Source organism: Paramacrobiotus metropolitanus, unplaced genomic scaffold (assembly GCF_019649055.1).
Source record: "Paramacrobiotus metropolitanus isolate TYO unplaced genomic scaffold, Prichtersi_v1.0 Parri_scaffold0000074, whole genome shotgun sequence".
Lineage (NCBI taxonomy): Eukaryota > Metazoa > Tardigrada > Eutardigrada > Parachela > Macrobiotidae > Paramacrobiotus > Paramacrobiotus metropolitanus.
Genome location: NW_026570294.1, coordinates 261567 through 507056, shown reverse-complemented (window position 1 = coordinate 507056; position 245490 = coordinate 261567). Strand labels below are relative to the sequence as shown.

The 245490-nt window shown below is 43.1% G+C and overlaps 26 protein-coding genes and 3 long non-coding RNA genes across 41 annotated transcripts; 16 read left to right on the top strand and 13 right to left on the bottom strand.

Annotated features, from left to right (window-relative positions):
- Positions 1–11603: 11603 nt before the first annotated feature.
- On the top strand, positions 11604–12620 carry LOC129595113 (inner centromere protein-like). Its single transcript, XM_055492027.1, has 2 exons — positions 11604–11774; positions 11847–12620. Exons 1-2 carry the CDS (start codon positions 11604–11606, stop codon positions 12618–12620), a joined length of 945 nt encoding a protein of 314 aa, XP_055348002.1.
- Positions 12621–12674: 54 nt separating this feature from the next.
- LOC129595112 (uncharacterized) lies at positions 12675–13767 on the bottom strand. The gene has a single exon (XM_055492025.1). The coding sequence runs from the start codon at positions 13752–13754 to the stop codon at positions 12675–12677; it is 1080 nt and encodes a 359-aa protein (XP_055348000.1). The 5' UTR covers positions 13755–13767.
- Positions 13768–18004: 4237 nt separating this feature from the next.
- On the top strand, positions 18005–22858 carry LOC129595063 (uncharacterized). The gene is made up of 4 exons (XM_055491971.1): positions 18005–19224; positions 19713–20049; positions 20774–21063; positions 22210–22858. Exons 1-4 carry the CDS (start codon positions 18982–18984, stop codon positions 22498–22500), a joined length of 1161 nt encoding a protein of 386 aa, XP_055347946.1. The 5' UTR covers positions 18005–18981; the 3' UTR covers positions 22501–22858.
- A 753-nt stretch (positions 22859–23611) lies between these two features.
- LOC129595068 (uncharacterized) lies at positions 23612–26764 on the top strand. 2 transcript variants are annotated; one of them, XM_055491977.1, is made up of 4 exons: positions 23612–25464; positions 25547–25584; positions 25654–26559; positions 26651–26764. In XM_055491977.1, exon 1 carries the CDS (start codon positions 24275–24277, stop codon positions 25112–25114), a length of 840 nt encoding a protein of 279 aa, XP_055347952.1. In that variant the 5' UTR covers positions 23612–24274; the 3' UTR covers positions 25115–25464; positions 25547–25584; positions 25654–26559; positions 26651–26764. The 2 variants fall into 2 exon arrangements, with proteins under 2 accessions (XP_055347952.1, XP_055347953.1); XM_055491978.1 differs by lacking the exon at positions 26651–26764 and having other exon boundaries at positions 25654–26254; positions 26421–26565.
- Positions 26765–32758: 5994 nt separating this feature from the next.
- LOC129595111 (extracellular matrix organizing protein FRAS1-like) lies at positions 32759–35158 on the bottom strand. Its single transcript, XM_055492024.1, has 3 exons — positions 34956–35158; positions 33883–34486; positions 32759–33568 (listed from the first exon to the last, which is right to left on the bottom strand). The coding sequence occupies exons 2-3, from the start codon at positions 33913–33915 to the stop codon at positions 32759–32761; spliced, it is 843 nt and encodes a 280-aa protein (XP_055347999.1). The 5' UTR covers positions 33916–34486; positions 34956–35158.
- An 18550-nt stretch (positions 35159–53708) lies between these two features.
- LOC129595110 (uncharacterized) lies at positions 53709–55206 on the bottom strand. The gene is made up of 2 exons (XM_055492023.1): positions 54693–55206; positions 53709–54205 (listed from the first exon to the last, which is right to left on the bottom strand). Exons 1-2 carry the CDS (start codon positions 55204–55206, stop codon positions 53709–53711), a joined length of 1011 nt encoding a protein of 336 aa, XP_055347998.1.
- Positions 55207–64763: 9557 nt separating this feature from the next.
- LOC129595078 (thyrotropin-releasing hormone receptor-like) lies at positions 64764–67204 on the top strand. The gene is made up of 2 exons (XM_055491990.1): positions 64764–65829; positions 66915–67204. Exon 1 carries the CDS (start codon positions 64854–64856, stop codon positions 65802–65804), a length of 951 nt encoding a protein of 316 aa, XP_055347965.1. The 5' UTR covers positions 64764–64853; the 3' UTR covers positions 65805–65829; positions 66915–67204.
- LOC129595080 (uncharacterized) lies at positions 64970–68138 on the bottom strand. Of its 2 annotated transcripts, XR_008691268.1 has the most exons (5): positions 67491–68138; positions 66790–66873; positions 66251–66723; positions 65585–65800; positions 64970–65514 (listed from the first exon to the last, which is right to left on the bottom strand). It is a non-coding gene; the product is annotated as an uncharacterized LOC129595080 (long non-coding RNA). The 2 variants fall into 2 exon arrangements; XR_008691267.1 differs by having other exon boundaries at positions 66251–66873.
- Positions 67464–69510, top strand: LOC129595079 (uncharacterized). Of its 2 annotated transcripts, none has more exons than XM_055491992.1 (2): positions 67464–67606; positions 68626–69510. In XM_055491992.1, the coding sequence occupies exon 2, from the start codon at positions 68686–68688 to the stop codon at positions 69445–69447; it is 762 nt and encodes a 253-aa protein (XP_055347967.1). In that variant the 5' UTR covers positions 67464–67606; positions 68626–68685; the 3' UTR covers positions 69448–69510. The 2 variants fall into 2 exon arrangements, with proteins under 2 accessions (XP_055347967.1, XP_055347966.1); XM_055491991.1 differs by having other exon boundaries at positions 67464–67610.
- A 551-nt stretch (positions 69511–70061) lies between these two features.
- LOC129595059 (extracellular matrix organizing protein FRAS1-like) lies at positions 70062–95326 on the bottom strand. The gene is made up of 20 exons (XM_055491963.1): positions 94576–95326; positions 87589–87620; positions 84426–84668; positions 84094–84364; positions 83175–83657; positions 82053–82248; positions 81693–81988; positions 81090–81256; positions 80830–80983; positions 79820–80221; positions 76994–79294; positions 75822–76027; positions 75609–75750; positions 75063–75263; positions 74628–74899; positions 73557–74162; positions 72118–72928; positions 71239–71441; positions 70984–71130; positions 70062–70867 (listed from the first exon to the last, which is right to left on the bottom strand). Exons 1-20 carry the CDS (start codon positions 94703–94705, stop codon positions 70427–70429), a joined length of 7704 nt encoding a protein of 2567 aa, XP_055347938.1. The 5' UTR covers positions 94706–95326; the 3' UTR covers positions 70062–70426.
- A 5907-nt stretch (positions 95327–101233) lies between these two features.
- On the top strand, positions 101234–103601 carry LOC129595109 (olfactory receptor 11A1-like). Its single transcript, XM_055492022.1, has 3 exons — positions 101234–101640; positions 102343–102793; positions 103212–103601. The coding sequence occupies exons 1-3, from the start codon at positions 101234–101236 to the stop codon at positions 103383–103385; spliced, it is 1032 nt and encodes a 343-aa protein (XP_055347997.1). The 3' UTR covers positions 103386–103601.
- An 8063-nt stretch (positions 103602–111664) lies between these two features.
- Positions 111665–115800, bottom strand: LOC129595062 (uncharacterized). Its single transcript, XM_055491970.1, has 6 exons — positions 115381–115800; positions 114517–114891; positions 113152–113851; positions 112566–112831; positions 112344–112501; positions 111665–112038 (listed from the first exon to the last, which is right to left on the bottom strand). The coding sequence occupies exons 1-6, from the start codon at positions 115565–115567 to the stop codon at positions 111865–111867; spliced, it is 1860 nt and encodes a 619-aa protein (XP_055347945.1). The 5' UTR covers positions 115568–115800; the 3' UTR covers positions 111665–111864.
- A 1891-nt stretch (positions 115801–117691) lies between these two features.
- Positions 117692–119271, bottom strand: LOC129595133 (uncharacterized). The gene is made up of 2 exons (XM_055492047.1): positions 118715–119271; positions 117692–118606 (listed from the first exon to the last, which is right to left on the bottom strand). The coding sequence occupies exons 1-2, from the start codon at positions 119037–119039 to the stop codon at positions 117951–117953; spliced, it is 981 nt and encodes a 326-aa protein (XP_055348022.1). The 5' UTR covers positions 119040–119271; the 3' UTR covers positions 117692–117950.
- A 1984-nt stretch (positions 119272–121255) lies between these two features.
- LOC129595108 (uncharacterized) lies at positions 121256–124407 on the bottom strand. The gene is made up of 11 exons (XM_055492021.1): positions 124195–124407; positions 123441–123934; positions 123198–123253; positions 122919–123077; positions 122702–122841; positions 122419–122575; positions 122241–122350; positions 122031–122174; positions 121723–121860; positions 121484–121653; positions 121256–121406 (listed from the first exon to the last, which is right to left on the bottom strand). Exons 1-11 carry the CDS (start codon positions 124405–124407, stop codon positions 121256–121258), a joined length of 1932 nt encoding a protein of 643 aa, XP_055347996.1.
- A 3785-nt stretch (positions 124408–128192) lies between these two features.
- Positions 128193–131733, top strand: LOC129595107 (transmembrane protease serine 9-like). Its single transcript, XM_055492020.1, has 8 exons — positions 128193–128222; positions 128360–128484; positions 128532–128851; positions 129803–130101; positions 130252–130528; positions 131057–131191; positions 131270–131381; positions 131448–131733. The coding sequence occupies exons 1-8, from the start codon at positions 128193–128195 to the stop codon at positions 131731–131733; spliced, it is 1584 nt and encodes a 527-aa protein (XP_055347995.1).
- Positions 131734–136948: 5215 nt separating this feature from the next.
- On the top strand, positions 136949–145406 carry LOC129595143 (anosmin-1-like). Its single transcript, XM_055492058.1, has 6 exons — positions 136949–137279; positions 143035–143304; positions 143392–143560; positions 143849–144274; positions 144498–144724; positions 145103–145406. Exons 1-6 carry the CDS (start codon positions 137151–137153, stop codon positions 145373–145375), a joined length of 1494 nt encoding a protein of 497 aa, XP_055348033.1. The 5' UTR covers positions 136949–137150; the 3' UTR covers positions 145376–145406.
- A 3775-nt stretch (positions 145407–149181) lies between these two features.
- On the top strand, positions 149182–154662 carry LOC129595071 (DNA-directed primase/polymerase protein-like). 5 transcript variants are annotated; one of them, XR_008691265.1, is made up of 6 exons: positions 149182–150428; positions 150511–150633; positions 150753–150825; positions 151329–151400; positions 151463–151562; positions 154120–154662. XR_008691265.1 is itself a non-coding variant. In XM_055491980.1 (6 exons), the coding sequence occupies exons 1-6, from the start codon at positions 149361–149363 to the stop codon at positions 154319–154321; spliced, it is 1605 nt and encodes a 534-aa protein (XP_055347955.1). In that variant the 5' UTR covers positions 149182–149360; the 3' UTR covers positions 154322–154662. The 5 variants fall into 5 exon arrangements, 4 of the variants coding, with proteins under 4 accessions (XP_055347955.1, XP_055347956.1, XP_055347957.1 ...); XM_055491980.1 differs by having other exon boundaries at positions 150753–150794; positions 151331–151400; XM_055491981.1 differs by having other exon boundaries at positions 150753–150796; positions 151336–151400.
- Positions 154663–162266: 7604 nt separating this feature from the next.
- On the bottom strand, positions 162267–165253 carry LOC129595132 (uncharacterized). The gene is made up of 3 exons (XM_055492046.1): positions 163384–165253; positions 163276–163314; positions 162267–163186 (listed from the first exon to the last, which is right to left on the bottom strand). The coding sequence occupies exon 1, from the start codon at positions 165176–165178 to the stop codon at positions 164087–164089; it is 1092 nt and encodes a 363-aa protein (XP_055348021.1). The 5' UTR covers positions 165179–165253; the 3' UTR covers positions 162267–163186; positions 163276–163314; positions 163384–164086.
- A 5739-nt stretch (positions 165254–170992) lies between these two features.
- On the bottom strand, positions 170993–177746 carry LOC129595064 (uncharacterized). The gene is made up of 5 exons (XM_055491972.1): positions 177497–177746; positions 174162–175475; positions 174070–174086; positions 172808–173842; positions 170993–172440 (listed from the first exon to the last, which is right to left on the bottom strand). The coding sequence occupies exons 1-5, from the start codon at positions 177534–177536 to the stop codon at positions 171688–171690; spliced, it is 3159 nt and encodes a 1052-aa protein (XP_055347947.1). The 5' UTR covers positions 177537–177746; the 3' UTR covers positions 170993–171687.
- A 1575-nt stretch (positions 177747–179321) lies between these two features.
- Positions 179322–182719, top strand: LOC129595070 (uncharacterized). The gene is made up of 2 exons (XM_055491979.1): positions 179322–179595; positions 180627–182719. Exon 2 carries the CDS (start codon positions 180637–180639, stop codon positions 182020–182022), a length of 1386 nt encoding a protein of 461 aa, XP_055347954.1. The 5' UTR covers positions 179322–179595; positions 180627–180636; the 3' UTR covers positions 182023–182719.
- Positions 182720–186795: 4076 nt separating this feature from the next.
- Positions 186796–192605, top strand: LOC129595060 (uncharacterized). Of its 5 annotated transcripts, none has more exons than XM_055491967.1 (12): positions 186796–187355; positions 187449–187993; positions 188136–188689; positions 190189–190475; positions 190795–190960; positions 191069–191581; positions 191660–191703; positions 191782–191820; positions 191957–192041; positions 192119–192255; positions 192316–192366; positions 192426–192605. In XM_055491967.1, exons 1-5 carry the CDS (start codon positions 187040–187042, stop codon positions 190914–190916), a joined length of 1824 nt encoding a protein of 607 aa, XP_055347942.1. In that variant the 5' UTR covers positions 186796–187039; the 3' UTR covers positions 190917–190960; positions 191069–191581; positions 191660–191703; positions 191782–191820; positions 191957–192041; positions 192119–192255; positions 192316–192366; positions 192426–192605. The 5 variants fall into 5 exon arrangements, with proteins under 5 accessions (XP_055347942.1, XP_055347941.1, XP_055347940.1 ...); XM_055491966.1 differs by having other exon boundaries at positions 186796–187993; positions 191069–191093; positions 191259–191581; XM_055491965.1 differs by having other exon boundaries at positions 186796–187993.
- On the bottom strand, positions 189706–190089 carry LOC129595061 (uncharacterized). Its single transcript, XR_008691260.1, has 3 exons — positions 190062–190089; positions 189871–189944; positions 189706–189754 (listed from the first exon to the last, which is right to left on the bottom strand). It is a non-coding gene; the product is annotated as an uncharacterized LOC129595061 (long non-coding RNA).
- Positions 192606–199831: 7226 nt separating the features above from the next.
- LOC129595142 (atrial natriuretic peptide receptor 2-like) lies at positions 199832–201593 on the top strand. Its single transcript, XM_055492057.1, has 7 exons — positions 199832–199969; positions 200043–200262; positions 200336–200483; positions 200589–200637; positions 200799–200848; positions 201130–201221; positions 201512–201593. The coding sequence occupies exons 1-7, from the start codon at positions 199920–199922 to the stop codon at positions 201548–201550; spliced, it is 648 nt and encodes a 215-aa protein (XP_055348032.1). The 5' UTR covers positions 199832–199919; the 3' UTR covers positions 201551–201593.
- A 3261-nt stretch (positions 201594–204854) lies between these two features.
- On the bottom strand, positions 204855–206309 carry LOC129595093 (uncharacterized). Of its 2 annotated transcripts, none has more exons than XR_008691270.1 (4): positions 206196–206309; positions 205898–206009; positions 205045–205241; positions 204855–204961 (listed from the first exon to the last, which is right to left on the bottom strand). It is a non-coding gene; the product is annotated as an uncharacterized LOC129595093 (long non-coding RNA). The 2 variants fall into 2 exon arrangements; XR_008691269.1 differs by having other exon boundaries at positions 206132–206290.
- A 595-nt stretch (positions 206310–206904) lies between these two features.
- Positions 206905–213508, top strand: LOC129595092 (atrial natriuretic peptide receptor 1-like). The gene is made up of 19 exons (XM_055492006.1): positions 206905–207125; positions 207225–207268; positions 207337–207375; positions 207659–207736; positions 207857–207994; positions 208058–208108; positions 208168–208251; positions 208453–208594; positions 209069–209144; positions 209220–209469; positions 209543–209734; positions 209800–210121; positions 211478–211781; positions 211875–212094; positions 212167–212314; positions 212388–212436; positions 212614–212663; positions 212955–213046; positions 213335–213508. The coding sequence occupies exons 1-19, from the start codon at positions 207032–207034 to the stop codon at positions 213371–213373; spliced, it is 2412 nt and encodes an 803-aa protein (XP_055347981.1). The 5' UTR covers positions 206905–207031; the 3' UTR covers positions 213374–213508.
- Positions 213509–219252: 5744 nt separating this feature from the next.
- Positions 219253–223118, top strand: LOC129595105 (atrial natriuretic peptide receptor 2-like). Its single transcript, XM_055492018.1, has 8 exons — positions 219253–219310; positions 219383–219694; positions 220030–220333; positions 220395–220614; positions 220690–220837; positions 222245–222293; positions 222466–222515; positions 222820–223118. The coding sequence occupies exons 2-8, from the start codon at positions 219607–219609 to the stop codon at positions 223116–223118; spliced, it is 1158 nt and encodes a 385-aa protein (XP_055347993.1). The 5' UTR covers positions 219253–219310; positions 219383–219606.
- A 3807-nt stretch (positions 223119–226925) lies between these two features.
- LOC129595104 (atrial natriuretic peptide receptor 1-like) lies at positions 226926–230885 on the top strand. Its single transcript, XM_055492017.1, has 14 exons — positions 226926–227454; positions 227787–227828; positions 228153–228177; positions 228352–228671; positions 228803–228846; positions 228914–228952; positions 229204–229281; positions 229374–229511; positions 229568–229618; positions 229673–229846; positions 229949–230090; positions 230219–230297; positions 230367–230616; positions 230691–230885. Exons 1-14 carry the CDS (start codon positions 227106–227108, stop codon positions 230883–230885), a joined length of 1926 nt encoding a protein of 641 aa, XP_055347992.1. The 5' UTR covers positions 226926–227105.
- An 84-nt stretch (positions 230886–230969) lies between these two features.
- On the top strand, positions 230970–233846 carry LOC129595145 (atrial natriuretic peptide receptor 2-like). Its single transcript, XM_055492061.1, has 8 exons — positions 230970–231267; positions 231578–231881; positions 231945–232164; positions 232314–232383; positions 232451–232499; positions 232712–232761; positions 233173–233264; positions 233525–233846. The coding sequence occupies exons 1-8, from the start codon at positions 231009–231011 to the stop codon at positions 233561–233563; spliced, it is 1083 nt and encodes a 360-aa protein (XP_055348036.1). The 5' UTR covers positions 230970–231008; the 3' UTR covers positions 233564–233846.
- Positions 233847–235219: 1373 nt separating this feature from the next.
- LOC129595085 (uncharacterized) lies at positions 235220–237571 on the bottom strand. Its single transcript, XM_055491996.1, has 3 exons — positions 237031–237571; positions 235889–236696; positions 235220–235686 (listed from the first exon to the last, which is right to left on the bottom strand). Exons 1-3 carry the CDS (start codon positions 237328–237330, stop codon positions 235418–235420), a joined length of 1377 nt encoding a protein of 458 aa, XP_055347971.1. The 5' UTR covers positions 237331–237571; the 3' UTR covers positions 235220–235417.
- Positions 237572–245490: the final 7919 nt, after the last annotated feature.

Genomic DNA, 245490 nt, shown 5'->3' with positions numbered 1-245490 from the left:
TAGCCTCCCTGGTTCAAGGTGAGACGATTGCATGAAGCCGGATGCAGTAGTAGCGTGCGCAACTCCCGCGCCAGCATCTCTCCGTCTTCGCTCTGGTCCGGTCGTTCAGTGAATCCTCCGGAGGAAAGCCGGTATACACCAGCGACTGAACGCGTTCCCCGGTGTGCTCGATTGTTCGGCCGGTGTCTTTCAACTGGAACATGCTCGTTACATCGGCACGCAAAGCATCCTTCTTTTCCGTGGACACATGGTCCGCATGGGTTCCCACAAAGAGGAATCTGCGAAAGTTCTCGCCCGTGGGGTATTTCAGCCATTGCAGGATACGCTGGATGTTGGCAACGTACTCCTTTAGCAACCGATCCGTCCGAAACACTACATAGACAGCGTCAATGCACTTGAAATTGGAGCTGACCCGAGTGCGGATCAGATTGATCACCTTATCGTCGTCCCATTCGGTGTCACAAAGCCCGATCGTATCCGCCACCACAATGTTCCGTTCCTCGTAGGTTTTTCTGCAGGGACTGAATACACCTGACCCCGTCCCCGCACAAACACAATCTCCCGACTAACACTATGATGACTGACCGTGGAGTCGCAGACGTTCTGGTTGAAGAAGGCGTTGATCAAATGCGATTTGCCGGCGCCCGTCGGCCCAACGACAAGCCACTAGGACATTGTACGTGTCATCTTCGTAATCCAGGTAGTACTCGATCCGGCTGAATGTATAATTACCCCGAACAAACGAGTAGAGGCATTCCGGTTTCGCCGTAATGACGAGCTGAAGGGAAGGTGTTGACTTACCGACTTACCGCACCGGATCCGTGAAACTAAAACTTTAAAGCAACGGCCCGACACACTACCCCTACATGTTTTTTTCTCAAAAGCAAATCACAAACCCAAAACAACTAGCGCAGCTCTCTCGCAATGGCGCAGGTGACTGCGCGTAATTCTGTCCATGAATCTCTGCAGCCGATCTAAGCTATCGAGAAATCCCAAACGAGGCCCAGCCATTTGTCGCGACGACACAACGTCATACTTAAACGCCTGCGCGGGTTTACAATACGAAATTAAAACGATCAAATTTCAAACACTGAAAACACATCCAAAATCATTACGCAGTAGTCTTTCCTTAGTTGTGAATGAGATGAGAAACTTACACTTTATTTCTGCAGCATCAATACACATGACAATACGCTTGAACAAATTAAAACTAATTTAATTGATTAAATTTTAAACATTTAAAAAAATCCTGGCGGTTTACTAATTAGGAGGGCACCGGCAACCAGGTCTATGTCAATCGGATTGACATAGTCTTCAGATCTAAACGGATGAGCTCATCAATCGCGTCTGGTTACTGCGCCAGAAACTTCGTGAGATGCCCAGTACATCGCCATTCGGGACACGGTTACCACACCTACGATGGACAGTCGGTAGGCCGTGGGCGTACCAGAGAGGAACCTTAGGAAAGGCAAGAACGTTCCGTACGCACCAATTGAGAAGCGCACGAATGCAATTTGGAAGAGCTGCCACGGTGTAATTAATGTGATTTTTTGCAGCTTGGCTAAATGTAAAAAGCCTGATGTTTCTGACTTTGTTCAATATTGCGTTACGTAACTTTAATTGGCAAAAGATTTTCATGCGCCATGAGGCTTTCCGCTATCCATATTCTAACCAGAAGAAACGTGTATTCTGGAAATGCCTCAAATTAGTTTATTGAATCGATAGTGCTATGTACAGGAGTAACGTACTTTGGATAAAGTCAATGCAACCACAGCCAAATGCAAGGAAGATACGGGATGTTATTATTGTGACTTGATTTGAAATTGGCGGTCATAGAAATTGAATGAACAGGTTTGCGGCGCTGCAGAAGAAACAAGACAAAACAAAAATCTTCCAGTATGCAATCTACTCACAAAAAATTGATTAGTAGCATTAAAGAATAATTTTTAATGAGAATAGAACAACCAGTACCAGAACCAGGTAAACTGTATCGCGATGTGCCGGCTTCGATTACCTTACAGAATATTGCAGAGCCCCTTATTCAAGTTGATACGATTGCATAAACCCGGATGTTTCAGCAGAACACGCAGTTCTCGCCAGCACTGCTCCGTTCGTTCTTTTGTTTTATCGTTTAGTGAATCCTCCGGCGGAAAGCCGGTATACACCAGCGACTGTATGCTGTCGCCGGTGGGGAGAATCGTCCGGCTAGTGTCTTTCAATTGGAACATGCCCGTCGCTTCGACCCGTAAGAAATTCTTCTTTTCTGTGGTTAAATAATCCGCATACGTTCCCACAAAGAGGAATCTTAAATAGTTTTCACCTGTCGCATATTGCAGCCATTCCAAAATACGCCGGATATTCGCCACATGTTCTTTCAACAACCGATCCGCACGAAATACCACGTACACAGCGTCAATGTACTTGAAGTTGGAGCTGACACGATTGCGAATCAGACTGATAACCTTTTCATCCTCCCATTCGGTGTCGCATAGACCAATCGTATCCGCCACCACAATGTTTCGCTCCTCGTAAGTTCTTTTCTTTGGATTGTACACCTTACCACGTCCACGAACAAAAACAATCTCTCTGGTAACACTTTGATGGCTTACGTCAGATTCGCAGATGTTCTGATTGAAGAAGACGTTGATCAGATGCGACTTGCCGGCGCCCGTCGGCCCTAACACCAGGACATTGTATGTATCGTCTTCGTAATCCAGGTAGTATTCGATGCGGCTAAATATATAATTATCCAGAATAAAGGAATACATTGACTCGTGTTTAGCTGCACTAGTGACTGGAAAGTGGGATCGAATGGGAACCGGGAATGTGTTGATCAGTCGCTTCCTGTTGTCCATCATATACGAGCGAAAATATTGTATCAATTCACCGTTACCGTGATCGTCCATCTGACTGCTAACCCAGCGGCCACGGAAGACATAGTTGGCCACGTGTTCACAGTTGCGCAGGCACAGCGAATAGTTAGACAGGCCGATCACATGTCGCATACGATTCCGCATATGCTCATTCATCGGACGACAACTCTTGACGTCGTGGATATAGATGGGGTAATTGTAGCGAGGATTCGTATTGATGGTAACCCGGGCATTGTAAATATTGGCATCAATCGACCCAAACTCCAGGAACTGCGTCCCGTTGGTCACAAACCAGTGCTCGAATTCTTTGTTACCCCAACTGCTTCTCATGAAACTAGAAAGATATTCTTGCCGTCCTCAAAGTCGGCAAGATATTTTAAATTGGCCATCCGAACCGGTTCATCGTAAACCAATGTATGCTCTATCCACGTCTTCTTCTCCGCTTCCAGGAACGCATATGCTGCTGAGGCAGTTGCTCCCATTGTAAATAATCCACTTTCCCTTTGTGAGCAATATAAAATATGATACACACGTGTATCAAACGTTTGGCTTTTGCGTGTACAATATTGAATGCCCTCGTATTCGTCCAGTCATGTAAACTGCTATGAATGCAATCATCGACGAAAACACAAAATTGACCAAATGCCGAAATGTAAAATCAGCTGAAGTGGCTGCCACGACGCACCTTTTTAAAATGTAATCAGTACTTCATTTCGCGTATCAACCGGTGCCGCAGCGTGTGTACTGCACAAAATGCACTGCGCGTGTTACGTATGTATATATAGGCTCGCTGCTTATGCTCTATTTGGTCAAAGTAGTTATCTGTATTTCCGACAACCTTTGCAGCAAAACGGTTCTTTGCCTATGATAATTTTGCCGCAATATGGTCGCCAAAGTGCGTAACATGTTCCCATTTCGCCGCACGTTGCAGTAAAACATCTCGTGGCTACTATACCGCATCTTCACCGGCGAATACAAAGAATATGTACAACAAAAATAATTAGTTTCTATTCATAGATCCATGAAGTCACCAACATGGTTTCCCCTGAAGGTGAACTTAAAGGAAACGGCATGTAGAACTAAGCATCCCTAATCTACAATATTTATAATTTGTTTTTTCTTCTCGTATATTGTATACCAAAAATTTTCATTGCTGCTTGCAAGGATGGTTAAAATCCCAAAAACCAATCAGCATCGTCGTCCGCGCCAAATAAAATCAGTTTTTGCACGGAAAAGTGTCCAACTCTGAAATTACTCAATGGCAGATGTAAATATTAAATTATTGACACAATTTAGTGCACTGTAATCTGTAAGCACGTCAAGAGCCAAAACGATAACGTCCCTCTGCGGGCTCTGCGTATCCATAAATTATTACGCATGTTTACTGTCGGGACACGGTGTTTATTACATCGTCAAAGCAAGGTGTGGCGCGATTGATCATTCGCCAGCGCTGTTGCAAGTTTTAGATTACATAATATTTTATATGCAATCAAAACTAAACACGGTTTTATCAGTTGTGAATACGGTAAACAGCCTATTTAGGAACTCGAACGTTAGGTTTTCATACCAGGCCCCGACAGGGCCGGACAGGCAGTCACCAAAGATTGGCGAAGAGTGTCAACAGCATTCCCTGTTTGTCTGTCTCCGCACTTAGATACTTCTGGCAAAACACTGGTCAATGTACAGTATTTGCGGCATCCAAATAAGTTCTAGTCGTGTAGAAATTGTAGAGCAAAGTGATGTGCTCTGCGAATTTTTTAGCCGTATATTTGCTGGTTAAAAGCTTGGGCAAATCATTCACGGAGATAGTAAATACGAGGTAAAACAGGTACCGGTATATAGAATTCTGGGGATCGTACTCTTTACTAGTTTCCATGAAATTAAATTAAATTGGACCAAAAGCTTCCTTAATGCTAAGCATTTTCCTTTATTGTAGCTTCCTTTTGTATTGTTCTTTGTTTGTGCAGTGCAGTGCTTTCATTAATATGGAAGCACATTCTTTTGTGGTAGTCTACAATCTCGAGCAGGGTTGTCCTGATTGTTGTAGACATTAAGCTGAAAGAAACAAACAAACAAATGAAGAGGATTTTGAGACATCTACTGTAATACCTGTCGCAGTAAACCGTTGAGGCATCTGCGAGTTGATTCGAATCAATGCGATCAACAAGTCTCTCCTTAGCCCTTACTCTCTATTTGTGGAATATTGAACAAAAGAGTCTTTGTGTCTTTACTGTAACAGATGGCAACTCGGATTTTGTATGAATATTCTCAGAATCATTCCTAATCAGTTGCAACCAGACTAATCGGTAGCAAACAGTGATTCAGCCGCGGACTTACTGAATTGCAAAGAGCAGCAAAACTGGAGATGGAATGCAGCGCTAGCACAGCAGAAACCTTTGGTTAGCTGGGTTTCCGGGTTAAGAACAGAAAAAGAAATTTCAGTGTTCTGCCCAAAAACGAGTTTTATTTGCAACAGAAGAGACGACGCACTGACAGGGCTAGAAGAAATACTGGGATTTTTCTGTTCTACCGTACGCTTTTAACTTTCCATCGTAAACGTGAGAAATATTGCACTTGGAGAAATCTCAGGGAATTTCAAATGGGCGGCGGGCAAGCAACGCCTTAATCGACGTATTAGCAGACATAGTGTAGTGTATGCACGTATTCGTACATAATATGTTGTACGGTATCTCGTGAATCTGGATGATGTCCTACGGATAATGCGCCCTAGCAAGGTATAGCAATGTCCAGTGTTGTTGTTAATTTTTTAGCATTTAGTTGTCTGGTTGGCTCCGTAGCGAGTAGTCGTGTTAATAAAGAATACACCGCTGCTACAATGATTCGTGGACAAAATAAACGGTGGACAAAATGAATGGTGGACAAATTAATAGAACGCCAATGGAGTTACGCCGATGCAGTATGCAGTTACATTACACGTGTAGATAAAAGTTACGAAAATATGCTTAGTTGCTGCAGTGACAGCTTTCATCAATATTGCTTTCTAATTAGTTCTTTTTACATTTTTCGTGTGGTGCGCCAACATTTAACATTATGCCTTGTGTGGAAAATGTAAAACGATTTCGTCGCTTACTAGGTAATTATAGAATGTAGCAGAATTAGCATAACATTATAGTCTTCGCAATTTTGATCCTTAGTGTAATGCAGGCTGCAATCCGATTTTTAAATAGGTATCACTAACAAAAACCTGTAAATTCTTCGTCTATGAAAGTTTGGCGAAAAGAGTTCCGTTCCCGGTGCACCTTTTGAGCCCACCGATGTGGTCATATAAAGGGCACCAAATACGGAAATCCAATCAGGGATTCGCACAACGGCTGGCAATACCTTGTATCATACTCGTACTTTTAGCACGGCGAACAGCGCAGGTCAAGGATGACAGATGATGCGTCATTTTTTCAAACCATAAAAGTACTGCAGCTGAAGAACTAACCTAACTTTCACCTGTGCTATAGGCTCAATATGAAAATTACATCCAGCTCATCAATTAGTAAGTACTGTACCTTCAACAGCGCACTCTTATCTACAGTGCACACAAACCACCGCAACTTCGCGAATAACGATCTCATGCACAATTACACAATCACCATGATCTGCTGCTGTAGAGAAGCTCATGAGCTGCAAGATGAATATAAACTCACAACACGACAACTGGCGTGAAGGACAGGAACCAGTCTTCGGTATCGCCCCGCACCGTTTGTGACTTATCGTTTTTACCAGCTAAACCACAAGAATTTCGCGAACGGGACAGATAACTGTGTTTTAACAGGGTTCAGTTGTTATAGAAAACTCGTCCTGGTAACCGAGACCTGTTTTAGTCAACAGGAGACACTGATTGAGCAACTGAATTGCAGGAAGTAGAGAAGTTAGGGAAACAGAATAATGGCGCTACCGTACCGGTAGCCTTTACCTCGCTAAAAGACAAGCTACTGAAGTTCACATATACAGTGTACTCGTACCAACATTAATTGTTCCAACCAATACGAGAGCCACGATGAACCGAATAGCACCAAACCAAGAAGACGAGTTTAACAAGCTAGACCAAACAATTTTGCATGCTATAAAGGAGCGTGACACTGAACTTAAATTATAACAAATTAAGAAGACCAGAAGATTACTAATATGCATTTTTGTATTTACAGATCATCGGACGTCCTTCCATCGCCCGGGGCCTATACCACTGCCTGTGTGGTGAGCTGGTGCAAATTGCACTCAAGCGAGCCGTTCCCGCATCAGCCACGTGAGGTGAGCTTGCGCAGTTGCGCTACAGCGAACCTCATGTTATCCCTCCGGCGGGCTCCGTCAGTTCGTCTCCCGTCATCCGGCGAGTCTGCGCAATTGCGCTAAGACAAGCCTTGTCCCGTCATCCTCAAGGTGAGCTTGCACAAATTGTGCTAGATATGGCACACTTCGAACACAACATTTTTTTATGACCACAATTTCAGGTCGTAGTCCAGTAGCCACCGTAGTAATCACGCTAGTTAATTTGTTTTTTGGCCTATTTCGAATTTCACATACTTTATTTTGTAAATGCCGGGTTGGAAAATTTTCCTTTAAACGATGGGATGGAGACAGTAAATGATGGAATAGAGAATTGTCCTTTAACGCGTTTCGGTGCTACTCTGCATTTAACGCGATACGCCGGTCTTTCAGTCGACCGCAAGAAACAGACACTTAATAAAATTTCCTCTACGGTATAATTTACATACGTTACTCTGGATAAAATGGTACAGCGACAGTCCAGGTGCTGGTTGTTAATTGATGTTGCTGTATTTGCCAGCTGTTAAAGAGCGATGGGCGAAAGAGGAACTACAACGTGGACACTGCATATATACTGCATGACATCCGGCAGTTCCTTTACAAAGCTTACCGTTAGCTCCTTGGATAACCAGAAGCCATTTGACGAATACCCAACAGCCGCCACATTTAAGTATCAGATGAACCAACAAAAATCGAAAAGTTAATGACACGAACGTGAGGCCGAACGCGGCACGATGAAGTACTTCCGGCGATACCGATCACAGGTGCACACGCTGAAACTGTGATCTTTGTTTAATTTAAATGGTGACCATTCCTTTTCAAAATCTTTTCACTTCATGCGCTACAGAGCAATTATTGAGCGCACTACCTTGTATACCTAATCACTCCGTTGACACCCAGTCGTTTTTTTCGCCTTTCACGTTCCCCGTAAGCGGATGTGGGAGAAGAGAAAACTTTGCGATTATTCCCGCATCATAATTTTGCCAATTAAGTTAAAACAGATTAAATAATAATATCGTATGTATACTTAAATTCCTGGATCCTACACTGTATGTCTTCAAATTGATTGCGGAGACAATAGATATGGCATTTAATCATGCCCTATTTACTGAAAATGCAAGCTATTTACAGAAATATTACATAATTTACAGATTTTTTTATTTTACGAAGTATTCACAGAACTCGGTTCAAAATAACTGGAGACAAACAGCTCAGTCGAAAATTAAGCTTATAATAAGTATAAATAAATATGTTTCCCAACTGCCGGTAAACTCGACGAATGTAAAGGCACTGCCGGAAAAGGTTGTGCACGGAATGAAAGGTAGTGCGAAAGGTTGTGAACCGAATGAAAGATTGTGAAAAGTTGTGAATGGATTGGTCACCATTTAACAACCATTCAACCATGCAGGACACTATACTTGCTTACTTAATTGAGTTAATTCACATAACTAGCGTTATACATGTTACTGTTAAGAACTTTGTAGTAGAAGAAGCACGATTTTAGTACTTATCGTCATGCCAAGACGAAAACGCGCATTATAATGAACGTACCCGACACATCCGAAGATTCCAGTTCCGGCGGTTGGGAATCCAACGAAATCGTGAGGCTGTGAGCTAAGTTTAACCGTATGTAGTTCTTGGAAAGACGCAATTATATGGTGGCTATGAGTCTTTGACCATACGAAAATTGTTATCCTTTCATACTCCGACAGATTCCTTTGATTTCTAGCGTAATTAGCAATATTAAGCACATCAGTGATCAAACGTTGAAACAGCAGAACGATTGTACGAGTTGCAATATTGTACTTGCAATATTGTATTGTACCAGCTCACTTTTCACCTGCACGTATGCCGAACCGCAGTCCCGACATCCGCAACCGGCACGTTCGCAGCCTGGCAACCTCGACAGCAGTCTCACGACGATTCGAACCTTCAAAGCTGCAAACCCACCTATGCAACTGCAAATAACTACGTAGGGTATGAATTGTATTGTACTAATGCAAACTCAGAATCTGATTATTTTCATAATAAATTCTTACGATTATTACCGTGCAGTGCAGTGCAGTAGTTAAATAGTGCAGTGCAGTTGTTAAATACTACTTAGTACTACATTTTCTACCCGATTAATTCCATGCATTACATTTTGTACTAGGGGCTTGCACAAATTTACTGTATCGTACCGGAGAGTGGCCCGGTTATACATGAAAACAACAAAATAATATTTGTATATAGTATTATTAGTATACACTATCCACAATATTACTGAATTCTTAAGCAAAAATAGTTACTCTGCGGACGTACACAGTACAGTAACATTGTACGAGTACTTACTACTGCTACTTGTATACGACTACGAGTATCTGTTTAACGCGAGGTTCCCAGTGGTTCGGTCCCTTTGCGGTAATTCATATAACACGGTCATAGCAAGACTTTATATCAAACGCACTTGACGATATATCAAGAAAATGATTTTACTACATAATAGCGTTAGCAAAAAGTTTATTTTGCTCACAGTAAGCTAATTATGAAGTTTTAAAGTCAAAAATTTCAGAGTGAAATTTACTGAGTACTGTTCATCCAAAAAAGTTTTGCAAACGCTATTCGGTGCGGAAACAGCGTGAAAGCTTATCACACATTGGAAATTTCAATATCATTGCTATTAAAAATTTAAAGTGCAAAAAACCGATCCAGGGGTGGTGGGGCGGTGCCGCCCCTGAACATTTTCTGCTATAACTCTTAAAGCTTACATGATATCAAAAAACGGTATGTGTAACAAGCTCAGCTGGTAGTGTTCGATTTAATGACACTTTTTGAGTAATTTTTTGATAACGCGTTAATTTGTTGTGAAATTAAGTTTGATTTCTCACGAAACGCGTTTAAAGTCTACCGTGTTTTGTTGCGCTATGTTCAGTACAGAAAATCTACAGCTGGAACGCTGATTGAAGCAAACGAAAGGACAGAAGGGCTGGAGACTTCAGACGCGCACGCCGCATGCAAAGACAATAGCCGTCAGTCAACTAAGTTATCACACCATCCTCTCACTAATTGCTTCGGCTCAGCATTCTTTTGAAACGGCTGATTACTTCACCTGCGCTAACAATAGCTTTGCATCAGAATCCCATCCATCGCTCTTGACCATAAAAGACTGAATTCATAACCCGGATAGCCTAAAAGCAGCGCTAGCCGCTTTTTCTCCGTTGAACAGCGCTTCCCCCTTCGGCACTCATAACGGAAAATCGTTTTTTTAACGTAAACAATTTTTTTATATACATGGTAGCGCCATATTCTGATAGAGGAGACTTTATTCCTCACAATGAGCTATAAACCCCAAAATGAATTTCCACTGGGAACCTCGCGTTAAGTGCGTTTTGTTCAGAAATACTTAATTGTTAATTTCATTGTTGATTCAATCAACTTGATTGTAACAAATTCATTATTAAAACCAAAGCCGAAGAAAATCAGGCATTTATAATGAAAACGTACTAAAAACGATTATTTAATGTTATTCTGACATGCAGGACGTAAAGGCCAAGTACTTAGCGTTTAACTTATACAGTACGAGCACTCGCCAGTCCCAAAGGGCCTTATTTAAGTGGCGGAAGTACGTCACAACTTGGGGGATAATCTACCGGTGTTACTTATATAAATATCAGTTATATGTACAGTTAAATCTTTTCCTCCCATTGATCATTACAGTAATTTTTACTTTCAACACATGATAAAATTGAATGTAACGTATAAAGACATCCTTTAGATTGCATATAAATATGACTCTGATCAGTACAAAATTTAAATTTCGTTTCTGCAGGCGGAAGCTGCAATTACGTAATTTTCTCAGTTAAGGCCACAGTATACGCGTACTTCATGAAATCTAATTCATTTAATGGTGAAATGGTACGTACAGGTCCACTGTGTGACTGCGTCTCATACTGTTTGTTTGATCTACACCCGATATCAATTTTAATAATGAATAATAAAAAAAACAAACAAGTTATTTTGATGTAAAAATGGTGTACACCAGGAAATTGCCAAGGAGTTTTTCGCAAGCGCTCCACTTAACCATAGCCATACACTTAACCATACGCTAAGGTTATGTGCGAGCGTATGGTAAGTGCGGATACCATACAAACTCGTTGTATGGTAGCCAACTTCCAGCGGCTCCCCTTAGATCCTGTACATCCTGATTTCACTGAATACACTTTTTTCGAACACAGAAAACATTTTTAAATGTAAATCTTGATGCTACAAATGGTACCAGTTGTCGAAGCGCAAGAGGAAAAAATAAAATGAAAGGCGGTGAAAACTCAGCTGCGCGCAGCAAATGCAGTTCTTCATGCGCTGCCACCTTGATGGCGGTCGACCACTACGCCAGCAACAAGTGTTTTTCTCAAGAGCGAAGCGCATTTAAAATTTTTAATTTTTCAAAGAATTTAATAATTCTTTAAAATTTCCGAAATGGCGGACGTCAATGATAATCCCCAGTCTCGAACAAAGAACCGAAGGAATCGCTTTACCGCGGAGCTAGATTTGTTGGTTGCGGAGGAGTCGAGCGCACAGAATCCATACGCAGCTCGGAACCCTAGAGAATGTTGGGAAAAGATCGCCGAAAATCTCACCGCTACTAAGGTGAATTTTGACTTGCTTTCATACCCGCTGGGATCCTGTACGAACGCTAATTTTATTTTTGTTTCCATGCAGAAATTTAAGATACCGTTGACTGATCGTGCCTGCCAGGTTCGAGTGGAAAAACTGATCGAGGCATTCGTGAAACAAGATCTTCGAAATCTTGTTCGAACTGGCACGGAGGAAATCTACGGACGTATTGAAGCAGCTTTGCTCTCGTTGTCGGAGAGTAAACGGGATGCCCATGCTTTGAACGACCAGAAAAAGCAGCAAAAGGCAGCGGAGGCTCAGAAGCGGAATGCAGAAACAGCCCTTATTCAGAACGCCGGGGAGTCGACCTTCACTAAAAAGAAGCGTGTGGATGATCTCGCGGACTATCGTCTTCCATCCTCCAGCGCGTCAGGAGCTACTGACGGATCTGACGATGACGAATGGGTGGATTCAGCTGCCGAAGAGGAAGCGGCTATGCAGAAGCCGGATTATGATCCTGTGGCATATGAACGTGAAAAGGCTGCCCGCAGACTACGACAGAAGCGTAGCCGACCAGCAGCAGTGAAATCGACCAAAGCGTCTGCCGAAATGGAGGCTGTCAAAGCTATTGCTGAGGGTGACAAAATGAAATGCAGCATCAAGGAAAAGGAGCTGAAACAGGCGCGAGAATTCGAGGAAAAAAAGATAGAGCAGGAAAGACAGCTGCGAGAGAAACAGATGGAACAAGAGAAAGAGCTAAGAAGTGCAGAAGACGAGCGAAAGTACACCGTTCGCATGCGTGAACTAGATTTACAAGAACGCGAGATCGCCTGTAGAGAGCGTGAAATTGCACTGAAGGAGAAAATGAGTGGCAATTAATTTGCTTTGATTTAATTCCAAAGTGTAATAAAATTGACATAAGAGCACACAACTTTATTCATCAAACGTAACCAAATACTCTTCCAGACTAGGTGGCTCCAAATCAAAGTACTGGCTAGCTTGATTATGGTTTAAACAGTTATGACAGTTGATAAGTATGACAGCCACACGATATAACTTGTTGATGGGATTAACGTACATCCGCATTTGCTTTTTAAAATCAAGAAATGCAAATTTTGAAACAACTTCTTTAAAGCCCCACTCGACAGGCTCTCTAACCCGAGACATAGCTTTATTTAATGCTTTTTTTCGACGGTCATTGAGTACTTCTACTTTAGAAAATGGTTTCTTTACAAGTTCTCCTCTTCCGTATCCCGAATTACCATAAAGACAGAATCTGTCTGGGCCAGCAAACGTAGTAAATTTTTGCTGCAGCGCGTCCAGGACTTTGCTCGAAGTAAGAAGGGTGCTGTCGTGCATGGAGCCTCGGTGTCCGCCATACAAACTCCCGATCATCCCGTTAGGCAGCAACACAGCTTGCCACTTCGAACAATGATGACGCTTGTGGCCACTAAAACACTGGCGCTGAAAAAATTTGGGACGGCTGATTGGTCGTGCAGTCCCATCGATGAACCCAAAACAACCGCGTAAAACACCACCTTTTGCGGCCACGGCGCCAGCAAATATAACAAAATCCTCTTCGGTAAGCCAGGTCTGATTCCACTCTTCCACAAGCCATCTAAACGTTCTGTCGATGTGGTTTAAAACCCACATAAAAATACGGCATAGACTGCCTTCTGACCGGCCGAAAAACATTCGGAGATCTATCCAACGTGAAGGATAAACAAATCGGCGCAACAAAATGCACAGTGCTTCCACACCTGAGGCTCGGTCTCGTTCAGCTGTTACCACAATGTCAGGGATAAGCAGACGCTTACGGAGTTCTTCAATCTGGGACATGGTGAAGCGAAAAAATCGCCAGCTTTCTCGTTCGGTGAAGACGCTGGGATCAAAAGCGAAGGGAATCCAGTCATCTCGCAGTTTTCGCTTTTTCAGTATACAGAGAAGTAAAAGAAACCTGCGTCTGGAAATCATTTTGCGTTTGTATAGAAGAAACAGATAAATAAATTTCATTTTCAGGGCATATTCAACGATGCATATGAAAAATATATGCGATTCAGTGATCCAAAAAAATATGATCCAGTAATAACAAGATCCAGCAATAACATACCGAAAATACGCCAAATGTGACAATCGTGTATGGTGACTATAGAGTAAAGTTAAGCGAGGCGATGCGAAACGGCGGTAAACATAATTTTACCATAGCGTTATTTTATTTGATAAGAGATGGTTAAGGTATGGGTAAGGTGTCTCAGCGAAAAACTTCTATTGTACATTTATGCAGCAGTCGGTAGCGCTCCCAAGCAGCGCAAACAACAAAAGTTACTTACAGTATTATTATACATTTTATTATACGATATCTATGTACTGACAAAGTACTGGTAGCACATAAAGTATATATATATTACGATTTACGAATAATGTCGAATACTATATAGATATGCTATATATATACTATATATATACTATATAGATAGTGACCGAGCTACCACCACCCATAATTCGTAATTCTCGTAATTTGTTGCTGTTTCATATGCGTACCAACAATAGTGCAGTAGACTGTACTTTTGTAGAGCGGCAGGGACTTAGCATAACGATAACGTTCCATAAATTCAAGCCTAACCTTTCCAATGCACACTTGCCCAGCGTGGATCCACGCTGGGCGCGAGCGCGAGCGAGGCTCATTCATACAATCTTACCATCCAAAACGTAATTAATTTTGTTTTCATGGATTCGTCAACGCGTGGTCAGTTTAAGTCAAGCTTGGTCTTAAAAAAATCCATATTTTCCTGCCCAACTTATCCGGAGTTTTGATTTTTTTTTAAAACTTTCTGGTCAAAAAAATGTAGGAGTTGGTGTTAAGTATGGGAAACGCAAGTGCAGTACCAAGTATACTTTAGTATTGTGAAGCACAATACAGCGTGGTAGCGCCAAGTTGAAGACAGCGCATATTTAATTCGCCCCCTCACTTCCCTGTACTTGTTAGTTCTGCTCAATTATTATGGATAAAACTATGGTTCACGGTTCACCTATTTGAAAAAAAATTTTTGCTGTCTTTTGTATAGATCTCATATTATTTATATTTCAATTTCATTTCCGGTGAGTTTTCGACTGACCAGCGTTTTCAGGATATTTTGGATTGAAACTTTTTAACGGTCTTCGTACTTTTCAGTGTTTGTTTTTTTTCTCATGTACTTTTGTCGCCTATTTCAAGAAAAAAATAAGGTGGTTGGCTTTCCTTATCTTCCACAGGAAAGAGGAATGTTTTAAAATATGCTGTTTTCAAAAACCGACCGGGATTTTTTAGGTCGCCGTGGTAAATTCCCTGTACACTTGTAAGGCATTACTCGGCTTCTCCCGGCTCATTTTCGCACAGACACAACTGTTAGGTGTTCTAGTTTTGTGTCTGCTTAGGGGGTAGTCGCTATTAGCTACACTTGTCCAACAAAATCTGGAACCTAGTGTGTCATCCAGGAATCTTCCCTTTGGGAGACCCTGCAGAATCGGAAACCAATCCGAATTTTGAACAATTTTGTTTTGTTCGTTTGCACAAATATCAGCCTTTACGGTGATATAAAGTACGAAAGAGACCCAGACGATCTGGATTTTTTTCGTAATTTTTTTGTTGATCCTCCCCTTTTATTTTACGAAGTGGTCACTGGTCAAATTCCAGTGACCACTTCCGAAAAAAATCCGAAAATTCCAAAAAGAGTTTATATACCAAAACAGAGTTTTTTTCCAGTTCTCCAAACATAGCGTTACTAGTTTTAGCAATAAGAGAGTTAAAAGTACCAAACTCTGAAATTTTAATAATTGGCAACCAACTGTCTTCAACTTGGCGCTACCACGCTGTATGTAAAAAGTACAAACGGTACAGTCGGCACTGTAACCATAGATATGGATCTTAACCCACCAACGCCGGGTACAAGAAGGAGTGGGAATACTGATTGGAAAATTGGTATTCCACGATCAAATAATTCAGTTAAGAAAAATAATTTTTTGTGGCATTTTTGTGACCATAGGTCGAGCAGAGCACCACGATGCCAAAAGGGCACGCATGGGAACTGAGCCAAAAGGCACAGCACAGTTTAATGTTAATAGCAATTTACAGAAAAATCGCATCAAAACTTGGTGTAACTTAAATAAAAGACCTCAAAAAGCGTTATGCAACTGAATGATACGAATGGTCAGCAAGATGACCAGTGGTCAGCACAAATAAAAAATGACCTAAACCACCTATCTGAGCTGGGATACCGTGAACACGACATAAAATGCCGAGCATACTGCCAAAAACCAATTTGACACCCAGGGATCTAGGAAAACAGCATCAGGCACATTATGCAAGCGGTAGAACAAGTTAAGTCGAAGGGAGCACGGACTACAACAAACTTTGTGGTGCTTCAGCCGGTCTGAATGTTACAGAAATGCTTGCAGTACAATGCGCTATTTTCGACTACGACTGCCATAAACTCGGTCGGAAGCTATCGCGAACGTGCAAGAACTGATTAACGTACCCTGCGACTGGCAACCAGGCTACAAACTGGGCAGCACTCAGTACTGTATAGGGACGTGTCCACTGCAAGTAGCAGTTTTGGCAGACTAGATTTACAATTAGGTTTTATTATTATTATTAACCCAGAACAACAATCTGCACACAATCCACTAATATCTGTACTGTGACAGCAAAACCGGTTGCAGAAATTGACAATAATCGTGAACTGACCGGTAGTCTTCGTATATGCGGTGTTGAACGCTTTTGAGTTTTCTGCTAGCGTTTACCTGTTTTGTACACTTCCTGTTCAAACTCTGCAAAGTATGCTCACTATGCAGTACAGATAAAACGCGTCATAATTCAATATCTGCGAGCAACGGACATCATTTAAGCGGTTTAAAAGTTCTGCCTGCCGGTCATGCTCGCGTCATATCCGATACGACATTAGAAACCATCTAAGAAAATTTTGATTTTATATCTTTACTGCACATTTTTGTATATCAAAGCACACACAAGTACGCTGTGCGCTGAAAAATCTAGAAAACAGCTTTTATAAGCAATGTTTCTGTCGAATACAGTATCATTATCAGTATTGATACACCAATACTACTTAATAGTAAGTAATGGGTGACCAGTGGTCACTTCGATGACCACTAAGTCATCATCGTTAAAACGAGCTGATTTAATGTGATTTTTTGATTGTTGGTGCCAATCTTTACCTTACTGCAGAAATTTTATGCAGAATTTTAAAATTTCGGCATACAATAGCATCAAACCCATGCGTGTCAAATCTGGCACAGATTTTTTTAAGGACCGTAGACGGACGGTGTTCACCCATGTATGTATGACTTGCTCATTTCCTGACGAGGTCCTACGCAAACTTGCCGTGTGTTTTTTTGCATAATTTTCTGATGCAAGTGTCTCTAGGCCGGGAGCTGAGACCTCAGCGAACCCTTTCAGCTCGGTTTTGGTGAACTTCAGGTGCCCAATGGTCTCTACCAGTACTGGATTGTTTGGTGTCTAACTTTTTAAAATGTTTCTCAACATCTCTGGTTTACAATAAAATCGTGCAGACGTCTAGTATTGCATGTTCTTCGGCTACAGAAAGTGAAGGTCGCCGCTGTGCCAATTGGCATGCATGGTGTCGACCGGGTTAAGTCCACTTTGGTCAGTACAGTAATTAGTAAAGAGTAAATTTTCAAGTAATTCAGCTTTTAAACTGCCGGACGACTGCCGGAACAGTCCATAAATTCAAACCTGACCTTTCCAGTACACACGTGCCGAGCGCGAATGCGCGAGGCTTACCTTGTATATATTACGATTTACGAACAATGTCGAATACTATATAGATATTATATCGAAAACTAATGTTTATATAGTATTAAGCATATTATATATGTAATATATTTGCATGCGCAGAAAGCAAGAAACACCATAATAATTTTATTTATGAGTACCTAATAGATTTTTGAAATATTCGATAATTATAGCAGCCAGATTCCCACGTTCGGTCGTCACGTTTCGTGTAAACGCGATCCTTGTGGGACATACAACACATACGTAGTACGTACTGTATGTACTCAAATGCATGCGGTATATCTAATTCACTCGATATATTTGTTTGATGTCAGTAATGGAGCCACGCCGCTCCAACAGCCGTTGAGGTAATACCGCTGTTCCCTTGTTACGCGGGACAGCCGGCACGTTATCTGGTTCGCACGTCAATGCTGATGTCAAGATCATCCCCCTCCTGCGTCCCGTAATGCCGCCGCTGCCGGAAGTGATAAATTTGATCGCCAATGCGGTAATTGCCATATGGCATATGCTCGATTAGCCCTGTATGCGGACGTGATCCCGCTCGCCTATTATCTTCTTCCACCACGAAAATCGCAGCGATCTTTTTTGCGGCGCATTTCCGATATTTTAGTTTGTGAAATTCAATAACAATCTTCCAGTTTACTTCGTACATGGTAACATGCATGATACAACACACTGCTTTTTCTGTATAAGGCCACCATCGCACATCAGCTTAATTTTGCAGTGCCCAATTCCGGTGCATATTCTAATGTGGCGGAGTAGGTGACAATCCCGGTAGTCTTATCCGCGTCAATTGCTGCGTGACGATCAGCACCAACAAAACTTTTCTGCGAAATGGGAAAGTGACGGAAAAAGTTGGCTTTATCAGAAATGCAGAGTTTATGAAGTACGAGTATACTTCGTACAGCTGTTCTTCTTTTTGGCGTTTCTCAAGTTTGTTTGATCTGGTTTACATTCATTTGCATGATTGCTTAATTTGCTTTTGCCCAGAATATTTAGAGAGTGTTTTGATTCAACTTGATTGCTTACTTCGCGTTACAGCGTGCTTTACCAGTTAGCTGCATATCCAGGCTTTTACCAAGTTTACTGCATTTTTACGGTTTCCGTTATCAGCCGTTGGTTGCCTGCGTGCCTGGAACAATTTTTGATCCTTGATGATTTTTGCCCGGTCGATCTTTGAATAATATGGTTGTTGTGTTTCTAAAACTTTGTTGAAAACCGTCGTTTTAATCAAAGGCAAAGTGCAACGAAATAATTGTCTTATCCAAGTGTGTGATATGCGCGGATCCCTGTTGTGTCTAATTCGATAGCATTGCGGTGTACAGGGAGTCTCTGCACCACTGTCGGATAGTGGCTCTAATCCGTTTTTTTACTCCACCTGCAGTTATTTTTCTTTTCCTTGGTGACTGTGGAATATGAGATGTATCTTGTATGGAGAACTGCATCATTAGCAGCATGGTGAACCTGACCAGTATACCAGGCAGTCGTCTGCGTGCGTGCGGCGATAGCAGCGCGGGACGACTGGAAGCGCTGGATGATATGGAGATCAGCATACCTGATGTCTCCGCTGCAGCGTCCCCGATTAGCTCCGCCAGCAGGCATCCGGATCTGATGTCCCCGCAGTCCTCTGTTGATAACTGCTTGCACTGGGGTTCCTCCAAGCAGCAGGTTACGGTAAGGAATTTGTTTATTGGGCTAAAGACGATTTTCCTACATTTATTCCGAGGCAGCGAAAAACCAAGAAGACTGGAATTTGCGAATATTTTGGGATTTTTTATTTTGTTTTCTTATTCAACGTTTCCTAATGAAATTTATGTTAAGATTTTTTATGTGCGTTTTCAGATCTGTAACCTGTTTTATTTCTGGTCTACAAATGTTTCGACAGTATAATTTTTACACTATATAATAAACAAGCAAATAAAGCTGAATTTTCTGATGGATATTAGTTTTTTTTTATTTAGAATAACCCGAATACATAACTTTAGTTTTTTCAGAATATGTAATTGCGTTGCCAGATTAGTAGATTACTGCCACAAATAGGATGCTGTCTGTAGAAAAATAAGTTATTTTTGTACTTTCACTTGCTCAGTTGCGCCACTTGCAGTCAATTTCAAAATTAATTTGAAATATCGAATTTAATTCGTGCATTTCTTGCGGTGCAGCCTCACTACGAATCGCAGCTCCTCTCCGCCCTGGGCGTCTACCCGGCCTCCTCGGCCAGCAGTCCCAACGTGCGCTTCTCCCTCGGGGGCGACGGGGCGGCCTCCCCCTACCCGACAGGGCTTCTCTCGGCGGACGGTCGCCGGAATCCGCTGCACCGCAGCCTGCCCAGTCTGGCCTCGGCCAACGGGCCCTTCAGGGAGCCCCAGTCCCCCACGGGGCCCACCCGCAACAGCTCCTGCTCGCTGCATCGCACCCAGCGCCACTTTGTCCTCCAGGATTCCCTGGACCGGCCCGATGACGACGGGATGGATGTGGAGGACGGGAAAACCAATCCGGGTAAGTCTGGCGTATCTGTACTACGAGCGAATAAGTGAGAATTTTGTGAGCGATTACAGTACTACTGTATCTCTGTGCGTAATTATTTTACATACGTCATTAAATCCTAATAATTAGTATTTTAGTTAATTCACTCTCCTGCATTCTGACTAAATAGTGTTGCGTAAGTGTGACTTTCAAGTAGTAGTCAGAATTAAAAACTGTAACAAGCGCATTTATGATTTGCCATGTATTATGTAAATGGCTTAGTTTTGATTTTGATTTCTCTCTTTTGTACGCTGATTTTTGAAGGTTTTTCCTAATAAATCAGTTTTATTCATTCTAATGTTTCTAAATATTTGATTATATTTTTAAATGGTTCGTTTTGATTGTAAATCTTCCCGTTTTATTTTGTGACTGTGAATTGGGCATTGTAAATTGAGCAATTACTACATAAAACCTTTTTTAATTTTTAGTACAAAGCATTGTGCAAAAAACAGTCGACATCAGATCGTAGTACAGTGTACTTGTGCATTGACTCACGAGATCAGCCACCAACGCAGGCAGTAGTATACAAGCAATAATCAGATATGCATAAGTATGCAAGCTTTTAGTTGATTTTCATAAGCGTTTTTTTTAATTTTTAAATCTTTTAGTACGTACGAAAATTTTGATTAAAAAACATGGAGCAAATGTTATCCCGTTGTTCCTATTACTGACGCACAGTCACAAATCTGAATTTCAGTGGGGCGTAAGAAAATACTCGTGCGGAAGGATTTCGGGGAATCCGATGAGGAAACGGAGACGGACGAGTCGACCCACTCCTCCACAGTGTATCCCTCCTGCCGGAAGCGGCCTCTCCGTCCCGGCAGCACGGTGAAACGCATGAAGACCATGGACTGTTCGGCGTTCCGTGGTGATGATGATTCCATATCCTCCGGTGATGAACTGGAGAAGTTCTTCAATTCCATGGGCTTGGATGATCAGCAGATGGGCGGACGGTGCGGCTCGCGCGCACTGAACATTTCCAATCAGGTAGAGTTGCGAATTGATTCGGATTCGAGATGTACGAGTACAGTAACTGCAGCGATAGTTCGTAACTATTGGCAGTATTCATTGTAATTCGTTATGCTTTTGATTTAGTAAAATTTGTTAACGGGATGACACTTCACTGGATTATTGTAAAGCGATAATAACGGAGTAATCAGCAATAACGGATCAGTGATAACGGATTAATCAGTAATTCGATTTATCAAATTTACAAAATAAAGTGAAAGTGGGAAGTGTAAGAAATAATTCAGAAAGGACATAGTTGTAAAACTAGAAAATAAATGCATGGAATTAACCGAAGCGCGAAATGTTCAAAACGCTAGGCACATAAAAGTGGCCTAAAATAAAGAGAGTGTAGTAGTCTATGACCCTGTGCATAGTCCGTGTATAAGATTGCGAAGGCGGGCCTAACAAAATAGAATAATATAAAGTAAGATAATAATAAAAAATTATAATAGTAAAATAAGAGATACGTAATGGAATAATAACAAAATAATAAAAATAATGATAATAAAAATAAATACGTAATAAAGTATAGATAATTGTTTTTCATGTACACTTTGTACAGGTACGTACTATCGTAGTCGTACTTTTGATTGTACGGGTATTTTGCAGATTAAATCGCATAAATTTTAGTGCTGTACAATTTATTTATGGTTGTAGTGTTCTTCGCTTTGGCAACATCCCGTTTACATAACATCAAAGATGCAACGGCATAAAACAGGATTATCGTGTCAGAATGCAAAATATCGTATTCTCATATGTACATTTTCAGCAGGTTTTTATTGATGATACTAAACAAACTGCACAATTTAAGCGTAGTAAAGTAGAGTTTACCAGTACCAATTCAGAATCAAAATACCATTCAAGGCAGTAACAGCAATTAAATTAATTATTTTATTAGTATACAGTATACACCTGTGCAGGCTCGTGTTTATTAGCAGCATTGACAAAATAATTAAGTATTTTGTCTACGTAATTCAATATAAAACATACAGCGCAGGTCTTAATACAGCGCACAACGCGTATAACTTCAAAGTAGATCCAATTCTGCAAAACAAATTAAACAAATTATACTAATAAAAAAATAATGAAAATTAATTGAGTAAACATTAGCTTTTGACTGTGCAGGTATCGGATGACGCGATGGAATCGGAGGAAGAGCAGTTCGAATCGGTGTCCATTGTCGGAGGGGGTGTGCTGCGCGGACGGAAGGACAGCATCGCCCTGATCCCCACGGTGGAGACGGATGACGATGAACCGGAGATGCCCAGCGACGAGGCCGGCTCCAAGGGGGACGGGGAGCGGGGCCCGCGCCCGCCTGCGCTATCCCTCAACGGCCGCAACGAGGAGAACTACAAACTGCGCAACGCCCGCGTCTACAAGTGGCTGGTCACTTGTCGGGCCGCTGGCAAAAAGTGAAACGCGGAGAGATCCATTTTATCCGCGACGGAGACTTTTGTAGAGTCGGCTATTACGCTGAGCATTTGTACTGATCTGGATTCCTGCTTGACTTGTGGTTTCTTTGTAAAGGAAGGAAGTCGTCAACTCGAGATGTATTTAAACATATATTTTATTACGAGTACTACAATATTTCTATTTGATAATGGCGCTTTTGAGAATATTTAGCAGCCTGTACGGAGAGATTTGATGATCTGATAAAGATGATAGTTCGACTTGTACTACTGTAGAAGCATCTAGTAGTTGAGCCTACATTGTGACAAGTTACAACGTTGTCCGGACAGAATTGTACCATTAGTGGTTTTTTGTTTTCTTAAATACATAGAAATCTTGTGTCGTTAACTTTTTCGATAAGTGAGCTTAATGTGACAAAATGTCCGAATATTATTATAGTGTTATTTATAGTCTTTTAACGACGCAACTGCAAGAAAACGATTCAACATTTTTTTTAAAATGTCAAATACTACGTACAGAATATCTATATGCTATGCTGAATTGGGCAAGGGAAAAATTCTGGAGAAAAAAAGATTTGTGGAAGTTGTAACTCATGATGGCCACTTTGAACGACCATCACTACTGTAATTCACGTACTATACTATTTGAATGACCTTACGAGTAGGTATTTAACTTTTTCGCTCCCTTCGTCTTCATAATATCGAGAACAAATGCCGCTCTGCAGGCTATGAAACCGGTTCTGAACAAAATCTCTCCTTAGGGACGAAATAGGGGAGATATGGGACCGTCTCGAGCGGGCCACCTATTCATTTCGATCAACCGTATTGTGTACGAATTAATGTACACTCGTACAATACATGTACTTCGCATGGGGCCTTAAGTTTTCCCCTCATACAGCACGGGAAATTTTGTTTTCCCCCGCACATGTGCCGCTTACACGCTTAAAGCTGACTGCAGTTTAAAGGCTTGTCTGTCTGATTCAAATATCAAAGCCATCCGGCGGACCAACGGTGCAAACTGCAAAGTCAAACATTTGGTTTCCTGGTTTAACGTTTGTAACTGCACACTGATAACCGATAAAACATGTGTATTTCTGTTTGCGTAACAATTTGCTTTGAACGATGGAAACGGATGTATGTCATTCTTTAGAACATGAGCATACTTTCATCATTGTGCAGTCGTTACCGACCAGATACTCGACTCACGTAAACCGGGCTGTTTGCTCTTGATTCTATGAACGAATCGTTGTGTCTTTTATAGCGTGCTGTTCACGGCTGACATTTTAACGGCTTAAAATGGGAACCACTTATTCATTCCTGGAAGCCGAGAAGAAGACATGGATCGAGCACACGTTGGTGTACGACGAGCCGGTTCGAGTAGCCAATCTCAAATATCTGGAAGACTTCAAAGACGGCAGTAATATTTTCCTCAGCTACATGCACAGTGGCTGGGGTAACAAAGAATTCGAGCACTGGTTCGTGACCAACGGGACGCAGTTTCTGGAGTTCGGGTCGGTGGATGTCAATATTTACAACGCCCGGGTGACTATCAACACGCATCCCCGCCAAAACTATCCCATCGACGTCAACGACGTCAAGAGCTGCCGTCCGATGAATGAGAATATGCGGCATCGGATGCGCCACGTGATCGGCCTGTCCAACTATTCCCTGTGCCTGCGCAACTGTGAACACGTCGCGAACTACGTCTTTCGGGGTCGCTGGATTAGTAGTCAGATGGACGACCACGGTGACGGGGTTTGATACAGTATTTCCGCTCCTACATGCTGGATAACCGGAAACGCCTGATCAACACATTCCCCGTTCCCATCCGCTCCCAATTAGCCATCACTGATACATGCGAAAGCCTGTATTCATTTATTGCGGATAACTACACATTCAGCCGGGTTGAGTACTATCTGGATTACGAAGACGATACGTACAATGTCCTGGTTGTCGGGCCGACGGGCGCCGGCAAATCGCATCTGATCAACGTGTTCTTTAACCAAAACATCTGCGAATCCGACGTGAGTCATCGTAGTGTTACGAAAGAAATTGTATTTGTGCGTGGTCGCGGTAAAGTCTACAATCCGGAAAAGGAGATCTACCAGGAACGCAGCATAGTGGTGGCGGATACGATCGGTCTGTGTGACACGGAATGGGAGGACACCAAGGTGATCAATCTGATCCGCAATCGGGTTAGCTCCAACTTGAAGCATATTGACGCTGTTTACGTGGTGTTTCGGGCGGATCGCCTGCTGAAGGAGCACGTGGCCAATATCCAGCATATCCTGAAATGGCTGGGCTACCAAACCGGTTTGAACTGTTTGCGATTCCTCTTTGTGGGGACGTATGCGGACTATATCTCCACGGAGAAGAAGGATGCCTTACGGGCTGAGGCGACGACCATGTTCCAGTTGAAAGACACCAGCCGGAAGATTGCCCCCACCGGGCACAGCATACAGTCGCTGGTGTATACCAGGTTTCCTCCGGAGGATTCACTGAACGAGATGACAAAAGAAAAGACACAGCAGTGCTGGCGGGAACTGCGCGTTCTGCTGAATCATCCGGGTGTATGCGATCGTATCCCCTTGGACCAAGGAAGTTCTTGCGCTATATTGTAAAGCGTACTAGATCATGTATGTACTTGCTGTAATGGTACGAGTAGTAAGTATCTGTAGAAGTATGGGATCACGGTCACTTAGAGTAGTTATGATTCTACATAAAAAAATTACTCGATTATGAATTCATTTAGCGGACAGTTGCCCTCTCAGAATTTTATGGATCAGTCACGTACAGAGTACAGCATGCTCGCCTGCTACACCCCTTGCTCACTTTGCTACACACCTTACTCTGTTCTTGAATGCTCTTGTGAATAAACATGTTGCGAACTTCCGCTGTTACGTTTGACCGCTTGGGATGAGCCGGTAGCATGTCAATTCAAGACACCAGTACCTGATTATTTTTACTTCAGGTACTGCGAAAGTGCACTCCTTTTTGCGGGCACTCTTTACCGAAGCGTAGCAGGACTATAATTACAGTATCATGATTTACAGGAAAGAGTGACTGGTCCCATTGCTTGCCCCGTTTTACTGTAGGTAATCTTCTGTTATTTCTTCGATTATTTCGGACGTTGCGATGTTTTTTACGTGATTCGATCCAGCACGACCACCGTCGGGTTCCAGAAAGAAAGTATTGCCCACAGCTACGCACGTGCCAACCGCTACCTGGCTCTGATCCGGACGGGACCATCGAAGTCGGGGCAGCGCGGGTGATTAAAACGAAAGAGCCTGTCCCGGATTTAGCTTGACACATTACCCTGACGTATCAAAGCCGCTCGTCACCGTCACCCGCCCCCGGAAGCTGGTGTTCAAACCGTTGACTAAAGAGGATCGCTTTAAGTTTCTCCGGCCATTGTCGGCCATCCTGAGTGAAAATGAATGTTCTCAGCCGCCAGCAGAAGCCCGGACTCCGCGAAGACGGATGCTATGAGTCGTATCTTTGCGAATTGTGGTGGCACTGAAGCAAACTTCACTGATCACCAAAAGTGGAGAAATGGAAGAGATCGTTTCGCTGCCACCGTCAACGTTGCATAATACGTTATTAAACAGGAAATGCCATAATTATGGGGATATGGTGCATAATCTGAGGGAACACAACATCAGTTACAACGTACAATATTTTGTGCCTGTAGGCCCTTATCCGAAGGCAATCCTGGCACCGGCCACTCCGTTATTATTGGATATTCTTGAAGCTTTGTTTTGGTACGGCGACACTAAGTAACTTTTTCTAAAATAACGGTTTAGAGAAAAGCAGAAACCTAAATTGCTACTGCATGCATATATACATCCGGCAATGGAGCAACTGAGTAGGTGGCTCCGAGTGGAGATTCATACATGGGTCCAGTCCGTTAAACAAAATACGTTGCAGTTGTGGTTTTCGTCCATTTGAAGATACCTTTGAAGATACCTCTTTGAATCTGACCCACGTCGTTTTCTAAAATTGTGACCTTTGTCGACGCTTCCATGGAATTACCATCCGGATCGAAATCTTGTGTTTGGGCACATAGGTAACTTTTGTGTGCCCTAAAACAAGCAAAATGATTAACAGAAACTGCAATTTATTTTCGTTTGCCGGTATTTATTCTACAATATGTATAGGCACCAATACCGACGCCAGTGAGCTACAAAAACAGCTACACAACTTTTGGCCTTTAAAAAGCGCTTTAACGGATTGCCGTACCTTAACGTGGATTGGAACTGTGAAGCTTGTTCACTACATTCCGACAAAATTTTCAAATACGGCTCATTTGGATCCCTTGGTGTTTAATCCGTTCCCGTCGCTTTTTGTGTGCCATGCAGCGTCATTTCCCTGTATATCAAATTCGGTGGCAGGCATTTTTGATGGCTTCGGGAAATTCGAGAATTAATTCTGTCGCTGCCGATATGTCCGGCACATCCTTCGAACTGGGTGGACTGAACAGTGTTTCGAGCCGGGTGCGCCTCGCGACGCGCTATCGTCCGCAGAATCCGGACTACTGACGAAATTGAGCGGATGTGGAAACGAGTGTACCTTGCGGTATAACTCAAAACTCGATTTACTTGCATCAATACCGTAACGCACACGCTACCTGTAACTTTTATCTCTAATGGTGGGCCCATTTTCCAAAACTGTCCAGGTCTGCTATCTTGCTTAGCCTTACTTCCATCAACAAAATTAATTTAAACCTCAGAGCTGATGATTACAGCAAACTCTGCACACTAATCGAACTGCGTGTACCATTACAGTTGGCACTTACTGGCAAAAATATCGCCAAAATTACAGTTGGCAGTTATTATAATTATAGTAACTGACAGTCAACTTACACTTTCAAGAGTATTCATTGCGGCCTTGAACCGGTATTCAGCCGCGTCACTATCATTTATCTTTGAATACACCATTTTATCATAAAACAATTAATATCACAAGAAGTAAAGCCAATATAACTTAATAATTAACTGCAGTAAAAGTTCACTGATTATTTCCAATAATCACTACGAGACAAGTAAAATCAATCACCCTACCGACTACCATAACCATTACTGAGATTAAGTCGTGACCTAAAGGTTGCCAGGGCGTCTGTATTCTACCCCTACTTTTAATTATTATGTATAAGTGTTTGGTCGCGCTAGCGCGCTCCCAGTGGAGTTTTAGGTATGGAAATTAGATTTTTCGCCTATTTTGTGGAAAAATTTCGTAAATTTAGGTAGAGCAAATTATAGAATTATTGGATCCCTGGACGGGGTCAGCTTTGGAAATAAATCAAAGGGTTCGAAAATTTATGAACTACAAAAAACAGCCAAATAGAATCATTATTGACCTCGAACGTTCTAGAATTGCACAAAAAGTTTTTTTAAATCCCACGCTTTTCAAAACTTTTTCAAAATCACTTTTGGCAGTCGCGCTAGCGCGCAACCAGTTGCGTTTTAGGTATGGAAATATAATCAAGAAATTTGGAATGCCTAAACATGCCGAAATTTTTTGTGAAAATACTGCACTTCCTATTATGAAAAAAGTGGAAATGCTACATTTAGGGTTCAAGTGGTCATAGTTATAGAGGTATCATTTATCAAATTTTATTTTTACCATTTTTTTCAAACGTTGAAATGCCAAACTACAGAGGTATTGGCCCCGCTGCGCGGGGCCAGCTGTGAAAATATGTTTAAATTGCTTGGAATGTTTTAAATTGTAGACATTCCAAATTTTGAAGGTATTTCCATTAACATTTCCAATTAGCTTGTAGTTGTGATGCCTTCCCGATTTATTAAAATTTATCGCGTGCTTTTGATGCTCATAAACACGCATACTAGCTTCAAGTATCTGTCTAATTATTATTAACTTTTGCGTTGCTAAGTACCTTCAACTGCTAACGCAACTAAAAACAAATTTACTGTTAATGTTGACCTTTCTAGTACTTACTTTTTAAAAGATACTACAGTGTCACAGTACTAAATTTCAAAATTTTTTTCTGAATTTTATATCGTTCTAACTTGTTTCAAAACCACTTATGGCCACCCTACATGTCTGAAACTATTTTTTAAAAATATTAATTGCTTTTTAAGTTGAATCTGGAATTAAAGTTAATTGTTTTGGAATAAAAACGTAGCGATTTATAAATCTATAGATGCTAGCTGCATCCGTAACAACCGTGAGGGCCTTTGCTATAAGAAAATTATGTTTGGGCGAACGGGTAGACCGATTTTGACGCGGTCAAGTGCGCCGGAATCGTCACAACGACGCGGATAATGTTGCGCTATTGCTAACCCGAAGCGCCTCACTGGTGGAGCAGATACTCCAAAAAACAAATTGTTGCCATGGGTTTATACATACATCTCTTGGCTTTGGAACTTGCTTTTGTATAACATAAACAAACACACGGGCACACTAACGAGACCAAGACTTGAGGCCTCGTTCCAATTCATCACTTCCTTAACGTAAAAGAGTATAGTACATTCAATAAGAATCCAAAAAATTCGTGAAAGGGTGAAAATTATATCACATTTCCCAGAGAATAATGTGGTTTTCTTAATAAATCGGTCCGCAACTAGCAGCGTCTCATTTGAATAACGAAATAATAGTGACAACTGTATAATATAAATTCAAATGAAAATTGACCAGACAGTCATTACAATCCCGAGTTTCCAACGTTACGCTACAAAAATCGCGAAAGTGATCTCGGTGTCCGCGCTTAGGCGTCTTCGATTCCTTCGGTTCTAAGGGTTTCGAAAATTTACGCTTCAAACCACGTATACGCCCGGAAATTTATTGCGGATGTGGTCCTCCGTAAACTGGTTATATGACTACTATACATCCCTTGCAGGACTTCGGTTTCTACTCTTTGCTACCTACGGATGATCTCAGCTTCTACTCAATCGATTTTTCTGATTCAAATTGCAACAGAATTTACTCAGTGTGGGCGATATCCCCAGATTCTTGACCTTACGCCAGCGAGATTGTGCTAGCCTCAGTGGTCACTCAAAAGCTTGTTACCAAAGTGCCGTAGGCTAACACGGGCTGGTCTGTTGCCCCAGATAAATTTTAACAAGAAAATGCTTTGGCTTCGCCCCTGCGTTTCTTTCGTTGCACTAGCCAAATGGACGAATCACTTCGGTCACTTTTTTGGCTCCAATAGCTTATTAAAATTTGTCGATTTTAGTAATATAAGCAGAGACTTGGCATCCGAGACAGAAACCGAAAAAACTCTAGAGGCAAAAGGTCAACAATCCATAATAGTGATAATACTCACCGCAGACAACCATCCTGAATAGTTGTCTGGCTTTGCCATTCTGACTATGCAGGAAAATAAATAATTCATGAATAGTCATGAATAGTGCATAGTCATAGTCATGATTAGAGAAATTAGATGACTAATCAATTTGCTGTACGGTTTATTACAACAAATGGGCTGTAATACCGGCTGGAACAAATTTCTTGGCTTGGCTTTGCTACAGTACGCTGCCGCTCCGCGCCATACGGTATAACGTTACTGAACAATCTTTACGGGCCAGTTTACTTGTTCTAAATTACATATGTATTATCTGTGCTGCTCACTTGGTAATCGTTGTTCACCGATTCTGGAGGTATCTCCACAAAAGTTATGTGTAAACTATGCCATCAATGGTACAGTTCACATTTTCAGTAGAAACGATTCACTTTAATTTGTGTAAGCAATTTTTCATATATGTACAATGTACGACAAAAAGAAGTTGATGGCTCGGTTTTAAAACATATTGTGCGCACTGGCTGTTTTCCCTGTTCCAAACTGATCTCCGTTTATGCGTGCCCTCGCATTGATTGTCTAGTTACGTTACGCGGGACACTGCGCACGCGGGCGGCCGGGGGTCCGCCGCGCGCTGCCATCTGGTACCCCGGGCGGTAGCCGCCCGTCCGGCTGCCGGACCAGCCTGAGTGCATCCGCGACCGATGCTTTTTTACGACGACGCAGGCCGTGATGGAGGCCGCCACCAGCAGGAGGGAGAGGACGCCGACGGAGGCCCCGATGATGGTGGTCAGGGAGGAGACCTGGCCGGCCGCGGTGCCGCCGGGGAAATCGACGCCGGAAAAGTCGGAGGATTTCAGTTCGACGTGGCGCATGTTGGTCCCGTTGCGGTACTTGGCCGGGATGATGGCCGAACGCCGGATACGACTGCCGTCGTCGGCGGTGGTGATGACGTAGAGGACTTGGAGGTACCACTGCCGACCGGGTCTCAACTACAGCACGGAAACGTTTCTTAGATTTTCTTGGGATTCTCAAATTCCTTTGTTTCTAAATTTCTTGAATATATTGCTTACATTCCGCTAAAACTTATTATTGGATAAATATGCGACAATTCAATAGCAGACTTACTTAGTTATTATATCATACAAGTATCTGCACTTGTGCATACTGTATTTATGCTTAAAACAGTTTCAATAAATAATTTTATAATCATTTTAAGTATTTATTGACAAAGTTGTCAGATTTTTAATTCTGTAAAATCGTTTCGCTTAATACTCGGATAGGGGCTACCAAGTAACTCATAAAGCGGGTCGGTTTTGAAGACAAAACCGTCGGTGCCGGAGCGCCGTTTTAGGCTCTTGAGTTTGGGATGTTTGTCGATGAAATCGGCTTGGAAGTTGGAACTCGATGCCCTGTACTTGCCGGTCAACATGGCTGGGGTCATTACGATCCTGCAAAAATCGGATTACTGATCAATTTGCTGTACGGTTTATTACAAAAAATGTGCTGTAATACCGGCTGAAACAAGAGAAAAACTTGTTGATAAAACTCATCAAGTTTATCTTACCAGTAGCAGATATCGATGCCGGAGATTGCGACTGGGCTGCATGCAGCCGTACTGCGGTTCACCCTGCAGGGTAATGCGGGGATCGTACACCGGCGTGTAGCCGCTCTTGCCGCAGCAGACATATCTGTACAGCCGTTGAATCTCCAGTTTGTAGGCGTCCTTCAGATCCTGCACCGGGCTCCACATTACGCAGCCGTGGATCGTTTCACCTGGAAGCATATCGATGGGAATAATACTAGTTTATTTTAATTGGTTTCCTTTGTGTACAACAGCAATGATTACACACTACGGTTACAAGTTCCAAAAACAACCAAAATCATTCCCTTCCCCAAATTTACTTCTGCCCGGCAAAGTGCCTAAAACTGCGGCAGCGTTTCCCTTCATTATCGCCAAACTGATGCGTTGTTTCAAGAAGGCGGTAGATCGGCTTTCTCCTGTCTTTCCCCGAATTAGGCGTCCAACGAAGCTGACTATATCTGTACCGTACTATCTGGAATAATACTGTACCGTTTAATGATCACGCGTTGGAAGATCTCCAATAACTCTAACGATTTTGGTCAAGTTATTGTACGATGTTTAAATCAGAGTCATTTTAACTGGAGGCCGTTCGCAGCGATTCCGTACAGGCCTCCTTTGTAATTTATATGTTGTACTACTGTGTAGCTGGTCAGCTGGCTTGCGCTGTTGGCGAGTTAAATTAAATACTTTAATGACAATGTACTTTATTTCCATGGCTCGATAACAGTATAAGGCTCGATATCAAGGTCTATTTACGATTAAACAAAACAACATTTTCAACAGTACCATTTACAGAAGCGGCGTTACCCCGTTGAATCGCCAAAGAAATATTCTGCTTTAAATACTCGAGGCTCCGGATTTCACCGGTTTGTAGCGAAATACTTTAATGATTTGGCAAAAGCATAATGATTTGTCAAAACAATAGACAAAATCTGAATTTTAATACGTATTATTAGATTTAGGCATTGTAGAAAATTATACATAGCTTAGGAAAAACTGTATCGTCACAGAAATGCTTCATCTATCCTTGGGACAATGGACGGAGTGGAAAAATTAAATGAAGAAAATGTAATGAATGTGATTTCGTTGTTCATTTTACTATTATGCATGCGGTTTCTTTTAAGAGGCAGATGTTGAAACCTAAATTACACAGCAGCCGTTTTACTACGAAAGCTGGTCAACAATGCAATACTGTACTCTACTCCTAATGAACCAACAAAAACAATTACGGTAAAATAATTTTATTATTATCCAACTTTTATTGCTGCAGAATAATTTATTCTTAACATTTTGAACTAAAACATTGATTCCATTTTTTTTCTAAATCAAAAATGTTAAAAAAAAATGTGCGCGCAAATACTTCCTGTGACAAATTTTGTAATAATCCTGTAATTTCAGAAATAGATTTTGCGAAAGGTTCTCACCTTAGCCGAAGGCTTCATCGGGAATATGCGTCGGTGTCGTCTCCACGACGGCACTGGCATCCGCCTGGAACATCTGATCCCCGTGCGCCAACTGGAAATCCGTGTTGAGCGAGTAAACCAGCGGAGGCGGGCGGTTGCCCTGGTTGAACTGAATTGGGAGGATAAACTGCTTGGGACTCCTCGGCTCACAATTATGGTGATCCACCGAGAACTCCGGCCGGGTGGCCATACACGGGATCATCTCCAGCGTGTAATCCCCGGTGTAATCCCGCAACGAAAGGTCACTCGTCGCCTGCCACGTCTGCATGGGATAATCATACGTCTCCTGCTGCCATTCCAACATTAAATTGAACTTCACCGGGAGATTGCTCGGCGGGATCAAGTAAGACTGCTGCCCCGGGAGGCGGGGATGCGACAGGACGAAGGTCCCGCGGAACTTGGTCTGCGTCTTGATGGTGATGCACAGGTTCCCGGCGTCGGTTAAACGTACGCGCACCACGTTGATCTTGGCGTCGACGTTGTCGTTGGTGGTGCGCACACGGTCGTTGCTCAGCGCCGTGTCGTAGTTAAAGCTGATCTCTAACGTGGTGCGGTGGTCGATGGAGCCCCAGTTGTTCGGGGGCACGGCGTAGATGTAGGAGACGTAGAGCGGTACGGTAACGGTGACGGCGCGCTGGCCGAACTGGTTGCTGCGGGCGTTGGCGTTGGTGTTGACGGTGCCGCCGCAGCGGTCCACCAGGGTCGTCATGTCGTAGTTGGCGTCGAATTTCCATGTGCAGGTCTCCATGTTGAGATGGGTGTACAACTGCACCTGTTGAAAGTATAACTGTGATTTGCCAGTAGATAATGGCCGGCTTTATCCGTTAATATTGTACCATTCGATTAGACTTGGCGCAAAATAAGCGCCAACTAACGACTGTCACATCCTTATAAGTACAGTGTCGGCTTACGCACCCTATTGTTCAATAACGCTCAGAACATTTGTTATACTTCGCCTATGCCACTTCAATGCTTTTATGATATGATTAAAATGTACTTTCTTTAAAGGCTCGCCATTAGCTGCTCATTGCCATCAAAACTCCCTGCCATCCCGGTGGCTATGTAGCCACCTTTATAGTAACATACCGTCATGTTCCCGCGGATCGTGGAGTCCAGCATGCCGGCCTGCGTGGGGAACACCGCGTTCCCGCCACTCCCATCCAGGAAGCCCTTAATCTTCCCGTCCTGATTGGGAACAAAGTTGGAACACACATGCTGCTGCCGGTACCCTTGGTCCGTCAACAACAGCTTTGGGTTGTGGATGTGGAAGGCGGAGATGACCGGGAGGATGCCATCCCGATGCGGGATGGTCACTGTGATATGGACGGTGTTGGCGTAGTGCGCACTGCCCGGCTCGTTGTACTGGATGTCGGTGGACAGGGAGCGCTGGTGACCTTTCGTTTCCGGGGTGGGGGTTGGCGCAGGCGCCCTCGCGGCTGATGGTCACCTCCGAGCTGTAGGCCATCTGGCCGCCGCCCTGGTCGACGGCGCAGCGCAGGATGCAGTTGGGCGCGAAGTAGATGGAGTCGAGGACGGGCGTCTGGGCCGAGGTGAAGGGCGTGGTGTCGGCGATGGTGGAGTAGATGCGGTTGCCGTCGCGGTCCGTGTCGGTGGCCATCTCCCAGCGGTAGGACACGCGGTCCTGGCAGGTGGGCGTCACCTGCGGGCGCGGGTGGCGGGGATCACAGGGCTAAAGCGGCCGTAAATTAGTGCTTATATTTTTAACCATTTTAAGTATTGCCGGCTCTAGCGCGGCTTATCTTTTCTAACTCGGCACTTTCCGGATTAAAATTAAGTTAATAATGAATTGATTTGTATTATATTAATGTTTAAGTCTGACGTTTAGGAATACTAGTCGTTAGGCTTTTCAGTTACATATAAGCGATTATTTAACCTTATAAATTTCATGGAAAAAATCCATACGGACTAACGTACATTATTAACAAATTAAATACTAAAACGTATTTCTTCGTTTCTGATATACAGATGACTTACATCGGAAATAATGAAAATATTAGATGTCATTAATTTGTGATACATATACAGGTAAGGACCTATGAATGTTTTAAAAAAAAACATAAAAGTAATTCTTATTGGTTTTTCAAAGGCAACGCTTTGGCTAATTTATTGGTTGAAAAAGGCTGGTAAAGATTTTTTACCGTTAGACACATGAGCGGATATCCTGGCGGCGGCGGTTGGTTCATGCCGATCTGGACGTTTTCGTAGTAGGTCAAGGAAATGACGATGGGCGGGGACGGAAGAATGGGCATGGGTTCGGGCGGCCGGTCCGTAATGCAGACGGTGGCGATGGACGGCTGCGAAATCTCCGCGTTCACCGGCTGGTCCGGGCCCAAATGCACTGTGAACGTCTCTGTCACCTCGCGCTCATTGTCGTACAGGATCTCCACGGCGAAGCACTTCGTCGTCTCACCTGCACAAAGAGATGAGGAACTCAAAAATCATCGCTTTAAAATTTTAAAAATGTAATGGCTATATCTTTTTTCATACATGTTTTCGTAATTTTCGTTACTAGACACTGGAATTATGTATGAGGTTAACGGAAATTAACCTGCTATTGGGGATAACACCGTACCTGGTCGGAATACGAGCATGGTGCTCTTGGAGTGATAGTCGCGTCCGGCGATAGCCGTGCCGTCGCGCGTGGTCACCCGCACTTCCGACCGCCGGCTCGCGTCACCGCTGCGCAGAACCGTCAGCAGCACGGTGGACATACTGCCGGCACGCTGCGGCTCTTCCACTTCGTAGTTGGTCTGCTCGAAATACACCTTCGGACCTGCAAAAACCTTGACCTCAAAACCGTGCCGGTTTTCACGCCTGCTCACACTTATTCCCGTCGTTGCCATCAGATCCATCTAAACTTAGCGTACGATTTATTTAGTTACACAAAAACAGTCAGCTCTTCTCATCGAAAGGTCACAATTGAAAAAGAATATTTTATTTTCAAAAAAAAAAATTTTAAGGTCCATAAGTTTCCGTATGAATATGAAATCGGTAGCATCAACGTGAGATATGATTCACTTGTTAGTCTATATCGTAACTGCGAATATATTTTCTTGGAATTTGACGATGCTTACAGTCTTCGTGATTGGTCAGCGTAACGACCACTTTATCCCGCGGGCCGATGCGGGAATGCTGCGGACTGCCGAGGACTACGTAGAACTGTTCGTCCGCTTCGTACATGTTGTCCTCAATGATGGTACAGATTTGCCGCTACACAAACATTCATTTTATTTACTGCACAGTCTGCGCAATACTCGTACTGTACTGCACTCGTAGAATGCATATTTTTTATAAAACCACTGTACATGTGCCTGTATTATACACCGTTGTACATGGCGATGTAAAAATTAATCTTCGGAAATTCAACATGCTTCTAACGGTAAGCTGCGTACTATGCGCAAGAGACAAGGGCCGTGGCATCTTTAGCGATTCTTTCTGATAATATTAGGCAAAATGCCAAACAGATGCCTATTATTCTAACGTAAAGCAGAATAGGTATATTTACGAAACGTTCCTACAAAATACTTTTCTGTGCACTTATTAGTTATTACTTACGACGAAGACGATTAAAGCCTACAAGTACTCGTACTTTGTGAAACCAACGAATAAAGAACGATCGACTAACATTAAACAAATATATCTTGGGAAAATCGAAAACACACATTTTGACTAGCGCGTAAAAATATCAGCAAAAGCATAATTATTTCACGGTATACTGTTTTACTGATAGCCGCACAAACGATTTTTAAAGCTATCAAGATACGTACTATTATACTGTAATATAGTATACAAAATGTACAAACTTTATGCAGTCCATCGTGGATTGTGCAGTAGTTTGTGGTGATCTTTCATGACCTTAGCTCTAACCTTTTAGGCAATCTGATGCAAACGCACGCAAACATGTTCTTCTTTATCGCCAGGCAGTAAAGGCGGGGACGGATTCCCCCTTTCCTGCCTGTCGCGATGTTGCATAGCATGTAGAGGCCAGTAGGGCAGCGGTGGGGCACCAAGTGGTATTCCGTTCTGCATCACTGGATTTCCCCAAACGGGGCTATTCCTGGCAGGAAATACCAGCGCCGAATTATTGACATGGGACTTCCACTGCAGTCTGCAGATATGCAGAGCAAGCAAGGCAGCAAAAATGTTGAGCCATAAGGCATCGCTTGTCGTCTTTTTCGGAAGACTACCTTTGGAAACGGATTTCGGCTAAGGCTGCTTAATGCCATAATTTAGGCTGAGAAATACTTCTCCAGAGATACTCTTTCCAAAAAGACGAGTTATGTTCGGGCTTGATCGTGGACGGTGCCGAAGCGTTCGAAAGACCGAAATCCGATTGCAGTATTACTGACGAAAATACATCGTACGCAATTCAACAGGAAACTGCCATTAAATATTATGATGGAGTATCATTACAAACGTTCAAAGTCAGGTGGGAGAGCTTATTTCTGCCGCAAAATCTACGAGTGGGCGATGGCTTTCGTAATATCTGTTTAAATGATGGACTGGCAATTGCAGAGCGACTCATTTTTATCAGCTGCCAAAACGAGCTCTCCCGAAAATTTGACACGAGTAGAGCCCATCGGCCACAGAGTGCGAGTAAAGCGAATTCCAGGAAACACATTTTCACTTCCTTCTGCCATTTTAATAGCAGCAGTGTTAACATTCCCACATTGAATTTTCTCTGAACAACAGCATTGTTAGTAACGTTGAAACAGTGTCCGGATCACAGCGACGTTGCCTGTTGAAATGTCGAAAATGGAAAAAACTGATCATGCAACTATCAGGATTAAGGGTATGGTGCGCATTGATTTACACTTCCTACTTGGACTCGTAAATCACAAGTCGGTGCATACCAAACTGCCAGTCGCAGTTACAATTTATTGCACGGCATCCACACCATAATACTTGCTACGGTATACGGATTACGGATGCTCTTCCTGGGCGGGCTTCCTCATATTTCACTCACACCTGTTAATGTACGTATGGACAAGATGTGAGCCGAACCAGTGCCGCTCCACATTAGCACAGAATAAATTATGATTCCTTGTTTAGCTAAAAAAGGGACGTTCATGCATTCTGTGCTAATGTGGAACGGCATTGGTTAAGTACTCACATAAATTTACGTTCGAAATAAAATTATCTAACCGAGTAGTACCTACCTAAATAAGCCGCAGTTACGCACTTTGCTTCACTGATAAAAATGAAAACAAGAATAATGAATAGTTCAATTAAATGAGAAGAAAGTCGTTGCCCAGGTATACATCAATGACCAGAAACACTACTCTAATTTGCATCGAGCGCGAAGCGCGAGATGCTGCAGTTAAGCCTTCGTCAAGAGCATAAATTTGTCTGACGCCACGAAGATCGTCACGCAACACTTTTCCAATTCCACAAATCCAATACCATTACCCAGTAGTATTAGCTATCGCGCTCGTGCAATGATGTGGTTAGCAACCACCGTCACCGTACGGGTAGTAATCATTAAATGGTAGAAAATGTGAGTAAGCAGTGACAACTTATAATGTGGTATGCATAGTAAGTACTTTATGCCGGGTTTATTTAGTAAGTGGGTAGCAATAAAATTTAAAAGAACTACTTTTATTTAGCAGCCTGTACATAACCGCGAAAATTCTTGAAGTGCGACAACACATCATCATGACCATATACATAGGTGGCAATTCACTATTACGGCCTTCACTTCCTTTTCGACAGTATAGTTTTTATTGTTTAGCAGCGGCACGTCAACGTCGCGGTAATTTCATTGTAGGCTCATAGCAAAAGATTGAGTATTTAACGTTAGAAGTTTTATTTTATTTTTTTAAAATACGATTATGCTTAAACCAAATGACACGCTTCGGCTATCGTTAATTGAGTTGATTGAATTCCGTATTTGCTAATTCGGTTTATGTGCGGATTCGCATTCTCGCAAACGTTATGTACGATTCGAAGAGTCACTTCCAGAAAGCCGTACGAGTGCATGTACTTCTACTTTATTATGGATAATATAAAATTATTTTATATGCAAAATTTTACTACAATATCATTGGCAGACAAAGCGGCACAAAGTTGAATTTGTTTGTGAATTTTGTTTTGTTTAATTTTGTTCTTGCCAATGCGTGATCTTGTTTGCTTTATTTATGTACATATACTACGACCAGGACAAGTTTCTGCACTAGGTGGTATAGAGTACATTGTCGCTCCTGCATTGGTCGCGGTGCAAATGTACAAAAATCAGATTGTGCTCGCGTATAAATACTTTCACTGGGACCATTTATAATTACGAGTACAAAGGACAAAGACACACTGTAGTATACAGAGGGACCGAACTTGCTAGAAAAACAGACGTAACCGAGTACCATGCAGCATTCTACACGGATAATGTTTTAACATGAGTATACTCCACGGGTTCCCAGCAATCCACCCAGCAGCATAACCAGGGATACAGGAGAAATGACGCTACTAAAAACAGACAGGTGCCGCACCAGAAACCTCCACTCGAAGTCCGCACGGCCAGTTTGTGCACATAGCCCTCAATCTCGAAGATGTCCTGGATAGTGTACTCCGTATCGCGATCCTTGTTGGCATTGATGAATGCCTGCTTCTGAGCATTATAGGCTTCCTTGGTCGCCGCATCCGCTAAAACAAAGTTCTTCTGGAAACGGATATGGCAGATGCCGCTAAGTTGGTCGGTTTGGTCGGGTGTTTCGTCCGACCGGGACGAAAACTGGAATTCCTGGGTGCCACTCCAGGTCGAGATGGCATCGTCCCGGGTTTCGGTTCGCGGACCGGCTTCCGGGTCGTTGATAACCCGAGTTTCGATATCGCGATGGAAGCATGTTATGTGCCACGTAAGTTTTGGCGTGCCTAAATTAAAGCAATGTGAGATACATTAGGTGAGGTTTGAGAAAGCGGAATTCGCAGCAACGCCACCGGTTATACATACTGTCACAAGCTGTGCAACACTCTCACTCTGTCCGAGGGGAAGATTGGCTACTTCCTAGTCGGAGGAGCTGCCAGTGCCGCTCTACTAGGGGGGAAGAATGGCTACTTCCTAGCCTAGGAAGCTTACGACCAGCAAAACTACTTGCTGCTACTACACGAAACGAAAGAGCCGCACTTTCCAGATCAAATTTATTAACAAAAGCAAAAGATCAGAAAATGCAACTAACTCCATAACAGAGAATGCCCGGCTTTTATAGGCCGTGAATAATAGCGAGTGATTACGTAACAGCTCCGGCGGCTACGCCGGCCAATAGGAAAACATGCAGGGAATAAATGTGCTACATAATAACTCCCGTAAGGAGTGAACCTGACACATCCCCTCGCTGCGGGAAGGCTGGACCCACAGCCGTTAAAACAAGAGAAGTCTGCTAGCATAGCAGTGTTATTAACAAAAGGTTAATTATACATGGAGTAAATGGATAAAAACACAACAAACTACTGGTTACCCAGAACTGGATGATCCCGAAAAGTTCGGTGCAAAGTCTGGTAGTGGTTAGCGGGAATCGTCGGCATCCATAGTCTCATCTTCTCGTTCGTCTCCCGGTTGGAGGTCCAGTTCGGCCGCTAGCTTTTCCGCTTCTTCAGCCGACAATCCTTCCCACCTCGCCCAGTGTTTGATCTCTTTGCTAGAGTCATACTGCGGGATGCAGACAGGGCAGTCAGCGCATTCGTTCAGCACCGTCCAGTGCTTCTTATCGGGGATGCTCCAGTCGGCAACCAAGATATCCCGTGTGGGCCACGCAGGCATGTTGTTTTCCACTGGAATGTGGTGACGCTGTAGGATGCTGTGGATCGATCTGGTGCCTGGTGGAATAGGCAATTTGAGTGCCAGCTGTACCATTGGGCTGTTCGCCGTGTTGCGAGCCACATGCACGATGCGCTTGGCGAAGCATTCGTAAGCCTGGCGCCGTTTGACTTGATCCGGGTCCATTAAGGCAATGTGTGCCGTTACCCAGTTGCCAATGGTGGAATCCGCTGCTCGTTGCGGCGGTAAGGTCGAGCCGTCTTGCTGTTCCTGCAGCCGCAGTTTAAACGGATAGCCCTCCATAGATGCCTCCATCCACGTACATGGGCCAATGTACCATTGGACGACGGTTGGGAGTATAGCTCCATGTTTAGGAGAGTTGACAAAGTCGATTCGCTGCAGAAGGTCGCGCATCTCCTGTTCGGAGTACAATCCAGCGTATGGCCGGCGATATGTGCCATCTTCGGCAACCCGCATAACGCGGCCGTGCAGGTCCTGCTGTTTCAGTGGATTCTGTGCAGCCTCCACAGCTGGAGAATTCTCCATACATGGAGGTAGCGGTGCCTCGTTGGCCAGCTGCTCCTCGTCGGAGGCTTCGGACTCCAGATATGGAGGGTAATCTGCCATCCCTGGTGGATCGACCAGATCAGGAAAGCGCTTGCCCACGTCCTCCAAGAAGGTTCTGACTTCGTCAGGCTTCGTGAGCCAGGCCTTAAGCCGGTCATATCCGGATTTGATTCCGGAGCCAGCAGCGACAACTGCCCGACGCAGGTCTTCGTCGGGGACGACCCCCATGTCCGCCAAGAAGACATCGTCGAAATCTGCATGAATGCAGGGAATAATCTGGAACTGTCCAGTATTTCGGTAAGCCTGGTTCATCTGGAAACGACAGGCGGCACACGGGTACACTTGAGGATCCATGTTGATGGAGACAGTATAAACCGTGCGGGAAAAACGGTGAAATTTGCGTTTGCACACGTCACTTTAAAATTTAAAGTTAGATGCGAATGCCAGAGATGAAAAATCAGACTGACAGTCTGGCCATTGTCATTGTTCAGGCTGTGCTGTGTTAAGCAGGCTGCTGTCTTAGCAGTCGTACAGCCTCAGTGCCGGTGCTGCAGAATGCAGGTCAAACCAGTGAACTTGTACTACCGTAGGTAGTATTACGTAACGCGTATAATCTGCATAATTGCAGCTGTATGTTAAAAGTTACGCCTGTACGTATACAGTACGACGGTTTAATGAAGTCATTGCTTTTATTGGTGCCCAACTCGCATTAAGCGAGGCTTTTGTGCACTCAACGGAACGTTCTTTGTTCTGGCCTTACGGACAGGATTTCGCCGCAACTTTACCGGGTTTCTTCCGGACCGTTCTCCCAACTGTTATCAGCTGTCTCCTCCTTAGGAGTTACGGAAGCAGTTACATTGGCTTCGTCACCTACTTGACGCTGTATATACGGCTGTATCCGGTCAACATTATATTTGTCCACTAGGCTGCGCCTAGAACCGGGAAATAACCGCTTCAACTCATACACATTATCATTTATTTTGCGAATAACTTCGCACGGATAAGCAAATTTTTCGGAAAGTTTGGTATTTTTACCAACTGTCCGCGTAAGCTGCCGTACCCGTACAAGATCGCCCGGGCTATAAGTAACCACCTTTCGGTGGGCGTCTAGCCGATTAGCATCTCTGCTTTGCTGCAGTTCAATGCGCGATTTCGCTATTTCATATCCGGCTGATAGCCGTGTTAGCAGATCTTGCACATATTCAGGATAACTGTTGCATAACAGACTTTCTCTCACTTTAAATAGAGTATCGAACGGAAAGTTCGGGTGTCTGCCGAAAATCAAATAAAACGGAGAAAATCCGTGGGTGGTTTGTGCTGCGGCGTTATGTGCAAACACAACAGAAGAGACATATAAATCCCAATCTTTCTGCGTCGGTGCAGTAAACATTGCAATGCCTTCCGCAAGCGGGGCCATTTGACGCTCACATAGTGAGTTGCCTTGCGGATGATACGAAGTAGTCATAACCTGCTTAATGCCGCAGAGTTCGGTGATTTTCAGAATTAGTTCATTCCGAAAATGGGTCCCTCTGTCGTGCAACAGTTTAATGGGCGTCCCAAACGTGAAAAATACTTTCTCTACAAGAAAATCTGCCACTAAGGCAGCGGTATCGTTTACCACAGGGGAAGCTACAACAAAGCGGCTTAAATGGTCGATAAGTACTACTATGTACTTATTTCCACGTTCGGTCACTGGGAACGGTCCCAGAATATCAATGGCAACCGTGTGAAACGGAGGTGGTACCGGCATAAACTGCATTGTGCCTGCAGTTTTAGAGTGCGGCACTTTACGCGCTTGGCACTGGTCACACGACTGGACATAGTGCTTTACGTAAGCGTGCATGCCGGGCCACCAAAATCTAGTTACCACTAGATCCCATGTTTTCCGAAAACCCATATGGGCTGTCATGGGTAGGTCATGACAAGCTTTTAAAATATCTTCTCGCATCTGGCGAGGCACTACGAAGCACAGGTGTTTTTCCGTGAGATATCGTCTGTATCGGTACAGTACACTGTTTTTCAAACAGTATTCGGCGTTATACCACTTGTTGTTCGGGGATGTTTCGTCCTTCATGTCCCGTATAATACGAGTAATATTCTGATCTTTTTCCTGTTCTAGACGGAGATATTCTGTGTCTGCGTCGGCAGGTTCGCTTTGGACTATGGTTTCAGCCGCCATTACGGACAACCATGCGCAATTAACTGCGAATGACTGCAGACTGTCCGATTCCTGGGGTAAATCAATTTCCTCGTTTTCAGGCGACTGATCTACCGGAAACCTGCTTAAGCAGTCTACATTGCCGTGAAGGCATGCTTTCCGATACTCGATTTTCATATCGAGAGCACTGAGCATTAGTGACCACCGGACGCACCGGGCGTTTGTACCACGCGCCTTCAAAAGGCTGGTCAAAGCTTGGTGATCTGTTCGAACCACGAAACTGGTAAACTCGACATAATGTCGGAACTTTGATACTGCAAATACTACGGCTAAGCATTCAAGCTCAGTTATCGGGTATTTTTTCTCCTCTTTAGAGAGTGTCCGGCTTGCACATGCGACTATATGTCCCTCTTGTGAGAGTATAGCACCAATGCCATAGCCACACGCATCACACTCAATTACCGTCGCTTTTTCCGGATCAAACCGGGCCAGCAGCGGCGCCGTTGTTAACGCCGTTCTCAAACGGTGGAAGCTACGCTCCTGTTGTTCAGACCACGCTGATTTAACATCAGTATCTTTCTTGGTTAGGGAATACAGTGGTTCAGCTATATGTGCAAAACCGGCAATGAATTTCCGGTAATAACTCGCTAGGCCGAGAAATGATTTAACGTCAGTTGCTGTTTTGGGAACAGGAAAATCTTGGACTGCTCTAATTTTTTCTGGGTCTGTCCGAATACCATTTCGGTCAATTATATGACCCAGAAATTTCATTTCGCGGTAAGCGAAAGTACACTTAGCCGGTTGAATAGTAAGGCCGCCTCGCGGATAGTAGCTAACACCCTATGAAGGCGGTCACAATGCTCATCAAATGTGAGTGCAAAAACGATGATATCGTCGATGTACACTAAGCACATCGTCCACTTGAGTGCACCAAGAATGGTATCCATTGTTAACTGGAATGTCGCCGGGGCGTTACACAGCCCAAACGGCATTCTTAAAAATTCGTACAACCCGTCTTGAGTGACGAATGCCGTTTTGGGCTGATCCGCCTCGGAGACCGGGATTTGCCAAAATCCCGAATAACAGTCAAGACCAGTGTACCATTCGCTGTTACCGACTGCTTCTAGCAGGTCCTCTGGTAACGGAAGTGGATATACGTTCTTTCTCGTTAGAGAATTTAGCATTTTAAAATCAATGCAAAATCGAACACCCCGGTTACCCGGTTTATGTACAATCACCACAGGGGAACTCCAAGGGGAGTTGGACTTCCTAATTATGCCCTTGTCAAGCATTTTCTGCACCTCATCCTGAATGAGTTTTCGCCCCTGCCAGGAAGTACGACGTGGAGTCGATTTAAACGGTTTCGAGTCTCCGGTATCGATGCAGTGCGCACTAAAGTTAGTAAAACCGTACGGCCGGTCTTTCGTAGGAAAGATATCGCGATTATCGCGTAGTATAGCCAATACACGGTTGCGCTGCTCATCGCTGAGTTCGGGATTTATATTAATAGTTTTAAGGATATCTTCTAATTCAGCGTTCTCCTCATCGGAGTATTGTCGTACATTCGTTTCATTCACTTGAATCGGATCGGGTAGTTCCTCATACGGCTCGGCTGTACCGAGGTGTGATCCCTTTCGAATTATCTTCGGATATTTGGAAGGGTTCATTACAAACAAGCTCGTTCGGTTATCGGATACTGTTACTACCGAGTTTGGTATTATCGTTTTACTCCGCTCCAGCGTTTGCCGGTTAGGAAATACCACCATTCTAGCCTGCTTAATTTTAGTACGAGGCTTACACTCGACTACCACAGCACTCATCGGTGGTAAGCGTACGGTTTCCGTACTGTATATAGTAACTCGTTCCCGAGACGTTACAGTATCTGTATACTCTTGAGAATCCAGATCAAACTCCGTTTTGAGTAAATTAACGTCAGCTTGCGCTGGTTCATCTACTGCAAAGGTAACGCGCTTATTATTATGTGCGCGATATCCAGACTGCATATTAGTGTGACTGTTAGGAATAACAGTAGCATCGGTACACATGATAACCGGCAACGTACGCAATGCAGCTACTAATACGTCTGCATCTGCCGTATCCGGTAGTTGGTGCAAGTACACAGCGGCATATGCGCCGTTGCTCACTGGTGGTACTACCGTTACTCCAGAGTTATGGAGATGTTGTACAGATTGTACCTGCTGTACGAATGCCGCTGATGCGGTATCTGTCCACTTAAGTGGTGTTTTCCAGTAAATATCAAAACTAAAAATGTTGCTTTCTAGTTCATTCTGTAGTATTACAGATTTGAGAATATCCAAGGAAGTCGGGTTACGGGATATAAAGTCCCAACCGAGTATCAACTCGTTCTTCATTTCTGTAACGAATACGTCGTGAGACGATTTTAAATTCGAAAGATGTACTGATATACTCGTACACAACGAAAGCGACTTGCAGCTACCAGTAATACCGCGCATTACTACTCTATTAGAATTTACTGGTAATGTACAGTAGCTAATGCTGTGTTCATCACAGAACTCTCGCGAAATGAGAGATGTGTCAGCTGCTGTATCAAGCAAAGCAGAGACAGAGATACCATTTATGGTAACAGGCACTTTAACGCTTTTAATGATCTTGGGTGTTTTCTCACTTAGTGAGTTTCCATCATCTACCACGGTACCTCTCTGTGCTTGTACAGTGGTGTCTCCGCTTTGAACGTTCACATCCGGTGGGGAAATATCCGGTGGTTTTGGAGGGATTTCGGGTGCCGCGGCCGTATGACCTCCATTTACGGGCGGCCAGTGTTTTTTGAACCGTTAGCGCTGGACGAGCGAGATCCGCTTCCACTATCCCGATCCGATGATCTTCGGGGACGGCGTTGGGCCTGAAAATCTTTGACTTCCTGGGGAAGAGTAGCTGGATCCGCTCTGTAATACTGACAATCTGGACTGTAATGGCCTTGCTTGCCGCAAGTAAAACACGTTACATTAAGCGGTGCAGCCGCCCTGGGCGGAGATTTGCTCGCTTCGCTCGGCCGCTTATTCGCTTCGCTCGCATGCTGAGAAATCTCAGTGGTTTCACTGTCATCAGGTCTCCTCTCGGAGAACGAATTCCGTCTGCCACCAGACTGGCGGGGGCCAGGGTTGAATACAGGCACGGCTACGCTGATCCCGTTTTGGGCATCGCTGTTGCGCATTGCCAGTATACGTTGACAATTGCGTGCCTGGATGAGAAAGCTGGCAGGCGTTTGCGGCTGGCTTACACCAACACGATCGAAAAGGTCCGGGACGCGGCGCAAGCCGTTTATCAGGAAATGTACCTGCATCGCCGGTGCCAATGCTGACCCACTGTCAGTAATCAAGTCCATTACAGACTGATAATAGTCTTCAATAGACTCCTTCTTAGGATCGTAATACCGCGAAGTCAATGTCTGTGCTGCCACAGTTTCGCGGTCGTGCTCATAGAACTTCTCCATGAGCCTCAGTTTCCACTGTACCCATGAAAGTTTATCTGGATACTGACGGCGCACATGGTCATAGAAGTCAGCCGCCCTGCTTTTCAGAGCTGACACTAGACCTGCCACCATCAGGGCGTCAGTCCATTGGTAAATGGAAGCTACTTCTTCGTAGCGAGTGATGAAGTTTTCCACTCGCTCATTCTTGTCGCCCTTAAATTCAGGGATTTTTGTTATACATTTAGGCTGCGTTTGCAGTATTCCGTATGGATTATCAACCATTTGGTTGGGTACAAGTCCTGCAGTTGCCGCAGCCCGGACATGGACCCCGTTCGGTTGACGTCGTCCATCCTCCTTCGGTCGTCGACTACAGTCGCGATCTTCATCAGCATCCACCTCTGTGTCAGAGTCATCACGACAGCTTCCGCGTGGAAGGAATGCCGAATTGTTACCGCGACCGGAGTGATCCGGTTGACCTACTGAGGCACAGTACTGCATACTACGAGTATGAGTACCCGAATGCTCGGTTCGACCGAGTAATGCGCCCGTGCGCTGGTACATCCGCTCGTGGGCGGTTGCCTGAGACTGCATCGCGTTGCTATTCCGATCCATACGGGCAACGTGTGGCAATTCAAACGGGTGTTTGCCATACTGCGACGAGCAGTCATATACGTCATCATACTGCGTAGAGCGCAGATTCGATTCTGGCTTGAACTGCCTGCTATTGTCCGCATTAATGCGAAAAGAAACAGCGGGTTGACGTGATTGGCTCTTCTGCTGTGCTGCAGTAAAATTCGAACCAATATTACCACGTAACACATTGTCTCGATCATACGAGTATACTACCGTTTCGCGCGCGTCTACGTCATCACTGCTTGCTGAGCAGAAGGGATTGCGAGCCGTGCGCAGATCTGCCGGCGAGCGGGTTCGATTTTGCTCTGGTTCCCGCTGGAAACCTCCACGATCTTCCCGGTGTCGGCCGCGATTTTCTGACAACGAGGAGTCTCGCCGGGTGGCAAGTAACTCGAGCGCATCGATAATTCTGTCCAGTTTCCGGTTAGTCTCCACATTGCCGCTAATAAAATGATCTAACCGGTCGCTAGTTTTCCAGTTGGCCTGGTTAAGGAGATCCAGCTTTTCAGCGGTTTTACATTCAGTCCTGTTACTATCACGTCTCTGCTTTTGCAGTTCATCGACCAGTTTTAATATAGGATCGTTCCTTGATTGATCATCCTGGCTATCGCCAGAAGCTGGTACCACATTATCGACGTTATTATCGCTACCGTTCGACATGGCGTCGGCGAGAGTATCAGAGTCGTCTTCTGATATTAAATTAAAAACTTCCGTAGGAAGTGAATTTAAGGATTCCGAGCAGTCGGAAGAACGTTCAGGTTGACTTACCACCTCGGGTGGGTGAAAATATTCAGGTGGCAATGGATACACAGCACGGTTGTTCCTCCGTCTGGCAACTTCGGCTTTCTGACGGTTAGTTAGCGGCTGCTGATGTTCCACAGGGTCGCTTGGCTGGTGCATCCAGATAGGCTTGGATGGTAATCAGGGTACTCACACGACGGCAGAATGTCGCTGGATGTCCGATGAACACTGCCGTTGTACCGGTAAAACAATAGGTGGAAGTTCTTTCAAGGAGCGCCACTTGTCACAAGCTGTGCAACACTCTCACTCTGTCCGAGGGGAAGATTGGCTACTTCCTAGTCGGAGGGAGCTGCCAGTGCCGCTCTACTAGGGGGGAAGAATGGCTACTTCCTAGCCTAGGAAGCTTACGACCAGCAAAACTACTTGCTGCTACTACACGAAACGAAAGAGCCGCACTTTCCAGATCAAATTTATTAACAAAAGCAAAAGATCAGAAAATGCAACTAACTCCATAACAGAGAATGCCCGGCTTTTATAGGCCGTGAATAATAGCGAGTGATTACGTAACAGCTCCGGCGGCTACGCCGGCCAATAGGAAAACATGCAGGGAATAAATGTGCTACATAATAACTCCCGTAAGGAGTGAACCTGACAATACAGATACTGCAGCTATGTATCTGTAGCAATTTGAAGTCCGATTGCAGTATTATGGACAAAGATCGTAATCCAATTAGATTGCGTGCATTCACTGCATTGTATAACTTGTATTTTCGTCAGTAATACTGCCGTCAGTCTCACATTGCAATGTGAGATCGCCCTTATACGTACGTAAATAAAACAAAGAGTATTTTATTAAAAAAATTTAAAGATCGATTAGAGATTTCGCCGCAAGATCTAGGGCGGGAGATGCATCTCCACACTCGAAACAGGATTTACGAAAGCCATGTGGCGTTCGTAAATTCTGTTTAGAAAAATCGACTGGGAATTGCAGAGCGACCAATTTTTATCAGCTGCCTAAACGATCTCTCCCGAGAAGTTATGGTTGCTTTTAGTTGACTGGTTGCTCACGTTTATGGTTACCCCTATTTTGGCTTTTTTCAAAAAGGCCAGTTTCTCAAAACTTGCAATCCCACCAACTGAAGTTTGCTCTATCTGGTGGGGAAGAGTGTATAGAAATATAGTAACCGGGAGCCGAGATATGAATTTTTAAAGTATTCGACCCAGAGCAGCCAGTACTGTAATTAATGAGCGGCCCGGCTTACCATTTGTATGCCTGCGTATATGCAAGCGATTAGATTTGGACATGCAGTCAAATGAATGGGGAGCACCTGTTTGCCGTTTGCATCTTTTGTTTTACTGGGTCATAAAACCGTAGCAAAATTGATGCAAACTCTGAAGACAAAAGACTTTGATCACACATGAGTGTAGCTGGCCAGCGCACAATCGGCTGTCTAGTTGGTCTTTCGGGCTATTCCTACGTGGTATGTGTGGTGAACTGAGACTGCCAACATCTTCAAATGAGATTTATCCCTGCATGAACTTTCGAATCCTACAGCCCAAAATGCGGTTAATAGGCTTTGAAAATTAACTAGTCACTAACGGAATAGAGTAGAATTTTGAAATTTTGACAGTGGATGTATGGATATCGTAAAAGTTTAATTGCGAGGGCGATTCTGAAAAAAGTTGATTCTGCTCGAGTTATTGTCGAATCAAGCAACCGACGAAGTGTTTTTTGCAAGTTGCAACTTTAAAATGGACTTTTTTCAAGAAAGCTCTCGCAAGGTGCTGGAGAATCGCGTTTAACATTTTATAGGCGGGTAAAAAAAAATCTCAGTTCAATCTAGTCAGACTAGTTAATTTTTAAGCGGAATTACCAAATGTTGAATTTTAAAGTTTACTGTTGAACCTATGATACTGGTTACGGGGGTTGAATTTTTCCTGATTTTAACTAAGAAACACTTTAGAATGGTCAAGACTGAGTTTTGAGTGGATATCGTAGGATCTCTACATTCGCGAACGGTAAAAGCCAAAATAGGGGTAACCTTATGGTTGCTTTTAGTTGACTGTCACAGCGCCAGGCAGTATCGAGGCTGGCACGAGTTGGGCCCATCGGCCAGAGAGTGCGAGTAAAGAGGATGACAGGAAACACATTTTCACTTCCTTATGTCATTTTAGCACCAGTGTTAACATGGCCAATCTGGTTATTTTTTGAACAACAGCGTTGTTCAGAACGATGAAACAATGTCCGGATCACAGCGACGTTGCCGGTTGAAATTGTCGAACATGGAACATATTGATTATGCAACTATCAGGATTAAGGGCATGGTGCGCAATGCGCATTTTTTTACACTTCCTACTCAGACTCGTAAATCACAAGTCGCTGCATATCAAGTTGCCAGTCGCAAATATAATTTATTGCACGGCATCCACATCAGGATGTTTACTACGGTATACGGATATTCTTCCTGTGCGGGCTTTCTCATATTGCACTAACACCTGCTAATGTATGGACAGGCTGTGAGGCGAATCATTAATGCCGCTCTATATTTGCACATAATATGAGCATTCCTTCTTTACGGGATATACTTGTTTGAAACATGCCAATATTTATGGCTACTTTGAAAATTTTTTTTGTGCCTTGTTTTGGTCCGCTTTAGAAGTGTATAGGCTCATTAGAAAGCTCAAAAATCGCGCTTTTCAACAGATAGATTTTCAAAAGCAGCGCTAAAAGCACAAATGTTAGAAAAATTTTTATGTTGTGTTTGCCCTTAAAAAATCCCATCCAAGCAGTAAATGGAACATCTTCAGGTTTGATGTTTTCAGTTGAAACTTAAAATTATTTTACATACTGGGTTTATTTGAAAAAAACTTTGAATGAAAAGCTAAAAAGATGTGAATTTTTAAACATAGAACTAATTGTTCTTACCGATAAAACCACTGAGCGTTGGAGTTCGAAAGATTCTATCGCAAAACCAAGAAAACCCAGTATGTAGAATAATTTTCTGTTTCCAATGGTACCAAGAACATCCAATTCCATTGCGGCAATGGAATACAAAACGCGTAGAACTGTCCAAACGTTATTCCTAGTAAATTAGGGTCTTCGTGTTTCGAAAATGGTCCGCTGCATCGGTGCACGACTTTGAGGAGACAACCACGCTACCTGCAGGCTGCGCATGGCGTTCATGAAATCGCAGCCTGCGCACGGTTATAGCGCTACGCAGACACGCAGCCCGCGTGCGGTTGGATACATTTTGATTCGAAATGTGGTGGCAGCTACGTGAATCGAATCGTGCTGCTGCACCCGTGCGTCATTTTAGACCCCCGGTACTTTTTGGTGTCAGACAGATTTCTGTTTCTGTTCAGTTTCCATGCTTTTCAAAAGATCTCTCATTTTAAAGAGCATTTTTTTCTATTCTATAAAATGTAGTTACTGTAACTTTTCTAGGAATGAAGCAAAACAAATAGATCGCCTTTAGCTAAAAGAAACGAATGCTCATGCTTTCTGTGCTAATGTGGAGCGGCAGTTGCTTGATTCTCACATACGATTAAGTAGAGATTCTACTGATTTCGACCTCTTTTGACTGTTCTCGCTGGCGCAATGCGTGTCTTTGTGCTGCATGATAACTATGCACTGCACCCAACACTATGATGTTTTCACTACGTATATTAGAAGTCTGAACTCGGTTTGGTTGTTTTAAAGTGTAAAAGTTACTGATTTAAGGTCGTTATTTTGCGGACGCAATAACAACTCAAGCAGATTTTTAATTTTTCATTTAAGAACAGCAGTGTGTTCCGTTAGAATGGCTAAAGTATTGTGGAGCGATTTTTCAAAAAAAAAGTATTGAAAAAAACAAACTTTTTTACACCCAAAGTTACTTTATTTTCTTTTCTAAAGAGTACATAAACTTTTTCCACAAAAACGCTTCACAATTCTTTTTGAAAATGATTTTTCTTTAGTCTTATCAAAGTGTGAAATTTTCTGAAATCGTTGCGAATTGTTATTGATTTTAGAAGTTGTTTTTCAAAAATTGTTCAGGATGGGACGAAGAACCTTCTTTTGTACTGCGCTTTCCTTTGGTCTTACCGATTCTGCGCTTGCAGTGCCGCCGCACTGGTTGTGTGCACACCGATGAGTGGACTTTGGCCACTCTTTCATGTGCACTCACAGGATAGCGCTATGTCTTTCCATTGTCTAGCGCACTTTGTCATGCTTTCTGTGTCCTCAATGTGTAAACATGAATCTTGTCTGTTTCTGTCACACTTGCAATCTGGCATGGTGCATAACAACCACAAGGCATCTTCTCGAAGCAATCTTTCTTTCACTGATTTTGACCACAGGTGGCAGTAGTGTAGAAAAATACCCCAGCCCGCCAAATTGCTCCTGATCGTCAACCAAAAAACTTGAATAACTTTTTTCGTTGCAAGGTAATTTTACTCAACCTCCGCCCAGTAATAGATATAACCCTTCCTATTACAACTGTAGAATTTCGAAAATCTCGTTTTCCATCTTGCGACCATAGTACAAATTCTCCTTAAGTGCAGTACCTAGGAACTACCAAAATAAATTGCAGTTAAGCACTTACAAAACCGATAATAATAGTAATAATATAAATTGCAATTAACTAGTAAAGTGCAATCGCTTTTTGCGGGTACTGCATGGCTGAAGCATAACAGGAATACCTATGTGATGAATCTAAGTTACTGCGGGGGCTAGCGCAGATTAAGCTAATTTGAACGGAGCAGCATTACGCATCTAAGCGGAAATACCAGCACGCATGCAACCGGAAAACCGGCCGCTGCTCCTTAATACGGTGTGCTGGCAGGCAGACGGCTTTGCTGAACTACTCTAAGCATTCTGCAATAATCGTACCAAGTTAAACTAACAATCCCAATGTCATGTTCTTACACGTTGGAAATCAGACACTACTGTTTTCAAGACAGGAAGCATGCGCTATTATTTCGGCAACACTATTTTTCACATGAAAGAATTTTTAGGGCTTTATGGGAATTATCCCTGATTAATTCTCCAATTATGTCAAACTAGTTAGGCAGAGGCGGAGGCGACACTAATCGAAGTATCAGAAAGGTCACCCATTACCATTGGCTTTTTCTACAGGGCTTTCGTGTTAGTGATTTCACCATTCTAGCCAAGAAACTGCATTCTAGCGATCGTGTTGAAGAGAAACAACAAAAATGTCTGCTGGGCGCTGCCGTGTTCCTGCTGCTTCCCTAGACACCGTGCGGCGTGCAGCGTACAATTCCAAACGTATGCCGGCAAAGCTGTCCGCGTATGGGGGAAAACTAATTGTTAAATGATAGAAAACCTCTGTAAGCATTTTTTGCCGCGTTTAAGTAGAAGCAATACAATTTTAAATAATTGTAAATTAACATTTAATGATATGTAACACATTATCAATAACTCTAGTCGAAGATTATCGCAGAAATAAAGCAGTTAAGTAACCATATGTCACCATCCGGGCATAAATATAGCCACTGGCAATAAAGTACAAAGAGGGAATGTAGTAAGTAAACATCGGACCCGAACTCGCCAAAAAGAACAAACATTATAAAAATACCACTGCGCAATATATATGCTACACTGATAATTTTTTAGTAAGAGTGTACTCCACGGGATTCCAGCAACGCGACCAGCAGCATAACCAGGGATACAGGAGGAATGACGCTACCAAGAACAGATACGTGCAGCACCACCATCCTCCACGCGTTGTCCGCACAGTCAGTTTATGCAGATAGCCCTCGATCTCAAAGATGTCCTGGATGGTGTACTCCTTATCGCGGTCTTTGTTGGCATTGATGAATGCCTGCTTCTGAGCATTAAACGCTTCCTTGGTTCCCGCATCCGCTAAGACGAAGTTCTTCTGGAAACGAATATGGCAGATGCCGCTGAGTTGGCCGGTTTGGTCGGGTGTTTCATCTGACCAGGAATTGAACTGGAATTCCCGGGTGCCACTCCAGGTCGTGAAAATTTTGGTCCGGGTTTCGGTTCGTGGGCCGGTTTCCGGGTCGTCAATAACCCGGGTTTTAATATCTCGATGGAAGCATTTTATTTGCCACGTAAGTTTCGGTTTGCCTAAGTTCAAGCAAAATTAGCAACATCTAAAAAGCGGCGCCACTGGCGTTGTGCTAAATGTACATCTGTCATTTTATAATCGGTTATAAGATTAGGAAAGCTTCAAAATTTCTATCTGCGCTACGACGGACAGCGAAATGCTGGACAACATTTAAAGTAGATGACTATGCGCATTAACTGAAAAATTCCAAAAACTGGACCAATAAAAAACCAATATATTTTTCGAAAATTCAACAAAGGGGTTTAAAGACAACACGAATTTTTTTTATGATGCTGCGTTTAAACGAGCGCCTCTAAAACAACTGTTTTCGTTTAGGCTTAGGTTTAACTGTCTCTAGCTTGTTGCAAAGACAAGGAATCGCTGTACGAAATTTACACAGTCCGAGACAATATTCGAAATACTTGGCCTTATTTCGCACAGTTTCGCGAGGGCTCGTTAGCGCAGGTTTGATTCCCTTGACTGTTAAGTATAATTATTGTGTCGTACCTTGTTCAACCTTTTTCAACTGCTGCTCCAAGCGCTTGGGACCGCAGAATATAATTTTCGCACAGTTGGTCGCCATAGCATCAATGAGATAGCCAAGCATACCGATTCCCAGCAGAATCCCACCGACCCCCGTCCGTTGATAAGCCTCCTTGTCCCGGGCCTCAGTTATTTTATCCGGTATGAACTCGTCACTCCCGCGATACCGGCGATAATCGGTGTCCCACGCACATAACCCGACGCCCACAACTATTAATACCACGAAAATCGAGCGAAATGCGCAACACCTCTCCTGATCAGCGGGATCCATGTCACCCGGAGCACCAGGAGGGTCGATCTTTAAGATAACATCGGTACTATCCGTCGACGGCTGGGTTACGATAGGTTCCGGGTGCGCTGTGAGTGGTATCATCTCCTTAGCATCCGCCGGTTGCATCACATCTTTGTATGACGGTGGAGCGTCCGGCTGTCGGCTGGGTCCAGGTTTTCTAACATATGATGACGACAAGGCGTCCATGATGCAATTTACGAGTATTGCTCCAACAGCAAAGTGGACATACGAAAATTCAATGGCGGCAAAAAAGATCCCACATAGACGACGCGATGGTTTCCTTATTTAAGTAAATCACATCCAAATCGCAGCCTTTGCATGAATCTGATTATGATTCCGGATGAAATAATGAACTTCGGTGATGTTAAAAATTACTTAAAGATAATACAGCAAATTGCGATATTACTACTAGTTAAAGATAATACAGCAAACTGCGATATTATTATTCTCAGAATCTACGTAAGCCGTTAATATGCACGGGAACAAAAATATTTCTTTGAAAATGAGCGTTAGAAAGGTCTAATACACAGCGATACATCATGCATTTATGGCTTCGACTTCGGGTACGGAAACCAGGATATACAGGTAGGCCGCATGACGGCATATTGAAGAAAATCGATTGTTTGATGTAATGCCTTCCAAGCACAACGGAAGTGCGCTCCCTGAGAGCAGTAGTACGAGCACGGCGTTCCCAAACTCATTTCACTGCACCCTAGCTGTAAGATCCGTAGATACACTTGTGCAAATAGTTCAGGTGTATATACAGTACATACACCGCACGGTGTACAAAGCGTTGTAAAAAGTAATTCTTGCAAATTCAACACGTGTAAGCTGCATCAGTACCGTACTCAAGACAGTGTAAGTTTAAAAAAAATACTAAAGCTGCGTATTTTACCGCCGTTATTATAAGAATCATGAGATCCTACATATTACATACCGCCGATGATACCAGTACTAAGTACTACATTCCGCAAAACCGCAAACATATTACATACCGGTGCCGGTCCGGTATGTAATATGTATGTGGTATAAGTAACGCAATCCACTAAGATGATAACTGTTATTATTTGCATTGAATTCCTGCTGTTTCTGTTTTGCATATGCTTTCATGGACAATCATCCATTCGTTCATAAATTTTGGTGACATGGTATTTTTTTTTTATTGAACGTACTGAGGTACGATTAAGCTACATCAGCCTACATGTGCTATATATCTGTACAAGTACAACTACAGATGCGACTTCGCGTTGCTTCAATAAAGGGGCCGCCGGTTGTGCGGGGATCTGGTCGCTCTCCTCCACCGACCCTCGGTTGACGGTGAGGTTGAACGTAGATGGGCAACCTCTGTATATCAGATGCACTGAAAACAGATCTCCACAGTATTCAACTTAGACCTTGTAAAATAACATTTTTCATCTACAAACGCGTTACATAATTATTCTTCATTTGCTGCGGCAGTTAGATCAGGCTGATTTCTGAGAAGCACTCCATGCTTTATAATAGGCAGTTAGGCACGAAGTCCTTGAAAGAGCCCAATCCCACATCAAAAAGCATTTTCTGAACTTTATCAACATGCTTTTACATCTCACCAGTCTACGGAGTTGTATGGACGGAGTCAAAGGTGGTGCTCAAAAAGATAATGTAGCGAATGAAAGGTAGCGCAGAAAGGCTGTGATTCGGGCGCCTGTTTCCACTGTTTGTTGATGCTATGCGATGCTTCTCTTTTCTTATGTTTAATCGATAGCGGTATTATTAACGAATAAAATTTAAATAAAGGTGATGTAAATGTACAGATGTGGAGTAAGAGGCAGCGAAAGGTGTACGGAGGGATCACCTTTAAAGTTTAAATATGGTTACTGAGTAACGACGAATCATAAAGGACAAAGTAGGAACTTTGCAACAAATTTAGATTCAACTCGTAATTTATCTGTTAACTGCAATTGATGGAGCAATAACGTCAATTGCACCTAGGGATACTAAACCAAGAAATCCACGATCCACATCGGTCAATAGATCATCCGCGATGAACTGTACGAAGACGAAAACCGCTCTTGATGGTAACAGAATAGAGTTATACCGCTGCCGTCCGGCGGTACGTCATATGTGTTGTATAAGTAACCGAATCCCCCAAATTACTTACTATTAATAATATGCATTTTTACGCTGATGTTTCGGTTTCGTGATTGCTGTAGTGGATGATTACCTAACTGGGCCATTTATTTGAGGCGGCACGGTGTTGTATAAAACTGAAACACATACTATTGCAACACGAGCATGTTGAACGTGCCATACTTCGCTATTCTCATTATTTTATTCAACACCGCTGCAGAAATCATTATATTAATCACACACAACTCAACTTTCCCCGTGTTGGTCTTAGTTAATGCATCGACTTACAATTAGAGCAATACACCAGCTTTTAAAAAAAATGCAAAATTAATCACCGCGGAGCTGCTGGATGCTGTTTTTAATATGCCAGCGGGCTCTGTCGGCGGATTTATGGGAATGAAACCGCAGCATCTCAAAGATATGCTGGAGCGGAGAGATGCCATGGAAGGAGACTTGTGTGTAGCTATGACCAGTTTGTTGGATGTTATTGTCAATGGTAAAGTTCCTGTTGACGTACGTCCCTTTTTGTTTGGTGCAAATTTAGTAGCCCTGAAAAAGCCATCTGGTGGAATTCGTCCAATCTCAGTGGGAGAAGTATTGCGCAGATCAGCATCTAAGATTATCAGTGCAAGATGTCAGGAAGAAATGGGCAGAAAACTTCGACCAGTCCAGTTAGGATATGGTACGAAAGGAGGCGCCGAAGCTGCCGTACATGCAGCGCGAAGTTATCTGGAGACGAAACATGTCGAGGCACGCGTCATGGTGAAACTAGATTTCAAGAATGCTTTTAATACGACCAGCAGGACTGCCGTTTTGGAAGCCGTCCGCTCTGATATACCACAATATTACCCCTACTTCCACCAATCGTATGCTCCAGTTTCTCACCTGGTATGTGGAGAGGACTTATCATAAAAAAAAAAATTTTTTACACGTGAAAGGACCGACGTGATCGCTTCCGAATGGGGAGTTCAGCAAGGAGATAACGCTGGCCCCCTGGGATATTGCCTGGGGACGTTGCCACTGCTGAACGGGCCTCAGAGTGAATTGAAGTTAGGTTTCTTAGATCATGTAACGTTGGCCGGAAAAAGGGAAGCCGTCATGGCAGACATCCAAAAGATTGAAGAAGAGGGAAATAAGATCGGTTTGGTTCTAAACCGTGAAAAGTGCGAAGTACACTTTTCTGGTGGAACAGAAGAAGAACGTGCAGCGGACAAACATCGCTTCCTATGGCAATGGCCAGATTGGGAAGTTCGCGAGAATGAGAATTTGTATTTCCTGGGCGCACCGGTTACCGTTTTTGCAGTTCCGTCTTTCCTACGCTCCAAGATATCTGAAATCGAAAGGTTGGTGGAAAAGCTAAAATTACTACCATCTCAGCAAGCACTGTATTTGTTGCGAAACTGCCTAAGTACACCGAAACTGCTGTACGTTTTAAGAACAAGCCAAACATATACGTGCCCGGATATTTTACGCGAGTTTGACAGTTTGATGAGGAAAGGTACTACTTCAATCGCCAATGCGGATATCAACGAATCTCAGTGGACACAGTAGCCATGCCGGTAGGCCAGTAGGTCGAGGAGGACTGGGTATACGGCGCACGGAGGAGCTAGCACTGTCAGCGTTCATCGCTTTGGCTACCTCGGTACAGTCTATCTTCTCAGATTTGCTCCCTAACTGTCAGTTGTCGGGTCTCAATGAAGCCATAACATTATGGACTGATACTTACCATTTTGAACTGCCAGTGGATCATGCTCGGAAATCTCAGAAAAGCTGGGACTGGCCAGTGGTGGATTTGTCTTACTCGAGATGGATAGTTGAAAACCATGGAAAGCGGAAGCGACAAGGAAATGGCACTCTTGCTGGCTGCTTCAGAAAAGGAATCTGCAGCATGGCTGTATGCATTGCCGGCGGCTAGTTTGGGCACCCTACTTTCCGATGATCAAGTAAGAATCGCCATCGGACTGAGGTTTGACTTACCTGTGGTCGCTAATCACGACTGCCAAGCATGCTCGTTTCCGGTAACCCCGGACGGTCACCATGGTTTGTCTTGTTTGTACAACAAGGGCAGATGGAGCTTACATTCTGAGTTAAACAGCATTTTTCACCGTGGATGTTTTACGGCCGGTATTCCTAGTGAACTAGAGCCCAAGGGAATGTCGGGAGACAATGGCATGCGGCCGGATGGAGTTACTCTGGTACCCGTCCGTGATGGAAAACAGCTGGCATGGGATGCCACTTGCGCAGATACAATGGCACCATCGTACCTTAAAGGAACTGCAAAAGCGGCTGGCGCAGCAGCTCGGCAAGCGGAAAGTCGGAAGCGACAAAAGTACCGTTCCCTCGGAGAACAGTATCTGCTCTATCCATTTGCGGTGGAAACGCTTGGCGTGCTTGGAAAGCCGCGAAAGATACAGTCAGCTTCGTTGGACGCCTAATTCGGGGAAAGACAGGAGAAAGCCGATCGACCGCCTTCTTGAAACAACGCATCAGTCTAGCGATAATGAAGGGAAACGCTGCCGCTATTTTAGGCACTTTGTCGGGCAGAAGTAAATTTGGGGAAGGGAATGATTTTGGTTGTTTCTGGAACTTCTAACCGTAGTGTCTAACCATTGTTGTTGAACACAAAGGAAACCAATAAACTTTGTATGGAAATTAATCACCATTCAAAAATCAAAACCATTAACCAAAATAAATTATGTACACAAAACAAACGATCGGCGACTATAGTCGCGCATCGTTTGCTTTGTGTACAACAAATTAACAGGTCGCAACAACAGCACGACAACTTTGGTCTGAGAAAGTACATAAAAGGAGTTGTCACAGTGTCCATGGTTTCCTGTACTTGCTGTCGTCACACGGGCTGTCTGAAGGTGCGGCTGTACAGTGTACATATTATGGTTCAATCAGGCGCGGTGCATAAGCATCATGTTGAGCCGCAAAATAAAACACCATGCAGCCGGGTGACGGCAGTAAGTACATACAGGGAGTGCTTGCCCTTTTATAATAATGATTAGTCATTAAGAGAAAACTGCTGCGTAACCGTTTCTTGCTGAGAAATTAACAACGCTACATGCCATCGTTGAGAGATTCGCTAAAGATGCGATGGGCCACAATGTGCGAAATGCCGAACTTATGCATACAGCTTAGAACAAAATGGTCGCATATCGCATACCCAACATCTCCACATTCAGTACGAATGCAGCGCAGTGCACTGTACGACTGAGTTCAAAATATCCGTTTCTTACAAGTGCACTGCACCGCTTGCGTACAGAGTTGCTGGGTATGGGGCTATGCGACCATTTAGTCCTACATTGTACTTCTATTTTTCAAAAGAAAAGCAGAAATGGGCTAAGAAATGATTTACGAAACGTTTCTAAAACATTTTACCGTGCACTTATATTAGTAAGTTATGATAAATTTTTTGAAAGCCTATAAAATAATGGTAAAACCAACGAATAAAAAACGACTGATTCACATGAAACAAATATACATGAGAAAACCGAAAACACAAAATTTTGACCAATGAGTAAAATATCAAAGCAATGACATAATTGCATCTCATGCTGTTCTTTACCGATAGCCGCCAAAAAACGGTTTAAAAGTTATCGAGATGCGCACGGTACTATTAATACAGTACAATAAGTGCATACTTTACGTAGTCGTGCATTGTGCAGTAGATAATCTTTCATGTTCTTACCTATCACGTTTTGAGGTAATATAATGAAAGCACGTCACGTGCAAATAAGTTTCTCTCGATGGCCAGACAGCAAAGGGGGAATTCGTCCTCGTGATGTTGCGCAGTGGGTGGGGCACCAAGTGTTATTCCGTTGTACATCACTATATATCACGTTGTATATCTCTGGGGCAGGAGTAGCCCCAGATCTGGAGAAATCCTACGCGGATTCAGCGTTTCATCTGCAGTACAAGCCCAACCACGAAAATTCTGAGACAAGAAATGTCGGAAGCATCCTTATAAGGATGCATTTTGGGAAAAGCTGGTTTGAAAGCGTATTTTCCCGCTAATTAGCCGGAGTACACTTCCACAGATACTCTTCTACAGAGAGAATTATGGTCGGGCTTGATGGTGGACGGTGACGCGATGTCGGAAAGCCCGAAGACCGATTGCAGTATTAGGGATGAAAATACGATGTACGCCGGACGCAATCCAACTGGATTGCTATATTTTCGCATTTTCATCAATGATACTGCCGTCAGTCTCACAGTTCAACGTACGTGAGATCGCCGTTATACGTATATGTATCTATTGGAGTATTATTCTAAGTTCTTTCGTCTAACTTCCTAACAGAAAGATTAGAGATTCTCCCGCCAAATCCCCTAGTGGGAGATGCAATAGTCATCTCCCATGCATCTCCCACTCGATTGTTTAAACAGATTTTACAAAACCATACTTCCAAGCCATACTTCGTATGGCTTTTCGTAAATTCTGTTTAAATAAAATTAATCGACTGGGAATTGCAGAGCGACTCATTTTTACCAGCTGCCAAAACGATCTCTCCCGAGAAGTTTCCGTAAATCGTAAATTTATGGTCATGCTCTTAGTTGACTGGTACAGCGCCAGGCAGTACAGAAACTGGCACGAGTAGAGCCACCGGCCAGAGTGCGAATACAGCGAATGCCGGGTAACAGATTTTCACGTCCTTATTATGCGCTAACGCTGAAACAGAGCTGGGATCACTGCGAAGTTGCCAACGAAAAAATGTGAACATGGAAAAATATTGATTATGCAACTGTTCAGATTAAAAGCATGGTGTGTTGATTTATATTCCGTACACGGACTCGTAAATAACAAGTCGGTGCATGACAAACTGCGAGTCCTGATTATATTTATAATTTATTTCACGGCATCCACATCAGGACACTTACTACGCTACACGGATAATTTCCCTAAACGGGCTTTCTTGTACTGTATATCACTCACACCTGTTAAATTGTTAATGCATGGACAATCTGGGAACCGAATCAATACCGCTTAACATTAGCACAGATGAATTAACATTCCTTCTCTAGCTGCGATACTCGTACAAAGGAATGTTGATGCTTTCTGTGATAATGTGGAGTGATATTGGCTAGGTACTCCCATACGATTAAAAGGTTCAGCTGAATTATTTGCGCACATATCGATATCAGAGCTACAACAATGACGATCACATGGGCCTTGAGAATCTGCAAACATCTCGTTCAAAGCGTTTGCTTTTTCGGAATCTTTAGAAAGAACTGCACCGTCATCCATTTTCAGTACAGGCCATTCCAATCCGGTCATCCGATGACCTAACATGCTGCCAAAATTTACGCGGGTTTTTACGTGCTGCAGTTGCGGCTTCGGTAATCTGATAATTTTCGAAATTACGTAACAACTTTTCCGCATGCTTACACAGATTTTTCCAGTGTACTTTATAATTTTGAGCAAGAATGGGATTATTATTTTTTATTAAATTTCGATATTTTTCAAAAGCAGCATTTCTTTTTCTGATAGCTCTTTTTACGTTACCAGGGTAGATGGTGGCACCCTTACGTTTCGCTTGACCGTAAACAAAATAACGCTTTGCAATGGACAAGAATAAAAGTTAAATGTTTCTACACGTTTATTCGTATCAGCATTTTGAAATTGCTCATTCCAGTTAACTGATCCCAAATCATTGACAAAAGCAGATACTTTGTCTGCAGCAATTTTCCAATTAGGCGGGTTGAAAATAGGAGATTTTTTGCGCTTTATGGATAAAGAGGTGCGAAGCTGAACAAAGTATGTAGGTATGTGCATCGCGATACCATCCAGTAAGGCCGGTTCTCCCGTGCATCTCTACAAACACTTTAAAATATCGTATTCTTCAATTAGGAAAGACAAGGAGCATTTTAAGAAGCAGCAACGCGGCGCCGAATGGGAGTCGGCGGAGAACGAGTTCATCAGCATGGAACATGATGAATTGATGAATTGAAAAGTCGGTGTGGCACCATAATTTCCAAAAACGAATTTGCCGAAAAAGATCCCCACGTAGGATCGGCTCGTTCCAGCCTCCGTGTAGCGCTGCCAGCTAGTTTTGATGTGCGCGACCAGTATACCGACTGTTTGTACTTTGTAGTTAGTTGAATATTGCTTAGCGATTAGTAGAATGCAGGATTACGTGCATCGGCCGACCCGCCAGTACCGAGCAAAACGACAAAATTGCATGGCACTGCCTACGAGTGCCTAGAGTTGACAGTCTTAGTAGAATCTGTAGGCTTTTCTACATTCATTCACTTTCTTCATCAAATTTTCTGTTAATTACTTACTGTAAATGCTACTTGTTAACCTTTAATTGAGCCAGCAGGTGTATTTCATTAAAGAAATACGTAGCCCAGATTCATAAATCTACCGATCCACAGCTTATACTACTACTGCGAATTAAGCCCACAAACATATCAAGGTTCGGTAAGGTTTTGGCGAATTAGGCGGAAGAATCATTCAGGGCGTTTAATAATCATTTAAATTAAGTATAATATCAAACTCGGATGACGTGAACCTGCGTGTTATTCACAAATTCCGTAAGTATTCCGGGAGGGAAATCCTCTAAGTACAATCCCTGCTTGACGTGCACACCATTCACCGTTTACACAATACTCAAGTCGCCATTCATGTAAGTACAGTAATTTACTGCCATGTGCATTTACTGTTCAAAGTCGGCGTAACCGTCTTCAAGATATCCGCAGAGATTTATGTTGACGCACCTCGAGTCTCTGCGTCCAAAGAATTGTAGAACCTCTGCGAAGGTCAAGGACATGTGCTACATTCGGTTATTACAATCGCGCATCACTGTCTTCAGCAAATTGTAAAAAGAGATCCCCTTGGCGCCTTAGCTGAGGGAGCAAGTGATACCGATGTTGTTTGTACGATAATACCGGCAGCTGCTCTGCCTTCCCAGAATCTGCGTAATCACGAGCAAGGATTCTAAGCAGATTAAAAATCCGTCCCACATATCCCTTTGGGACAACGTCAGGCATATAGCAGAGACTCCAGGCGCAGCAGAGATCCATCTTTATCAAAAGATTGTTGTAGTTCTATGTCGATCAAGACGTGGTTCATTATTTCCCAAGATCTTTCAGCCTCTTACATCGCAATAGTAAAAGCATCGGGAACATACCACATCTTACTCTGTTTAAAAAATTGTTTTATTTTGCAGCCCAGTTACTTTTTGACACCCCGCGTAGCGGGCATCATTTCCGCTGCAACCTTCTTAGCTGTCGTTTTGAGTCCGAGGTCAAGATCAGCTAAATTAACCTATGTTACGTCTCTGATACAAAGCGAGTGAAACTATTTCGTCGTACTTGCGCGTATTGCGTGACTATTAGTGAGTCGGCGAAGTTCGCCGTAAACCGTAAAACGGGCACCGCTTTTAATCAAGAGTACAGAGTTAGACAGAGCGTGTGTCTAACGAATTTCTGTCTGCACCCTTGATTAAATTTAATGCGTTTTACGGCGCCCGGTCGCCTGCCCAGGCGGACTTCGCCGACTCACTATTACCCTACGTTACACTGCGTTTACCATTTAGAAATCCAAGATATTTGTTATAAAAAATTTCTTCGTGACCGGCGCTATGGCGCATATGATGTATCTGTACAATTTGTCCCTGAACGGAAATTTCTACGCTAACGAGAGCACTTTGTCCAACGCATCCTTGGTGGCTTCACCAAGAGTTCAGCCCAGTACGCTTTTTGTGGCTTACTTGTATATGGCCTTAGCCATATTTAGTTATATGAGTAACAGTTTTATCGTTCTGGTTTATGCCCGGTCGCCGCAACTCCGAACTCCATTCAACAGCTATCTTTTAACTTTATCTTTATTGGATCTCATTAAGTCGAGCACCAGCAGCGTTAACAATATCAGCAACTATCTAAGATTCCGCTGGGTTTTCGGCGAATTTATGTGCCTGCTCAATTTATACTGCGCACAAATAACAAGCGCTTGCATTGTTACCATACACGTGCTAATCAGCCTTAACCGTCTGTGGGCCGTGACCTTTCCGTTTTCCTACCGAACGCGGCACACGCGTAAACTAGCCGCTGGTTTAATTATCGCGGTGGTCGTTGTCCTTAACGCGCTATCCCTCCCGGTTTTCCTCGATCACGACTGCCGCTCCCGTACTCCCGGACTTGCACATCTTTGCATTTATAACTTAGGCTACGATACACTATATCGTGGCCTGTATGGCTATCTGACTCATCTGATCCCTCAAATGCTTGTCACAATCATCTATCCCATCGTCTTTTGGAAAGTGAAGATTTTACGAAAAACACGGGATGATATGGTTATGCAACCCATCCAAAAGGCCGAACAGTATAACTCGCATTCCGTAACACGGGCCGTGGATATCACTGTTGTGGCAGATAATTCTAAAAAACAACCACATATTCCCGAAGGAAGCGGGTGGCAAAAAAGAAATCGCCATTTTACGGTTCTGACCATCCTTTTTATCAATTCGCTTCTCTTCTGGACTCCGGGGCATGTCATTTATTCCTTCATGATGACCGCAAGCTTTTTGGATGTGAGGACGCTGGCTATTGTCAATTATCTGTTCTCACTGGACTGCACAATGAATCCGTTTTTGTGTATGTTGGCTTCTAAGCCGTGGCGGTGTGAAGCCGTTAACTCGGTCGGTCAAATTCGCCATTTGTACTCCTAAAACAACCCTCAAGAAAGTAGACAAGGTGATATGTGATGGACAAACATCGTGTTAATTTTCGCATAATTCAAGAAAAGGACAAATATCAACATTATCGGAATATTCCTGAAAACTATCTACACTGAACCATATCGGGCGTTTTTAAATGCCGAAAAGTACGTGCAACGCCCAGAATGATCGTGCTATTCCAAAGATTTATGTACAAGAAATAGTTATTACGTTTGTAAGTAGTTCGATGCTCTTTGAATACGCATCGGTCCAAAAATACTAATATCAGCCTAAATTTTGTTTATGTTTCTCGCATATTGTATTGGATAAAATGATCGATTTTTACTGCGCAGTGCAATTCACCAAGGCTAAAAGTTTTAGCCTTACGATAAGCGTTTGAAGATTGTCTTGTTTACTGGCTATTGGACCGACATAGATTATTATATTATTGTACCTACCACCATCCATGTTCTTAAGAAATGGGCCATCGTGGGAATTTTCAGGCACACCTTTTCTCGTTTTCTTCTTCACGAATACTGCAACTTGTGAGGTATCGTATTTGTCGTGGAAATGAAAGATGGAACAGACATATATACAACTGCCGGTATAGGACCAGGAGGTCAGAAGACATAGTAAACATTCGCAGTTAGGTTCGATTTTTGTAGTATGCGCTTTCACCACAAAATGAAAAAGAAGCCATCAAGTCTTGCGATGTATTATTATGTCGTCGAAGCGATACCTTTCCAAACCATAATTAATACGAGTATAAAATCAGTGTGCGTTAAAAATAGATTTTGGTGGCCGGGAAAAAAAGCAGACTTGAGTTACGGCAATGGAACCTGATTTGATATTTGTTGCTGCTTAACAGCGTCAGCAGTCCATCTTTTCAGTTTGGTGTCTTTCAATCGAATCTCCGTAGAAAGGTGCGGCGCTCGAAAACCCGAGTAAAACAGTTAAAGAAAAAGGAACATTGTTAATTGAACGTGACTACACCTACCCGTAGTCAAACGGCCAGATGGTTTCGCTGTTGCCAAGCTGAGTATGTTTTGCCTTGGGTTTTTAATTCTTCGTCGACCCATCGCTGTTTAGCAAGCAAATAATTTAAAATTAACATCTATGTAGCTTCTAGGACGGTGGCTGAAACTTAAACGGACGGACGGTGGTGGACTAATTACCTTTAGGAAAAAGACGCAGTAAACACTGGATTGCTAGGTACGTACACTGCACTTTTTTCTTTATGAAAAAATGGGAAAACAATTTTAGAGCTTATTCAGCCGAATTTAGCAGAAGTTCACAGAACGCCTCGCAGGAGCGTCAAAGGAGCGTAGTACGCTCCTTTGATACGTGACAATAATAATAATAATTGTGAAGTACGTACAACAATACGAGTTGATACAAGTTGTTACAGTAATCTCGAGATTATAATAATATTATAAATAATATTATTATTTATAATAATTATGTCGATTGTTTCCTGCTTAGCAATAAATACTGTTTCTTCTATGAACCTAACAACGTGAATAATTGTCAGTTGAAGAGTTGTCGTCTTGAAGAGAAAGCAAATAAAGTGTAATATTAAGAATACGACAATAATAATAATTATAATAATCATTTATTTGTCGACAACCATCTCCGCCTCTCCATCCTGTTCTTCATATCATCGTAATAATAATCATCATCAAGTTGGATTTCACCTACTGCGTCTGCTAGTTCTGCCACCGGCAGGGGCTCATGCACCAGCCTGAATTGCAGCCTCCACCACCGGAGCCTGCACTGGCGCGCTGCCTCTTTGGGTGGCTCAGGTGGAATGGTTGGTGGGTGAGATTTGCGTCGCAGTATCTCGTTGCCGGCTTCGTAGCAGCGTACCTCTGAATGTGGCCCATCCGGCCACAATGGTAGGTCCGTCGCGGTGGTCGCTGCCGTAAGTAAGAGTGGCTTCTGTTGTTGCCGTTGCCACCGTTGAATGTAACAATGCGAGCGTTTATATGATAAGGGGGCTGCATTAACTGAATCAAATTAATTCCTAGACTGCTATCGAAAATAACTACTATCGAACCTGGTTGCTAAAGAATAACGCAAAATATGCACCGGTTGCTAAACGACTTTACGAAAAACTAATTTAATGACTAAAAGGGGCCAATGCCGTATATGACTGCGTAATATACTCATATACTGTGCTGACGGAAAGTGAAAGTAATAGTTCTTAACTATAACTTTAATCACTCAACAAGCAAGAATAACAATGAGATGGAAGCAACAGGTAATGGTAGACCGATCGCTGGAATGATCGATATCATACACAGCAAAGCAAAACCTTGTATCTCAGTGCAACCGTGTTGCAACAATTCTAGAAAGTTCGGTAACTTTCATGAGGACAATAAACATGAGAAAAATCTCTTAGATTGTCCAGCGTTATGGCCTAAGCCATAACGTGCTCAATGCTCATCCATGCACACACATACGCAGTTAAACAAGCTGTAATAAAACGCATCATGCACAAACACAAGTTTAGCAATAAAGCTCATAAGCAGAGTCGCCTTTCAAATGACCGCTATGCGTATACCGGCGTAACATGACACAACCATTATTATCGCTTTTCTCGCGAGTTTTTCTACTTTTCGCTTTCTTTAATAACTTATCCAGTGGCTTGCGGTTTCGGGTTGACAACGTGGCTCGACCGGTTCAACCGACCGGCTGGTCGGTCACCGGCTCGACCGGTGACCGACCAGTACTAGTCGCTGTAGTCGGATTTGGCTACTTACTTAGTTCTGAGTTGCTGCTGCTGCAAGCTTAAATCAGCAATCTTGCGGTATTTCAAATTCCTGGCTTCTAGTGCTGCCTGGCCGATCGACCGTTTGGCCGACATGTCTGACTGGCGGCCGCCCAGTCAGACATGTCCAGTGAAGCCCGTCTCCGAGGCGTGAGCAGCAAAGAAAACGGGGCATGGCTGGAAGCGCTCCCAGCGGCATCACTGGGGAATTTCCTGAACGATACCACACTTAGAATCGCAGTCGGCCTGCGTCTCGGAGTACCGATCACCACACCACACCGTTGCAACTGCGGTGAATGGGTAGACTCACGAGGATATCATGGTCTCAGTTGCAAAAAAAGCCGGGGCCGGAAGTCCAGACACAGCTGCCTCAATGCCACCTTAAAGCGCGCCTTCGCTTCAGCAGGTATTGAAACGGAACTGGAACCACCCGGTATCTTCCTGGCCAATGGTAAGCGCCCCGACGGAGTGACGTTGGTACCGTGGGAAAGAGGAAAGATGTTGACCTGGGATGCTACATGTGTGTGCACAGTAGCTTTGTCGCACATCGCGGCAACATCGAAACAAGCGGGAGCAGCCGCGGCACGCGCAGAGCAGGATAAAGTGGAGAAGTATCCCGACATCACACCGGATTACCTGTTCCGTGCAGTAGGCGTCGAAACACTCGGACCTTTGGGACCAGACGCCTCTCGCATGGTCACCGAGCTCGGGCAGATGATACGCGAAGAAACGGGCGAGATACGGGCGATTGAGTATCTGCGCCAGCGGTTCAGTATTGAAATTCAACGCGGGAATGCGGCCTCCGTCATGGGAACAGCACCAGCATCGGCTAATTTAGATGAGATGTTCTGTGTAATTAGACCGTCTGTTTCTGTTGTCGGTTGAGGCTGTGGATTAAGTACATCTTTATTATGATAGAAAAATAGTGTGAGTTTTGTATACCGCCAAATAAAATACCCATACCAGTCAATTTGCACATCACTAGTAAGTTTTCCGTATTTGATGCCCTTTATCTGACTACAACGGTGGGCTCAAAAGGTGCATCGGGAACGGAACACTTTCGTCATCCAACCTTTGTCTACAAAATACGAGTAATATTTTTATTGCTTTGTACACTAAACCAGCAAACCAACTTAGTAAACCACGGATCGGATTGCAGCCTGCGTGCAGTATACTGCTCATCAACATCGTAAAGGTTATGGCTTTTAATCCCAGTACTAATATGTAATTATCACGGCCAGTTTCTGTATCAACATGATTACTGAACGACAAGGGTGTTGCAGTTGTATGCATATTTTCTGAATAAGCCACACTGAGAAACGGTTTTTCGCTAACGAATGGTGATTTATAAGAAAATAAACAAAGAACTACAAAGATTGATTATGAAGGAAGAAAGTAATATTGCTTACAAACGCTCTTAACCTTTCTTAATTCGTAACCGAAACGTTATTACGAGTACCGATATTGGACGGCTGATAATATAACCAGGGTTAAGCAGATTATTTTCTTATTTATTTATTCGCAGTATTTTATTAATTACTATCTTAACAAATAGAAATGCGCAAGAAGAAATGCAATGCTATGACAAAAATGCAAATAACCGTCAAAAAACCACTGTAGCATCTCTGCGGTGAAGAACCACTTAGTCTAGGCAATTCCATCACATCACCGAAGTACCCAAAAAACACCTGCGTAAATGCTATCTTGACTAACTGACCGCGTTCCGCGTCAACTACAACTATTTCCCAAGTTAATCAAAGACCACGAGAAACAACATTTGTAAAAAAGCCAGAAAAGCCGCGCACGGAACATCACAAAACAAAAAGGCACAAAAACACGACGTGGATTAGAGAAGTTCGTTCTCTCACACTTCCGTCCCCTTGGCCAGGACGTAACCGCCCCGCTGCGGCGGGACACTGCGCACCCGAGCGGCCGGGGGTCCGCCGCGCGCCGCCATCTGGTACCCGGGGCGGTAGCCGCCCGTCCGGCTGCCGGACCAGCCCGAGCGCATCCGCGACCGGCGTTTCTTGACGACGACGCAGGCCGTGATGGAGGCCGCCACCAGTAGGAGGGAGAGGACGCCGACGGAAGCCCCGATGATGGTGGTCAGGGAGGAGACCTGTCCGGCCGCGGTGCCGCCGGGGAATTCGCCGGAGAAATCGGAGGATTTCAGCTCGACGTGGCGCATGTTGGTCCCGTTGCGGTACTTGGCCGGGATGATGGCCGAGCGCCGGATACGGCTGCCGTCGTCGGCGGTGGTGATGACGTAGAGGACTTGCAGGTACCACTGCCGACCTGGTCCCAACTGTAACACAGGGCGTTTCCCTAAGTTTACTCATTTTTTTCTTATTTTAATTTAAGTTAAACCGATGCATTTATTTGACCTTTACACGACAGAAATTGATAGGCTCTTTCACGTACTTCATAAAGCGGGTCAGTTTTAAAGACGAATCCATCGGTGCCGGAGCGTCGCTTGAGACTCTTGAGCTTCGGATGTTTGTCGATGAAATCGGCTTGGAAATCGATACCCTGTACTTGCCGGTCAACATGACTGGGGTCATTGCGATCCTGCAGAAATTCACCACGTGAAAGAATTGCCGGTAATAAGCCGGCTGCATTACAAGTACAGTGAAGTACTGTCCAGTGTCTGCGGTGTAATTTCCCAGTTTGACTTACCAGTAAAAGATATCGATGGCGGAGATTGCGGCTGGGTTGCATGCAGCCGTACTGCGGCTCCCCCTGCAGCGTGATGCGGGGATCGTACACCGGCGTGTATCCGCTCTTGCCGCAGCAGACATACAGCCGTTGGATCTCCAGTTTGTAAGCGTCCTTCAGATCCTGCACCGGGTTCCACATTACGCAGCCGTGGATCGTTTCACCTGGAAGGGATATCGTAGAGAATGGTATCACTTAACGATTACGGATAACATAAGCAATGCCGGTTAATTTACGAATTTCAAATAATTTAAATCACTTGAATTTGTGTCCATTAACGCAGACACAGCCATATTAATTTATTAATCGTATATGTGCATCAGTGCATGTGCCGGCGAATTAATACAAGTAAAGTACATACATCCTTTAACGATTTATCCAAGCATAGACGACACCTAAACCTACTAATACATAGACAGTGATAGACTTATTCGAAAAAATAACAGAAAGTTCAAAAATTATGATAAATTTTACGCTGGGTTTCGTTGTACGCGTTTCCATGCATTCGATTTCTGATATGCAGAGAGAGAGAATGTATACCGGAACATTAGTCGTTGTACTATGAAAGCTGGTCAACGGGGCCCAGTACTCTGACCACGTCCAAAGCTGAGGCACAACCAAATGAATGATAAAATTCGATAAAATATTTTTATTACCATGGAAAGCTTATTCTTGTTTTAAAATATTATCGTACAACTCAAATATTCATTTCCTTTTTGGCAAAATAAAATGTTTATTAAAATTTATTAAGATTATGGGCGAAAGTATTTCTCGTGATAAATTGTATATATAATAATTATTCCAATAATTTCTGGAAAAGTTTATGCAAACGGTTCTGACCTTTGCCGAAGGCTTCATCGGGAATCTGCGCCGGTGTGGTCTCCACGACGGCACTGGCATCCGCCTGGAACACCTGATCCCCATGCGCCAACTGGAAGTCCGTGTTTAGCGAATACACCAGCGGTGGCGGGCGGTTGCCCTGGTTGAACTGAATCGGGAGGATAAACTGCTTGGGACTCCTCGGCTCACAATTATGGTGGTCCATCGAGAACTCCGGCCGCGTGGCCATACATGGGATCATCTCCAGCGTATAATCCCCGGTGTAATCTCGCAACGAAAGGTCACTCGTCGCCTGCCACGTCTGCATGGGATAATCGTACGTCTCCTGCTGCCATTCCAGCATTAAATTAAACTTCACCGGGAGGTTACTCGGCGGGATCAAGTTAGACTGCTGCCCCGGGAGGCGGGGATGTGACAAGACGAAGGTCCCGCGGAACTTGGTCTGCGTCTTGATGGTGATGCAGAGATTCCCGGCGTCGGTTAAACGGACGCGGACCACGTTGATCTTGGCGTCGACGTTGTCGTTGGTGGTGCGCACGCGGTCGTTGCTCAGCGCCGTGTCGTAGTTGAAGCTGATCTCCAGCGTGGTGCGGTGGTCGATGGAGCCCCAGTTGTTGGGGGGCACGGCGTAGATGTAGGAGACGTAGAGCGGCACGGTGACGGTGACGGCGCGCTGGCCGAACTGGTTGCTGCGGGCGTTGGCGTTGGTGTTGACGGTGCCGCCGCAGCGGTCCACCAGGGTCGTCATGTCGTAGTTGGCGTCGAATTTCCATGTGCAGGTCTCCATGTTAAGATGGGTGTACAACTGCACCTGTTAAAAGTATAACTGTGATTTGCCAGTAGATAATGGCCGGCTTTATCCGTTAATATTGTACCATTCGATTAGACTTGGCGTAATAAGCGCCAGCTAACGACTGTCACATCCTTATAAGTACAGTGTCGGCTTACGCACCCTATTGTTTAATAACGCTCAGAATATTTGTTATACTTCGCTTATGCCACTTCATTGCTTTTATGATATGATTTAACCTAATGTCCGTGATGCTTGATGTTAACCACAGCGCAGCAATGCTGCCTAAAGTGCGCTTTGTTCGCTTGGACTTTCATGTAAGCAAACGTAGTACGATGGCACAGTCAGGCTGAGGCGAGACAGATACATACAATGGTATGTACATATCAAAGCAAACATTGCGCTCAAGCGCTTTAGGCCTTGCAGTTACATTCAAAAAAATTCTGATAACATGTTTTTATTATTTAAAGCTGAGTGTGCCTACTGCCTATATAGTAATCCTAAGTATCACTTTTAAAACTGTTCCGTTAAAATGTACTCTCTTTAAAGGCTCGCCATTAGCTGCAGTTTTGTAACGAGTAGCTGGTCATCTCCATCAAAACTCCCTGACATCCCGGTGGCTATGTAGCCACCTTTTATAGTAACATACCGTCATGTTCCCGCGGATCGTGGAGTCCAGCATCCCAGCCTGCGTGGGGAACACCGCGTTCCCGCCGCTGCCATCCAGGAAGCCCTTAATCTTCCCGTCCTGATTGGGGACAAAGTTGGAACACACATGCTGCTGCCGGTATCCTTGATCCGTCAACAACAGCTTCGGGTTGTGGATGGGGAAGGTGGAGATGACCGGGAGGATACCGTCCCGATGCGGGATGGTCACGGTGATGTGGACAGTGTTGGCGTAGTGCGCACTGCCCGGCTCGTTATACTGAATGTCGGTGGACAGGGAGCGCTGATGACCTTTCGTTTCAGGGGTGCGGGGGTTGGCGCAGGCCCCTTCGCGGCTGATGGTCACCTCGGAGCTGTAGGCCATCTGGCCGCCGCCCTGGTCGACGGCGCAGCGCAGGATGCAGTTGGGCGCGAAGTAGATGGAGTCGAGGACGGGCGTCTGGGCCGAGGTGAAGGGCGTGGTGTCGGCGATGGTGGAGTAGATGCGGTTGCCGTCGCGGTCCGTGTCGGTGGCCATCTCCCAACGGTAGGACACGCGGTCCTGGCACGTGGGGGTCACCTGGGGGCGCGGGTGGCGGGGATCACAGGGCTGGAATGCACCCGCAAATTAGTGATTGGAGTTTCACCCATTTTAAGTTTTGCCGGCTACAGCGCCGCTTTATGTTTTCTGAAGCGGCTTTTCCCAGATTAAAATAAAAGTAATACTGAATTCATGTGTATATTAAATTAATATTAAAGTGTGACCTTTAGTAATTCTGGCGGCTTTTTAACCACACATAAAGTATAACCTTTCTAAATTTCATAAAAAAGTATCCGTACGGTCTGATTTAATACATGAGAAACAAATAACAAAAGTAATTGTTTTTATTTTGGATATACAGATGACTTAAATCAAAAATAGTGAGCATAATTAGATGTCGCTAATTTCTGATTCAAATGCAGTAAGTGGGGATTACGGATTTTTGAAGGAGGTTTATAAAGGTAATTTTTAATGAAATTTCGAAGGTACTGCTTTGGTAAATTTATTGGCTGAAGAAGTCTGGACATTTTTTACCGTTAGACACATAAGCGGATATCCCGGCGGCGGCGGTTGGTTCATGCCGATCTGGACGTTCTCGTAGTAGGTCAGGGAAATCACGATGGGCGGGGACGGGAGGATGGGCATGGGTTCGGGCGGCCGGTCGGTGATGCAGACCGTGGCGATGGACGGCTGCGAAATCTCCGCGTTCACCGGCTGATCCGGGCCCAAGTGCACGGTGAACGTCTCCGTGACCTCGCGCTCATTGTCGTACAGGATCTCCACGGCGAAGCGCTTGGCCGTCTCACCTGCACAAACAGTAGACGGTACTCAAAATCATCGCTATTAAATTTCTAAAAATATATCAGGTTCTATGTTTCTTCCATTTGAAAGAGATATTTTTGTTACTGGACGTTGGAATTGCGTGTGAGGTGTACAGAATTTACGCGGCTAATGGGAATCATTCCGTACCTGGTCGGAAGACAAGCATGGTGCTCTTGGAGTGGTAGTCGCGTCCGGCGATGGCCGTGCCGTCGCGCGTGGTCACCCGCACTTCCGACTGCCGGCTGGCGTCGCCGCTGCGCAGCACGGTCAGCAGCACGGTGGACATGCTGCCGGCGCGCTGTGGCTCTTCCACTTCGTAGTTGGTCTGCTCGAAATACACCTTCGGACCTGCGAAGAAGATTCGGATTACAACCACTTCGCCCTCTTTCTCCGTCAGCGCGTATTTAATTTCTTTTTTTCTTCCAAATATTCTGCACATTTTGACAATTTAGGCAAAAACAATCAGTTGAAAAACTGTTCCTGGAAAGGTCAGATTTGCCTTTAATTAGATAAAAAAACTTCTGATAAGAGTTTCAAAAAAAAGCAAAGCCTCTTTGATATTCAGTACAGCACACGAAACCGGCAGGATTAGTAGGCGACGTATGTGTATATATTTTAATAATTTTAATGCAACTTTTTAAGCTATTAGGGTATTAAATTCTTACATACTTTAACGGAACTAAATATGCTTACAGTCTTCTCGATTGGTCAGCGTAACGACCACTTTATCCTGTGGGCCGATGCGGGAATGCTGCGGACTGCCGAGGACCACGTAGAACTGCTCGTCCGCTTCGTACATGTTGTCTTCGATGATGTACACGGTACAGATTTGCCGCTATACAAACACTCATTTTATTCACTGGATATTCTGCGAAATATATAATAGTTTATGCAATCCCCACGTACTCGTTCGCCGCGGCGGAACACGACGATGGACTGGTCGGTGTTGGGCCGGTCCATGTAGTCGGTGCTGGGCTGGGCGCTGCGCGACATGGTGAAGCAGCGCACCGTCGACTCCACGTCCACGTTGCCGGTGCGGATGATGGGCAGGTCGATACGGCCGGCCGTCTCCTCCACGGTGATCTCGATCCGCTCAAACTGGATGGTCGGCACTAATGCACAAAAGCTCTATCTTACCGGATGGCATTTATCAGCGCGATGCCACGTTATGCATCTCGCTGTACGATATCGTAGTTCGGGCAAACTAATTGAATTATTTCAGATGGACATCACACAAAAATTAATATTTGTTGTACTACTGTAAAGCCGTTCTCTCCGAGTACTGCAGTATGCATACAGGGAGTACTGTACTATAATTATGTGCAATACGTAATGCACCGGAAGTGAACTGCATCCGAAGCATTTTAACTATGATCGATTGTGACGTTTTTCCCCTACGTCTTTCAGAATATGTGTATCAAGTACAAGCTCCCATCTAGTTACGTCTAAAAGTCTATGTATCTGTAAAACCGTGAACTGCGCCATTAATCACTATTTAATGCTTTTTAATTCGGATTTTTATGTCTGCACTCTGCATTTTAGCATCGTTTCTCAACTTTTTCTGAGGACATGTGAGTGGGTTTTCAGGCATGTCAAGCTGTCCGTCAGCATTAGGAAGTATGTATGGGTCTTCCTTTTCTCGTAAGCGGTTAACTGCGGATTTCCTTGTATATATGTATATGTAGAACGTTTATTTAGTTGTTAACGGTTTTGGCTTTTCAGTTCTCGACTGAGTTTTGAATAGGACGGGCACTGAGCATACTAACGTAAACGCTGATTTTCTGTTGCATTTTACTGTCATCGACGCCGCATCTGCCATATACACATGATACATACGCAGTAGCTTGCAAAATTGCCACGATGCACAATTGCCACGATGCACAATCTGTGTTGCCGAATCTTATCTCCTTCCACTCTAACGCAGACAGCGCGGTGCTTCTGCATTATTGTGTCGGCGTTGGATTGAATGGAATTAAGATCACTTCAAGAGTTTCCTGTTTATTTGAACAGTTTCGCGGCCTTGCAGTAGTAATTAATGAATAACTGCTTTTACGCATATGGTCTATGGGATTCCGTACCTTCAGAGTCCGTGTCGAAGATAGTAACGGTCGACTTGGACGGTTGCCCCAGCGTCGCCCCTTGCGGCTGCGACAGCACCAGATGGAACGATTCGTTCCCTTCGAAATACGAATCATCGATTATCTGGACCGAGCACATCGCCCGCCGTTGTCCCGGCGCGAACTGGATCCGCTCGGACGTGTGGACGTAGTCCTCGTTGGGCGTGGCCGACACCGGTACCATCGCCTCGGTACTGCACACCACCGACGCCGGTTGCGATAGGTCCGAACCCTCCCGAATGACCTCGAACTGGTAGCGCCCGGACACCTCCCGCACCAGACAGTGATGCTGGGCGAACCGTACCACGGCCCCGCCGTCGTTCGGGCCCTGGATGATGACCCGGGCCCGGCTCATAACCCCGAGCTGGGTGTTCTCTGAGGGTTGCTGCAGGATGAGCTCGAACTCCTCCTCGTTCTCCTGGATCCCGTCGTCGATGATCTGGACGTCGCAGGTGGCGCGGTCCTGCCCCGGGGCAAAGGTAACGCGGTTAGCCGGCGTCAAGGGGACGAAATCCTGGCGGTCGCGGGCGGTTCCCGGGCGGGTGATGCAGGCCACGGACGCCGCGGTGGAGATGTCTCCGGAGCGAAGCAGCGGCGCCTGGAGCACCCCGACCCGTTCGTTGGTGTAGTACGCCGGCCGGTCGAACCGGATCCCGCCGAGGTCCTCGTCGTCGGTGATGACCACCCGCGCGCGTTTCGGCTCGCGGAGCAGTGCGTAAAGCGGTTTACTCAGGTGGACCGTGAAGTCTTCGGGACCCTCCCGGACCTGGTCGTCGCGGATGGTCACCGTGCACACCTTCTGGTTGACATTCTCCTCGAACTGAATCTGCTCTTCCACCCGTTGGAAGTCACCTCCCGGGGCGTCGGTGGCGGTCCCGGGGGAGGTGGCGCACTGCACCAGGGAGTACTGGTTCAAGTTCCCCTCCTTCCGGATGTTCAGGCGGACCATGCCGGCGTTCTCCTGCACCGTGTACTCCGTCTGCCCGAAGGAGATCCACGCCCACTGGATGTTGAACTTGATCCCGTCGATGACGTTGGGATGCGGCTGGTTGTTGTCCTGGAGCCGGGCGATAAAAAAGTCCGAGGTGTCGGGGGTGTTCAGATCATCGAGGACGTAACGGATGACCCCTCGGTTGAGGTCCTCCTGGGTGAACTCGGAGATGGGCTGGCCGGGACGGTCCCGGGTCTCGACGTGTCCGTGCTTCGGTGAGGTCACGATGATCCATTTCAATTCGTTGGGTCGGGTGTCCGGGTCCGTGGCCTCCAGTTCCTGGTTGGTAATCGGACCAATCGGTTTGTTTTCCCGTTCATCGTGGGTCAGGTACTGCAGTCCGCGGTTCTTGACCGAGGGTGGGGCGTTGGTCGTCGCCCGGATGTTGATGGGGAACTCCTCGGGATCCTCCAGGGGACCGCGTTTCGTGCCGTGCTCGTTGACGAAGAAGAAATTATGCGTCCCGTCGCGCAGGACGAACTTGAAGCTGTCCTGGGTGGAGGGTCCGCCGTCGTGGTCGTAGATGACCCGGTTGCGCCAGATGTCCATCATGGTGAAGGAGCGGGTGGCCGTCTCGTACCCGTTATCCTGCCGCAGCAACAACTGTCCATGGCGCGGCACCTCGGTGATGTCGAACACCAGGAAGCGGTCTTCGGTGTCGGCGTCCTCCCCGCGCAACTGATCCGGGGTGATGGTGCCCTTCTCGCCCTGGTCGACGGTCAGGGACGTGTATGTCGCCACCGGGGCGCTGTCGTTCAACGGGATAATCGTAATCCGGAACCGGTCCTCCGGCTCGTTGGTCCCGTCACTGATCCGGAAGTTGAAGGCGTCCAGGAAGATCTTGGAGTCCGAGGTGTGGTTGTATAATATCGCGCCGTTGTTCAGATCCGCTTGCCGGAACTCGGTGATGGGGATGCCGGGCTGGCCCACCCGCTCCAGGCGGCCCTGGTCCGGACCGCTGGTCACCGTGTATTTCAGGCGCTCCGGCGGGCTGTTGCTGTCGGTGTACTCCAGTTCGTGGTTGGTGATGGGTTCGTGGTGTTTTTCCTTGACGACGAGGCCCTCGTTCTTCAGTTTTTCTGGAGGGATGCGGTCTTCGAGGACGGTGATGCGGAAGTTCTGGTTGTGCAGGGTGTTGCCTTCGGGGTCCGACAGGTCGAAGATGAAGTGGACGACGGAGGCCGGGTCGGCGTAGTTGTGCGAGTAGCGCAGACGGCCGTTGTCCAGGTCGTCCTGGATGAAGAAGTTATTCGGGGTTCCGGCGCGGAGTTCTGGAAAACACATTTACGTTCTGGAAAACACCTTTCACGCACAAAATAGGAAAATGGTTAAAAACTTTGCATTTGCTAAAAGAAACTTCCAGACCAGATTTCTTTTTAGTATTGTACGCAAGACTAATTTATCCAAATTTTTAAAAAAAATGATCAAAAGATTTTAAAATAATTTTAAAAAAAAATTAAAATGAAGAAAGCCGGTAGAATGTGCATATGTCTTAGTTATTCATTAGAATTGGGTATTAAAAATTTATTTCAAATGAATTACATATTACAGTGCTTGGATGGTGTTTACAGTTTCTTTTATGTTATTTAAGAAAGCAATTTATTCTCATTTTTCAATTCCGTAATAATTGATAATTATTTCCTTAAACTTTTCTTGAAAGCGAAAGAAAATTCCAGCGATTCTTGTTTCTTAATAACACACAGCTAATCAATAATCCTTTCAAAAAATCCGTTCAAAAATTATGCAAACCAGCGAATACTGTAGTGCCGGTGACCTTTCGTTATCATATGACGTACCGACAGTTTCGCCGGTAGGTCGGGTCAGCAGCAACCGGCCATGATCGACATCCTCCGTAATGGTGAACTTGAGCGAGGGAATATCGGAGTCGTCATCGGTGGCCTGCAGGACGTTCTTGTCGATAGGCACCGCGGACCCTTTAGGCACCTGCGCCCCGATGTTGACGATGATGCGCGGGGTCAAGGTGCCCTCGGGCTCGATCCGCACCTCGATGGTGGCCGGCACTTCGTGCAGGCCGTCCGTCAGGCGCAGGTCAATGTTGTCTTCCCTCGTCTTGCTGTCGTCGTGGGTGTAGGACAGCAGGCCTTTCAGCACGTCCTGGTAGGTGAACTGGTCGCCCGGGTGGATCGGTTTGCCCTCACCGGGCTTCCTGGCGGGGTCGTCACGAATGAAGATTTGACCTATACGCCGTACAAAACATTGGTTATACCGGATGTTAAAAATACAGAACAGTGAGATAAAATCATACGCCGCCAACAAAATAAGGCCAGTGAGTTATGTAAAACATCAACAAACCGACATCGCTATGTTTTGCAGAAAAAATCAACAATTCTGAAATTATTTTAATATAGTGGAACTCAAACGTACGAAGTCTAAAATTTCAGTTTTTGTTTTAAAATTTGATTTTGCGAATTTTTTTAACTACTTTTTTCCAACCACTAAAAGTTTGTTTATATACATAAACGTAGTGCATAAACTACTCCAGAATTTTAAAAATCAACATTGCTTTATTAAAATTACTTTACCATTTTTAAAATTTATGTCCATTTTTTAAACCAGTGTTTTTGGCCACGACTTACACCGTACCGGAAAATTTAATACTTAAAATTTTAGCGATATCTTATTTTACGTAATTTATTTCGTCAAAAATGAATTAAATATTTTAAAAGGTCAAAGACACATTAAACAAAGGAAGTAATAAACATGCATGCATAAAATTTTGCGAAGACCACTGATGGATTATATGGCGGGTGTTTTTCCCAAGATGCACAGCACCGTGGGAACTCACCGTGCTGCGGCGGCGTGGAGAGCGTGAAGACGAGATCGGGCGGCTGGGTGTCGAGGTCGGTGACATAGAGCGTGCGATTCTTAATGTCCTCACTGCCGCCCTGACGGAGGTACAGCACCTCCGTGGTGACGACGGGCTTCTCGTCGTTAACCGGCTAATAACACCAATAAAACCGTATAAAATCATCCTCCACGTCGTTTATGCTGCCATTAACCTGGATATCATAGTGATACCGCATATTAAACGGGCGATTGACTTACGATGATGGTGATGTTGAAGACATTCATCGGGCTCTCGTTCTTTCCGTCCGTCACGTGGAAGAGGAAACGGTCCTTAGTCGGCTCTTCGTTCTCCTTCGGCGTGTTGATGTAGACAATGTTTCCGGTGTTGAAGTCCTGTACCGGGAATGAGGTCACCGGCTGACCCGCTAAAACCATCAAAAGTTTTAGTTGTAGAAAATTTCTTTCTGTTTATAACTATTTCAGCGTTTTTTATTTATATTATTTTCTATAACATTTTTTATAGCGTTATTGTTTTTCCTTTGCAGTATTTTATTTTTGAGTTTTCTTATTTCTTTATGTTAGTTTATCTTTTTAATATTTCAGAACCGCTTGATCATTAGATATCGATACAATACAAAAAGGTCAAACATTTTCTTAAAAAAGTTATTATAGCGTAACCGATTGTGTTGGATTTTTAAAAAAATTTACCCCTCTTTTGGGATCGCTTATATGTGAATTTCTGCTTTAATAAAGTACCACGTAAATGATTACTGGCGATCTGAAAAAGGTACAATAATTTTTTAACCAATATTATTTTAATATCGAAAGATATCAAATGCTGATTTGTGGGTCATAACTTACGTCGTTTTTGATTCTCCAGAATCCCGAACTCCGGCGGCGAGTCAATGACGAACATGAGCTCATTGACCGGCGTATCGGGATCCGTGACGGTAATCAGCTCGGGCGGGATACGCTCCCGTCCGCCCTCGGTGACCTCCAGGGGCCCGTGCACCTGCACCACCGGCGGCAGATTATTCAGCGGCGTCACCGTGATGGTGACGCTCTGGTCCTGCAGGGTGTTGTTGTTCCCGTCCGCCACGTCGAACACCACCAGGAAGGGCTTGGGCCGGACGCCTATCTCGTCGGGGGCCTGGTACCTGTAAAGGTCACAATGAAGTTTATCGAGGGAATCGTCGGGAAGAAGGAGGAGGTGATAGTTACGTGATGAAGCCGTTGTTGACGTCGGACTGGCAGAACTCCATGCCCGGCTTCAGGATCTGCTTGATGTCCTCGTTGGGGGCACCGCGGAAGAGGATGCCCTCTTCCGGGACCTGTTTCAGCCGGAAGCAGATGTTCTCGGCGGTGGAATTGTTGTCTTTGTACTTGATGATGCGCTCCGTTACCGGCTCGGTGGTTCCTGTAATCGGATACTTATAGTGAGATGCAGACAGTAGTGCGTTTGTATTGCAAAGAATTCGTTGTTAAAGATGTGTACGTTAACTAGCTTTCTTTCGGGCTTTTCTATTATTCCGCAGTTGTTCGAACTTTTCAATTTTGCGTTCTTAATCCACACGAGCGCCGAGAGCGCCATGAAAGCGACTAAAAAAGATCATGCATAAAAAGAAAACATTATAGACAAAATTAAAATTGTTTTTGTTGCCGCAAAATTTTAGAAAAATCAGCAACCCATTTAACGCAGTAACAAATTTGAAAAGCTCATAAATTTAACCATGAAGTGCGAGATTCAAATGTACGTAAACCAATGTTTAAAAATTTATTTGACTCTCCTTTCTTCTGAAATTCAACACTAAACAATTTGTGGAAAAACAAACGTTTTTAACATAATTTAATCTAGCAGAGAATTCTGTTCTTTTCATAGTAGGAACTAGGAAGCTGACTGTCAAAGCCGGGAAATTTCAGCCGTTGCTCTACGGTCAATCCCACTTCTCTGAATATATAGTGCGGTATCGCTCCGCATACAAAAGACAAAAACGTGCATGCATTTTACGACAACGGACTTGTAGAAAACATTTTTTTACGTTATGCGGTAGAACTTGTAGCGTAAATGCTCATAAATTGTTCTTAAATGCTCAAATGCTCATACACAATATGTTCAGTGTATGTGTATAGGAGCATTTGAGCATTTATGAACAATATATATGGGCATTTACGCTACAAGTTGTGCCGCATAACGTAAAAAAAATTTTTGGTACTCGTATAATATACTAAACACTCATCGAAAATTTGCCAGTAACGGAAATACATAGTAACGGAAATACATAGGAAATTTGCCAGTAACGGAAATACATAGGAAGTACAAATTGTATATAAACGGTAACTTACCTTCGGGTAATTCCATATTCATCGTGCCGCCATCCAGCTCCGGCGCATTCATATCCACCTCCAGCACCTTGATGTTAATCCGCACCTTCCCGAACTGCTTGCCGTCGGACGCCTGGAACTCGGCCCAGTCGTCGTCGATATTGGCGCCGTGGTGCTGGTAGCGGTAGGCTTTACTGCGGAAGTTATCGTGCGGCTCATCCACCCCCTCCTGCACCACCACCGGCAATCCCTCGCTGATGCTGATCAGCTGGCCCTCGTGCGGCGCCACCGTCATGCGGTACTTGATGTCGCGCAGGTCCGTGTCGGGATCCATGACCTGCAGGTATTCCGGGGGGATGGGCGCGCTCTGGCCGCGGTGCACCGTGATGTTGACGATCTTCTCGTGGTGCACGAAGTAGGGCGGCGCCAGGTTGGAAGACAACACGCGGATGTAGAATTTCTGGTCGGGGGAGGTGTCGCCGCGCTGGCTTTGCTGGTCGATCACTGAATACACCAAAATTCCAGACATTAAAAAATTGCAGTATTGTTTAAAGTAAAATTGGCGAAAATTTCATGCGAACATTAATTTAATGCTGAGAAAAACTTTTTTCTTGCTTTTTGATTCCCACGGCGCGACACAGTAACCAGACGAATTTGATTAAGTTTTGTGGACAACAAATTTTCCGTCATTGATACTCATCATAAGGAGTGCTATCTCGAAATGTTGTGAGCTGGCAATACTCGTGAAATAATTAAAAAAAATAAATATAATAAAATATAAAATATAGTACTATAAAAAATATATAGTCTAATATTGATAATTTTGTAAAATTAACGAAATAATTGAACCGAATAAAAGATTTAACCGAAAATGGTGATCATCCGAATATTACCACAGCTCGATGGAAGATGTATGTATCGTGAACTGGGGACTATTTACCTTGAAAGGCGAAGCTGAAGATGACCCCATTGGCATCCATAATCGTCCCGATGGCCTTCTCCATGGGCGCCGTGTAGGTGATGCGCTTGGCATTGAGATCATCCAGCGTGAACGTCTGCACCGTCTCCCCGAGACGGTCCGTCCGCTCCAGTTTGCCCTGGCCCTCGGGCAAGGGCTCCGTGATCTTGAAGAGAATCTTCCGCTCGGCCACGTTGGCACCGCGCAGCAAAAAGTCCGCCGGTGAGAGGGTGACCTTTTCATCTTGGGTAACCTACACCCGAAAACTACTAAACACTTTCTCGAATTGGTGAAACACTGTCGGTGACCTTTACCGTTATGCCGGTCTCGCGGACCATGGGGATGTTGACGGAGTCGGAGCGCGAGGGGAGGAAGTTGAAGGTGAAGGGGCCCTGGTCGGCCTGCATCTCGCCGGTGGTGTGGCGCGGGTCCATGCCGTCGGGGAGGAAACTCTGGCGGACGCATTCTCCCAGGGCCGTGCATTTCACTTCCTGTTTGAGCTTCGCCGCCGGGCAGACGCACACCGTACAGTCGTCTATCGATAGCACCGTCTCGGACTATAAACACAAAGGTTACTGGTAATAAAAAAACGGTACCGAACGGACAATACTTAGTTAACGAAACAAGATAAACTGGATCAATCTATACCGAAGACAAAAATTTCCTGAGAAACTGTAGTTAACTGGCTGCAAGTTCGGCAAGCAAATATAAAACTAGCGTGTCTGTTCCCAGTTACAGGTGAAAAATTTTCAGATAAATTCAGGCATCTTTATCTAAAATATGTGACGTAATCAGTTTTTTTATAACTATAATGGTTAAGAACCATATTTGAATGTTAAAAAAATCTGAATATTTTACTGTTTATTTAAATAGCTGGAGCGTAAACGGTGACTGTAGCAGTAAACGAAAATCACGAAACTGGAACAAGCTATATGTACACGCAACCCTGACGGAGAATGATGGATGTTTTTAGTTGCAGGAATGCCGGTATAATTTTCGATGATTTCTTCTAGTTGACACCAGTTTTGTAGCGTTTTTGTTACGGTCGAGCCTTCCGATGGCTACGAACACTGGATAAACGTGTAATCCATCGATCAACCGGTGTGGCTCGATGTCATTCATCAAGCGCCCAGCACGCCGCTGACCAGTGTAGCCGGGGTAGTAGTGCCACGCCGGCAGAAATATTTAATGAACAATTATTAATGCACCTTCAAGGGTGTCGCTGCTGTACCGGTCCAACACGGACCAGGCCGGCACTATACGACTAATGGACCATGGCGCAACTTGTTTTTCCCGCAACAACAGTGCCGGCTACATGATACGCTAAGGTCACTCTCGAAAAATTATTTTTTATATTTAATTTGGCAGATTTTTAACAAAGTAATATAAAAGAATTTGCAAAAATAAAATTTGAAAAATAAATGAAAAATAAATTATGAATAAATTATGAATTACTACAACATCGCAAAAATAAAAATAAACACGGTACAAGTAAGTTTAAAATAAATAAAAAATATTTATGAACATAATTTATTACAAGAAAACTGGAAAGTAAATACAATCACGGCTACGAACTTATAAATTACTGTTCCGGCTATTTTTATTTATTTGTTTATAAATTATTTTTAAATTTTGTTGCTCATCTTTATGACATATTTTAAATATTAAAAATTTTAGCGATATATCTCTAAATCCGGTAATAAAGCGTCCCGGTAGATTGTGGGTCATTCAGGCTTCGAAATTAAATAAATTATCCTGGACAGCGTGACCGGTTATATTCTGTCAGTCCCGCTGAAAAGACTGTTTATCAAAATAAAACAGGACAGATTTGGCATCACGGGGCGTTATTGTGCCGTCAGCGCGCGGCTGTTCCGGCGGATTGAGCCCAAGTACTGACATAAAGCCGTGTTGAGTAAACACGGCTCGACCAGCAGCTGCCGGTTAATTAAAAGTTCTAACCGTTAAAAATCTAATCCCGTTTTACGACACATACAGATACAGTTTCTGTACGCGCGCATGTGCGCCGGTGTGGACATTTTATTATCCGCTTGTAAATGGGCTTTTTATGTAAACGACTGTTCTCGTTTCCAGTGAACCTGCACTGATGTATTATCGGCCATTTATCTTTATTGAAAGCTAAATATTACGAAATGGCCACGGATTATCACTGTTTATGGCGCATAAACAGACGTGCCGAACGCATTCCAACCCATATCTTCCTCAAATACATCAGATATAAAACATCTATAGTTTTTTTAACATTTTTAAAAAAAGACATTTTTTAATAACTAAAGTAATCGTAATTCATTCTTCACATAAATTTTTTTAAATAAAATTTTTAATAGGTTGGCACTTTTTATATTGCTTGAACAAATATTTTCTGTTCTTTTCTTCTTTCATTTTTTTTAAAAAGAAGTTTTGCAACAGAATACAACCAAGATTGTGTATAAAAACATTTGCCAAAATTCAGCGCAACAGGTACTACAAAATTTCAAGATTTCGTTGGTGCATTTACGATTAATAATAACGAAAACACATGTACATGTATGCTGTATGCATTTTTAATTTTTATATTAGTAATACACCCACACAGCAAGAAATTTTACGTCGTCTATGCATTACAAAAATTCGGTATTTTCTCTAAAATTGTAAACGAATTTTCTGTAACTGAAGCGAATTAGCAGAAATTTCGAAACTGGCACATGCGATCTCAACACATTAGAAATTTCATTCATCATGAAAAATGTGCACAGTAGCATTCTTAAAAGCCAAATTTATTATCGGGAAGGCAAGAATTTATTGGCCGTTAAGAGAAAAATGATCAGCAAGAAATGGCCCAAATGGCCGCAGCCCAAAGTGCTATACTAGCTTTTTCTTGTTGACCATTAAGAAAAGAATAATTTTCCACTGCACTGCCGGCGTTGGGTGAGCGCACGCGTCGAGTGGCCAAAGTATGTATTTGGTGTACTGCGTATTGATATGTAAGTAGCCGGTATTAGTGCAGCATCCATCAAACGCCCCTGACAATCGCGCATTCGTATACGGAGGAATTTTTCATTTCTCATCATAATCGAAACGATATATAGCTGCCTCTTTCACTGACATAATCGGCTTTTATGCAACCCAACAATCGCCTCGATAAACGCACATAAAACCCCGAACAATGCCCGCCACTCGGCTCAATTATCCGCCATCAATAGGCCAGCTTGACACATTTCGGATACATCATCGTCACCAACACAAATACCAACAAACAATCAACACTCATTCACCTGAAAACGTGACCTTTTGCGTGCTGCCTGTCATTCACTTTCTAACGGAGTAATTTTGAGTGAATTATTCAAAATTGTTCTTTATAGCGCAAATCGAAACTGCCTTGGATCAAACTATCCCAGAAATATTAAAAAATTTATATTTATAAACCTTTTAAATTTTAATTTAAATAGTAAATATTTTGCGTTGATTTAGGTCACTTACCCGTATCCTTTGGCCTTTGTACATACAATCACCTGAAAAAAAAAACAAAATTAAAATAATGTACGACTATAAAAGAGGCTTAAGTGGAATACTAATTTTTTAATGTCTTTCGCTCTTTATTGTCTTGCGCCCTCATTTTTCATAAAACGAAAACCAAAAACACCGAAATGAATGAATCATAGAAGACCCTGTCGGTGCACGTAAAATCGGCTATTTATCATTACTGCTTTTTTTTTTGTTTTTCGAATGCCAGCGGAATTCGTACTTTAATTTTTTGACGGAACTAATATTTGCTTGTTCGTACTAATATTTCGTACAAACATGCGCGTAAAACATTATTTACGACGCAATACATCTTTGTAGAAACCGATGGACCACATAGATAAGACAACCGGCGTTTCCGGTGCTACATTTCGCGCATTTTACAGCAGCCGAGGGAAATTGCGTTTTTCTCTGTACGGAATTCATGTCGCGAGGAGGTGGACATAAATTAAAACTATGTCGATGAATAATTAAAACAGAAAGCGTTGCTGTGTGATCGGCACACACCGCGAATGGTCAATCAGCGGCGAGGTCAGCAGGCGCATTTGATTAAGTCCGTGACATTTGTAATGGACAATTCGCACCATTAATATTAGCGCCATGCAGCCAGCGACATGTATCACAAGATTCACAACCCGACTGACTGCCAAAGACAATGCGTAACCGTTTAAAATACACGACTTGTAATTGAGATTTTTCGCCAACATATGGCTGCCGGGAACCCCGTGTGACAGTCTCTCAATTGTCACCGACACCGGCCACTCTGCTCAAATACGCGCTATTGTTAAGACGGCGCGAGAAGACCTTAATTAACACCGCTATAAATCACAGCGAAAAAGATCCCAAAAATCATTGAGGAAAATTAATAAAAAAAATGCAGCATGAAAATAAATGTATTTCGAATTTTTTTTTAATTTGCGTACCAAAAACTAAATCAATATTTTGGCAATGACCATATAGTTAAAGAAAATTGTGTAAAATAAATTTTAAAATTTTTATGTTTACGTTCTCGCATTTTCGAACTGGTCTAAACATTAACAATTATCTTTAGAAATTTACGTTTATCCATTCAAATTATTTTGCATTTTTTCGTTCATAAAAGGTACATTTATTATGTACATTACGTAGCTGCCCCTCGATGGCGAACACCCTACTCGCTCAAATCAATCCGCTTACCCGCCCAAAACAGTATTTACTGCAGTAAAAGCACTACTCGGAATTCTCAACAGCTGTGATTCGTGAATTATGCTTCATCGTCACAGCTTGTTGATTTTTCCCGGCGATTAACCGATCTGACGATGATCATTACTTATAGCCAGTTGATTACAGAGTGCCGTGGCATAACAGCCAATTAAGTGTTTTTTGACGACAGATCTTCAGCGCTGCACGAGTAGTGTGCAAAGTGGAGAGATTTTTCCGCCGCCTGATTCAGGCCGGCCCGTCATTTAATTAGCCGGGTGCCGGCAGTCGGAATGCCGAATGGACGAAATCGTCCATTCCAACGCCGCATTGCGCAACCACGAATGTTGTTCTGTCAGTTACAGATTTTCTTGCGTCAATAAAAATACTTAGCGAAACTCTTGTCAAAAACACTTGTGCCAAACGTCTCCACACTTCTTTTCTAAATATTATTTTTAAAAAAATTACTGTAAATGAAAAAGACCTTTTGTGAGCATATATAAAAATGTATATAAGCCACTTACAGTATATATAATATAAAATATTTTTAGAAATATTTTCTTTATAAAATAATTCTAATTTTTTAACAAAGAATTTTTCTTAGTCAACATGATTCATGCTTTTCTCTACCTTGCCAATGTTTTTGTAATAATAATCTTGTATTTAATTTATTATTTTTATACAACGTGGTACTTTATTTTGATAAATGCATTTTTAACGTGATGTCAGCATAAAAGCCGAAACTTTCCGAATACTCCTTAGCTAGCAAAAAGAACATGAATAATAAATCAGACAGCTTCCGTGCATTAAGAATGTTCAGCGAGGCGCACGGACAACACAACTGATTCATGGGCGAATAATTCCCGCCTGACCAGTACCATTCTAATACCGCGCGCGGTGATTATCGCGCGTCTGACAAAATAGCCCCGTACGGTCCTTTCCTGCCGCTGCTTGCCGAGAGAAGAAAACCGCCAACTCGTTTCACCTGTTTTCCACGGCACATTTCTCGCGATATGCTGTCAGTAGCGGAGAATGTGGCAAGTGAACCAGTTACGGAAGGCGTTCAGATGGACAAATTGCGCATTTTGTTGAGCAAACTCACGACGGCGCAAGAGCCCACATAATGGCGCTTTACAGCTTTTACTAACACCATAACAAATCGAACCATTTTACGCTACCCTAATAAATTCTACCGAAATTGCCGGCTACCACTCGCGCAATTGCCCAAATGGCCTATTATTAACAGTAAAAAACACTGCTAAAATTTGTCAATAAAAGACCCAATGAAGTAGAAAACAAATCACTAGCTCAACACTCGATCGGCTAAAAACAAATTTCGACCAAAAGGTAATTAAATTCCGAATAAATTCAACGAAAAACATAGCAAAGACAGAAAAATAAGCTGCAGACCTCTGACCAACCGTCCGTGGGAAGCGCTCACGATATTTTATAAATTTTTGTTGTGACCACATTTAAATTTTGTCAGTTTATTTTTGTGGTTCGGTTTCAGGCAGCCCGAGAAATGCAAAGATTTTTATGGTTCTTAAAACTTTGCAATGCGAGCAGGTGAAGCCGGACCGGAGTCCCGGTGCGCCCGCCCTGTTGCCTTTCGGCCGCGTCATGACAAATTTCCCGTTTCCTCCCCTGACCACCTCCCGCTGGCAGCATGCCGTGCCATCCGCATCTGCACGGTGCATAATTAGCCCCCATCAAAGGATCATCTTTCACACACCCACAATTCACACAGACACACACACAGACCCATAAACATGTCAGAACGTGCAACGCGCCGGTGCCTGGACTGTTTGTCTCTGTAAATAACCATTTAAACCGGCGCGCAACAATTGCTCATCAGCAATTCTGATGCGCTCGCGCCCCGGCGCTAAATTGGGAATGCACATTACCGGCGGGTGTGTTTTTAAACGGCGACACTGCACGTCTTAATCACTCGTTAATCATGGAGGCTAAATGGGCCCCGCCATTCAAATATTGACGCAACAAACAATTACGGTTTTTCTGAATTGCAAAACACGGATGATTCATGAGCGTCAGCGAAACGCGGCGCAAGGCATCGTGGCGCTGTACGCAGACCAGTAGCCAAATGGAGCAGCTCATTACGGGAAAGTTAATTATAGCAAAACGGCCAATAAATCCATCACGCCATTGTCAGCGTGCTCCGGCAGTTCATTCCCCATTTTGCCCGCCGGACAAAGGAGTGAAGAGGTCATTCGGTGCCAGCTATTGTTTACCGGGCAGATCACTTTCCGCGATAATAAGCAATCGGATTAACTCGCCGATTGAGCGATTAGTGTACATACGGGCCTTTCTCTCTGTAGCCGTCATCCTCTCTCTGCGCTCTGACTGACCAACGGGCATTCTTCTCTGTCGCTCTCTTCTACCAGCTCTCTCTCTGCACTGTGGCTGGCCACTCGGTACGTCTCGGCTATTTGTGGTCACTCAGCACGGTGTGAGACTGTGAGTCACTGTGAGCAGCCTTGCGGTGCACCACTCATTCTACCTGAATACGTACAATCCTGTGTGCACTGTGCTGCGCAGTTGAAAAGGTAATTCTTGACATTTTTTCCATCCCGCAATCGAGATCGCACAGAATGAGCATCATTGTAAAGCTTTGGAATGAGTTGGCGAGTGTGTTTGCCCAGCGTTTTGTCGTTGAGCGAAGAGCGCTACTTTATAAAACTACCGGCTCACTTTCCTTTTGATTACTTATTCATTTTTGTGGCCAACGGGAACACACAAAACGCGCAATCTGATCAATCACAGCCTCAGTGCAACCGGTTCCGAGTGAAATATATGCCTGCGCGTTGCTCAATAGACCGACTGCGTTAAATGACTAAAAGGCCCCACTCGGTAGCCGAAATAAATTGAAGAAAAGCCGACAAGTAATCTGGCCGGCAAATAATCGTTTCAACAATATATTTTTATGTCCGTGTTTTATGTCGGACGTCGTATAAAGTGCCAAGTGTAATCGGCCCACCAACAATCACTTCGCTAAATTACTGCAAAATCCCTCGGCAAACACTTAAACTCTGTGGTACACCGAGAATCAGGGGAAAACCATTGCGCGTTGAAATACCACTACTTGCGTCGCTTTTTTACTAAATCAGTTCTTTATAACAGGAACAAATTCTCCTGTCACGACTGTCTACCGTCCATCAAATAACCTCCCGAGGAATGCTCGACACGCCGGTGCATAGTTTGCCCGGTTGCGTAATTTGACACGTTGTCGGTGGTGGACTGTCCAATTAATCCGGAACGTGACCCTCTTTACAAGCAGTCCCTGATCCATAAATGGCCACGTCGGCATCGCGACAGCACCGTGCTTGTTGTGTTTGCGCAGCATGTAATCGCGTCGTTCGTGTAAAAAAAGAACCCGGCATCACGTGTACAGACGCTGAGTTAACACAACATAAACACGGCCGAAAATAAATCCCTGTTTTGGCCAGTTCGGCGCGCCACCGCGGTTTGGTGCTGCAGCGCAATCAGAGCACTAATGAATTATGGGCATTTTGTCGATGTGCAACAGTGGACAAAACCGCAACAGACGTCGTCATTTGCTCCGTATCACCCTGCATGGAAATCACCAGCCGCAGCGCGCTGGATCGCAAATGTTACATGTGTATTTGGGGAACGCGGCAGAGGTGGGGTATTTTTAGGTTTTGCGGCACACCGATGCGTGTCTGTGTGGACAAATGACAACAGAAATCATCGTCGCGCGGGAAGGATCAACTTATAAGCCAGCAGAGCCCGTTCATCTCACTTTACGAGACAGATAAAAATTTCTTCCCGTATCCGCGCCGATCGACGTCCGTCTCGCGCTGAAAGATAATCCGCCGGACGCGAGACGCTGGCCGGCGGAAATGCGCGCGCGGGGGCTGCCTGTGCTGGTGCACTGGCAGATCAAAGTTGCGCGGGAGAATGACATGGCTGTGGATATACTAATGCGAAAAAACATAGAATTTGACTGCCTCGTTAATCCGCGTGTCAAGAAAAATTTCAAGAAATATTCCAAAAAATTTACACAGCGATCAAAAATGGAGGCCATAATCCTGATCTCGCTAGCCGAAAACTCGAAAGTCCGCCAAAAGGACCGCTTCAAAAAATTCATCAGTACTAAATTTTTTCTGTTACTGCCTTGCGCCAAAAATTGTATCCGACGAAAACTTCCCGAAAGAAAAATATGAAATTTAAAAAGCAAACTATTTCTGCTCCAGCTGTTTACAACTGTCATCGAATTAAGCAAAAACCATTAAAAACAGATGATGGAAATTAGGAATACCCACCCACGTATTCTCATTTTAATCCAACGCGAAATTAGTAAACGTCGTTGAATTAATTCCGCATTATGCAAACACATCCGAAAGCCGAGAAGAATTTGGGGAAACAGAGTTATTTGCAAAATACCTGTCCCACTTAAAATTCTCTTCTATGACAGGCCGGCAATTCGGTGTGTCAAAAGATTATGGCACCTCTATTCTCTTAAACATTTCTGCAAAGAGGAATGGAAAATATTTGACCGTTATCAGGACAGCATTTCCTGACAGGTGAAATACTGCGCGGCGCATGTTTACTCCGCCGTGGCTGGCAAAAGCCCGACGCGAGAAGGTCAAAAGGCGCTCGGCGCAGAGGTTGTAGCGGTGCGGATGGATACAACAACAAACACTCCATCTCCCCACTCCAAGTGCACAGCGTGCCCAATGAATGGATCAGAGTGCAGAGCGGTGTATCCAGTGTTCCGGGGTTAAGTATACATGTGGCCCTCGGTCTCTACTGTGGTGAAGAACGTATTCAAGAGAAAGTGACGGGCCTCAATTAACGTCCAGTCTAGGTAGGTCACCAGCGAGCCGGCTATTAAATCTGCCGGTATCGAATGGAGGGGTATCATTAATTCTTCAAGCAGGCCCTATTCAGTGGCTGATTGTCTCCTGTGACAATGGAGCCAACTGTCAGATAAACTGTCCCTAGTGTGCAGAAGAAATCTCGCGCGCCGCTAAACTACACTCAATCATAAGTGGCATTGTCGGAAGAAAAACATTAGGAAAACAATCAGAACATCCCTGGCAAAAATGCCGGTTAGAGGCGGTAATAAACTGTCAATTTGCAGTGCATCTAAATCGTATCGGCAAAAGAAACCGTCACGTTTCTACTAAATAAAAAGTCTATTAAAAATGCAAGCTACATAATTAAGAAAATACCTTCTTGTAAGCAAATAATTATAGTAATTACTTCTTTCCAGCGAGAAATTTCAGCATTCGATTATTCGTTTTTTTGAAAAAAATTCCAAAAAATATGTTATGATTTTTTCGGCACCGGTTTCGTCGCTGCTGTCCGACGTACACAGAGGCGCACGGAAAATAAACAGTATCGTTTCGGGTATTTTATACACTGGATATCAATAGTCGGTTGCGATGACATACTGCTGTGCAGCAAATGTGAAAGAGGGGCCATTTATACATGTTTGTTATTATTGTTGCGCGCACTACTGCAGCCGCAGACATACGGCGCATGCAGCATTTTTATTTCGGGCCATAAAAGTCCATGTAAGAACCGGTATTAATCATTTTGCCAAAAGTTCAACGGTTCATTGTGTGCTGCTGGCCGTCTGACCACTGCGGCGGAAAAACCGTGACCACGGGAATTTAATCTGCATCCCACGCGCACTGTCCACTTTGTAATTCTCACAGCGATTAAACTGAGCAAAAGCTTGAACTACGGTAGTGAAAAATTTCCGGCATATTTTTCTCTCACCTGTTGCGGTGGGGATGAGGAAAGCACAGAGCAGTACAAAATACACACAACAGCTATAATCCATCGTAATCCTCTGGATAACTGGCACGTCGCAGCACACCGGCACCTCCCTGTCCCTTCTTTTACGCATTTTTTGGCAATATAAATTGTGATCACGGGTTTCTATCTAATCCGGCAACAAATGGCACACATATCACCGCGACGGAAAAAAACAGTCACCTCCAAATAAATTAAACAGAGCGATGCGCGATGAATAAAACAAGCGATCGCTAGGAGAAAAAAAACGGCAACTTAAATTTAGCGTGGCGATTAGTCAGGTAGGAAGGTGCAGCGTGATGACATTATTGTGTGTTGTGGACAGAAGAGATTTGAACAATATTGCCCCGGCCGCGGATGGGATGTTTTCTTTTTAATCACGCCGCAGTAGTCTCTGATTCAGCGCGCGCTGGAAATAAATAAGCTGCTGCGAATATAGATGCGGCAACCGCGAACGCGCAAGCGCCTATAATACAGATCGCTTAAAAAAGAATATCCACCATCCACATAACACGCAGATTCGGATGCGAGTATATATGCCTACACAGTGCAGGATTCAAGCTGGCATGACAGGAATCAGCTGAGCGGAAAAACAAACATCCAGCGCCAGATGTGTGGCCGCTGCACTGTACAGTGTACGCTGATTAAATGGGACAAAATGGATATTAGCGGGAATATGCGCCTTGAACGAGCGGTATGATGATGAGTGTGTAAGAATATTATGGTGGCTACAGTTACATATTTTTCCACTCTCGTAGACGGTGGCGATTTTACCTGGGCTGCGATTCCGCTGGCGACGGTTGTACGCTGCGCTGCGCGGATGAATCAGAGTGGAGCTGTACGTACAAGTGCGCGCAGGTGAGTCGTACGTGTGCACTCTGCGTTGTACAGCTGCGGCAACTTGTTGGTTAGCGAAATCTCGCCGGAAACTGATACATTATACTCCATTACTTTCAATTTAGATTTTTCGTAGCTGCCAAGGTTTTTAAAATTGAAAAACCTTGTATGAAACATTTTTGGCTACTTTACACAAGCGATATGTTTTTGCCTAGCCGGTTTTCCGCTTTTTTTTAGTCTGTTTGTTTGTCATTAAGATTTTTTATCACATTTTGAAATAAATTTTTATATTTTAAATTAAGCTGTTAAAGAGTAACTTATTTTAAAAAATAGTCTAAGAAAACTAAGAAAATTGAACTAAGAGCCTCAGAGTTTAACTTTCGCGCAATTTATACCGAAACTTGACCCGTACTTTGCACAAAAACCGCAGCTCTTGCTAATCAAGTACTTCGGCAACACGGTTTACCGAATATATTCACTCACTAACCGGGCGGTTGGCATGTATATGCGTCGGGATGTTTGTCCACTCCTAACGCGCCCCCGGGTGTAGTAGCACCATTCAGCCAGTGGCCTTGAATACCCGGTACAAGGCATCGATGTGTATAATATAAAGTGGGCCCATGTGGCGCAGGTCGCGCACCATTACCCAATCGAACAGGATCACTCGCACCGGCACAATCAAATATTAATTTCACGCCGCGCTGCACTGATTCGGAGGGACAACAGCGCGCCACGGCGTGGTGGTTACTGGTTGTGCGGTGCTAATAAGGCGGTTGACCTCCGCCTATAACGGGCATTCCCACCAACGTATTTATGTTTAGGGGTTGCGTAATCCGTGGAAAAGCTTCACTGGGTCAATAGGTTTTTTTATATTTCTTGAGTTTCTTATCTTTCGCATTCTTTAACAGCGAACACGTCAGAATTTAAATTTATTTTTTTTTGTTATTTAAAAGAAGGCGGGTTAAGTTAAATTTTTTTATTTTAAAAGTACTGAAACTCGAACAGAATAAACGAAAAAATGGCTTTTGTTTTTCGGGGCGCGATTAATTGCAGCATTGGTTAAAACCGTACATGATTGATTGGGAAAGCGCGTTTTTCGCGTTTTTGAAGTGTTATCACAAGAATTCACAGGCCATTTGTAATCCATACCGACATGGATATTTTTGGGGTTGAACAAGCAATTTGCTTTAAACCGGCGTGGAAATGTTTGATGGTTAGTACAAATTATTTAGGCGTCGCGGTGTGTTACGATTCTCTCGTTCTCACCCTTCAACGTTTAACCGCGGTGTCAGTGCGGGCAAATGCACTACTAACTGCTCTGGTCATTTTTGCCGGCCGCATCTATATAATATGCAATTCTTGACGCGTTAGCACAGGCTGACCAGTTAAGCGCCAAAATAACTTATAATTAGCTCTGACAAACTCGCCACACAACGCCGCGCGGAGCTGCCTGCTTTTTCCGACTGCGAATGGAAATGTTTCCTAATCAGCACTGAAAACCACCAGGCATCAACGCAGCCAGTTTTACGCATTTTTCACACATCAACAACGCTGCTCGCTGGTTTCACAATTTCACCCGGTATTTTCTGGATTTTTTAGAAAAATACGCTAACCGATGAAAACTCATGGAACGTTTTTCTGGACGTTTTACAAAGCGATGAAAACCCCCGGACATCTTTTAACGGCCGTTTTGACCGCATCTGTTTTTCCTTTGTGGATTCAACTCAATTTTTATTCATCGTATAACAAATCCATGCTGAAAAAAATTATTGACACAATTGTCCAATTATTTGCCTTAGCACAGGAAAAAATCCGCTTAATCCAAATACATATACAATCGGCCGCAGAATTTTTTTGAAAACCCGGTAAATATGGCTCGTATTTGATTAAGCCATTTAACCGGCGCGCAACTTCCGTTTGGACTGTCCAGCGCCGAGTGAGCGGATGACTGGCCAGTGTTGACCGATGGTAAACGCGCCACTTCCCTGATCTGTTTTCCGATATGCATATATATGCGAAAAAAGCATGTGCAGCCGGCATATTTCAGCGGTACGGGAGCAACAGCGGCAGCCGGCGCAGTGACTAACGGCAGCAGCCTTCTGACAGCCGGCCTGTCGCTGGAATAACGCTAATCAATCATTCATCCACTACGGCTCAACAGATTGCCAGAGAACGGTTTTTTGGTCAACAAGCAAACACAGTTGGAAGTAGGCCACTGTTGCCGCCGCGCTGATCTGTACGCTAACAACTTTCACCTTCGCTGCGATTTCTATTTTCGCTGCTTCGTTAACGCGCATCTTTTTTAAGATCATCCTTGATATTTACGTGCTGGGAAAGTGCCTTCTAATTTTTTAACGAATTTCCCGGTATTAAAAGCTAAATAATTTATGCAATCGATAGTCGACTGAACCACAATTTACTGCGTATGTTATGAACACGAAATTTGAACCCGAAGACGATTTTTGTATTTTTATTTTAAAATTCGTTATCTGAATTTTTATTTTTGCAAATTGGTGATATTTTTTGGTTCGATTGCACTTTTTTCAAATCAATTCTTTTTTTAAATTAAACTTTTTATTTCATATTTTACCACTTTTCTATAACAATTTTTTATGTTTTATTCTGTACATGTCTTTATATTTTATTCTTTCTATATTTTATTCTAGAGGTATTTTTTTTCTGTAAGCTACAAATTGCCGGCCGTTTTCAACGCTTAGGGGTTTCTAAAAAAACTGCAATTCGGTTTATTAGAAATTTTGCAGTTGTATCGATCGCAAAAGTGCGCACTTAGACGTGGTACCGCGGCACCATTTTGTTTAGCCCGAACTCATCGAAAAACCGGCGCACCGGCATCGGCGCATACAGTTGTAGCGGCGCATTTCCGGCCATTTGGCAGTGACTCTTGGGGCCCATTGAGATGGAGTGCGCCACTTAGTGTTTACCTCAACAAAAATCACCGCGCTCAACCGGCCCCGGCGCGCTGCGTGAGCGTGGAGCCAGCGGAGGCGGATTTTCGTATTGCGCTCTCTTGCGGTGGGTCCGGACCACTTGGAGATACATTTATTGCTGCTGAAACAAATGTCTAACAGTTGCTCAATGGAAAAATTATGCACGGACTGTAAAGTGGAATCAAGTGAGCGCAGTGGCGCCCCGCGTCTCCAAGAGTGTGGCGGAGGCCAGAGGTTACCGCAAAGGTCACGCGCCTTAGAGAAAAAACAGCAATTTTCTCCGTAATAAAAACAGCTTTTTCATATTTCCTTGCTACTCTTTCGAAACTTTCGCATTCTTTCGAGTATTAAATGAGGAAATATTCATAATACTTGTATTTGCAGATATTTTCCAAATGAAGAAGTATTCAAAATTTATAATAACATAAATAATAGTATTTAAATAACAACAATATTTAAGGTAAAAAATTTGATATTTTTGCCGTAATGTCCTTTTTTGCTTTTATCAGTATTGAAGCAAATTCACAAAACTGCTGAACCGAATGAATCATGCCGGTTAAATTTATTCCGACTTTGTTTATTAATCATCATTGTGTTTTTCAGTGACAGTATCGCAGTCTGATTCAATCGGCGTCGCATAATTAGAGCAAACAAACGAATTACTGTGGGAAAGCACCGTTACGCCGACGTGCACCACACACACTCGCATATATACACGGCACGGAAAATGTGTCTGGCGATACCTGCAAGAAACGCATCTTAAAATTTAATGGAAGCCGGCGTTATGTAGCGTTTCCGGCGGCAGAGATTAATAATATTATGAGTGTATGCCGCGGCGTTGGTTGTAGCCGTGTGTACAACAGCCAAGTGATACACTTGGCAAGTGTAACATGTACCGCGCACTTTGCTCTCTGCACTTTCCTAATATGGTGTGGTGCGGCGACATGTACTCGTACGATGAGTCAAGAGTCAAGACGGTGCAGATTGAATAAATGTTGCAAAATACAGTGCAATATTATTAAAGGAAACCGTTGCCGATGGGCCGTACACTTTGACCGGGTGGGTCGTGGTGGTCGGTAATGGGGCGGAACAGTGCAGGAAACCGTAGCGCCGCTGTACTTCATTCAGTTCCGTTCAATTCATGTTACAACGAAAACTTTTGTGCATAACTTCCTACGTTAGTTATTACTAGCTATTATACTGTTGTTTTTACACAGGAATTGACATTTTTTCTAAAGAAACTTATTACATAATGCAATTTTAAAAAAAAATCAAAACGCAAACCGGCTCGATAGAAAGCGCCATCTTATAGCACAAAAAAATTTTTCATTCAAGCACTGAAGAAAGCAATGAAAGATGTACAACATCTACTCTATGGCGTACAGAGAATGAAAAGCGGTACATGACCGCACAAATACGAATGCACCGTTATTTTCTTTAATATAGGTATTTCTTTAGACAACAGGTAGATACTACAGTATACTATCTATCACTCTGCTGCCTAGGATGACGATCTATCATGGGAACTCCAACCTGACGCAGGGTACCAGTAGATAACACTAAAGTTAGTCAAATTTACAGGTATGTACTTAGAGCCAGTAATGTAGCTTGACTGATTTAGCAGTCAGTATTTAAGCAGCAGTCTAAATCAACATAAAGCAGGGGAAAAGTCGAAATTAAAACTACAAATTTACATAATTTTTACATGACAAATTACAATGTATTTATCGCGTATAATGCGAGCTCGAAGATCTTCACATTTTACATAATACAGAAACTACTTTACCATTAGCCTCATCGGCAGAGCGCAAGAAAGTCAATAATCTAACAATTTAATTTAGAGTAAGATGTACAAATGTTAAGACTAATAGAACATGTATTACTCTACAGATATCAAAACATCGTTTTAATCTGATTTGCTGTACGTTTTTCAACTTTGTTGCGAAAGGACAACTTTATTGCGAAAGGAATGAGAAGAACGCCTTCTAATTATAAGATGTTATTCTCGGCGCCGGTCAGATACAATTGACCTGTTCTTGCCGCGTTCCTGTTTCTATTCTTGTAGATATACGTAGGTACCTGAATGTCTTCTGAATATTTCAAAATTTGAATTGTATTGTTGTATTTATTACACCTAATGGGCGCGCAGAGCTTTCGCCGGCGCGTACGTAAGAAATCTGTGTGCAGGATGTATGTTTTCCAATAATTACCAGCCTTCCCAAATCTAGAGAATATCATGGTGTTCTTGAAATCGATGACATATATAGCTAATTGATGAAATCGAGAAGCAACACGGGAAATCGTGCGAAACATCTTTTGGATAATCAGCTATATAAACCCGATACAACGGTTTTACTATGAATATTTCCCCACGGGATACCATGCTCCTCTTTTCCGTGACACTTATCCAGGCATAATCAAGCTGATCTACTCCGAAGTAGTTCACGTCAAAATATCAACAAAACCGTGAATGGCGGTTTTTTTCGACATGAAGGTCGCCGCGTAATCCCGTGTTTAATTAACCTGATCACCATAAGCATCTCCGTGAATCCCGTTGGCGATTCCCGCGAGACTCATAGTAGGTCGAAATGCCGCCGGTAAATTACGGGGCTTCTATAACCATACTATGTATCATGTGCTGTACTGCACCTATATTTCATACAGCATCGCATTAATAACCATATTTTAACGACCTGGAAATCCGTTGCATGCATCCATTTGCAAAACCCTATGATCGGGTGGTACTTCGGTTGTCCTGCCTATTAAAGATCACGTCTGTTGCGTGCCTAGTTTTCTATAATATTATAGAATTATATAACTAGTAATTTGCGAAGGTCATGAACGTTAGCAATTCCACACCGCCGGTATACCATCGTTTCCGTCTGGAGGTGACGGTGTGGTACAGTATCATGACCTTTCTCAGTACCACCGGATGCACGCTGTCCATCCTTCTTCTGTTACTGATTGCGCTGTCCAAGAAACTGCGTACCCGTTCAAGCGCGCTGTTTCTGAATCTGCTGCTGCAGGTGGCGCTGCAGTGCGGGGTGGGGATGCCGCTGCTGGTGCAGTCCTATCAGGGTGTACCCTTTAGTCTGGCCGGAGATAAGGAGCTGTGTCGGCGCACCTTTATCTTCTACTTCATCATTGTGCACTGTGTCGACTGGACGGATCTGATGATCGCCGTCAATCGCTTTATTGCCGTGTGTTTGCCGCATAAGTATCCGCAATGGACGCGAGGATTCAGGTGGGCATTGTATTTTTTATAAGGGAGTTATAGAAAAATGGCACTAATATCCCTGAATAATTGCTATCTATACAAACTCTGCGATATATTATACTCTCTTCAGGACTATTCGAACTATAGGGTATCAACGCTCCGTTTATAAACCTGCACGTTGATGTTCTGCGATTAGAGAAGCCAACAGAAGGACGTATTATTGTCCTAATACCAAGCGTTTTACCGGTTTTATCAACTTATAAAAATACTTTTTTAGTTTTACTTTCATTTTGCAACCATGGCAGATCTGATATTCATTTGCAAGAGTATTAGCCTAAACAATTTATTGCGTAATTACAGGATGAAAAGGATTAACTGGCTAATTCCGGTGTTCATAGCGATAGATCCATTAACGAACGATTGGCAATGATCGAACTATTGAAATTCATTGATAATGCACCACAGGATTATTGCATAATTATGCAGTTTAATGTTATAACATTACAGTTTTGCCATAGTTCATGTGCCGCACTTTAGGCATCGTAGAGATACAGAGTACAAGACTTTTTCAGTAAAAATTGTAATTATTTTAGCGTTTTAGCGTTTAGCATAAGCGTTTATTAAGCATACCAAATACGCGTGTATTTATATAAGATACATTTGGAGCACCTTACGCAATAATAATTATAAATTGTTAACATCACATATAATTTTTTTACATCCATGCAGGCTGTACTCCATGGTAGTGGCTCCGTGGCTGATCGGTCTAGGCATCGCCCTGCTGCCGCAATTCGGCATCGGCGGCGAATTCCGCCGCTTCACCTCCTGGGAATCTTGCGGTGTCTTCTACTACAACGCCACGTGGTCGCTGGTCTTTGTCATGTTGGGCATCGGCCTGCCGGTCAGCTCCACTTTCCTGCTGTACCTGACCATCTTCGCCGTGGTCCTCTACCGCCACTTCCGCGTCCCCGTGGCGCCGGTGGGGATGGGAGAGGCCACGCGGCGTACGCAGAAGCGCTACCGCAGTGTCCGCATGTTCTTCGGGGTCTTTGTCTGCTATGCCGGGTGTCTGCTGCCGCCGCCCATTGCGAATGGTTTCTTCCAGAAAGAGTACAGCTCGCAGCCCATGTTGCAGCTGATTTTCCGGGCGGTTATGCTGCTGGGCAATGCGCTCATACCGGTACAGCGAATTACGTGTAAATAATTAGTATTCAAAACAGTTTAATTGCATAAAATCACTAATAACGTTCGATATATAATTAATTCAATTATTATATGAAATATTAACCATTTCAACGAAAAGTCGCGATTATTACAATAATTTTTAGTCCTCCTGCGAAATGCACGCGCCAACGCGGCTTATAATTAAAATTATGAAACTGCTTTTGCTAATTACTAAGTAGGCTATACTGACGGATAATTTTGGCAATAATCGTAGTGCAGGGGAATTCGAGAAAATTCTGGGTTGCGTGCAAAATTAGTTTTCTCTGGTATACATTGTAATTACATCGCAAAACGTCTGATAAAATTATTTCAGAGCTAAAATTTTTTCTAAGGAATCAATTTTTAATCCAGGTTTTTATAAGCGCACTTTTTAGGTGATATATTTAATTGTCAGCAAGGATTACCGCGCACAGCTGCGTCTAGGTAAAGAAAAGCTGACCAGTGTGCTGGGTAAGAAGATCCAGCAACCGGAACTGCTGCGAATGAGCGGAATAACGTCCAGCACCAAACAGACCGCCGCGTCCACTAACGCCACCTCCAACGGCTAATTATATATATTAACGGTTTGCATTGCCGATCCGTAGAGCGCTAGGCTCTACTTCCGTTCAATGCTTAATTACGACACCTGCAATAAATATTTAAGTTATAAATCAATTAACAATTCGTGTACAGATGCTTTTAAAGTGTGCACTGCTCGTTGTAGGATTATGCATTACGTATTGTACTTATTTCCATGCATGGACGATTTCGGCATACAGCGTACTTCGGCATAAATATGGAATATAAAAGTTTGTTACAAAAATTTATGAAACAGATAATGTATAGATTTTTACATGATATCAGCAAGTATACGCTGGGTATGCATTACCACTTTTGTAAGTTTTTCGCTTGACCGTGATTTATAGTGAGTGACGCTTAGAATAATATATTATTTGAAAATACGCTCCACATGCCCAACTGCCTTCCAGCTGTTAAATTGTCGGATACGATATACAGCATACGAGTACACAAAATAAGATTGTTTTCGACATTATCATTTGTGGGTGACGTCGGTTCTCTCACGACCTAATTTCACAAAAGTACTGCTTCCATTTCCGATTACATTTTTCACGTCAATATTACGTATACCATACAGTGAAAAATTAAGCAATAAATGCAACTTCCGTTTATTAAAATTAATGCGGTAATTACGGATCAGTTTCCGCGCCAGCTGTATCTGCGTTCCTTTATTGTAGCACTTTGCATCATTACGCACATGCAACGAAATATTCCGCGAGCACAAAGGTCAACACGAATGTGCGCATTAATGATCGGTTAATACATGGCGACTCGATGTTTGATAACAATTTAACCAATGGAATCAATCATGAGGCTGCGAAAAAATAACTAAGGGAAATCTCGGTACTGCTCTCCTGTACAAAAATAATAACAACACACGCGCACGGAAAGCAATCAAATCCATAATGAACATAAAATCACCGAGTTACCAACAATCAGCTCCAAATTTCAACAGACTTTAATGTAAAGTAACAGTAATTCCGCTGCTTTACCTATCCATCCAGTAAAAGCCGGATCAGCACGGGATCTGGTGGCCGGTCACGTGGGAGTGGCGCGGAGGTGCATGGCCGAGTGCGAGCGCAGTCCCTCTGGACGGCAGCGGAAGCCGCACAGCGAACACGCCGGCAGTGTCGCATCGATGCTCTCGTGACCTTTCCGGTGTTCCACTTCGTCGCCGCGCCTGTGAAATTTCCGCGGGCATTTGTCGCAGTGCGCTGGGTGGCGCGTCATCTGCGGAACGGGTGATGGGGCGGCGGTCACCAGCGTAGGGGGCGCCACTGGACGTCCTCGCTGACGATTCACTGAGCGCTTCACCGTTTGCAGGCGTTTTGTCCGGGGCGCTGCCGGGGCCGTCGTCTTCGCAACCGCTCGCCGGGGATGCAGGACGCGGGGCGCCGATGGCGTCCCAATAAAAGCATCTTCTGGTGCCGCTGGCGTCCCAACGGGAATATCTCCTTCTGGTGTCGGTGGCGTCGCGACGGGAGTGTCTTCTACTGGCAACGGAGGAGGCGGCGCTGGTGCGGCCGTTCCGGTCCACAAACCTTTAGCTTGCAGGAATAGGTTCCGGAATAATGCGAATGGACGACCCGGCATTCCACTCAATAACAAAAACAGTCAATTGATGAAAGCTCGGTAAAAAAAGGTAAAATTCAGTAAAAATGTTAAAAAGCGCTCTGTGCACCGTGAAGTAGAGAAGTGATCACGGCACTACCGCTCAACGGGCATATATGCATCGCTTTGCGCAATGGTAGCTGCAGTTATAGACCCGGATTTACGGCTATATCTTCCATAGTGGTCTATGGCCACCTATACCGAATGAACGGATATACTGCGAAACTGCAGCCATGCAAACCAGTGCTCGGCCGCTGTGCTGTTCCTTCTGCAATTAAGCCGGTACTACAGCTTTTTCCCTTCGTATGCAGTGAATTTATCGTCAGGTATTTGCTCGGGCTATTTTCTGTTCCAGCAGCTCCTGGTTCTTGTGGCTAGCGGATTTTGCCAGTTCAAATAATGTCCAACAAATTGAATTGATTATTTCGATTGTAAATGCATTAAACGATAATCCAAGTGATAGTAATTGTTTTAGAACTGTGTGCGTACTGTGTTACATAATTATTACAAAACGAGCAAACATCGAGTTAGCGCTATTAGCATCAGTCATTTTTCTTTAAATTTGTTAAATGAATTATAAACGGTGTTCCACAAGTTTTTTTCTGCTTGCTATTTAAAGTCATACGCAAACGACAGTTTTCTGCCTAACTTATTGTAACAAATCAGTGTCGGTATGTTCTTCGGGATCGTTGTCGGCTGTGCTAGGTGTTTACTGTTATTACTGCCACCGTCCATCACTAACGGTTTCTTCCAGAAAGAGTACGGTTAGCAACTGATGCTGCAGCGGATTTTTCGACGGTTATGCTGTTGGACAATTTATTTATGTCAGTATTAAAGCTAATTGGATGTAAATAATTTTTCGGAATACAGTAGTTTAAGGATCATACAGACTTATACAGTATACAGTATTAGTAATAAATTAAATACATAGTTCACTGTACAACCTGTATGAAATATTGGTTATTTCAATAAAGGTCACGATTATTCGCACTACCTTAGTGAATTGTGAAACACGCACTAGCGCAGCAATAATAGAATCATGTAAGTAAGAATATCCAGCAACCGGAACTGCTTGCTTGCCGGTCTGCATTGCCGATATAACGCCTGTTAGTACATACTTCAGAGTAATACTTAATTACGACACATGCAGTAAGTTGTTAAGGTGTAGAGTTCGTGTAAAGGATTGTCCGGAAATTTCTGACAGCCAAATGTCAAAATTCACGACGTAGTGTAATGGCAATCGACATAGCGCAAACTGCGCGCTAAATGTTTGCTGTCTGTACCTTTACGTAGGAAATTACCGCGGACAAGCTTGTGCAGATGCTTTTAACGTAAATTGTACAAAGCTCATTGCTGGATTATGTATGTATTATACTACGTACTTATTTCCATGCATGGAAAATTTCAGAATAATGCACATCGGCTTATGGGATATAAAATCATACAAACCATTATTGGGAAAACGTATGATGTATCGATATAGTTACATGATATCAGCGATTATACGATGGGCATGTATTATTACTGTTTAAGTTTAACGTTTGATCGTGTTTTTGTGAGCGATATTAGCCTATGTGCATACTGCGAATAAAACTTAGAACAATATTATAACAAGTATTTGGAATACTATGTAGTATGCCCCAGATGCCATGCTGCCTTCCAGCTATCGAAATCGTCTGAGACGGTGCAGTACAATATACTGACTACAGCACCCATAAAATTGTTTTCCACATTATCAATTGCTGGTGACTTCGGTTCGCTCACGACTTAATTTCATAAAAAAATAACGCTAGCGTTTCCGATTATATGCTACGCGCTAATTTTACGTATGTCTTAAAGCGAATTAAATGCGTACTGAATGCGACGTCTAATTGTTAATTGCGGTAATTACAAAATAATGTGTCCGCCAGCTGCATCTGTGTCCTTTATTGCTAAGCACGTGCATCAGTATGCACATGCAACGAAATATCCCGGCAGCATAAAGGTTTACAAGATTGTGCGCGCTAATGATTGGTTAACAGCGAGACGGCCATCACTATTCGATAACACTTTAACCAAGCTAGCAGATCATCAGATTGGGAAAATGACAAGGAAAATTTCGGTACGACACTTCAGTACAAAAGCAATAACAGCACAATCAGTGGGCAAGGAAAACAGTCAAATCCGTAACAGCACAAACTGATCAGCGTCCACATTACCGATCGGCGGTCACGTGGGATTGGCGCCTGACCGCCGTTCCACCGCCCATTCCGCAGACGCCCCGTCCGAATCAGTGCGACAAATGCCCACGGATCTTCCGCAATCGCGGCGACGAGGTGGAACACCGGAAAGGTCACGAGAGCACGGATGCGACACTGCCGGCGTGCCCGGACTGCGGCTTCCGTTGCCGTCCAGCAGGAATGCACTCGCACTCGGTCATGCATCTCCCCGTGAAGGGGGCGACCTTGGACTAACTGGCATTCTCCTGATCAATAACAGCCAAAATTGACTGAAAATTACAGTCGAAATTAAGTAAGCAAATTTATAAAGATTCCGTAATACAGAAAAATACTAAAAAGTATGGTGTGCGCAGCGAAGTAGCCGTCGCTGTGAGAAATGATCACGGCATGGCGAAAATGCAAGGGACATGCAGAGTACAGCATATGGTACGGTAGTCGCAAAACCCGGATTTACGGCTATGCCTTCCATTGTGGTCACTGGCCAGCTCTACGAAATGAACGAATTTATTACAAAACTGCAGCCTAATGCAGGCAAAGTGTGTTCGGCCGTTGTGCTTTTCCTTTTCTCGGTATTACAGCTTTTTTCTTGCTATGCAGCGAATTTATCGTTTGGCATTTTTTCAGTCTGTTTTGTGTGGTGAGTTGTTCGTGGGTCTTGCGGATAACGGATTTTCTCGATTCAAATACAGTAATGTCCAACATACTGTATTAATTATTTTAATTTTAAATGCATTAATCAATAATGCAAGTGCTGCCTGTGCACGAATTATTGAATTACATAATCGCTTGTGGTTTTTTTTAAGATTTGTTGTATTACATAATTAATACAAAACGGGTAGAGCGTTTGCGTTGTATGTCTCATCAGTCACATTTTTCTTTAAATTTATTAAAATCATCGGCGTTCCACAAGTCTTTGATGCCTGCTTTCCATTTAAAAGTTACACACAAACGATATTTTGCAACCGTTCCTGTTATCTGACTTATTGCAGCTGTCGAAGTCTGTGTCCGCATGTTCTCCAGGGTCTTTGTCTGCTGTGCTGTATGTTCGCTGCAAGCGCCCATCGCTAACGGTTTCCTCCAGAAAGAGTACGTTTTGCAGTCACCCTGCAGGTGACTATCGGGCGGTTATACTGCTGGACAATTCGCTTATATCGGTCAAGCTCACTGCTTGTAAAAAAATGTAAATAATCAGAAAGGTTTTAAAACTCTACAAAATCACAGATGATTAAAATGCATAGATGATTGTAATAACTGTATGAAATATTAGCAATTTCAGTAAAGGTCACAATTATTGTAGTATTAGAGTCTACTGTGACCAGCGAGAACATGCACCAGCGAGCTAATAAACAAAATTATATTGTAAGATATATTTAAATATACTTTATCCAATACGAGAAACGCGTTGATATTGGCTGAGCACCTGCTCCTACTTTGGTAAAGGTAAAACCATTAAGCACGAGCTTATTTTTACTCAATTCCTCCCTGTTGTACGCGGTATCACTTCCAAGCGGCATCAACAATTTTCACCGGTCGTGTATAGAATGTTTCGTATCTGTAGATACCGTATAATGATACACACAATCTAACAGTATAAAGTGCAGTATAAAATACGCATTCAGTTTTTAATTTGGATCGTTTCAGATTAATTTTCGCTGGCACTATCTGCGTTTCTTTATTATCGACGTGGATCGTACACGTTCAACGAAATATTCAGGCAGGGCACAGGTCAACATACCTGTGCGCGATAATAATCTCCATAACAGTTAACACCGACATGACGATAGAAATTCGATAACAATTCAACAAAGCTAACAAAGCCTAATACAGGGAAAGTACATACCAATGAAATTTCCAGTGCAAAAATAATAACAACACGCACAACGTTGTGTGTGTGGAGACGTGTGCACGGAAAACAGTCAAATCCGCAATGAACGTAACATCACTGAGTTACCAACAATCAGCTTTAACAGTCATTAATGTAAAGTAACAGTAGCATTAATTCACTGCTTTACCCTATCCGTCCAATAAATCCGGATCAGCACGGGATCTGATCGCCGGTCACGTGGGCTTGACGCGCAGGTGCATGGCCGAGTGGGAGCCCATTCCCTGCGGGCGGCAGCGGAAGCCGCATACCGAACACGCCGGCAGTGTCGCATCGGTGCTCTCGTGACCTTTCCGGTGTTCCGCCTCTTCGCCGCGCTTCCGGAAGATTCGTGGACACTGGTCGCAGTGCGTCGGACGGGGCGTCATCTGCGGAACGGGCGGTGGGACGGCGGTCATCAGCGTAGGGGGCGCCGCCTGAAGTCCTCGCTGACGATTAGCTCGGCGCTTTCCCGGTTGCCTGCGTTTTTTCGGCCGAGGATCTGGCGGGATCGCCTTCCTCGTGATCGCCCGCTGGGGACGCTGGGAAAGGGGTGCCCGTGGTGTCGCGACGGTGATATTTTCCCCTGGTGCCCGTGGCGTCCAAAGAGGATTACTTTGCCCTGGCGACGGAGGCGGCGGTGGCGCGCTCATCCAGATCCAGTTGAAGGGCAGCGGTGGGGTGCCGGCGCGGAGTTCAGAGACGGGCCGATGGCGCCACAGAACGCACTGGCACTTCCGGCAGCTCAGGGGCTCAACCCCCGGAAGCGGCGCCCAGTGGGGGCACCGGTCGCATTCGCACTCCATCGGGTAGGGCTCCAGAATGTTGTCGCGGGCTTGCAGGTATAGGTACCGGAATAAGGACAGATTACGACCCGACATTCTCCTTGTTGTTAGTCACCGCCGCAGTTTGCTAACCAACCCAACAAGTTAAAAATCCAGCAAAGGAATTAAATTCAGAATTCAGTAAAAATGTAATTAGAAAAATGTAAAATAAATGCATAGTGAAATAACTGTCGCTGTAAAAAATGATCACGCCATGCTGAAAATGCAAGTGAGATGCACCGGTCAACGCGCATATAGTACGTTGCCAAACGGTAGCTGCAGCGGAAGCCGGAACTGCCGGATTTATCGGCTATCCCTTCCACTGTGGTTGCGTTTTGTTATTTGTTTCCCGTGTGCGGCGCTGTGTTTTTCTAAGCCGATATTATAGCCTTTTTTCTTCGAATGCACGAAGTTATCGTCAGGCATTTTTTTCGGTCTTTTGTTTCGATGTTCTCGTCGACAACGGATTTTCTCGGATCTAGATACCGTCCAGCAAACTGACGCACTGTAATTGTACATTCATTAAACGATACTATAAGTATGGTATATAGATATCTATTCCTCTACTCGTATACTAGAAATATATTAAAAAATATACCAGACTTTGGTAGAATTATGAATTAAAAGTATACGATTTTGAATTATTTTGAAATTCATTACTGTACGAGTATTAACAGAAGTGTACAGACTTTTTTATCCTCAACGATTTTGATTATAAATTAGGGTGCGACTATTGTCACCCCCTTGCACCCCCTTTTGGCTATTGTCACCCCCTTGCACCCCCGTTTGACAATTGTCACCCCTTTTTTTTAAATAAAGTGAACACCCCCTTAGGCTATAGTCACCACCTTTCTCACCCCCTTTGACTATTGCAACTCCTTGGCCATTTCTTATAAAAAATACGTTGTTGCTAGCTTGGCCTTTCAGCTAACTTAAGTAAGATTTTAAACTACCGGAAAGGTACAAAAGTGCCAGCGACCACTGAGTGCTGTTAGCGCGGAAAGAGGGGCAGCCGTTTGTTTATGACTGTACCACCGGCGTCGGCACCAGTGATTAAGAAAGTGTTGAGATCAATCGGAAGCGAGTACACCGAAGTTTTCTTTCCTTGCATACAACATCAATGGGATAGTTATAACTGTGGACTTTTTGCGATCGCATTCGCTGCGGAGCTCATCAGAAAACAACCCTTGAAGCTGTTAAGTTTAATATTAAAAAAAATGACGCCGCATCTTAGCGATGTATATATGTTAAGTGTCAGTAACCTTCGCTTGGCGCCTTTCCCCTAGGCCTGCCGGTGGTGACAGGCACAGAGTTGAAAAAGAACCGCTGGTGGAAAAATTATAAGAATAAATTGAGAGGTGGTGGCAACAGCCAAAAGGGCGTGTTGTAAGGAGTGACAATAGTCAAAGGGGGTGTTTATTTCATTAAAATAAAGGGGGTGACAATAGTCAAAAGGGGCGCGAGAGGGTGATAATAGTCAAAAGGGGGTGCAGGGGGGTGACAATAGCCATTTCCTATAAATTAAGGTATTATTAAAATATCAAAAATGCTAATTTTATCCATGTTATTATCATGATAGCTAAGTGTTCCCAAAAGGTCACAAATTCAGAGCAATTCTGTATCCACAAGTCGCCGATTTCATGGTTTTCCAGTTTCCTGCTAGTTGTTTTGCGGCATGTGCCTCTGTAGTCTACAGAATACTCTGTACCCTGGGGCTTACGAATGCATGAATCATTCATAGTGAACGCGTATTTTAAATAAATGTTTGCGTATAACTGTTAACAGTTCTCTGTATTTCAGTTAAAAGTACAGTACATGCACAGAGAGTATTGTTTGTTTTATAACTGTCTTCGCACAGCGAAATAATAAAAGTTCAACTTTTAGGCACATAATAAAAAAAACAAAGACTTTTGGCAAAAAAAGCGGCACAGATCAGAAAATCAGTCGACAGCGATTAGTTGGGAAACTTGTTCATGACATCGTGTATCCAGGGTACGAACTTTTGTACACGCGTGTACGCTCCGGGATACTGGCCGCAGTCGATGCCCCAACTGACCAGCCCCATCAGCTGGTAGCCGCGCTCGCTGGCCGGGTCGCGCGAACACACCATCGGACTGCCGCCGTCACCCTGATAAAAAATACAAAAATGTTTGCATTGATAAAACCGGCTTAACTGCCACAACTGTCAGTAATAAACATTGATAAGCAGTAAATAATAAAATTTAATTACGCGTACATTTTGATACGTTTTTTTTAATTTTTAAATAATTTAAAATATTTATTATTTTTGGAATTTAAACTTCTTTGGTTTAATTTTTTACCATAACTGTACTGTGCATGTCGAAAACAAGAAAAGGGGGAGTGAAAAATAATATTTTAAAAAAATGATAAATAACAAATAATTAATTGGTATAATTTTTCCTGTCAACTTACATAACAAGCGTCCTTGCCCGGGGCACCAGCACACACGAAACTATCATGCAGATTGAAGTACGGGCCCAGCTGCGGCGATTTGCGGTAGGAAGCTTCACAGAATTCATTGCTAACCAGCGGCACATCCACCGATTTCAGCCGGTTAGCCCACTTGCCATCTGAAGGTCACATACGTTATATTTTTCTTGTCTAACAAATGCTGACCTGGATTCTGGTACTCACGGGAGATGGTGTCCTTGCCCCAACCGGTGACGGTACAAACACCGCCGGTTTCCGGTGCATATTCCGGCAGACACACCGGCGAAATGTACTCGTTGAAGATGGCGGGTGTGTCCAGGACGAGAAGGGCAATGTCGTTCTTGAGGGTGCCGCTGTGGTAGCCGGCGTGCATGACCACGTCCGTCACTTTGATGTCTTGATACGGCGGCTCCTCGGTGTTAGTCACATCGTACTCGCCCAGGCGCACGATTAAGTTGCGGTGTTTGTTTCTATAATTTAAAAATATAAAATGTTATCATGATTTTTAAATTATTCTTTTAAAATTACACTCTCATAAACGCAACAAAAACGTAAAACAAACTTCTATGTCAATTTTGTTTATCAAAGAATTTAAAAGTGTCAACTACGACAACGACTAATACGACTACTACGACAACTACGCCAAAAGTTTTTTAAACTGCATTAGTTATTTATACCCTTTTAGATATTACAACATTATATAAAAAATGTTTTGCGTACTAAACAACAAAAAATAGTAAGTGAAAATAATTTTTTTTTTAAAAACAGATAAAACAAACACGTTTCTTACCGTGCAACGCAGTGAGCGGCCGTCAGCACAAATCTCGGTGCAATCAGCGCCCCGCCGCACTGGTACGTTAGCTCCGGCGCCAGCAGCACCGCGGCCATCCACGGGAACTCCCCGAACTCCGAATCCGACATCTTATCATCCCCATCGTACACCCGCGCCAACGGATTCCGGCCCTTCTTCCCGCACAATACCGGACCCGACCCGACACCGGCGCCGTACAGCGGCGGCACCGGCACCGCGTCGATCACCGCCACCGGCTTTGGGCGTCCTATAATCGGGGGATTGTAGTTGGTTGGCGGCGGCAGTCTGACCACTGGCGCCGGCACGGACACCGCGGGACCGAGAGGGACCACCGGGACGGGGCGGGGCACGGCTGCGGCTACCGGGACGGGCTGGGGCACCGGACGGGGTCCGTAGGCCGGTCCGGCGGTCAGGGGCCCGACCGGGTGGTCGGCGGTGTTCATCTGGTCGAGGAGGTCCTGGTTGCAGCAGACCACCTGCCCGGGAAGGCAGTTGCCGTTGTAGGCGTCGTCGCCGTAGTCGCGGGCTAAGGCGGAAACGTCGCGGCAGTCGGCCAGTGGGGCGCAGGTGCAGTGGGGTGGCAGGGGGCGTGGCCCGGCGCCGTAGAAAGGTGGGACGGGGCGGCGGTTACCGCGCATCATGGCGATGTATTGCGCTAAACCCGGTTCCAGAACTGGACCTGAAATATAGATATCGCCGAAGTTAACAAAATGACTTCGGTATATGTATACAGTAAACAAAGTTTATTGGGTTATTCACATTAACATAGGTTAACAGCAAATTACGCAGTTCACCATTTCAACACATTACACAAAGTCCAGTCTCTTACCGATACAAAACGTTATTTTGTATACAGTTATTTTTATATACAGTTATTTTTATATTTGTATACAGTTATTTTTATATTTTATATATAATTTTTATTCAACTTGTTTTACATTTTGTTAATCGTTTCTCCGTTAATAATACTAATTTTTTAACTCATTTTCCATAGTGCATTAACAGTTTTGGCTGGAAATTATTAAATAATAGTTTAATAAAATCTAAATTGTAGTAAAATAGTGCCAAGCTTTTCATAATCCTTTTAGGTGCAATTAATATAATCGTTAATTATGCAACGGCATTTTTAGCCCTTAACTGCGGCAAATGCCAGTCACCCGGCGCTGATGCGCTTGGCTTGCGATTCATAGATGACAATATATGACATGACATCTTACACAAACTACACCATTTTACCGCTAATTCGAAGCGCCGCGGGCGCCACAACAAAAATCATAACTGCGACTTGGCATCTTCAACCGGAACGCCATAACTTCGCAACCACTTTCGATTTCGTAACCGTACCTGCTTGCAGCGGCACCGGACCACCGATTCCACCGACAATCGGCGTTGGAGGTCCCACGCCGACTCCCACCAGTTCCGCGCCGGGTCCGGGGATCAGGGATGGCTGGAGGCCACCCCCTTGGACTTTTTCCTTGGCCATCTGGTAGCCGGGCATGTTAACATAGCTCTTCTGGTAGGATTTGAAGCCACCCAGCGGGGAGATGGGCAGGGCATCGAAGTCGTCCATGGAGGTGCGCGGTTGGGCCAGGGCGCCGGAGCGGGCGTTGGAGGTGGTGGTGTTGGTGTCGTCGAGGTCCCGCGGCTGCAGGACGGCGGTTTTGTTAAAGGTAGTGATGGTTAGGTTGGCCAGTTTGATGGGTTGCAGTCGCCTTAATGCTAGAAAAATAAAATTTAAAATTAGTATTTACTAAACACCATTTTAATGGAGACCGCCCAGTCGCTTTTAAATCTCAATGTTGCTAATTTTTAAATTAATTTTTAATTTTTAAATTTCAGTGTTCTAATTTTTAGCAGAATTTTTCGTTTTATATTTGTCCGGAGTAATTTCTTTAAAATTCCTCCCTATTGAGTCAGTTTTCATTTGAATCAAAATAATGCAGATATATCTGAAATTACATTGAACAACAACAATAAAAAATAGTTTAAGAAATTATCAACAAACTTTTGATAATATATTTGAAATAATCTGGTATAATTAGTTTCGTGCGAACGAGATCGATAACAGTAAAACCAAAAGTCAATCCGCTTAAAAATTAAGCGATTAAAGAATTAAAGAAAATCTTAAATTCATTTTAGGTTTAGGAAAAAGTCATGGGAACCTCTGCATCATTGGGCGATTTAAAATTAACAGTAATCTGCGCTTACCGGCTTTTTTGACAGATGCGGATGGCGGTGTTATAAGATTCTGTTCGTCGACATCGTCAACCTTGACCGTTGTACTGCGCCCGTCAATCTTCCGCGTCGACGCCGCACAAAAACCTTCCCGGACAAAAATTAAAAACAAAATCACCGCCAAGCACACGCGGAACGAAAACAAATCCCATAAATCCATGGTTAATAACAGAAAAATATAAATAACTTTAAAAAAAATCAGGACAGCCGGATTTGGTAATTAAAAGTGAAAGTCTGAAGAGCGACGTGACCCAGTTACACAGAGACTGCAGCCCAGACGACCAGCGTCCCAATCGATAATTAAAGCAGCTGCAGCGTCGCCTCTGTCCCGCACTGAATAACGATTGTTATTATCAACAAAGAAAATCAGCGTAATTTTCTGTTGAAAAATATTCCGTGCAGCGAAAATGAATGATTTCTCTCGTGGATACTGGTTGGTATATATAGCCAGTACGGTTTTTCTTTGATTGATACATGATCCACGTGTGCTGCATAATCGCCGGTATTCGCTGGCGGTTCTGGCGTTTTGATGAGAAAAGTGAGAGTTCTCATACACAGTGGTAATTGCTGGGATTATCTAACGCCAACACTGCCAAGTATCATCGCTCACCGGATTTGGTTTCGTAAAGGCACCTGTTGATGTGTTTATAGTGGTGGGTATTCACTCCTACAAATGTATTCCGAAGTGAGAAATTGAGAATAGTCATGTGGTTATGGAGCCGCGCTCATTGTTGGTGGTGCGGCTTAATTGCGTAATGCAACTGCTGCTTGATTGCTCGGCCAGATCCTGCACATGTGCCGGTGCGTGTACAGATACCGGCAACACTATACTTACTTTTGAAAATTAAGAACTGGTAATGCACGCGGATGGGGTTGGTGCGGATGTGGGATTATGTAAAAATTATAATCATTAAGAAGTGATCTGCCTGTTTATAGCAGCCATGCATGCAGTGTTATTACTGATGGTGAAGAGAAGTTTTCATTAAGTTTTCTTTAATCCCGTTCAATTAGCAGCGTATTCTTGAGAAACGCTGCGTAAAGAATTTCAAAACTATTTTCAGTTGTCAGTTACGTACCGGTGCGGATCGAATCTCTATTATCTTCAGTTGAATTTATTTCCAATTAATCTTGCGGGTCGCTTATCAGCTTGATTGAGCATTCGTATTTTTATTTGCCCATGTTATTTATTATTTGATTAGGTTGTTTGTACTTACATTTAATTATTTTTGTTGGTTTTTTTTCAATTTAATTTATACTACAAGTATTCTTTCTAACTAATTTAACTTATTTTTTCTTCACCTTGCGGGTCATTAATGCATACTACGGAGTAGTTAATTTCGTGAATTTATTTATATTACAGTACTTATTTTCTAATTAATTCACCGGTGTATTATAATCGTATGTTTATAATATTCGTGCATACACGAACGAGAATTGGCAGAATTGTTTGTGGAACAAGCCGATCACGCGGAAAATTGGAAATGCAGGCGTGGATTTCGCGCCAGCGAAATCCACGCCTGCATTTCCAATTTATTATAACAAGTATTCTTTCTAACTAATTTAACTTATTTTTTCTTCACCTTGCGGGTCATTAATGCATACTACGGAGTAGTTAATTTCGTGAATTTATTTATATTACAGTACTTATTTTCTAATTAATTCACCGGTGTATTATAATCGTATGTTTATAATATTCGTGCATACACGAACGAGAATTGGCAGAATTGTTTGTGGAACAAGCCGATCACGCGGAAAATTGGAAATGCAGGCGTGGATTTCGCTGGCGCGGGCCGTTGATTGAGTAGATCATCCTCCTGGACCGGGCATGCGTTCTGGATGAACGGGACAACATGCAGAATGTCGGTGTGACATGGTGGACTTGTTTGATTCGCGCGTGTTGCTCCGTCTTGGGGCTATCCTGGCGCGGAAAACCTCGCTCTTGGTATATGATGATGTCTGCCTTAGCATCACGTACGTAGTTGTGGTGCACTACTTAATTCCCTTGTTCACCGGGCTTTGTATTTTTTAGTTCAGGATGCTGCAAATAAATTCTACGCACAAGCCCTACTTTGTATGAGGGAATACTTTTTATTCCTTTTAAAAGTGACGTTCAGAATTAGGTTTACAACATTTTCCTGACATTCTCAAAAACTGATATTATTTTACCAAAATCGAAAAAAATTGCCATGAGACTGGTTTTAGTTCGATCAGATTCATCGTCATAGTAAAATTTCTAGAAAATCGGATAATAACTGACTTTCGGTGGACTACGGTGCGTCTAACATAATGTTTGTCCACTTTAATTTGCCTATACCAGCCGACGGAATGACCTAAACCAGAAGCAAAAGAAGTATCCGAGGCTGCGCACAAAACGAAAGTTCTAGTGATGGTGTACAAAACTGGTAATACCATAGAGGCGTAATACTTAATCTTCGGTTTCCGTCTTGTGCTTCGCGAAACCTCCTGACAAAAACTAAATTTGCGCACTAACAAAGCATTAGGCCGCAGTTTAAAAGAGTTATAAAACCGTCACAACATTTAGATCAGTTGAGCTTCATGGACAAGAGCTCCTTGAGCAACGTCTCGGCCGACAATCGGTCGTTAATATCGACTTGCAAGCAGCGTCGTACACACTCAGCCAACAACGGAGGAACCGGCGGGGGAGCATTAATTACGGGAATACAGTGATGAACACTCACGGCGACGAGGAAGGCCATCGTACTCAGCCGGCGCTCCTGGCCCATAACTTGGCCGGTGACGGGATTGCGCAGAAGCTCCTGATGGTCGCCGGTGATGCAGCGTATCAGGTCCAGCGCGATACAGCCCGCACTCCACACATCGGTCTTCGCCGCGGGAATGGCCGACCAGACGTCATGCTGGGCGGCCGGCGTAAAGGCATCCAGCATCTCCGGGGACATGTAGCGCATACTGGTGCGCCAGTGCCCGTTGGACAACGAGCTGATAGCGCCGCGCAAAATGGTGACAATGCCGTCCAAGTCCGAGATGAGCAGTTTTTCTGGTCGACCGTCCGCGCAGTCGATCAGGACATTCTCCGGCTTCAGATCGCCGTGCGTAAGGTTGTTTTGGTGGAGAAATGACAAGCCGCTCGCGAGATCGACGGAATACCGGACAGCCTTAGCGGGATCCAAGAGTGTTCTGGTATTCTTCATCATATCCAGTCTAGCTCTAAGATTCCCATCTAAATACCAAACCGGACAGTTTACAACCATAACTGCTATTCGGAGGTGAATGCGTGTTTAACTGGCGCACAGACTGCACTTAAATGTGATAATGTAGCGATACATACAGGGATAGTAGTCCATCATAAACTCGAATGTGGCACCGACAAGTTGTGGGTATACGGAGACTTTATGGTATTTCATCAAGTTGTCATGAGTAAGACAAAAGATGGCTTGCAGTCTCTGCTGATATCTGGCAAAATTGTTCGTATCCTCCAGAAACTGCGTATGCTTCATGTACACCCTCTTGACAACCACAACATCTTGTCCGGTGTAATCTCCGCGCTCAGTAATTCTCGCCGTAAAAACTTCGCCAAAAAAACCATTCCCAATGCGGCCTGTTTTTCCATCCCAGTGATGCTGGCAAGTCCTACCAATTTGTGCGGGTTTCATGATGTTAACAGATGCTGACAGCCAAGCATTTGAAGAAAAGGATGTATGCGTTCCACAGATTTCGGCTCTTCGAATTTTGCTGCCGATTACAGCACTGCCATTGTCGAATGCAGCAACAGATTAAAAACGTAAAAGTATCAGAGTACGTAGCAAAAGGAAAAATACTTATTTAATAAGTACTGTATGTATTGGATATTCGACGTTAAGCCCACATAACTTCGCGTTCGCTGAGATTTCCCACTTCGATGCGTACACGGGAAATCAAACGTGCAGCACATGGCCTTGCACATGCCCGCTGTACTAACGATCGTAAGTTACGTACTACTCACTGAGTCTACACTAACAGAGTATTGACTCATCAGTATTAAATGTATGTCAGTAGTGTGCCAGCAGGCGCTACAGCTCATCTCACTGCTGATTGTCGGTAACTAGCAAGTAACTCGTACAGTCAGTAATCCAATAAAATGTACGTTTACCTAGGCCTACCGGCTACCAACAAAATTAATAAAAAATTTATATTGAATACCGTACAGGGTATAGATAGTAGATGCACGTACGCGATATCATCATTACAGTACATTTTACAGTTTTACATGCACCAACGGCCAACCACATCGGAATTATTCGGAAGACAGTCCACATCGAGCGCAGTTTGGACTTGGACAGTTGATATTATAAGACTTCAAAAATAATCAAATAAGACATTAAATTTCGCAACAGAAATACCTCTTCTATGCCACCTTGCTAGGAAATCGTGCCCATTACGCACGGTTAATCTTAATCGCATTCCCTTGGTGCGTTGAACGAACAACCGCTGCACAAAACTTTTTACGCGTTTCGGACCGGCGGCAGTGGCGCACTGGCCAGTTATGGCTTTCGACCTTGCCCACCTGATTTTTGGTACAGTCTCCCAAAGGTAAGTAAATTTCAGCCGGTAAAAAAAGATTATGTAAATTTAAAAATCTGTACATTTCAGCCCTCTGTCTGTAAGAAAGTTTAAGAAAGTCTCTAAGAAAATAAGTTTTTTCAGTCTGTAAGAAATTCTGTAAATTTTAAAGTCTGTAAAATTAAAAGGACAATATGCAAATTTCAGCCGGTACGAGCTGGTATCGTGGCTGCAGCCAGCTGTGCTTCGTCGATGTCCATTTCCGGTCTACTCTGCAGCGGCTACAGTTTGTGACGTAATTGCGATTAGTAAATGTTACTCCGTAGGTAACAGCCACAGTTTCCCGCTTTCTCACAGGACCACTGTGATTACAAGATTACAACCGGCGATGCGGTCGTTTCTGATGTTTCAGGGATCAGGCCTTCTGGTTCCATTCAAGCTGAAAAACCGACTGTTCTTAATCCTCGGCGCGGACCTTTTCATTGTTTCCAGAACAAAAGCTTGTGAAGATTTTTTAAACGAAATACGATGAAATTATAACATAAACAGTTCCTTTAAACGACTGGCTCCATCCAGGGTCCCGAGCATGGGGAGGGCGTTGCCTCACTGGACTGCTAACGAAAGACGTTGCCGCAGGCTTTGCATTTACAAGCGAGGTTCACCGGTGTGTTGCTTCAGCCGCTTGCCGATTCCTTTCACTAAGGCAGTTGCCGAGTTCCCTTGAGGCCCGTGTCCGAAAGCCAGGGTCGCAAAAATATAATATGAGTATGTGTTTTTTAGATACGCGTATAATCGGCTTTTCTTGTCTTCCGCCTGTGCAGCATTAAACTCGAATTAATTCCCACTAATCCATCTCCCTAACCCACTAATCATATCTACGCAGTAGACTGACTACTTGCGGATACAGGAACGCTCTTCTTGCCGGAGGAGTTTGTGATAACAAGAGTAAAGTTTGTTTTAATTTGTTTCTTAACGAGTACACTACTGCTACAAAAGCTTAGACAAAACTGTAAACAGCTGCCTGCGAATTTGCATTCTTACCTTTTTCAGTTTCACATTGATAATAAGTAATAAACACTGGACAAAAAATATCGTGACTCTTAATAATAAGTCACAAATCTGTGCAAAAAATTGTGTTAAGTGCAAGTTGACACTAGCCACTCAGTGAAAAATATAATTACAGAGAAGTAACAAATTATTGCCGGTGTGATACACAGTCAGGTACTTTGCTCCCCGCCAAAACCCAGCACACTACGCTACGCATAAGTCTGTAGTCACTCTGCCCTGTATCATCAGGGCGCCTCCACGTCATCTCATTCCAGAATTCAGATCACAATAGGTCGGCGATATTACTGGGCATCTCCTCGATCTTGGTGTTGTAGTACTGCTCAATTTCCTTCAAATGGCGAACGTCCTCTCTGGTCACAAAACTGACAGCACAGCTTTTACCGGTACGTCCAATGCGGCCACCGTGCCCTACACTGCAACGCATACAACGTCGATACAAAGGTACATAATATTACGCAGTGAAGGTCGCTAGAAGGAAACAGCTGCTCACCGGTGTATGTAGTCCTCGCATTTATTGGGCAGATCATAGTTGATAATTAAGTTAACTGACTGGACATCGATGCCGCGAGTCAGCCGATCCGTTGTGATGAGGACGCGGCTCATTCCGCTACGGAACTCTCGCATAATCACTTCGCGCTCCTCTTTGCTCACCTCCCCGTACTGCCGATCACAAACGGCCACACTGTTTTGATTGCTCAACAAAGGATTTACTAGACGCGGCTTTCTTACCATGCTGCTGACTGTATGACTGTCGGCCTGCATCTGACTGGTGAGGGATTCAGCCTTTTCGTGGGTATTACAAAAGATAATACTCTGTGAAATCCATACTGTGGAATACAAATCACACAGTGTTTCGAACTTCCAATCCTACAAATACCCAGGAATTTTAACCGTTTGCTCAAATAACTTCACGGTGAAGAGCAAGCGCCGTATGACGGCTTCAGCAAGAAGCTACCAAATATGCCAATTTTTACCGCTAAAACGTAATTTCGAAATTTCTTGCACGAATAAACAGAATGCTGAAAATAAAAGCGCACCTCGCGATGGACATCGACGAAAAACTGATGGATTCCCTCCAGCGCCAACTCATCAGTCTTAGCCGAAATCCGAATGGGATCGCGCATGACCTTCTCCGCCACTTCCAGTACATCTGGGGTCATCGTGGCACTCAGCAGCACCATCTAAAGTGGAAGATTCCTGCCAGTCATTGAACACGTCGAAAAAGCCTTTCGAAAAGCTTTCTGTACCTGAATGGCTGCGGGAAGGATCTTGAAGATGTCATAAATGTGCTCCTTGAAACCAAGCGCCAATGTTTTCTCTGCTTCATCCAGTACGAACATCTTCAGAGCGTTAACGGCTGTGGATTCATAAAAGCCAAAATAAGAGACACTAACTATGGTAATCAGAATGACCCAGTGCACTTACACACAGCTCTCTGGGAAATTAAATCGTGGACATGATCCGGTGTGCCGACCACCACGTGCGGGCACTGGTCCAGCTTGACCACGCCGTGCTGACTGTTTACGCACACGTAGCACCGCACATCCAGATAGCGGCCTAATCCCAGTAGCATCGTTTTAACCTGGAAGACAGTGCCAGCACGTCAGTAATCGAATAATGTAACGCGATACAGCATTGAATGAGTCGTGGACATTGCATACTGGTATTCACGAAGTAATTTGTTTGAAAATGACACTTGTACACTGACCTGTTCAGCCATCCCCCTTGTAGGCGCCAACACTAGAGCCTGGCATTCAAAACTAGCCGTGTCAATGATCTGGAGAACAGATACAGCGAAGGTGGCGGTTTTCCCGGTCTCGGAAAGGGATTGCGCGATCACATCCCGGCCTGCAGCGACGTAGATCAAATCAGATCACAGTAGATCAAATCACCAAACCAACACGGATCGACCAGTATACGCATACCTTTCAAACAGGGCACAATCGCTAGTCGTTGAATGGCCGAAGGCGTCTTGAAACCATAGGAGGAGACGCCGCGCAGCAGATCTTGCTTAAGCCGCATGTCGATAAAACTCTCCGTAACATCGTTGTTCCGATTCGTCTGCAAAATAGTTATGATTAGTTCTTTTTAAGTAGAAAGTATCATATCGTAGCATACAACGCAATAAAAGTGTAAATGTCGCACGGACGCATACAGTATGTACGTATGACAGTATAATTATTTCCGGTCTGCCAAGTAAGTACGTACTTCCGCCGTCTGCTTATCACGGTTCTCTGTGGTTTCGACTTCCCGATGACAACTGCAAGTAACACACAGATTATTATAAAGCTGTGGACACGAGCCCACAACATTGTAGTGCCCCAGAAAAAAACATCTACATGAATATAAAACTGGAGCGTTATGATGAAACTGCGTCCAGTGTATCCTCGCTGAACTTATAAAATCTATCCTAGAGTTCCTAGTAACGTACAACGGATATACATTACCTGGACACTACGCTAAACAGCTCCCGCGCTGAAATCCTGCCGGTTGAATCAACGACTAAGCAACGGCGGATAATCGCAGCGATTTCTTCCGGGACGACGGCTGGCGTCAGCGGAACATAACCGTCAGCCATTAGCATGAGACGGCGAGCCGGCGCTATCGCTGCCACTGGCTGCCTGTCCTCGCCACGGCCAATCACTTCTGTGTGATCTCCGGTAACATGGGCAGCAATCTTCAGAAACAGGCAGCCAGTGCTCCACAGATCAGACGGTCGCCCGGGGTTGGTGGTGGGCAGTTGCATATCGCGGCGAAGAATTTCAGGACTTATGAAACCAACTGTACCGCACATCGAAGTCACGTCCTGTGACGTAGTATGATGATCCCTCATGCTGCGTATGTCGTCGACATCGCCAAGTAACATCCGCTCGTCTTGATCGTCACCCATTGCCATCAGGACATTACTTGGCTTAATGTCCAGATGCAGCATCAGATTCACCTGTGTCAGCATAATCGGAACTTTCACAACAGCAATAGTAATTCCGATAAAATACTGTAAAAGCGTCAGGTCACGCACAACGGCGCCCGAATCCAACGTTCCATTCAATCAAGCTAGGACCCAAAAATACTGTTGCCAATGATTTTCTCAAACTCACCACAGCATAGCTCCATGGCAGTATGCAGCACCGATTTGCCCCTGCCGGTTTGAATGACAAACACATGGTAAATCTTTGCTACGTTGGCATGGCGCAGTTGTACCAGCCTGGAAAAGTGGGCCATTTGTCCGGGTGTTGGAGTACCATCCGGGGTGTCCTTCGCGATTTTTAAAGCTAACTGAACCCCTTGATGAACGCCATCCAGCGGCCGGGCGCGGTACACATTGCCAAACTGGCCTTCACCCAGAAAATCGCTCTTGGGATCATAACTGTATGAGGTGGATGTATCACCAACATTATAGATTACCGCGTCCATTCTTATGACCAGAATTGGACTAAAGGTAACGATTATGAATTAGTACATAGTAGAAGCAGTTATTGAAAAACCACAACCAAATGGTCAAATATACTTTGTCGCACCGTTGAAGCGAGGACCGAAGACAGCCAGTGCCGAATCAGTGGTCACCGCGGTGGCCGTTCTTAGCCAGTGCATCCGGTAACGGCGGGTCATCGAACAACGGATGCTGCTGACCAGTACACTACAACGGCAGTCTGCGTACTGCGGAACGGCTGAAGAAATCTGTGCAGAGTTTGCAGACCATCAATGATTGTTAACATCTTGCCGGCCATTTTTCCGCAGCGCAGTCGATTATGTATCCGGATTAAATTTTTGATTGTTCACTAGTACCATGTAATTATTCACCACAGCATTTGCATTGAGCGCGATTTTTCAGTACCACTAGTAAATAGAATTAAGTGGATCTGTGGAATTGGAAAATTATTACGGAAAGAGCTTCGAGGCGACAGACATTTTAGCCTTAATAGTGGCACCTGTGCGCTCAGTGCAGATGTACTGTACTAGTACAGATATCAAATTCTAGGTAATGGTACAGGTTTCTGGTGGTGCTTGTGGTACTGGTACTGGTGGTACAATTATTATATATAGACAAGCGTTCAACCGATTCAGATTCGTGCATCAACGACTGCACTACGTGTCGGAGCAAAACGTGAATGCTGAATATGTTGTTACAAGTACGATAAGTAGCGCCAGTGTCACGACCGTTACCAATACCGCTTTACCATGGCGGGTTTAACATAACCTTTAAAAACGCGGCCCTGTCGTGCAAAGTTTACAGTAAATTTAGCGATACTTCGAGGACTATTACGAGCGATTACTTCTTAAACCGTGCGTGATTATTAATTTCGCCAGTTTCCTTTTAGCCTCATGGAGTCGGCACCTTTGACGTGTATCAGCGGTGTATTTATAGTTCTGGCTTCAGAGATACGCTTACCAGTTATCTATAGCCGATGACCTTTATAAATCTCTGTGCCCGAACTGTGCCTATTCAAGCCCAATTTCCTGGGGCCAGATCTTTGGCGGCCCGACGTTGACTTATCATGACGGTGCCGGTACTATACGAGCCCTTTGAACGCCAGGTTCTGCGCCCTCACAGCACGCAGGACTTGTTGCCATCAGCTACGAGTAGTACAAGTCGGAAGATGCCAACGCAGATCCCTTTTGCAACAGCCATGACTGCGTCAGGGTCGACTACAGTATAACGGCAATCTCATCACGCTGCCCGTCAAGTGCGAATGAGTGATCGCAACTATCAGTCAGAAACTCGCCTTCCAGGAATTCACCGATACCTCGATCGATTTGCTGCACGGAGCAACTTATTCTTTCGTTAAGTGCTATATTATAATGCTGTTCACACATAACAGTCACCCGTGGTTGTAATCATAATCTTTTTTTCCGATGGTACTGAAAATAAAGCTATACTGTAAGCCGGATAGTTTTGGAGAACATTAGTGAACTATTAAGCAGGCATACTACCTGTGAAATAAAAGTCGTGACGACCGTGAAGAAGACCATATTTCCACAATAACCTAAAGAAATTTCTAAGATGACACTCTTAATTTATTGAACGCGTCCACTCACGACGCACTAACCATCAGCACGATATGAGATGCACAACCTGTGGCATTTTATACACTGCAAATACTTCCAAAAGTGGAAGTATGGTCCTCAAAAAAGGATTTTGTTACAGTCATGCATGGGCTGCGCTCGCGATCGTCATCTCGATCACCGTCGCTACCACTATATATCCTATCATGCACGGAAATCTGTCCCGACACTCCGAAGAGTCCTTTCGGTTGCCTCCATAAAACCACGGTCGACGCCGTGCTGCGTATGGATAGCGGTCATGACGGTTGTCGCGATCGCGATCCCGATTTCGATCCCGGTCGCTGTCGCGACCACGGTTGTGATCTGGGTCGCGGTCTCGCTCAGAGTGGCGTTCATGGCCTCCATGTCGCTTGTGTCGATCGCCGTCCATGTCAAATCGATGCCGATCACCGTCCGGCCACCGATCGATGTCGCCTCGACATCCACCTGTCCGACGGTCATCGATAGGTCTGCCTACTGCATCTGCAAAACATCAATCTTGCACTGCTGTGTAACTGCAGTGTCCCTTCATACGTTTGGTCGGTAAATAACGATAACCACTCATTAACCAGTAGACGTAGGCATAATTCTGTAACCTGAATTTACTGGAGCACAGTAAAACTCACTGTCCGAAGTGCCTGGCACGGTCCCTGTTCCGTTGGCTGATGGTAACTGGAACTGAAACTTTTGGATACCGCCTCGGCGTCGGCCCAAATGCAAGTTCTAATCGATGATCGTTCCATAATTGGTGTCTATTTTCCTGATATCTACCGATCCTGAAACCGACAAATATTTACAGCATACAGTAGCATAGACAGCTAGATATCATTCTAATTACTTCAAATGTATGCATAGACAGCATAGTGCAATACTCTGTATATTATTTTTATATTATACAGTACGAGTGCATTACTTATTGTTAGGTTTCAGTTGCTGGTACGCATAATAGGGATCAGGACGAGGAACCAGGTACATACAATAAAATTAATATCACTTGAGTCAAAATTCTAGCTGACACAGCACTCTATTACTGCAGTAAACTATTTATCACATAAATGAATGTTGAATCGCTGACGAATGGCCATTCGTCTCATTTTAAAGCGAAGCGTTGATTTTAAGTTTATGCACCTACCTGCAGATGCTTTCGCTGGTGGTGCAGATATAACACCCGAAATCCATAATATCAATGCGGCTATCGCTTAAATAAACATTTCGGTAGTATGTACCTAGTTCGGTACTGAAAATATATTTGCTTTAAAAAAATACTCGGTTCCGACTACCGGAACGCAACCGGTACCGTGCGGGGTTTATCTCGTCCTGATATGTTAACTCCAAGGGAAAGAGGAAGAATTCTGTCTGGCTTGGGACGCACGCGTTGTCAGCGTTACGCATATACATTATTGCCTTGTCACCTGCTGTGATCCCATCCATGAGAGCTCCGGAGCAGCGGCGGCGCCCAGAACAAGGCGACCAACAAGGCGACAGCAAAAATATTTTTCCTGAACTATCTGTTCTACCGTTTGGGTTCCAAACCAGTTGACCGTTCGGACCGAAATCTACTCGGCTAATCGTAGCTCTACTGGCCCGAAATACGGCGAGAAACTGTTGAGACGCTATTTACCGGTACAGAATACGGTACTTACCAGCACCAGATCAGTACTAAAATCCAGCGCGGAAACGCGGGCACAGCTGCACCGGAAGCAGATGTAATCAGTTATTTTTTGCCTCTCAAATACTGTATACTGTTTTTGATATTACTGATTTGAGCGCTACCGAGCAAACTGCGTCACGTAAGAAAAGGGTTACGGACACGATGAACGTTTTTGATTAGCCAAGCAGAAAAAAACAGTTCCGGTAGCAAGGTTGACGATCGAACTTTCTTTTGTTATCTTCAACAAATTTTTAATAGTGTAAAACCATTTTTTTGGAGTACGAGTGTCAGTGTTGTCCGTTCGAAGAAGTTTTTTGCGATACCATGCATTACGTGCTGTTTTTTCTCTGTCTGTTAAACTTAACATACGACTCACACAGCATATTCCGGCGGAACATCACCCGTGAGCAATGGGATACACTCTTCGGCCAATCCACGATAAAGAGGTGTCTTAGATAAATTTAAACAACCTCGTTAGCGATGCAGTCAGTGGCGTTAAAATGCAATGCAGTCGCGCTTTCCTGTATCTGCTCAGGTACGGTTTTTGGCTGCCGGGTGTAAACATCTTACGAATCTTACCGCATAGATTGTACACGCGCCAACTACGGTTTCGCGTTGTTCTTCTTACTCTTTTTCGTGAAAAGCGTATTGTTTAAACAAACGCATTGGCAGGCATTCATTGTGTCGACAATACCAACCGGACTGCTTACCAGTAGGCGACAGATATGCGGCGGCGTGATCATCGGCAGTCAGACCATCTTGACCACCGCCCATTGCTTGCTGGATGAAACTACGAGGTAATACGCCACGCTCTATTTGAACCAGCAGCACGTTACGTGAGCAGAGCTACTGACCACTTTCCCAGAGCTCCATTACCGGTAAGCCGCATCCAGGTGGTCGTGGGTGCCCTGGACAGCGACGCCCCGGCTTCCAACGTCTACGATCCCACCCACTGCGCCCAGACGTTCACCGTGAAATCGGCCACAACGCACCCGGCATATAACGACACGGTCAAGGACAACGACATTGGCATTATCACGCTGACGACGGCCATTAATGTTGACCAGAAGCCGTGCGCCTGTACACTGTGCTTCAGCTCACGCCAGCCGGCAGTCGGTGAGATGTGCGCGGTGACGGGATTTGGTTTTCCGGACTTCACGGACGGTAGAAGTTAATTGTGGGTCGCTTTAGCTGCTGTTTTACCCTAAAAGTCTTCTAATTGCGCAGAGCCTGAAAATCCAATTCCGCTGACATGGGGCGCCCGGACCGTTGTTGACCAAAGCGACACTAGCCATTGTCCAGCATTTGCAGACAGCACGGGAACAACAACCAATCGGACACAATATTTATGTACAAAGGGTCCAGGCGGAGGCGTGTGTGCTGGAGATGACGGTAATGTTTAATCCACTGCATGCATTACGGAAATGTTATCTTTTAATGGTTCATATAATTACAAATTCACTCTACCGTATTCCACTGCAAGATCGAAAGGCCGCGTTGAGAGGCTTAGTCTGACTCCGAAAAAGTTGAGTCTGGCTACTAAAGTCTCAGTCTCAGTACTGAAAGTCTGACTAATAAAGTGACTATGTTTTATTTTTATGTTATTCTTATGTTTTCTTATGTTATTTCTTATGTTGTTTCTTGTGTTGTTTCGTAATGTTCTTCTTCTCTTGTTATCCTTATGTTTATTCTAATGGTTTCTTATGCTATTCTAATGTTTTTTCATATCTTCTTGCGTTTCTTTTTTTATCTTATCTTTTTCTTATGTTATTCTTATGTTTTCTTGCGTTATTATCATGTTATTCTCAACACAAGGAACAACATAAGAATATATCATAAAAAAATAACATAAAAAAAGCATAAGAAAACTTGAGAATAACATAAAAAAGGCAAAGATAAAAATAAGAAAAACAGAAGAATTACAAAAGACAAAGACAAAATAAGAAAAACATAAGAATACATGGCAGAACAAAAGAGTAACATATCATTAATACACAGTCAGATTAAGACTTTCAGTGGTCAAATTCAGACCCAGGCTCAGCCCGTGAGCGCGGGCCAGATCGAAATCCAGCTGGCCAGCGCTGAAAAACTTTTATCATGGCGTAATGTGTTTAGGAGGCGCACTAGTCTGTTGGGACCCGATCAACAAAGTCTATTATTTGGCGGGTGTTATAGCTGTGGTGGACGATTTTTGCATTTTCAACCTGCATGGCAACCAAAATACGAAAGTAGCACTGTATTTGCAATGGATTTCGGACAATGCTTTATCCGGCGACATTAACGTATTCCCGAACCCGACTGTCACCCCTCCCACTACCGTTCCTCCAGGAACAACAAACACCCCAACTCCACCCACGGCCACACCGGAAGCATGTGGTATTCCCGGCAACGGCCAAATCGATGCGTTTGGCATCGTGGGTTTATCGCGCAGCTCCGTATCAGCGTTCGACGACCCGTAGCGCTTTCGCTCGGTCCGTCATCGCCAAGGCCGGGACGCCGAAGCGTTCTTGGAGTCCCGCATTTTCGGTGGGACCAATAGCACCGCTTCGGTCGTCTGTTGGCAGGCTTTGGTCGTCGTCAGTCAGGGAAACGGTCGCAAGACGACGTGCGGTGGGATCATTATCGGGACGCGAACCATCCTTACGGCGGGCACATGCATGGTGACCTCCAGTGGCGTCACGATCTCCAGTGCGTCGGCGTACACCGTGACCGTCGGAGCAGTGGACAGCAGTACACCGTCATCGAATGCGCAAGATGTTACCGGATGTGCGCAGACCTTTACCGTGCAAAATGTTACACTGCACCCGGGTTATGTCTTCGCCACGGACGATAACGACATCGGTAAGCACCATGTTGCCTTAATGCACAATTTAAACGTTAAGACATTTATTCCTTTTCCGCCGTATACTTCGTTAACCAAGGGACAACAACATGACTAAGAAAAATGCTCGTTGGCGTGCATATATATGGAGGCCGTATGCTTGGTCTTCTTCCGATAGTTCCAGCATCGACCAGCACAGTCCTTTTCTTAGTTTAATTCTGGCTCCTGGGCGAAAGTAAAAGCCGTAGCATAGGTTATCTGTGATTCTTAAGATTTTGCTCTGGTGAGGTCGACAAAAAAACCCGGAAGCAAAATGTTTTCGTCGACCATTATTTCCGTTTTCTAGCCTTTAAATTTTACGTTGTAACTACATTTTTTCCAAAGTTACTGTATATTCCGGCCGGTTGGTGCATATAAGGCAACTATGTTCGCGTTGGTCCGCGTGCGCTGATGCAGGCCTAGCCTGCCGCTGGCTTGGCTCTTAAACTTCTTCCTGTCATAATTCGAAAGCGTTCTGAATGTTATTTTGGTGCATTGATTGTTCCAAGGTATTCTAACGTTATCGAGTGCCATCGATCTTGTCAACAAACCGTGTGCATGCGCAATATGTCTGGCATACCGAGTGCCGGCATTCAACGATACCTGCGTCATTAGTGGCTACGGAACCGAAAACAACGGAAAACGTAAGTCATAATACTAATTCCAGCCTTAAGAAGAAGAAATTGAGTATCCAGTTTATTTCTTGCATGGCTTGTTTGCAGCGATCCGTAATGCAGTACCCTTGAAGTGGACTACACAAAAAATCATCCCACAGTCGGGCAGTTGCGCCGTGTTCTGCTCGGGAAGCACTTGCACTAACGTCAGCAATTACCTGTAAGACTTTAACCGCGATCCCTGCATGGCAACTATCGGCTGGTTATCGATGGGTGTTGCTTTTAGTTGCAGTCAAGGTGCGACAGGCCAGGATCAGTGCATCGGGGACAACGGCGGGCCGTTGGTATGCTATGATCCCACCCGCAACAACTACTATTTAGCCGGCGTCATGGCCTTTACGAGCGAGACGTGCGGAAGCGGTCAAGGCGGACAGAGCACGGCAGTTACACTGTATTTGTCGTGGATAGTGGCCAATGCTCTGCCGGGCGATGTTCAAGTGGAATCTAGACGGCGTTTTGGTGACCCTAACGACCAATCCAACAGTTTACAGTTCCCAGTCTTTGTAGACTAATCCAACAATTCCCGGTCACCATAACAGCAACAGTTCCGCCACTCAAAACGATCATACATTGAAATTACGTCTACAATTAAAAAACAAAATCCTTTTTGTCTGTAAATGAACCACTTCTTTCGAAATCTTTTCTTTTTGTAGAATTAAATGTGTCTTTTCAATCGGTTTTTCTTCCTTTGTGTGTTTATTTATGGCAAAGTTACTGCAGACTGCGGCTTTCAAGTTACGGCAAAGATCCCACACAATGCTTAATTTTCTACGCAGCGGGTGCGATGCCCGACAAGAGGAGGCAACGCGGTCGGACTGTATACCTAAACAGATAAAGTACCAACACCCAGCAGAGTGAAATAATTTATTTAGGTCCCACGCATACTGGATTGGCTATGATAGGGTTCCTCTCACATCGTACGGCGTTTTTAGAACGAGTTACTTATATAACCACACCATAGTGCCCTGTCGAAAGGCTGATCGTTGAAACTGTATTCAAAAAGTTCACGTGTTTAACAAAATTTTGATTTGCCGGTAGATACTGGTGCCGAATGTTGAGCAAAAACATAGCAAGTACTGTAAGCCCTTTATACAATTTAATTAAACCCGTTTTGGCGCTTTCGTCGTGTGGACGGACTGGTACCACGATTAGTAGGATGTTGTTTTGCGCACCGTCAATGTTGTCAGGTTCAAAATTGTGGTTGGTGTATTATACTTACACAACATATACAAATACATTCCGAGTTACTTTCAGAACATAGTTTCTTAAATCAGCTTTCTACTCGTAGTCTCTGCAGTAGAACACTTCAATAGCCTTGTCAAATTAATAACCAGTGGCTGTGCCCGTCATCGCACCGGCGTTGCCACTATCCCATCGCGGAAATCGATCCCGACCCTTCGAAGAGTCCTTTCGGCTGCCTCCATAAAACCACGGTCGACGCCATGCTGCGTACGGATAGCGGTCATGACGGTCTCCGGGACGGTTGTCGCGATTTCGATCCCGATCTCTATCGCGACCACGATCGTGATCTCGGTCGCGGTCTCGCTCGGGATGGCGTCCATGGCCTCCATGTCGGTCGTGCCGATCACCGTCCCTGTCAAAACGATGCCGATCGCCATCCGGACGAAACGGTCGCCGGTCCGTGTCGCCTCGGCGTCCATCGGTCTGACGGTCATCGGCAGGCCTGCCTCCTGCATCTGTAAGCATCAACCGTGCAGAGCCGTCTAATTTCGGTGACCTTTCTTTCGTTTGGTCGGCAAATAACGATAATGGGTCGATATAGGCATGATTCTGTAGGCTTAATATACAGAAACTAACTGTTTGGAATGCTTGACACGGTCCCTGTTCCGTTGGCTGGTGGTATCTGAAACTGGAACTTTTGGGTACCGCCACGACGTCGACCCAGATGCAAGTTTAGATCGATGATCGTTCCATAATTGGTGTCTATTTTCTTGATATCCGCCGAGCCTGCAACAGACAAACAATTGCTGTATACAGTTTGATATCATACTTTCAACGTATGCATACAGGGGGAAAAATGTGTCTAGCCGAACCAATCCCTTGTACTTCTGATGTAAGCCAGCTGGTGGTTTACGTTGTGGCTGCACAGCGTTTTATGTAAAGCGCTGCTATTAAGGCTGTGCGGCATTGACGGTACATGTGGTATTAGCTGCACCAGGCAGGTCCGGGCTATAATACAGTTTTAACCTGTTTACCAGCAGTTGTACGAGTGGTGCTTACCTGTTATCAGTACCTGCAATCTTAATAGCAGCGCTTTACATAAAACACTGTCAAGCCACAACGTAAACCACCAGCTGGCTTGCATCAGAAGTACAAGGGATTGGTTCGGCTAGACACATTTTTCCCCTTATAGTATAATATTATGCTGTAATTATGTTCTACATTCTTACGGCTAGATATCAGCTGCTGGTACTGCATAATAGTTCAGGATGAGAAACCAGGTACAATGAAATTAATATTACTTGCCAAAATTCTAGCTGACACCACACTCTATTAATAAACAATTTATCATATAAATGAATGCTGAATTGTTAGCGAATGACTATTGATCTGACTCTAAAGCGAAGCGTTGATTTTAAGTCTGTACACCAAGATACATACAGGTACAGTACGTATGTTTATTATTTATTATGTTTCTGCAAAGTGCATGCAGTACTGTAACTGTTGTAAACGTACCAACTTACCAAGTACCTACCTGCATTTCCTTTCGCTGCTGGTGCAGATATAACAACCGAAATCCATAATATCCCTGCTATAATCACTGAAATAAACATTTCACAAGTATGTCTTTAGTTTGGTATTCGAAAGATATTTGTTTTGAAATTAAAGCTAGCAAGTGCCAATTTCCAACGAACCACTTCTAAACCATTTATACTGGACGGCACAGGTTTGCATGCAAAATGTGCTCGGTTCCAGCACTAATTTTTAGACATAGATGTTGTGTCCCGCAAAACTGGAGACTAATAAATAAACCGGGTCTCGCACTATATAGAGTTTAATCAAACCAGCCAATAGGCTTTGTTTTAATTTGTTATACCATTATGTCCGGTTGCGAACGATTCATCTGCGTATTCTTCAATGGGGCAACGAAGGCGGATGCGTATTTTCAAAACAATCGTATTTTCAGCTCGACCCTACAAAACTATCGTCCTGTCCTTTGCTGTATACATTTTTCAGAGCAAATCTGTACGTACAAGGCCGTCTTCTTATTTTTCTGTCCACAACAAAACCTTCGAATAACTTAAAGTTAGCGGCTCTTCAAGGAAGAGCCGCATAATGTATGGGCGGGTTTTCTCTTCATGCATGGATGTTATTCACCATAAAGCAAATATTTGGCGGTCCAAGAAACACACCGTGATACCAACAAAACCGTTTAGTTTGTAAGGTCACGTTTAACAATATTAAATTTGCTAGTCTCAATTCTGTAACTATACCGGTATATTTCAAGTTCCTAGCGTTCAGTCTCTCTTGACCGTGTTGTAATAAGAAGTTTTTATTTTTTGTGGTTCAAATTTAAAATTACCCATTTATTATTAAATTAAAAAAATAAAATATTTTTAACTTGTGCTTTGCTACCTGAAATTCGGAATGCATCATCAGACGGAATCATGCTTTTATGAACGCAGTTTGACTTTGAGATGCTTTGTATAGCATCTGAATTAGACGCCTGACGTATACTTTCATATCTGAAGGTTCACAAAGATTTTTATTTTGATCAGTAAAGATCGTTTGCCGTGCAGTACATTGTTACGCAGAACCGGCATAATCGCTGCATAATAATCCCGAAACTGACCCCATCCCGCGCGCATCTTTATTATACATTCTCCACGGGCATAATGAAATGCTAATTTTCCCCCCATCGCAAATCGTTACAATCGCTGAATGCGTGTAGTAGCGCCCTTACGACAGCTTATTTATGGGTCTTTATGCGCGTCGATGCTGATCGAGTGATGGAATTTATTCCGCCGCACTTGATACGGAGGGAATCTGCACAGAGTGCGTGGATATATTATTATGATTATGAGAACGCGGCCATAAGGACCTCCTCGACGATGACGCCAGGATTGCGTCCAAGCGGGACAACACATACAGACACTTCGGACAGCGAAAATTAACCAAGGAATTTTTAATCAGTCTCCGGAGAAATACTTTTCACCACGCTTCGCCGCGCGCGAAAAATATCGTCATACATGTGCCATCTGCAGTGAAAATTTCTTCAATAACAAAACCCTCGACATTCTGTCTTTACAAAGTAAAAAGTAGCAACCAGAAATTACGAAAAATTAAAGGTCATCCACCGAAGTATTAGTAAGAAAGATGCGTTTTACGTATCTTACAGCTTTACAACAATTTGCAGTTGTACATAAAAGTTTCATTTCAAATAAAATATAACTTTCAGGAAAAAAGGTCACCTATATCAGTTAGCAAAATAGATGCGTTTTATCTTTCGATTTTATAATATACTGCAGACATACATAAGACCAAAAATGCAGATGTTTGTCATAAAAGAAGAAACTCTATCCTTTATTAACATACAGAGTAAGGATTTTCTTATCGGCAAATGGCAATACATTCTACTATCTTGATGGAGCATGTTTAGACTGTTTACAATGATCGGGGCGAACAATGTCCGGGCGTATTTATTATTGCAGGAAAGTTGCGAGAGTTAATCGTCTAAACAAATCTCCAGACACGGCACATGGCCGCATTTAAACCACCGCCCTATCGCTGCCGCACATCCGTCCACCGGCTATTTAAGCCTCTCCACTCACTGATACGGCGCAGCTGATCGCCACCGCTTTAATACCTGATTTGCGATAAGCCGCCGATCAAGAGAGCAGGCGCACAAGCCGGGCGCAGGGGCCATAAAAAGTAATTAAAAAGTAATTAAGACGCTGCTCTCTAAGACATGGCCTGCTCCCACAGGCACGGGCCCGACTCACAAAAGTGACTATGCGGAGTCCGGTAGTGGTCATGCGCATACGCGATGTAAAACAACGGAGGACACACAGGAGGAGGGAGAAATTGGTCTGCCCTGTGTCTGCCCGTGGTCGGTCCATTGCGCGTGCAGTTTTTCGCAAGGCGAAAGAGGCAAGCATCCATTTCAGACGCAGGACGCGGTGCCTCCAAGTCATGCTATCTATAGCATGGGTACTGGCCGCTTGCTTATCGCAAATTCCGAAATATCTTTGCACTCGTACGTCTGTATGAAGTACTCGTACAAGCTTGTCCCGCACTTTCTAACACAGCGGCAAATACAAATTCACGGGTTGCGCCAAACTCCATACTATGGCGTGCCACACTATTTACGCTCTACATACAACTCCCATGGTGGATACATGCCAAATATAATCTAAATTATAAAATATCGAAAGAAATTATAAAATATTAACATTCTCCGTTATAATTGCCCCAAATATTGAAGGGAATAAATTTTTCAATGCAATAGACGTAGTGTAATGGCAATCATTCATAGCGCAAACTGCGCGCTAAAGGCGTGCTATCTGTATCTTTACGCTAGAAATTGCGGGACAAGCTTGTACAGATACTGTACGTGGTGTCTGTGCGCCAGACAGACAGACCGACGGCAGCTGTATCACGTGCCGGGTCCGCCTCCTTTCTCCACAGCTCACGTTTCGAATTACACACGAAACCGGCACTCACCGCGCCCGTCAAAAGAAACGAGATTTTGCAACTCTTACCACGCGGGCACGGATTTCGAAGAGTCAGATTTATTCTCCGTACTCAGTGTAACGGTACATGATGCGAAGATTACATGTGGTGTTATGGGTTGGAGGATCTCTGTGAGCATTGGTAAATTTTGTTGGAATAAATCATGATAATCCGCTGGATAAACGTGTAGTTAGTTGCCTTATCAGCCGGGCCACGCGCCGACAAAACACGCGACATGTCAGTTATACCTGTTGGTGTTCTAATCTGCTTTGTTGTCGTCCAATTGCCGGCACACCGGGCGGCAGTATATGACTCATCTGCGCAGACGGTGTCCAGAAGAATCCCTTTTACCAGCATTTCAACGGTAAGAAAAAAACATTTCGCAGCATGAAAAGTAACATTTTCTGCCATAAAAATATTATAACTGTCAAGTATAATTTAATTTAACTAACAGCAGTTTAGTTTTGATTTTTGCCAGCAAACTTTACATGCAGCGGTATTTTGGTGACTGTATGTATTATAAATTTTTATGTGTGTTTTACTGTTAAGCAGAAATTCAATAAAAAACCTTTTTTATAGCTCTTAGAAAACTGCCATGCAAACTGGGTTTTACCTAATGCCATTTTACTTTTCCTTTTTCTGTAAATTTTAGACATCATTTTCTTTATTGTATGTATGAATATTTATAATTACTTTTTGCTAAACAGAAATTCAATTTACGAAAATGCTGTTAACGGCGCGTTTAAATACGCTGATTTTATTTCAGTTAAGTAAGATTTATCGGTTTTAACGTGTATCAAGATCCAGAACGAATGCTTTTTCTTAAGACGATTTAGCGTTAATCGAGTTTGATCACTTCCCATGTGAGTCAGCCGGGCAGTCGCTATAAAGCACACGGGGCAATAAATCTGGAGTAAATTTGGAATTAAGTTGCACTTGTTTTGTCATGAGCCATTGGAGTCATCTCAAGCCTGAAAGGAATCAGTCAAGTGATGAAATAATGCATGTTGTCAGTTGTCTCTATTTACCCAAACGTACCATGTTTCACTGGCAGCGCGCTGCTTTTATTATAAATCCCCCGCAACGGAAACCTAATGGTCGTTGATTTAGAAAGATGCTGCGCCGTTTGTGTGTCAATGCCGGACTGTATACAGAGACGGCGGTAATTGTGTTTTTGACCAACCGGAAATGAGTCAAATCTTAAGCTACCGGACAGTGACCTTCGCGGTTGTACATACAACGTATTTTATGTCAGAATTATACCGCATTTACAAGTGCATATTTTGCCGGCTGAAGAATGCATTGGCGAATTTGTGATATTATAAATTTTTCTTACGGTTTGACAGCTTGCGCCAATGTGTTGTGGTTGGGGTGTAGAAAAGCCGGGAATTTGTTTTCATCTCCGCCTGTCAGGACGCTGTAAAGTGATGGTCAGTTTGGGCCGGGCCCTGTGCTGTCGTGCACATGTCACAGCCACTGATTGACAGCCACCTTTCATCAATTTCTTTTCACTTAAAAACAGGTTTGCTTACATATCACACGCTGCACTTGGACAACGAAGAAAACGACGCGGTAATAAATAACGGGCAATTAAATTTCTCAACCGCGGACAGCAGGTTTACTCCGAAGAATTATGGCTGAAAAATTGTAGCTTTAAAAACAAAAAAATCACCGCCGTGCAAATGTTGCAAAAAATTTCGGAAATTAAATTGTGAACTATTTCTCCGCAACCCTTCGTTTTTTAAAAAATATATTCTGGAATAATTTTCAAAATATTGTAAGTGCTATTTAAAACAAAAAATAATTATCGTATCGCCTAGATTAAGTTTTATTTGAAAAAAATTATTTTATTAAACTGGCCACTGTAGAATTATTTTTAAAGAGCTGTATTTAAAAATTTTAAATTTGAATCAGTATAATCATACAGAAACAGCTTGCACAGTTAATTATTCTGCAGAATACACAAAAGCTGGGATAGATATTCAAGCACGACCCATTTTAAATCGCATTAAATTAGACTTCCTCCAGATGGAAGTAATACACTCTTGTTTAAATTTAACATTACAAGTTGCCAGCTGGAAAGCATAATCATCCCGCCGCAACATGCGGCTGCATGCCGGCTTTTTGTTCCGACCGATGCGGCGTAAACCAAATTAAATTGACCTTTGGGCCAATGGAGCTTGTGTGCGTCTGTGTGTACAGTGTGTACATTGTAACAACAAAACGTGATCTTCACCGGCTGGACACTGTCCAGATGAACAAGCTGTTACTGTGTAAACTGTGGAATATCCGAATATGTGTATATGCAGTCACTGTCCACTTCCTTCCACACGATATGTATTTCCCCACCGGCAACGCTGCGGCCCATTGTTAGGTCAAACCGACAATGAACAACCGTCTACGGCGTCGTTGCCGGCTGCCGTCAATCAGCTTTTACAAAGTGCCAAAGTGGAAACGGAAATTCTTTGTACATTGTACATTAAGAGGTTTTATCGTGGCTTTTATGGTCGGGAATTTATAGGGCAGTTGTGAAGGGAAAAGAATCCCATTAACGACGTGTATTTAAGACTTAGAAGGTGCAACTTGCCGGTTGAGATAAGCAACGCCGACTATAGTGTCTAAAAGTCACGTACGGAAGTTGTAAAGTTTATTTCATTCATAAAAATGACACATTAAAATAAAAAATAAATTTAAAAGATAAAAGAATATTAAATAATTATTAAATAAATTGTTTAAATTATTATTAGATAAATTACAGTATTTAAAAAATAATAATTTTAATTTAAAAAATATAATTTTTAAAATATTATTTAAAAATAAATTACTCAAAAATAAATTTTATTATTGCATTCTGTAACACCAAATTTTGTGTGACATTTTTCGCTGACGTATTGCAATCTTTCAACAGAAAATATTTTTCTTGCTCAACCAGAACAAAAATCTGAAAGGCTGCTCAAAGTGCCCATTTAGGTGGTCAGTGAATGCAGTGATTTGTGAAAATTTTTTACAAATATTTTTGCGGTGATTGGTGTGTGGATAGCGGATCGAATGGGGCAATCCGGTTTCAAATGTCCACTTTAATCCATGAGAGATGGTGCATGTTTACCCGTGTAGCAGGGAGATATTTCGCTCTTAAATTGACCACACGATCAGAATACGAGCACTTGTGATTCGCACCGTCGCCTCGCAGACTGGCTTGAGTAAACACACTGCTGACCAGTACACAGTGCACAATACAACACTTTCTCTTCACCACTTCGGATTGTTACCAGATTTCTCCAAAATTACTATTTACTTGCCACCAAAGCTTGAATTTTCTGGCTTTAATTTTAACCAAAAAAAAACTTGAGAAAGTTTGCTTTCATTAAGACCGTTTAATACAGATCACAATTTTTGAGAAAAATAATTCTTTTTTGCTAAATTTATTAATGCTAAATTCCAGGTTATACTTCTTTAATGTATAGTTATCCTTTTTTTTAAAATAATGTACATATTTTTTACTGTATTGTGTTATTTTTTTCTTAAATTATTTGCTGGGAAATATAAATTTGGTGTATTTTTTTCCAAATAATTTTTATACATTTTCAGTAAACATATCTCAAGCACGCAATGTAAATACTGCAGTCGAGTGTCTTTCACATAACGGCGCATAATATTGCATACTGCTAATAATATCGATTGCAAGTTAAATCCAAGCAATTATTTGTTGCCATTGGTTATGAATAGACCGCGTATTTATGCATAATTGCATCGGAGGAAATGGTCCTCATGGCTAATCAGCATAATATCGCCTTGTTGCCCATCCACTACGCAACAACGCCCCGGACAGACCACTGCCACGGTGCCGGTCATAAACGGATAATGACGCAAGACCGGCCAGTTAATCCCATACAATTAACATTTTCTGTAGCGATGGCGTTAGCGATATATGACGAAAGAGAGTCGCAAGAGAGGGATGCTGATAGCCGGCACAAATAGCATAAACAGTTGCCCCGGATATGATACGATATTAAAAGTGTATATGCCGCAATGCGGACGCGGTTCACAGACGAGAGTGATGGAATTCTTTCTCATGCATAAAATTATCCATGTATTATTAAATATGCGCGTTATTATATTCGGTACATATACACCGCGGCGCGAACAGCAAGCGGAGCGCCGAGGGAGTTTTATTGGTCAGTCAGCGGCTTTATGGGCCCGTTGGCGCCCCCAGCCGGTACCGGCTGCAATCTTTATCCAATTATCTCAATATTTATCCAATTATTTTCAGAATGCGCAAGAGCTATTTTGGGTGACAGCGTGAAAACACCAACAAATTCCGCAAATTTGCCACAGTTTAAGTAAACTAACCCTAATTTTTTGTTGCTAAAATAAATCAGTTTTTAAATTATCCAAGGCTTCAACTCGTTTTTAAGCATCACAAAAAGCTGTATTACATATTTTAATTTATCTACAAAATTACACAATATCGGAATTAAAATTTTACTTGCAATTACTTAATCGCAAAGAAATAAATTTCAGTATATTTAATTTATCTACAAAATTATATGAATATGAGAAATAAAATTTTACTTGCGTCTACTTAATCACAAATCACACAAGAAACGAAAATCGATTTTACAATTAAATTACTCTACAAGTTCATCTTTAAATTATTTTAAAATTTAATGACCTTGTGGTTAAAAATGTATTCAAAAACTGAAGTGAAACCGTAATTTTTTTCTTTAAAATTTTTCCCTATTTTTTATTTGCCATTTTGCCGTTTTTTAATCGGTCGCGAGAATCCATTACTTGCGCAACTAAAATCACTTTTAACGAGGCCAAACTTCCCCTGCATAATTTTTATCGTTCTTTGAATAGCCTTTTCGTGTTGAATGGATATTGGTTTCTTTAGAAATAAAGTAAACTTGATATGCACATGTTTCTAGGTCAAACGTCACTGAAGTCTCATAAAACTGTCATAATGGCGCAAAGCCGCATCGCGCTTTCTGCTGCACAAGTGTTTTTCTTTGGAGTAAAAAATCCGTTGAATGATGTTGACTGTTCCATATAACAAGACAGCGTCGTATATATACGGGGTGAAAATGTCTGTTTGATGCCGGGGTGAAAAACACACCACTTGACAGGATGCGAAAAACGAGTCAAATGATTTTGTGTAGCCGCATCAAAAACTATTCCAACTATTTCCTTCAGCGGGCCGGAAAATAATCGCTTTTCCCCGGCTTGGCTCACTACACGGTACCGGCTGTACTGCTGACTGCACCGGCTGGCGCGGGATCATTAAACACGCCGGACCATCGATCATGGAATGTTGAATTAGGGAAAATGTTATTTTTCCTGATAAATTACCCGGCTGTAAAACGTTTTGCTAATGAACGCAAATATTTGCCGACAGATAGTGGGAGGAATTTAAGTGGTTGAAAATAAATTGTCACCGCCTTGCGTTTTCCTCGTTTTTAGTCAATCATCAGTACGTTATCTCTTGATATACACTGAAATAGGAAGTTCATAATAATAAAATAATTATTACAGTACAACATGTGTGCCAAAAAAGTCCCCCAATATAAGTTATAGTACGAAATTACGAACCGCGTAAAGCACAACCGGCTAGGAATTATAAGTGGGAATCATCGAATATCGTAGTGTACTGGCTAAAACTGCGGTAACATTGGAGATTACTGAATATTGTTTGAACGATGCTGCGAGAATTTCATCGCAAAAAGTTAAAAGATTTTGAAGTATAAAATTTTTAATTTTTAAGAATACTTTGCGATTTTTAATTATTATTACTGGGTGTGGAACAAATTATTGTGAAATCCGAAGCGGCCTACCAAGTTAGCTTATTCTGTCTTCCAAAGTAGTGTCTTGGTTCATACGTCACAATGGGTAATTTATTAAAAAATCGCATAAACATTCTCTACAAATTTAAAAAAAAATACTCGTATACTGTTTACAGGTACTGCAGATTCTCCAAAATTCAGATACTGTGGAAAATATACGAAATATGAGAGCATACGGCATAGAAACCCGGCATAATTTCTAACCCTACGTCAAAAACAATCAATCGCCGTTTGGGGTGTGATTATTAATGAAGTATTATATTTTTGCTCGGTACACAGAACCCCCCAGCATCTCAATGGGCCTCTCCACACTCCTTAGAGGCGCCACGCAATCTCAGCCTGCTCCGCAGCGGCGTCGATCCCAACGGGCAGTCCTATCTGCAGATCGGCTGGCTGCCTCCGCTGCAGCCGGCGACGACGACGACGACGGCTGTTGCTGCATCGCCCACCGCTGACCAGCGTCCACTTGAAGCGATTGATCGATACCGTATCACTTGGCGTGAAGAGGGCCAGCCAGCGCCCGATGAGTACCGCAAGACCATCGATGGGGTACAAGATTCTATCAAGTGGAGAGCACATAAGACATTTAAGAAAGGGTTATTATTAACAGAGATATAAGGATTAATTGTCTTGCAGGATCTGACGTCTTATACCATTGAGCATTTGCCGATCAATGCGTATATCCAAATCGAGGTACAGGCGTTCCGGTGGGTAGAGGACAGGAAGCTGCGCAGTGCCAAGGCGATGATCACGGCCAGGACGCCGTTCAGGAAGATCTCCTCGCAACCGGATTTATCACAGACCGGTAAAGCAAGCTTTATTACGTTCCGCTCGAAGCAATTCTTTTCCGTACACTAAAATTTATTCTGGACTCGGCAAAGCGCTGTTAATTAGAAGAGTAATGTGCCTCAAAATTGTGCATTTTAAGAACGGAGCGACAAGCTAATACTTGGGTGACCTTTGCTGTTGTTGGCCGTACACCGTCAACTTCGTTCTTTTTTTGTAAATTTTTTTATTTTATTTTGGGTTTCCGTGTCAATACCCGCTATTTCGACCGCGCAAAGCCATTAATGAAATTTCCGTTCTCTAACAGATTTGCGCTTATCCCCATCGTTGCCGGCTAATGCCACAGCCTCGTTACCGGACAGCAACATTACCATCGAGTCGGTCTTCTACCAGAACGGCCTAGTCAAAGCCAACATTTCCTGGCTACCTGCTGACCTTACCCAGCCGCACTCGTTCGGCTACGTTATCCGGTGGTATCCCAAAGTCTGCCTGGGATGGGAACGCCGCATCCCCAAGGAGCGCGTGCTCATCAAGCCCCTGGTGGGGATGAGTGTCACCAACAATCACCTCTTATACGATCTCGATTACAACTGCCGCTACGCTGTCGCAATCTACCGCAAACTGACGGAGTCCGGGAAGACGGAGCGCTTGACCGGAATCAAGCATTTCATGACGCCGGTGTGCCAGGATATCCAGGTGGTCGGGAATCTCCAACCGCATTGTCCAAAATTAGGTTGGTTTGTCGATGAACTCTCATTTTCTACAAATTCTTGTGTGTCCAACTGCCGGTGTTAGCTTCGGCTGATCAGAGAATAAAAACAAACTCTGGTAGAATTTATTCCACGTCTACCGTAATACGTATTTCTACATGGTATTTGCACTTTTTACTCTGTATGAAGAAGTTTGTACATTGTTGTGCGTTGGTGGCAAATGGATCCAAATCTCTTCTCTTCCAGCATCCCGGCTACCGAGCGAACCAAGGAATTTATCGTGCATCTTCCTAGTACAGGGCGCGGAGATCTCGGCTACGTGTTCGTGGGAAAATCCCGGAGCCAGTGATCAGCCCGTCATTGGTTACCGGGCGATATTCGCCAAGAAACTCCTCGATCCACAAGGATTATACGGGGTTAAGCCTTTCCCCATTTTGGATAGGAACTCTTATCTGGTTAAAGTTCTTGATGAGGTATGTACTCGATGCGAGATTACAATTGAAATTAAATACTGGCGTAGTGTAGTGGCGCGCACCTTGTCCTTATTGTCCGAGACAGTACGCGTTAACGGATAGAGTAGTTATCCTGGTTGATGGCTTACTGTACATTTAAACAAAATATTTGTTTCCATATTTGTTTTTTAGAGTGCAATGCAAATACACTACAGCATGCAGACATAAGAACGATACCACTTATGTATACTGCGCTGTACAGCACCGCTGCACTGTTACAGAAGTGAAACTTCATACGGTTCTATACAACTGATATTAAGCAACTAATAAACACTGTTCGCTGGAACCGTTAAATTTGAGCGCTGTTAAATTAGCACAGGAAATCTGGCTTTTTTTCAGGATGAAATGGCGTTCAGTATAGCCAACTTGGAGGAGGAGACCGAATACATTATTTACGTCCAGGCCGTGTCGGCTGCTGGTTTCGGCACCATGGCCAAACTGGACTTTGTCTCACCGAAAATCCGCCATTCCCTGGCCCTCTCGCAAACCAGTCCACAGCGGGATTTTACTGCGCTGACACAGACGTCAGTTAGCCGGAGACTGTGCTCAGATTTATTGCCGTTTAGTCTTTCTGTGATGTTGTTGCTGGTTGTTCCTTACAGTGTTATGTAGCCCCGGCGTTTCCGCTCGTAGATTTGTACATACTACTGCTTTGTGACTTTGTCGATGTGCAACTCTGTCTGGAAAGTGGTTAAAAAACTATTACTGCACTTCATACGTATCCTGCAACGTTAAGCTCGATATTTTATCGCCTCATCGAGGAGCTATGCCCGCAGGGTGCGGGCCGCAACCACAGCGGAGTAATTTTACCAGTTTTCTAATAAGTTATATGTATATCAGCTCGACGTCGCTTAAGTCTCTGTGCTAGGCAACCCCATCCTTCGTTAGGTACGTTATAACGGTAAAGGACTACTTGTGGAACAGACCCCCCTATTTTACTGGTTGCTGGTTAAGTACTGGTTGCTCAGATACATACTCTTCATATTGATTTTTAAAAATTATAACTGTTAGTTTTTGGGTAGCCTACCCCTGGGGTTTTGCTACAGACGCAACTTGCCATTACATTAATTGTTACATATCTTTATTTCATTGATTTATGCACCACTAAATTAATAATCAAAAATCAGTAATTATAGTACACAAAGGTCAGCTGTATTATGTCGGAAGTAAACAGAAATTACGAAGAGATGTGACATTTATCTTCCAGGAAATAGTTCGGCTATATGAGCAAGAATGTTATCAAATGCAGCGTTGCCGTATTTTCGTCGCCACAAAAATTGGTACAAATAGCCTTGCAGTTTTTCTGGTGTAATTCCAGTTCGTGGTACGTCGTTTTTCAACCATTTCCATAGGTTTTCGATTAGATTTGTGTTCGCCCCAGTTTCTGGATCTACAAAATTCTCACTGTGATTGACGGTTTCGTGAAAATATCCGCTATCGATCAGGCCGTTATAGGAACGCCACATATCAGTTAGAATATAAGTGCCTTGTGCTACATGTGCCAGGATGATTGGCATTAAAGTACTGGCTGAACGATCGGGAACAGCTACCACAAATGCTTCCCTTGTTTCCCGACAAATTCCACCAATCGCCCAAGTTGAATTCACCAAGAATCTTCCGCGGTCATATTTTCGTTTAAATAAATAGCTTTCGTCGATTTCGACAGTTAATCCTGGTCCGCCTATTCGAGATAAGCTTAACTCTTCCTGGATCTCCATGTAACAGATGTCCCTGATGGTAGACAACCATGACGAACACGTTTGTTTGCTGATACCCACTTCATACGCAATTGTTCTCTGTTTCAGGGTCTTCATTGACCACAAATAGGTGAGATATATAGCTTTGTCTATAGGCACATTACAGTGGTCAAAAATGGTCCCCGTTTTGATCGATAACCATGAACCTGTCCTACAGCGGTATGACCAGCGAAATAGACGGCCAGGGCGATTAACAATAGATAGCTGCTCATTTTCGTGATTAGGGCAGTTTATTGTGCGCTTTAGAAGACCTTTCTCAATAGCGAATTGTACCGCACTTTCTTCGTGAACAATTTCCTCCAATAGCGATCTTAAATTCATGATAAAAAATACAAAAAAAATGTACTGTACGTCTGAAGCTGAAGTATCTGTACTTGTGCAAACATGGTCCTGGCAACAGAATTACAAAATAATATATAAATTTCAACCAGGTGATGAAATTAAAGTAATGAATAAAATTCTTGCAAAAATTTGCAATCGTAGATTGACAGATTCACAGTGATTTTCGGAAAATGCGAAATAACGGACAGACAGTTACAGTATCTCGCGGAACAGCGGACCGTATACACAGAGCCGCTACAAAAAATTTTACGCATAATGTCGGTGATTATCTCGAAGGAAGTTTGCTGGAATCCATCACTTATTACGCAGTGACCAGACGATCAAAGGAAAGTGCAATCTTTATATCGATTCTGGGAGCTATAGCAGCTTTATGCGGTGAGAAAGTACTAGTTAAAGCAACAGAACATGGAAAAGTTCACTGTTCGGCAGTAAATGCCTTAATTGTTGCGAAACCTGGTAGTGGCAAATCTCAGGCCATCGAAGAATTTTGTCTAAACATTTGCGACTATATCGGAGATAAAAAGGGGAAGTCCTTCTATGACAATCCAGCAAATTTTGCAGGTACCGAGCAAGAAGAAATTTATAATAACACTAAACCATGCTATAAAAAGTATTAATATAATTTATTTTATTTTTGATAATTAATTTTTTTGGCTGTTAACCTTTGACGAGTGACCTTTGACGAGTTCACCTACTTTCGTACTCGTACTAATGCATTTAAAACTAACTTTTTTAATTATATTTTAACAATATATAGTTACTAGTTAATTATTTTAATTTTAGCATACCGTGATCAGTTACGAGACCAGAAAGGATTTACTTCGATTTTAGTGGATGAAATTTTCGGGACATTGAAAAATGTTTACGGTAGCGATGAAAACGCTCCTAATACCCTTAATAAGATATGGGGCGGTCAGTCAATCAAACTTAAATACAAGACTGCTACCTCGTTGAAATTAAACCGCACAGCGTCGACAATATTTGGGACAATACACCCCCAAGATTTTTGCAATCTATTAAAAACGTGGTCCACAGGAAACGGATTCGAAGATAGATGGTTAATAACTGCAGTTGATGACGAAGTTGCGGATATTGACGAAAGTGATCAAGCTAAATCAACGAAGCCGCCTCCCGCGCACAATTTTTTAAATATTATTTATGCCCTGTATGAATACTATGAAGAGATAGAAGACGAGCAAACCTACACGTTCAGCAAAGAGGCTTACGCCGTTATCCGTTCATTGTCAAAAGATCTGAAAAAAATGAAAATTCTGCACAATAATGAAATCGAAAGTGGATCCAATTGTGGAACTGTTAGCGCAATTTTTCTGTCAAAAATGGAGGATAATTTACAGAAATTTGCAGTACTATTGCACATTTTTCAGAACGCATGTGATTCCTACACGACAGATGGCTATATTGCGATACCACCAATTATTAACGAAGAAACAGCACACCGTTCTCTAAAATTCATTACAACTAGCGCCCATTGCATGAAACTTTACGACGAAGGAAATAATAAGGATGACCAAGAATTTCGCACATTTAGTGCTCTCATGGTTCCGGGAAAATTTGTGACAGCAAGAATGTACAACGAGTACTACGGTGATAAAAAAGGATTTTCACGGCTTTCGGAGGTAACCTTTAAGAATATGATAGAAGATCTCGAAACGTCAGGTTTTGGAAAAGCAGAAGAACGAAATTTAACGGTGTCAGGGAAATCCGTTCTCGTATTTTATAAAACAACTCCATCTCAATCACTTTCGGAAAATTTAATAAAAGCAGGATTCATTCCAACGGAATATGAAAAATTGTACAACTCTGTGTACTGCATTCGCGCATCCAAGATGAAAGGAATGATGGAGAGCTTAGCGGAATTCACAAAAACGAATCCATTTGCCAATGAAGCGAACTCTGAAATGAAGACTCAACCCTTCAAACGTAAACGTTCTCCAGTGCAGAACGAACAGGATATCTTCGACACTCTTGACTTTGGCGATGTGAATATTTATTAACTAGTCACAGTACTGCGCTCGTACTTGTACTTTTCAGTTGCGAACACCTGCACTACTGACAATTATTACAGTACTTATACTCGTACTGCAACAATTATATTTACTATAATAACATTATGTACTGCACTGTACTTAAATGCTGTACTTACTGTTATACTTACTTTATTTACTTTTATAACATCTACTATACTTACTGTACATCCATATTCTTGTTTGAACCTACATCTCGATTTGCTTACGTACCTCAGTACGGTGTAATAAACGTAGCGTTAGCATTTGTTCTGATGAATAATAACTGTATGTAGATAGCGAACATTACTAATAGGTTTTAAAATTTGGTTTTGCTAGGTAACTGTGTAGACCGATTCTGATAGCTTTACTGTCGATTGATGCTAATAGCTTTGCTGTTATTATATGTCTACAGTACAAAACTAAATTTTATTACCGCTTATTAGTATTGTACTTGTAACTTGCGTATTATGAATGTTGTACTTTCATAAGCTTGCACCCGCTTTATCTTATTTACGAACAACAGAAGAATACAGAATTTACGCTCAAGAATTATCTTTAACTGATACCAGACAATTTATCGTCTGCTCAGTATCAGATATCTGGACATTAATTAATGCAACTGATTCATGCAGCAGGAACTTCTACGAAGTTATTCCGGAATTTTACACTGCAAAATTGTATACCGATCTTGAATTTCTAAAAACCCAAAATCCTACTATCACATTAACAAAATTAATACCGTTGCTGATCGAAAAAATCAACGATATCTTTGGAAATGATGAAGTTATTGTTCTGGATTCAACATCAGAATTTAAAGAAAGTTTTCATCTTGTATGGCCAAAAATTTTAAAGCCATACAATAAACTGTTCAAGTCAATAATGCAACCCATTTCTGAATTACCGGAATTCCAGGTTGTTGATAAATATGGAAGATTTACGTCATGCATTGACATGAATGTGTACAACACCAATCAAAATTTTCGATTGTTAAATTGCTCAAAAAAAGGGAAATTTGCATTTCTTACGAAAAGCTCGTTAACATCCAAATCGTATCTACCATTAAGTAACGAAATATTTTTCGAAATGTCTTTAGTATGTTCTTATCCTGTACGCACTGCGCCCAATTTCTTTTCATCCGATTATTGTCAACAGCCAACAAAACACACTACTGAATCGAGGACCAGTATTTGCAAAAGAGGCGCACCAAACGCAGTTTTAACAACAATCGTTTCGCTAATCTTGTGTCGTTGGGATGAAGCATTTTTGACCCAGAATAACATGCTTTTTGACTACAACCTCCACACCCAAATTATTCTTATTATCCTGAAATGCAGATACTGTGTTTCTCAGCGAAAGCAGCACGACAAAAACCATACCTATTTGATTTATAAGAAAAACTCCAGCTCGGTACAGCTCAGATGTCACGATACATCCTGTAAAGATTTGGCGCGTTCAAAAGGATGGCCTGCAATTCAACTCTTACGAACAGAGTACATCGATTTGAACAACGGAATTATCTCCCTGGAAACACGTAAACTGGTAAAAACTCTGCAGCACCACCAACAATTTCATTACACTTTGATAGTAAAGTACTGTAAGCTTACAAAAGATAAATTTTGAGCGTGACCTTTCGAAAAAAATGGATGAAAACGTGGAAGAACCTCCAGATAGTCCACTAGAGAAGAATCACCTGCATGTAGATGTAGATGACCATTTACCAGACCAACAAACATCGTTTCTGCAGGTACTACGCGCAATCAGTACCGAAAAATCAAAAACATACGAATATATTTTATTTTAATTCGATATTTTTTATTTCTTAAAAACATTCATTATAAATAACTAATGTATTTATAATTATAGGCAATAATTCAAGGAGAGCATATACTGGACTGCAAAGTTATACTGTAGCCGCTCGCTTGAGTTATACCACACAGTTGGTGTACGGGAAAAATGCGCATCAAATATACATACTCTGGCCGGGCAAAATGCACGATTCTTATTTACCGTGCTTCTGTAACTCTTTCTGTTACATTTTTCGATCTGATCTATCTGAGATTTAAAAAAACTTATCAGTCTAAAATTTGACACCAAAATAAGGCCATAAACTTTGAGTTTTGATGTATGTACGAGTTTAGCAGCTGATTTGTTGTGGTTTTTGGGGTGCCCCTGGAAGGGGGAGGCACATTGAGCGACAGTATGCTGGTGCCTGAAAACTGATCGTTCCTGTGGAATACAGTGCGGTTTGTCTAAGAGATTTTTAAAATTGAAAAGAGAAAGTTATCACCTTAAAAACTGATGGACAATATTCTCAGAATAAACGTCAATGAATTTACAATCGCGCTGGTCCGTGCATTTGGCCCGGCCAGCGTGTGTATATTTGGTGCGCATTTTTCCCGTACACCAACTGTGTGGTATAACTCAAGCGAGCGGCTACAGTAATCAGACACAAAAGGAAAATTATGGACGCTTGGCTTTTGACTGTACAGGACGCAAAAGTCATGACATCAGGTGAAAAATCCAAAATCCAGATTAAATATTAGAAATCAGTTATCACTTTCGTCTTTAAACAGGCGTACTAGTTGGACAAACTTTTTCCAACATCATTCAAGAACTGCAGTTACCAGCTGCTGCAACCCTATGCAAAATTACGTTGATTCATGCCACATCTGAGTAAGACAAACAAAATTCATTCTTATTGTACTCTCCAGTTAATACCGTAATACGAGTGCAGTACTAGCTTTTTGTGATCCCATGCTTTTCAAAAGCTGAACGAACACGTAACTGACTTAGCAGTCCATATAAGTCTATGGGAGACACAAGTTGTGTGGAGGTAATCTCGATCACCGATGACGCGAGATTCTTTTCGTAACCCAAAAAAGACACCGTTGGACCACTCAACGTTTCCAGAAAATGGCGTGCAAAAATATAGTTTGGGGAATTTTTTATAAAGGCTGTAATAACCATCCCTAAAACGCCCACTCCCCCTCCCCCTTATTAAGCGCCCAACTCGTTACTGAGAGACTCAACGGATCCAGTTTTGTATCATTAAATTTGCCATAAAAAGTTGCACTAAAAAGTGCAAAACAAAAAACTAGAAGACCAACTGGACAACTGTATAATTTATTTTACCCAACTGCCCGAACTTGGCGCAGCACCCCTGTACATGCTACAGTATATCAACGAGTGTGGATCATTTTTAACTAGAGTTCAGTCTTACAATATTATTGGAAAAGCCACATAGCGTCCATCAGCAACGTCTTAATGATCATAGTATGCCGTGCATAGTTCGTAGCAGCAGCGTCATCAAACAAATAAACAAGAAAGTAGTGGGAACAACAGAACTTGTGTGGTTTACGGTACATACAAGTGATACAACTGAACATAAAAAGCTAAATCTCTTGTTATGGTACAACTAATTACAGCGATAATTTCTCTTCATAGTCAAAAAACCCAGTTACCCTTACAAGCACGAGGACCCAGTTGTGGTTGGACTTCAGGTTCACGCTTAGGCTTAAAATAAAGCTTGGAATATACTTTATTTTATTCTATTTTTTTCTATGCCACTGATATCAAAGAGAAAATGTAAAAAACTGTCAAAGCTGTTAGAGAGCAAGGATGCAGTATGGAGATCCGTTTGTCTCATCCCATCATGTTAACGCTCCTAATGTCTGCGCATGGTGAAAACGCAAACATGATGTTCCAAAACCAAAAACAATAGTCGAAAAGCAAAACTAATTGCCCAAAACGAAAGCAGGAGGTCTGTGCTTCACGTGTACAAGCACAGACATGAACATCATGCGCTGAGACATAAGGATCTCCATACTGCATCCTTGCTCTCTAACAACTTTGACAGTCTTTTAAATTTTACCTTTGATATCAGTGGCATAGAAAAAAATGGATTAAAATAAAGCATATTGTAAGCTTTATTTTAAGCCTAAGCATGTACCTGAAGTCCAACCACAACTGGGTCCTCGTGCTTGTTAGCACGATTTCAATATGACGAAAATTTGCGTAAGCGCTAACCCGGTCATTCCCATGCTAATTTGCATATGAGAGGTGGTTGATGGTACTGGTTTTCTTCTCGTTCAACAAAGCGTGTACGGTGAGCCTGGATAGCTTGCGCACGTCCAACCGGGCCAGAAAGGCGAAGTTGGTCCCCGTCCACGGCGGGTACAGGGTATAACTGTACTTATTGCTCTCACGCGGATCCGGCAGTTGCATCTCCATAAGAACCTATGGAACAGATGGCGTTTTCGCTAGAAAGTCTGACCATTCGCAAGAACATAATGTAAGTACACAGAAGCACGCACTGGCATAATCCGCCAGTAATCCGCCAGCATTGGAGGTTGGTACTTGGTGTTTATAATGCACCGCATGCGTATGATTGGCGAAGGTGATCAGTTTGCCCCAGCGGTGCCAGATGCTGGCGGCGATCAAGTACTCTTCTTCGTTGATTTCTTCCGTGCAGCCGTATTCCAAGCGCAGATGGCTCGCGGGAAGTGGTGACATAATCGTAACATTCCAGGCGCGACACACACGGCGCAGCCGGCACTCGTGTGCACTGCTGAAGAATTCAAAAATTTGGGCTGAAATGTCGTTGGGCAAAGAACTGATATTCGATTCGTTGCAATCGTATCTGGGGCGTTTCTGCCGGCGCGAGTCCGTATCATCATCACCGCTGTTGTCCTCCAGGAGGATGTTTTCCAAGTGACAGCCTGGGTTTATCATCATCATCTTCTATAAGTTTAATCACATAATAGTGGTAATACAATCATGCCACGAACTCCAAATAATAATGCTACCTGCTTCAATAATTAATTTTGAGTAATCGTACTGTTCTCACGGGCCAGACGAAGACTTTGACATCTTGTTCTGCGAAATCTAGCATTAAAAAATTGTCTGCCTCTTAATGTGTTTGTACGTGAACTTGTTCAGCCTATTATGTACAAATACATCGTTAATTTTATCGTATGGTTCTATAAGGTATTTGACAAGATTTTTGACAACATGGTCCCGTTTTTGTATCATGACAAAACAAGCTAATAACCGATCCCTTTAGAGCAAAAGCATGGAATCCAAAGCAGCGGTGTTGAACCGAATCGTTCGTTGATGAGGTTTTTGTGCCATATTTTGGGACTTATATTGTGCGCATTTACCATTTATGTGTCTCTTATGTGTCTTTTACCATTTTTGGGTAGAGAAAATCGCCGATTTCCCCTTGTTTTAGTCGGTTGGTACGCTGCAGTTCTGCGAAAGGTGTTCGGATTCGGTGTCCACGAAGCACAGTCGTGACGTCTCCCTCAGGAAGCGTAACACGGACCAAGCCAAAGGAGCACAAAAGGGAAAAGTCGCCCATCAGGAGTGTGGCTGGATACCATTTCCAGCGTCCAGATGCCCGGCAACGCATCCGTATTTCAGCAGGGAGATGAAGAAAATCTTCCGGACGCTCTACAATTTTGGAAGAATATAAGTCACTGAGAAGTGCGCCGCGCCGGTCAGATCTCATATGTTGGACCTATACTTAGTGCATACCTATTGAGTGCGCATAATACTTTACTTGACCACTTCCGCGCAGCAGTTCCCAGTTGTCGCAGTGATAAATACTACCAAGCGGTATTTTCTGTATGCTTTTGCCATCCTTAAAATCGATAAGCAGGCCTGGTTGTGCCCCTTTATCAGGAGTAATGGCATTAAGCGTTAAACCCATAACTTGTCCGTGATAATGCATTCCGTCCTCCGATAAGACATCCGCCGTGAACTCTGATTTTTCTTCGAAAAGGATATGTTGTGGCAGTTTAGCCACGTATCGCAATTTACGAAATACTGGGGGATACTGGTATCTTTTTCCGTGCTTGTCCATTTTTGCTCGCTGTTTTCCGCAGTAAGACAAAGCACACAACTGGTAAATATGAGATAAGTATGACGGGTTGGTGTTTTCCGCACTAAGACCAAGCTTACACTGGCTTTCCTAAGCTGCGTCTGACGAAAAGGTCGACCCGATAAAAGAACGTTTTTTGTGCAATAGTAAGATTGGTTACAGCCAAGACACCGAGGCCATGCTGCCGTATGCCTAATAAAATTGAAATCATGTATTCAAAAGAACATCCGGAAAAATCAAATGTCCAAGCGACCACCGCTCTAAGAAAATGAAATGAGGGCATGAAAAAGTTGCCTACAGTATAGTAAAATTTACAGCATTACGATCGCAAAAACACAAAAACAAACGTCCGGTTAAAATGACACAAAAGCACAGCCATTATCCAGCCTGAATTTAACCTTCAACTGGGACATGCTGGCTTTTTGCGTGTTCATTATTTCTAGTATTGCGCGTTGTTGATAAAGAAGTACGGGTATAAAAGCCGGTACTATTTTGGTGTATGAAACTATGAATGCATCCTTCCCCAAAACCCAGTCTCGTGGAGACTTCGTGAAGGTGTCCCAGAGTCATAATAATACGTGAGAGAAACAATAGATCCATTACAGAAAGAAAATTCCAGTTGGGAATGGTAATGCGTTATAAATTGTGAGCGTTAAGACAGGTGTACCGTGCAGATACAAATAGTGAATCAGCGATACGTCTTAACTAACAATTACCGTAAGCATTTGGCAACTACAGTAATACAAATTAACAGCCGTTGTGAGCCAGAACAATTTTGGCATGCTTACATCGGAGTGTTACAATCAAGGACAAGAATAGGTAACTGTTTGCCCAAGAAAAAGGTGTGCCTTAGAATGTAAGTAAAGAAATGTCTTCTTGATTAAACGGAATGGTGATGAGAAAAAATTATCAGTTTTTTTTTACGAACTCGAACAGCGAAAGCATTGCACCGCGACGTGCCAATTAAGTGATTGTGAAAGTCAGTACATTTCGTTTAGTTCAGGTAATAAACAATAAATCTGCTCTCTTCGTTATTCAAAAATGATTGACTTTTAGTGTATCCCAGTGTGACGCCACATGACCTCGACGCGATTACTACGGATAGACATTACCACGATAAATTACATGTTAAAACACTGTGGCAAAATTTCAACTGGCCTAACAGAGAGTGCACGGTGAATCTGGATAACTTGCGTACGTTTAGCCGGGCCAAGAAACTGAAGTTGTTCCCAGTCCATGGCGGGTACAGAATCCGGCTGTACTGATTGCCCTCCCGTGGATCCGACAACTGTGTCTTTACAAGAACCTATCAAACAGTAAAGGTAATGTAAAACATTGTCAACAAAAACAAGCTTGCCCTTTTACATACCATAATAAATAAAATTTGGAAGCACTTACCGACATAATTCGCTTGTATTGGGTTTCTTGTTGGCATTCACCGGCATCTCTGATCCATTTTGCAATGGCTTCTAAAGCTGTATCTGTTGGAGCAGCGCAGCTGCCCTCGATGATATCCCACAGATCGTTCAGTTCAAATGGCCGACCGCGTCCGACTTGCCCTCGGATAATACGCACTCTAAACTCAAGCTTCTGTTTGTCGGGACTCAACAAGTCGACAATCACGTTGCGGATCACGAGTGCCTCACACACCGAGCCCAGTACACACAATTCTCGATGCAGGTCGGCAATAAATGAAGAAACTATGTTGCCCCCATAACGGTCCCGGTTGACATTCCATTGGTGGTTTAATAGATACATTTTCTTGGCCGGCTCGAAGTTCTTTTCCTGCATGATGCGCTGGAAAACGCCGGCGTTGGAGCTTGGTAACTGGTGTTTGAAATACACGGCGCGCGGTGTGCTGGCAAAGGTGATCAGTTTGCCCCAGCGGTGGCAGATACTGGCGGCGTTCAGGCACTCTTCTTCGCTGACGTCTTTTGTATAGTCATATCTTAAGCGCAGGTGGCTCGTCAGACGCATCGACATTACAGTACAATTCCAGGCACGACAAACGCTGCGAAGTTGACACTCTTCTGCGCTATTCAGAAACTCGAAAATCTGCGCTAATATCTCCGTGGGCAAAAAGCAGATATCACCTTCCGTGCAATCATTTTTGAAACGTTTATGTCGGCCCGTGTTCATAGTATCATGATCCCCGGTTATGTACTCAATCGTTTCTGCCAAACAGCGGCTACTTTGAGACTAAACAATGATCAGTTGACGTCATATAAGTAGTAGATTAAGAAATTAATTTCAAACTCTCACTTACCGTTTTTGGGTAAAGAAAGTCGTCATCTTCTGCTTGTATTACGTTGTTCATAAACTGCAAATCTTCAAACTGTAATCGAATTCGGTCTCCACGAATAATGGTTGTAACTTCTCCGTCAGGTAGTGCGATGTGAACCAAGCCGAAAGAGTACATGGAAAAGTCGCCCATTAGGAGCGTGGCAGAATACCACTTCCAGCGTTTAGATAGTCGGCAACGCATTAGCACTTCACACACAATCGGAACAAATCCTTCTAAGCGCTCTGCAATTTCATTATTTCAGTCAACGGTCTAAGAACATGGACTATTTTAAACACTAAAAAATTGATGATATTAACTTCTTCTGTTGCCATTATTAGTCTGAAATTTTTGCTCACTGGATACTCCATTGATTTGCAACTGGGTACTTTGCTTGCCTAAGGTAATTTTTAAATAATGATATCGGTTATTTTTCTTGTTTCTTGTTATTTCATCAAAGCAAGACGGATTAAAAAGTATTAACGTTATCAACGTACATAGGTGTCTGGGTTTTTCGAAGATGCTGTTGCCGACCCAGCAAACTTACTACTTAGAAATTATTCTTTGCACATTGGTTACTGCTTAGATGGAGAAAAAAATTGAGCTGCGCTTTAAAGAAACAAAATCTTATACTGAATAACGAGTGTGTCGCAATCTTAGCCCAAACAACATGTGGATTAAATTTCTTAGTACCTATTGACTGCGCATAGTGTCCGATTTGGCTCTCTTCGCGCAACAATTTCCAGTTTTTGCAGTGGTATACGTTGCCAAACGGTATCTTCTGTATGCCGTTGCCATCATCAAAATCGATTAGCAGACCGGGCTGTTCCCCGGCTCCACCGTCAGAAGCACAAGAACTGAATACAGATATAACTTTTCCACGATAAAATGTTCCGTTCTCAGATAGGACATCTGCCATGGTCTCTGTAGGTTCATCACGCGGCATGCGGGACGGACGAGTGCTTTGCAGCCTTGCCTGGCCTTGCAAATTACGTAACGGTTCGAAGTACCCGTGTCGGTATCTGCGCATCTCGGCACAGGTTTTACGGTCCGACCAGAAGGTTCAGTAAAGCGGTAATTACGAGTTCACGAAAAGCGCACCAAAAATTCTCTGTAATAGGTTGAGAAAGTTGGGAAATCCGATGCAAAGCGATGACATTGCCTTAATTTTTAGCAATTTAACGACCTATAGCTGCACACGACGAAAAGGTCTGCACATTTAAAATAGCAGTTTTTATGTGGGGAATAGTTTGAAGGTAACGATCAAGATTCCAGGTCTACACTGCCAAATGAAAATGAATATTATGAAAAGAAGATCCGGAATAACCAATTAATGTCAAAGCGCACGTCATTTGAAGACAGGATACAAGACAAGATATGAAAGACTAGATACTTTTCCTGTTCGGGCGTCATTGAGTTGCGTTTGAAAGACAAAGAGCATCCGGTTCGGGTGGGCAACAACACAGTCCCCGTTTTGGGTTGAGCTGAAAATAACGCTTATTCACGAGATGGTAGACCAACTCGGACGAAATGTCTTTCATGTGATCGAAAGTTTGCGCGAAAGAATTACTGCTGGTGCCTAGGCATGTGCAATGTCGCAGTAATTCACAAATTGCATAGATGGTAAAGTTCACTCAGTTTAATTCTTTTTTTTACGTGAAATGTTTATTAGAATCAAATTACTAAAGCAAGAGTGAAGTACATTTACAACGATTTGAACATTAAAGGTTTTGTAAATATTGTGACATAAATCAGCAAGCAGACACATATCTAGTGAAAACATCAGAATTCTATTATCAAATCGTATATATGATTGACATAATTATCTCTTTAACTGAATAACAGTTCTGGCCTTATGCAGCTAGTAAAAAAACAGCCGTTTCTCTGCAAACAAACATTGCATCAAACAGCAAAAAAAGTCTATGACGAAAGTTGCGCAGGTGGCAGTTCTTTACTCGTACGCTAAGTCGTACAGCTACCACGATAGTTCACATGTCAGAGCACTATGGTGAAATTTCAGCTCGCTCATCAGAGCGTGAACGGTGAATCTTGAGAGCTTGTGCACGTCTAGCCGGGCTAGAATGTCGAAATTGGTTCCTATCCACGTCGGATCAGGAACCGGATCGCGTACTCTGTACTGGTTACACTGACGCGGGTCTGGCCACTGTGTCTTGATCAAAACCTACCAAACCGTAAAAGACTCAGAGACCATAATATAATTATCAAAATAAGCATTTTTTGATGTTTTTTCAATGTTTGTTTGTGGTATTGCAGATAGAATACACACCGATACAATTTGCCTGTACTGGATTTTGCGTTGACATTCAACAACATCGCCAATCCATTTAGCGACGTCTTTCAGAACCTCATCTGTCGGAGGTGCGAAACTGCAGTCGATCAGATTCCACAAGTCATTCAGCTCAAATGGCCGGCCACGTTCGATGTGTCCCCGGATAATACACACTCGAAAATCATGCCGGTATTTTTCTGGACCCAACACGTCGACAATCATGTTGCGGATGTACAGTGTCTCGCACACTGAGCCCAGTGCGCACAATTCCCGATGCAAATCGGCAATAAATTCAGAAACTGTACTGTGACCATACCGATGCCGGTTGACATTCCATTGCTGGTTTAAGAGGTACATTTTCTTGGCCGGTTCATAGCCCTTTTCCTGCATGATTCGCTAGAATACGCCTGCGTTGGAGCATGGCAATTCGTGCTTGAAATACAACTCAGTCGGTGTGTTGGCAAAGGTGATCAGTTTGCTCCAGCGGTGGCAGATGCTAGCGGCGTTCACGTACTCTTCTTTACTAATTTTCGTATAACCGTATTCCAGGCGAACAACTGCAATGTCAAACGCGGTGACACTGCAGTTGAATTCCAGGTACGACAAACCATGCGAAGTCGACACTCTTGCGCGCTATTGAGAAACTCGAAAATCTGTGCTAATATTTCCGTGGGCAAGGAGCAGATACCAGCATCAGCGCAATCATCCCTGCAACGCTTATCCCGGCGCGGATTTGTACTACCTTCATTGCCGGTTCCGTTTTCCTCGTTTTTTTATCACGCGGCTGTTTTTGGCTTTCTGTTAATAATTTAAACACGTGATGCATAGTATACTAACGTAAATTAAATTATAGTACGTGCGCTTTTTAAATTCAGAGGGTACTATGTAGAACAAAACAGTGGATTCTTGATTTTACCTCGAATTGAAAGAAACGCTTTTATATTCCATTTTTACAGTTTTTCTTAGATTGTAATTAATTTAGCAAGGACAGATGTGCAGGGCGCGCAAGTCCGTACTAAAATACAAAGACAGCATATTTTACGACTGAAAGTTATTCCCGTCCAGTAATATCGCCTTATTACTGTCTCAGAATGGTACTCTATTCACTTACAGGTTTCGAGAACCGAAAATCGCCAACGTTCGCTTGTTTTACGTTGCCGGCCTGCTGCAGATCTCTGAAAGGTATTCGGATCCGGTTTCCACGAACAATACTTGCAACATCTCCATCTGGAAGTGTAACGCGGACCAACCCGAAGGAGAACATGAAAAAGTCGCCCATCAGCAGTGTGGCAGGATACCATTTCCATCGTAACGAATGCCGGCAATGCAACAGCACTTCAGCGGAAAATTGAGGATAGGCTTCCAATCGCTCTACAAACTTACAGTATAACTTAACGAAGCCTCTAAAAACCACAAAATCGCACAGCCCTTTTATAACACAGGATAAACAGTTGAGAAAATTCGTGATAGATTTATTATTATGATAGGATTCATAATAGGAATATATGTAATTTTGCTTCCCTTAAAGTTTTGCAGTTCACGAATAAGTGCTTGAACACGTGCAACAAGTCCGCTTTTCTCCGGATACTGCCGGGAACAAAAGCTTAAGCAAAAAATTATGTTTGTCATTTTTTCTTTGACATTAACACACTCTTCCATTACATCTAGCTGTACTGCACAGATATTCACATACCTATTGAACGCGCATAGCATCCATTTTGTCTTTCTTTGAGCAACAACTTCCACTTTTTACAATGATAAACGTTGTTAAGCGGTATTTTCTGTATGCCTTTGCCATCTCCAAAATCGATAAGCAGGGTTGGTTGCGCTGCAGCGTCCAAACCACAATCATGCGATATACCCATAACTTTCCCGCAATAAAATGTTTCGTCCTCAGATAATACATCCACCATGATCCCTGTAGAGTTTTCACGCGGCACGGGCCACGCTGCAGCCCTGCTACCAAACGACTCACATAACATCCGGAGGTTTCTGTCAGTGTCCGTATTTCTGTAGCTGTACATTTTGGCCGCTGTTTTCACGCTCAAATCAACTGATGAGCAACATTATTACAAACACCAAGCATTATTTAAACATCCACAAAATTAATATTATTCGCAGATCTCTCTGACAACATTTACTAAAAGAACGAAAAGATTCAGAAATATGAAACAGCGAAATCTCACCCTCATGACACTGACTACTTGTGAATCCAGCGGCCACACTGAAATTTGCAGGATGTGCGCCACAAAAATGTAAAACGATAAGTTTTGGTGCGAAAGACATGTAGCAGTTTGGCATCGCCCAGGACATCCTGGCTACCCCTGCAGAAATTGAAAGAAGTTATTTGAAAAGGAAAATGAAATGAGAGCATGACCGAATTTCATTTTCCCTGACGAGATTGGGGACACAACTGAGGAGATTGCGGACACAATGCCAAATCCGGATCCGGTTCATATGTATGGGCAAACGCTCACCCTGAGTTTTGCCTCAGTTTTTAAGTAAAGTGAATACTTACAGTAATTCATGCCCTGCCGTTAAGCCTAAAATCACAAGTCGTGAGGTGGCAAACGCTCAACATTAAATTAATTTTCTTTTTTTTTGCAAGCGTTTTATAAGCATATTTATACGTGTAAGTTTGTAACTGATTGGACACATGCTCCTGCTTACTTCCTTTTTTTTGTGGTGTTGCATTGTGCGCAGCACCGACTATTTCCGCAGACCGCTTTTGTTGAAAAGATCCTAACTTCTGCAATTTCGCAGTCAGGATGAAGACGGCCATGCACCGGCAGCAACTGGCGGAAGTGCAGTAGCATTGATCTATGGGCCGTTTCTTTTGGTTGATTATGTCATATAGAATCCCTGGATAGAGCAGAAGTGACTGCAGACCTGCTTCCACTAATTTATTAGCTAAGTAGATTGCCAAGCTCAAGTAAATAAGAAATAACTGGAATCGCCAACAAGAACATGACATTCGAACGAGCAAGCAACAAATAATGATTGACAGTTGGCTGCTACAACGTAACCTTCCCGGCAGTTTTAAAACCGGCTCATTATTAACAGGAAATGTTTACCAATCCTACAGAGTTTCATTCAAAAAATCCATGTTGATTGCACATGAGCACACGGGTCGGCATAAGAAATAATAAAATCGTTCACCGTTACGGTTGAATGCTCGCAAAAATTGATAATATTCTGATTTGAGCAAGATTTCAATCGAAACGTATTCACAACGTTCCCCACATATAAAACGTTTAGCACTTTTGTTTCGGCGCAAATTCGGCTTTGGCAAAAAAGGCTCGGGACATTGCCTTGCCCATTTGGCGTTTCTTGTTATTTAAGCACTTTCCGTCCTTCCCGATGACCACCGGTTTCGAGAACCGCTTCAGTTTGCAGTCCATACCGGAGTGACTCACGCCGTTGTAGCCGTGCGTGTAGCCATTACAGCCGCTGTACAGTACGCACAACATCCCACATGATGCCTCACTCAAGCCGCCGATAACGCCGCCATAGGCCGGGAAGCTGTGCTCCTCCCCGGATTTGATTTCGGGTATGTCGGAACCGCCCACGGATAAATCGTCGACCAGGAGGTACTGAGTCTCCTCGATGTTGGCGTACAGTTGGTGGGAATGGGATTTTGAAGTTATAGTTGTCCAGGCTCGGTCCGCAGTTGGCGCCCTTCTGGACAATGGCGCAGGTGTCCTTTTTCACGTCATTATCGAAGACGGCCGCCAGACAGTTCCTGTCTTTCTTGCACTTTGCTGTGCAGGCTTCTTTATTTTCCGTACCGGAGAATTTCAGCGGCGGATTGCAGACCATACCACGGAAGCCGAGATCCATACCGGCTGTGTGGATGCACACAAATTATATTCCTTATTACTATGTACAGTACCTAGAATAGTAAACAGACCATTCTTCATGTCAAGCAAGCTACCTTGTTCATGGGCAGCAAATCCACATACCAAACCGGCAACTACAATAAAAAAAAGAACCGGTAGACTATCTGTAAATTCTCCGACATCACACTAAAAAATTTCCATACCTAATAAATAACTTTGCCAAAACCATCATGCTGGTCCAGTAAACTGATTGATAAAAGATGCCGGCAACTTGGAAATTGCACTAAATCCGAGTTCTTAGGCGACGAAAAGGTGAACAAAAAATCCGGCTTTTATGCCACCCCAAATTACCGCCCCAGGAACATTTTATCCAAGTTGGCATATTGAATTACAAGCACATTAAGATCGTTTTAGTTACCAGTTCCAGTTTTTGCGGCGGAGTACTTCACAGTACTATCGTGAAAATCAGAAAGTATTGCACTTATCATGCAATGAAAAGGTGCCGGTTCTCTGTAATGTTCCCTATACTAGCCAGAGGGGTTGGAAAGTAAAATTTTTAATCAATCTCTGTAGGACAATATCGATTTGGCTGGTGTCCCAAAAATTTTTAAATTCTGGTGACTATTAACTGCTTCTGTTGAATAATTATTTCTGGCTTTGCTTTGGGCTTGCTAGAATAAAATCCTTTTCCATCGCGCCATCTTTCCAGTAATGTACAGTCTGCAGTATTTTCCAGCAAAGTTTAATAGTGTATAGGATTACATTGGAAAAAGAAAGTAACGGCGATAATAACATATCACACAAGCTATCAACTTCCAAAATTACGCTGATCACCAAATCTTGGGATGGTGAAAATTTTACATCCGCATGAAAAGTTATAAAGACTACTGTTAGACTAATCTTCCGCTATGCCCTTTTCTTACAATACCGACAAAGGACCCTACGCAAATCGGGTAGAGCAAGCGCAAAAAGGATCGGATCAGCAACCGCCTGTACAGGGTACAAAATCGACGGAATCATCGCTCCGAATAGATAAGCAATATTCTCCGGCAGCTCCTTAAATTGGAGAATCGTCCAAAAAGCATGCGGTGCCGCCCAACAAATCAGCACACTAATCGTTAACAAGGTCAACACCAAAAACCCATAACTTCCATCCGGGTTGCTCTGCATGCGCCGAATAATCAGCGCATCTTTGCGATATGTCACCGACAGCGACTTACTGCGCTTGAACATCTCCCGCCGCTCCTCCGTCTCGCACGTGACTGACTGCGAGCGCAGAGGCATCTGTCTAGGCACCTCCAAGAAATTTGTTTCTTTCTCTCTCTTCGACGCACGCCGCTGCATCTCTTCTTTCTGCGTCTTCTGCATAAACTGCCGGCGTTTATAGAAGAGAAACGGATAGGCGCCCAGCTGGAACAGCAGCGGCGCATCATACACCAGCAGCTGGATGGCATGCCGCCATGACATCAGCATACGCAGCTGCCAGTCGCATATCAGATGATCCTCTACGGAGTGCTTGACAATCCCCGACAGGATGAAGATGTGCACATAAGCAAACACACTAACACAGAGTAATACCGCGATCCGTGGTGTGTGTCGGTTGCGGTACGATACAGGGAAGACGATCGCCCAGATGCGGTTCAGTGTGACCAACGCGTGACAGTTCATGACAATGCCGACACCGGTGTAATTAGCGTATAAGTATAATCCGCATACAGACTTGTCCATCCAATGGTAGCTGTCGCCGTGAAGGCTGACCAAGATGTTCATGATGTTGGCTAATAATCCGTACACCATGTTGTTCAATAGTAGATTGATGAGGTAGATCATGAACGGGTTGTGGATGAGACGGTCGTTGAGGAAGAACGCCGCTAAGACGATGGCGTTGATGGATAGCGTTAACGTCACCATAACAATACGGAGAACCGGGATGAAATGCCATTGGTACGCTGCCGCTGCGTTGGTTGTCCAGTTGAGGGTCTCATTAGGCAGCCACATATTCCTGATCGTTTGGCTGGGTTTCTTCAAAGTATTTCCAGGAATCGTGCCATCGTTTCCCGGATATCGCGTACACCATCTGCGTTAGATGTTGGACTACCTAACGTAGTGATGCTGGTAAAATTCCTCTCAAACACTTGATCGGTATTCCCCGATGAGCTCAAGGAATACAAGGATGCTTTCAACACGATGAATATTCTGTTTACAATTAATAACACAGGAGCCGTTGTGGAAAGAGAAATACAACCGCGATACGAAAACGCGGAGGGGCGGATGCTTGCTGTAATATAAACAAACAGATACTTCCGGATCTTGCATAGGACAGAACTGGACTCAGTGATGTTGTCCGTGTCGTAATTGATAGCAGTGTTCGCCAGCACTTTTCTACTTAACCGTGCATGTGTCTTCTTGAATTAGTCTCGATATTTAAAAAGTACTTTTATACAACTTATTATAGTCTTTTTAAAATGGGGCAACAGCCAAACAATGCAGCACTACATGGCAAATTATAAGTGCAACATATTTAACTTCGATCTTCCTTTAATACCTAACGGCTGCATCGACACAACAAGACGAAGTCCTAATACGGGCGGTGTACTGAGAACAGATGCCTTTCTCCGCTGTGGGTGTTTATGCTTCCTTGTCCTTGCAAAATGCGAAGGGCCTTGCGAATGGCGTTAAGGTCATCCCATCGCAGTGTTTGTTTAGGAGACACTAATCGAGCTACCCCGAATTTGTTTCGTTGTAACCAATGGGCTCGAATTTGGCAATGATTTCATGAAAGCAGTCCAGTGGCACCGCCGAACTCCGCAGCAAACCGACCAATGTTTTAAACAGAATCCTTCCAGTATTACTGGTCAATATGTACAGTTGAGTTCTAGAGTAGTGAAACACTGAACTGCCGGAAGATATTGGCTGTGCAACTATTTCCAGAGGGATCAAACGAGTCTGCTGGCCATCACTCTCACAACTGTGATCATTAAAGCTGTATAAAACGTGATGGCTATTCAGCCTCGTTGAGACCGTTAAAGATTAAGACTAAGAAGATTAGAGGTCTGGAAGATTAAGCGCGTTAAGTCTGGTCTCAGCGATTCCCGGCGAATTTCCCTCTCATGCTTTCGTCCAGCCGTACATAGAATACTGAGCTATGGCATGGTCGACAGCGTCTCTGGGAGAGCAGGAGAAGCTAATAAACCGGCAACACGCTACGGACCATTACCGGGAACTGTACCAACGGCTTGGTATTACCGCAACAGTCGACCGATGGCCCCAGAAAGAAGCAGTGTGGCTGTACAAGTCCGAAAGCGGCAAAACTATATAGAACCAGCGTACACGTGTGAGCGGATTCCATTTAAAGACCACGCGAGGGATGCCCTCCTCCGATAGAATCCGGTTGACACCGCCGCAAGGTCACGGATTGGAGGCTGAAAACCTTGTTTGATAAAATCACTGATAGCGGATAAAACAGCGGCATTGAATTTTTTGGTTGTGATTCTCAGGTTCTGTTAAGGAATATCTGTATTTGCTTAAATCTGCAAATCTGTTGTGCTGTTCTTTATCTTGATTTTAAATGCATGTCGTTCTCATCGGACTTGTGAGTGCCTGAGAATTTGTCTGCTCAATGAATAAACTAAACTAAACTAAACCGCATCGTTTAGCTTGTTCTAGACACTCAACGATTCACTGCTGCGGTACTGTATGGCAGTGAAGTTCCTTGCTAAAAATATTAGGTTCTAATGATAGTTCTTGGCGGCGGATTACAAATAACAAAGATTTCATCTGCTAATTACAGCGTTAAGTAATTACAGCGTTAACGAGCCTCTTATAATGATACTAAATGACTTGCATGCAAGGATCGATATCTCTCACTTGCAGTGAAACTCTGTAAAGAACACAGCCATCGTTTTCTCTTTAGGCTGGCTATCATTCCATCTGCAATTCCCTTGAGGATCGCATATCCAGCCTGAACTATCATTATCAGTCTGCGCCTACGACGTTCAAAGATCCGTGATTTTTGACGGTACAGTATCGCTGTTCTCTTCCTTTACTTCGTTATTGCTTACTTTACTACGGCCCATAATGGTGTCTTTCCTGGAAACTAGCGTGTGTGCTGAACCTGACGTCTGCATAAACGTTTTCGTGCCGTTTTCTGGAAGCGAGACAATATTTTTCATGGTGCACGCAGAATACTCGTATTATTGAATTTTCAGTTGTAATCGTGCCTATGAATCAGGGATACCGGGCAAAAGAGCAATCTATAAATTGCGATTTGTTATTTTAACGTTACGGCAGCAGCACCTCCGGATATGCGGCAGTAGTTTACGCAGCGAACAAACACGGCAGCGTATGTTGACTCAACCTCCGTGTGATCCTGTCGTCACCGCATCTCTCATGTTTGCCTTGACCAATTACTCTATTAAATATCGCTTAACACGGCTTAGCCTGCACAGTCGGCGCAGTTATTATACAACATGGATTTGACAAGTTTGGGAAATATATCGGTTGTTAACGCTTCCGAGATTTCTTGGACTTTTACACCGATTGCAGCACTGATTGCGTTTCTGTTAACCCTTATTTCTAACGCAGTTGTTTTAGCTGTATTTTGCCAAAAGCGCCTGCTGTATTCCAATCCATTTATGATTTATCTGCTTAATCTATTATCGGCAAATCTGATATACGCAATTTTAGCGCATCCTATCAACGTTTACGGCCTCCTGCGTCATTACGGCTACGAGCAGATGGAGCACGTGCAGTGTCTCCATTTCCAGTACGCGAATTACGTGGGAACGGGGATCGTCCGGCACACGCATGCGCTGGTGACCTTGAACCGCATCTGGGCGATTGTCTATCCGGTATCGTATCGCAACTCGCACAACCGGCGAAAAGCCATCGGAATCTGCGCCGGCATGTGGATTTATGTGCATTCTATCGTCATATACGTCATTATCAAGAATGCGATGAATTCTCCGGGGAACGCGCTGTGTGATTGGCGCATGGACGCCGATCCACAGTGGCGCATGGCGCTGCAGATCGCGGTGTTCAATTTCCCGGCGTTTTTCACGGCGTTTGCGTATCCGTTTCTCTGGCTGCGGAGACGACGCTTTTTGCGGAAGCGCAGCACGAAATCCAAACGCTTGCGGCAGTCGTTTATTTTTGCATCGGTGGAGGATGAGAAAACACAGAACGTCTCAACGGAGAACGAGAGCACGGTGCGGACACGTGCCAGTTACGACACGACGACGAGCTGTGGGTTTCACGTGTTGACTGTCCTGACCATTAGTGTGTGTATTTTCTGGGCGATTCCGCAGGGTTTCATGGTGTTGCGACGGATTGGTCAGTTGCAGTTTACGCCGAAGACGGAGTATTTTATCGAGCGATCCGTGCCGACTATTCTGTATCCCTTACAATCCGTTGCTGATGCGATTTTGTTTACCTTTGCTCTACCGGATCTCAAGGCGTGTTTTATGGGTTGGACAACGAGTGCAAAGAAAGCGCAGACATTTGTGCCGGTCACCCGATATTTATTGCATGCACCAAGCTCTATCTAATTTGTAACCTTTTAATTTAGCACCTTCAGACAAAACGAAATTGCCGCAATGCGGTAATAGTAAACGGACAAAAGCAATTTATAATTTTTTAATAGTTCTCGTGACTAGTAGAAAAATAAAAAAAACTAGATAAATCCGCAATTAACGCTACGAAAAGCGTAAAAACAAGTAAGCGCGTGCAGTGGCTTTCCCGCAAAACGAAACAGTGTTTGCTAGAACAATAGCACCAATTCAGACGAGAAAAGTTTGCATAAACAGCCGTTTTTATTTGATGGGGTACGTTTATAGTGTGTTAATTCGGACGTTAATATATCCGTTAATGCGGATGTTCAGTCACGGTACATCTCTTACGTGGCCAGTTTACCAATGACAGGAATTTCCTTTACCATTTGTGTAGCACTCATGAAAACTGGGACATGTTTAATGCTTACCCCATTAGTATCTGTAGTACTCGTATATTACCACTGAATATCTATTTTCTTAACTTTCAGTTGCATTTTCGTAATTACAAAGATACTGATGTACTGTTGATTCGAATGCGATGATGTACAGATACCTGCAAAATGCCTAAGAAATGTGACAAAACAATTGAAGCATAAAACAATTAATTCATTATTTATCGCTTATTCCAGTTGTGCTTAGCGGTAAATATGTGCTTTGTCAGGCATAAGTCGTTTATGGACGGAGAAATATCGAAATTGTATTTCCATAACCGGCTCGATGCAACCCGAACTCTAGAAAGTAACGCTTGTTTACCGATTTGAAACTGATACTAGTACTAGCATTTAGTTTTGTAATTAAAACACTTAAGAAATCAGACTCTCATTACCGAAAACTTGTTTCCAACCTAAACCAAAGATCTTTCGGCTGTTCTATTTCACGTTCGGACACCAATTAAAACTTCATAAATCACTAGTTCCTAATTCATTCTCCTTCCGGATATGGAATCTCGAGTTGTCGATTTATGAATTCACTCAGTTCACCAGACAGTCCAAGTGAATTCCGCACCATTTCGTAAAGTGTGATACGCTAGAGCTGTAGGCGGGGTTCAGCGTTCGCTGAACGCGCTGAACAGCGTCAGGCTGCCAGTAGTAAAGGGCCGAGCGTTGCTCACTCTTGAAGAATCGTTCCTGCTTCAAAACGGCTCTCTATCAAGACTTATAGACTTGAATTTAATCAAAACAATATTTTTACAATTTATGTTTACAAAACATGCGAACTGCATTACGTATTGTCTAGCTGCTGATTCGAAATGCTTGGTCGTACCCGCACGTACTACTGAATGGGAATTTTTTCAAATTGCTTGTTCAGGCAGTTCATAAGCCTGTAGACAGTGAACCCACTGAACGCTAGAGCCGTCCATACAGCGCTTGTCTAGCATGCTCTACGAAAAAGTGCGGAATTCACTTGGCACCACTGACCACAGTATTTAACGCCACTGCTCAGCATTACTAAAAATCGTCTGTCTGTACTACTCCTTTGCAAGACAAGCTTTGTACTGAGGGGCTAGTATCGTCGCTACATTAGAAAATGTTTACGGCCTTTGAGAAAATAACAAGTAAGCCATGGAATAATTGCAACATTATTGCGACAACTTACGTGCGTGCGCAAAATATATTTCAATTTTATTTTTCTGTTTGCAGCTGCCTATTTGCTGTTAGGTTTGGTGGCCTATATCCATGGTGAGTACAGAATCACATAATTATTATAACAAAATATGCTAAGTAAATGCGTACATTCACATATTTTTTTTACAATTTTATAATTTAGCGACATACCAGTTGGACAATGTCTTAATGTTATGCAAGGCCCGGTGAAATTCAGTGGTAACGAGAATCAGAAGGCCTGCTTCGCCAAATGCCAAAAGAACAAAAACTGCCTGGCCGCCGTTCACGATGGCAAAGTGAAGAAAGACACCTGTGCCATCGTCGAGAAGGGCGCTAAATGTGGACCAGAAATGGAAGGCGTTGCTTCGGTCGATTTGAGCCACTCGTACGTGACCTTTGCCAACATCGACGCCCTTAAGTATACCGTTGCGGAAGAAGTGGAAATTAATTCCAACAACGTCGACGTGATCGAGGTGGGAGATAAACGGAGTAACGCTGGTTTTGGCGGCCCCTCGTCCATTGGTGAGGAGAAGTGTGGACAGATGTGCGCATTATATACCGGCTGCAATGGTTACACCTTCGTGCTCAGTTCGGGCACTCCCACTGGTCCTGTTTGCATGTTAAAAAGCTATTTCAAACCAGTGGGCAAAGAGGCCGTATGCCGCAGCAAGAAGAACGGGCCACCGGAGACGTACAAAGCAGCATTTGCAAAGGCTGAACTGGCTCCAAAAAACAAATGTTAATTCTCAAATGGAGAAGTAGGAAATACGGTTGTTTTGACACACACAATTTTGCAAGTATTCTCAGTTATTACATTTTATTTATTCCTTGAGTGATGACACAGACTGGACTGTTTACTTCCTTCTGTAAGCTGCTCTCTTTGCTCTTTGATATAATTTAAAGTATAAAAAATACATTAGCAAAACCCTTCACCCAGTTACCGGGAGCGGGCCGGGCAACAGTGTGCGCTGAACTCACTTGTGAAGTTGTGCAAGGAGTGTTTCTATTCCACCAAGGTTTCACGTTTCCATGCATGGAAACGGGAAATGGGTGGCCAACCATTAAAACCTTCACTAATTCCTATGACTTATGAGTATCTACGTTTAAAAAAGAACACGCAAAGCGTCAGCAGCTATGTCGTATGACTGGAGCTTGCGTGAGGATACACAGATTTCTCACGATGTTATTATCAAATACAAATAACTGTTTTGGTAAATAATTTTCGGGCTACTGCAATTGTAGAAAAACTGAAATAGTGTTTAACAGGGCTAGAATGTGGCCGTGATATCAGAAACAGTATCGTTACGTACCGCATCAAGACGTGTAACCATTATGATCATGATATTAAATTTTGTCAAAAAAATACCCCTTTCAGCCAACTCTTGCCTTCTGTTCCTTGGTGCGAAATTTTCTTTGCACTAAAAACACCACGACTGAAGAAATCGGATATCCATTTGCGGCTGTCTTTTATGGGCTTGCGCTTGCCATCCTTCATGATGTCTGCGCTACGTGCTCTTTCAATCAGTATTGCCCGCTCTTTTGCTTCTTCTAATGCTTTGATTCTTTGGGAATAACCGGGACGCTTTTCCGACTTCTCGGATTCAATAAGAATCTCGACGTATTCCGTTGTGGTCATCATGCTTGGTCTAAGCGCAATTTCATCCAGTCGATTCAAGCTTTCGTTGCACACAAATATTAACTCCATAACGTTTTGACCCACGGAATCCAGATGATCCTGCATTCGACTTAGCAAGGTTTCTGCTGACATCTTCTCACCTCTTGCTTGCTCATACACTCTTTTAACGTCTTCTAACGTTCTCCGAACTTTTTTAGTCCCATAGTCAAAACGGTATTGATCATTGCAGTGCATGCTCCAATGGCACCGTTGAGGGCACACATAACAGTTTCCATTTTCCATTGCCGCGCACCCGGCCTTATCCGCGTTGTTCGGTATCCCACAAGGATAATGACACGTGCGATTGCACTTTAAGCAATTGGTCACAAACTCTCCGACGGCGAGCGCTATTCTGGTCGCATATGGTTCATCAATGTCCATGATAAAATTTACGTTGGCTTGAAGTTGCTTTTCATGTGCAGCAATTTGTATCTAAAGAAAAATTAGCCTGAAATTTGTTAAAATTACTAACAAGTAACAATACAGATAAACCATGCTTGAAGAAGAAATTTAAGTTAAATCCGTTTCAGTGCGGTGACACGTCTTCTGAAACGGTTTGACATGGAGTGCGGCAAATTCACAGACGATAGTAGCTTAGACACCGAAAAACTAATAACTGTTTTCTAAACGCTGTAATTATGTACTCGGTAGATGGGTAATCGTATTCCACGTACAATGTGTTCTTGTACATTTTTTTTCCAAGACCGTACTAACAGTACGAGTACGAAGGTTTTAAGAACACGAGTACGTACATATTAATGATTACTCTCAAGTGACAAGATTTGCTTTGCCCTCTAACCTGTGACTGCCGAATCTCTTCCATCTTTGCCAAGCCCATGTTAATTTGTGGCTGGAGACCACTGATGGCTGCTTCCAAAGCTTCACGTTCTTTGAGTACTTCGCGAGTAAGTGTCAAACTTCGTGACTCCACTTGACTGAGGTACTTAAAAAATTCCATAATACTCGTAAGACCCATTTCCCAGTAAAGCTTGCTAAACATTCCGGACTGCGGCCCATTGTCCGCATACAAAGCGCTATTGTTGAACGGGAACCATTTACAGAACGGTAGTTTGGCTTCCTTGACCGCTGCCAAGACGGGGGGCTCTTTATCATCCGCAAATGTGCATAACAAAAAAATGTTTTTCTCAATATCTTTTCCAAAAATGGATAGAATGCAGTCGAAGATGTATTTCTGCGTGGCGGTCAGTCGAGCCAAAGCGCTTTGCACCACAATACATATGGCATCCACATGATCAATGCCTCCGGAATTCTGATTATTTAAGGAAAACATTTCTTTTAACTGAGCAGTAATTTCTCGATCTCGAGACATGCCATCGGTGTCACCAAACCCTGGCGTGTCGATGATGGTCAAACAGTATGGACTGGGACTGTCGTATTGCTTGTACGACTCGTAAGCGCTTACAAATTTCGTCATGCTTTTCGCCTGGTTGGTCGCTTCGCCTTCCTCCACAATAACTTTTAACCGTGCACCGTCTTCCCATTTTACTCCAAACATATAATTTAGCAAGCCGTTAATCAAGGTTGTCTTTCCAGCTCCTGTGGCATCGAGCACTAGTATGACCTTTGGAGTGGTTGCAGAAGCCGGTTTAGAGCCAACCGTATAACGTCTTAATTTGTGTGTATGGTTAACTCCTGTTTGCGTTAGCGATGCTTGATAAATGTCAGGTGTACCAGCGTGAATTTTTGTGCTTCGAGAGATGATTTCGTCAAGATAGCGTATGCCAGCAGTCTGCTCGGGGGCTACAGATGGTTTCACGACTTTAGTTGGTAGCACGTTAATTTTGCTGCTTAGCGTTGCTGTAGTATGGGTAATCTGCAAAATAGTTCGGTCATTTCTCTCACAATCTGAGCGCAACACATCCAATTATCACTCCTTACCAAATGCCATTCAAACACTTGTAATTATTATATTATATCTGTAGCACGTATGCATTAAGTAAATTAGGTGTGTTAAGTATATAAATGTTGCACTACTCTATGTATTGTACATAGTTAACGTTGATGTAATTTATCGTTATCACTAGACTGCTACTTGCTTACCTGAATCTGCACGGTGCCTAAATTAGAAGATGATCTTAGCGCCGACATGTTTAACCTGGTTAGCTCCATTGCTTACGGAACAAATTTCTCACCATCCCACTGTGCTAGGCTTTTGGCTTCCTTGAGGAGGGAATCAAGGCGGTCATCTTTGTTTCTCGAGCTCTTTGCGGATTCGGAAAGGCGATCGGAAGACTGCGCGCTGGCATTGTGGCTCGAAAATTCTGATTCTGATGCATTTGCATTTGCAAAATTTGCATGTGACTTGCTTCCGGTACTTAAGCTGGATTTGCTTGCCGATTCGCCGCTGGCATTGACGTTCACTTTGACACCCCACCCTTTACCACTAGCGCCGAAGTTATATTTAGACGATTGTTCATTCGCCTGATCTGAATGGCTCTCATTCGATCGATCGGATTGTGCGCTTCTCGCATTTTTACCTGATCGATGTATGTCGGATTCGGAAAAGCTGGATTCTTTGTCGTGCTGCTTCGCTGATTCGGCCATTTCTCTTTCCATCAACACTTTCGTCTCGCTGTCACTTTTATCGTAAATTTCATTTAGCGTATGGCTGATTTTGTCCGGCCTCGCGTTATCATCATGCCAAAATGTCGATTCCCACATTTCAGAGGAAAAGTTTTCTGTGCCGACGTTAGTAAGGTCAAGCGCAGACTTGATCAAGTTCATAACATTCAACGACTGATCATTGTTCACAAAATCTCCATCCATTATTTCAGTAGCCAAAACATGGGTAGTGATTTCCAGGGTCAAGTTTTTAGCATCATCAGCTTTCATGTAGACGTTGCCACAATTTGGAAATTTTTGATCCAATTTTGTGACCAAATCGGCACGGCGCGCGTGTTTTGCCGTTATAGTAATGACTCTCCTACCCACTTTTTGTGCTTCCATACTATAGTGCACGGTAAAATTGCTGGCAAACAAGTCCGGATACTCCATAATATTTTCTGCTAGTTCTGCACAAGCAACCTTGTTACCACAGTTTACTCGAAAAGTAACTACATTGGAGTTCATTGCATTGCTTTGCCAGTTACTGTCCACTGTGTATAGAGGCGAGTGCTCGTGCGCTTCTAGCCGAATCTGTTCCACCGGTAAAGGCCGAATGCTGGTAATGGGAATCTCCAAGTTAGTTCTTTTGGAGAGAACTATCTGCAAATATTCTTCAAGTGCCGCATTCCACATAGTAACTTCAAATGTTACTTGATACTTCTGTGTAAACGGATTTGATACACTTTTAGCCGTTTCCGGTTGCAGAAGTAAAAGAGGAGTGTAATAAAATTGATTTCCATCATCCTGGGTTGCCGTGACACTTCTCTGGTACACCGAAACACGAAAGTTGTGGTATGGTACATTCATGATGGCTGTCGGAGCCATCTCAATGTGGCCCCAACCTACGATATACAGGCACATGTGATTACAAATTTACAATAACCTGTGCTGCTTGCAACAGTTAGGGCACATAGCCTTCAAATTCAGAAAATTTTGATTTTGTTGTAGAAAGGTAAGATAATACCATATTATGCTTATGTTTGTATTTCATCTGCAATGTTCAATAAGGCGGGACCAAACGAAAATTGAAAATGTACTCTGTATACTACATAATTATTATATATATAATTGCATAGAGGGACACTGCAGTACTCGTACTGGTTCAAAGCGCGCTTTTATTTTAATTTTGCGGGCACAGCAGTAGCCGTACGAAGTATACCATCACAGACCGCCAACTTAACTTAACCTCGCGTGCGGTAGCTCGTGCCACCGGGTCTAAAGTGCATATTTTTAATTTTGTTGTTAATTTTGTATCTGCTTATTTGTAAAGAAATGATTCTATGTACGGCTATGTTTGCAAATTTCATGATAACAAATTTTTGAAACTGGCGATTAGCGGTTTCACGATAATTTGCGCTCGAGGTTCAGTTTCGTCGGAGCCTGGCAGCTGTATGAGTCTGCGGTTACTGCACTGCCCGCAAAATCCAAATAGTGATACTACTCGTAACTCACTGTACGAAAAAGTGCCAAGTTGACTCGACGATACAGTATTACCACAGACTATAGTCAATCTGATGAAATTTGTACTGCAGTATAATACGTGGTTAGCTAAACAAATGGTAATACTATTTGCTTAGCCCTATTGATTTTTGCAGATGAAAATGTTTTTAGGTCACCTTTTTTCTATAAAAAATCTTTCTACAAAAAAAATTAGAATGTTTTAAATTTAGAGCCAGCCTAAGCGCTCCGGTAAACTATGGGGCGGTAACATAAATCAGAAATTGAACACCGGACTAGAAACCTTATTTTAAGGTTCCAGAAACCAGTGCTAGCAGGCAAAGCTTGCGATAATAATGAATCTGTCTGATATGTTTAGGAAGGATGATTTTTGTTGCTGTCCGGCAGCGGTCAAGATTGCGAGGGTAACAGAACTGTGGCTATTTCCCAAACAAAATAAGTGAGCAGCTAGTGATACTGCCACTATTTGTGACGGGGGGTAGTACTTAGCAATTGGGACGGGGCCCGCTGCTTAATAAACAGAACCGAGACAACGAACGGAATCTCAACTGGAAAGTTTTTTCGTATCATGACACCCCAATGAGTGGATAACCATGGTCAAAACGAACGATGCAGGCTTAGCGTGCTACGTTTTTGGAGCCTTGACGGCTCCATAAGTACCTTGCGAGATCTCTTGACTTTAATTCCGTAGGCTTCTCTGTTCCATGCAAAATGCTTGCAAACCGGATGTAAAAATTTTTAGGCCTCCAATATTAATATCAGCTTTTAATTCACATTACGAAAAAGTTCTCAAAATCTTTTTTTTTCATTTCTCGTATATTGCTAAACTTTCTCTTTTTATACAAGCGTTTTGACTCGTTGTGGAGATGAAGTTTTTTGGAAAGGAACATTTACCTGTGTCCCGCGCTGTATAGGAGGTGTGATCATTCTAACGGTCAGAGACACTAAAGTCCGAAAAACTACATTTTTGTCTGAAAGGAGAGCTTGCAGTATACGTGCTAAAAATCATGCAATCTTCGGCAATGGTCTATCAGGCGAAGCTACACCAATTTCGTTGATAAAAGCAAGGTTTAAAGTATAACCTCAGTATAAAGCAAGCAAGATATGCTATAAAGTACTCGTATTAATAAAAACACGTTGAAATTAGCAGTATGGCAAGCAGTACAGTATTATTCTGCGGAATTCTGCACGTTCCCGTCAAAGGCGTAAGAGCTCAAAGTTTGGTGGAGCCCCAATCGCTAGGAATTCTACCTTCTAGTGGCTTTACGGAGTGTCGCAGATCTATGTAATTTCCGAGTTTTTTTTACTACGTGCTAGTGTGCTACTGCTTCCGTGCAGCCGACAATTATAACACATAGGTATATATATTATTATAACTTACCCAAATGAGGTTTTATAACCGTACCTGCTGCAGACATTTCCGTTTGCTTTTGGGCCTTATCCATTGCTTCGTCCTTTTGGTGCAACTTTTAATCCATACAATATCGTATTTAAACTGACTATTCAGAAAGCAGCAATTTCCAAGACAATCTTTATTAATTTTACACAACTCATTGGTGCAGCGTGTCATTTGTCAAACTTAGCGTTACGCCGCTTGCTGAACAGCATATTATGCTTTGATTGCATAACAGCGCCTTTGACTAGTATTACTATTCTGCTGGCTTATTGTGCGTAATCGTGCTTTACTATCTCCGCTTGTTTGTCAAAATAATAATTATATTCGTACAGTCGTACTGTCCTACATATCGCGCAGTTCAAAATACTACTCTGTAGTACTAGGCAAACGATGGTTTGACTTCGTTCGCAAACCGTTTTGCAAACGCCAAACTGCAAGCACACCGATCACCCACGTTTCCAATTTCCAAAAAGTACAGGATTATGAGATAAAAATTCGGTTTATCTGTTCCCGTTCCTTAAATTAGCTAACTGTATTCTGATAGTAAAAGGAAAAAAGTAGATCCAGCGTTGATAGAAAAAATATAACAATTTTTTGTTTCGGCAACTTTTTCAGAGGGTTTGTAAAAAAATTTAATTTTTTATGAGATTACGTAGGTGAAACATGTAAGCAGGTATGTGCTAATAAAAAAGTGTAAATTACAACAAATGCATAAAATTATCACTTTTAAAATCAGTCAGGTACGTACTTTTTACGAAATTTCGAACGTGGGTGACCGCTGAGCTGACCCGTATAACAAGTGACCGGTTTCGGAGCGAAATCGAAGTAAGAACTCGTACTGTACCGTAACGAAGTATAAACATGTGCAATACTGTATGTTCGGAGCCACGGACGGTCGCGTCTATAAAAAATCAGGCACTAGAATGTACTCGTATCATTCATACAAAGTTTGCCCAGCAATTTTTAGGATATTTAGTAACTTTTTCACAGCTGCAAAATTTATTACTGAAGTCAATTTCTCCGAACTCCGAATTCTCCAAATTTAATAGCTAGAGGTTCCAAGTCATGTCCAAACTTCATTAAGTTATAAGAACATAAGAGGCTGAATATACTAAATATTATATAAAATGTATACCGGCTGCTTGATTAGTTGAAGGCCTTGTAAATAAAGTGTGTCGTCTGTACGCATGTATATTTTTACAAGACGAATCACTGCTTTTTGTTTTAGATTGACTCGATTAGAATATCCGTTTCTTTGATTTTTGATAATTAAATATCAAAATAATTAATTTGGATCATATAAAAATCATTTTTGATAATTAAATATCAAAATAATTAATTTGGATCATATATATTATTTTATCATTTGGATGATAAAATAATATCAAAATAATTAATTTGGATCATATTTTAATCAGTATCTATTAGTGCAGGCATATTTTTATATGTGTGGCTATTAAAGAATAAAGATATTCAGTTTTTTTAAGAATTAAAGAGATTTTCATTGTCTTAGAGCCAAATAACCCAAGAACAATCAATGATATTTGTGCTTCAGTTTTACGATTTATCGCTGAACAATTTTAGCGTACTGTGTGCGCCAAACGCGCCAACATTGTTTAACGCGATAAGACTTTAACGAGCTGTATAAAGGAAATGGTGGTAATCAGGAGCGAATGCACATTATAAGTCCAGTTCCGCGCTAAACTTTGTTCCTTATTGTGAGTACAGGCTATTCAGCTTATGTAACTACACTTGTTATTCCTTGTGTTACAATAACTTGCAAGCATGCACGATTTAAAATCAGGAGCAAAGTACATTTAAGGACTTTTAAGCAAATAATTGTGTAACTTGTAACACAAGCAGTACGTGGTTGGGTGAATTTACTACTTATGTAGTAATTTAGAAGTACTAGCGCAGCACTCACATATTGCATTAAACCACAGTGACCAACAGCGATTTTATTACTGAGAAGCGTGCTTGTAAGATACAGATAAAACATCTTGCCTGACTGAACAAGTTTTACTTGTTCTAACTACAATATTGCTGCTCCATTATCATTATTAGCCTTCAGCAGCCCAAACCATTTCGGACTGCAAATCCACAAACTAGTAAGTGTTGAAATCGATGACTAAATTTTAGTTAGAAAACTTGCAAAGGTTTTTTGTGAACACACGTCAAGCGGGGCGTTACGATGCTGACGCAACGCTAAGCCTGTGCCGTGTGCGAGGCACATTTTGTAGATTCAGAAAAACCTCAGTTTTTTCAGAAGGATAGCAATCATAGCAGTGCTAGCAGGAGACCATTTTAACTTTGTTTGGGCAGTACGGTAGTATTACTTTTTCTCTCTGGAATGTCGCACTGCTGCCGTGTAGGAGACGTCCATTAGTGACCAGTGGTCACTGACTAGATTGCACCCGACGTTTTATGCTGTGGAAAGCTGTGCGGTGCTGAATTTTGTGGCAGATATAGTAAAACAAACGATACAGTAAAACAAACAAACGTAACAGCCTAAAACACATTTTTTGTCTTAACCGAAGCCGAAATAACTGAATTGACCTGATAACTGAATTGATGTGAATTTGCGTGATAGTTAAATATACTTCAGCCGAGACAAATATTTATGCAAAACATCAGCGTTTGCAAGGATGTTTTTAGTAATTTCTCGGTTTTCTATCTGCCCTTTTACGTGAAAATCTTTTGGATGTTGCTAAACCGATTGATATCAACAAGGCTAAAAAGGTGTGCTGCGATACAGCCCTTTAATGCAGCTCTAATGCTCTGTAATCTACTAACCCCAAGGGATACGTAATTTTCCTTAGCCATAGACGGTGTAACTACATACAATACACGGTGCTCGATGCTCGATGTAGCGGCGCGGTGCCATTGCTCAGATGAATCCAGCGGCCACCGGCCTGGCCTGGGAGTAGTGCCGTCGCATCGCGCGGTTACAGTACTCGTTACAGTACTCTCTTTCACTGCTGCAAATGCAGTATGCGGACCCCGGATCTGGGTTGAAGTGCAAAGTATTAATATATACGGTACTCTATATAGATATACTGTATATATTTTTTGTTAATATAAATACATTGGTATTACCGAAGCACTTTACTGTTTGCAAACTAAAAAGATGCCGTTGCAGGTGACAAACAATGGATGTTACAGTAGCCTATGAAGACCTGAAAAGCCAACTAAAGACATTAATTACCTTACCAAACAAGGATGACATGATGGTATCCAACGATATCGTGTTAACGTGCGAAACGGTAGCGCCCCGTGCTACGATCTCACAAGAGGAGCAGCAGTTTCTCAGCTACCAAATACCAGAAAAGCAAATTACAAGCCATTGCGTAATGGGCAAGTCTACATTTTATTCAGATTGGTTTTCTACGATTATGGAGTTCATTATATTAAAGCTGGAGTGGGAAAACGACAAGCAAAGACCACATGATAATATTAACGTGAACTGGAAGCTAAGCGTATTTTTCTTATCCGGTAAAGCCCAACTAACGCCGGTGAAGATGCAGGAAAGCGGGGACTCTATTTTTATTTCTTCCGAGGGCGAAAGCTGCATGCTAAAGCTCAAAACATTGCAAATCGACCAGCAGTTACTTTTTCCAACCGTCGCTTCATGGAGCCTTCAGACTTTAGCAACCGTTCTGCCCCCGGAAATTGATCCATTTGCACCTCAGGTTGAAGTCGGTGGGCTTTCTCCCGCTACTTACCAGACCATGCTTACAACGCCCGTGCCTAGTCTCATGCTGTCCGGAGGTGGCATTTTGTACACTAGTAACAGGAATCCGTGGGTAACACCAAGAATTTGCTTCGTGTTTGAGCAGGTTGCCCTTAATATAGTTCTTACTGCAAAAGAAAATGTCGACTTTGTTATCTCACGGCTTATTTACACCGCACGCGAGATGATGACATCAGCTATCGTTCGCAAATCGTTTAATGCTCCGCATACAGGCTCGGTTAAATTCACTTGCAAGAATGATCCCCAGAACACCCTATATGCTAGCAAGTCGGCGTTAGGACTGCGTTCATCTATTCTAGACAAGCACAACATCGATGAAGCAGACGATGCAACAGAAGGCCATGAAATTACTTCCTTCGACGGCAACCTTATAGCGGAAATGTTTGTATTTTGTGAGTGTCGGATTGCGCCGAACGTGTCAATGCTTTATGAAGGATTATGTGATGCCGCGCACCACTACGATGTAGAAGATTTGACTAAACTGTGTGAATTGTATTTAATACGAGATGCCGTAGCCTTGGGCATACATTTGGAAAATGGTGGCAGTATTGCTGAATTCACGAAATTTTTGGACATATGCCGAAAGGCAACCGCGCTTGATTTGGAGCTTCTGCTAATGGCACTCCATATTGTTGTCATGGTAATGGAACCGAAATTTATGCGCCCGCCGTTCAGCAAAAATTGGACTAAGTTCATTGGGAAGGACGTTACCAGTTTCACATCAAAACGGTACCACATCCTTTCAGCGATCATGCCAGACACTGAAGAGCATAATGAAGAATAAGCCGCCGACCTGTACAATGCTGCGCTTTATGGGAGCTTTGACGACCGTTGCCCGTTATGCAGTAAATATCGAAAATTAGTTGCTGTATATGATTTTCCCATGAAATTTTTTTTGCTCGAATGTTGGTGAAGCTTGCCGCGCTATGAGCATCATCAGGCTTTTTATTGTTGCTAATTTGCTATTGACATGCAGTTATGTAAGCCACTAAATGTCGTCGTTTCCCACAACCTGTTTCAGCGTAATCGTCATGTGGAAATTATGAGGAAACACCATCATAAGCAATTTTGTAATATAATATGGACACGTTCGTACATGTCAAATTGTTTGTGCCGCAACTTTTGAATTAACTTCCTTGCATTTCAGAAGGAACTCCTTTTGATATAAATGCTGTTTCGTTTTGGTACATAGTTCGTACTCGTATCATGATACTTATTAAAGGTTACCAGCTTTTGATATTCCTTTTGTTTTAGTAAAATAAATTGCAACATTGGTGTCAGAAGTAAAACTGAATACAAATGGCGCTTGGCTCTGGTTTTCTGCGTAGTTTCTAACTTTTCCATTCCGCCGTTACCGTTAGAACATTTTAGTGCAGATTCAAATGTAAAAAGGCTACGTGTACAAGGCTGAGCTTTTGGCCCCGCCTTGCTTACAACTATGGCCATGGTTTTTCTCTCGTCGGCTCAATCACGGTAGCTGCACCGGTGTGATGTCTTTGTCTGGTGGCCTTACTTAAATAATACTTTTTCTAAAATCCGTTTGTCTGTTTTCTGTTCTCATGCCAATGTCGATTTGTCAATATTTTTTCTGTTTCCATTTTGCCTTTGTGGTGCAGTTATGTTGGTTGCCCACTGCTGTCAAGGGGAACGGTCACGTCGGTCGCAGGAAGACATCATTACTATTAGCGATTATTTCACCGGAGCGCAGCGACGGTCCTCCGACATAACAAAAATTGAAAAATATATGCTTGTCTGTTACGGAAGTTAAATCTACTTTCTTATTACTTTAGTGCAGTGAAACTCCTCGCAACATTCGCTCTCATATAACATTTACCCCTTTACTGAATAGACGAGTCTGGGAACCGATTTCCGGTAGGCTATAACACAGGGACAGTTCTCTGTATAACATTCACCCTTTACAGCTACATTTAAAATTATAAATTTATAATTTGTATAAATTATATAAGTAATAAACTATATAAATTTATAATTTGTATTATAGTTTGTATTTATATAGTTTATTATTTATATGGTTTATACATACAAATTATGAATTTACAAGAAACAGCCTCGGCTTCGCCTCCGCGTTTCTTGTGGTCCATGGCCATTTATTTGAATTTGAATGAATATTTATTAGATTAACATCAGTCTATTCGTCGAAACATGATCGGTACATGCAACAGGGTAAACACGAAGTTTCTATGAAAACCAGTTCATGATTCTCTCAACCTTGAAAGCATTCCCTTTCGCTGTACATACAGTTGAAACATGATCGGTACATGCAACAGGGTAAACATGAAGTTTCTATGAAAATCAGTTCATGATTCTCTCAACCTTGAAAGCATTCCCTTTCGCTGTACATACAGATAATTTACGATACGATATCCCCTACCCGAAAAGAAAGCCGAAATATCAGTCCATAAGGTGTGAAATTCGAAACAGTGATAGTGCACTGGATCACCAGTTCGGTAACTGATCACTTCACTGGCTCATTTCACTGGAAGTTGGTGTGTGCCCAGTGGTGTATTTCCGGTCAGTAGCGGTGGCTCGATTACTTGCTTAGCTAACCGGTTCCGTTCTCCGGACCGTAGTGGTAGCTCGGTCACCCGCTCAACTAACGGACTTTGTCCACTGGACAGTAGTGACAGCTCGGTCACCCGCTCACCTCCCGGGCCTTCTGCGCCGGACAGCAGTGGTTGCTCGGTCAGCCGCTGACCTAGCGGACTGGGTCACCCGCTCACCTCCCGGGCTTTCTGCGCTGGACAGCAGTGTTAGCTCGATCACCCGCTCACCAAACGGGCTTTGTACACTGACAGTAGTGGTATCTCGGTCACTCGCTTCATCTCAGCTTCGCTTCCGCGTTTCTTGAGGTCTACGACTGGTTTGTTCGAATTTTTATTTTAATCGTTTTATTCGTATCTTTTGGCTCTGTGAACTGGGTTTTCTGTCTGCGCCGGACAGCAGTGGTAGCTCGGCCAGCCGCTCACCTAACGGGCTTTGTGCACTGGACAGTAGTGACAGCTCGGTCACCTGCTCACCTCCCGGCTTTCTGCGCCGGACAGCAGTGGTAGCTCGGTCAGCCGCTCACTTAACGGGCTTTGTGCACTGGACAGTAGTGACAGCTCGGTCACCTGCTCACCTCCCGGCTTTCTGCGCCGGACAGCAGTGGTAGCTCGGTCAGCCGCTCACTTAACGGGCTTTGTACACTGGACAGTAGTGACAGCTCGGTCACCTGCTCACCTCCCGGGCTTTCTGCGCCGGACAGCAGTGGTAGCTCGGTCAGCCGCTCACTTAACGGGCTTTGTACACTGGACAGTAGTGACAGCTCGGTCACCTGCTCACCTCCCGGGCTTTCTGCGCCGGACAGCAGTGGTAGCTCGGTCAGCCGCTCACCTAACGGGCTTTGTACACTGGACAGTAGTGGCAGCTCGGTCACTCGTTTAATCTCGGCTTCGCTCCCGCGTTTCTTGTGGTCTACGACTGGTCTGTTCGAATTTTTATTTTAATCGTTTTATTCGTATCTTTTGGCTCTGTGAACTGGACTTTAGTGGTGGACTGGCGGGGTTTTCTGCGCCGGACAGTAGTGGTTGCTCGGTCACCCGCTCACCTAACGGACTTTGTGCACTGGACAGTAGTGACAGCTCGGTCACTCGCTCACTCGGTCTCTCGGCATCGGATAGTAATGACAGTTCGGTAAACCGCTCGCATAGCTATCCATAGTGGCAGTTCGGCCACTCACTGGCTTAGCGGGCTATTTTAATTAGAATGTAGTTGTAATTTGGTCAACTAACGGGCTTGTGTACTGAACAGTGGCGGTAGTTCTGTCTATCGCTGCTTGGCCGGTACTTGTTTAGAAATTGTCCTCGATGACAACGTTGGATATGTAGTCGTTTTTGTCGCAATAACGCCAACGGTCTGCTAATTAAATTGATTCTGATATTTTAATTAGTGGAAAATACTTTCATTTTTTAACTATATTTTATTTGGTTTACGTGGCAACATTGCATGGTTAAAAATACCACGATGATAATTATTATTATAATAATTTAGTTACATTTGGTGAAGGTAGTCAAAACTCTTCCGCTGTGGCGCTCGAAGCGGGAGAGGTTTTAAAAGAAATGAATACTAGCTGGCCGGGTTTTCGATTACGGGCTTTCAGAATATAATATTGGTTTTGGTCAGTCTTTTCTGGTTTGCCGGCTCTGGTGTATCCCATTCGTGGCAATATAGATCTGAATCTTGATAGTATGGCAGAATGTTGTGGCTTTCAGATAAAATATATATGAAAAAGAAATATGTGCTTGCGGCGCCTACATAAGAATTTTTGAGAAACTGACCACAATTGGCTGAATAAACAACCCTCTGTACACCTTTTACGTTCAGAACGAATGATTTGTATACTGTACTCTGGCCTCTGGCGGTGTGAGGGATACATATATTTGATAATCAACTTGCAAAGAGTAAATCGAAGCTGTCGCTTTACCGTGCTTGCTCCTATGGAAAAATATAATTATGGCTTACCCCCAGGGGCCCTACCCCTAAGGGCAGCGCCCCTAGGGGTACTGCTTCTATTTAACATACACCCCTCTGCAATATTCAGGAAGGCAAGAGCGGACGGTATATGTTGCACAGAAGATTCACTGTACAGTCTGTACTTTCTTTTCCTTGCTACATTACTTTTATATTACGTCATTACAGTAACACGACGATTTATGTTTTGTACTGTGTTATTCACTCATAGCTATTATTTTATTAACATCTAGGAACATTAATTAGCATAATAGGAGTGTCGATTCCGGACTGCCGTTTTGCTTCCGAGCAACCTGCCGGTCAGCATATTGTGGATGCGCCAATTGCCGGTACTTACTTAAACACATAATTCCGATTTCGATTGTTTAATTTACATCCGCCGGGACTTTTGCGCGCAGAGACATAAACTGTTTGTATCTTTCACAGCATTTTGCTCGAGTAGACAAATGAACGTGATTTAAACAGGCCTGCAGAAAAGCAGTAAGCACCATGCGGTTGCTAACATGCTGTATGCCAAGTTGACCTGAGTGCACTTTCTAAAAACATGCAAAGGTCAGGTGGTCTCCATTTCAAGCTTGTTCATTTCTTAGCGATGCACCTCGTTTTCAAAAAGCTTTCAGACATATCCTATAAATGTGATGCATCTTGCGCGTAAGCTGCAAGAGCGTTTTGTAAGGACTTCTGTACGCTAAATTGCCTAAGTATCACGTTAGATATACAGGATATCGCACAGAAAATTACTAAGAGGCAGAGCGTTATGCCACACTGATACAATAATCAGTCGGTGCATTTCTATTCTAGTACGTACTACCAATAGACGATAATCAACAATTTGTTGTTATCAGAAAGAGAAAATCTTTTATCCAGTCTTCATTGTATGCACTACGTTCCAGATACCGTGCCTTGTTTCTATTCGGTGAATCTAAAATCGATCAGTACCCGATGAATTTAAAATTGATAAGCCGATTATCATACAATATACAGTACTGCTAATAAGCATTAGAAATACTGTATATTGTCTGATAATCTTAATTCCTCGTAAGCACGAGGAATTATGACCTGAACAACTACATGTATCTTTAATGGAACATTAAAGGAGAACTGACCGACATTTTGAGTTTTTTCGCATTCAGGTTTTTTACTTACGCCCTTTACTTTTGCCTCATATTTATTTTTGCCATACGCATAAGGATTTTGAGGTTCTATAGTAATTCGAAAAACTTTGACACTTGATATATTATTCACGGCGCGTATCTGCGATCTGGTTAGTCATGTCGAACATGGAAACTGCGCGCTCGCAGTACATATATGGACTAGTAGAAAATGCTAAATTGCTTTCTGTCGGTTCTCCTGATATTTACGGAGTTTCAATGAAACTGGATGGATCACAAAAATTTAAAAGATGCCCCGCAACTGCGGCAAAGAGTACTAAACCCGAAAAAGTTATTTTACTGGTGGGAGCAACTGGAGCTGGAAAGACAACGCTGATTAACGCATTCGCTAATCATAGTTTTGGTGTCAAATGGACCGACAGCGTTCGCTTCGAAGTTGCTCTGGAGGACGATGAAGACACAAATCAAGCAAAAAGTATCACAAAACATGTTACCGTATATGAAATATCGCCAAATCCGGCAGTGGCATCGCAGTTTTGTCTGAAAATTATTGACACACCCGGTTTAGGTGACACGCAAGGCATGCTGCGCGATGAGGAAATTATTCGCCAGATCCAACATTTTCTAAGCGATGAAAATACCCGACAGCTTGGAATTACGCATTTGGATGCGGTCTGCATCGTAACCCAAAGTGCCAGACCACGGTTGACCGTAACCCAGCAATATATATACAATTCCGTGTTGGCTTTGTTTGGAAAAGACGTTGCCGAAAATATATTTTTGCTCTGTACGTTTGCGGACGATAAAGATCCTCCGGTCTTGGCTGCCGCTAAGAAAGCCGAAATCCCTTATAAACAATGGTTTTCTTTCAACAATTGCGCACTATACGCTGATAATAATGAGAACTGTGGTCCATTCAGTACGTTATACTGGAACATGTGCGAAAACAGTATCGACAAATTTTTTCTTCATCTCCAGCGGACTAGTCCCTGCCGACTGAATCTGACATGTAAAGTACTGCATGAACGGCATGCACTAAAAGAGGCAATGCGGCTTTTGGTTCCTTTATATATGAGTAATAAAAATTCAATGGAAACGATCCGGAAACATCAGGTAGGAATGTAAAGCCATCTAAAATATTATTAATATTGTTTCTACTCTATTTAATTTTTCACATATGGTAATTAGTTATCAATTGTTTACAAAAACGTGGGCGTGTTATAAAACATGAGATTAATCGTCTCTTGATCCACAGGTAGAGCTACAACAACTGGAGGCAGAAATAAAGGCAAACAGCAAATACGAGCAAGTGAGAAACATCCCTTATACGAGCAAAACGGAAGTTCCAGTTGGGCAGTACGCTACCAACTGCTTACGTTGCAACACAACGTGTTATCAGTCGTATAGGCATTTACAAAACACCGATAAGATTCCCGCTGAGATAATGATGGATGGACGGTGTTTTGTTTGCCCACGTAACTGTTATGCGTTCGAACATGCAAACATGCAGTACCGGTTCCAGTCTGGCTTCAGGGGCGAAGCCAAGATAGACGAGAGTATGAAGGAAGTTCGTGATAAAGCTGAGGACAAAAAGAAGGCAACACAAAATATTTTAGAGAGTTTGACGGATACTTTTGCAAGAAATGTATTGGAAATGGCTGCACCTATTGTGGAATCGCTTGAATGTCTACAGAGAATTCAGGCGACTGCGCTTCTCCCTAACGCGATCGGGAATGCTGCTTACGTGGATATTTTAATTGAAGCAGAAAAGTCCGAAAAGCGGACAGGCTTTTTGGACAGTATTAAAAGGTTAGAAGAAATTAAAATCAGCATACGCGTGACTGAGAAAATCCAGCTTCTCGACTGTAAAGAATCGAAAAATCCGGAGCAAGCCTTGAAAAATAATCCCAGTTGGGTTAAAGATTTTTTATCGGAACCCTAACTGACGGCCCATCAATCTTAAAGAAGTATAAATATTCATGTAATTGCGTCGCATGAACGGTTATCTGACTGTAAATGCCGAAACAGCGACATTTACGTATCAATACTTACAATAGGTAACTAAATTGTTCCTGAATAGAACTTTGTTTCGGCGTAGATTTTCTATGTGAGTTCAAGTTGGCGTGGATACTTCACTGCTGATGCAGGATTTTTGCAGGTTGTGCATTAGCGAGCAAAGAAAATAACGAGCAGGTCTAACGCAACCCACATTACGAATTCAAAAACCCTACCCATAGCTTACAGATAAAACTGAAATCATGCACAACAATTACAAGCGAGATAAAATGTACCAAAATTATTAGTGTAGCAGAAAACTAGGATATGTTTGTCAACAAACCAAGCAGCTTGTTGTGTTTTAGTGGCACAATCTGTTGTCCTAAAATGAGAAGAGGTGGGAATAACCGTTGAAGGTCGGTAGTGCTTGTACTACTGTGCGTCGCAATTAGGTAAGTATATCCTCCAGTGTGAGTAGGCGTTGCCATTCAAAAAATACGCATTAGCCAGATTGCGAAGCGATCGTTTCACTTATTTAGGGGAATTTTGAATCAGCCTCTTTGCTTGAACAGTACAGACAAGCGGTCAATTCTTCGTACAGTTGAGTGCGATTATTGCATGCTTGCTTCTTGACATCGGAAGCGATTTGGCTAACTAAGCATTTATCGTGGCTCTTCCCCATCGCAAGTTCTATGAATACAGCAAAGTGCAGAATGTCATTTATTACATGCTGAGAAAAGCTTGTAAGTAAATGGAAACTTGGAAAGGATATTGTATAATTGACTCCTCTCACCGGAGGAAATTTCGCCCACATTCGCTACTCCATCGGTTGAAATGATTATCGGTACTGGTGTAATGACAGATCATACGGATCCGTTCCTGCCGATATGAGGGCCAAATTAAGTAATGGAAACTCCCACAAATGCTGTCATCATGACGACCAGGTTACGGGAACGCCAGGTGAAACGCCATTGAACTTAATTTCTCATGCATACCTCACGGCAACGGTGCTAGACTATGTGGTGATTGGAATATTAGATTGGAATTCCATTTGATATTGCAGAGTATACTATAAAATAATTCTTTCGTATGGCTTGAGTAGGGTTCAAGGAGATTGAATAACCAGCTACTTCAGGATAAGATTTACGTTAAGATAAGACAGTACTTTCAGCACAGTAATATGTACATTTTATAATTTTCATCGCCGAAATATTGATGCGAACGCTGTAGTTGTGATTATTCCACCAGAATGCCGTTGCGTGTTTATGAGTTGACCTTGTCGCTGTATGTTGCGCTGAGTTTTTTTTTTGCAGGCTCACATTGGGCGATTCTAATCAAACACACATCCATGTCATTAACATTTTTATCGGTGACGCTACTGCATTCAGTTATTACGAAGTTGGACCGGCATTAGACGTGGCCTTGGAGCGAGTGCAGCAGGACTATCCGATGACATTTGTTAATATATCCAGAACGACAATCCATTACCCTGGCACACTCAGTTGTGCCGATGGCGCGGCCTTAATTCCGGTCTTATCAGAAACCATCTATCAAGCCATCCTGCGATATCCTCACAGCTTTACGGTCATGTTTTCTCCAGGTAAACTTTCCCGTAAATTTTGAAAACGTAAAATTAACAACAAGCAGAAAGTTACTGCAAGCGGTTCAATCAGCTTTAGTTAGTTTTTCCAGTATGTTAAAGAACATCCCGCATCTTTTATACAAAATGATTCAAATCGGTTAGCACTGTAGAACTGTACGGTACATGCCCAGTCTTTCAAATAACTTAATAAAAATGATAGTATCGAAACGGGTTTCCAACTTTTGCGAGATTAACTACATTACAGTGGTACTGCACCTGTCAGCCGCTCCCATACCACCTCCAGGAATTTTTTGCATCTTCCCAGATTTTATTACAGGGTGTAGCATGGAGATGCTGAATCTTGGACACTCTGCCCAAGGCAGGTTGGAGAACCCAGTTGCTCAAATGCAGCGAATGTTTCTAAATTACTTACACACGATTCCTCTCAGCAATCCATAAGAGTTTGGATTGGGTAATCTTCATCAAATAAAGATTAACCATAAGTTAGTGCGACTGATTATTGATTGTCACCTTGACTACAACTTTGATATATTCAACATCAACTGAGTATTTATTGAATTTCATCAATCACAATGCGGTTTGCATTGCAGAATGGGATGTTCCGCTGATTGCATCGTAAGGTCACTCTTGCAAACGGCTTTTAATGAAACATATGAAATTTAAGAACTGCCTATTTAACCGGAGGAAAAAGCCACAATCAACCGAAACGCTGACCTGCGTTACAAAAAAAAGATTAAAATTCGAAAGTACCTTATGCATCCTTAGTATCGTCTTTTTTAGTTCAGCAAGCGATAGTACAGTACGCTTGCCGATAAAGAACGTTATCCAACGTTAATGAGCTTTACATCCTCGGATGAAGTAGCAACGTTCCGGAGTTTCAAGCTATTATTAGACAGATACCGTTGGAGTAACATTACGCTCTTGTGCGATACGCCCATGCAGTTCCAGCAAAGGGGTGTGTCCTATGATAGCCTGCCACGATCTTAAGCGGTCTCTAGATGGATCAACGACAACCAAATATCTTACCTATAAACTGGAATTCAGCTCCAGAGGAAGTCAAGACTCCACAACACTCCTGTCACGGATGCAGAACCAAAGCCGAGGTGATGCATCGTTAAATCATAATTATGATACGGAACATTGCTAAAATCATGATTTTTGCCTGTTTATGACCATGACAGTGGGAGTGATCTGCGCTCATCCTCGTGTTGTTCGCGATATTATGGTGAGCGTCATGGATTATTATTACTAACTTTCTGACCACACTGACTCGTTATACGTATACGCTCTTTTTGATCGACAGGTGACGGCAAATCGCCTAAACATGACCAACGGCGACTATGTACGTTAGCACTTAGTCGCTTCCGTGTACTATATTTGCTATATCTTTACTGACCATGCGCTACCTGTTATTATTAAAGATAGACCTTTTGCAGTTCCGTTGCCTTAAACTTCATTGCTTAAATTAATCGTTACAGATATTCTTCACTCTGCAAAGTGCAAACCACACGGGTGCCAGGTCAAACGGAAATTCTTTGGCAGTTTTTCGATGGCAACGACGAAGTGAGTGCCCGCGGTCGGTTTATTACCTTTAGTGGTCCGTACTTAATGAGTTGGCATTTGCTGGCGTCACGAATTAGGCAGCTCACGATGGCTTCCAGTCACTGATCAACTTCCAGAACCCGAATCCAAGATGGGAACTTATCGACGATGAACTGGAAAAAGCTAATACTATTTCGTTCTAGCGTTACAACCGCTCAGTATCTCGCAATGACAGGTATCCCGTTACCATAAGTATAAATTGCTAATTTGACGAAGTACGCCCTGTGTTTTATAGCTTAACGATCTGGCCATTTCGGGGTACGAATCTGTGATTGCGGTTGCTAGCGTAAGACATCAGACCCTATTTTAACTGGAAAGAACTTCTATACAATTAAAGGTTTATAGGTTTTGGACGAAGTCCGAAAGGAGATCCACGCCTTAACGGGAACCAGTTTTGTCAAAAGATTCTACAATCGATTGTTTAACATATGCTTCCGAAATTTTTCCATCAATGAAAACGGAAAGCGAGTGAACGATGTTTACCATCGATTCAACGCCGATACCGGCGTTTTTGAGTCAAGAAAGCTCTGCACAATCTAAATTTTTTATTTCATTTTAATGGTTGGTTTCCTTTGTGTTCAACAACAATGGTTACACACTACGGTTACAAGTTCCAGAAACAACCAGAATCATTCCCTTCCCCAAATTTACTTCTGCCCGGCAAAGTGCCTAAAATTGCGGCAGCGTTTCCCTTCATTATCGGTAGACTGATGCGTTGTTTCAAGAAGGCGGTAGATCGGCTTTCTCCTGTCTTTTCCCGAATTAGGCGTCCAACGAAGACAATCTAAATTGTCGAGTCTTTACTTCCTCCGATAGCAAATCTTGTTCTGCCTTTCGTTAAAGTTGACTGACTAAGTATCGATCAAATTTCCAACAGGATACCTGGCATTATGATACGTTCTCTTCCGACCTGAAAGAAGTTTCCCCAAAATTAGCGAACACGTGGAAAAGCAAATGCGGTCAGCCCACCGACGTGCCACAGTGTGGATTCCGCAACGACCTTTGCCCAACCAGCAGTAGTAAGGCCCTTTCAAAATACCATTCTGGTCAAATTTAATAAGCATTTTGAAATTCAGGACGCTGTTGTTATTATTATTATTATTATTATTTCTTCGTGGAGCAGGTAGCCCATTTCCGGCTAGGGTGACATACTAGCATGGGATTTTAAACCTGGCCAAACAGTAACTGCACAGTGAAATTCCCAGCACGCTTAAACAAAATTTGCACTGCGCAACGCATGCTTAAACGCACCAACAGATCGAACACTAAAAATATCAGAAGAATTAGAATCCACGAAAAATTTCCACAATTTATTAAGCTTCCAAGCCAAGGTTGTTTCGCCGACTTTTTTCTTTGCTTTCGCCTTGATTATGGTCCGGTTCCCTTTTCGAAGATTGTACGGTTTCACTTCTTCTTTGAATTCCACCATCTCGCTGATGTACTGCGGCACATGGAATTTTTCCGGATGCTTGATTTTGTACAACCACGTCGCTTCGTTTTGTCTCCATCTTGTGAACAGAGGAAGGATCCCGTGCTTAGTCATGAACGATTCCGTGGATATTCCAGAGTAGTTTGCAGCCGCTCGCAGGCCGCTACGATGCATGGCGGCCAACTTGTCCCGCAAGCGCTACACTGAATAACTATTGATATGCCTGCAATTCGTTCATCTCACCAGGACCAAATTAAAGGTCTCGCTCGAAATCTCCATTTTTTGGTTTAACATGCTATATTGCGTTGCAGTGTCAAGAACAGTTTTCACCGGAGTTGTGGTGGCTATAGCGGTTATTGCCTGTATTGGACTGACAGCTGTGATCTGCTGGTGATTTCTCCAGAACCTTTATCTCCTGTTGGAGTATGAATAAGGTCATTTTTACAGGAATCGCTCAAATAAAAAGCTCAGTGATTCACCATGGTGGCACTTATCGTCGACTGACCTGCAACCGCTTTCCGATCTTGGACCAGCTTGTGTCATTGTACGGCAGCTGCATTCCGAAAGCGAAATCAGTGTCTGCATTAACCGACGCTTATACCGCGGTCGCTCAGTTGTCATAGACTCGTTTTATAGGAAATGCTTGTCAGTGAATGCTATCCTAGCGCAAGCAACTTTCCGCAATGTCCTACATCAGGTAAAATTCAATATGTTGGTAGCCTTTACAACCTTCGAGTGGGGTTCAGAAACTTATTCCCTATTAGATGAAACATCTGCATCACGAGAACCTGAATAAATTTGTCGGTATTACGGCCAATACTGTCCGTGTGATGCCTGCGGGTTCCTGTATGGTTTTCGATTATGGCGCTCGCGATACGCTACGCTTGCTGATAGAGAGCGAACCCATACACTTAGATCACACCTTAAAGACATCGATGATTTGGGAAGTAGTGCATGTAAGAAACAACATCAACCGTTAAACACGGCAAGGGTCTTACTAACATTTGTACCTGTGTACAGGGATTAAAATATCTCCACCAAACTTTGCTGCATTATCACGGGACCTTATCGAGCCTAGGCATTAAGATAGACAAGCGCTTCTGCTTGAAACTTTCGTCGTACGCGGTGGCGAAGTTTCGAGGAAAACTTTATGGAAGCGTCTACCCCGCAGAGCTGCCACTGGATCCCAGCATCTTGTGGGCCGCACCGGAAGTTATTTCCGGGGCAGCAGTCAAAGCAACGAAGGAGAGCGATATGTACTGTGACGACATCGTCACTAGTCGCACTGCACGACCATTAGTCACGGGAAGCCTACGTGTTGGTATGCCCTGCACATTCCTGCGCGGTCATATGACGTAACGCGGACCGCATATTACATCATCATGCCGTCATGCACTCTGTCATTGGCTTGTCGCCACACCAGCCCCACCCATGGCAGCCGAGCCCATCCGGACCAGGACCATATATAAAGCGCCCCTCCACACCGTACCAGTCAGTAGTCTGACAGCAGTCTACCAGCAGACTCTCAGTCGACTCCCAGGCTACACCTGGATTACCTAGCATTAGCATTGTTATTGTGGGCATAGGGTTATATTGAATAAAGGTCACTATCATACGGGTGCGTTGTCTAATCGTTATAGGGACACATCGGTAACACGTAAAGGTCATCGTCGACCTACACAGGTGTAGCACAGGTGCGCTTACAGGAGAACTCTATACTGCGACAAATGGCGTGAAGGAAGACTTGTAAGTGCATCACATTGTGAGATTATGCTAATAATTTGTGACCTGGAGAGATTTTGATACAATTGCGCGCGTTGAATTATTTGGAACATATTTAATTTTGGATTTTCATTCCGGTACCGAGGATTATTTAGCCCACAGCGACACAGGTATTTGTTGGTGCACCTGCTGACCACAGGTAACTTGCAATACAGACAGTCGCGCACAGCCCAGGTAGAACTGTTGTCGTTGTTATCTGGTCCATAATAACACGACAGTATATACAGACAGCTGTGCAGATTTTTATTGCGCCCGTAAGTGAGAAGAGGTTATGTGTCCGTTGCACCGTTGATTACAGTTATGTGTCCGTCACACCGTTGAATACAGCATTATTTATCGGAATTTTCACTAATTAAAAGTTTAAAGTTTTTATTTATTTTTCGTTTTGGAAATACTCGTAGCTGTGGTACTAGTTAGTGTTACTTTCACCAAGCCAATGTGCGTTTTTTTGAGATCTTTATTATCAGCACAAATGAGCCGAAGATACGTGTACGTATAATGTGTGATTTCTATGTATAGTAATACTGTCCGTTAAATGTGCGTAAGAATCTTTTGTGTGGGTCAACAACCGACTCTTTCTCGCATGACTCATTCCCAACCATATCCGCTCACTGATAACGTGTGAGCATACAAATAAGCCAGTACTGGATAACTACTGTAGTACAGTACTAGTATTTCGTAGCTAACGATCATACTCGTATCTAACAACGCAAGCAGAAACAGCGCAAAGAATAGTTGCATAGTGTGACCGCAAAATCCAGGCGGAAGACGTAATTGCTGGAATTCTAGCGAAGCATTTTTGTGAACTGTTGCTAAACTCAGCCTAGACGTATACATTTATCGGGTATATTGACTCCAGAAATTTTATTAGTTACTAATAACAGCGCTTATAAAAGGAAAAGGAATTCATGTAAAATTCCCGTTTTATTATCAAAGTCACCTTTATATTTGTGAAGGCCGATAGCTCCGCCTTCATGATTGGCCATTCGCCATTGTGTTTTGCTGTTCTGGGGATTTCCATCCCACACATTGCTGCTGTTTTGACGGACCTACAGCACAGCTGCGCTGGCTGTAGGATCCGATCTCATTAGTCGGTGTTTGCTGCGCCACGGTGCGCACCTTAGATTTCGGCATTAAAGCCTCAATCCGGGTTCGCCGCTGTTTCGCCGTCGATGGTACGTGGGCGCCCATAAGGCCCCACGTTACATATTTCAACGTTGGAAGCGCGCAAGTTATTGGCAACACGATTCTTGGTTATTAATCTCAACTTTAATATATAACGAACAGCTGTTCGGTAAAATCTGGAAACTTGTTGTATTTCAAATCAAACACCAATCGGCAGCATTTTGGTTACTGTAGCCGCTAGATGAAGTGGCTCCACTTTTAGATCCGCCCGCTGCCTGCACCTGGCCGGGCATTGAGCACGAGCCTTCCTCCCACCGGGAGGCGCGCACTTTGCTTTTCGATATTAGTACTGTACTGTTACTAACTGTTCTGCCCCTGCCAGGGGCACCCCAAAAACCACAACAAACCAGATTTATAAATCGGAAACTATCCTAGCTGTGACATTATGCTCTTACAATAATTATCGTACGTTGCTAAAATTAAGAAACTCAGTAAAACATGTAGAACGTCAGCATCAGAGTGAAAATTGTTTGAAATCAAACACAATTCTGCACGGAGCAATGTGTGTATATTGGGCCTGCATTTTCCCGTATACCAGACTCTGTGGAGCCACTTCATCCAGCGGCTACAGTACGGAGAAAAAATATTCTTGATGTGAAAAGACCTGCTGATAGACAGAAAACTCCCCAAATTTCACCAAACACTAGTCAGGAGGAAAAGCCCCTGGACAAGCAACCAAAACTAGAAATCGCCAACTCATTTGAAGAGGAGGGTACTTAAAGTAGAGGAGGAAAGGCACAGTACTGCTTTACAGAAGACCAAAACATAGAACGTCAGTCTAGGCAAACGGCAATCAAAGTGTCGACCGTGGAATTAGCACAAGAAACCCAGCGTGGAAATAGTGGAACGCAAAGTAGAAGTAACCAAAAAGCGAGTCAATATACAAGAAAGCAGAATGGCGGAAGGCCCGAAGGTCAAACTGCCACCACCATATTCGGCAGCACCGCACGAAGATGCAGAAACCTGGTTGGAATCGTATTTGCGTTGCGCAGAATTATATTCTTGAGATGATGCTACTAAGGCCAGACGATTTTCGGAAGTGTTAGCAGGAACAGCGCGTAAGTGGATAAAAAATCGCCCTCCGGCGGCAGGCGTTGACTGGAACACCTTAGAAAGGGAATTTCTAAAAACATTTGGAAAACTCGGAACGCCGGAAAAAGCTATCGATACACTGATCTCTCGACAACAAGGAAACGAAGAAGATTTTCGGACATACTACTTTTCAATCGTGGATCTATGCAAACATGCGGATCCTAACATGAATCAAACAGAAATAGGTTATTTTATTTTAAAAGGAATGAGAGATCGACAAGCTGCTATGCAGTTGCGTGTTATGGGAAAGAAAACACCTAAAGATATATTGGAGGTAGCTGAAGAATTATACCATGTGAAAGAAAACGATCAAGAAAGTTAAAGGTCAGCAGTATTGCTGATCTCCCGTTTGCTAATGAAGCACGGAAACAAAATGAGCACTCAGATGAAAGGACAAAGAAGATAGATGAACTACTGGAAAAAATGAACGAAATTCTCAACATTAATTCCCACGTTAGCGAAACACAGGACAACGGCTTCAGTGGAGAAGAAATTTTGGAAGGAAATTTGGAAAATATGTTTATTTGTAACCATTGTGGCGCTGAATGGCTGTCAGATGGTGTGCACCCTTGGAACAAAAGCAACAAATTTGGAGAAAGTTAGAAAAATAGTCAAATCACCTACATACGTTTTTGTTTCAGCACGGGAAGGATGGTGATTCAATGATTATAGGCATGCTTAATATGACTTATTATTTTATTATACTATCTAATTAAGTGCTTTTTCAGTTATTATTAACAAAATTACTTTTTGATACAAGTGTTTACGTAATAATCTCGGAAACTATTTAATGAGAAGAATTTCAACCGTACTTCAAAAGAAAGAATATGAAAGGCTACCGTCAGCGTTTTTCTGCACGACCAAAATGCGTTCAAGATGTCTAATTTTGTATGTACATTAGTAGTTTTATTTATGATTCATAGTTTGTGATATTACTTCAAGATCCATACTTATGTTGTTTGGATTTCATGAAAGCTAAATTTAATTGGCATGATTACATTTGCACCTTTCCTAATATGTTAACGATTAGCACTGATGATTGTTGTAAATGCAAACAATCAGTTACCGAGAATGGAATGAAATCGACCAGATAATAAAATCCAAGTCGGTACCTCGACTTGGATTTTATTATCTGGTCGATTTCAGTATAATATGAATTTTTTGTTATTATTTTGGTAGAAAAGTTTTGATGTTTGTTTGGTTCTTAGCTCAAAATATGTTGCAAAATATTTTGTTGTATAAGCCCACTATGACAGTTTTCGAATTATTATGTACCTGGTAAATTTTCATCTATGTATTAGATTATTTGTTACGTGTATTTGTTTATTTTTTTTAACGTCATTGTGCTGATCTTGTTGGATTCGCCAGAGACGGCGAATTTTGAAGAGGAGGATTGTGACGACATCGTCACTAGTCGCACTGCACGACCATTAGTCACGGGAAGCCTACGTGTTGGTATGCCCTGCACATTCCTGCGCGGTCATATGACGTAACGCGGACCGCATATTACATCATCATGCCGTCATGCACTCTGTCATTGGCTTGTCGCCACACCAGCCCCACCCATGGCAGCCGAGCCCATCCGGACCAGGACCATATATAAAGCGCCCCTCCACACCGTACCAGTCAGTAGTCTGACAGCAGTCTACCAGCAGACTCTCAGTCGACTCCCAGGCTACACCTGGATTTCCTAGCATTAGCATTGTTATTGTGGGCATAGGGTTATATTGAATAAAGGTCACTATCATACGGGTGCGTTGTCTAATCGTTATAGGGACACATCGGTAACATCGTCGACCTACACAGGTGTAGCACAGGTGCGCTTACAGGAGAACTCTATACTGCGACAGTACAGCCTGGGCATCATCATCAGCGAAATCTTCACCGGTCAGACACCCATGCAAACAAATTTGGCGATCAGCGACAGTGTACAAGGTAAGAAAATTTAAACAAATTATTGTTCTATAACTTCGGTATTAGATATGCCATTCTGACCGTACTGTGCATTTCCGGCTGCATAATAAAATGCACCATCCATTGTACATGGATTGTACTGAAGAGCAGTGCAATAAGGGATGTTGTTTGTAGAAAACGTTGCCGCACTACGTAAGGATCCCGATGTTACTCGCATTGAGTATACGTCAAAAATACCAGCCGAACTGCGCGACATTGTTAATTCATGTATTGCCAACAACCAACTAGAGCGTCCGGCTTTACCGAGGCATTGAGTCAGATCGTCCCGTGCAAGAAGATGATCGATCTGGTTATAAGCCGGTTGGATCAGTACTCTGGTCATTTAGAGGATCTGGTAAAAGTCATTTAGAGGATCTGGTCAAAGTGCGCGTCAGCTAATGGACGAGCAGAGTAAAGTGGACTCGTTACTGCGGGAAATGTTGCCAGAGTAAAGCGCTTATTGTCGTGAAAATATTTGTTCAAGAGTCGCACGCGACAGAAAGCGTTCGTCGTTGTTGTAGGTCGGTAGTCAATCATTTACGCAACAAGCGCACTGTGACGGCGGAACACTTTGACTGTGTGACCTTGTTGTTCAGCGATATTCCCCAGTTTGGACCGATTGTCGGTCAGTGTGCCCTGCTGCAGACTATCGCTCTGCTGAATATCCTGTACACCGTCTTTGACTCCATTCTGCCGCGATTCGACGTCTACAAAGTAGAGACCATCGGCGACTCATATCTAGTACTTCGCCTTTCACTGCATACTAGTAAAATGGTAAGGTTCGCAAAGTGTTAAATATATGCTCCTGTGACAGTTAGCCAGCGGCTTGCCAACACGTAACGGGAGTCGGCATGCCGGTGAAATAGCGCGGATGACGCTGTCGATGCTGCAAGCCTCGGAGAGCATACATTCGCCAATCGATCCGGCAGAACGCCTGCGACTGCGTGTTGGCATACACTCTGGTAACGACTTAATCTGCATTATTTAAACTGCATCCATTAGCAAATTTAAACGTTTAGCGCAGTTTTAGTTTTTAAACGTTTAAGTCATTGCGCATTTTGCTGTAGGTCACTGTGCAGCCGGCGTTGTGGGGTTAAAAATGCCGCGGTACTGCTTGTGAGTAAAACCGTTTTCTTATCTTAAGTTAAAGAAGCGGATACGCACGAGTTAAACAAAAAAAGCCTTGCCTTTTTGTTTTATTGATGTAGAATTAGGTTTTAGGTTTATGAATGAGTTTGTTCAAACAATACATATATTGTGCCGTTTGCACTTTGCAGGTTCGGAGACACAATTAATACGGCTAGTCGAATGGAAACGCATGGTGCCGGTTAGTTTAGGGAAAATTCGAATGTCAGGTTAATAATTTTACTTTCCATTTCTGCAACGATTGGATCGACCATTTCCATTTATTTTGATGTCGCAAAACTTTTAAGGCTACAAGTCCGAACGAATTATCGGAGTTGTTTGGATAAACGCCTTGATCTGCGTAAAATCGTAGCGAGCTGTGCCTGTCTGCGAACAGAGGGCGGTTCTTACTAAACTTTTATGCTTAGCAGTTCGTTTTTGACTTTTAACCGGAATTATTTTAAGTTAAAGGTTTGGTTTCAGCTTCAAGAATCCATGTTAGCGGAACTACCAAGCACTTGTTGGACCAGATTGGCGGTTTTAAAACAGAAACAAGGGGGACTATTTTCATCAAGGTAAAGAAAGCAGCTGGTTAATACTGGAAGTACTGTAAGCAGCTTGAGAACCCTGATAATTCTAGTAATGTAATTCTGGAAATTGCAGTAACTGCCAGGTGCGTACTGTTCCCAGTGCAATGCATAAGTAATAATAATTGTGTGTAAAAATGTTGGCCCGAAATGTTTTTTTGTGCCTTACCATACAGAACAGCTGTTATTATGTTGAATGTGCATGCGTGTATTCTTCATAAGTCATACAGTCAGAAGGTAAGACATGGCGTGTACACTTAGACTGGTTGTTTTTACAGGGAAAGGGAGAAATGGTGACCTTTTGGCTATTGCATTAATTACATTTTCGTTCGTGCTGATAGGGGAAAAGCAAAAGCAAGAACTTCAGCGTTGTATGCCAATGCTGCGCCATGTCACAGTTTGAAAGCTGTATAAACATCAGTTCCTACAGTTTCCTGTGTCCGTGGACCGTGACAACATATTTCGGATGTAAAGAAACTTCAAGAAAATCAATAAACGCATCTTTGATTTGATTTAGTGAGTTTGGAATGAGCAGCTCGTAGTGCGTTTGCACTTAATGCAAGGTGGTTACCCGAGCAGGGAAGACGAAATGATCTATTAGCATGTCTCTGTGGGCGCTAGTTCCGGCTTGGCAAAATACATCCGACTCCCTCGCTGCCCGTCTTTTTTAGTGTCCAGACAGCGTGCATCCTTCCCCGCAGTCAAAGGTTTGGAAAAGCTATACAAGCGACAATTCCCTCCCATATGCTCATCCCGTCATAACAGGTAGCGTACGCATTGCATGCTGTGGGCGCACACTTTTCCGCATTCCTCGTCCGAGCCGATGCCGATCGCCCCGCCGTAGCCCGTGCTGCTCTGCATCATACCCGACCCTTTAATTGTCCCCAGCTGACCCGTGGCGCCTTCCACGACCAGTTTGTCTGCTTTTGTGTATTTCGGCGCGTCGAAGTTGGCCATAACATTAACGGTATAGGGCGCTGCAAAGCCCCGCTGCAGTCCGCATTTGCTGCTTTTCTTCACAATGGCACACGTGTCTCTTTTGGCGTCGCTCTTGTGAGCTGTAAGTAAGCAGTTTTGGTCCTCACCGCGCTTGGCGAAGCAGGCTTTCTGGTCGTCGCTGCCGGTCGGTTTAATGGCCGGATTGCAGATCACATCGTAGCCGGAGACCTCAAACCGTGCTAACCCGTAAGATACATAAAGGTATTCACATCGGCGGCAAATCGATAGTGTTATACGAGGGGATGACAGTAGCGCATTTCAGTACTCCCTGTACTTGCTGCCATAATGTCGGCTGGAGTATGGCGTTGTGGCTAAACATGGTGCTTATGTACCGCGCTAGATTTAGTCATATATATTGTCGCAACGTAATACTCCAGCCGGCTCACGGCAGCAAATACAGGGAGCACTGAAATGCGCTACTGTTATTCTCTCGTATACATTTGTAATTTGTTCTTGCAAAACAAAGCGGCGACGACCTTCATGTCTGGAATTTTGATAGCAGGACCTGGATTTGTTTTAAGTACTCATAGTTACTCACCGTGGACAGAGGACACCCATCCCAGAACGAGACTTGCAACTAAAAAGCATAAATGAACACAACATAAATAAAAATAAATTCGAAATCCGTATCATTAGAATTACATATGTATGTAACCACGTTAGTCAGCCGGCAGTTACTGTGAGCAGTAATTACCCAGTGCATTTCCAGGCATAATGACGGCTGCTTCAAAGCGTTTGATTAAAGTTGGATTAGTTCGTTTTACCAGCTGGCAAAATCTCTTTAAAATACAGAGGTAGAGGTCACGGTCTCTGTAGAGGTCACGGAATTCTTGTTGTGATGTCACGGAATCCAAATACCATCACACACGGATTTATGTTCCAAGTTAGGGCTTTTGAGTTTTGATTGCCTACTGTCCAGAGTTCGGTTTGCGGTTTGGGCGGTTACAATATAACAAGCACCTTGATGTGCCATTAATTCAACAACGGCGTTATCAAGCAATCCAACTTTACAGCCTGTGGCAGTGTCAGGAGATCGGCGCCACCGCCCAGGAGTGTGGGTTGAGTGGGTGTCGCACCGACTCCGATTTCGCCTCGCATGTGCTCTGTTTACGGCCAGAGATTGGCATTGCATGCACATGGCCGAGACGTTTTGATTTCATTCTGTTGGATTTTGGCTCGACAGCATGGAGACGTCCATGCTGTACGAGATGGCCTTCGATATTTGCGCATGCTAGAGTGACCCTTCGGGGCTGTTTAGATGTTCTGGGTTTCATCCCTTTATTAACATCTTCCGATATTAATAAAGCTATCGTTTGTGGCGTCTGTGTTTTGGTTGCCTTCCTGTGCAGCGCAGGCATAGCGCTTACAGCAGGATGAATTAGTTGCACTCTGTAGTTCATCAGAGCATTTTGTCGTTTGAGCAGTATACTGACTTCTGTAATCGTAATCACTAACAGCCGCTTTAAAACCACAAAATTAATTATCACAACTCACACTATGATCCTTGTGCATGACCAATTTAAACATATCAAATTAATGATGACGGTTGATTGTAGGCTCGCAGCTACTCGTGTAATGGAATTTCAGTTTAATTAATAATTTCTCATCCATGATCAGGAAAAACTGCGAAGAGCAGGCATATGCCCACAATACAAGATCTGTAATAAATATATGCAAGGTAGCAGAAAAGTGGCAAAATACTTTTCCGACCTACATAACGAATCTACGAGGCTGTAACAGGAACACATTAATAATGGCAACGAGAATACATACTGGAAAGAATTTGAATTAAAAAGCCAGAATAACAACATACTGCAAGAGAAGACCGAGACGGCAAAGGTGTGTCCTAGCGGCAAAATGCACAAAAATACTGTAGATTGAGAAAATAAATAAAAATAAATAAATATTAACAAATCAATACTAGTGTGATTCAGAAAAAAAACAAACACCAACATCGTACTTTGCCTATTAGTCACCGCAACTTAAAAAAAACATCATTACTGCCGTTAACATATATGTTTTTCCAATAAAAATGTCACATGAAAGACTAAAAACAAGACAAATCTGTTTACCACAACATCGTGAAAAAAACAGGCCTACCGCATCAACGTTGGGTGTTGCACTTACAGATCTCCACAAAACCACCACTAAAATCAAACAACAATTCTCTAAGAAATCTTATTCAGAAAAAGCCAAACAAATTAAGAATTTCAGTTAGAAAATTACGTGACATTGCAATCACTGCTGCATCAGCTGTAACTTTTATGATGTGCCCACCGCCACACGCCAGGGGGTAACTCGAGGTTAACCCGAACCGGGTGGGTGAACTCGATATCCTTGTCCTGGTACCGTAATGCGTTCTTCGTGTCTTGGGAATTAGGCGGCTGTGATTGTTGTAGGCCGATCGGGCATTTACCACGTCCAACCTCCTGTAGTGCAGCTCGATCGCCTAAGCAGTGCAACTGCAGAGCAACTTGCCCTCGAAAGATTCTCCACGTGCACCGCCAGTTCGACGGACGCAGGAGTTTAGGGATGTCATTTAAAACATGCTGAGCAGAGCTACGGGTAGCACAAAAATGAAATGGATATTGTGTAATTTTTACCGGAGGAAATTTCGCCCACCTTTGCCACCCCGACGGTTAAAATAATTATCGGTACCGGGTAATGACAGGTCATATGGATCCGCATTTGCCGGGTCGAGAGTAATGGAAACTCGGTAATGGAAACTCCTGCGTCAATCGGTATCACCGTGATGACCAGATAAAAACGAGCGACAGGTGAAATGCCATTGACATCCTTATTCTGAATTCACCTGATTTCTTGTGCGTCCCTCACGGCAGGGGAAGGTAGGCGGTGATGCAATCTCGATCGTTTGGCTGCTGTTGCAGAATACAATACTATTCCGAATAGTACTTACATAGTTCGTGTGGTTTGTCATGAGCTCGAGGTTCATATTCGACAACCAGGTTCAATGATAATTAGCTGAGCCAGGATGCAATTTATTTGTACCTAAAACGTACTTGCACATTTATCATTATCATCGGCAACGTTTTGATGCCAGCGTTATGATATCTGTGCTCATTCCACCACCATGCATTTGCCGGTTTATGGACTGACTTTTTCGTTTTATATCTATATTGTGCTGAGTTCCTCTAGCCGGACAGATGGCGTCTCCAATCAAACGCACATACATGCCATAACTATTTTGGTCGGGGACACTACTGCATTCAGTTATTACGAAGTTGGACCGGCATTAGACGTGGCCTTCGAGCAGGTGCAGCAGGACTATCCGACGACCTTTGCCAACATGTCGAGAACCACAATTCATTACCCTGGAGTACTCAGCTGTGCTGATGGCGCGGCCTTAATGCCGGAATTATCGGAACCGATCTACCAAGCCATCAAGCGATATTCTAACAGCTTTACGGTCATGTTTTCCCCTGGTAACGTTCGCTTCATAGTTTTGTAAACGAAAAGTACCATATGCCTCCAGGAAACTGCTGTAGAAGTATGCCCTTAGTCTTAATCCGGTTGGTTTGAAAACAGTGCAGATTGCAGATCGCGTATACAGATCTGTATAGCGCACGCTCTTGTGTATGGTCTTGGGTTTTCCGTTCTTGAGTATTCTCGTTTTACTAACCGTAAGTTTTTCCACCAGAACCTACCGACGATGATCTGCACAGTTAATGAATGAACTTTTCCCAGCGATGTTTTTTCCCAGCGATGTTTTATTTTCCCAGCGATGTTTTTTCCCGATAAAAGCATCGATTCTGAAAACTTTAAAATATGTTTTTAGAAATTCTAATAGGCGGGTGACTCGTTTCTGAAAATGTATACGCACAACATCGAAATATGATAAAAACCAAAGTGTTTTTTTAAGTTTTTGTCAAATTAATTACCTGATAGTTACTCTGTATTCGAATGCCGCCCCCACACCAACTTCAAGAATTTCTCGCATCTTACCAGATTTCATTACAGGATGCAGCATGGAGATGTTAAATCTTGGACATTTTGCTCGAGGCAAGTTCGCGTATACAGTTACCGGAATGCAGCGAAACTTCATGTTTTCTAGATTATTACTTGCACCCTACTTCTCTCCATAGTTTCACAAGGGTGTGCTTTATCTGAAATGTTTGCTCTTTATCAGACAAACAATATGAGCAACTGCGATTGATTTCCGAGTACTACCTTTATCACTGAATTTGACACATATTTCATATTCATAGAATTTCATCACAATGTGTATCATTCTGTCTTGCAGAATGGGATATTCCTCTAATTGCGTCGTAAGCCCATTTTTACAAATTACAAAAATTGTAGAGCTAATCAGTGCATTACGTAAGGGACGTTCTTGTACTACATATAAACAAATAGATGTCTACTTTTTTTTGTATTTGATACCAAAAACTGAAAGAAGCCCACAAAAGCCCATTGAGTATTATAAGAATCTGAGAAATGGATTTGCAAGTCTTGAGGAGAGAAGCCGCAGTTTTAACCGATGCGCTGACTCGCGTTAAAAATGCAGCAGATTAAAACATACCTACACATGCATCAACAGCTTCATCTTGTTCAGCTCAGCGAGTGATGGTAGACTTGCCGACAAACACCGTTATCCAACACTATTGAGCTTTGCATCGAATGATGGAGTAGCAACGTTCCGCAGCTTTAAGTTGTTATTAGACAAATACCGCTGGAGCACTATTACGCTTTTGTGCGAATCGCCCTCGCAGTTCAAGCAAAACGGCGCGTTCTACGTGATAGTCTGCCTGGATTTAAAGCAGTCTCTCGATGGATCGACGATGACCAAATATCTCACAAACAAACTGGAATTCAACTCCAGAGAAAGCCAAGACTACACAGCACCACTGACTCGAATGCAGAATCAAAGCCGAGGTGGGTCGAACAGTGACACATTGTTAATTAAAATTTAGAATACTGGTAATTGGTAATTGCTGATGATTATGGTTTCTGTCTGCTTTTTGACCCTGATAGTGGGAGTAATCATCGCCCATCCGCGTGTTGTTCGCGATATTATGGTAAAACTTCATGAATTATTTCTGCCTCTTTCGTCTCTAGTATATTGCGCTGTTTTTGTCATCGACAGGTGACAGCAAATCGTCTAAACATGACCAATGGCGATTATGTACGTTATATATATAAAAAATATTTTTCTTTCCTTAAAAATAACGCTGAAAACGCTGAGTAATACCTGTTTGTGCCGATTGAGCACGACTTAATTTCTGTCATTTGCACTTACACATCTGGACGATGATACTACTTTATTGTATCAACACTAAGAGTTACGTTTTGAGCCTTTTGACAATTTTAATTTAATCTAATACACTTTCACTTTATCTTGGAAATCATCGAAAGCGTTGGACGTAAAAATGTAGTACTGACCGGGATGTTTAAATTAATCGCTACAGATATTCTTCACTGTGCAAACCACACTGGTGCCAGGTCAAACGGAACTTCTGTGGCAGTTTTTCGATGGCAACGACGAAGTGAGCTACAGCTGTGGCCCTGTGGGAATACTGTACATTGGGCTGCCGGTTTCTGTCAGATGCTTTTGGTGTACATACATCATAATAAATAAGTTGATGTTCGCTGGCGTATCGAATTAGGCAGCATTTGATGGCTTCCAATCACTGATAAATTTCCAAAACCCAAATCCAAGATGGGAACTTATCAGCGATGTACTGGAAAAAGCCCAGAATATTTCGTTCGAACGTTACAACCGTTCAGTCTCTCGGAATGAACAGGTATCATATTACCATAATAATTATGATTTAGTACGATTGCTGAACGCGCTCTTTATTTTGCAGCGCAAGGATCTGGCCATTGCGGGTTATGAATCGGTGATTGTGTTTGCTCGCGTAAGACAACAGCTCTGTTTCAACAGATTTTACGAAAACCAACTTTTAACGTTTCATAGGTTATGGAAGAAGCTTTGCTGGGAGATGCCAACGTCCTAACCGGAATCAGTTTTGTGAAGCGATTCTACAATCGATTGTTTAATGTATGCTTCCGTAATTTCACAATAAATGAAAACGGAATGCGCTTGAACGATGTTGTGTATCATCGATTTAACACCGATACCGGCGTTTTTGAGGCAAGAGGCTCGACACACCCTAAATGGAGTCTTCACAGCTTTTAATTAACACTTTGCGTAACATGGTTATTAACATAAACCTACTTATGTGACTCCGATTTTCGACAGGATGCATGGCATTACGACTCCTTTTCATCCAACATAAGAGAATTTTCCCCTAAATTAGCGAACAGCTGGAAGAGCAGAGATGGTCCTCCACCTGACGTGCCGCAGTGTGGATTCCACAACAACCTTTGCACCGCCAGCACTAGTAAGGCGTTTCCGAAAATGGTTTGATTTAAAAAATTAATAATACTAAAATTAATTTGGTTGATTGCACTTTGTTGGTCAAATCAAAAACGCAATAAACAATCACCCGGAAAAACACGCTGAATTATAACAGAAACAATAGGGTCGATACGCCCGAAACTGGTCCATACCCCCAGAATAAAAATAACGCTCTTGAATGCTACTAATTTTAAAGTTTGTCTGAAAGCGTGCTCGTAATTGTGGTTGAATGCACTTACTGGAAACGAAGTAACCTTACTTTCATACGACATGCGCAACACCGCATACGTTTACCGTATCAAGCTTACAGTTACGGCAAAGTAGTGCGTTAACTACCAAAGCAAATCTCAGTCAACTGCCTTAGCCTGAACGACAGCCCAGTGTCCACCATTTTAAAAAATTAGTACTACATACCTTTCCGAGTTTTACGTAATTAGTATGCACTGTTGCATTGCAGCGCCAAGAACAGTTACCGGAATTGTAGCGGCGATAGCGGTCATTGTCTGTATCGGGTTGATTTCTACGGTTTATTGGTGATTTCATCAAGCGCTTCCTTTCTCCATAATAGCAGCTAAGCTCCTGCTAAGTATTACAGCAATTTTTTACAGGAAGCGCTCAAATGAAAAGTTCAACAAGTCAACATGGTGGTACTTACCTTCCACTGACCTGCAGCCATATTCCGATCTTGGACCAGCTGGTGTCCTTTTACGACAACTGCATGCCGCAACCGAAATCAGTGTCGGCATTAACCGACGCTTATACTGCGGTCAGGCAGTTGTAATCGAATCTTTTTATGGAAAGTGCTTGACAGTAGAGCAAATCCTAGCGCAAGTAACTTTCCGCAGTGTTCTGCAACAGGTAAAACTCAATGTGCATGCAACCGTTGTTGATTTCAGCCTGGAGTATGTTGCTAAAACGTCTTTCTTATTAGATGAGAAATCTGCATCATCAGAATCTAAACAAATTTATCGGCATCACGGCCACTAAAGCATGTGTGATGCCTGCCGGTTCCTGTATGGTTTTTGAGTATGGCGCTCGCGATACGCTCCTCATGTTGATTCAGAGTGAACCCATCTACATGGATCATGCCTTCAAGACGATAACGATTTGGGAAATCGTGCATGTACCAAGCAATATTTAACCTTTTTCTACGGTAATCTTATTACTAGCACCAGAATCTTTGTACAGGGATTACGATATCTGCATCGCTCTATGCTGCATTATCACGGAAACCTATCAAGCCTAGGCATTATGATAGACAAACGCTTCTGCTTGAAAATTTCGTCGTACGCAGTGGCGAAATTTAGAGGAAAATTATATGGAAGCGTTTACCCCACAGAGCTGCCACTAGATCCCAGCATATTGTGGGCCGCACCGGAAGTCATTTCCGGGGCATCCATAAAGGCCACGAAAGAGAGCGATATGTACAGTCTGGGTGTCATCATCAGCGAAATCTTCACCAGTCGGACACCCTTGCAAACGAATTTTGCGATTACTGACAGCGTACACGGTACGTACTACGTGCACGCTTTTTCACATTGTGTACAAACTGTTCTAGTACATCTGCAAGTGCCATTCTTGACTATACCTTGCGTTTTTGACTGTATAAAATTAGTATACTTGTCGACCGAAGCGAAGCGAAGGTCCTCTATGTTCAAGAAAACGGGACTTTTGTCGGTCACGTCGGTCACGCCTTCATTTTTTAATAAAATTCATAAATAGTGTTAAAAACTATATTTAATGAACACAAAAAATAATAAATGAAAACGGGAAATTAAAAAAAAATGAATCTCCTAAAGTGTTTATTTAATTTTGTTTCCCGCTTCGCTTCGGTCTTTCAGTGCTAGCCAACAGCGGTGCACTTTCCTAGTATAAATTAGTATAGTATACGAATCGATTGTACTGGTTAAGGGACATGTGCCGGTACATTGTACCAGTACGTGTACATGTGCTTTACTTTTTGCGCACTCCCAAACACTTTTTTCAATGTTTTAGGACTATACCTTGCTATAGGACATGCTATAGCCAAATAATTTTACACACTGGCTTAAAAGCGTTTGGTGCAAGGAACATCTGGTTGTGGAGATATCGGTGCAATATTATTCCAAAATTTTAAACGCACGGAGGTGTAAATAAGTCTAATTATTAGAGCGGATGAACGTTGTCTTAGCGGTGGAACAGGTTGTGGCTATCTGCTCTGACAAGCTACCCATAAGGGCAGCATGACTGCGCAGATTTACCGGAAGCTGCCCATTTTATTTCTAAATTATTTACTTTTCGTCCTTCTTACGTGCGTACCGGACGATCCAGTATATTTATATGTTAAATAGGCCTGCGATCTGGCCGCACAGTGAACTGGTGTTTCTCGATTATGGTAATCGTAATCATGGCTGAATAGTGGCCTCGTCTCCTTTTTCAACCCGTACAGCCATCTTCTCCCTGGAAGCGCGGTATTTTGAAATTCATGTCAAAATTTGGAAAACATGGTGGGAAAATAATTTGGTGCAAAAACCGTTCATGGTGTTGTGCGTTTGCATGCAAAATTTGAAGAGGAGTAGTGCATAATAAGACTCTTGGGACACCTCCATGCGTTTAAACTGTGGGAATCTTTAACCAGTATCTTCGCAACCGGATTTTGCGCGCACAATGGTGTTTTGTTCCAGTTTATATGAATCATTATTTTGGCTATAGAATGCCATAAAACAGCGCAAACCAATGTCTGAGAGTGCGCGAAAGCGCAAGTTTGCGTACATGTACCCGAGTCTGGTACCATGTACATGTACACTAGTTCGTACATGTTCCCGAGTATGTACCGGCTTACTGCACTACAGAGTGCCCACAAAGCATTACCGAATGCTGTTAATAGAAAACGTTGCCGTACTACGTAAGAATCCAAATGTCACTCGCATTGAGGATACGTCAGAAATGCCAGCGGAACTGGTCGGCATTGTTGATTCGTGCATTTCCATCAACCAACTGGAACGGCCGACTATGACCGGCTTTGCCGCGGCATTAAGTCAGGTCATCCCGTGCAAAAAGATGCTCGATTTGGTTACAAGCCGACTGGATCAGTACTCCGGTCATTTAGAGGATCTGGTTGAAGTTCGTGCGCGTCAGCTAATGGACGAGAGGAGTAAAGTGGACTCGTTATTACGGGAAATGCTGCCCGAGTAAGATGTTTACGCTCGTGAATTATACTTGTGTTTGTATAAAATATTTGTTCAAGAGCAAACGCGTCAACGGAGCCCTCGACATTGTTGTAGGACGGTAGTCAACCAATTACGCAACAAACACATTGTCGCCGCGGAACACTTTGAGTGCGTGACCTTATCGTTCAGCGATATCCCTCAATTTGAGCGGATCGTCGCTCAATGTCCTCCGCTGCAGACGATCGCTCTTCTCAACACGGTGTACAGCGTCTTCGACTCGATTCTGCCGCGATTTGATGTCTACAAAGTGGAGACCATCGGCGCCTCATATCTAGTACTTACGTTTTTACAATGCAGCCGTTCTAAGTAATGAGTATTGACAGAGTGTTTCTTATTCGTGTGACAGTTAGCCAGCGGCCTGCCGAAACGCAACGGTATTCGGCATGCGGGCGAAATAGCGCGGATGACGCTGACTATGCTGCAGGCCGCGGAGAGCATCCACTCGCCGATGGAACCGGCAGAAGGACTGCGACTGCGTGTTGGCATACACTCGGGTAGCGATTTCATCGGAAATATTATGTTTAACAGATTTAAAAAATTATTAAGTTAATGCGGATTTTTCTGCAGGTCACTGCGCAGCCGGCGTTGTGGGCCTAAAAATGCCACGCTACTGCTTGTCAGTAAAACCGTTTTTCTATCAAGTTAAAATTAAATAAGCGGTTATGCACGGGTCAAATCAGAACCAAGGATTTCATCATTTTCCGTTTTAATGATGTAGAACGAATTTTAAGACTGCAGATGCGTTTAAGTCTAAACAGCACAAATCAAAGTTTAATGCCGTTCACATTTGCAGGTTTGGAGACACAATTAACACGGCCAACCGAATGGAAACGTACGGTGCCGGTAAGTTAGGAAAAATATCAGGAAACACTAAATCTGGGAAACTGAAATATAGGTTGATAGTTTCACTTTCTGCAACTACCGGATTGAATTGGTCATTTACATTTATATTGAAACGTATCGCAAAACGTTCAAGGCTAGTCGTAGAAGCAGAAACAAATCATCAGCGTTTTTGGCTATTTGTCTGCTGTGCGCGAAAGCGGTAGCGAGTAGTATTCCGGTATCTGCCTTGTATGCTCTGGAGTTCTTTTCCACCTTTTAGCGAGACTTATTTGAAGTTTGACTTGGTTTCAGCTTCAAGAATCCATGTTAGCGGAACTACGAAGCATTTGCTAGACCAGATTGGCGGTTTTGAAACAGAGTCACGGGGTGCTGTTATCATTAAGGTAAAGAAACCAACTGATTAATACTTAAACAACTTATCAATACCGAACAGGAGCAACTTGAACTGTCTGATGATTTTACAAATTCGACAATCGCAGCAGATGCTATTCATGACGCAGGCTAATGTAAATGGACCTGTATAAAGTTGTTCGTAGTAATGTTGGACCAAAAGGCTTTGTCGCCTTGTTCGTAAAATCGTAGTCATTATTCTGAATGTAAATATAAAATTAATAGTTACAATTTGAAAAGATTTGTGGCTTATACGCAAGGACTGGTTGTTGTTTTTACAGGGAAAAGGGGAAATGGTGACCTTTTGGCTGTTGCATTAGACTTAATATTCGGTGGTGCTGATTTTGCAAAAACAGTAGCTTCAGCGTTGAGATGGTTATACACTGATAGTACTTACATGTGCGGCTGCGCTGTCGCGGTGTAAGTGACACATGTGCACAAAGAATTGGATAAACTTAGCGACCAGTTTTCGTGAATTAAACGCACTATATACCTACTCGAGTAGCTAATGAAAATGAAACTTCAGAGCACAAGTGAAACGTAGGCCTCTGTAAACTTATGCAATTGTAGTTCTACAGAAAAAAAGCAAAATGGTGACCTTCTAGCTGCGGCAGCAGATGCGTTAGTGTGCTCAAATTTCGCCCAACAGTTCCCAGAACAGCTGCCGCGATACCTCGTTAAGTTTCCATGCCGTTTTACTCCATTCGCTTGTTTCTCGCCAGTTTCCGGACGAATCTCTCGTCTTTGTTACGCGATCATGCGGAAATCTTTCGGTCCAGGGAACCGAGAGTCTCGAAGCCCAGCGGACAAAATCGGTATTCTTGGTAATACTGCAATATTTCTCAGAGTTCGGCCTGCGCAGCTACCGCTCCCGCCACCGCTCCCCTGTTGTGATGGGCGATATGATCAGCGTGTTAAAGTACGTGACATCTCATGTCAGCATGGGATCTCTCAGTATGCCAGAGTTGAATACAGTATAAAATCATTATCACTGCACCTTGTGCTGACGTCACGAAAATTCCGCTTGTGTATGTACCGATTAATTTCAGTTTTATGTATACTGCATCTTTCATTCATGAATACCAATAACTGCATCTATACTGCATCTTTGCTCAAGAGCAAACGCGGGACATTAGACGCTGTTCGCTGTTGGAGGTGAGCAGTCAACCGATTACCGGAGGATTACGCAACAAACACAACGTCGCCGTTAAACACTTTGACTGTGTGACCTTGCCGTTCAGGACATTCCCCAGCTTGAGCCGATCATCGTCCAGTGCGCTCCCCTGCAGGCGATCGTTTCTGCTATGATCGTTTTTATTCCATGATTAAGCCAAATTGCGTATAAAGTAATTTGACTTGCGATTCCACAGTCACGGAATCACGCTGAAAAACTGTTTATTACTTATAATCAGTGGAAGTGGAAGAAGTTAACGAGCTCTTCAGTTATACGATAGATTGATCGATCGGAGTACATTACGCTGACCGTTTTGGTATCGGAAAGTGATTTAACTAAATTTTGGTTGACCTTTTCAGTACAGTACCTAGAGAAAAATTATACCACTTATTTTATGTGCGAAGCAAATGAACGAGAAAAGCGTATGAATACAAGCATATGAATGAGAAAAATATGTCAATTTTTGTAATGTACCGATTTTACTGGAAGAAATTTAACACGCGCTAGCTGTTGTATCATTTAAAATGACTACGAGTGCTTGGTGTATTATTGACTGGAATCCGCACGTGTCGGCATACCTGGGGATCAAATTAAGCGACGGATAAGGCCAAACGCTGGCACCGTAATGATCATGAAACCAGGTTGATCGGAGCGAATATTATTGAAGTCTTTTTGCATAACACTCCTAGTTTATCACTACAGAGTACAGAAATATGAACATGTACAGTATCTCACGGTACAGGCGATAAAAAACCTTCTCTGGCTTCGCGGTATTCAGGACACAAAACACGCATGATGCATCCTTTCGTTGCATGCGAGCGGAAATTGATTGGACGATTACCAGCCCAGAAGGCTCCATCAAGCTGATGTGGGTTCGGTATATCCTTGCCATAGCTTTAGTGCCAATGCTGCTGTTTTGATCGTCTAACTACAATGTACTTACTTTTATATGGGTTGATCTTGGCGTTACACCTTGTGCCGATTTGCCTTTGTCTGACATTTGGCGATACCAATGGAATTCATATCCATGCCATCACTATTCTAATCGGCGACATGACTCCATTCAGCTACTATGCCGTTGGACCGACGTTAGATGTGGCCTTTAAGCGACTGCAGCACGACTATCCGACAACATTTTCCAATATGTCCAGAACGATAATTCATGAGCCTGGCGCTCTCAGCTGTGCCGATGGGGCAGCATTAGTCCCTGCCTTATCGGATAAGATCTACGAAGCTGTCCAACGATATCCGAACAGCTTTACAGTCATGTTTTCTCCCGGTAACTGCGCTACATATTTTGAACACGAAGGATGCGGGAATACCGTATTATCGAATTATAAGCCCCCCACAACAGAAGCCCTTCCCGTAATTGGAGCCTCCTCTTAAGGTGGTTCGAAAATGATAAGTCCGCCCCCCCCCCGCGTCCCGACCTGTTGCGTAGTAGGCTATCGGTGTAATCACATTTATGGCGCCCAGTGTACATACATGTACATGTATGTACGGAATATTTTGCTGCATATGAACAGTTTAGCTTGTGAAAAAATGAGTCTCTGTTCTATGGCACACAAATTTTCGAGCGCTATAAATTTGCAGGAAAATTTAAATCATTACGTTACCAAAATTAGTACTATCTTATGTCATCCGACCAGTTTGTGAGGAGAGAAGCGGCTCATGTACAGCGACAAAGTCTTTCAAGGATTTTCAACACTTTGCGCCGTGGTGCAGTGGTACTGCCTACGCGGATCTAACGACGTAGCCGGGGTTCGATTCCCCTATTGGCGCCTTTTTCAGCCGTTTCTCGGTTTCCCTCGCATGGCGCCCTGCTGAGAAGTTGTTCACTTTAACGAAATTTAAGGGTTGTTGTTTATGCCGCGTTTCCACCCCTTCTCCAGAAATTCTTCGTATCTTACCAGATTTCATTGCAGGGTGCAGTATGGAAATAGTTTCTCTAGGAGATTTTGCTCGAGGTAAGCTCACGTGTACGATCATGCAGATTTTTCACGCTAGTACTTGGGGATTCTTCCTTTTCCTGAAAACCATTCCTATTCTTGAAAAAATGATTTATTCTTGCAAACAGAACGGCAGGTAATACTGTTGAGAAATGTTTTAAGATAATGGAATATTATACAGTGTTTGAAGGTTTCACCAACAGCGTTACCAGAAAGTACTAATAACACTCCGTTCTTTCAGTTTAAGTTTAACTGATATGGTTTCTGGTAACTACTGCATTCTACCCCACAGAATCCGCAGATTTCAGTAACAGTATAATGACTGTGTGTTACAGAATGGGATATTCCTCTTTTCGCATCGTAAGTGCGTCTTGGCGATTTCCAAGCTATTTTATCACGAAGTGGTAGTGATCATTTACACCACTTTAACAAAAAAAAACGGAAGCCACAACTTTCAAAAATACGTTGACATAAGTGGGATAATGCGACTCGCTTCACAGGAGCGTTTATTTGGTTACATTAAGAACATCAGGTTAAGAGATAGGTAGATTCCGTACAACAAAATCACTTCACAGTAAATACGAGTAACTTGCTTGCTGTCGCATAATATTCTTAGTTCATCGAGCGACGCTGCACTTAGCGACAAGCAGCGCTATCCAACAGTGATGAGCTTCACTTCCTCTGATGAAGTAGCAACGTTCGTGAGCTTCCAGCTATTTTTGGACAAATACCGCTGGCGCACCATCACTCTTCTGTGCGATATGCCCTCGCGATTCGTGCCTCTGAGCACGTTCTATATGGTAGCTTGCCGTAATATAAAGCGATTTCTGGATGGATCGACAACGACCAAATTTATCACGAACAAATTGGAATTCGATTCAGTAAAAACCCTGAACTACACAACATTACTGAGACGAGTGCAGGATCAAAGCCGAGGTGCGCCAAAAATCTCTAAGCCTGAGGAAGGGTGCAGTAAACTATAGAGTTTCATGAAAGCTTGATGATCGTGGTTTTTTGTTTATTCTTGGCAACGGCAGTGCAAGTGATTTGTGCTCATCCGCGCATCGTTCGCGACATCATGGTAAGCTCTACAAGCAGCTAGTACAACTACATACTACTTTTATTTCAGTTTGTGTCGCAGTTTTACCTAGCACTGTGTTGTTGTCATTACCAGGTGACGGCAAAGTGGTTGAACATGACCAATGGCGACTATGTATGTATGCTAGACTTTTTACGTTTTGGTGGACGATTACCGTACCATTGCTGTACTGATAAGTGATAACGGTTTATCATCAAAATAACCAAATTTCACCCTATTATCTTTCTTCGGACTGTCGATTTTTTAAAGAATATGGGATAAACTGTACACTTAATATATTTGCTGATTGTACTTTGTTTATCATCCGCTGCAGATATTCTTCACTTTTCAATCCACTCGAGTCCCTGGCATGACGGAAATTCTGTGGAAATTTCTTGATGACAACGACGAAGTAAGATACGAATACTGGTTTATAACATTCAGTCGAATACCTTTGCATTCTCTACGTATGTACAGTACTTGCTATTCGTTCGCGTTTGGGATTAGGCAGCGTTCGAAGGCTTCCAGTCGCTTATCAGTTTCCAAAACCCAAATCCAAAATGGGAACTTATCAGCGATGTACTGGAAGAGGCTAAGAATAATTCTTTCGATCGTTACAATCGCTCGGTATCCCGCAGCGAACAGGTATCTCGTTGACCGCTAGTGTTACATTTATGATTTTGTAATTTAGCGTAGTGTACTGTTGTTGTTTGTAATTTAGTTCAATGATCTGGCCATTTCCAGTTATGAATCGGTCATGGCCTTTGCTCACGTAAGGAATAACCCGCATCTAGAACGCTGAAGTATCTTATAATTATAAGCGTCAGTAGGTTTTTCATGAACTGCGGACGGACATCAACACCTTAACCGGAACCGGTTTTGCTAGAAGATTTTATAATCGATCATTTAATCCTTGTTTCCGCAACTTCTTTATCAACAAAAACGGAATGCGAATGAACGATGCCGTTTATCAACGACTAAATGTCGATACCGGCTTTCTGGAGGCAAGGGTGCTTTTTTTGTGATTATACACTGTACCAAGTGCATGACAGTTTTGTCAGTAGCGGATTTGTTTCACCTCGTTTCGGTTTTGAATTTACTGACAGGATACATGGCTTTACGACTTCGCCTCATCTGTTCTGCGAGATGTTTCTCCAAAATTAGCACACACATGGAAGAGCAAAGACGGCCCCCCACCAGACGTCCCACAGTGTGGATACCGGAATGACCTTTGCGCAACCAGTAATAGTAAGGCATTTCAAAATGTTTATTTTCTTTATAATATTATGTTGATTGGTTTATTCTAGTGTGCTTAATGGTGTGCGACTACGCGTACCAGCCTCAAGTGGTCACTAAATTATTATTAGATTCTGAGTACCCTTTCGCTATTGCAGCGCAAGCAGTAGTAATCACCGGGGTGCTAGTGACGGTAACCGTCATAATCTGCATTGGACTGTTTACTGTGCTCTACTGGTAATACTGGTAAAATCACTAAAAAATTCTGCCGCTTTGTAAGTACCAATGCGCTAGTGATAAGTGGCGACAATTATTCATAGGAAGATCTCAAATAAAATGTCCAACAAATCACCGTGGTGGCAGCTGCATTACACTGACCTGCAGCCGCTTTCCAATCCTGGACCCGCATGGATCATGGTGCGGCAGCGACTTCCGGAAGCAGAACTCGGTGTCTGCATTAACCGGCGATTGTATCATGGTCGGTCGGTTATTATTGAGTCGTTTTCTGGAGAATGCTTGTCAGTGCACCAACTCTTAGAACAATCAATGTTCCGCAATGTTCTCCATTCGGTAAAGAAGTATAATTCTGTAGCGACACGTAACCGTTATCTATTTCAAGAAATTATCGCTTTACTAGATAAAATTTCTACACCATGAGAATGTGAACAGATTTGTTGGTATCGCGACCAACAGCAGTCCCGCGAATTCCTACATGGTATTCGACTACGGTGCTCGCGATACATTAAGACTGCTGATACACAACGAACCGATCCACATGGACCACACCTTAAAAAGCTCGATGATTTGGGAAATAGTGCAGGTACTGCAGTGACAGCATGCATTTTGCTGGATGTAGCGTTCTGGCTCATGAATATGAAAACTGTTTTTACAGGGACTAAAATATTTGCACGGCTCTTCACTTCAGTATCACGGGACCTTATCCAGCTTAAGCATCATGATTGACAAACGGTTTTGCCTAAAATTATCGTCGTACGCCCTAGCAAAATTCCGCGGGAAGTTGTATGGAAGCATCTTTCCCGCAGAACTGCCACAGGATCCCAGTGTATTGTGGGCGGCACCGGAGGTCATTAGCGGGGCAGCCGTTAAGGTCGCGACATGTACAGTTTGGGGGTGGTCATTAACGAAATCTTCACCGGTCGGGCACCCCTGCAGACAAATTTTGCGAGTCCCGACAGCGTGCAAGGTAATTCGGCTACTCAATCTTGAAGCATGGATGCCATCAACTTATAGAGCGGTACACCGTATTAGGCAATTGTAACATGGCAGGACGGAAGCGAAGCCACCATTTGATATTGTTAATATTTTCTAATTATATTAGTATGTTCTTGCTAAACTCGAAGACGAGACTGTAGTCGACAAGTGTCGGGATTTGCTGCATTTGCTTTACTGCGGCCGGCTAACCTCGCACAGCATACCCTGTATTTTCCGCTTCGCTTTAATATTAGAAATCGGCGCACTCCATAGATGTTTGTTGAACTTTAATACGCACTGCAGCAAGATACTAACTGCTATTTGTAGAAAATGTTGCCGTGCTACGCAAGGACCCAACTGTTATTCGCATCGCGGACATATCCAAACTGCCGGTGGAACTGTTACGCATAGTCGACACATGCACTGCCAACAACCACCTTGATCGACCAGCAATGTCGCGCTTCACCAAAGTCTTGAGTCAAGTCATTCCGTGCAAGAAGATGATGGATCTAATTCTACCGCGACTGGACCTTTACTCCAGCCATCTAGAGGATCTTGTCGAGGCCCGTACTCGGCAGCTGATAGAGGAGCAGAGTAAAGTGGACTCGTTATTACGGGAAATACTGCCAGAGTAATTTTTCCATTAATACCGTGTATGTACGTGCAATAGTAAACGCACGCTAGTGTTGCAGGTTGGTAGTCAATAGTTTACGCAACAAACACACTGTCACCGCGGAACACTTCGACTGTGTGACCTTGTCGTTCAGCGATATTCCCCAGTTTGGCTCGATTGTCGTGGAGTGTGCTCCATTGCAGACAATCACTCTGCTAAATGTCGTATACAGCGTCTTTGATTCCATTCTACCCCGATTCGATGTCTACAAAGTGGAGACCATCGGCGATTCCTATCTAGTACGTTGTCTTAAACCAAAAACTGCTTCGCACAGCAATTTCTTCGCATTCGTTAATTGTTTACTCGTGTGACAGTTAGCCAGCGGCCTGCCGACACGCAACGGTATCCGGCATGCCGGTGAAATAGCACGGATGACGCTGTCGATGCTGCTTGCCACGGAAAGCATCTCCTCGCCAATTGAAGCCACAGAACGGTTGCGACTGCGTGTCGGCATACATTCGGGTAACGATTTTATTAGAGCCATTATTTTTTAGGGCGACACTATAGGCACCCCAAAAACCCCCGTTTACTATAGGCACCCCTTTTCCGCACCCCGTTAATTAAAGGCACCTTTATGTTGTTAATTGATTCTTTCGTGCACCGTGTTTTTTATCGGCACCCCTATGAAACTTTAGAATATAATACTAGTACTACTCGAAACGCACTTTAAATGCGTTCTGTACGATACAGAGCCGGAAGTTCTGTAACTTTTCGATCACACCCTCTTACCGCTGATTGGACGGCCGAGTTAAAGTGCTCTGTATCTAAAAGGAACTCTCCTGGCTCCGTTACGATACAGAACTTGCATTTCTTGCTAGGTTAAATTTATTTTCTGATGTGGATGCACAGTCCGCTGTACGTCTTAAGTTCTATTTTTAATTTCAAGTTTTTGAGGGTGTAATTAACGGGATTTTAATTGTTTCTATCGAATCAACATTCCAGTCCTGCTTTGTTCACTGATTTTAGCTGCCTCTGACTGTGCATGTTTAATTTGTATCGATGGCAACAGGCAACTTCGCCAGAGCCGTCAGCGCGACGTGCAATTGCCTTTCGCTTTTTCACCAGCCGTTTGATTTCTTGACTTAACAAAACTAAAAATCGCCAAAAAAACAGAAAGGAAACGGCCACAAAATTGTTGCGGAAAATAAATAAATCGTTGACCAATTCAACTACGGTAACTGGGCGCTTTTAGAAACCGTGGTCTCGTAGCTCTGTAACGCTCTATAAGATTCAGCGCTGTACCATTGGTAGATTAACTTTTATAGAACCCCCGGCTCTGTATCTTACAGAACGCATTTAAAGTGCGTTTCGAGTAGTACTACTGTAATTGTAGTTTTAGAACCTAGATACGGTAACTATGATCGCAAAAGTATGGAGAGGCAGATTAGTACTTAAGGATATTTATGGATAAGGATACGTAAGCAATCTGTAGTCCGGACGCAGCGGAAGTGACACGAATAAGCGCTGACATGGCTGCGAGGATGGATTGCGTGCAAGCCCTGTACGGGTCACCAGAAGGTACGGTTTTTACAAAAGCCGAACCGAACCGAAAATGGTTAGCAGAAGCGCTGGACAAGGAGGAGGCCACCCGGTCTCCAATGCGAGTATCTGTATGAGACTGACGGCGTCAGTCTAACGCACGTATATGAAATCTATTTCGAATTCTGTATCCGAAATATGCTATTAAAGGGTGCCTATAAAATACACTGACTGGGTGTTTCTATTTAATAAACAGAAAAGGGTGTCTATAAATTACGGGGTGCGAGAAGGGGTGCCCATAATAAACGAGGGTGTAAGGGGGTGCTTATAGTGATTTCCTATTTTTTAACTGGGTTATGAAATATTAAGTCAATGTGTATTTTCCTGCAGGTCCCTGCGCAGCCGGTGTTGTGGGACTTAAAATGCCGCGGTACTGTCTGTGAGTAAAACCGTTTTTCTATCAGGTTAAAGAAACGGCTACGCACGGGTTAGCTTAAAACCACGGCCTTCTGCTTCAAAGTTCACCGACCAAAAGTTTTGGGTTATGAATAAAATCTTAGTTTTTTAGACGAGTTGTAAAATAAACTTTTAATTTTTGTTTGCATCTGCAGATTCGGGGACACTGTTAATACAGCTAGCCGAATGGAAACGCACGGTGCCGGTAAGTTAGCAAGATAAGGAAAACGCATATTACAGTACTGTTTGCCAGTTTTACGTTCCTTTCGGCACCTGCCGGACCTGTCATTTAGATACCAACTATTTGTTTTGATGCCCTAAAGCTGTCTAAGCTAAATGTCCAGACAAATCATTTTATGCTTACATAGTCCTAAATGCCAGCTATGCGTGTTATCAGTAGTAATAGCGAAGTAGGTATACTACCAACGCTTTCCGCTAGGAAATAACGCGGTGGGGTTCATTTTCGAACTCTGAATCAGAATTCTTTAAAGCTGGTGGCCTGATTACAGCTTCCAGCATCCATGTTAGCGGAACTACCAAACATTTGCTGGACAAGCTGGGCGGTTTTGAAACAGAGTCACGTGGTGCTATTAGCATTAAGGTAAAGATAGCATCTGATTTGTATTGGAATTACTGTAAGTTATTTCCAAACGCTGACATTTTGGATACTGTCACTGGTGAAAGCGTGATAACTGTCAAGGTGCGGATTGCATGGAATACATCGATCGTAAAGCCGATCGTAAAGGTTGATCGTAAAGCCGTTAGCCCGAAATTCTTTATAACCTCGTACATAATCTTATTATCCTGAATCATAATATTATTATCCTGAATGCATGTGTTCTCAATATATGCGGCATGTGCACAGAAATTCGTTATTTTTACAGGGAAAAGGGGAAATGATAACCTTTTGGCTGTTGCGCTGAACCTTTTGGCTGTTTTTTGTTGTTTAAGGCAGCAGCATCTCCGCTGGCAATGATAGCGGCAAAGGAGCACCTGAAGCGCTCAATTCAGTCTTGCGATGATAGCATTTAGATTTAGATATGTTATGGAAATTTTTCACCATTTTCTACTCGTATTCATCTGAGAAAAAAGCTGGTGACAGATAGCTGTGTGCACGACTCTGTCGATAAAAATGATTACCATAATAATTTTCACCGAGAGCGAAGCGCGAGGTGCTGCAGTTAATTGATCGTCAAGAGCATAAATTTGTCTGACGCCACGAAGAGCGTCACGGCTCACTTTTCCAATTCCATAAACCCACTACCACTACTCAGTGGTATTGGCGCTCGCGCTCGTGCGATAATGTGGTTAACAACCACCACTAGTATATTACTATTATGCTAAATCGTGTATTATAGTGAATCGAATCTTCGATTTAAATTCACCGCGAGGGGTTATATTGTGATGATTGTACGAGTGTACGTACCACATGTACGTACACGAGATTCTCGAGATTCTGTAATGTTACTTACCTAGCAACGCTATGATGTACTTCCCGCAGTTACTACGATTCCTGCTCAGTTGCGATTTGTGCTGAAACAGTAATAATTATCATGATAAAGATGCGCACTTCCCGATACGATGTGTAACCGGCTAATCGTCCGGACGTCCGAAAAAACGTACGCCGTAAATGTTCTCCACCCAGTTTTTTGAACTTTTTTCTGCTCTATTCGATTCTGTGAATGACCAAGACTGTTTATTCGGTATTGCCGGTCTATAATTTGGGGCCGGACGGTATGCATTCCGACAATACCGTCCGCCCCCGAATATGCACTCCGGCAAAACCGTCCGCCCCCGATAAGGACGGACGTTTTTTTGGCCCGCCGGACGGTTTTGCCGACTTGCAGGGAAAAGCGTCCGGCGGACGGTTTAACCGTCCGGACGATTTTCCCTTTTACACACTACATTATATTATGTACTTGGACACCAACATCACTGTCGTTGCAACATGTACCAACGCCACCAAAGATTCTGTTTGTTTATCAATCCATCGATATCATTACATTGTGATCGTTTTAATGTACTTCCGGAATTACGCCAATGATCCAGCAATATGATTTTGATTGCAAAGGCATGGACGCACGCTGCCCAATTATAAAATTATCAATTTTTACTGATGTGGAAAAAGCTAATCAGTTGCAAAGTTATACAATGAACTGATTGAAATGCGTTACGTTGTTGTTTCGACACCGGAAGCAGTATAAATAAATGCTTCTTGTTCTTGTTACCCTTTTCCAGTCGAACGTTTATAAAATAAGCAATGTACTCAATGTAGGAACGCTGTTTATTACTCGATCATATACGCAACGCCAGAACACCAAGGGTGGGCTCGAAACTTTAATTCCTTTTGGCAAATACGCGGAACGTGGCCGGAAACGGTCCCGCAGCCATAACACAAAAAAAAACCGTTTAATCCGGCAACTCAAATGACATAGCTTAGCGCTGCAAAGGCTCGCAATCATACGCAGTTTTCCTCATCATGCATTTAACAAAGACCACTGCCAAAAAAACGGTGGCGTGCCGTGTTTTTATAATATGCGAATTCCTCCGTTTTGCTGAATCTTCTCCCCTACTCTTTCACGCTACGCCAGAATACCATAGCTGGAATCAGAACTTTAATTCCTTTGGACAAATATGCTGAACACGGCCGGAAATGGCCCCGATGCAATCAAAAAGAAAGCAGAGAAAAAGTTTACTCTGCCAACTATGCTTGTATTTCTACTCAAATGCTGTCAGAACGGGGCGTATCGTGTATCATAATTCGCGGATTTCTCTTTTCCGCTGAATTCTCTCTGTTTTGTGCTAGGAACGGCAACGGTAGTTGCTGATTGTTCAGTCGGGTGAGGATTCCAGCATGCACATTAAGTAGCATGACTGCCGTCTCGCCAAAACTTTTGCGTAAACGCTGTTATTGCGCTCATCCCATTACAATGCATTTTACGGGTCGACTTTGTCGCTGCTTTTTACGCTAATGTTTCTTTGTTTGTCATTGGGCAACTCTAATCAAAATGCTCCTATGCATGCCATCACCCTCCTTATCGGCGGCAGTACTCCCTTCAGCTATTATGCCGTCGGACCGGCTTATGATGTGGCCTTAAGCTTGAGCAGATGCAACAAGACTATCCGTTAACCTTTGCCAATACATGTATGTCCCGAACAACAATCCATCAACCTGGCATACTCAGCTGTGCCGATGGAGCAGTGTTAGTTCCTGCCTTATCGGAAAGGATCTAGGAAACCGTCCAACGATACCCGAGCAGTTTTACGGTCATGTTCTCCCAGTAAATGTTTATCACTCTTTGTACACGAAAAATAATGCACGCGATATTAAAACGATGCTCTTATGGTACCTAATTTTAACTGCTGCGCGTCAAGTTTGAGACTGTTGAATTGAGAAAAGGTTGCAACATCACGGGCGAGCTAGGAGGAGATCAGAATCGAGAAAACATCAATTCTCTGTGCGGCCAAAGCGCTGGCCTTATTTATAAGAGGAGTCTCGTAGAAACGAAAGAACAACGAAAACACTAAAATCAGGTTTAGACAAAGAATGGGCATCTTCCGATAGTACTGTGCCCAGCTCGTGGTAAACTGGTCAGAACAGATAGCCACAACCTACTATTGCACTGCTAAACACCATTCATCCACACCGTGTGTGTTCATCCACACCATTCATCCACACTTTAACATTTACGAAATTAGTTGCTGACAAGAAACATGGTTACTCGTAGTCTAGCTTTCAATTATTCCAAAAACGAACCCGCATTCTTATACGATGCGAATTCGCGAGCGTTAGGAAAACTGATATGTGATTAATCTTATGTGACTGGAACGGACTTCTAGTTTCTACGGTATGAAATTTAACGAAATCGTATACATATAACTCAGTTTTCGTGTTCAAACCGTCAAACCGATGAGAACATTTTGATGTACTAGCCCTCATTGGCCCAGTTCCCAAAAGAGATGCCCTTCTACCTCCTTAGCAGCATTCGGCCTTTCCGTTTACATTGAGCCACAGTTGTAAGCCGTGTAACAGTGTTATCGGTTGCACATTGTACTGACGTAACAAACATTCCGTTTTTTAGCATTCCACAGAAATTAGACAATTAAGTATACTGTTGTAGTCCGTGATTACGCCACTCTTCCAGTAAAATGACTTGGGATTCCAAAGGCACGGACGCACGCTACAAAATTATAAAATTAGCAGTTTTCAATGACGTGGAAACTGAAAGAGTTAACCAGTTTCTTGGTTGTACAATGGATCGATTCGATAAGTTGCTGTTTTGATACCGGCGGTGATCTAGCTAACTGTTACGTGCCTTTTTCAGTGCAACGTCTACGAGCACGAGAAACTTAGGAATGCCGAGAACGCTAGAGCATTTGAATGGGAAAAATATAAATATTTTGTAATGTGCCATTCTTACTGGATCAATTTTCGCGTGCACGCGCATGCTTTATCATTAAATTTTAACGATCAGTGCCTGACGTACTGACTGGTCCCGGTCCGCATTCCGATACGAATTAAGTAATGGCACGTTTTGTAGATGCAGTCACCCTAATGACTGATGAAATCAGGATGACGAGGCAACTGTTATTGAAGTCGTTTTGCGGAAGACACCCAGCTTGTCATAATTGGAGTGCGCACAATTACATTACGGGAAACAGGTGACGATAGAAACCTCCGCGAGCTTTATGGTGTTACTGAATACAACGTAAACATTCTTTCTTATAATGCGAGCTGAAGTCAACTAAACGATTGCCAGCCCTGTGAGGACGCTACTGTTTTGCTCATTCCCTTATGATGCACTTACTCTTTTATGGGTTGACCTTATCGCTACACCTTCTGCCGCTTTTCCTTTGTGTGAAATTTGACAATCCGAATCAGATGCATATCCATGCCATCACTATTCTAATCGGAGACATGACTCCATTCAGCTACTATGCCGTTGGACCGACGTTAGATGTGGCCTTTAAGCGACTGCAGCACGACTATCCGACAACATTTGCCAATATGTCCAGAACGATAATTCATGAGCCTGGTGCTCTCAGCTGTGCCGATGGGGCAGCATTAGTTCCTGCCTTATCGGATAAGATCTACGAAGCTGTCCAACGATATCCGAACAGCTTTACAGTCATGTTTTCTCCCGGTAACTGTGCCACAGATTTTGTTCACGACGAATATGCGGATTAACATGTATATGCTCTACAGAATCATACAATACTGTAGTATGTATACAGAATGATTTGCTGGACAGCCGAGCTATCTGGCTCGTTAAAAAAGTGAACCTGCCATTTTACAGTATGCAAATTTTTGCGCGTTATTGATTTGCACGGCGAGGTTCAAATCGCTATTTTAACAAAATTAATATTATCTTATGCCATCTGGCAGGTTTTCAATGCTACAAAATGTAAGGGTTACTTTGTACATACCGCTCTTCGAATCCAGGAATTTTTCGTATCTTACCATATTTTATTGCAGGGTGCAGTTTGGAAATAGTGGCTCTGGGAGATTTTGCTCGAGGTAAGCTGATCTGTATCTGTACATTCGTGCAAATCTTTATGATTGTTTCTTCTATACGGTTGTTGTATGTTGGGTTTCTTCGTTTTCTTGAAAGCGATTTCTTTTCTTGAAGATTGGTTTTTTTAACTCACAGAGTAATAGGTGTACTACTGAGAATTTTCTATTAAAAAAATGGTTATCTTACCGTGTATGAACCGGCATCGTTAATCTGCAAGAACTTAGTCTTTGAACTGATTGTTAATGACGTGATTATCTGGTAATTACCATATTCCACCCTACAGAATCCGAAAATTTCCATAACAATACTATGAATCTGTGTTACAGAATGGGATATCCCTCTTTTTGCATCGTAAGTGCATCTCGCTTATTTCCAAACTTATCATTTTCTATTTCCAAACTTATCTATTTCCCAATTTATCATGAAAATACGGAAACGAAGTGGTAATGATCATCGAGATACTGCAGCCCGCTTCACTGTAAAACACGAGTAAATCGATTGCAGTTGCATTAACATTCTCTTTAGGTCATCGAGCGATGGGGCACTTAGCGACAAGCAGCGCTATCCAACCGTGATGAGCTTCACTTCCTCTGACGAAGTAGCAACATTCGTGAGCTTCCAGCTGTTTTTGGGCAGATACCGCTGGCGCACCATCACGCTTCTGTGCGATGCGCCCTCGCAATTCCAGGCTCTGAGCACGTTCTATATGGTAGCTTGCCGTAATATAAAGCGATTTCTGGATGGATCGACTACGACTAAATTCCTCACGAACAAACTGGAATTCGACTCAGTAAAAACCCTTGACTATGCCACATTACTCAGCAGAGTACAAGATCAAAGCCGAGGTGGGCCCAACTTAACGAATATAAAGTTATAAACCTTTAAGCCAGCATCAGGTTCTTTAGTTTACTGCCCCTTCCACAAACTTTATGATAAATTAATAATCATGGTTTTTGTTTATTCTTGGCAACGGTAGTGCAGGTGATCTGTGCTCATCCGCGCATCGTTCGCGACATCATGGTAAGCCTTAGAAGCGATTGCTGTGGCTGAGTTTATCCCAGTTCCACTGTGTTGTTATCATTACCAGGTTACAGCGAAGAGGTTGAACATGACCAATGGCGACTATGTATGTATGGCATTGTATTCTCGTGTGTAGTACATACTGATAATCCGAGAAAACTAACAGCGCGCTGGGACTTTTTATGTTTTTCTGGACGCTGATGTACTGTACCATTAATGTACTGATTACGGTTTTTTCATCAACATATGACCTAGTTTCATCGCATCATCTTCAGACTGTCGTATTTTTAGAGAATATGAAATGAACTGGACGCTTAGTACATTTTCTGACTGCACTTTGTATATCACCTGCTACAGATATTCTTCACTTTTCAAACCACTCGAGTGCCTGGCATGACGGAAATTCTGTGGCAGTTTCTTGATGACAACGACGAAGTAAGCTCCAGAGATTATTGGTTAACCGCTTTCAGCCACATACCATTGCATTCTCTACGTATTTACTTCCATTCGGTTGCGCTTGGATTTAGGCAGCCTTCGATGGCTTCCAATCGCTTATTAGTTTCCAAAACCCAAATCCAAAATGGGAACTTATCAGCGACATACTGGAGGAAGCTAAGAATAATTCGCTCGATCGTTACAATCGCTCAGTATCACGCAACGAGCAGGTAATAATAATAATTATGATTTTGTAATTTAGCAAAAGTCGCTCTTTTGTTTACAGCTCAATGATCTGGCCATTTCCGGTTATGAATCGGTGCTTGCCTTTGCCCAGGTAAGCAATAACCCGTATCTTTGTGAGGTTTCCTTCAGTTTTAAGTTTTCGTAGGTTTTTCTTGAACTGCGGGCTGACATCAACACCTTGACCGGAACCAGTTTTGCTAGAAGATTTTATAATCGATCATTTAATCCATGCTTCCGCAACTTCTTCATCAACGAAAACGGAATGCGAATGAACGATGCCGTTTATCAACGACTTAATGTCGATTCTGGCGTTTTGGAGGCAAGAGTGCTGGAGATTACAGTAGATACTGTACCAAGTGCACGACAGTCCTGTCAGTAACGGATTTGTTTTACCTCGTTTTGGTTTCGAATTTTTTAACAGGATACATGGCTCTATGACTTCGCATCATCCGTCTTGCGTGAAGTTTCTCCAAAATTAGCACACACATGGAAGAGCAAAGACGGCCCCCCACCTGACGTCCCACAGTGTGGATACCGGAATGACCTTTGCGCAACCAGCAATAGTAAGGCGTTTCGAAATGAATATTTTTCAAATTTGTAAATTTGTGCAGTAATTTATTCTACTGTGTTTAATGGTACGTCACTATCCTCAACTCTCAATTAGAATTTTAGTACTCTGTCCTTCTTGTAGCGCAAACATTAATTATCTCCGGGGTGCTAGTGGCGGTAGCAGTCATAATCTGCATTGGACTGACCACTGCGCTCTACTGGTAACACGAAAAGCTTTTTCATCATGTGTCTTGTGCGCTAAAATCGTAAATGACGACGATCATTCCTAGGAAGTTCTCAAATAAAATGTCCAACAAATCACCGTGGTGGCAGTTGCATTACACAGACCTTCAGCCGCTGTCCAATCCCGGACCAGCTTGGATCATGGTGCGACAGCGCCTTCCCGAAGCAGAACTTAGTGTTTGCACTAACCGACGATTGCACCATGGTCAGTCGGTTACTATCGAGCCCTTTTATGGGAAATGCTTGTCAGTGCACCAAATCCTAGAGCAAGCAACCTTCCGCAACGTTCTCTATGCGGTAAAGAAATATAATCTTTTGTAGAGGCTATAACCGTTGTGTAGAAGTATTTCAAGAAATTACCGTTTTATTAGACAAGGTTTCTGCAGCACGAGAATGTGAACAGATTTGTCGGTATCGCGACCAGTAGCAGTCCCGCGTATTCCTACATGGTATTCGACTACGGTGCGCGCGATACGTTAAGACTGCTGATCCAGAACGAACCCATCCACATGGACCACACCCTGAAGAGCTCCATGATCTGGGAAATAGTGCATGTACTGCCGTGACTGCATGCAGTCCGCTGGGTACAGCGTTTTCGCTCATAAAAACGGCTGCTGCTTTTACAGGGGTTAAAATATTTGCACCGCTCTTCACTCCAGTATCACGGGGCCTTATCCAGCATCATCATTATGATTGATCAACGGTTTTGCCTGAAAATATCGTCGTACGCGCTATCAAAATTCCGAGGGAAGCTGTATGGAAGCATCTTTCCCGCCGAACTGCCACTTGATCCCAGTGTACTGTGGGCCGCACCGGAGATCATTAGCGGGGCATCCGTGAAGGTCACGAAAGAAAGCGACATGTACAGTTTGGGTGTGGTCATCAGCGAAATCTTCACCGGACGGGCACCCATGCAGACCAATTTTGCGAGTGTCGACAGCGTACAGGGTAACGAGATTGTTCAATGAAAACGCATGAATGGTCATCAACTTACAGAGCAGTGCACCTACTAAAAAAACAGCCGAAGCGAAGCCAGCGTCTGCTATACTAAGCGTGCTAAACTCGAAGACTGATCACTTTAATCGAAAGATATCGCGTTTTCCTCACGGATATTAGCTTTGCTTCGGGCGGCTACCGTATACCAGCATATCTCATATTTTTTGTGATACTTTATTGCCAGAAATGGCACACTCAACTGATTTTTTTAACTTTGATCCTGATTGCCGCACTGCAGTAGAATGCCAACTTTTATTTGTAGAAAACGTTGCCGTGCTACGTAAGGACCCAACCGTTATCCGCATCGTGGATACATCCAAACTACCGGCGGAACTGCATCACATTGTTGATGCATGCACTGCCAACAACCACCTTGAACGACCGACAATGCCGCGCTTTACCGAAATCTTGAGTCAAGTCATCCCGTGCAAGAAGATGATTGATCTAATTCTTCCGCGACTGGATATGTACTCCAGTCATTTAGAGGATCTGGTGGAGGCTCGTACTCGGCAGTTGGTGGATGAGCGGAGTAAAGTGGACTCGTTATTACGGGAAATGCTACCAGAGTAAATAGTTTCATTAGTCGTGCGCATGAACGCGCAACAATACAACGTTCGTTAGTTTTACAGGTTGGTGGTCAATAGTTTACGCAACAAACACACTGTGGTGGCGGAATACTTTGAGTGTGTAACCTTGTCGTTCAGCGATATTCCCCAGTTTGGATCGGTCGTTGTCCAGTGTGCTCCACTGCAGACGATCGTTCTGCTGAACGCCGTGTACAGCGTCTTCGATTCGATTCTCCCCCGATTCGACGTATACAAAGTGGAGACCATCGGCGACTCATATCTGGTACTAAATAATTTACAAGAAACTATGTTGCATGGCACCGTGTTGCCTAATATTGTTCGCTCGGGTGTCAGTTAGCCAGCGGCCTGCCAATACCCAACGGTAGCCGTCATGCGGGCGAAATAGCACGGATGACGCTATCGATGCTGCAGGCCGCGGAGAGCATCCCTTCGCCAATCGATCCAACAGAACGGCTGCAACTGCGTGTTGGTATACATTCAGGTACATTCGGATCGTGGTTTACGTCAGTACCCGATTGCCGGACAAGCTAATACGGGCTTTTGTCTAGGTTACTGTGCAGCCGGTGTTGTTGGATTAAGAATGCCCCGATATTGCCTGTGAGTGCCTCCCACAGTCTTAAAATATAAGTTACATAACTACAAATCATAAGAGGACGTCTACGACTCTACGTGTGGTTTAAAATTAAAAAAGGTTTCCAATTTTTTGCACTTACTTACGCCGACCCAGGATAGAACTTGAAAAAGACTGATTTTAAGCTTAGCAATTAAGGTTAACAATTAAAATTTATTCGTTTGGTTGTCGTCGGAAGGTTCGGGGACACGATCAATACGGCTAGTCGAATGGAATCTCAAGGCGCCGGTAAGGAAGAGTTAGCGTAAATACGTACGCACACAATAATTAATAACTATGGGTATTTTACCGCGTAAATAAAAGGAAACAGTTAGGCTTCTTAAGTGTACTCATGTGCTCAAATGTTCTCGTATGTTTTATGTTGAAATTGTTCACAAAATTTTCAACCTGGTCTCTAATTTACAGGTTGTATAAATCTGCAATCGAACACAGTAATCTGCAACGTTTATCATAGCGTAATTTGTTACGATATCATACGCCTGGGTGCGTCTTTCATTTGATTCCTTTTCCGTAGTCTTTTGATATCCTTTGATGCTGTATCTCTATATAACTACTAAATTACTCGTATTACAGTATATGCACATAAATTACGAGAAATCGAACACAGTGAAAAAATCGTTTTCACGGTTCTGGTTTCAGCTTCAAAAATCCATGTGAGCGAGACTACCAAAAACTTGCTGGACCAGATTGGTGGTTTTGAATTTGAATCACGTGGCTCTATAATGATCAAGGTACGTAAGCAACTACGAGTACGAGCACATCGGTTAACGGCGAAAGATAATGCAAATATGCAACTGCAACAGCTGTCAAGATGCACTGAATTGATTGTACACCAGACCGATCTTCGCAATAATGTTGACAGAAAATCTTATGTAAACCTTGTTCAGAAATCTTAGTCAATGTCTTTCTAATTGTAACCGCTGATAAGGCTTGTAACGGATAGCTACGTGAACAAAGGATACGTACGTGAATAACACTGGTTGCCTTACAGGGAAAAGGCGAAATGGTGACCTTTTGGCTACGACAATAAATGCAGATTCGTCGGGGTTGATAGTAACGAAACAATCTCTGAGTGATCGCACTGTAAAATTTTTTTGCGTGTCTGTTTTGCGTGGTACAATGGTACTTTTCTGAAATGTCCTTTATAGTTTGAAGTCTTTTTGAATGCGGACCGTATGACACCTCAAAGCAACTCATAACGTCTTCGAAGACTTGAGTTTGTTTCTTGGATAATACTTGCGGTATACTATTTATTTGGAACTACAGTACGTTCTGGAATTCAAGATTATCGAACTATCGCTTTGTATGGGAACATGGGCAAACTAATGAAACTCTGTGACAGAGATGCTGCAGAGCGTGAAGATGTGGTCAACATGCATTACAAATTACGGTCACCAGTTAAAAAAGAAACTACATATTTTTGCACAACGCTTTTAACATGTTAGACTATAGCACGACGTGTAATATGAATACTCTCTCGCCTCCGATGACAGAATCCTGTGATCCAACACCAGTGAACTCCACGCTTAGAGATCGCATAAAGCACCCGTTGTTAAAGGCGTTGCTCATGTAATTGCCGATGGCAAACACGTCTCCTGTATCCCTTGGCTCAGTTAAGTGCGGACTCCGCTTGAGAAAGTTGCGATACCAGGCGAAAGAACAATCACAATGGAGCCGTTTGACTTTTCCAGGTCATTTTCTTTGGACGTATAGGGATCTATGGACTGACGCAATGTCTCATGTGATAATTCAAAGAGATTGAGGGCTAAACCGTGCTCTAGTGACAGACAAACTCTGCAGATGGACCAGGTCCGTGAACGTGTACGGCTCCATCTCCTGAATCGTGAAGTAGCCAAACGTGATCATTCGTAAATTGCCAAGGCCAAAAAAATGCCCCCGCTTGATCACCAAATCTCGTCCGTTCCGCAGATTCAATGCCAGCAAATTCGGCAGTTTGCCGGCATGAAAAATTGTCCACAGGGTAGCAATGCATATGCCCGGCTTTCTTCGACCGTTAGACTACTCGTTCGGAAGGAAGGGAGCGGCGGAACACTGATGTTATGGGCGACATATACGTACAGTGCGCAGATGGACAACTCTACGTACCAGTTGAATGTTAATTATTGTATACAAGTTTTACATCTTACCCGAGTTACAGAGTATGTAATGTAATTTAGTATGTAGTATGATATAGTATGATGAGCGCCGCGTTTACTGTCATATTTCCTCACTTACCTAGTGTGGGCTCACAGGCAGTGGAAGATCGCATGTGTGTCCGGCAGGACGTTTCGTAGCATAATTTATTACAATTCAATCAAAACACAAAGGAACCGTCCTGCCTAACCGTTCGGCGTGGATGAGTTATCGAACTGTCTCACTGCTAGATAAGGCTACGCTTACAGATTGTTAAAGAAATATGATGCAAACAAGTACAGACTGTAGCATACACTTGTAATGTAGCATTACTAGCATATTCACTTGTAATGAGAGCAAAAGGTAAAAATTAAAACAGTACAAGTTTGGCAGAAGATTACTCAGCCATCATCCATTAAAAAATGAAATACAGCATTCGCTTAATGGATAAGAAAACTTTCCCTTTAATGGTGGCTATAATATTACGGACTCTGTTGCATCTTGCGAATAACTACAGGAATTGTACACACGACCCGATCTATCGCGAAGAGTGTAGAGTGAGTCTAAGACTCTTCCTTATACCACGGTTTATTCTCAAGCTCATGGCAGAAGTACGAATGCCAAATAACTGCAATGGTGAATGGATAATTTTCTTTGTCTCGCATTCAGCACGAACTTGCATAAATCATAATTCATGCACTGCATACGGAGCATAAGGCCATACGACATGCGGTTTCTAACATGACAAATGTCAGACAAGGGCTAAGAAAACTATTATAAGAACCAGTTGCACAGATATACCACGACTTATCCCGCTGGTACTAGTTAATTCCATACTGGCAATGATCCCACTGGCACTAGTAGAAGCAAATTTCACAAACTTGGTGACATTGGCGCACAAAGAATCGTTGCAGGTGCTGAATCCCATCGCACTGAACTCTGTACCATTTATGTCGAACGACAGCTGATTCTTCCCAGATGCAATCCATTTTTCAAATTTCTGAGCTTCGTTCTGGACCGCTGTAAAAGGACACGAATGCTTTCTCCAGTTTATCATCCATTCATCGTCATGACCTGACGATGATACACTGCTACTGCCTTCTAAATTATTAATGTTGACACCTTTGCTATGATTCCAACTTGGCAGTCGATACGTACTTAACGACTACTTCTATCGATAACATGATAATATACATAATTGTATTATCACGAAAGTACCTACTTCTGGGGTCACTGTGGTTGCTAATGCTACGCAGCCAGAAGTTCACTGTGTAATTCGACGCAGTTCCTCCTTCTTCTGTCATGAAGGCAAACCAATCGAAGTTGTCCCTATTCCACTGCAAATAACCTGCGACACCATTCGCGGCCCTTTCCACAATTTCCCATTTCTTATCTAGCTCTAATTCCTCATCGGCAGCGCGCTTCTGACGTCCCGTCAAATATAATTCTGACTGGCTTGAACCGAATGATAAGCTCACAGAAACCATTTGATGCAACTTCATCAACGAATCAAAAACGAATTCTTTGCTGCATGCCCCGCCCACTACACTCATTTGCCACAGGGATCGGTACCAGTCTTTGGAAACAATCGCTCCTTTCACCGTCCAGAAGATCTTCCACCAGTCGTGCGGATCCAGATCACAGATTCCCGGTGATGTGGCATCAGGACGCAGATAGCAAGCATCATGGGAAGCAAATGCTGTTTTCTTTATATCGCGGCAACTTCCTTTATAGTACGGCCGCATTGCCGGCACCAATGCCGCCTGCAGGCACTTCCTCACAGCGTTAATCCAGTTCTTACCTTGCGATGAGAAGGCGTCGCTGCCGTGTGCGTACAAGTTGCAGAAATGCTCAGCGTATTGAATGGCGTAGTCATTGTTGCCGCCGGCACACTGATGACGGCGTTCCAGACATTCCCGATACCATGCGCAGTCACTGCCGTCAGGATAGTTACATTTGTTGGGCAGATCATCCATGTTCATCGGCATTATGTCTTTAGGATCACAAGCGCAATCATCCGTTACCGTGTACTAATAATAATAATGACATTGGTTTTCGGCTTACGGTCAAGGAATTTTTTCAACCAAATTTGTTTACAGTTCCAGAATGAACGAATTTTGTATATCGAGAAACCACTTCTCAAACCCAAAAATTGAAACATAAATTTCTTTGTCTAAAAAAAAAAAATCTGACACGTTTTAGCGTTATCAGTTTATATAAAAAGAAATTTTGTTAACCGCTGAGCTTTGAAAAGTGATTTCTGTTACTAGCTCAGGAAAAAATTCGGTAATTCCGAATCTGTAATCAGTTCAAGCTAATAGAAATTCCTCTGCCCGTAAACCGATTGTTAGTAAATATCCTTACGGTATTTGGATCCGTATCCTTACGAGGTCCGATACGATGGGTTTCCAGCATACATGGATACCAACAGAAGGGATACCAATAATAAAAACAGAAAGTGCGCCGTTCCGATCTCTGTAGAAGATATTTACTCGATACGCAAGTTGCCGACTGCCTTCGGTCGTAACCGTTGAGACGCAAGCAGCCAAACCCTCCTCTTTCCGGTCCAAAATAATTTGAGCATGAATTACCGTAAATGTAATCAACTGAATCAGCGTAGCTTGCCCACGCCAGCATAACAAGGTAAGTAATTGAAAAATGCATCGTTCAGGCTAAACCATAAATGAGTGGCAATCTGAAATAAGGCAAAAAGCTAGTTGCGGAATAACCGTTCCCACTTATGCGCTCGTATGCATTTTGACGACTGCCCGGAAATTTATAAAAGAGAATCAGTTGCACGGTTTTGCGTGATATTTACTGAAGGGAGATAACAAAGAGTAAACAAAACAACGGACTACGGTATCAGTAGAAACCGTTGGTATCCAACGGCTGTGACAAAATTTAAATAAACTGTAATATGCTATTTAAGCGAAAATTCGAAAGCATATTTATGTTACCGATTACGAGCGCATTTTAGTATCGCACGCCTTCCGTTAGGACTGAAATGGTTATCGGTCGTCATATGAGCACAAACTGATAAAATAGCACTGCTTTATGCCAATAGAGAGGGATGGTTCTGCAACTACTTAATTAAAAGATGGTCCTGCTGCTAATTAAGCCATAACGATAAACCGGATATACATATAAGCATTTTAATGTTGTCTAGTACTACACGGCCCCTGAAAAGTGCTTATCGCTGTTTACGAGTAAGACTAAAAGGGTATTGCGGTACGCAATTATCGCGGTAGAAATTATTCGCTTACGAGTTGTGTTCAGTAACACTCCGATTTGCTTGAAGATCGGTCACTTTGAGCATACGGTTCAAAACATCGGTCACTTTGGATCTAGTTCAGACTTTTGAGATTTTGTTATCGGATCTTGTTTGATCTTGTAAATGTAAATTAATGATAAACAGCTCTTTCGATTGGTATAACTGTGTGGCAAATTCACAAAAACTCTGTTGAATATGGAACCACTTTCGTTTTGCAAGTTTTGTAGTTTAAAAAGATTTGAAGGCGTGAGCTGTCAATATGTCAAGCCGTATACTCAGTCGAAGTGACCGGTCTTTGACGCACTTCGAAATATCGTTGTTCTACAGACAAAATTTGTCTGTAGAACAACGATACTTCGAAATATCGTTGTTCTACAGACAAAATTTGTCTGTAGAACAACGATACTTCGAAGTGTGTCAGTATTTAATACTGCAATGTACTGAATAGAGTACAAAGCTACAAAACGTATGTTTGCAGAACTCGTTACAATTTGTCTGTTGTCAACTTGGCCGAGTACAGTTGTTGGAGAGCAGACCTTTTACACAGCACTAAAGGTCATGCAGGAGCGAGAGCGGCGGCAGTATAGGCCGAGCAAAGCAAAGCGGAAAAATGTCGGGATATCGCCCAAAATATTCCAAGCTTCATTTTTGAGTTTCACGTATTATTTAATATACCGTAAATTAATACTACGGTATTATTGGGTACATAATTGAATTTTTAATTATTTCTTAAATAAAACGAAATGTGTACTATAGACTCGAAAACGTAATCTGCTGTGCCGTCTACTATACTATGTATATCATCAGTCTGTTTGTACCATCTACTAACTTTCAGTTTCGGGAAACCTCGTGCACCGCGCCAAGCCACTGCGCCACGCCACTTATTATTTAAACCGTAAAATCAATTTGTTTCCGAAGAAAAAAATATTACTTAAGGAAACATGATTGGCGTCATTCTTTCTCGATACTGCGCAGGAAAACACAGTGCAGAGGAAAATTTTTCTGAATTTAATGCAACCGCGGTCAACGATCTGCAGAAAAACAAATCCCTGCCAAATCGAATCAAGTATGGTACAAAAACAACCCCCGTGGCAGCTCCCAAAAAATCACCTGTGCGCCAAAAAAATTATGGAAAGGAGATTAAAAAAGATCACAAAGAATTTTTTGGATATCAGTTCTTATTGACGTGGAAAGAGTTAACCAGTTTCTTGATTGTACCAAGAATTAATCAATAATCTGCTGTTTTGAGACGTGATCTAACTAAATATTACGTGTCTTTTTCAGTGAAACGTCTACGAGCACGAGAAACTGAGAAACGCTAGCATGCGAACGGGAAAAATATAAATATATTTTGTAATGTGTTATATAACTGCAACTTACATCAGGACGTCTACGACTCTAGGTGTGGTTTAAAATGAAAAAAAAGTTTCCAGTTTTTGAACTTACGACGACTCAAGACAGATCTTAAAAACTCATTTTAAACTTAGCAGTTAGATGTTGTAATTAAATTAATTCAATTGGTTGTCGTCGGCAGGTTCAGAGACACAATCAATACGGCCAGTCGAATGGAAACTCAAGGTGCCGGTAAGGAAAGTTTAGCGTAAATACGTACGTCGTACGCACAGAATTAATGATTATTTTACCGCGTAAACAGTAAGAAATAGTTATGCTTTTAAGTGTTCTAACTTTCTCAAATGTCCTCGTATGTTTTTTGTTGAAATTTTTCACAAAGTTTTCAACATGGTCGCTAATTTACAGGTTGTATTAATCTACAGGAGTTTATATAGCGTAATTTGTTATGGTATCATACGCTGGATGCGTCTTTCATTCACCTCCTGTGCCGTAGAGTTTTGGCACTCCTTGGATGTTGTATCTCTACCTACTAAATTACTTATGTTATATGCACATGTATTACGACTTACGAAAAAATCTTACACAGTTAAAAATTCGTCTTCACGGTTCTGGTTTCAGCTTCAAAAATTCATGTGAGCGAGACTACCAAAAACTTACTGGACCAGATTAGCGGTTTTGAATTTGAATCACGTGGCCCTATAATGATCAAAGTACGTAAGCAACTACAAGTGCATCGGTTAACGGTGAAAGATAATGTACAATACATATGCAACTGCAACAGCTGTCAAGATGCACTGAATTGATCCGTATACCGGGCCGATATTCGCAATAATGTTGACAGAAAATCCTGTGCAAACCTTGTTCTGAAATCGTAGTCAAACTGTAACCGCTGATAAGACTTGTGGCGGATAGCTACGTGAGCAAAGGATACATACGTACGTGAACAAGACTTGCTGCTCTACAGGGAAAAGGCAAAATGGTGACCTTTTGGCTACGACAATAAATGCAGCTTCGACCAGGTTAATAGTAAAGAAGCAATCTCTGAGTGATGGCATTGCAAAAGTTTTATCTGCGTCTAACAGGAGATGAACGGCTAGTTCACCCCTGTGCGCGAACAGAAACGGAAACTGAACGCCAACACACTGCACACTTTATCGCTCTCACATACAACACATCAAAGGCCACCGCAGCACCTTGCTGCGGGGCGAAAAGGAAAAAGCATCCAGCTCAGACGACGAAATCTAGCAACTGAAGAATCTACCAGATTTAGAATCTGGTAGATGGAGAAAAACACGGCAAAAACAGCAAAACAACCTAGCAGCCGCCTGTGCGCGGGTGAACGGAGAGGCCACTCCAGGCACTCCTCCTCACATGCGTTTCTTTTGCGGTATACCATTTATTTGGAACTACAGTACGTTCTGGACTGGAATTAAAGATTCAAGATGATCGATCTAAGCTTTGTACGAAAACATTAGCAAACTAATGAAACAGAAGTGCTGCAGAGCGTGAAGAGGTGGTCAAAATGCATTACGCATTACGATTACGGTCACCAGTCAAAAAAGAAAATACATTCTTTTGCACAACGCTTTTAACAGGTTAGATTATAGCATGACGTGTTATATGAATACTCTCTCGCCTCCGATGACAGAATCCTGTGATCCAACACTGCAGTACAGTCCACGCTTAGAGATCGCATGAAGAACCCGGAGTTAAAGGCGCTGCTCATGTAGGTAATTGCCGATGGTAAACACGTTCCCCGTATCCCTTGGCTGCGTTAAGTGTCTTTCGCTTGAGAAAGTTGCGATACCAGGCGAAAGAACAGTCACAGTGGAGCCGTCTGACCTTTTCCAAGTCATCTTCTTTTTACGAGTAAGGACCCATGAATTGACGCAACGTCTGATCTGATAGTTGAAAGAGTCGATTGAAGGCTAATCCGCTTTCAAGCGACAAACTTTGCAGATGGACAAAGTCAGTAAAAGTGTACGGCTCTAACTCTTGAATCGTGACGTAGCCAAGCGTAATCATTCGTAAACTGCCAAGACGAGAGAAATCCCTCTGCTTGATCACCACATCTCGCCCGTTGCGTAGATTCAACGCAACCAGGTTTGGCATTTCGCCGGCATGAAAGATTTTTGCAGTAATCATCGGTGATACAATATGTTTGATGTGCAGCTCGATGATTTGTTCACGGATAGGTTCAATAACGTCATAATGAACAGGATCCTCGGTATCATTACGTTCCGCTATCTGCAGGGTGACGGCCCTGTTGGGACTTATGGCGCTGACGGTTTTGGTGTAGGGCGCGATTGCAGTCCGAGTTGGCCCGTCCAAACAACGGATTGCGATGTATGTGTAATGTGTCTGTTGTCCTGCTTTCCATAAAACAGCGGGGAAGCGCACCGTCACCATAGGGCACCCGTGCATATGCCTGGCTTTCGTCGTCCGTTAGACTGTCTGTTCGAAGCAACGGAGCGAAGGAGCACTGGTGTTATGGGCGGAAAACGGGGTATCAGGCTTATTGCATTCGGTTTCGAAGCGGAGCGTTTGATTTGTGAAACTTAATCGAAAAATTCATGGTAAACTGCTAGTATACTTTACACGCATACGCATGGAACGAAAAATAATAAAGTTAAGACACAACGTACCGGAACACTGCTCGATCAGGATTAAAATTAACCATCCTGCAGTACGTGACATGGTATAGTCTCGATTGTCGGTTCCTTGGCGGTGACTTATTTATTGGGCTGTAAAGGTATTGAAATCTGCTGTAATATGTTAATTTGAACTACTAATTATTGTAACCGGCATCGGTCGACCGTGAAGTTTCGCCCTGAGACTTTTATCACCCGGACCGTAGGGATAACTATCTCCGCGTTTATTCTGTGCACGACATATATATTGTACAGATAATTCTCTTTCACACGTCAATCGTCAGTCACACGTCAAGAGCTGGTAATGATATTACAGATACTTGTGGCGCCGTTCTGTATAACATGCCGCAATTTAATAACTAGAAAAATGCACATTGGCGTGCATTGGCAGACCGGAGCGAAGCTTGAACGAAATTCCCGCTGCGGTGGCTATATAGCCCCCCTTGCACAAGATGTACCACACAATGTGCTGACGGAAAAAGCACATCTGATAAATACGTGCTTCAAAGTTACTGTACAGTGTACTACAACTTACAAGTAGTTTATTTTCTTGCAATGGTATCTTTAAAATTTGTTGCAAATTACATTTCACTCAAAAGTATCGTTCTGAAAGATATGGGCAAAAAGGGAGAGAAATCAATTCCGCGTTAAGACATAATTTACGTGTACGCTACGTAACGTAAAATATTAAACCCTACTGGTAGTGGTAGGGAATAGGGATACTTTATTTTCATACGGGGAACTGCGAAGATGGAGGAGCGGAAAAGCTAGTGTTCGAATTGTTCAAAAACGATCAGCGACTTTTATACTTCGTTATTTCTCATAGGTATTCCGGTCACTTTGAATGTATGGTTTCATCTTCCGGTCACTCAGTTGTACGCATGCGCAGTAAGTGAGTGGCTATCTCATTCAGCAATCTCTCACTTATCTCCGGAATATGAGAAAAAGCGAGGTAGTTATGGAAGCGCTTTTTTAATAATAATTTTGATGAAAATAAAGTTTTCACACTCACCAGACCAAGTTACTTGTACATATTTCACCTCCGAATTCACAGAAAAAGCTACGAGTCTTATAGTGGGATCAATTTTGCGAAGATAACGTATATAAGGTGTCGCTAAAAGTGAAATGTTTTATCGTAGACCGGGGTTGACAGAATGCAATAAGAAAACAGGTGTTTTGGCGTGCATGACCGGCAAAAATCACCAAAGCCATCTACTACCTCCGATGGTAGTAGTTTCGTACTGTTTCTGTACACGGTTACCGTTTGCCGAAACTGTGACTGTTTGGCTTTTTATCTTGGTAACGCTTTTGATTAACGCTGGTGGGGCTTATGAAGGGTGACTAATGGAACAGTTGTTATGTAGCCGTTGATAATCAAATTTCAGCAGAATTAGAGAACCGGTTTTGGAGACCAGTGGTAACGGTTGACTGCGGGTCGGCAGTTACGTTGAGTACGGTTCAGATGTCGATGGGCTGATGTACTCCTAAAAATTTAAATTTCGAGCTTTTAGTTGTTGACTGAACCGTGTTGGACGCAATCGCCGAACCAAAAGTGCGGGCTCCAAAACCGGTTCTTTGATTTTGCTGAAATATAATCATCAGTGGATACGTACCATCGGGCTACGCAACCGTTGGCTAATTTTTGCAGAAATACATTACTATCCTGCCGATGGCGGTGGAGGGGATGCAGAAAAATATTCCAAGAGGATACGTTTGCCGGAGGCCATTATTGCCTTTCACTCGTGTACATTTACGCAGTAGCATGGGATTTATTTGTGCATCGAGTGTTGCGAGCGTAACGGGCATAAATCCAGCAATACAGGACCGCTGTATAAAGCCAGCAGTGACGTTACAGGCACTGGCGGAAGTGACGTCGTAACGGTCTGCAGCGTGACCTCATAGGGTTACTTCGTTAAACAAATTCCGTAACGCACTTCCGTAACAGACTTTCGTAACGAACTTCCGTAACGAACTTCCGTAACGGGTTTGCGTAACGGACAGAAATCAATTAATGCATTAGTTTTGAATATAGAGGACCTTCGCTACGCTCCGGTCGATCAAGGGAAACACTTATCGTGAAGCCAAAGAACGACGCTCAAAAAGTGAAAAACTACTAAAACTGTACCTATTGTACTGTATCCGAAATTGTAGACCCTCGCACAACTTCTTGGACAAGTCACATTATAGTACGTCGTATTGTACGAATACTCTCCTTCCTCGAAGAACGTATAACTGCCACAGCAATCCACGCTCACAGGTCCCATGGACGCACCGTATTGGAAACTCTTGCTAATATAATTGCCGATGCTGATCACCTCACCCTCCTGCCTAGGCTGAACTAAATGCGGCTTCCGCTTGAGAAAGTTCCGAAACCAGACGAAAGAGCAATCACAGCGCAGCCGTTTGACCTTTTCCATGTCCCTTTCTTGCAGTGCGTGGGGAAATAGCGCTTGACGAAACAATGAATCTTCCATATGGTACAGATCGATGGATAGTCCATTTTCCAGCGATAAGCTTCGCAGATCAGTAAACGTATACGACTCCAATTCCTGTTTAGTGGTGTAGAAAAATGTGATCATGCGGACATTCTTTAAACGAGAGAAATCCCGCCGCTTAGTCACCAGATCTTTTCCCATCCGCACTCGCTTTATTGAGTATATTGCACCATTACACTTTTGTTTACAAAATATAAATAAACGAATACGTAATTATAGCAAATAAATCTCGTTAAATTTATCCGCTTCGCCCACGGTTCCCAATACAGATGCCGCGTTCCCTCTCTGAATGGTGAATTCCAGAGATAATCGTTGTCGCAGAAATTCGTGGGAGCGGGATTCTCCAGTATGTCGCTGAAGTCTTTTACCAAGCTCAAGATCCGCACTTGCAATGCAACCAAATTTGGCATTTCGCCGGCACGAAAGATTTTTGCAGTAATCGCCGCTGATGCGCTCCTGCGGATGTCCAGCTTGATGATTTGTTCACGGATGTGTTCGGCTTTCAAAACTTTTATAATTAACATGGACCCGTTGGAAATTAATTTGGAATTTGGGAGGCTTGCCATGAGATATGAATTGTTCAGACGTTGGAAATTTTTCATGGTTTGTTTGTGTTTCTTTTGTGTACAGCCACGCAGTCCAGAGCGGAGTGTAATCGGAGTCCAGACCGTATTTCCACTCTATAAACTGCGTATGGTGGGTCAAAGAGTACGGTAGTTGTGGACAGCGGTGAAGCTTCTGTATGGCATGACCGATTGCCTGATTGATTGTTTTAATTGAGTAGCCAAGCCGGGTACAATTCGGCACTATGTCAGCACGATAGCGAGCTCGGCGCACCGACAATTTGCTGACCGACATCTTGCTGACCGACAAATTGCTGACGACTATTTGCTGACCGACTAAATGTTGACCCGACAGTTTGTTGAAACGACGAAACGCTGACCGACATTTTGCTGAACGACAGTTTGCTGACACCGACGATTTGCTGACGACATTTTGTTGACTGACAAAATGTTTACCCGACAATTTGCTTACATACTAAGTTGTTGACCGA

Excerpts from the sequence above, each read along its gene's own strand:
- LOC129595143 (XM_055492058.1), top strand. The coding sequence starts at position 137,151 with ATGTCAGTTATACCTGTTGGTGTTCTAATCTGCTTTGTTGTCGTCCAA. Across the intron at positions 143,305-143,391 it reads ACCGCAAGACCATCGATGGG|GATCTGACGTCTTATACCAT; the intron begins GTACAAGATTCT and ends ATTGTCTTGCAG. Across the intron at positions 144,725-145,102 it reads TGGTTAAAGTTCTTGATGAG|GATGAAATGGCGTTCAGTAT; the intron begins GTATGTACTCGA and ends GCTTTTTTTCAG.
- LOC129595070 (XM_055491979.1), top strand. The coding sequence starts at position 180,637 with ATGGATGTTACAGTAGCCTATGAAGACCTGAAAAGCCAACTAAAGACA.
- LOC129595092 (XM_055492006.1), top strand. The coding sequence starts at position 207,032 with ATGACCAAATATCTCACAAACAAACTGGAATTCAACTCCAGAGAAAGC. Across the intron at positions 207,376-207,658 it reads ACATGACCAATGGCGATTAT|ATATTCTTCACTGTGCAAAC; the intron begins GTACGTTATATA and ends TAATCGCTACAG. Across the intron at positions 207,737-207,856 it reads TTTTCGATGGCAACGACGAA|GCAGCATTTGATGGCTTCCA; the intron begins GTGAGCTACAGC and ends GTATCGAATTAG.
- LOC129595059 (XM_055491963.1), bottom strand. The coding sequence starts at position 94,705 with ATGCGTAAAAGAAGGGACAGGGAGGTGCCGGTGTGCTGCGACGTGCCA. Across the intron at positions 74,163-74,627 it reads ATCCGCTTATGTGTCTAACG|CCCTGTGATCCCCGCCACCC; the intron begins GTAAAAAATGTC and ends GGTGCATTCCAG. Across the intron at positions 70,868-70,983 it reads AAACTGACCCGCTTTATGAA|TTGGGACCAGGTCGGCAGTG; the intron begins GTACGTGAAAGA and ends CCTGTGTTACAG.
- LOC129595111 (XM_055492024.1), bottom strand. The coding sequence starts at position 33,915 with ATGCTGGACTCCACGATCCGCGGGAACATGACG. Across the intron at positions 33,569-33,882 it reads CGATCCGCGGGAACATGACG|GTGCAGTTGTACACCCATCT; the intron begins GTATGTTACTAT and ends TACTTTCAACAG.
- LOC129595064 (XM_055491972.1), bottom strand. The coding sequence starts at position 177,536 with ATGGATAAGGCCCAAAAGCAAACGGAAATGTCTGCAGCAG. Across the intron at positions 175,476-177,496 it reads AACGGAAATGTCTGCAGCAG|GTTGGGGCCACATTGAGATG; the intron begins GTACGGTTATAA and ends TGTATATCGTAG. Across the intron at positions 172,441-172,807 it reads AAGAGATTCGGCAGTCACAG|ATACAAATTGCTGCACATGA; the intron begins GTTAGAGGGCAA and ends ATTTTTCTTTAG.
- LOC129595142 (XM_055492057.1), top strand. The coding sequence starts at position 199,920 with ATGGACGAGCAGAGTAAAGTGGACTCGTTACTGCGGGAAATGTTGCCA. Across the intron at positions 200,263-200,335 it reads CCATCGGCGACTCATATCTA|TTAGCCAGCGGCTTGCCAAC; the intron begins GTACTTCGCCTT and ends CTCCTGTGACAG. Across the intron at positions 200,638-200,798 it reads AAAATGCCGCGGTACTGCTT|GTTCGGAGACACAATTAATA; the intron begins GTGAGTAAAACC and ends TGCACTTTGCAG.
- LOC129595104 (XM_055492017.1), top strand. The coding sequence starts at position 227,106 with ATGATGCACTTACTCTTTTATGGGTTGACCTTATCGCTACACCTTCTG. Across the intron at positions 229,282-229,373 it reads TTCTTGATGACAACGACGAA|GCAGCCTTCGATGGCTTCCA; the intron begins GTAAGCTCCAGA and ends GCTTGGATTTAG. Across the intron at positions 230,617-230,690 it reads TCCGCAACGTTCTCTATGCG|ACAAGGTTTCTGCAGCACGA; the intron begins GTAAAGAAATAT and ends CCGTTTTATTAG.
- LOC129595113 (XM_055492027.1), top strand. The coding sequence starts at position 11,604 with ATGGCGGACGTCAATGATAATCCCCAGTCTCGAACAAAGAACCGAAGG. Across the intron at positions 11,775-11,846 it reads AAAATCTCACCGCTACTAAG|AAATTTAAGATACCGTTGAC; the intron begins GTGAATTTTGAC and ends GTTTCCATGCAG.
- LOC129595132 (XM_055492046.1), bottom strand. The coding sequence starts at position 165,178 with ATGTGGCTGCCTAATGAGACCCTCAACTGGACAACCAACGCAGCGGCA.
- LOC129595062 (XM_055491970.1), bottom strand. The coding sequence starts at position 115,567 with ATGGATTTATGGGATTTGTTTTCGTTCCGCGTGTGCTTGGCGGTGATT. Across the intron at positions 112,832-113,151 it reads GCCGCTCACTGCGTTGCACG|AAACAAACACCGCAACTTAA; the intron begins GTAAGAAACGTG and ends TTTAAATTATAG. Across the intron at positions 112,039-112,343 it reads CGGGCAAGGACGCTTGTTAT|GGTGACGGCGGCAGTCCGAT; the intron begins GTAAGTTGACAG and ends ATTTTTTATCAG.
- LOC129595110 (XM_055492023.1), bottom strand. The coding sequence starts at position 55,206 with ATGGACGCCTTGTCGTCATCATATGTTAGAAAACCTGGACCCAGCCGA. Across the intron at positions 54,206-54,692 it reads GTTGAAAAAGGTTGAACAAG|GCAAACCGAAACTTACGTGG; the intron begins GTACGACACAAT and ends GCTTGAACTTAG.
- LOC129595068 (XM_055491977.1), top strand. The coding sequence starts at position 24,275 with ATGCTGGATAACCGGAAACGCCTGATCAACACATTCCCCGTTCCCATC.
- LOC129595078 (XM_055491990.1), top strand. The coding sequence starts at position 64,854 with ATGGCCTTAGCCATATTTAGTTATATGAGTAACAGTTTTATCGTTCTG.
- LOC129595112 (XM_055492025.1), bottom strand. The coding sequence starts at position 13,754 with ATGAAATTTATTTATCTGTTTCTTCTATACAAACGCAAAATGATTTCC.
- LOC129595109 (XM_055492022.1), top strand. The coding sequence starts at position 101,234 with ATGAACGTTAGCAATTCCACACCGCCGGTATACCATCGTTTCCGTCTG. Across the intron at positions 101,641-102,342 it reads CAATGGACGCGAGGATTCAG|GCTGTACTCCATGGTAGTGG; the intron begins GTGGGCATTGTA and ends ACATCCATGCAG. Across the intron at positions 102,794-103,211 it reads TGGGCAATGCGCTCATACCG|GTGATATATTTAATTGTCAG; the intron begins GTACAGCGAATT and ends CGCACTTTTTAG.
- LOC129595107 (XM_055492020.1), top strand. The coding sequence starts at position 128,193 with ATGCAGTCGCGCTTTCCTGTATCTGCTCAG. Across the intron at positions 128,485-128,531 it reads TTGCTGGATGAAACTACGAG|AGCTACTGACCACTTTCCCA; the intron begins GTAATACGCCAC and ends TTACGTGAGCAG. Across the intron at positions 130,529-131,056 it reads CACGGACGATAACGACATCG|GTATTCTAACGTTATCGAGT; the intron begins GTAAGCACCATG and ends GATTGTTCCAAG.
- LOC129595145 (XM_055492061.1), top strand. The coding sequence starts at position 231,009 with ATGATTGATCAACGGTTTTGCCTGAAAATATCGTCGTACGCGCTATCA. Across the intron at positions 232,384-232,450 it reads GCGTGTTGGTATACATTCAG|GTTACTGTGCAGCCGGTGTT; the intron begins GTACATTCGGAT and ends GCTTTTGTCTAG. Across the intron at positions 233,265-233,524 it reads GTGGCTCTATAATGATCAAG|GGAAAAGGCGAAATGGTGAC; the intron begins GTACGTAAGCAA and ends GTTGCCTTACAG.
- LOC129595105 (XM_055492018.1), top strand. The coding sequence starts at position 219,607 with ATGTACAGTTTGGGGGTGGTCATTAACGAAATCTTCACCGGTCGGGCA. Across the intron at positions 219,695-220,029 it reads GAGTCCCGACAGCGTGCAAG|AAAATGTTGCCGTGCTACGC; the intron begins GTAATTCGGCTA and ends TGCTATTTGTAG. Across the intron at positions 222,516-222,819 it reads AATGGAAACGCACGGTGCCG|CTTCCAGCATCCATGTTAGC; the intron begins GTAAGTTAGCAA and ends GCCTGATTACAG.
- LOC129595079 (XM_055491992.1), top strand. The coding sequence starts at position 68,686 with ATGTCCAGTGAAGCCCGTCTCCGAGGCGTGAGCAGCAAAGAAAACGGG.
- LOC129595071 (XM_055491980.1), top strand. The coding sequence starts at position 149,361 with ATGTTGTACTTTCATAAGCTTGCACCCGCTTTATCTTATTTACGAACA. Across the intron at positions 150,429-150,510 it reads CCCTGGAAACACGTAAACTG|CGTGACCTTTCGAAAAAAAT; the intron begins GTAAAAACTCTG and ends ATAAATTTTGAG. Across the intron at positions 150,795-151,330 it reads TACTGGACTGCAAAGTTATA|ATCAGACACAAAAGGAAAAT; the intron begins CTGTAGCCGCTC and ends GCGGCTACAGTA.
- LOC129595063 (XM_055491971.1), top strand. The coding sequence starts at position 18,982 with ATGGAGAACTGCATCATTAGCAGCATGGTGAACCTGACCAGTATACCA. Across the intron at positions 20,050-20,773 it reads GGACGGGAAAACCAATCCGG|TGGGGCGTAAGAAAATACTC; the intron begins GTAAGTCTGGCG and ends TCTGAATTTCAG. Across the intron at positions 21,064-22,209 it reads CACTGAACATTTCCAATCAG|GTATCGGATGACGCGATGGA; the intron begins GTAGAGTTGCGA and ends TTGACTGTGCAG.
- LOC129595060 (XM_055491966.1), top strand. The coding sequence starts at position 187,040 with ATGTCGAACATGGAAACTGCGCGCTCGCAGTACATATATGGACTAGTA. Across the intron at positions 187,994-188,135 it reads AAACGATCCGGAAACATCAG|GTAGAGCTACAACAACTGGA; the intron begins GTAGGAATGTAA and ends CTTGATCCACAG. Across the intron at positions 188,690-190,188 it reads TTTTTGGACAGTATTAAAAG|GCTCACATTGGGCGATTCTA; the intron begins GTTAGAAGAAAT and ends TTTTTTTTGCAG.
- LOC129595085 (XM_055491996.1), bottom strand. The coding sequence starts at position 237,330 with ATGCATTTTTCAATTACTTACCTTGTTATGCTGGCGTGGGCAAGCTAC. Across the intron at positions 236,697-237,030 it reads AGGATACGGATCCAAATACC|TACACGGTAACGGATGATTG; the intron begins GTAAGGATATTT and ends TATTATTATTAG. Across the intron at positions 235,687-235,888 it reads CAACCACAGTGACCCCAGAA|CGGTCCAGAACGAAGCTCAG; the intron begins GTAGGTACTTTC and ends GTCCTTTTACAG.
- LOC129595108 (XM_055492021.1), bottom strand. The coding sequence starts at position 124,407 with ATGGACGCGGTAATCTATAATGTTGGTGATACATCCACCTCATACAGT. Across the intron at positions 123,935-124,194 it reads TGGCCCACTTTTCCAGGCTG|GTGAATCTGATGCTGCATCT; the intron begins GTACAACTGCGC and ends ATGCTGACACAG. Across the intron at positions 122,842-122,918 it reads GATTGTGCCCTGTTTGAAAG|GCCGGGATGTGATCGCGCAA; the intron begins GTATGCGTATAC and ends ACGTCGCTGCAG.
- LOC129595133 (XM_055492047.1), bottom strand. The coding sequence starts at position 119,039 with ATGAAACCCGCACAAATTGGTAGGACTTGCCAGCATCACTGGGATGGA. Across the intron at positions 118,607-118,714 it reads TATGATGGACTACTATCCCT|ATGGGAATCTTAGAGCTAGA; the intron begins GTATGTATCGCT and ends TTTGGTATTTAG.